Below are 270,819 nucleotides of genomic sequence, written 5' to 3'. Positions count from 1 at the left end.
CTCTTAATAAACCACCTCATTATTTACTTAGAACTCGAGAACTAATAAACAGTTTTAATTTTGTACCATAACAGACAAAATAGAAAAGAAAACTCTACTTTCCTATGTGCAAGTAATTTATTTTTAAACTAGCAGTAGTTTTAAATAACTTTTTATTTAGTATGGTGTAGGTCAGGGGTGGGCAACCTTGGCTCTTAGCTGGCTCAGGAATTCTGGGAGTTGAAGTCCAAGAGTCATAAAAGAGCCAAGGTTGCCTACCGCTGGTATAGGTAAAACATAACCTAATGACAAAAGAGTAAAAGAACAAGAATGGATATGGGTGAACATTACATTTTGAAAAGTACAAACTTGCATAATTTTGAATACATTTGAAGTTGGTGATTAGGGCTCCTGCTAAAGTGATTTGAATAAGAAGCTAACTTGAGTAAAATTGCCAGGATTACTAATGCCATGATTATCCAAGCTACATATATTTCAGTTCTATCTGGAAGTGGGGGCAAGTGAGATGCTTAGAATATTTTATGAACTGATTTCTAGAAGGGTCATCAGTTCTTCAGATCTAAAAGTTTGATTTGATCGAGTGCTCTTTTCAACTGCAAGTTTATCTTTTATTGTTCACTATGCATTTGAAACGGCTTTTACAAAATATATAAGTTTATATCCATCCTTCAGCTGCTTCTGAAATTGCTGGTTCTAATATTTGGGTGGTGTGGGGCCTCCCTCTCAAGTAGAATTTTTTTTTCTGTATTAGGAGAAGTTGCTTATCTGTCAGTTCTCTCCCAAAGAGTCATATAAGGATAGCAGCATTTAAAAGAGACAAAGACAGAGAGATAAACATTAATTTAAATACAATTAAATTAAAACCATAGAGAGAGAGAAGGAGAGATTTATCATGTGACTGGTCAGGTTTTATGTGAGGTTTTTGGTATTCTTGGAACTTTCTAGAATCTCTGGACTTGTCGTGATCTAGGATGCTCACATCTTCCCAGCTGAAACTATGATTAAGTCTGTTCATGTGTTATGAATTTTCATCGTGTCTCTTACTGCTAGTTGGTATTCACAGATGCATCTGCTACTCTTGTGCCTTTTTGTCTTCAATAGCAGCTGTTACAGCTTTATATGGTATAGATCAGGAGTGTCAAACTGCCGGCCCGCAGGCCAGATGCATCATAGCGAAACCGCGCCCATCCCATTGCCGGCAATGGCAGAAAAGTTGCGATATGTCGCAACACGTCACATGACGTTGCAAGTTTGACACCCCTGCTATAGATGATTTCTGTTGTTTTTTTTCCTGAACCGCTGGGTCTTTTAGTTTACTTAGGATGTTTTGGAGGGATTTAATTGGTTCTAGAACTCTCTTCCAGCACTGCAATTATCTACTTGGGTAATGAAAATTCTGCAAGAAAAGAGTTAAGCTCAGAGACCACCAAGGATACCACAGTTCAATCCTGAGCTATAAATATATACTCTTCTATAGTCAAATGTTATATTTCATGAAATAGGAAGCCTTATAGAATTGTATGGCTGACTATTCTGAAAATTGTCTAAACAAGAATAAAATTAACTGCCAGGTCTCGGGATTAGTCAACCTATAGAATTATGGCATGTTCCAAAAATCCATTGGGAATGAATGTCCAGTTGTGGGATCTGGTCTTTGGAATGGATATTTCGAAAAAAAGAGAAGGAGAAATAGCTTACTTATTTATTAGAATAGCAGAATTTATCTTTTCCAAAAATTACACTTATGGACAAAGGCAGAAATATGGGAGTGGGGTGGGAAATGAGGATTCATAATAACAATGTTCCATGATAGTTTTTTTCTGGGAAATTAACAATGTTAGCTGATGATCAGGTAATGTAATGCAGTGCTATTTAGCCAGCCCCTTACTTGCCTCGTGACTTGGATCATCCCTTGCTTACCCTGCAGATTATTGTGACAATAGGAGAGATGAAGTCTGGGCTATTATTAAGGTGTAGGAACTGAATTTTTCCTGTGCTATATTTAGTTTCTCTTAAGAGATGAGCTTCTGGCTCTGATCATCTATGAAAATGTCTTGGTAAATCATATTCTTTGCTCTCCATATTTTTAACTCTTTATTTATAAGAAAATTAAATAAAAAGATGTTACCGTATTTTCCGGCGTATAAGACGACTGGGCGTATAAGACGACCCCCCTACATTTCCTGTTAAATTATAGGGTTTGGGCTATACTCGCCGTATAAGGCTAACCCTCTTCCAACGCACACCAAATAAAAATTTAAAAACATCAGATTTGATTTTAATATGGTAATTTTAATTCAAATGCTTATGACATGCAGGTACTTAGTAGGAAAACTGTCACTTATAAACATAAGGCTGTTTGTCATCAAACATGTAAACATAAAACAGTGCAAGTGGAATAATAATAATAATAATAATAATAATAATAATAATAATAATAATAATAATAATAATAATAATAATAATAATAATTGGAAGGGACCTTGGAGGTCATCTAGTCCAACCCCCTGCTAAGGCAGGAAACCCTATACCATTTCAGACAAATGGCTGTCCAGTCTCTTCTTAAAAACTTCCAGTGTTGGAGGATTCACCACTTCTGGAGGCAGGTTGTTCCACTGGTTAATTGTTCTAACTGTCAGGAAGTTTCTCCTTAGTTCTAGGTTGCTTCTCTCCTTGACTAGTTTCCATCCATTGCTTCTTGTCCTGCTTTCAGGTGCTTTGGAGAATAGCTTGGTTCCCTCTTCTTTGTGGCAGCCCCTGAGATATTGGATCACTGCTATCATGTCACCCCTCACCCTTCTCTTCGTTAAACTACACATACCCAATTCCAGCAACCGTTTCCTATTTTCCTAATTCACTTTTTCACTTTTCCTAATTCACTCTAAAGCTTTCCCTGCGGAGAGCCTTAACTAACACCAGCCGCCTGCAATTAGTGCAGGTTCTCATCCCACCAGGCTCAAGGTTGAGTCAGCCTTCCATCCTTCCGAGGTAGGTAAAATGAGGACTCAGATTGTTGGGAGCAATAAGCTGACTTTGTAATAATGCTGCTTGGGGGGGTGAAAGCTCTAATAAGCAGGCATATACATAGAATGAAGGCTATTGCTAAGCACATTGACTTGTGCTTTAAATTGTAAGCTGCCCTGAGTCTTCGGAGAAGGGCGGGATATAAATGGGATTTTTAAAAAAAAGACCAAATGGGAGATCCGCTCCAGGTTTTCCAGCCAGCCCGCCCAGTTCCTGAGTCAAATGTGTCCTTAGAGCTAAGCAGCTGCTCTGGCTACAGCATTCCCCACCTGCCTTTCAAGTTGCTCTTGCATTCCCCACCTGCCTACAGCTGCTCTTCAACTTTAGAAGGAAAGACGCCCAGACCCCAGCCTGTAAAAAATCACTGACTGCAGCTTCTACTCCAATTGGTCCCGCTTTCCCTGCACAGACTAAATGGAAGATCCGCTCCAGGTTTTCCAGCCAGCCCTGTCCCTAAAGTTTCAGCACCCGGCAAGACGACCCCTGATTTTTGAGAAGATTTTCATGGGTTAAAAAGTCGTCTTATACGCTGGAAACTACGGTAATTTTTCTTAAAAAAAGTCACTTTGTGGTGAGATGGGTGGCAAACAAATTTAATAATAATGAAAAAAGTGATTACAATGCTTGTAAAATTGACATGTTTGCATGTTACTGGACATACTTTATGGCAGGGGTGTCAAACTCAATTTCATTGAGGGCCGCATCAGCATTGCAGTTGCCTTCAGGGGGCCGGCTAGGTGTGGCCAGGATGGGCGTGGCCTACTGGGTGGGCATGGCTGGAATGCCTATGGCCTACTGGGTGGGAATGGCCAGCTCTACATCATTTGTGTCAAGGGTGCCTATGGGGGCCTGGGCAGGAGTGGGACAGATCTGAGGGTCTCTGGCAGAAGGAGATGGGACCAGGGAAGTGCCAAGGCATGGTCCACCGGAGGAGCTTCACTGTTCCTCTCAGGCCATGGGGGGCAACTGGACGGTGGCACGGAGGTCAAATGCCTAGCCCAGCCCTCAAGCACCCACGGCACTAAGCCCAGCCCCACTTCCCCAAGGGGGTGCCCAGCTGCATTCACCTCCTCCTCAAGGCTGCTGCTGCTGTGCTTGCTCTCCTTAGCCAGGTTGCTCATGATGGGTACGAGGGCAAAATCAAGAGGGAGGCCCATTCCCTCTCCATGTGAGGAGAACTGGCTTTGTATCCAAAGCTTCCTTAGCAATAGGGACACCCCCCAGGATAGGTCAGGAGGAAGGGGCAAGGGGATGGTGAAAGGGCAGCAGGGCAGGACTAAGGTAGGACTTCCCTCAGACCTTCCCTACTTCCTTCCTTCCAAAGAACAGAGTGGTGGGAAAATATTTGAGATGAGGGAGGGAGAAAAACAGGCAAGAAACACAGCTGGGGAAGTGTCATCCTTCGTGAGGAATGAAGAAATGCACCATTGTCTGGAAATGGCCAGCACATGGCCCTCGCCTACTTCACATTGGTGGGCTCTATTGGAGGGGATGCCATGAGCAGCATGAGAGTTGATGTTACCTGCGCAATGCTGCCCAGCCCCTAGCCTGCCCAGTTTTGGCAGGTAGTGGGGTGCTCTACTCATAGTGCCAAGAGGCTGAGCCGGGTAGCATGAATCTGAAGAGAAGCACAACGCTGCTCAACCCCTAGCCTGCCCAAAGTAGGCAGGGCCATGTGCTGGCCACTTCCAGGCAATGGTGCATTTCTTCATTCCTCACAAAGGGTAATACCTCCCCAGCATGCACCAAAGGGGCAGTGCCGACACAGCATGGGCCGGTCCCTCGCTGTTTTCAGATGGCCTTGTGGAGCTAAGACTGAATGTATTTCAGCATAGATGACCACCACAAAATTGTACATTGACTCCTGGCCAGCCAGGGCTGGGGCCAAGACAGCAGGGGCCATTCCTTACTGTTTCCAGGTTGGCTTTGCGGGCCACATGAAACCACTTCGCGGGCCGCATCTGGCCCCCAGGCCTTGTGTTTGACATGTCTGCTTTATGGGAATAAGAAAATCAGTGGCTCTTCATCATAATGACTCTGTGTTACCTCTGTGATGATTGGATAGTGGAACTGTTACTGAAAGCATGGTGATTTAGGGCACTTCCACCCAATTTCAGATGAAAAGGGCCCTCAAGAAAGGGATTTTGGAGGATTGGACTAAGGGATGCTCAAGCATAGGAAAGAGTGCTATTTGGGAATATACAGGGGAAGGGGGCTGTTCTTACTCAGACAGCCCAAACTGGCCAAATCTTGCCAGTTCTTCCCAGGAGCCCATGAATAGATTGTATGTGGGAGAGAGAGAGAGAGAGAAAGAGAGTCAATTTTGAGTTAATAGGATGTAGTTGATACTATGCCAACTTTAAAACTGCCTGTTCCATTGAGTACAACTGGATATTTGGCTGTATTTCAGTCTCATGTCATCAGATAAATTGAGATGCCCTGTTATGATGAGCATTAGTGTCCCGCTATTCCTCCCACGCCTGAAAGCAGAACTGCAAATTCTCTGCGTGGTTTACAAAATTATTTTTAATTGTACTTCAGTGCAAAGCAAGCCAAATAAAAAAAGGAATGAAACGTTCAGATATAATTTGAATATCGATTCTGAAAGATTGTGTACATTTTTTAGATATTTTGTAATGGTATTACATGGTATCACTGATGAACATACATGTTTTCATAGTGAGGAATTCCGTGCCATAAAAAAAAATAAGAATAACAGAGTTGGAAGGGACCCTGGAGGTCTTCTAGTCCAACCCCCTGCTCAAGCAGGAAACCTTATACTATTTCAGACAAATGGTTGTCCAATGTCTTCTTAAAAATCTCCAGTGTTGGAGCACCCACAATTTCTGGAGGCAAGTCGTTCTGCTGATTAATTGTTATAACTGTCAGGAAATTTTTCCTTAGTTCTAGGTTGGGTTTGTCCTTGATTACAATAGTTTCCATCCATTGCTTCTTGTCCTGCCTTCAGATGCTTTATAGTGTAGGTTGACCCTCTTTTCTTTGTGGCAGCCCTTCAAATACTGAACACTGCTGTCATGTCACCCCTAGTTGCCTTTTGATTAAACTAGAGATACCCAGTTCCTGCAACCATTCTATTCACTAAATATTACTAAATATTCACTAAATCCTACATTCTAACAAAGATGATGATGCAATAATTAGGCAAGGCATTCTGTTCTCATTTGACTGATCTGTGGCTAACACTAGTGCTTACTAGTGTTGAGATATCTCAACGTTTAAGAGCGAGGGAGTATTTTAAGTAAAAAAAGAAAATCAACTTCCAAAATATAGCAAACTATTAGAATGAAAATTATTAATAGACCATATATTCAAAGCTGTAGCCAGCTGCAATTAAGTTTCTTTTCTTTAATTTTTTTTAATAAAATCATTGTTAGCAGCATAATTGCGCTGGTGCAGTGCTAGCAGAAAGCATAAAAAAGCCAGCAGACAAAAGCGAAAATTAAACATTTCTGAATAGCAGGAAAGGCACTTATAGTTTTCTTTCTAGACAAGTGCTTTGTGGTTGCAAGTGCATTAGAAGAGAGCATGGCTATTTAAATAAAAACGGCGATTTTGCCTACTCGTTTTTGGTTGACACATAGCACGGAGGGAGGGGGGTTTACCAGGTGCTTCACTAGACTAAACAGATTTTCTCCCTTGGAAACCAAGGTCGTCGGCTGCTCCCAGGACTTGCAGGCTGGGCATTTCGTGAAAAGGCCGCCAAGAAGATGCATTAGGGAACATAGTAGCTTGCATAGCTTTAGGGGTGGGACTTCTTAACTTTGTATTGGGGATTGTTACGTGTCTATTCAGACTTGGTTTCACTTTTGACGTGCTGATACTTCGTATCAATAAACATGTTCTCTGAGGAATTTGCAGGCCTGGGAGTTCTGCTTTATTTGTCCCTGTCTGTCGGAACCATGAGAGGAGGCACATATTGGTCAATAGATACCTGTGATAGTGAAGTAGTGAAATATAGCAAGAGTAATATATACAATTCAGGGGAAATCATCATCTTACCAAATATATAGGTCATTACTGGAATAGCAAGGGAACAAGCATAGTCTTAAATGGCACTAATATGATCTGCACCTTGTCCGCCAAATGTTTATCAAGTATCCAGTGCGTAGATGCTGCAAGATAACTAATTAATCATAGCTGAGGCCATAGATTTTATATATTTCTCTTATAATACTAAAAAGCATTCCATAGAAACTGAGATGGCTTTAACTTTGCTTCTGTTTTCCAAATATAGCAGAAAATGTCAGTGTTGAAGAATTCTCATCTGCTGCGTGTAGAATTTGCATAAAATCCATGATACAAAATAATATTTCCCAAAGGTTTTCTTTTCTTTTCTTCCTAGCAAGCAGATGAGAAGGATCCTGGCAACCGAGGTACCTTTTATTTCAGCTTGTCTTATTTGGCTTTGTGCCTCCTCCTCTTCCTCCTTCTCCTCCTTCTGTGTCTTTTACATGGTTATTCATTCTCTATTTTCACCCCACTCCCAATGCATAAGGTCCCATTTGTTGAATAAAAAGTAATATTGATTATAAATCAACTTTTTCTCTTTCTTTCTTTTGGAAAGAAGGGTTTGGAAGTATTTGCTTCTAGACAACTGACACACAAATCACACTTGTAGCCTTTCTTCCTCTTCATCCTGAATCTCTTCTTTGGAAGGTCCCCGGATTAGAACATTCTCATGTTTAGGTTGGAATGTATTTTCTGTTTCTCTAAAAAATAAACATAAAAGGATTAATTCAGAGGATGGTTTTTTTATTAAAAATAGTTATAATAATTACTGTATTTATTTATTAAACTTCTATGGTGCGCCTATCACCTAGAAGCTACTCTAGATGGTTTGCAATAATAAACTCATAGAATCATTATTGAAGAACATTTAGAAGGACAGCTCTGTTAGCCTGTTGTAGCCAAAAAATAGAGTCTAGTAGCATCTTTTTGGATTTAGATTAATAGTTCAAGAGAGTTGGGAAATTCTTGAAAAATGAAGTAATTGAGGCTCCAAACTCAATGAATACCAAAAAGGCTGGAGACAGACAAGGAAGGAGACACCTAATAAAACCAGTTTCTGCAGTCCTTGGTTTCTGAGCTAGATTGTTGTTTTTTTTGTAGATGTTTCATTACCAAATTAGGTATAATGACACTGATGATGTTACCTAGTTTGGTAATGAAATATTTACAAGAAACAAGAAAATAATCAAGCTCAGAAACCACCAAAGGCCACACAGTTCAACCCCGAGCTACAAATATTGTCTTCTAAACAAAGATAAAGGAGAGAAACAAAAAGAACAAGTGTGACAAATGGAAAGAAGACCACGTAAGGAAAGCAAAATAGGGGGAAGTGGACTGAATCTGCAAGGATTTTTTTCTAAGGCTCAGCATAAGATCATGCTTGCTATTAATGCCAAAAATCACAAACAAAAAGAATCCTTTAGCTATCTCCAGAAGAAGAGGAAAGTCAAGGAAACAGTTGGTCCACTAGTTGGAGGAGATGATGAGAGGATGACAGACAACAAAGAGAAAGTTGACTTGCTTAATTCTTACTTTGCAATTGCACACATTGAAATAGCAGCCCAAACTGTCAGAAGTAGCATTGTGAGGTGTGAACAAGAAATGTAGATCAAAGTAAGTATAAAATTGGTAACATAGCTAGTATTTTGGAATGAATTCAAGTCTCCTGGGCTAGATGAATTAAATCCCAGGATGTTCAAGGAAATGATAGATGTAGCCACTAGCTAAAGTATTTGAAAAATCCTAGAGAACAAAGGAAAAGAACCAAATATTTAAGAAAGTGGGAGGAAGTGAGCCCAGGAAACTACAGGTGAATGAGTTTGACATTAATACCTGGGAAAATTCTAGACAAGACAATTAAGCAATTATTATTATTATTTATTAAATTTATATACCGCCCTTCTCCCGAGGGACTCAGCAATGGGTTTGTAACACTTAGAAAAAAATAAACTGATTACTAGAAGTAGAATTGATGTATTAAAACAGGTGATACCCAAAAAATCATATTCCTTTCTTTGATGAGATGATTAAATTAGTTGACCAAAGGAATGCTGTGGATGTAGTACACATTGACTTCTGTGAGGCGTTTAACACAGTTAAGCATTGTATCCATCTTGATAAACTGGAAAAATGTGACCACCAAACAACCATAGAAAATATGATCTTTAGTGGGTCTTTATCTACACTGAATGCTTTAACTGACAGTTTATAATACACTGGGATGAAGTGGGGTGGGAGTTATTTAAATAAAGGTTCCATAGGAGTCAAATTACAAATATATTATGAAATAACATTTGTAATATGTCCAAAGCCCGTTGTGTTTGTTCAGGCCTTCTGAAACCTGTTGATGCACTAACTCAATTTGGCCTGTTTGACTTACATAGAATCCAGAGGGGTATTGCTGGCAAATGATGGCATATATCGCATTAGAAGAAGAACGTGTAAAGATGCCTTTAACTTTGTGTATGAAGTTTTGGGACCTGCAACAAGCCCAAATGCTTGTATCTGTGCTATTGGTTTCTCAACCTTGGCAGCTTCAACTATCAAAATTCTGACCGTTGAATTCTGGCAGTTGAAGTCCAGACATCTTAAAAGTTCCCACGTTTGAGAAAAACTGCTCTACACTAATAAAGTAGCACCATCGCAAACCCCAGCACTTTTGCACAAAATAAATTTACGGACACAAATTGGATATCAGGATTCAAAACAAGGACAAAGTAGTAGCAAAACATTTTAACCTCATGAAACATTCCGTTACAGATCTCAAAGTAGCAGTTTTAGAACAAAGAAGCTTTACGGGTGGGAGAGAGCAGTTACTGTAAATAACCTGATGCAGTATTTCTCCACATTCCCACTTCATCCCACTGTATTTTAAAATAAAATAAGTTAAACCACTACATTAAGTGAGCTGCAGCTCACAAAAGCTTATACCTTAAAATAAAATGTGTTATTTTGAAAAGATGCTACTGGACTCATTCTGATTATTGCAGAACTGGAATTGCCAAACCAATTTTTTAATCTGCTGTAACTAAATCCTGTATTCGGAGAGACTTGGTAAAAAGAAAGCTACAATTAAGTTTGCAGTTCCAAGGCCAATACTTCTGAAGTAGTCCGCTCTAGAGAAGTCGACTAGTCTTCTTTTCTTGGACAAGCATTAAAAAGTAGATATGCCACTATTAAGAAAACATTAAATTAATCATTTCAGTTTCCTTAATGCAACCAAATGTGCTATACAAATATATATTTTTTCTTGTGTTTATTTTGCTTTATACTGTTTGTCTGTCAAGCAATTCTCGATCCTTTGTGCTCTTCTGTCTTTCTCTGTTGTTTATTTAACCAGTGTGCCTTTTGTATAAATTAAATCAGATTACTTAGACACATGCCAAGAAAATGAATAGAGAGGTGGGGCTGGAGAGAAGTAGTTAAATTTCTTTGGGTGTATTCATATACTCAAGATGTTTGATGAATTCATTTATGCAACTCATGCATATCCAAATGTGGAAATGGTAAAAATGTATACTACGCTTTTTAGGTAATTGTTAAAATCTGAAACCTCCGAAGTGGCTTGGGACTACTTAATAAGAAGTATGTGTTACCAAGTGGTTTGCCAATTCTAAAAAGTAGGAGCGGCGAGTAATTTCTATTCCAAACAATGACTACATTGGTTCTTATTTGATAAATTTCAGGGTGACAGAATGAAAGATTTTCCTACATTCTTAATATTGTCTTTCAGCAGTTATATTTCTATTATCTAGATTCTAGAATAAGCTAAAAGAAAGTCTGGAGTTTTATAATTGGCTTTAGAAGAATGGAAATTTATCACTCAGACCAGGCTTCTGAAATATGTTGAGGGCCATATGCCAAAAGTGAAATGACCTTTCAGCCTGATGTACAAGGGGACTGTTTGGGACACAGAATGTACCTGAAAGATCTCAGGTACTACTTTAATTACTTAAATTAACAGCCTTTAAGAGCTACATAAAAAGTGCTTTTCAAAAATCTATTTCTAACTTCAAGAATGATCTTGTAAAATAATTTCTAAATTACTATTTTTATTTCATTTGTTCTCCTTTTAGGTATCACAGCTTTTTTTCCTGGCATAATAGATTTATCTCAAACAATTGGTTTATCATTACTACACCTCCTGGCCCACCCCACCCCCCAATAAAGCAGTAATATATTACATCTAAATAGTATAATTTTAAGAGGAATGCTTTAAAGCTAGAAAATGTTTTATGGAACAGGAAATAAAATCCACCAATCATTTGTAAAGGAAAAGATGCACAGATAGTTTTAACAATGCACCTGATGAAAGGGCTGAAAGACTGTGCTTGGTTTTGCTATATCAGGCATGAGCAAATCTGGAGGTGTAGAATAATACGGTAGTGGCAGAGTCAGGAAAATACTGACTAAATTTTAATTCACAATATGCAAATTTCCCATTATTATGAACCATACTGACTTAGTAAGCTTTATTTAGCCCAACTGTGAACAGTGCTGCAAATAATCTTAAGGGGGGGAAAAAACTAGGTGTGAAAATTATACCCTACCTCTAAAATAGACAGTCTCTCTCTCTCTCCCTATCCCATCTCACCCCCACATTTTTTACCAAAGGACACTCACGTTGCCTCATAATGCGGATTCTTTGATTTCCTACAGCAACAACAATAAACCAAAACACTTATGATAATGATAGCAGCAAGGATCCCACCAACGATTCCAGCATAAAGAGCAATGTTCATGGATGCTGTAGAAAGAAAAAAACTGGCTGTTAGTTATCACAGAACTGATCAGCCCTTCTGCTGTGTTTTGGAAAAAGACATTTGTTAGGGATTTGAACATTGTTTAAAAAGTATTCTCCTAAATACCAACAGACTACTAAAGAAAGTTGAGTAATTAAGCAGCAGAACTTTCCACAAAAAGAATAAAAACTCAGGGTACGGTTCGCTTGGGTGCAGAGGATGATTCTAGCCTACCTGTCAGAGAATGATAACTGACATTAGTTATACTTGAAGTATTAAAAAAAATTATTAATATTAGTGAAAAAAATTATCAGGAAATAAATGAAGATTAAAAAGAAGTCTGTCTTGTACGCAGAGTTCCCCAACCTTTCCGGCTTTGCGACCGGCGTAATGGGGTGGGGTGGGAGAGAGGATGGTTCTGCACAAGTGGCAAATGGAGCTACACCCCTGTTCACCTGTCGCTTCTGCAGCTGGGTTTTGAACGGGGACCCCTATTCTACCGCATTTTTTAAACTGTTGGATGTCAACCCCCAAAATTCTGGAAGATGAATTCTGGCATTTGAAATCCAGCCATCTTGAAGTTCCCAGGTTTGAGAAACGCTGCTCTACCTTAATAAAGGGAGGAAAATAAAGAGTGGCAGAAGTTATCTTTTATTTTTAAACACAGAGAATCATTTAATTAATACCAGACTAGGTGAGAAATATTTAAAATGGGTGAAATGAAGTTAGGGAAGAAAGTAGACATGTGGGCACGATTGGAATCTTCCATATTTTTTCTCATTTAAAAATATGATTTTTTCCAGTGTACTTCCAGCATCACAGTAGCCAGGAATTTTTGTCATTATTTATAATGGGGGCTGAGAGACTGCTATAAATTGCCCTTGATAAAGAAGTTAATTGAACAGAATCTAGATTTTTTTTGTTTGTGCATTCCATTTTGTTCATTGGCATTCTGGTAGATGGAACATAATAGGTTGCACAGACAAAAAGCATCTAGACTTTTTATCTGACAATACCTTCTTTAGACAGCTACTAAATGTGCTGACACATGTCCTTAATTGTGGAACCACTGCACAGTTATTTAGTTTAGTGAAATAGTAGAAGTAAACAATAAAATAGCTCCCTTTTTTCCCCATGTTGATAAAACACTACAAAAAAACCCCACAACAATTTGAAAAATGTTTTGGGTTAAACTTCTTTTTAAAAACTGTATTTCATCACTTATATTACTACTCCAAAATAAGTATAGGCTGAAACAAAAAAATGTTAAACCATTTACAAGTATTTTTTTAATTAGAGAAAGTCTGTTGTGGCACAGAGATGTGTATCTGGCTCACCTACATAACAGATAACCATAAATACCACAAATATACCTCTCAGAGGCAGAAAAAGAGCTCTGCTGTGGACAAAATATAAATGGAGGATGATCTGATAATGTCATCTCAGAAGGCTGTAAAAAGTGAATGAGGAAGAGTCTGTGCTTAATAGTAGGAGAGCACTCCAGAAGGCATCTGCCAGTAAAACATGTAATTCTTATTGTGAGCTATTCTGCCTGATCTAAAAACTAATGGGCTTATTCTATCAATGTGGTATTCTTCTCTATTTAATTCTACTCCATCCAAGCATCTCTGAACACTTACGAGGTCGAATAGCAACCGTGATATTGCATTTCTTCTCTCCAGCCGTGTTTTTGGAAAGGCAGATGTAGTATCCGGTGGTGTTTATAGAAACATTGTTCAGCATTAACAGTCCTGGTAGAAAACAAGAAAAATGTTTAGCAGGTTCAATAGCAGGTTCAAGCAGAAAAATATATTTTTTTCACTGTTTCTTACTTTGCCATATATAAAATCAGTTTAGCATGATGATCTCATAGCAGATGTATAACCCCATAAAACATGATACAAGGAATCCTAATAATGAAGTTCAATTGCTATGTTTGTTGACCTCATTTGCAATCCTTCTAAAATCTTTTAGCACACCAGCTAAGAAGTCAAGAAGTCAACATAGTCTTGTCCCAGTTTTATTTTCAATGATCCTGGCAAGATAAGTTAAGCAAAGAGAGAGTACCCTACAAACAACCAGGGGCTGGGTTCACACATTGTGTATTGTTCCTTCCCCTCCCACACCTAATCATGACACCAATGTCCTGGCAACATCTTTTTCTGATGATTCTGGATGACATCTCCCTCTTTTCCGCAGGAAAAAAAAGTCAGGTTCAAGTCATCCTTACTGCTATCACTCTTAAAGTAATATTCCCCTCACACAGATACACACCTTATTTGAACACAGTCCAAGGACAGCCTAAAGGTATATAAAATCTGTCAGGTTTTGTCACCAATTATCTTTGGGAGAAGTTAGATGATTGGCAGTAAGTGGGAACAGAGTCAAGAGAGTTAGTATAGCAAAAAAGAAAATAGATTCCATACCAGTATAATTTTCTCCCTACTCAAAGATTGGTGGGCAGTACTTTAACTCAGCACAATGGGAAAGTCTCATGACATGCTTCATTTGCTTTTGACTGAATACAATGTGCAAGCACAGCCATTATGGTTGGTAAACCAAGGTTCATAAGTGAGCATGATATATTAAATCCTTCAGGGAATGTAATGTATTAAAGGATGTACTATGTAAAAGAACATAATAATAATTAGAACTCAGATAGCTATTCACTAACTGTAATAGCAACTGTGGTTCAAAACTGTTTTTGAGTTTTGCTTTAATTTTCAAATATACAAATTGATTTCTTGTCCTTCTGATTTATTCCCAGATAAGGAATTATATTTTCACAAATCTAGAAATAGCATATTTTTAACTATTGCAAATATAAAATGCAGGTGAGACCTTTTAGTGAAATTTGTACAAAGCTTAGCATTTTCTGTGAAATAGATTGTAAACAGACTTGGTGTAGTGCATGTGACTAATATGCTGAATCCATTAATAAACCTTTAGTAATAGAACACAGCTAACATGCCAGCAAAGCCGTCTGCCTGAAAATTATATTGGACTAGCAATGATCTAGGCAGGTTAGGCAAAGTTGATCTTATCATTTGCAAAGTTTTCTCCATCTTTCTAAGGAATTTTTTTATTTTTTTTTTATTTTTAAATTTGTTTTTAACTTTTGTATCTTGGTTTTTTAATCACCCTGTAAACCGCCCTGAGTCCTTCGGGAAAGGGCGGTATATAAATGTAATAAAATAAATAAATAAATAAATTTCATTATTTTATCATCTGCAAAGTTTTCTCCATCTTTCTAAAGAATTTCATTATTTGTGGGAATCAACATTACGAAATCATAGCACACTGATGAGAGAGGACATTTTTATGGATGCATGCTTATGCTATAAGCATTTGGATGAAAGCCATGATGGCAGTGTTTGGCTACCAGTTTTGAAGAAATTTCAGACAAGATGTCTTTAGTGGATTTTTTCCAACTTCTTTCTCCACTGTTTATTCACATGTTCCCTCCTTCTTATCTAAACTGCATATTCCTCAAGAGAGAAAAATTCGTTTAAGAAAGTGTTTCATCTTACTCTTGTTACAATGCTGCCTTTTTAAAAAAATGTGACTAGAGAAATGCAATGATAATCACAAGGAGCAGTAGCAGGACTTTGGCAGTTAAAAGTGGGCCCTCAACAGATCTGTACCTTAACACAGATTGGCATTGTAGCGTAGTGATTGAGAAGCGAGATTAATATCCATAAGTCAAGGTTGAAAATCATCCATGACATACTATGGGTAATTGAGCACTATTTCTCTCTCCTTCATGGGATTACCTTGACTATAACAATAAATGAAGAAGGGACTGTAAATAATATTTGTTTGACCTGGAGGAGCAGGAGGCATAGATATGAAATGATATGTTATATAGAAATTTCTACGCTTCATTCCTAATAATATTTTAAATATTTCTTTATTTGCCCAACAAAAAAACTGTTATATGCTATACAGTGCATATTCTAAATAGTTCAGGAACAGGACTTAGCCTTCAGGGTTGTGCTGGGGATCATGCACTAGGAAGTAAATAGGCCTGGATCAAAGACTACAATTAAATTAATAATTTCAAAATAGTTAAATGCCATGAATCTGATCATTTTAATGCATTTAGTAATTCTTCTCTTTGCCATAGGACAAGCAATCAATTGTAATCTACCTTGAAATATTGCAAGAAATGTCTCCCATAATAGCAACTTGAATCTCCACAGATTTTGTACATTGCAGTGTGAAGACCTGTCCTTGAATCAGGTAGGCTGGTATGTAAAATCAGCCCCTGAATAGAATGAAAACTGCACATTCAAATAGAATGAATGAATAAATAAGGGGGATTTTTCTCTTCACACAAATCTTTGGACTCAAGCATCATGCAATGGAGGAGAGTGATTGAGTGAAGAAGCAGCACAAAGATTGTGTGCAATAAAAGAAGAGCATAGAGAATCTGCACATATTGATAAGAAAGCATTAACTTGGAATCCTCCATTTGAGGGGGAAATATATTATACATAAATTTATTTATTTATTTATAAATGTGTGAAATGTCTTGGATAAATTATTTCCTTTAATATTTTATTGTAATCTATACTGTGTTTCTTATTATTATGATTGCATTCTTTTATTTTATGCCATTATTTACTGCTTCTTTTAATTTTTTAGTTTATCAGTTGTGCTGTATTTTCTGTAGACTTTTATACTGTTTTTACAATATTGTTTTATATTGTAGGCTTTTTACATTGCTCTAAAACGATTTATAGTATGCTTTATTTTATTATACATTGCACAGGGAACTCCTAGAAATGGACATTAAAGAAGTACAATAAACAAAGTCATTTGTAAATAAAGCACATTGACCAAACAATTTGAAGTTGTTGCTTGCTCAATTTTTGTGCTTTTATATGAATATTTATACTTTATATACTATTTCAGTCGTATGAATCATAAAATTTAAATAGAAAAACAGGCAGAGAGATTAGACTTGACCTTTATTCTTCTTCTATACTGTAAATTTACCGATAATATTTCTCTTACACTGTTTTATAAGAAAAAGGAGAATAAAAGAAAAAGAAATAAGCAATGCTATACAGGCAATTTATTAGCATTTAGGGAAGATTTTCTGATCTGATGCTACCATCTAGAGGTCTATCTGGTGTACAGCAAGTATACATTGCTAATATATTTTCTTTCCCAACTCAGTAAAGTCTAATCAAGGCTTTATTTGATATTTTCAGGATAGAAGCTATCTTCCCTTTTGTATTCATTATAGTATTGGTGTCAGATTTTGTGCAAGGCCTGATGTGTTAAACAAGATGGTGTCCTCTTTTATTTCTACTTCAATTATCAGTATATTTCAGTTAACAGAATATTGTATAACAGGATAGCATTTTCCTTCTACACTAAGCCAGGTTTCATGTCATATTAAGTATCATACAGTAAAGCTAATGTTAGGCTCATGTGGCGTTTTATGAGAAACTACAAGTTTACTACTTGTATAGCCTCTTGTTTGGTCTAATAAAATGGCTGACAGCTGTGCAGCTGAAGAAATATGATAACATAAGGGTCAAAGAAAATGAATAATTTTTCCTTTGTGAGATGGTCTTCCTCTGAGTCTAGCTGAGAGAGTATCAAATTAACAAGATGTTTGATAGAGAGAAATCACAAAATCTCAAACTGCAGGAAACTGACATGGTTTAATTCCTTCCAATAAGAACCTTGGGCCTCACATTCAAAACGGATGTAAAACACATATTTAATATGTAAAATGCAATTATTTTTAACTGTTTGTGATTTCCTTCCCCAAAGTGAGCCCTAACATTTTTGAATGAGATGTTGCCTCATTTGACATCAGCAAAGTCAAATGTTTTCTTCTACCGAAGTCGCCAAGCTCACACATTTTGGCTTCAAAATTATAGATATTCCAACAGCATTTATTTATGATACCAGTCAGGTAAATGAATATTACCTCAATTTAATATTGTAAGATTTTAATCATGCATGCTCTTACTTCCTGGCAGTTAGTGAATACTTTTACTTATAATAAAATTAATGCATGGTGGTTGGCCATTGATCCTTTATCAAGATTTTTGAAAGAGCAAGGAGCAGACCTTAAAGTACCTGTTTTAATTGCCATGGAACAAGAACCAAGCAATTTATTCTGAATTGTTATGATTCAGAGTATGGGACAACCTCCCACTGGAAAGAAATGAGACCTTATAGAGATGGAATGTTGAGTTACTCATTTCTGCATCATTATACCATACTGTCGCTAAAAGGAAATGAATAGTGGAGAAAAATAAAGGCATCATAGAAATGCTCAGGAGAGACAGAAAGCTGCTTTGTTTTGTTTTTTAAGCACATGTAGTCCTCACTAATTAAAAGAAGGGTACTCATTAGCAAAGCCTCTCTTTCTTTCTCATCCTGCAGCAATATCATTTTGGCTTATTTTTGTAACTTGCAGAAGTGGGGCTTAAACAAAGTTGGTTCTAGATAAAAAGTTCCCACCATTAATATTTAGAAATGATTATCTCTCAAATTCCTTCTATTTCCCATAAATTGGGAAGCTCTAAAGTTATGAATGAAATTGGCTCTGCAGACTCAGCTAGCTGTATCAAAACAACGGATGCTAAAGTCAAACATATAGCAAACCACTGATTGTCATTCACATTTTAAAAGTTCCTTTAAGGCAGGACTTTTCAACCAGTGGTACGGGTACCACCTGTGGTACATTGGCACCTGGCAGGTGGTATGCGACCATCCTAGAAAAGTGGTAGTGGGGGAGGGGAATGAGCTGAACTGGTGGCAGCACCGCACAAGCCTGAGCAAGAGATGGCTGGAGCTGCAGGGCTGTCAGGGCTCAGCGGAAGCACCAGGATCAGCACCAGGCTCCAGCTGGAGCTTGGCACTGATCCCGGCGCTTCTACTGAGCCCAGAAGAAGTGCCGATCAGCTGGAATGTTGCAGCATCTCCAGGGTCTTGTGATTTACATTCAGATGCTTGGCAACTGATTCATATTTATGACAGTCCCAGTGTCCCAGGGTCATGTTAAGTGACCAAAACCTGCTGCAACCACCCAGCAGGGGGGGGAATAAAAACCAAACCCCACCCCAACCCCACTGCCAACCATCAACAGAAATGTCACAACAATGAAAACCTTGGACAGGAGGAAGAGCGCCGCGGGGGGGGCAGGCAGGTGTCCTGCTCAACTGTGGCTTGGGGGGGGCACTTTTTTCAGTGCCATTGTAACTTCGAACAGTCACTAAGTGAACTGTTGTAAGTCGAGGACTCCCTGTACTTCATCACTTTTTTCCTTTTTTTTTTTTGGGTCATCAAGTTTTTGACACCTTGCTAGGTGATTGGTGGTACTCGGATGTTGCCATATCCTAAAAGTGGTACAATGGGTGAAAAGGTTGAAAAGCCCTGCTTTAAGGCAGTGGATAAAATATGTTCCAGGTGGCTTTTGTATGAGTAAGGAACATACTGTGTCATACTTTTTCCCCCATACAGAAAACTATTTTTAAGAAATTCAAATGACCATCCTCATTTTAATGATGAAGACAGACTTAAAATAATACAAAATGAAAGTAAAAAAATAATTTATATTAATGAGAAGTAATAGTATACCTTCTAGGGCTATTCCTTGAAGTGGCCGGGTTTGATTCATTGTATCATAACTTTGCCAGGTATATTTAGGTTTTGGGGATCCTTCTACAGAACTGCAAGTCAGGTTAATATTTTGACCATATTCTGGGTTTCCAATAATTTTGCACTCTGGACTGGATGGAGGCACTGGAAAAAGAGATGAGAAGAAAACAATAACCATGAGCAGGTTCAGTAACATAAGGAAGGAAGAATCAACACACACACACATACACTAATCCCATCCCCTGGTTTTTAAATTTTAAGCCTCCTAGTAATTCTAGTTTTTCAAATCCATTTATTAGAAATAATATTTTTTGTCAGAGAGATGCAATTTATCTTCCCTGCGTAGCTTGTTGATAGAGATTTATGCTTATATAATAATGGGGGAAATGCCACAGTTTGATGACAATGCCCGTGCTTCTAGAACATGTCTGAATTTCTTTCACCAGCACTTCCAGTTAAAAAGTGATTTAGCAAATGATGGGAACGTCTTCTTCTGAGACACTGTGTATTCTAGAAATCTTCAGAAAAGACACACTGGGTTCAGCTGCCTTCTTGATTATTTTATTCAAATAGCAAAGAGGCTAAAACAATCAAGTGTCATCAGTACTGATTCTCAAGTATTAGAATACAGTCTACACCCCTGCACTGTACAAAACTTGTACAATATAGACAACAGTGTGTGTCTATTATATTCCACACTGAATTATTGAAGAAAGTGTTTCAGACTAACTGCGGGCAGCGCTACCTGTTTATTGTACATGCTCTTGAATTAAGATATTGGGCTGGCAGAAATACAAAGGAATGAATGCCTTACCAAGGACCAAAAGGTCTACGTCGACACTTCTTGAAGGGAATGCATTTTTTATCTCGACTAAGCATTCATAGGTTCCATTGTCTTGCATGGTCACCTGATCAAGCGTAATTCCAACATCACCATTTTTAAAATTGTTAGAGAATCTTACACGACCTTCGTAAGGTGTTAAATATTCTTCAGTACCATCAAACTTCTTCCTAGCAAATTCTCCCTAGATAAGAAAGAAGGGTGCATGTTAGTGTAGCAGTGAGATTCCCACTGTTCTGCTAAAGCATAAACAAACACAGTGGGCACTTCTCTTACTACCCTCTAGGCTTTTTGCCCCCTCAACTTTTTTTTAAGTAATGATTATGGTGATATCCAACAAAATTTAAAAGTAAAATCAATTTATACTTCCCAGAAACTACAAGTAATTGTTAATGGAGATTTAACCAAACCATGCAAGATATGAAAAGGAACAAGGCAAGAGGGCCATTATTTCCTCTCTTACTTTAGTTCTTGAAATGTTGAATAGAGACATAAAACAAGAGGAGAGCGTCGTGGGCATAAAAATTAAAAAGAGATAAGCTCAGAGTTTTTGCAGATGGTTTGGGTATTGGTTCTGAAAGATCCTTAAAAGGGAACAGAATTATTAGTGGATTAATTAAAAGAATTTAGTGCATTGGCAAGTTTTAAGATTAGTAAACAGAAGGTGAAGATGTTAACAAAAGAACATCTCATCCTCTGCCATACCCTTCTCCTTTTGCCTTCAATCTTTCCCCACATTTGGGGTCTTTTCCAATGAGCCCTCTCTTCTCACTTGGCAGCCAAAATATTTGAGCTTCAGCTTCAATATCTATCTTTCCAAAGAATAGTCAGGGTTGATTTCCTTTTGGATGGAATGATTTGATCTTCCTGCAATCCAAGGGGGTCTCAAGAGTTTTCTCCAACGCCACAATTTTAAATTCTTCAGCACTCACCCTTCCTTATGGCCCAACTCCCACAGCCATACATTAATACTGGGAAAACCATAGCTTATTACTCTAGACCAGGGGTAGGCAACCTTGGCTCTTTTATGACTCGTGGTCTTCAACTCCCAGAATTCCGGAGCCAGCATGGCTCAGCTTGGAAACCTGTCCCTTTCCCCTCAGCATGGCTGGCTCAGGAATTCTGGGAGTTGAAGTCCACAAGTCATAAAAGAGCCAAGGGTTGCCTACCCCTGGCCTAGGCCGCTTTATGAATCGTGGACTTCAACTCCCAGAATTCCTGAGCCAGCCATGCTGAGGGGAAAGGGAGAGGTTTCCAAGCTGAGCCATGCTGGCTCAGGAATTGTGGGAGTTGAAGTCCACGAGTCATAAAAGAGCCGAGGTTGCCTACCCCTGCTCTAGACGTATACTTTTCAGGGATCAGGGATTCATGCCTACTGGTCACTTATTTCAATTAATTATCATGTACTCTACCTGAAATGAACCTGAACAGATTTTGGACAAGTCAACTACTGAAAAGAAGTAGTTGCCAGACCAGTGTTTAGCATGCACTTTAAAGAGGGTAACTCTGCAGACCTGAATCAACTGTATTGATTTCCAATTGTTGCTAAGCATTAACTGAGAACAGTCTTTGCTTTGTCAGCCTCTATGTAATATGGTACTAGGTTATCTAAAATATACTTCCACTTATAGGAACTTGCTTTAGTTATTAATAATGGTCAGAAAAGATTCTTAGATTTCTCAAAACACTTACTGTATTTTCTCACTCAGCCATCATACTTTCCCCACAAATGCATATGTATATATACAGAGAGGGCCTCCTCAGGGTGCCTCCGATCAAAGAATGTCGATTGGTGGCCCCCAGGGGGAGAGCGTTCTCTGTGGGCGCGCCAGACCTATGGAACCGCTTGCCGGTTGAGCTCCGGACGGCCCCCGACCTTCGCTCCTTCCGGCGCGACTTAAAAACATATCTATTCGAGCAGTCTGACCTGGTCTGATGGGTTAGGGTAGGGGTTTTAATATGTTTTAATACTGTTTTAAACTGGGCTAAATATTTAATCGTTTTTTTTTTAACTTTTGTATTCCGCTTTTTTATATTTATTGCCCTGTACACCGCCCTGAGTCCTTCGGGAGAAGGGCGGTATAAAAATATAATAAATAAATATCTTACTGTAATGTTGTTTCCCAAGGACCTTCCTTTCCAAGAGACAAATTCTATTGTCTCTGCAGAAGTAATTATGATGGGGCATGGTAGGCTGGCATTCTCTCCTTTGTTCGCTTGCACTGCCTTTGAAGATCCTGATACTGAAATAACATGAACAGCTGCTACCACTGGCAAAGATATACACAGAGAGAAACAGAAAGGTCAGATATACCTCTATTATCATGATTGGAAAAACTGCTTTATAAATTTTGTATTCCTGAACACCTTTCCTCCAAAGCATTAAGAAAACGGGAAAAATGAACAGAATCAAAGTCTTTGAAGGAAAACCAGCTTTTGAATAGACACTTTACTATTAAAATACCCATACCAAATTACCAACTAATTATGCATCTAATTAAATCTATTTATTTAGAAGATTTTAAACATAATTCTGGGAGGCTCCCAACAAAAACCAAAAGCAAATAAAGCAAAAAATTAAAAAACCCAGATGCCACAATAACCATCAATAGATACCATTACTTTACTTCATTGATTGAGTAAAAACTCGAAGTCTTGATGGCCTTTTGGAAGACTAAATGGCGGGGGCCTGCTGGATTGTCCAGGTGATGGCAGTTCCACAAGGTAGAGGCACCTCAGAAAAGGCAGGTTTCTAGGTCCTGCCATAGGCCAGCATTTCAGGAAAGGTACCTGAAGTGTTCTACCTTATCCAATCTGGTGGGATGGACAGATCGTATCAGGAAGAGGCAAAAACCCACAAATAACATTATCCCATGAAAGACAGCAACTTGAATTACACCTGGAAGAAAATTGGAAACCTGTGTAGCCCTTGTAATATTTATTTATTTATTTATTTTATTTATTTTAATTCCATTTATATCCCGCCCTTCTCCGAAGACTCAGGGCGGCTTACAAACATAGCAGTAGCCTTCATTCTATGTATCTGCCTGCTTATTAGGGCTTTCACACACACCCCAAGCGGCATTATTACAAAGTCAGCTTAATTGCCCCCAAACAATCTGGGTCCTCATTTTACCTACCTCGGAAGGATGGAAGGCTGAGTCGACCTATAATATAATGTAATGTGGGACAATCTGGGAACATATCAGCCTTCCCAGGTGGCTCAGACAGGAAACAGACCAGATGAGCTAATTCTGTTTATTGTAACACTACATTAACGGAATCTTGCAAGTCTCTTTTAACTTCCTGATAACTTAGGAAGGATAATTCCTGAGCTTCTTTATGCTACTACAGCCTTTCTAGTACATCTGATGTTTCCAAGGCAGTATCTCTCCCCCACCCCCATCTCCCAAGATCATTCCCACATTCCATTACAGAGCGCTGTGTGCTACAAGCAGCACTGTATTCTGAGCTAGGTGATCTTCAAGGGAACACCCATGTAGAGTGCATTGCAATAAACGAAATAGGACCTGATCAAGGTGTGACTGGTTGTGAGCAAGGCAAGAAAAGGTACAATTGGCACACAAGATGAATCTGTGGAGAGCTCCCCTTAGCCACAAGTGTTACTTTACTCTTCAAGCAGGAGTTGTCATCTAGGAAGACTCCCTAATCGTTCACCATCTCAGTCCAGGACAGTGAAATCTCATCCAGAATCAAAGATGACACATATCCAGATGCTGGGGGACCAAATTCCTAAAACCACTCCATCTTGCCCAGGTTGAATTGAAGTCATCCAGAGCCTAAGCAGCCTCCATCAACTATCTGGCTTGGAGTGGGCATGTACTGCATTTCTGTCTATTATTAGTCTACAGATGATATTGTACTGCATGCCATTGAATGATATCACCTAGTGGTTTCATGTAGATCAGTATATCCACCCCCTTGGCCATTTCCAGAAGTATTAACTTTAAATCCCAAAATTCCACAGCCAGCATAGTTATTGTTGAGAATTCTGGGCATTGAGATCCATACACTTGGAATTTGCCAATGTTGGGAAACACTAGTGTACATGTTAAAGAGAAGAGATGAAAGACTGACCTCTGATATAAACCCTGTTTAGGGCCTAGGATTCAACCTCCTCCCCACCACAACACCAGCTGGGACTGGCCACAGGAGAGGAGGAGAACCACCACAATACAGTGCCTTTGTATTGATATCTGAAGCAGGTCCAGAAGAATACCATGATCGATAGAATCACTGGGAGACCCAGAAGACCCAGGACAGTTGCGCCATTCCCTGTCTTGAGCTCTCCAAAGATCATCTTCAAGCATGACTAATTATTTCAATACTGTATGCCAATTTGAACCCACATTTGGGATAATCTGTTTAATCCAAGGCCACTGAAGCTGAGTAGCAACCACTTTTTCAATATCCTTATCACAAAGGAGAGGTTGAAGAAGGAGAGGTTGAAGACAGAACAAAAGTTGTCTAACGCAGCTAGATTGAAGGATAGTTTCTTCGGAAGAGAAGAGTACTGCTTCCTTCAAGGCAAGTAGTACAATTCCCCCACCCCTAAGAGAGCCACATGCCACCTCCTGGAAAGCCTTAGCTAACCAAAAGGTCATTGGTCCAAAACATAGATGGCAAAGCTCAAATCCACAATGACTTTGCCCATTTCCTCAGGATCAAGCAATTCAAACTACTTCCAGATAATAAGAAGAAATATGTCTTAGTCACTTCCAAAGGATCTGACCAGTCAGAATCCAACTCTGGTAGATTCTAAGAATATTCCTTATACCTAGTGGTGGATTCAGCCAGTTAGCACCAGTTCGGCAAAACCAGTAGCTAATTTTTTGTTGCCCAGGCCCAGAAGCAGCATCCAAGAGAGAACCAGTTGTTCACATATTTGAATCCCACCACTGCTTATAACAGCCCTACAGAGCTTATTAGACATAGTTATTCAATTCTTTATATGTTATCTTTTCTTCAAGATTTTACCTCACTAATCTAGCAAATGCTTTGCATGTAGAAAATCCCATGTTCAACCTCAATAGGTGGACTAATTCATTTTGTGTGAAAGTTTTTTTAGATGGCAACAAAATCTTAGTACAATCAAGAAGGGATATTAACAATATATTTGAACCATTATTTATTATTAATTTATTTATTAATTCGGTTTATATACCGCCCTACTCCCAAAGGACTCAGGGCGGTTTACAAGGCAAAATTTAAAAACAATACAGTACATTAACAATGGAACAAGCCAAAAATAAATCAGAAAAAAAGAGAATAAAAAACCTGGATTAAACAGTAACTCTTATTTCATAAGTGTAACTGATAACTGATATTATGAATAAATTCAAAATATTCTAAACAAACCTTACCTGACAGAAGACCTCATTTAGAATAAAAAGGTTCTTTTCAAAAATAAAAAAGGAAAAAGATTTGTCTTCAAGAGATACAGTGAGGGAAAAAATTATTTGATCCCCTGTTGATTTTGTACATTTGCCCACTGACAAGGAAATGATCAATCTGTAATTTTAATGCAGGTAATGAGCTGAGATTAGGAGCACTCTCTTAAAGGGAGTGCTCCTAATCTCAGCCTGTTACCTGTATAAAAGACACCTGTCCACAGAAGCAATCGATCAATCAGATTTCAAACTCTCCACCATGGCCAAGACCAAAGAGCTGCCTAAGGATGTCAGGGACACGATTGTAGACCTACACAAGGCTGGAATGGGCTACAAGACCATCAGCAAGCAGGTTCGTGCGATTATTCGCAAATGGAAGAAAATAACTGTCAATCTTGCTCGGTCTGGGGCTCTATGCAAGATCTCATCTCATGGAGCTTCAATGATCATGTGAATGGTGAGGAATCAGCCCAGAACTACATGGGAGGATCTTGTCAATGATCTCAAGGCAGCTGGGACCATAGTCATCAAGAAAACAATTGGTAACACACTATGCTGTGAAGGAATGAAATCCTGCAGCTCCTTTAAGGTCCCCCTGCTCAAGAAAGCACATATACAGGCCCGTGTGAAGTTTACCAATGAACATCTGAATGATTCAGAGAACTGGGTGAAAGTGTTGTGGTCAGATGAGGCCAAAATCAAGCTCTTTGGCATTAACTCAACTTGCTGTGTTTGGAGGAGGAGGAGGAATATTGCTTATGACCCCAAGAACACTGTCAAACATGGAAGTGGAAACATTATGCTTTGGGGGTGTTTTTCTACTAAGGCACAGGTCAGCAACCTGCGGCTCCTGACCTCACTGGGCGAAACAGAGGAGGAGGGGAGCCCTAGGAAGGTGCAGCAGATGGAAAAAGGGCCGGACAGCCCTGCTGCGAAAGAGTGGGGTGGAAAGAGAGTTGGGCAAGATGGCAGCAGTGTGTTCGGAGGAGAGGAGCCCAAGGAAGTTGCAGCAGACGGAAAAAGGGCCGGATGGCCCTGCTGCAAAAGAGTGGGGTGGAAAGAGAGTCAGGCGAGATGGCAGTGGTGTGTTTGGAGGAGGGGAGCCCAAGGAAGTTGCAGCAGACTGAAAAAGGGCTGGACGGCCCTGCTGAGAAAGAGTGGGGTGGAAAGAGAGTCGGGCAAGACGGCAGCGGTGTGTTCGGAGGAGGGGAGCCCAAGGAAGTTGCAGCAGACTGAAAAAGGGCTGGATGGCTCTGCTGAGAAAGAGTGGGGTGGAAAGAGAGTCGGGCAAGACGGCAGCAGTGTGTTCGGAGGAGGGGAGCCCAAGGAAGTTGCAGCACATGGGAAAAGGGCCGGATGGCCCTGCTGCAAAAGAGTGGGGTGGAAAGAGAGTCAGGCGAGATGGCAGTGGTGTGTTTGGAGGAGGGGAGCCCAAGGAAGTTGCAGCAGACTGAAAAAGGGATGGACGGCCCTGCTGAGAAAGAGTGGGGTGGAAAGAGAGTCGGGCAAGACGGCAGTGGTGTGTTCGGAGGAGGGGAGCCCAAGGAAGTTGCAGCAGACGGAAAAAGGGCTGGATGGCTCTGCTGAGAAAGAGTGGGGTGGAAAGAGAGTCGGGCAAGATGGCAGCAGTGTGTTCGGAGGAGGGGAGCCCAAGGAAGTTGCAGCACATGGGAAAAGGGCCGGATGGCCCTGCTGCAAAAGAGTGGGGTGGAAAGAGAGTCAGGCGAGATGGCAGTGGTGTGTTTGGAGGAGGGGAGGCCAAGGAAGTTGCAGCAGACTGAAAAAGGGCTGGACGGCCCTGCTGAGAAAGAGTGGGGTGGAAAGAGAGTCGGGCAAGACGGCAGCGGTGTGTTCGGAGGAGGGGAGCCCAAGGAAGTTGCAGCAGACAGAAAAAGGGCCGGATGGCCCTGCTGCGAAAGAGTGGGGGGGAGGGAGTTGGGCGAGACGGCAGCAGCCCTTTTTCCACCTGCTGCGCCTTCCTCAGGCTCCCCTCCTCCAAAAATGCTGCTGCTGTCTCGCATGCCTTTCATTATTTTTTATGATGATGAGGGAATTGCAGGAAAAAGAGAGGGCCGGCGAGCTCGAGGTTTGCAGGAGGGAAGAGCCACGTGATTGGAGGGCCGGAGAAAAGCCGAGCAGGCAAACTTAAACAATGAAAGCAGAGTCCACCTTTGCTCGCCCTTTCTCTTTGCCGCTTAAGCCCTGCGGTGTCCGCGCCTGAAACGCGATGGTGAGCAGCCCGCACTTCATTTCCTCTCCTTTGCCTCAGAAAACCCAGAAAGAGAGAGGGGGGAGGAGAAGGCAAATGCAAGTGCCTCTCTGTCTCTGTCTCTCTCTCTCTGAGAGCGATCACAAGCTTGCTGCCTGCCCAAGCTCTCAGCCCCCCTTCCTGGACACCATCCCTAGAAGCCAGTCCAGGCCGGGGGCTACCCAAAAAGACTGAAATATTGGCATCGAGATCTGCAAGCAGGGCGCCAGCAGGAGAGAAGTCAGGTGGGTGTTGCAGTCTGGAAAGAGAATTTGCTGTTTTCCTCCTGGGAAGGCAGAAGGGGGGGAAACAGGCAAAAGAGGGGAGTTTTCCCAGCCAGCCAGCTCCCCATTCCTGATTTTATGCCACATTAAAAAAAAATCCCAAGCCTGGTACCACGCAGGGTTTGCACCTTGGCACTCTCACATTTCCCTCGTTTGCCGCCCTTGCAATTGCACCAAAGCTTTGCAACGGCGCTCAGAATAGTGGGGAAGGGGGAACGTTCCGGGGCTCAGGGAGGGAGGGAGAGGAGAGCTTAATAGGGGCGCGGGGTGCTCAGCCACCCTTCTGGCTTCTGCGCCAGGGCTGCTACCCTCTTCGCAGTGGTGGTGGCAGCAGTGGCGGCATCACCTTCCATGCCGGTCCCATTGCAAGCTAGGCATGCCCCTGCACGCTCACAGGAAGGACAGGAAAAAGGGGATGGGCTGTGCTGGTGTTGGGGGAGAGGAATAAGGGATGCATGGGGGCGGGGTGTGTGGGAGGAAGAGTCGGAATCCAATGTGTTCAAATCTGGGTGGGCTCCCAGCAAACACGCACCAAAGAAGTGATGGGAGAAGGAAGAGAGGAAGAAAAACAGGGGGTGGGGGGGAAGTGCCCCGTTTCTTCTTCTTCTGGCACAAACTCTGTGCTCAAGCTGGAATGGGGAGGGAGGGAGCTGAAGGTTCGAGCTGCCAAACATCAGCTTCGAAACCTTAATGACTTTGAGAGGATTTGCAAAGAGGAGTGGGACAAAATCCCTCCTGAGATGTGGCCAACTACAAGAAATGTCTGACCTCTGTGATTGCCAACAAGGGTTTTGCCACCAAGTCATGTTTTGTGAAGGGGTCAAATACTTATTTCATTGATTAAAATGCAAATCAATTTATAACTTTTTTGAAATGCGTTTTTCTGGATTTTTTTGTTGCTATTCTGTCTCTCACTGTTAAAATAAACCTACCATTACAATTATCTAGTGATCATTTCTTTGTCAGTGGGAAAATGTACAAAATCAGCAGGGATCAAATATTTTTTTTCCTTCGCTGTGTGTATATATATATATATATATATATATATATATATATATATATATATATATATATATATGTATGTATATATATATATATATATATATATATATATATATATATATATATATATATATATGGATCTTTGGTTATTCGGGGTTTTTCCCGCGTAGAACTAAAGGTGTAGGCGCAACGTTTCGACGGAATCTACGCGGGGAAAAACCCGAATAACCAAAGATCCACATACAAACACCCGCGAAAACCTCAGAAAACACACACGCACACACACACACACACACACACACACACACACACACACACACACACATATATATATATATATATATATATATATATATATATATATATATATATATATATATATTCTTCCTTGATTTTTACTAAACTTTTATTACATCCATAGGGACTTCATCTGCTCCATTATTTTTTCTTATTGAAACTCCTTGCAATAGTACTTTTAGTGTCCTCTTTTATAAGAACTTCCATCCATCTTAAGTTTCCTTTTTGTGTTAACTTCTCTTGTCATAAAATCTACATATTACTAAAATTCTCATGATTGCAATCTTTAATTGGGAGAAACAGCGCCTCCTAGGGCAACAATTTTTGAACCAACGTACTTTAAATTTGCTAATTTACAGTATTTATCCAAAATCTAGACTGGGATTGAAATTTGGCAAATTTGTGGTCAGATGAGTGCTGCTGTACCATTGCCCAGAGGGTTAGCGGACCTGTCTTATCCTTCCAGAGGCCAGATAAACCAGCTATTCCTACTCTAAACCCCTGGTTAAATAGGTCCAACCATCAACTATTGTAAAGCAATCAGCCATGTTCAAACCAGCAGGAAGTTGGAAGCTGTTCCCCCTGTTTTTCTCTTTTTGGGGATAAAATAATTTTTTCCCTCACAGTATGTTCAAAGGATTGTGTTAATTTGTAAGACTGTGGGATTTGGAATATAGAAATTCAGAATGATATACAGAGATTATTATAGTTTCAAACTGAACAAGGGGAAAATTCCTTATTGAAATTCAGGGCATTCAGGGAGATATTTTGATTCTTGGAGATATGGATTTTTTCCCCCTCCATTCTCCATTATTTCTCTTTCTCTATTTTCAGGGCTGCAGGGGAAGCACAAATTAGGTTTATATGAAAATATTTTTTTAAAAAATCCAGTTTGTAGCTTTCTCTCCCACAAACATTGAGACATAAATATCCTTAAAAGAAAGAATATACCTCTGGCTTGAAGTAGAGACTGAATGGTCTGTTATTAATGCTAGAAGATACTAAATTCAATTGCCACTTGAATTAAAAGCTTCTTCCAAACCAATTTAACTTGGAACGTTTCCTTATTCACAGTACTGAATTCCAATGAAGTATTTATGAGAGGATGACATCCCCAAGATCAGATGTTTTTTTCTGCAACATGCTATAAGACTTTTAAAGAAATTCTTATAAAACAATTTTTGTTTCTTTCTCTTTATGATGTTGTTATCAAATATATGTAATATCTTATTTCAATGCAGTGGTGTTTATAGTGTTGACTAGAGATTATTAACATTCTAATGTTTAGATAACTCAAACTTTTAAACGTGGGGGAGGGGGAGGGAAGGTATTGTACAGTGTTAACTGTGATTTATAAAATTAATGTTAATAAGCATAAGATTATTTAGGTTTTATATCCAAAGCTGAATACTATATATAACATTAAGGTGCTGGTACTTACCTTTAAAGCCCTACATGGCTTAGGCCCGGGATATTTGCAGGACCGTCTGCTACCGGGGACGACTTCCCATCGCCCAGTGCGCTCACACAGAGAGGGCCTCCTCAGGGTGCCGTCGGCCAGACAATGTCGGCTGGTGACCCCCAGGGGGAGGGCCTTCTCTGTGGGAGCGCCAGCCCTTTGGAACCAACTCCCCCTTGAGCTTCGGATGGCCCTGGACCTCCGGTCCTTTCGCCGTGACCTCAAAACTTTTTTCTTCCATCAGGCTGACCTGGATTGATGATGGGTTTTTAAATATGTTTTAATTTTTAATTTTTTAACTGTGTAGTTAATTTATTTTGGGGCTGTTATTTAATTCTTTTTAATTTTTGTATTGTTGTTTTTTATTGTTGTTAGCCACCTGAGTCCTTCGGGAGATAGGATGGCATATAAGTCCCAAAAAATAAATAAATTAATTAACAAGAAGGTGCAAATTACATTAAAATATTTGCTGTTCGATAAAGGTCTTTGTCCTAAGCTGATTACTTAATGCAGAAGTCTCCATGTTATTATTATTTTTGCATAGATGAAGCAAAATAGGCATCAACAACTGAAAATAAACGAGGAGGAGCGGGCTATTTGGTTTCTAATTTCCCCCTTTTTGTGCTTCTGGGTCAACAAATGTGGGTCAACAGGAGTGCAGGGAGGTTGGGGGAAGGAGGATACAGCTCAGTAAAACCACAGGGCTACCACACTGAGTTTGCTTGTGGGAAGTCAGCAGGGAAGATTGCAAATGGTGATCATGTGATCATGGGGAGCTGCAACCATGATAGTGAGCCAGTTGCCAAACTCTTGAGTCACAGTCACATGACCGCAGGGGTGTTGCAATTGTTGATAATTTGAGGAATGGATGGAAGTATCAAACATTCAACACTGTCACAACTTTCAATGATCACTGAACAAATGGACGGTAAGTAAGGGCTTCCTGTATATTTAGTAAGAAAATTGTGGATTCATTTCAAATTTAATTTCCAAATTATTCTTCATTGCACTCAGTGCTTTTTTTTTGTAAAAGAAAAAGGTGCCAGAACTCACACATGTCATACAACCCGCCTTGCCTACCCTACAAGGTTCTATCCAAAAAAGGTGCCGGAACTCCATTCTGAGCATTCTATGACAAAAAAAGCCCTGATTGCACTAAATATAAAGGTGCTGGGTTTTTTTTACATGTCCACCACATGTGGTAAAATGTTACTTCTCTTTCATGGCAACATTTATTACCACTTATTGCAACCAACAGAAGAGAATATTTGTAGTACAGTGTTGAACTATGGAGTTCTTGGTGGTCTCCACACTTAGAGGCTATTATAATAATGGGTCACTATCTTTGGTGATGTTTAATGGCTGTTTTAACTGAATAATTTTTGTTCTAAAAATATTCAATTGGGTGTAATAGATTGGTTTCTGATATCTATATATCAAAAGTACCAACATAGATATCACAAACCAATCTATTACACCCAGTTAAAGGGTTATCATTTTTAGTAATGTTTAATATTTTTTATTTTTTTTGCAATGTTTAATTTTTAATTGAGATTAGATTTTGATTATTATAGGGAGGCACTGGGGGAATAGATTTTAAATAGAAGTGGGTATATATCAGTGGTGGGATTCAGCCAGTTCGCACCACTTCAGCAGAACCGGTAACTATTTTTTTATTGCCCAGGCCCAGAATGGACTTCCAGAAGTGGCATCCACACAGAGAAGCGGTTGTTCACATATTTGAATCCCACCACTGGTATATATATTTATTTATAAAAATTATTTGATTGTATTTCAAGAGATTGTGGTAAGTTATTAATGTTGACTAAGTCATCATTGCTCCTTCCATTAATCAAATGCTTGTTTGATTACATACAAATGTCAACACTGGTGTGATGAACAAGAGGAGCCCATGCAGTTTTGAGAACATTTCTAATGTCTTCCTCATACATTTATTCTTATGATTTTTGCTACTGCCACACCTCACAATAGGAAAAAAAAATGTGTATTTATTTTCAAGTTCTTCCCAGTTGTCACAATTTTAAACAGCTTATAAGTTCAGACTTGTGGCTCTTAACAGCTCTAGTCAAAAAGCCCTGGGCAGCTATCACATTCTTACTTTCTTAATGAAAGTGGCAAGAATAAATATTGAAATAAATAATAGGAATAGTGGGAGGATTATGGAAAAAAGAATTATGAGGTGACAGTAAAATTCCATGAATTCCATGAAATTTCATCATTGGAAATATCATTGATGTACAGTGATCTGTCCATAAAGTACTATATCCATGATACAGAATAAAAGATGAAACAGAGGGGAAAAATGGTCCCAAAAACCTGATTTCATGAGTAATTTTTTTTTCTGTATTCACTCAGTGCAATAAAACGTGTTCTGACTCACAAAGGAAGTGATCAAAGTCCTCTGTTAGTTATGTCTTTATTGGCCCCACTCCTTACAATGCATAATGCAGTTACATATTTTACAATGCTGGTTTCACCCACTTTACCTTTATAAAATTTCCTGACAACTAGAGTAATCAGGTAATGGAAATATTAAATTTAAGGAGATTTAAAAATCCTCAGATAGTCCCATAAAGCTTGGGGGTATTCTGTATTGACCACTTTGCAGAACCCTGGTCTACATAGATTGCAATGTACCCTATACATTGTAGCAAATTTCCTAATGTTTTGAGGTATCTGGGTAATTTTCTACACAGTCATTAGATCTGAATTCAATGCCAGCAGACAGGCTTTTACATGCCTAGTAAACTTGTGATCAGTGGGAAGCCAACAAGGTTTTCTTTTGTGTTGTGTATATCACAATTGTCTGAGATAAGTCAATTTTCTGGAGAAACATTATATAGCTGTTTTCAGATCATAAAGCTCATGTTCAGAGAGAATGGAAGACAGCCTAACCCTTTGGAGGAAGTGGAGAAAAAAATCATATTTGCATAAGGGGAGGGGAAGGAATATTGGAAGGTGACAGTCATATACTTGCTAAACCATTTGAAAATTTACTTTGTCACCAAATTAATCTGAGAGTCCCTTAAACTTCTCACATCTCCAAAGGTTTAATCAAATAAAAGTTATGGGGCTTTAAGATTAAGAATATTCATATTCTAAGATGCCTCTATTGTCTCCTGAGAATCTTATATTTTCTTTTTTTTCCTCTTCCCCAAAGCTTCACAAATGGAAGCTGCAAGTTAAAAGTTTGCACAAATACGGGGACTACCCCCCCCCCCAATTGAACAAGTAAGGACTGATTTTTTAGTCTGGATACGTTTACAAAATTTATAATTTAGGCCAATTATTCTATTTGATACAAATTTAAAAGAGCTTGTAATCTGTGGGACTCTCTGTTCTCTGGGAACCAGCCAAGCACATTTCTTGCTCTATCACTAGACTTGGTCCTACAGTATGTCATACAAAGTTATGGTTTGTTTAAATACAGTTTACTAAACATTTGGATGGGTTCACAGCATTCGCTAAACCACAGTTTATATGCCATATAACGGCTTGATTCACATATGATACTGAGTCAAAGCTAAGTAAGCTGCATACGGCATATGTGAATTTAACAATAGTAAATTCAATCTAGGTTCAGTACGTGTACACACACACACACACACACTCATTGAACCAGTAAGGACTGAGACAACCAAAGCAGTACCAAACAAGAGAAGATGCAGGAGGCCAAACTCTTGATTCCTCCAGAAAAAGAAGCTGTTATACTGTATATCAGAGACTCTAACTGCCAGTTGACCCATTATGATCTACTATGATTATTTGTTTATTTATTTTCTGAAATGTTACAGATTAGATATTATATTATCAGATTTTTAAGTGGAAACTATAAAATGTTAGAAAAGAAAATAATATACAATTCACAGCCAGCATACATAGCATTTTATATTTTTCACATATAATATTCTGGATCATCTGTAACACATCATACAGGAAATATATATTTGAAGCCAAAGTACTCAAATATGCAAGCACTTCTGGTTGTATAATTTAACTTTCCCAAAGACAAATATCTACTTCATCATCAGTGAAATCATTCTTCCTCTATCCTTCACAAAACTTGGCAGCTACTACAAATTTCAACATCAGGAGGAAAAGAGTCATCTGAATGATACATAGACCATCTTTGAACCCCTGACCTTGGACTTGACATTAACTTCTGACCTTGGACTTAATATTAAATTGCAGAATTGAGAGAGAAATCATTCCATGTGATACTTGAAACTTCTTTTCATCTGGAACCTGGGACTTAACAAATTTTAAACCCTTACTAAGAAAAGGTATAAAGTTTATATGCTGAATATCTCTTCTGGCTACACTGTTTTTTTTCCTTACTGAAAGTAATTGATATTTATCTTATCCCCAAGTTGGATGTTTACCTTGGACAAAACCAATATAAGTATTTCTGTAATCAAACATTCATTGGAAGATTTCTAAAATGAGACACAAATGATTGTCAACTCTGTAAAAGTTATAATTATAACTTATTATTATAATTATTATAATTCAATACATGGTCAAATACACATTAGCTTTTATTGATCATGTTTCATACTGTATGTTTATATTTTGCAATTAGTTGCTCCATGTCAAGTTGTGTGAGGTTCCTATACATATACAGGCAATACGAGTGCAGGACTTTGCATTTAAATATAATGAAATAATGTAATTTATTTATTTATTTATTTATTTATTTTAATTCCATTTATATCCCGCAGCAGGTAGAGTACAGTTTTCACTGAGTCCCCTAAATATGTAAATATAAGTAGCTGATCGTATATAAAGTATTCAACACAGCCAAGATACAACTCAAGAAATAATCATACTAACTAGGAACCAAATTGTTACAGTTTAAAATTTGCTGAGATTTTTTGGCCAATGTGATTTGGTTGTAAAATAGCATTTCAAGCTGTTATTTCTGTTTAAAGAAAAAGTATAAAGATACAGCAGTACCTATAGTCCCCTAAAACAGAAACATCTGCAACCTTAACCTAGCAAACAGTTCCCCTGCATATACGTATTTGTATCACATGGGCATTTTCCATATTATAGTCTCCAAATATTACCCAATCATCTATATAGGGCAGTTTTAAAAAGCAAACACATCTCTAATGGTCTCTTTGTACAGTTGTCATGTGTAATGTGTTTCCCACATTCTTTAGTTTGGACGGTAATGTTTGTAGTTTGATTAGGTAATATTAGACCAATCTATGAAAGTTACAGTTCTCCCTCTTTATATCTCCGTAAAATGAATATGTGTCCCTGCACAACTAGCCATTGGCAAAGACCCATTTTTAAAAAGACTTGGGAGGCTACTGAGGACAGAGTGGGCACTTGTATTGAAACTTCTTAAAAATAAATAGTTCCTACAGACGCCAGCAGCATGTCTAACTACTATAAATACAACAGTAATGATGTAATATCACTTCGTAATATTTATATTACAAATAATGCTGTACCTTTGTAATAAGTACACCTGCCTGAACAAAATGGGGTGAAAGGATATAATCTTTGGAATTTGCACTAGAAAAATGCTACTAGTCCGTGATGCCTGGATGGTACTAGAAAATGCTAAGCACATTGATTTGTGCTTTAAATTGTAAGCCGCCCTGAGTCTTCGGAGAAGGGCGGGATATAAATGGGATTAAAATAAAAAATAAAATAAAATAAAAGTCTAGTGACAAAAAAACTACTGCCCTTTTCACCTTGCACAAAGTCCATAAAACATTAGGCGTATATTGCCTGGGCTGAAAAGATCATACCTTGAGAAAGGAAGGAAGAGTATTCTGCATGCTTTAAGGACCTCCTTTTTGTCCTCATCCTTTAATTGGAAGACATAGCCTTAAAATGAAATATTGCTCAGCTTTTTGAGTATCTGCGTGCTATATTTTACAAGCTTTTCACCACGACACAACTTCCTTAATAAATGCTAACCACAAGTTAACAAGCTCCACTCTGTAATCTTTATTAGCTGATTAGTCCCCTTCAGGCCTCAAGGACTGCTGTTTGAAATTGACAAGAATTTAATTAATTGCAAACTAGCTCTAGTCTAGTATATTCCTAGGATTGATAAACCAATCTATCCCATGCTGGAAAAAGTAATTTCATATATATATATATATATATATATATATATATATATATATATATATATATATATATATATATATGTGGATCCTTGGTTTTTCGGGTTTTTCCCCGCGTAGAACTAAAGGTGTAGGCGCAACGTTTCGACGGAATCCCATCCGTCATCATCAGGCTTTAGCTTCCTTCTTCTGGGAGAAGCATGTGGCTGTTTGTTCCTCTTTTTTAAACTGCCAGAGGGGGTGTGTTCTGTGGAGGTGTGCTCTGATTGGGTAGGGGACCAAGTGTGTTCTGATTGGGTGGGAGTGTGTTTTGAATGATGACGGATGGGATTCCGTCGAAACGTTGCGCCTACACCTTTAGTTCTACGCGGGGAAAAACCCGAAAAACCAAGGATCCACATACAGGCACCCGCGAAAACCTCAGAAAACATATATATATATATATATATATATATATATATATATATATATATATATATATATATATATATATATATATATATATATATATATATATATATATATATATATATATATATATATATATATATGCAAATTATTCAAATTGCTAATAAAGAATTTGGGAGGCTAAGATGATCATTTCGAACTCTTTTATGTTCTCATCAAAAAGCCTTGACAAATTATATATATATATATATATATATATATATATATATATATATATATATATATATATATATATATATATATATATATATATATATATATATATATATATATATATAGGCCTAAGTCTGATTGATTGATTGATTTAATTTATTTGTTGGTTTGCAGTTTTTCAATGTAATTTTTGTCACAGATGCAAAGGAAATTAAACAGCATGTCTGCCTTTCCCCCTATTTGTCCCCCTTTCCAATTCTCCATGTCATCCTTTTCAGATATCCGGTAATCCTATGCCTGATGCATGTTAGGTCAATATTCAGTTCTCAAACACCCTGAACCACAAACTTCCTTCTCAAATTAATGATCTAAGTCTATGCATATTATATTCATTCGGATTAGCCCAAAGTTAATTGCTTCAGATCTCAAGACTTTGTAGGGGAAAGTGGAAGTGAAGAACACACAGGGTGTACAATTAGTGTGAGTTCTTTAATACTCATCCCACTCAGTAGTAGCTCCATCTAGGTGACACCTAAAAATTAAGCTCCTAGAAAATACAGCCTCCAGCATTAAAAAGATTACACCACAGTTAAATTAATAATATTAAGTTAGATGGACTTGTGCTCTGCTTGATTATAAATCAGAAATGAGATATTTCTCATTTTACCCAAACCACAGTTTGGAACCCATTTTACCATAAGGATCACATTTTCTCAGAAAAAGCAGTACAGTACTAGTTATATTGATTATGAGAGGAAAGTAAACAAAATTACACAGAGACAATATTATGATTAGGAATATGTATTTTCTAATAGTGAAGCCTCACATACTCATTAGGGTAAGCCAAGCTACACTCAACAGGGCTACAATGAAAATTCATTTAAAAATATCTCTTTTTCTAATTTTAGAGTAACACTAGATACTCCAAAAGCCCTATTCCATGCCATATTTGGGAAAAAAGCAATAGGTGAGGGTAGAAAAACAACAAGTTTGCAACAGGAAACTAATGGACATTTACCCTGGGCTCAAACTATATAACAGTAATACACACTTACATATGAAGCTTTTAGTGTACACTGTTCCTATTTTATTCACATTTATATTAGAGTTTTTCATTTGTAGCCTTCCTATTTTTAGCTCCTTACTTCTAATGATACATTTCCTGTTCACAGAGAGGCATTTACCTGGAAGAACAACAAACCAGTAAAAACCAGACATTTATCATACTGTAAAGCTTCAGATTTCTACTATAGAAAATGCATGAGTATTTACTGACAAAATAATTCTTCTGCCTGACCCTCTCCTATAAGTGTACTAAAAGGTAGCAAAGTAGCATGACTCACTCACCTGCACTGATAATAAGGAGGGGACCCCCCTTGTTTCCTTTCATAGTGGCCCCTCTGTTTTCCCCAGCCTTGTCTTAAAATTGTCAAGAATGCAGGTGTTAATGAAAGTGCTAGCCAAGGCTGAAAGTAAGTCGAAAGTAACTGCCTCCTACGTGTAGTTTGTACTCTGTCTTTACTTCCGCCCTAGATTTTTTCCACACCCTCTTCCTTATATCCTTTCACCCTTTCTAACAAGAATTGCAAGTTGTGTCACAGTAGGTTTGTTTTCATATCTTCCATTCTCTTGCTAAAAGGCCGAGGAAACAATGTCCAAGTTGCCCTGCCTTCTCCCAGGTAAACAGGCCACTCTTACACATTTCTTTTGATAGACAAAAGAACGTGCAGAAAAAGAATCAGTGGTGTTTAGGGCAGGGTTTCAAGAAGTGTGAGTGTATTTTTCTTGGAGATGTGCAGAGTTCTTGGAGGCGTGAAGAACCTTTCAGTTGTCCATTGTTATAATAAACCCATCTTTCTCAACATTTCATTGTATTGTTTTCATTATTCATTACTGTGTTCATTTTGGTTTTTGGATTTTTTTGATGCATGCATTAAGATTACACTTAAGGGAGATGTGATGGCAAAAAGTTTAGGAAACCCTGGTTTAGTGGTTAACACATTGGACAAGGATTGTGGAAACTCAGGATTAAGTCCACAAAAAATCACAGGGTATTGTCTTCTCTCAGCCCAATCTACCTTATAGGATTGTTGTTACAGGAAAAAATGAAGACAGATCTCTGTTTATGATGCCTTGAGTTTCAGGAGAAGAAGCAGGATATAAATTGAACAAATAAATAACTAAAACAGCAATAAGCCAGATTTCTTAAGTAGCCAATAAATGTGCTAGTACAAATACCACAAAAGGAACAATTACGGTAAGACAAAACTCTGGGGCATTGTGTGTCTCTGGAAATTCTCAGCCATCCAGGTCATGGATGTCCCAAAAGTGCATTTCCAAAAGACAACTGGACTTTCTTGGGGGGGGGGGTCCTCGAAAATGTTTTGCTTCTCATCCAAGAAGTTTCTTCTGTTCTCAGAACTGAAGAAGCTTCTTTGATTAAAAGTGAAATGTTTTCAAAGGAAAAAAAAGCAAAAATTTTCAGTTACCTTTCAGAAAAGCATCTTTGGGACACTGGTACTGCATGTTTATGTTTTACTGGTACTGATTCAAAGGCAGCCTTTACTTGTCATTAAAGAAATCAAAACACTTCATGCTAGGCATTATTTGTGGCATTATGATCTAATTTATTTCTTCCCCTAATGAAGCGGTGCAATATTCTATTTATTCAATATTGTTGCTACATTCCATGTTGTTAAAACTTCCAACTTCCTCCACCCACTACACTGGAATTTGTTGTGTAGGTATATTTATAACTAAACTATTTTTTTTCTGGTACCTAGAAAAAAATTCTATGCACTACGCAAACTATATCATCCATAGGTTTTGGGGAATTTACAGAATTTTATACATGCATAATAAGTATAGTATACAAATGTGTACGTGCCTATTCACATTTAATGGATATTGTGTTTTAACTGACCTCTTTTCTTTCCTATTAATCTCTTAAATTGGGGATTTAGTCTGTGTTCTCCACTGCTTTAAGGTTGTTGTTATAATTTCAGATCTCTATTCTATTCTTTATATTATGTAGAGATTAACCAATTCATCTAATGTAGACTAGAGTTTCTTATCACACTTTAGTGCAAAAATTGTCACTGCTTTGTAGTAACTAAAATAATTTGGTCTTTCACCTCTCTTTTCAGCATTTCTCTCTTCCACTTCTCCTTCCCCCATCCTCATAAATAGCTGTGTGTACATGTAACACTCCCCCTCGCTTAGGGTAATATTTCATGTACCTCATTATGTGGGTGCGATCCAGGAAACATCTGCAATAATCCATTTGTTAATCTTTAAAGTGTCGTAAGACTTCTTTTTATTTTCCCCAATTCAACTACTTGTTTCATTTTGTGGCTTACCTTTTCTGTAATAACCCATTAAAAATAGGGGGAAGCAGCAAATGGAGACAAAGATACTTAAAAGGAAAATAATTTTAGTTCCTGATCCTTAAAGGGACACATGGAAACAGACATAAGAATATAAAAATAATAAAATGTTGCCCATCAAACTTTTGAACCGTTTTGCAGATAGTTGTTCCTTGTTTTGAAAGGACAGAGTTAAAACCCAGGCATGGCATTTTTCCTGCCATTACTCAACAGCCAGCCAGTGCCTAGAGATGTTATATTTAGAAGGCTGATAAAGTTTGAAGCTGACAGTTGTCCTGTCCCTTTGCAAAAAAAATCACTGAGAAGGAAAGAAGGCAACTGCCTGGATCCTACCTTTTTGATTCGTTTCCTATTTTTTTTAGAATTGCGCCTGAACTGTCAACTAAGATAATTTTATCGCCAAGAGATACACATGTTCACAGATAAATGGTAAGTTGTTTTGAGGTTGTCATAATTTCTCAGGTCAGACTTGCTAGGTCATAGCAAAGTAGCAATAACAACCCACCCTTGCTTGTGGCGGCCTGGCTGCATTCCTGACATTTCAGAAAAGCTGCAAGGGGCGAGAATGAGAACTGCAGAAGAAGGAAATCAGGATCAAAGCTTTGGGGATTGGAGTGGGAGAACTAATTCTATAATGGCAATAGAATCCCGAGTAAGGGACCTGTTGAAATAATACTGGCTTCATAAGATTCCTCTAAAGTTTGAACATGATCCGGGAGGTCCATTTCAGACTGGGAAGGTGGTAGAGAATTCAAAATGGAAACAGTTAATTTTTAAAAAGTGCTCTCTTTTAGGTGACAGTTTTATATCTTCTTAACTAGAAATAAATTCCATTAAACTCAGCAGAATGTATTTCTGTGAAGATGGGCAGAAATTTGTGTTTTCAAAGCAAGTTTTTATTTTAATATTGTTGGAGAAAAATGTGTGAAGAGGGAACTACTAGCCTTAAAAGTTTTTTTCTCCCTTCTCAAGAAGTTTGTTTTGTCTCCTTAAGCAATACATCAAAGTATTTCAGTCTCCGAACACTTTATCATGGGTTTGCATATGTAAACAGGTTCAGTAACATTCCATGGGCAAAACCCCAATATATAGGTAACAGTCCTAATAAACAACAAGAAAATACAAGATTATAAATGTTTATAATATACATATGTTTATAATTTATAAATATGTTTAATTTATACAATATAGTAAGTTACTAATTTACAAATGAATTATAAAAAAACAAAATTTTAAAATAGACTCAGGTTGCCATGTTGCATGTGCTAAATGGACCTGCTAAATGTTAAACTACAGTTATAGCTAGCTGTTGCTAGTTTGACTAACTTCCTCTTGAACCCTAACCACAAATGTAACATATAAACTATTAATATGAATCTATGTGCTTTTAATGCTTGCTTCTATTTGCTTGAAATATGAATTAATATTCAAATAGTTTCCATTCTCCCATAAAAGGTACACTAGGTTTCAAATATTATTTTAAAAAAAAGATTTGGGTTTTGAGAATCTATTTATTATAATACCATATTTTATTATTTATGTGAACATCTAATAGCATGCAACTAATCATTTGGTAAGAAATGAATAGACTTCTGCCTTGGATAAGGTAATCATAAAGAATCCCATTTCCTTGCTTAGTTACAAAAATTTCCACTGACAGAATTCCATGGTTTAATTCTTCATAAATCAAAGTTTGATCTTGGTTGTTTGAGATGCTTTATTACAGAAAGCATCATATATATTAACCGTTTAAATGTTTTCCCCTCTTTCTAAAATATATAGTGTACTTTACATGACCCAGCAGATGATATTCCTTGTGGAATTATATGATTTAATGAGTCCTTCGGGAGAAGGGCGGTATAGAAATATTAATAAATTAAATTAAATTAAATTAAATTAATTTATTGTGATCCGCAATCCTTTTCTTCCCAATTTCAGCTGGTTTCCACAACAGTGATGGCAAGCAGTATGGATTCAGAGGGGGACCAAGCAGTGCCTGATGGAGGAGAACCTGATGTGAAGACAGTGCAAGCTCGCTATCTTCGAAGTCCTTCGCCTAGCCGGTGAGTGTTTCACAAAATAATCTCTATACGCGTCCCATTGTATAGAACAAATTGCAAACTTTTTCTTTGCTCTCTCTTTTTACACTCACCAAGTACGTTATTGAAATCCTTGCCAAGAACAAGGCGTAAAGAGTTTTTTCTTACTGCTTTCAGAATCCACGATTGAGAGCACAAGCATTATTTTGCTAATTTGATTGATTCAACAGAGGTTTTGTACAAGCACTAGGGGTTCTTGGGAGAAGCACTGCTGACATCCGTGATGCAGGAGCAGAAGCCCACCCAAGCTGCTGTTTTTGCATCTATCTTTCTATAGTACTGATTGGTTTGGATGCTACTGCTCAATTCTACTTTTGGCATAGACTTGGAATTTGTGGGTAGCCAGGTTGGAGAGTACTGAGTGAAATGGAGAGAGGTCTAGTTAAAAAGTGTGATTTGTTTTAGCCTGCAGTGCAACCTTTTTCATTGTCACCAATATGCCTATCCTTCCCAATCCATTAAAAAACAAATAAACTGGATGAAGATTCAGCTGGGAGTGGGAACAGCCAGTCCTGCTGTTGGGAGATCAAAGCTCTAAGAGAAATACAGTTTGCATGAAGGGGCTTTCTCTGCAATCCCCCTCCCTCACTCTGTTTTGCAAAACTAGAGTAAAATAGGAAGTGATGTCCAGTCCTGAGAGCACACAAAACCAAAAATCCATTGGAGGCTATCAGAAAGGAAATAAAGTAATTATAGCAGTATAGAAAAACAGGCAAAATACCATCAACACCCAGAATTTGAAAAATGCAACTAGATTTCCTCCTTGGACTTTTAGATAAAAAGGAGCCTAATATGAAAACCTGAGATGGAGCAAGCTTCCAACTGTCTAAAAAAGGAAAGTGAAGGACAATGCTTCCCTATTTTCTTTTCTTGCTTTTTCTATGGCCAATCCCTGCAAGTGAAAATGTATTAGCTGGAGCTGGAGCCTTCTAATATTTGGTACATTTTAACTCAAGTCCACATGGACTTCCCCTTGTCCTAGCCATCTTAGCTGCTATTAGATTGAAAACTGGCAGTACATCTACTGCTTCATGAATAGTTACCATAGAAACCCTTTTTGATTAATGTTTGCAAGATTCAGAAACTTAGAGAGCCTCTAGTGCACAGGTCTGCAACCCGCGGCTCCGGAGCCGCATGTGGCTCTTTCAGCTGTCTCCTGCGGCTCCCAGTCCTCTGCCATGTGCAGTCCCCCCCAAAAAAAGTGGGACTAAAAAAGTTCAACCAATCAATTCAAATATGCAGGGTAGGTGCATATCTCGCCTTGGCTCCACTCTTCAGTCAAACCCTGTTCTGCGCATGTGCGCCTGTACGCGCATGCGCACACATTTTTTGCGGCTCCCAATTTTTCCTTTTGTGAGGGAACCGGTTCCGAGTGGCTCTTTCACTGTTTCAGGTTGCTGACCCCTGCTCTAGTGGATAAAAAAGAAATATTTTTTTCTGCTTAAAAAGGGGACAATGTTGCAAACACTCAATTTCTTAACTTGGATTTGTCAGCCAAAGTACAGGGAAGATTATTGCTTTCCGTTAGAAGGGAATTCTTGGCAATAATTTTGCGATCCAATGGAGACAGCAAGGCATAATTTCACCTTACCTGCCCCCAGCTGTCTTTTCAAGCAATTTAGATGGCCAATTGCATCTCCTACAAGTTTTTAGAACATATTCTTCACACAATATCTATAATAGACTGTCCCTGTTCCCCAGATGTTTGGGCCATAAAGTTAGACTGGTCCTGTTATTGATGTGTTTTTATTATTAGAAGGTGTTGTTTATTGAGTTCCACAGGTTGTTGCTTTAATCTTTGAATTTTAATTTTTGTACACTGCCCTGAGATGAGCAGCCAAATAAATTATTTGAGTAAATAGATTATAGTTTTGACTGTGTAGAGTCTATTACTGCTCCCTTCTTATAAAGGAGAAAACCAAAATGAAGATTGACGTTGTGAGATGGGAGTTGTACCAATAATTTTAATGAAATTTCTTAATGTTTTCTTTCTATGATGAATAAGTGGTTACAAATACGTTTCCACACTGCAAAAGTCAATACACAATAGAGAGAAATCTCACCTCTTTTTTGTAAAAATGATTTTATGTTGCGGTTGTTCACATTGGCATATTTGAGGAGAAGGGAACATAGATAAGGATGAAATCTTTACAGGGAAATGTCAACTATCTATGAGATATTATTCATTCGGAGTAGCTTCTGAAAGCAACTCTCCGAACAGAGACTCTCTGGAAACATCGGCTGTCTTGTATAATTTATCTCTTCTAAGTTAGAAAAGCCATAATAGTATAGAAGTAGCTAATACTTGTTTTTATGGCATTTTCATTACCTGACAGATATTCAGTGCTATCAGACACGGAGACTGAGAGCATCTTCATGGAACCCATCCATCTATCATCTGCTGTGGCTGCTAAACAGATCATCAAGGAAGGTATGATTTGAGGAGGAGGATAATCAAACTGTATGAGTAAGGAGAAACTGGCATGTACATAAATCAGGAGGCACCGGGAAGGAGAAAAGGACTAAAAATTGTGCTACTTTTCAGTTCAGTTCAGGAATCCTGGGATATCCTAGGACCTTCATAAATCATTTTTCAAGTATATTAGAATGCTTTTATACTAAAGTCCAGTCAAGAATTGCCATCCTTTTTTAATTCACTTTCTATTCAGATTCCAGATGATACCAACACTGATCTTTTTCATTTAAAAAATTCTGACCATCTTTTTTGAGATTAGAATTTTGGTGGTTTAAAGAAAGTCAAAAAGAATTCCACCATCCTATGTTTGGTGCAGATCACAAAGAAATATTAAGGTTTTGGAAAGCTACTTTTTCTTTAATTCAAATTAAAATTTCAAAAGTATGATTTTGTTGAGGTTGGGGGCTGGAAGCAGTGGTGGGATTCAAATATGAAAACAACTGGTTCTCTGTCTGGATGCTGCTTCCAGATGTCTGTTCTGGGCCTGGGCAACAAAAAATCAGCTACCAGTTTTGTCGAACTGGTGCAAACCGGCTGAATCCCACCACTGGTGGGAAGGTTAATTCCACTAGTGTAAAATGTAGTTTTGACACATATACTTTGCACTTTCAATTCACCTAACTGAAATTTACTTCCCTGAAACCCTGAGAAACCAAAGCAAAATTTTACAATGAAGTGTAACTAGCAATGACATGGCAATTAAGAAGCAACAACTAGTTGCAGAGAAATTTGATTAAACAAGACACATTTTTGAGTTTTTTTGTTGTTTTTTTAATCCCATTTATATCCCGCCCTTCTCCGAAGACTCAGGGCAGCTTACAATTTGAAGCACAAATCAATGTGCTTAGCATGTAGAGAATTATTTGCACTATAATTATGTGCCATGCCAATTCCCCATTTTAATTCTGATTTCATGGAAGCAAAGCAAGTTTTCCCTTTTATAGCAGAAAGACATTACTTTCTATTTTGAACAGGGTGCTTCCCTAAAAGCTAGCCAAGTGAGTCGATAACTAATAGTCATGTCAATGGTAAACAAAAATTGTTGTAATTTAAAAATGAAAATCTGGGTTCATTGCAGAGCTGAAGACAAAGGAAGTAAAAGTAGACACTGTATGTCCAGGGATGCTGGAATCTGCAGAGCAGTTGCTGATGGAAGATCTATATAACCGAGTTAAAGAAAAGATAGATGACACTAGCCTGTTCAATACACCATGTGTTATGGACATACAGAGAGCACTTATGAAAGACTATCTGGAATCACCACGGGAGGCTATTGATGAGGTCTGGCCAAATATCTTCATAGCAGAAAAGTGAGTACAAAAATGGTTCTGTCTGGATAAGATTCTCAGAGGATGATCTCCTCAGTCTGTGTTATAGAAAATGACCGCTATTGTTTGATCAATAATTAAGTGCATTAAATTGTAATCTGTCCATCTCAAGAAAAACCTAAGGAAATTATACAATAGAAATAAAAAGGTTACATTCAAAAGGTAAATATGACAGGTTCCTTTCAAAAACCCAGTGGATAAATAGGGGAATCCTGATGTAATTACATACCTTTTCCATAATAGCGAGGACAGTAATAATAACTTATTAAAGGAGCACTCGTGAGACCAATGCAAAGGGTCGCAGCCTTCTGAATATACTGTTTCTTCCCAACATATACGAGGGTGACTGCTCTTGAGGTTCTACAGAGAAGGCTCTTTTCACATCCTGATGTCGGTAAATAAATAAATAATAAGCCAGGCTGACTGATCTGTAGGAAAGGGCCTTTTCTGCAGGCCCACCTGAGTGGTGAAAATCTCTGTTTCAAGAGATCTTCCTGGTCTCATGAAGTTTTACTGTACTCAGAACAAGACCTTAGGTTTTTGGGTTTTTTACCATTTTAGCATAGAAATGTTAGGTCTGCCCATTAAATTAATTCTCAATGTATTCGCCTCTTGTTTTTTTTCCCCAACAGTTCATTTAATGACCATTCAAAATTACAAATTACACTGAAAAAAAGTGACTTGTGACCATTTTTCACATTGACGACCGTTGCAGCATCCCCATGGTCACATGATTAAACTTCAGACACTTGGCAACTGACTCATATTTATGACGGTTGCAGTGACCCAGGGTCATGTGATTACCTTTTGCCATCTTCTGACAAGCAAAGTCACTTAACAACCACGTTACTATGTAATAACTAGCAGTGATTTACTTAACAACTGTGGCAAGAAAAGTCATAAAATGGGGGCAAAAGTCAATTAACTGCAATTAGCAACAGAAATTTTGGGCTCGATAGTGGTCACAAGTTGAGGATTACCTGTATTTCTTTCTCTATTCTGTTTCTTGTCTTTATGTACGTGGATGTTTTAAGTACCATGAATATTACATCAACAATAAAAGGCAACATGCAAGGAAAGAAATAAGCTAAAACGTGTCATTAAAATGGCATAAAATACAATTTAAGAGTAGGATTTCCACAGATCATATTTGCTTATAAATTATTTATTTATGAACTTTGTAAAACAGTGGCAAAAACATATGACTGACATAAACTTACTACATTGATTCATTGTCAGATTCTAACAGACTCAAGCAATTCTCTCTTGGCTACTGTTTGGGTACCGGCTAGTTTTCAGTTAGAATCTGGAATCTAATGTCCTTTCCCTTTGCATTGAAGGAGTGCTGCAGTAAATAAAGGACGGCTAAAGAGGCTAGGAATTACTCATATCCTGAATGCGGCTCATGGCACCGGTGTATATACAGGACCAGATTTTTATAATGGGATGAATATCCAGTACTTGGGCATTGAGGTGGATGACTTCCCGGATGAGGATATCACTAAACATTTCCGCCCAGCAGCAGAGTTTCTTGATGAAGCATTATTAACCTGCAGAGGTAAATAAGCCAAACCATGTCAGTGGTCAGGGCTTTTCTCCATTACTGAATTGTAGAAATTCATCCATTGACTCAACAGAAAATTATACCAGTGTGAGACTGTCTGTCTCTATTGCTTATTTCAAGTCACTGCAGTCTTCTGATTCCTCTCCAAGGTAATTGATCACAAAGCCTAACAAATTTTATATGCCATATATGACCTTGGACTGCATCAAAAATAATGGGAAAAATACGTTCGTCATAGGTAAAGACAACTCAACCCTGTTTCATTCATGGGCTGAGGATGGTACATCAGAGAGATATAGCAAAAAAGTAATGTTGCTAAAGGCATGCTTATGCTGTTTTGAGCTAGAAATGGAGACAGACCCTTCATACATAGATTCATTATGACTTGTGAAATGGCTTTTATGAACTTGGATACTTACAATGTAGTTTCTATTTTTTTGAATTTTTTTACAATTCTTTTTATCATTTTTTTAAAAAAACAGAACAATTACTATATGGTTACAAGCAGATCTAAAGCTAGGACATTTGTCATTCAACTTTGTCAATGATTGGGCAATTTGCGAGTATTCAGAATGTTTAGAGCTTGGCTTTCCTTTTTTTAATTGCTGGCTTATAAACTGTGAAGTTGTATAAATTCTTTAATGATATTGTATTTAATTTTTTTAGTTTAGCAAAATAACATGTAAAAGCATTGTGGTAGGGAGATAGCATTATTTATTTAGCTTAGTTTATCGGGTTCCTACCTTTAAATATTTGTATCGTGAAGCCTAACAACCGCAGATTATTTTTTATTTGCTCAGAATATACTAAACTTGCAAAAAGACTTTAATATGGTTCTGAAATTATTATTTATATAATTTCACTTCTAGGAAAAGTTCTGGTCAGCAGTGAAATGGGAGTCAGTCGTTCAGCAGTGCTAGTATCCGCTTATCTAATGATCTTCCATCACATGACAATATTAGAAGCTTTACTGACTATCCGTAAGAAGAGAGCTATTTATCCTAATGATGGTTTTCTGAAACAGCTCCGAGAACTCAATGAAAAGCTACTTGAGGAACGAGAAGAGGAAGAAGATTCTGAAGACACAACAGATGGCCAAAGCTCTGTTGTAAGAGCTGGAAGTTGTTCCTTGCTATCTGAGACAGAAGATTCTAAGAGTATTGTGGGAGCCAAAGTCCACTCTATCGTGGTAGAGGAAGAAGACACAACAAGTCTCCTGGGAAGTGCAATGAGTGCCTCTTCTGTGGGAAAGTTGAGCTTGTTTTCCAAGGAGCCTACTCTTATCAGTGAAGAGGAGGAAGAAGAACTCTACGAAGAATGGAGAAGAAAACAAGGCTTGCCTGCCAAGGAAATTTTAAAGAAGAATGTAGAAAGTAAGCCTTCAGACCCATCACTTCAAGGACAAGTAGAATCTGAGGAAAATGTAGATCAAATGATCCAAGCATGGCAACGCCAAAATGAGAAGTGCCAAATGGAAAGCTACATGTTTTCCAAAGAAGAGGAGTCTAGCATGGGGCAAAAATCATGCCTTGTAAATGATACAGGTGATACTGAAAGTGTGAGTAGCCAAGAAATCAGGGCCTTGAAACAAGAGCTGGAAGCAAGTGGCATCAACAGAATGAGAAGAGGGCGTACAGATTCTATGTCTACAGAAAGTAGCTGGGATATGTGGAATGAGAGGATGATGGAGATAGAAAAAGAAGCTTCTAAGAAATATTGCTCAAGAGCTAGATATAGTGATGAGAATCTAAGATCTGAAAATGGAGCAAGAGGAAGGGATATAGATACCGAAAGTGTATTGTCTGATACTAGTTCATTTTATAATTTCTGTCAAAAAAACAAAGACAAGTTGACAGCCTTAGAAAGATGGAAGATTAAAAGAATCCAGTTTGGCTTTCACAAAAAAGATTCAGAAATTGAGCAATCAAAGGCTGAAGACAGTAGCCAACAAAATAAAGAGTCTATGGAAGAAGAGAAGAGCTTGTCAGATATCAATATGACAGCCTACCAAGCCTGGAAAACTAAGCACCAGAAGAAAGTTGGTAGTGAGAATAAGGACGATATTGTAGAGCTTACCAAAGGTGAGGACTCTGCTTGTGCTAGGAGAAAACAGAGAAGAATGGAGTTACTTGAACACTCAAAGAAGGTTTTGGAGGAAAGCCAGTCTCTCTGTAGCTGGGAGGCAGAAAGTTCCATGAGTGGAAGCATCCCTTTGTCGGCTTTTTGGCCATCAACAGCTTCCTTAAATGGGACAGAGGATTCAGCTTCAGCAATAAGCATTCAGACCAATCGCTCATCTTTTTCTCAGGCTAGAAGCAGTCATGGGGCTAGGTCAGCAAGTGTGCCTGTTCTGTCCGTTGGCCCAGATGAAACAATATCAATAGCCAACATTCAAAACTGGATTACCAGTGTTGTTAATGAAACTATTGCTCAGAAACAAAATGAAATTCTTATGTTGTCTCGTTCACCATCAGTATTGGCTTCCAGTATTAAGTCAGGTGATCCAAACAGACATGTGGAAAATGACAGGTCTTCTCTGCTTAAAGCACAAACTGGCTTACCTGTACCTAGTTCTACTTCACTGCTTCATCGAGACCCTCAGTATGCTGACACGCAATCCATCCTATCTGGTAACACTTCAGTGAGTATGGAAGACTCTGTCTCAAGTAGGAAAGTAACCGAGACAAGCAAGCCTCTTTTCAGCCTTTTTGCTGATGAGGTAGACCTGAAGAAACTTAGCAGAAAGGAAAGGGAGATGCAAACGGAAATGAGAGAGAAGATGTCAGATTACCAAACTGAGAAGCTTATCAGTGACAATAAACGTAGTACTTTATTTAAGAAGAAAAAGATCAAGGGAGATGATGAAGATGAAAAAAGAGATAATCTATATGATAGAAGCATAGAAAATGTAAGTGGTGGTCGTAGGCCTCCATTAACAGATGATATTAATTCCAGTGACACAGTTTCTGCTCTCTCAGGCCAGTTTGCTAATGTTGGGGGTGTTATAAGATCAGAAGTAGAAAACAATGTAAACAAGTGGCTCAGAGATTTGAAAACAGAAGAAAAGCCCTCTTACCAGGACTGCACTGAGGCCAGTAGTGAGAAATGTAGGAACTCGTCCACTTTCAGAAAGGTGGACACTGAAGCTTCTAGTTATAGAAGTTCCAGATCTCAGAGAGAAGAAATGAACAGTTCTACAACCCATCAGTATAAGAATAAACTGCACAGAACCTCTTCCCAATTTTCCTCTGCCTCTGCACAAGAAGAGAAGGCGTATACGTTTACACAGTCAAAAGTGAGTGAGGTAAGCTCTACAGAAGGAAGTCCAGAGCCATGTTTTTCTAGAAGTCCAAAATCCTCCTATAGCTCAGAATCCTCCAAACCTTCGACCAGATTGTCTCACTTGGAAGAACATGAAGAGGAATCCAGATTAGACATGACTGAATCTGGAGCAAAGAGGAAATTCACCCAGAGTTTTGCAAAGTCTGAAGACGGTACAGAAAAAGAAGAGAATATGGAAGAAAGCAAAGAGTATATTACATCAAAATATTTAATAAAAAACAGACAAAGCACTCATAAGGAGGAAGAAGAAATGGATGATGATGCTATCATTGCTGCCTGGAGAAGTCGACAAGCAGAAACTAAAGCAAAGCTTCAGCGAAGGAGAGAGGAGTAATGAAGAGTTAAGTCATGCCAGTCCATTTCTACCTTACTTTTGGAGGAAAGCCTTCCAAGTATTTGTAAGCATCCAATGTTTAAATAGCACATTTTAATCATTTTACTTATATTTCTTATTCTCCTTTCTACTAAACAGTAGATCAAGCACTATTTAGGCCAGGATTTTCATTCAATTCGATCATTATGGGAGTAATCAGTAATCTGAACTTCTAATATTCCTTTCTTTCTAATTACAAAACCACATAGTTATTGCTTTTCTCTTGGGTGTATCAATGTAGAAAGTACTAAGGGTATAAATGTAAGGTTGGTTCCTATGACAAGTTGGAACAAAATATCACTTTTGAGTCATATAGGAAGAAGACCTTGTCTAAAGATTTTAATTTTGTTTTCAAAGACAATTTCAGAAATAAAATTAACTTTTCAAACCAAACGGAAAAATCAACTTATAAAATGTGTGTGATAGTAGCATGTCCCTTTTAAGTGCAAATACATCCAGGCTGTTTTAGATTGGGCACAGTGCCTAGAATAGAGTTCCTGTGCTTAAGTATTTTAATATAAGATGTTTCAAGACATCTGCTTGCATGCTATGATAAATTCCAGAAGACTTTCCCTAAAGATTCTTGTCCAGAACAGACCTAATGACAACAGCAATTTTTTATAAGAGCTCCTTTGTTCTGGCCATCAAAAGGACCCAGATTATTTATATTCCTTACCAAAAATTCATTTGGCCCAGACTATTGGTATTTTGGAGGATGTGTGTATGGAGATTCCCAGTCTTTGTCAGTGCTTCATCTAATTTTTCAGATAAATCTCCATCCTCACTAAATTGAGTATAGCTTGGGGTTACCAGGTGTCCAGCTAAAGTAAGAAATGTCCTCCTTTTTTACTTCATGCCCTCTGTCTGGCAGGCATAGCCTTAAAATCAAATATTGTCCAATTTTTAAATATTTCTTCCTGAGCAGCTTTTCTCTAATAAGTGATAAGTACAAGTTAAGCTCTGCTCTGTAATCTTAATTAATTGATTAGTATGCTCTGATTTTACTCTGCTGCCTAAAATGCTGCCTGAAATTGAAAAGACCTTTATCAGTTGAAGGCTTTTACCTTCTACTGGTAAATACTCTTCCGTTGTCAGCCTTGTGAGTAAGACTAAGCTGGAGCTCCCATACTTAAAGATGATGCAGGCACATAAGGCATGGTGTCCTGAAGGAATCTTGTCTAAACAATCTCTTCAGGAGATAGACAAGAAGGAACTAAGTCATTAAGGAAACAAAGGAAACACGTCCCCTAACCCAGTCAAAAGTTGGGCCCGAGCACATGGGAAACTCCTCCCCAAATCCCATCAACAGCTACCAGGCATGTAAATCAACAAGGTTAGAGTAGCAGCCAGTCTTGTGAATCAACAAAGCAAGGACTTTGGGGGATAAAAGGAGTCCTACACACACATAAACACATTATAACCAGGGAAATTTTGCTGTTATTTTAAATTCACTGGGTCTCATGTATACTAAAGAAGTGTTTGTGCTTCAGTGTTTGGTTGAAAGTTATTTGAGTGTGGCTATTTTGTGAGTGTGTGAATGAATGATCATATGCTGAACCTGGGAGCACATGTATAACAAAGCCCAGATAGGAAGTACTCCCAGAGGAACTCAATCTATGGTAAGATTGTAATGTAATCTATGTAAGGTACATTAACAGAATTTGAAAGTCTGAAAGTACATTTCTGTCCTGCTGTCTTTACAGCCCAAGAAACTAGGAAGGGTCTCCTATGAGATGTTTGCTGTAAAGTAAGCCGCCTTTTGGCTATGGCTGTTCCCCCTGCCTCCAAAGATCATTCCCACATATTATTGTAATTATTCATATTCCTGAGAATGAAAAAAGTCTTTCTGACGCTGAAGAAAGTAATTATCAGAGATAATCCAGTCAAGAAGCACAACAGAGAATATCAGTATTACCTTTTGTGAATGAAGGCAAATATACATGTCCCAGGATAACGTTGCAGGATCCAATCTGAGTCAGTCACCAAAGTTTCTTCCACGTTTTCAGACCTGGAGATTCAGAGGTTCCCTGAGGATGGGCTCCAGCAGAAGTCTGAAAGCTTGAAAAAAAACCTCTGGTCCTGGTGACCAACTCAGATTGGATCCTGCAGTATTATCTTTATTATAAGGTTAAATTAATAGATTCTTGCAAGACTGAAAGTATTGCTCCCCTTCTTTCTTCTCTGGAAAACTAGGGATGGTCCCTTCTGAAATGTTTCCCATACCATTCTCTCCTTTTGTGAGTTGAAACATCATTTACATGTCAGTTGTCCAGTCTGCAGCTTTTCCTCTGTCTCCCAAGATCATTCTCACATGCCATTACAGTTCAAGAAAGCAGCAGTTAAGAAGAGAGGGTCCTTCCTGCCTTATTGAGAAGGGAGATGGTTTTTCACAGGCGGCAAAGATTCCAAATTATTTTGTCTCTTTGCTCTCTGTGAAAGAATACTTCCCTCCTATGACTCTGAACTGTATTCTATCATGTCTCCCCGACATCTGAGCCAGGAAATAGAATGAGAAATGGTGCAAACTCTGCTACCCTATCCTTATGGATCACATGCTGCAGACACTACAGGTGGTGACAAGGGCCTCTTGATAAAGCAAGAAGAAACTTTACTGAGGGCTTTCTTGCCCAGACCAGATTCTAACACTCCACTCAACTATCTAAAATCACCTCATTTCTCCTAGCTCACATTAAAGAAAGTGACTTGCAGATATAGTCTCCATCAATATGGAAATCTACCAATCACTGTAAATTAATTTGCCCAGGTCTAAATCATTAGAGTGTCATTGCCTATCAGCCTTGTTAATGAACTGGGCTTGTTACACAGATAAAATCTAAGCTAATACTCTTGGTATTGCCTCACAGACGGAAGGAGAGGACACATTAAACCGATCCTTTGTATGTTCCCCTTGGCATAGACTGGTAATTACATGCAGTGAGAGAACCTGTTCATGAAATGCAATAGTTGATTGAATAGATAGACTGTCTTATTTTAAATTGTAAGCTGAGAATCACATGTTGAATAGTTCTCTACACTGTTTTTCACAGAAGTAGCAAAACAGGAAGCAAATTATGGTACAATTCTTTTGAGGACATGCTAAAATCTTTTTTCCCTAATTTGCAGAAATAGTGATGTACAGATTATTGGTTAAATAAGACCTCTGACAGCAATAACCAGAAGTCTTGAAATATGAAACCTTCCACATTGTAGGGAACTTGAAATACTGCATGGCATTCAAGCAAACTATCTGACACAGGTGTCAGGGGGAAAATGTGATGACAACTGAATCAGTCCAGGAATTGATCAACTTGTTTTACTACAGGCCAAGATATAGTTGAGTCTCAAATCACCTTCACTGTTCCCAAGTAATATTCTCAAGTTTGGCCCCCACACACACACACACTTCACTTTAACTGAGGACTACCGTATATACTTGAGTATAAGCCGAATTTTTCAGCCCACTTTTTGGGCTGAAAAATTCCACTTCGGCTTATACTCCAGTCAACAAAAAAAACTTACCGAGGACTTGTGCGCGGCCGAGGCTTTGGTGCTTCCGGGATCGCCCGCACCTCTCCCAAGCCACCGCCGTCCGAGACCTGCCGAAGTTTGGGGAGGTTTGGGGAGGTGCGCGCGCACCTCCCCAAACTCCGCGCCTTGCCTGCCTGCTTCTTTCCGCAGCGGAAAGAAGCAGGCAGGCAGGGCGCGGAGGAACGGAGACTTGCCGACGTTTGGGGAGGTTTGGGCGCCTCCCCAAACCTCGGCAGGTCTCCGTTCCTCCGCGCAGACCTGCCGACGTTTGGGGAGGTTTGGGCGCCTCCCCAAACCTCCCCAAACGTCGGCAGGTCTCCGTTCCTCCTGCCGACCTTTGGGGAGGTTTGGGCGCCTCCCCAAACCTCCCCAAACCTCGGCAGGTCTCCGTTCCTCCTGCCGACCTTTGGGGAGGTTTGGGCGCCTCCCCAAACCTCGGCAGGTCTCCGTTCCTCCTGCCGACCTTTGGGGAGGTTTGGGCGCCTCCCCAAACCTCGGCAGGTCTCCGTTCCTCCTGCCGACCTTTGGGGAGGTTTGGGCGCCTCCCCAAACCTCGGCAGGTCTCCGTTCCTCCTGCCGACCTTTGGGGAGGTTTGGGCGCCTCCCCAAACCTCCCCAGGTCTCCGTTCCTCCTGCCGACCTTTGGGGAGGTTTGGGCGCCTCCCCAAACCTCGGCAGGTCTCCGTTCCTCCTGCCGACCTTTGGGGAGGTTTGGGCGCCTCCCCAAACCTCGGCAGGTCTCCGTTCCTGTTTGGGGAGGTTTGGGCGCCTCCCCAAACCTCCCCAAACCTCGGCAGGTCTCCGTTCCTCCGCGCAGACCTGCCGACCTTTGGGGAGGTTTGGGCGCCTCCCCAAACGTCCCCAAACCTCGGCAGGTCTCCGTTCCTGTTTGGGGAGGTTTGGGCGCCTCCCCAAACCTCCCCAAACCTCGGCAGGTCTCCGTTCCTCCGCGCAGACCTGCCGACCTTTGGGGAGGTTTGGGCGCCTCCCCAAACGTCCCCAAACCTCGGCAGGTCTCCGTTCCTGTTTGGGGAGGTTTGGGCGCCTCCCCAAACGTCCCCAAACCTCGGCAGGTCTCCGTTCCTCCGCGCAGACCTGCCGACCTTTGGGGAGGTTTGGGCGCCTCCCCAAACCTCGGCAGGTCTCCGTTCCTGTTTGGGGAGGTTTGGGCGCCTCCCCAAACCTCCCCAAACCTCGGCAGGTCTCCGTTCCTCCGCGCAGACCTGCCGACCTTTGGGGAGGTTTGGGCGCCTCCCCAAACCTCCCCAAACCTCGGCAGGTCTCCGTTCCTGTTTGGGGAGGTTTGGGCGCCTCCCCAAACCTCCCCAAACCTCGGCAGGTCTCCGTTCCTCCGCGCAGACCTGCCGACCTTTGGGGAGGTTTGGGCGCCTCCCCAAACGTCCCCAAACCTCGGCAGGTCTCCGTTCCTGTTTGGGGAGGTTTGGGCGCCTCCCCAAACGTCCCCAAACCTCGGCAGGTCTCCGTTCCTCCGCGCAGACCTGCCGACCTTTGGGGAGGTTTGGGCGCCTCCCCAAACCTCCCCAAACCTCGGCAGGTCTCCGTTCTTCCTGCCGACCTTTGGGGAGGTTTGGGCGCCTCCCCAAACCTCCCCAAACGTCGGCAGGTCTGCGCGGAGGAACGGAGACCTGCCGAGGTTTGGGGACGTTTGGGGAGGCGCCCAAACCTCCCCAAACAGGAACGGAGACCTGCCGAGGTTTGGGGACGTTTGGGGAGGCGCCCAAACCTCCCCAAAGGTCGGCAGGTCTGCGCGGAGGAACGGAGACCTGCCGAGGTTTGGGGAGGTTTGGGGAGGCGCCCAAACCTCCCCAAACAGGAACGGAGACCTGCCGAGGTTTGGGGAGGTTTGGGGAGGCGCCCAAACCTCCCCAAAGGTCGGCAGGTCTGCGCGGAGGAACGGAGACCTGCCGAGGTTTGGGGAGGTTTGGGGAGGCGCCCAAACCTCCCCAAACAGGAACGGAGACCTGCCGAGGTTTGGGGACGTTTGGGGAGGCGCCCAAACCTCCCCAAAGGTCGGCAGGTCTGCGCGGAGGAACGGAGACCTGCCGAGGTTTGGGGAGGTTTGGGGAGGCGCCCAAACCTCCCCAAACAGGAACGGAGACCTGCCGAGGTTTGGGGACGTTTGGGGAGGCGCCCAAACCTCCCCAAAGGTCGGCAGGTCTGCGCGGAGGAACGGAGACCTGCCGAGGTTTGGGGAGGTTTGGGGAGGCGCCCAAACCTCCCCAAACAGGAACGGAGACCTGCCGAGGTTTGGGGACGTTTGGGGAGGCGCCCAAACCTCCCCAAAGGTCGGCAGGTCTGCGCGGAGGAACGGAGACCTGCCGAGGTTTGGGGAGGTTTGGGGAGGCGCCCAAACCTCCCCAAACAGGAACGGAGACCTGCCGAGGTTTGGGGACGTTTGGGGAGGCGCCCAAACCTCCCCAAAGGTCGGCAGGAGGAACGGAGACCTGCCGAGGTTTGGGGAGGTTTGGGGAGGCGCCCAAACCTCCCCAAAGGTCGGCAGGAGGAACGGAGACCTGCCGAGGTTTGGGGAGGTTTGGGGAGGCGCCCAAACCTCCCCAAAGGTCGGCAGGAGGAACGGAGACCTGCCGACGAGCCGCGGCCACACAGGGTATTCCTGTGTATTCAGGCTTGCAGAACGGCGGATCGGCTTATACTCGAGTCAATAACTTTTTCCAGTTTTGGGGGGTGAAATTGGGGGTCTCGGCTTATACTCGAGTCGGCTTATACTCAAGTATATACGGTATATCAAATTGCCAATTGCTTTACAATGAAATGGATATATGGCTATAGACAGTGCTTTTTTTGTAAAAGAAAAAGGTGCCGGAACTCACACATGTCATACAACCCACCTTGCCTACCCTACAAGGTTCCATCCAAAAAAGGTGCCGAAACTCCGTTCTGAGCATTCTATGAGAAAAAACGTTCTATGAGAAAAAAAGCCCTGACTATAGATATAATTGTGGGGTGTTCATCAGATTTAATATGAGAATCTTGTTTAAGACAAATGACCATTTAATTCTTTTTAAAATGGGCAAAGATGATTCAGCCTCATGTGCCCTTCACATGCTCATAGCACCCTGTACTCTCTTTGGACTCACGTCAAAGTCGTTTTACTTCCTTATGTTCAAAGAAAATTCACGGCAGGGTCATAAATACCATGATTAGTTAAAAGGGAAGCTATTTTCTCTCCATCCCACAAGATTGCTTCTTGCAAGAAAGGCGTGGGGGGGAGGGGGGAGGGGTTTAAACACTTAGAAGATTTCTTCTCCTATTAATGTAACTGCATGTGAAAACTGAGTTTTGCTCCTAATGTCATTTCAATCAGGCTCTGCTGTGATAGCTTTCTCTACTCGATCTGTAAACATAGAGGAGGATCGGTATCTATAAAATGCTGAAAGTGACTTCTGTGACACAGAAAAATGGAAAATGCACTCATGCTGCAATCTGATGCAAGATTAGCAATCTCAGATGCAAATTGATGCAAATGAGATGCAATCCAGATATTGTATTTCTTTTTAGCTATGGCAAAGTCTATGAAGACCTGCCCCCTCCCATAGATTTGCCCCAGGAAGGTCCAGAAACAATATTTTGGAAATAGTTTTGCATAGATCTGGATTAATAGTGTCACTTTTATAGTTTCAGTTATTTTTAATCAGTTTAACAGGTTTCAGACTTCTTACAAATTCTATTAATGAGGACTTCAAGCTAAATCAACTAAACCCTGAAGGTAAGAACAGAAAACAAAAAACCAAGTTTTATCACATTTATATCCTTATCAAAATATTTTTCAAAAAGTAGATCATTAAAACAAATTTCTTGGAATGTGACAAACCAAAACATCAACAAGAGTAGTTTCATTCCTATTAATTTAGCAGAATTATAGGAAAAGGCTTTAATGAGAAGATGCATAAAGATTGAGCAATTTTCTTAGCTATTATATTGTCCACAGATTTGTTTTTAATAAATTAACTTGTGGCACCAATCTTCCTTCCCCATCCCACTCCAAAATGCATAAATCGTTCTAGAATCGAGTTTTTAAAATTTATTTGGAAAATATTTTCTTAAAAACTCTGTAGAAGAATTTCCATTCTTAGAAAAGTTGAACCCTAGTTTTCACAGATGAAAAACTAAAACCCATAACCTTAAATGGCAGCATGGATTCACCTGAAAAGGTATTTCTGCAGGAAGATAGAACATAAGTATGTCAGAAAGATTCTCTTATGTGACATCTGCTACTTTGTCATGAAATTACTAGTATAGAAAATTTTCAGATCTGTCATCTCAGTGATATTTCCCAAGACATTTACCAGTATATCTGTATGAAATGGACCTTAGTTGGATATTGTCACACTTGTGTATAACTTGAGCAAAGAATAGAAAATATAATCTTCTTATCAGAGAACAAATATACAGTCTCCTTGTTCCAGTAGCAGCTAGTCTGTCTCCAGGGCAAGACTTTAATTACACAGTTATGACTGTCTTCTTGACTCTTTTGTCCGCCTTCAAATGGACACCCCTGATTATCATCACAAATACTGGCTATTAATATTGCTAAATATCATTCACCTGTACAAACTGAAGAATATAATTTTGTTATTTTAATTATTTAGGCATACATATTAAATGCTGGCATCATTAGGACTTTTATACCTTTTACATTAAGCTGTGACAAAATGAGAAAGGGGTGTTAAACGAGAAATAGGAGTGCATTCTTAAGTAAGGATTACTATTACAAATTTACTATTGTATTATGCTGATTTTTCATAGCTCCTGTTTTATATCAGTCCTGAGTCAAGCAGTCCTATTATTTTTATATTTAAAAGGTAAAGGTTCCCCCGAAAGGGACGCGGTGGCTCAGTGGGTTAGGACGCTGAGCTTGTCGATCAGAAGGTCGGCAGTTTGGCGGGTCGAATCCCGAGTGCCGTGTAACAGAGTGAGCGCCTGTTACTTGTCCCAGCTTCTGCCAACCTAGCAGTTCGAAAGCACGTAAAAATGCAAGTAGAAAAATAGGGACCACTCCGGTGGGAAGGTAACAGCGCTCCGTGTGCCTTTGGCGTCTAGTCATGCCGGCCACATGACCACGGAGACGTCCTCGGACAAGCGCTGGCTCTTCAGCTTTGAAACGGAGATGAGCACCGGCCCCTAGAGTCGGAAATGACTAGCACGCATGTGCGGGGGAACCTTTACCTTTACCTTTTTTAAAGGTTCCCCCGCACATGCGTGCTAGTCGTTTCCGACTCTAGGGGCCGGTGCTCATCTCCGTTTCAAAACCGAAGAGCCAGCGCTTGTCCGAGGATGTCTCCGTGGTCATGTGGCCAGCATGACTAGATGCCAAAGGCTCACGGAACACTGTTCCCACCATAGTGGTCCCTATTTTTCTACTTGCATTTTTACGTGCTTTCGAACTGCTAGGTGGGCAGAAGCTGGGATGAGTAACAGGCGCTCACTCTGCTACGCGGCACTCGGGATTCGACCCGCCAAACTGCCGACCTTCTGATCGACAAGCTCAGCATCCTAACCCACTGAGCCACCGCGTCCCATTTTTATATTTAGTTTGATCCAATTTAAACTTTGTATAAAGTTTTGATAACAATCATAATGAAAATAAATGCACCAATTCTGGAATGAATAACGTTCAGAATCAGAACTAATGTCAAACACACGTCCATGCCGGAGAACGCAAGCCAGAAGAACGACGACGTGGCACGGTTGACTGCAAGAAAACCTTTACTGTGAAGAAATCCATGCAAATACAAAGTCAGCGTTGGGAGTTACTCACCCCCAACGCGCCTTTTATCCCGTGCCTGTAATCGGGCAACAGCCCCACCCATGAGCCCCACCCCTTCCCCGCGCAGACCAGCATCCGCCTGGGCTGCGTAAAAACCCCACCCCCCTATTCCGTCGACCCACGCCCAGCTTCTCCCTCTGGCGCTGAGGTCCACAGCGTGGAGAATAGTGTAAGCCCAGCACCCCCCTCCCCCGCACCCTAAGGTCCCGGACGTGCTCCCCTCCACCGCCTTAGCACCCCGCGCCACAACCACGGCCCCCTGGCAGCCCCCGACGTCTGGGCGCAGCTGTAAAGCGCCCTGCGTTGCTGCCGGCTTGCGAGCAGCTGGAACTTCCGGGGACACGAGGCAACCATCAGCACGAACGCCCACGCGCGCCTCCAGCACAGCCGCCGTGCCACCGTCCGCCTTGCGAAGCCCCGTGAGCCCCACGCGGCCGCCAGTGGCCGCTTCTGGCCGCTTCTCAGCTGTTCGTGCCGGTGCGGGTTCTGTGCGGTCGCTCGCGGCTGTCTCTGGCCGCCTTGTAGCTGATGGTGCGGCCGCGGGTCCGGCGTCCGGCCGCCGTACAGCTGGTGAGTGCGGGCGCGGCTGGGCCTCCTCCAGTCCCGTGTGGGTGCTGTCTGTTGTGCTCCCCTGAATCCCTTTGTGGTGTCGAGCCCGAGGGGCTTGACAACTAATAGAACAGAGTCTATCAGATCAATATCCATTTATAATACAAAATAAAGTATTCACAGAAGTAGAATTGAAAGAGCTGCAAAGGTCTGCCCATGGCAAAGAAAGTGAAGTCTTATCAGAAGTGGCTCAGACATTAGAGACGAACCAGGGGGAGTCAAAAGTCAACACTGCTATTGAACCATTTTCATTCCCAAACTAGGCACCCTCTTCACTATCTTCTTTTCAGAAAGAACATAGTCTGTGACTGCTTGGTGCCATCCATATACTAATGCCAATACATTATAGCATCCTAGGTTCTTGAGAAGAACTCAAAGCAAATGAAGGCCAACACCAGCTAAAGAACTGGCAACTGTGACTTCAGATTATTGTGATGATGATGATGATGATGATGATGACGATGACAACAACAACAACAAATACCACATAAACCCCAGTCTAGCAACTATTGACAAGAAAGATCAGAAAGTCTGGAAAGTGAACACTGTACTATCTAGAGACAGTAAAATAAAAAAGAAAGAACTGGAAAAAATCACAAAGACCTGCAAATAGAAGTAGAATGACTGTGGCAAAAGAAAGCAAAGACAATACTAATAGCAAGAGGTGCCTTGGCTATGAGGAGAGCGCACCGCTGCCTGCTGAAACCAGGCAGGCTGGGGGCTGGATGGTATTGCACAGGTAATGTCAACTCTCATGTTGCTTATGGCATCCCCTCCCCCAAAGCCCACCAAGCCAGTAGGCGAGGGCCATGTGCTGGCCACTTCCAGGCGATGGTGCATTTCTTCATTCCTCACGAAGGGTGACACCTCCCCAGCTGCATTTCTTGCCTGTTTTTCTCCCTCCCTCATCTCAAATATTTTCCCACTACTCTGTTCGAAGGAAGGAAGGAAGGAAGGAAGGAAGGAAGGAAGGAAGGAAGGAAGGAAGGAGAGGGAGGATCTGAGGGAAGTCCTGCCTTAGTCCTGCCCTACTGCCCTTTCACCATCCCCTTGCCCCCTCCTTCTGGCCTATCCTGGGGGTCTCCTATTCTATTGCTAAGGAAGCTTTGGATACAAAGCTGGGTCTCCCCCCATGGAGAGGGAGTGGGCCTCCCCCTGACTTTGCCCTCATACCCATCATGAGCAACCTGGCTAAGGAGAGTAAGCACAGCAGCAGCAGCCTTGAGGAGGAGGTAAGTGCAGCTGGGCACCCCTTTGGGGAAGTGGGGCTGGGCTTCGTGCTGCGGGTGCTTGAGGGCTGGGCTGGGTGTTTGATCTCTGTTGCCCAAGGCTCCGGGCAGCCTGCAGCACCATCCAACCCCCCCCCTTGCATGGCCTGAGAGGAATAGTGAGGGTCCTCCAGTGGACCATGCCTTGGCACTTGCCCCACTCCTGCCCCCTTCTGCCAGAGACCCTCAGATCTCTCCTACTCCTGCCCAGGCCCCCATAGACACCCTTGACGCGAACGATGTATAGCTGGCCATGCCCACCCAATAGGCCACACCCACTCTGGCCACACTCACCCGGCCCACCAAGGGCAACTGCAATGCGATACGGCCCTCAATGAAATTGAGTTTGACACCCCTAATTAATAAGATCCTAGGTTGGAGAAGTCTCCTCTAAATTCACGCACTCAGTTGGCAAAGTGTGTCAGAATAAAACTATTACTTAAAACAGCTTCACAAAATGTCTTTGCTCATGTTGTGACACAAAGAATACATCCACTTTGAGTTTGTTCTAAAATTTGCATAATAATTAAATCATAATACATCAATTCAGAATTAGAATATTAAATCCATGAGAAATAAAGTTTTATTTATTTTGATGACTTTATTTGAAGTATAACAGGATTTAGCCCTTTGTCAATAAACTTAATAATAAGTGTTGCATCACCATGCGCTTTATTCTATTGGGCAAATGTTTTCTAAACAGTATTTTGCTGAATTGTAATGCTGAACAAAAAAGTCCCTTGTAGGAACTAAAAAGTCCTCTTCCCTTGTAAAAAAAAAAAGTGGTGGTGGTGGGTTTGTTTGCTTTTGCCACATTTTCAGAATGTTTAAAAGTTTCTCTCAAATTTATGTATTAGTTTTTTGTTTTGTTTTCTGTATCATTGGGTATGGCAGAGGATGCCGCTGTTCTCTTTTATAGATCTTTCCATTCCAAAACTTCTCTGACTCCCCATTCCGAAAAAGAGCATTGAGAGAAGTCTGTTATTGATTTATTTTTATTTTATTTTATAATATTAATATGCTGCCCCAGTTATAGACTTTCTTATGATGCATTCTCTCAGGATTTAACTAATGTGCAAAAAACTCAAGGAGTTTTCAGGCAGCTGGAGAGATAATTATACAGTGAAAATAGGACATTTTCACACATCCCTTGATACCACACTCTGCCCAAAATATTCATATGGCTGCCGAGGAAAGGTTTGTGCTATAGGCACATAATGCTGGAAAGAAATGTGTCTGCTTTTAGGAACTGCTAACAGGTGTTGGATTTATACTCCCTTGTGCTCTAAAGAAACTTTTAAAATAGAATCTGAAGCAGAGCGTACCCTGCAAATATGAAGTCAGACATAGAGATAGCATTATGATACTGCAACGGTAACTATTGGTGACAGAAGTATATTGGCTAGGATCACACCCTGTGCTAATAATAATTTACTATATAAAGCACAATTCATATAGCATACCAAGCCAAAAACAAACCATAATAAACCATTGTAAAGTTTGTGAAGCCAGGCATTCTTACTGTACAATGTGGCCACATTAGATAATACTTAAGCTGAGATAATAATGAATGTGTGATCACTCTTCCTTACACCTAGCAACCTTGAAAAGCTTTTGGGAAAAGCTTTTAAATGAAATTATAATTTAAATATATTAGAACATTTGTAAAACATTTCTTGGAACAAGTAATTGAAATAGTTCCTTTCCCCCTTAAAAGTCTTCTTTTGTAAGTTGGATGTCATTAAATTCAATTATGCTGCAAAAACTAAAACAGCATATTATATATATATTTAAATAATTATCATAAGCTGTTTTGTACTGTGTTATGGATAGTTGTGTCAAGAGTAAAGACAGATGTCAGAATATTTCACCACATTTCACTTTAAACTACATGCAAATGGGTGAAACCTACTTACATGCAAAATGTTAAGAATGAAGAGATTTGAGAAGGTATTTGACCGATCTGACAGTTCATGTGTTCCTTTTCAACTGTACTTATTCTTGTATCCTTTCTATAAAAGACAATTCTTCTATTTTTCTAGCTTTTTGCCAAATAAATCACTTCTGCATATTAATACAAGTATACCATCAATTCTGCCTGAAAAGAAAAGGAAAAATAGAATGGCAGATATGGAAGAATGCAAATCTGTTCAACAAACAAGTACATTAGATTTCAGAAGGACCAAAATTCTGATTTGGCAAATGTTGAAATTTAATACAGCATTTTTATGAATTGGTTTTGTTGTATTATTGCAGGTTACAATAAAATATACTGCTCAAAAAAATAAAGGGAACACTTAAACAACACAATGTACTGTATTTAATAGTAGGATGTCTTATTTTATATTATATTTATATTTATTAAATTTTTATACCGCCCTTCTCCCGAAGGACTCAGGGCGGTGTACAGGGCAATAAGTATTAAAAAACAAAGTACAAAAGTTAAAAAACAATTAAATATTATGCCCGATATATACAATAATTAAAACCATGTTAAAACCCCAACCCCAAACCCATCAAACCAGGCCGGATTGCTCAAATAAGTAGGTTTTTAGATCCCGCCGGAAGGAGCGAAGGTCGGGGGCCATCCGGAGCTCAACCGGCAAGCAGTTCCACAGGTCTGGTGCACCCACAGAGAACGCCCTCCCTCTGGGAGCCACCAGTAGACATTCTTTGATCGGAGGCACCCTGAGGAGGCCCTCTCTGTGGGAGCGCACTGGACGGAGGGAAGTTGACGCTGGCCGCAGGTGTTGCCGTAGGTAATCCGGACCCATGCCATGTAGGGCTTTGTAGGTCATTACCAACACCTTGAATCTCATTTTCTGTTCCCTTTATTTTTTGAGCAGTATATGTGCCTATAATTTAAGAATCTTTATCCTATTTCTTTCCTGAGTTGCTCCCCCTGAGTTGGCCACAAGGTTATTAAAACCCAGATCCAGGGAATGGGGAAATGAGCGTGCAATTGGGTGAAAAGAAAGCTGAAGGAAATAAAAGAAGCAAAGCTAGTAAATTGCTCTAGGTAAAAATCCTTCCCCTCTGTAACTAAGAGGATTAGCTGAATGTTGTATGTGGCATCAATCAAACAATAAGCAAGATTGACTTTCAATGGTATTTCTGCACTCTTAGAAGCTGCATTTTCTTAGCAATACTACTTGTTGACTTGGGAATAAAAATGATTTGGGATTTATGAGGGAAATCTAAAAAACCATAAAGCAAACTTTGAAAGTTGTCTTTCAGAGTAGGCAGTGTTGTAAGAAATAGTAAATCAGACAGTCTTCGATTTTCTGCAATATTCTCCTCTCCTCTCTACAGGTAGTCCTTGATTTACAACCACAATTGAGCCCAAAATTTATGTTGTTAAGTGAGATGTTTGTTAAGCGGGTTTTGCCCTTTCTAACCATAGTTGTTAAGTGAATCACTGTAGTTGTTAAATTAGTAACAAGGTTGTTAAGTGAACCTGGTTTCCCCATTGACTTTCCTTGTCAGAAGATCACAAAAGATAATTACATGACCTCATGACTCTGCAACAGTCATAAATATGAATCAGCTGTCATGCGTCTGAATTTTGATCATGTGACTATGGAGATGTTGGAACAGTCATAAGTGTGAAAAGTGGTCATAACTCACTTTTATCAGTGCTGTTGTAACTTTGAACAGTCACTAAGTGAACTGTTGTAAGTTGAGGACCATCTGTATTCGATAACTATTTCCTTTCCTCTCCAGATCAACTTCTGCTTTACCCCTCCTCTCTCTCTATGTTCTGCTTTCCTTGCTTTATCTCTGCTATTTCTATTTCTTGCACACACAAAAACCAAATACATACAATTACATCTACTGAAAATTAGCACCTGCATAACACAATAAACTACTTCACTACTCAGAAATAAATCTCATGGAATTCAAGTGCACTGGTATCTGGAGGATTACATTTAATTTATGATATAGAAGGGGTTCTCAAAGTTTGTGATACTCTGACTCCATCAGTGCTAAATGTCTTTGTGTGATCACATTGTCAAGAATGAAACTAATAATTTCACTGAAATGAGGATTGGATAAGAAATAAATATATCACTTAAAAATTTACATGTTAAGTTATACTGTATATCTAAAACACAATGATAAAACTTTACAACAGGATAAATTATAAAATATAAAAGTAATGAACTTAATATATACACTAATGAAAGAACTATGAAGTCTACAGAGGGAGTCCAATTATTCTCCAAAGCACCAGAGGGCAGGAGAAGAAACAATGGTGGAAACTGACCAAAGAGAGAAGCAACCTGGAATTAAGGAGAAAGTTCCTAACAGTGAGGACAATTAACCAGTGGAAAGCTTGTCCTCAGAAACTGTGGGTGCTCCATCACTGGAGGTTTTTAAGAAGAGACTGGACAGTCACTTGTCTGAGATGATATAGGTTCTCCTGCTTGAGCAGGGGGTTGGACTAGAAGACCTCCAAGGTCCTGTCCTATTCTATTCTATTCTATTCTATTCTATTCTATTCTATTCTATTCTATTCTATTCTATTCTATTCTATTCTATTCTATTCTATTCTATTCTATTCTATTCTATTCTATTCATATATACTTTACATGCTACATTGATAGAGGTGCCACATACATTTTTTCCCCATCTACTGGTGGCTGGAGTGAAAAGATTGTTAATATTTCAGATTGTTCTATCCAAAAATAGTTTTCCAGATGATCAATAGGCCATTTGCTCTATTTGGTAGAACTGAGAATTTCATCAAATTCAATTGTATTAAAAACCACAATCCATGAAATATCAACATTATTTATTTATTTATCCATTCATTCATTCATCACATTTCTACAGAGCCCATCTCACCTAAATGATTCTGGGAGGTTTATAATAAAAAATATGTATAATATAAAAACATAAATAATAACAATCTTAAAAACAGAACCTAAAATGTTAGAATTAAAATATTAAAAGTTAAAGAGTTGAAAAGTTAAAAAAGTAGAAATAACATCCTTACAATTTCAAGCAATAATAGATTTAATAAATAAATTTGAACCTTTTGTAAAATAATGGATCTACAAATATTAAAAAGTTAATTTTAAAATAACATTCTGTAACATCAATATTAAAAAACATAATATATTCTTTATTTTACATATGTAAATACATACTATGCATATCCATTTATATTGCCAAATTTGCTGTTTTTTAAATTTATACAGAATATATGTGCCTCCAAGAATTGCCTTTCATAGTGCAATCTTTAGAATGCTTACCTAAAATAAATCCACTCTGTTCAAGGGTACTTATTTTTTAATAAGTGTGTTGGAGATTGCAACTCCAATTGCAATCTGGTTGTCTTTGATATAACAAAATTTAAAGTATTTAATAAAAAGAAGAAAAAGATCTATTGTAGTAAGAGTGCCCTTTCAAAGATCTGTACTGGAAACAGTACAAATAGTTTTGAAACAAAATTGTACAGTGGTCTTTTAAAACAAAAACAACCCATATCCCTCTCTGGGGCAAGCAACGGCATGAAAATGGGACTGGATGGAAGACTTTGAACAATACCTAGTGCCACTCCAGGAATTCAGAATAAAGAATGAAGGATACCGTATCCAATTGAAATTACAGAAGAATCTGAGATAGGAAGAATGTAATTATCCAGTTGAAATCTAAACTGTGACATTAAAAAGAAATGCTCAAGGTTGAAGAGGCAAAGAGAATCCTTAATCTTTGTCACAGAAGCAAAGGATATGAACGGGAATAAAACTAGAAAGAAAACATAAAGACAATCTTCAAAGCCAGTTAAAATCCAACTGACATTTGTTGCACAATCCACTCCTATTTTAAGGAAGTCATTTTGGGACACTTTGTCACTTCTAAAATAGAGTTTACAAATACAAATAAAGTCTGCATTTCCAAACATTAGATTATTTTTCCAGAAAAAACTAGAGATCAATATAACTTTTATTTATCTGATGAATAGCAGCCTTTTCTTCTGCTTAATTCTGGATGTCTAAGATCAAACAAGTGATCTTCTTTGGATTCACTGCTACTATTTCAGAGAACAAAATGGAACATGTTCATTTTATATTTACTTTCCTTTTATCTGATCAGATAGTTGTACTGTTATATGAAAGAAAATATCTGATTGTATAGAAGGAGAAACATTCTGAAATAAATGGCAATTCTGTACATTCTTTTTTATAAATAACAGCCAATTGATACATTCAGGAAATAAATGAGTAATAAATGGGGGAAATGACACTGAGGAGGGTAAATCAATCATTCTGGGGGATTTAAAGTAATATATAAATACATGCATCTTATTTTCTGTGGTGGCAGTTATAGCTCATTAGAACGACAAGAACAGAACAGCAGAGATATAAGATTCCATGGCAATAGGAAGCCTGCCAGGTTGGAGAGCAAATGTGAAGACTGAAAAAAAATATGACATCACAGATGAGAAGAAATGTTAGTAGAAAAGGAGAAAATTTGTTGTGAATATAAAATGGAGCTACAGTAGAGAAACCAGAGTGATATCCTCTCCAAAAGGTTAATAAATCGCCACTATTGCTTAGCCTTCGTAATTAATATTTGCTTTAATTTCTCTCTCCTGTATTTTTCAAACTTGGCAACTTTAAGATATTTCAACTTCGACTCCCAGAATTCCCCAGCCATCATGTTATAAATGGATTTACTGGCTGTCTCTTATAAGAATAATCAATCACTACTGCAAAAGCTAAACATTAACTGTATCTTGGGATATCTTGAGATATTCAACCCTGTTTGCACCAATTGCTTTGAACTGATTACTTAGATGCACTTTGTAGCATATTATATGGCTTCCACAAGTTCACTGGTACCTATATGTATTACCTCAGAGTAGAGAGTGTTGCATATGAATCACACGTTACAGAGGTCAATCAGAGGAGCGCTAGTGTCCCCCCATAAATTAGATTAATTGAAGCAACATAGACAGTGCACAAATATTGTATTAATAAATAGGTTAACCCATGGTTAAGTAAACAATGGCTTATTGAATTAGCCATAGCCTGCTTCACCCAAAACACTCAGTGAACCAGCCACAACAGTGGGTCTGCACAACATATTGACTACTAATTACAACAATATTTTAATTAGCATATTGCATAAACCCAGCCAAAATGTTCTCATGCTTTTGTTATGCTAGACACAATTAATTCCATAAGGCTGTAACTATATTGCATAATAACCTATTTAGCAATCGTGGGGCTGGAAAAATTTCTGGAAGAGTTCAGTAGCCTAGTGCCCTTCTGATATGTTGGATCATGACTTCCAAAACATCTACCATTGGCCATAAGAATTGTTTACAACATCTTGAGAACACAGATAGTTTTCTGTGTTTTGTCCCTTTTGTCTTACCAACTGAGGAGAAATGGTGCAAGCTTATATTATAGAGAGAGGAAGGACGAGGAAGCAACTGGGACTGGGTGACCCATCTTCCTCCCTGTGGGCCCCATGGGACATGCTGTAATGGGGAATGGGAGTGCAGTTTTCCTCCTGAATCACTGCTCCCTTTATTTCCTCTCCCCCAAGCAAAATGGCAGGTAGTTCTGCAGAGAAGAGGAGGAGGAGGAAGAGGAGGAGGACTGGCAGCTTCACCAGAGTTCTCTTGAGGATTGTGAGGGGAGATAAATGGTGCAAGCTTATTTTATATGTGGAAAGAAGAATGAACCAAGACAATTTGTCTTGTCATTAATGTTTGATGATAGTGCCAATCACCTTAATTGCATAAATATAGGCCATTTTGCCACTAGTGATTCAAGTATCTTCTTAATATGTGAAATGAAATGGTAATACAAGTAGCCCTCAGGTTACAACAGTAATTTGGACTGGAATTTCTGTCCTAAACAATGTGGTCATAAAGTGTGTCATCACATGACCACATTGCTTAGTGACAGCAATCCTGGTAGTTCCTATTTCTGTGGCTGAGTGTAAATTGCAGATTGTTAAGCGAGGACCCCGCAAAGTCAGTGTGTAAGCAGCAGGGAGTTGCAAGTGGTCCTGAGCTGGAGTAACGGCTGTCAGGTTGGGAAGTCATGCAAGTGGCTGCTGTGGCCTAGTGTAAAACTGCACAAAGCCACAGATATGCGACCCTAGCAGTTCACAATCCCACCTTCCCAAGCCCAGAATGCAGTGCGGAAAAAGTCTCATGTCCCCAGTCCAATAGTGTACCCAGTTTCAGCCATCATCACAACCCTGTACTCCAATGCTCTCGTTGTTCAGCACTCTGCCATCCCAGCTGATCTTCGCCATCTTTTTGGTCCCTCTGCTGATGAAGCACAAATTCAGGTGGACTGCCCAGTGCCTGAATTTGACCTTGAATTGAATCATGTGACCACAGGTTGATGCAACAGCCATCACTTCAGGAATTGGGCCTAACCACCATTCAGTCAGCACAACCATAACTTCCAAGTGTGGCTGAATGAATAGTTGCTAAGTGAGCACTATCTGTATAAGATTAGTGAAGTAATTGTATTACTGTCATTTTGGGCAATGATTGCTGGATAAATTTAGAAAATCTAAGTTTTTGGTAGGGATTCTTTAGGGGTATATGGTATAATGATACTGGTATAAAGACACAGCAGCGTATCTTCCTTTTAGCATAAATATAATGTTAGACAACTCAGTTAATTTATAAATATTGAGTTTCCAGTGATAAGCAGTATTATTTGAAATATTCCAAAAATATATTCTGATGCAAGTTTTAAACCACCAAAACCCAATAAATGCATCCATTATATCTCTCTATTGTTCAGTATATAAATATAATGCCTGATAATGATTTACATCGTTTCATAGGAAGTGTACCTTTGTTTATAATAGTGATACGAGCCCTTTTTGGTTAATATAACTTTAATAGCTTGATTTATTTGCAATTCATCAACCTCAATGATTTATGAATCAGAATGCCTACCTAAATTCTTGCTTTTTATTTTATAACTATCATGTTTAAATTACAGGCTAGAATATATGTTTGATACAAACTTCTCTAGAGTCCTGGAATATATATGCACTATGATAAAAAAAAAACTCCAGAGAACAGACAATTTATATCCAGCAGGAGTTTTTCTCTAATAGTATAAAAAGCTATCATTCATTCTATTATCTTGGTATCATGCTGAATATTCCCTTACTTCACTTTCTTATGCCTTTATATTCACAAGGGATTAATTCGATATTATACTAGGGATCACTTGTCTTCAACATATTGCTATACTTGTACAAGTCAGCTTTATAAGATGCTGCCTTCTAAAGAGTAATTCCTACTTACCTAACATGTTTTTGAACCTTTATCTAAGGATGGTTTCATATATTTACAATTAATGTAGACCAGATGCTACCAAACCTTTCCACAGATTCGGTCTTCTCAACAGCCTTGGGCAAGTCACAGTCAACTTACATGACCTCACAAGGTTGCTGTTGAGGCTACAACGTGGTTTTGATCTCCACAGAGGAAGGATAGGATATGAAATATTAATAAGATGTGGAGCTGTACTACTGCTCGTACTTAGAGTTCAAGTCAGAGATCATGTCATTATATTTGTGTTCCTTGATGTTTTACTTGTGTTTGATACTTTGTCCTTTTTGGACATCATGGGGAATACAAAAGAAACAAATGGCATATGGACAATCAAGGCAGTTAACATAGAAAAATATGCAATTAAAGATTCAAAAATTGATTTAAAATTACATCAACTCACATGCAAATTGCTGCTGAAAAATGTGGAATAATTGTTAGTTTAGTTCAGTTCTCTTAATTTAAAAACACATTTTAGATCACAGAAAATAATTTTCAATGAAGTATGGGTGTGTGTAATTTGAAAGTGTAGTTTGTTTGTTTACAGCATTTATAACATCCCTGAATTGTTTATTATTACAATTATGCCTGTGACAACATTCTGCAACATGATCCCTCCAGGCATATCTAACTAATTCCCACGTTTCCTTGTCAGTATGTTTTTGGGGCATGCTGGCAATGGATTCTAGAAGTTAAAGTCCAAGATAGCTGGCAGACACCAGTCTTGAGATTGCTGCCCTATATTCTATTATTCTATCATAGATTACATTTTGGGAGTAGTAATAATGTAATCAAATGTTATTGTTATACTGCAAGTGGTTTGTTTTTTATAGTGTTTATACAGATATATCGATATGATTTAAAAAAGGGTATGGATATTGAAAATGGCTTAAAGCAATCCTTTTTATTATTTAAATTAATTAATTTAATTATTTTAATTTAATCCAATTAATTATTTTTATTGGAAAATAAATAACATTTTTGAATGGGTTTGAGGCAAGTTGTGCCATAAGCAGATTCTTTTGAAAATAAGTGGCTGGACAAAGGTTTTTAAAAGCATGGTAACTGTAGAACAAACATTTCTTCTGTTACAAGACCAAGAATACAAAAAGTAATGTACAAGTACTTGGATAACATACCAAGTTTGCAATAGTGCAAACGTTTTAAAGTTTCATATTGTCAACTGCCCATATTCCACATGTTAATACTACACTTGAACATTTTGCTAAATTTCCTTACATAGTTAATTTCAATATAACCTAGATGAACATAAACATCGGCATAACTAGACATAACTAGATGAACCCTTATTTGACCAACACCATCTAACCTTAGAGTGGAAAGACTTAAACATCAGAGTAAACAACATACAAACACTTATTACTTTGTTCATTTCTCCAAAATATCAGGATGACAGATAAAGGGGAAAACATAGAGGAATAAGTTTGTCATTATACATGCATCTCTCTTAACAGAAGAAGGAAACCCTTTAAGTTACAGAGAAAAAAGGCAAATAACTTGTGCAATAAATTTAACGCAGTCTATGCAGTGTCTTCATTTTGCAGTCATCGTTGTATAAACTCTTTATAGTTTTCTTAATCATCACCATCAATATCTGCTTCTTCAAGCATTTTATCAACTTCATTCATTAGCTTCTCTCCAAGATATGTCGGCACATGGCGAAGTTCCACAGTGCTTATAACCATTACCATCCTTGTAAAAAAACACAAATACTCCTTTAATTTCTTCCTCACTGTATTTATCCTTCATTTTTCTTGCTATCATTGTAAAAAATTCTGGGAAGTGAATTGTGCTATTACCCACCAGAAGGGATCAGCAGTATGATACACAATGTTTTTGGTTATGGACATTTTGTAACTTTTTATGTTCTGTGTTCCTTTATTCTTATGACAACAGTTTTGTGATTCTAAAACTTTGGCTTTGTATTGTTTTATTCTGCATGTAATTTGTAAAGAATCAGGAAAACTAAAATATAGAAATAGATAACTGAAATCTCTATATTTGAAATCGAAAGCGGTGAGAATGAGTTTCCAAATAATGTACAGGGATTACATTTGAATAAAATATGGAAAGGATTGGAATGCTTAGATTCAAATGCCGAAAGGAAAAAGTTAGCTCGAAATCACGTTCACCCAGGCATAGCATAAGGCACGTGGAAAGAAAATTGAAATAACTTTTAAGAATGCCCTACAGCTGGGGGCTCTGTCCTCAGGCAATGCGTGAGCTAAGAGGTCAGGGAGAGCTCAGTACAAAACTAAAGCTGGTGCAGACTGAGAAGTGAGCAACCCGCCGCGATTCAATAAGAATATTTGTTATTTGAACAAACCCTTCAGGGACTTCACCTAACTGTTTGTCTTAGCGACTCTTACGGTTTTGACTAGAGTCGCAAAACAGGCAGAAAAAGCCGCTTTGTAGCTGGTTGGGTTTACTTTGGTCCCCTGAGCCATCCCGTATTCCGCCCACTCGCGCCTGGCGGACGTCTCGATTTCGTCCAGCCAACGGAGCCGGGAGGCGCGGGGGTAACGCGGGTGGCGGCGGGGGAGTGGGGGGGGGAGAGAAGGCGGTCATGCGCACCGGCCGGATCTGGAAAAAAAAAAGGGAGAGGGACCGAGCCGTCCAATCGGCGCCTGCGCAAAAAGGAATGCGAGCAGGGAGGGGGCAGCCAAGGAGCAAACAGAGCAAGGGAGGGTTTATCGGGCGGCCGATTTTGATTAAAATATTCAAAATGGCGGACGGAGGAGCAGCGAGTCAAGATGAGAGTTCGGCGGCGGCGGTGGCGGCGGCAGGTAATCATTACTGCATTTTACATATTCATATTCATACTCGTACGCGCGCCCCCCCCCCGCCGCCCGCCTTCCTCGCTTAGCATAATTTATTAGTACTCAGAATTATTATAATTAACGGCACAGGAGGGAGCTGGGGGGTAGCCGCTGTGCAGACACAAGAGACACAAGGCACGCACGTACATACATATACACACACGCGCGCGCGCGGGCACGGGGGGGGGTGGGAGGCAACGGGCAGGGTTCCCCCACCCTCGTTCCTGGAGCCCAACTCCGAGAGCTAGGCCGACCGCTGCCGCCGCTACCAAGCTGCTTTGCATATTCATCTACTGTATAATAGTAGGCTCAGGCCAGGGGGGCGGCGCAGCAACGGCCGGAGGAAGGAGGGGGGGGCACTGGTAGAGAAGAGCCAACAGGAGGGCGCTCAACCTTGCCGCCTCCAATGTTTGGGGGGCCCCCAGTGGATCTGCGTCCGCGTCCCCTCAAGAGGTCTCACCGGCTTGGGGCAAGGAGGGGAAAAGCGCCTGTTTTCAGGATCTCTGCCTCTCCCCTCCAGCCGCCCTGCCCTCCTCCCGTAGGCAGCCTCATTTCCCCAGAGGCCGAGGCCTAAGCGCCAAAGGGAGTTTGGGGTTGCCCTCAAGTCAGGGTGGGCATCTTTGGCCTAAGAGAAACCTCGAGGGCGCGGGCTGCTGCTCGACGGGGGATTTTTCTCTTCCGTCGGGCGTCAAGTCTACACGGGGGCTACGTATAAACCTCCTGTCTTGGAGGAGGTAGGGCTCCATTGAGAGAAAACGCACGGGGTCGGTTTTGTCCCCCTTGCCCGACCGGACTTGGCCTGCCCTGCCCTGCCGGATCTTCCCTCTTAAAAGAGATGGAAGGAGGCAGAGCGTAGGGGCAGGGGTCTTCAAACTTGGCCCTTTTATGACTTGTGGACTTCAACTCCCAGAATTCCTCAGCCAGCAAAGCTGGCTGAGGAATTCTGGGAGTTAAAGTCCACAAGTCATAAAAGGGCCAAGTTTGAAGACCCCTGGCGTAGGGGGTTTCTTTCCATGGTTTGTGGGCTGCGGGGCGGAGGAGAAGAGAGAGAGAGAGGGAGCCGTCAACTGGGCTTCCCCCACTTGCCGTGTGTTGTTTGGACAAGGTCAGGGTTCTTGGGGTGGCAGGTTGAACGCGCCTCTTGTTTAATTCTTACCTCTTCACCTCCCTCCCCCCCCACCTCCCTCTCTCGTTCTCATTTGAATAATGTCTAATTCGGGGAGGTTTATATTATTGAAATGGCCGCCCGACTTTCCCCGCCTCTCATGTTTAGTAATTCAGGCCTTTAATAACAGCCACTCAGAGCCCAACGCCGTGTTTATATTTTACATTCGCCCCATGTGCTTTTGTGGTTCAATATGATTCTTCTTTCTCGCTCTCTTTGCCTTTTTACACTTTCTTGGCAACGAGTAGGGCCCTGAGATCAATCCCAGGCTGTATGGAAGGGAGGGAAGAAAGCTAGGCCCGGACTCCTTTGGCAGGCGGTTAGGCCTTGCTCTCTCTGCTGCTTGATTTATTTACTAATAACTAAAATGTCCCCCTCCCGGCCTCGATAGTGAAGGAAAAAAAATCCTCCTGGGGCATGGGCAACATCAGATCTGCTCTCAGCTTTGCCTTTTTTTAAAAAAAAATCTGCCTCAAATAGGGGGTTTGTTTTTAATTTACTGACCACAACAGGACTTTCTAAAGCTGCTCTTTCCAATTCAGTATGTGTGAGGTCTTTCTTTGTCCTTATTAGCCATGTTTTTAAGTGGTGAAAAGACCGAGTTTTTGGAGTGTGAAATCTGCAATAAGTTTAACAAATCAGATCAACAGATTAAATACAAAATTATTGAGTACAGAGATAGTATTGGTAATAGCTTTAATCTGCATTACAGATGTGCAATAATGTAAATCAGAATATTCATCTTGAAAAAGATGACCAGTACTGTCATATTGCTGATGTCTTTTTTTAAAAAAAAAACTTAGATAACAAGTAAATGAAACATTGCCAAGAGAAATGGGCAGTAAATGAAAGGAAATTTAAATTTGTTATGGTTTGATATAGGTAAAATTCAAAACGTTCTTGTTCTTTTTAGAACAAATACTAACTATATTCTATAAAACAATACTCAGTAAAACAGGATTCTAATTGTTAAGATAACTTTATAAATGTAATTTTACTACACTTGATTGATTGATGTAATTTCTTCAGCAGAAAAATATCTGACAGATTATTTTACAGTATGTTTGATTATTAAATAATCATTGAGGCATGATGCTGAATTTTACACACACACACACACACACACACACACACACACACATATATATATATATATATATATATATGTAAAAAGACAGTTGATCTTTTTTTGTTAATTTTCTTTAAAATATGATTTCAGTGTAATTCACCTTATGTGTCCCCTCTTGGTCTTAGAAATATTAAGTGGAAGCATCATGAGGGGTTTGTATAAGTTGTAATCAAAATTCAATTGTCCCTATTTATAGCAACAGTGTGCAGCTGATTGGGCATAAATATAATTTGATTGCATTATAAATATTCTAATTTCCACCACTTTTTAAAATGTTGTCAAGTTGGTGTCATCACTGACCAGGGGAGAATGTGCAATTCATTTGATTTATTATCCTATATAAGCAAGTATAATGGTAAAATCTTATAGGAAAATGATTTATCTGAGAATAATTTCCTTTATGGATTCAGTTTTATCACTGTTGTGATTGTAGATATATTAGCTCTTGGAGATAAAAATATTTTGAAAACAAAACATTATTGTAATTGATAATCATTTTAAATCATAGATTGTTAGATGGTTATTTGAGTTTATTTAAAAAGAAATGGTTTATAAATCCAAGCATTTTAGTTTTGCCTTTGTCAGAACAAATTGGTGCCTGGATTTCAATTAACATTGCAATATGTCACATGGTCGCCATTGCAATCTTCTTTGCGAGCTTCAGACAAATGAAGTCAGTGGGGAAGCTGGTTCTGATCCCAGTTGCCATGGTTAACATCATTAGAATTGTATGTTCTGAATACTGTCTAGTATTTAATAGATATCTTTGTCATTATTCTTGGGATCTGAAGAGCAGGGTAACTAAAACTGAATCACATGATCAAAATTCAGGTGCTTGGAAGCCTGCCCACACTTATGACCGTAAGTGTGCTGTAACTCCCTCCACCCACCTATCTTCTCCCAACTATTCCCTTTTGGTGCCCTGCTGCCCTGCTCACCTTCACTTCTATCTTTTTGCTTCTGCTAAGGAGCCTGGTTTAATAGAATGCATAAATGATCTTGAGAATGGGGAAAAGATGTTCCTTCGGAAGCCTCTCTTCTCCACTGTCCTTAACATCATTCAGACATTCCATTAGAACAGGCCCAACCTAGCTGATGGCCTATATGGGGCTGGCTTCACATGGGGGGGAGGCACAAACTAGTTTAAAGGGTCCATAGTGCACCAGGGACGTGGTGGCTCAGTGGGTTAGGACGCTGAGCTTGTCGATCAGAAGGTCGGCAGTTTGGCGGGTCAAATCCCGAGTGCCGTGTAACAGAGTGAGCGCCTGTTACTCGTCCCAGCTTCTGCCAACCTAGCAGTTCGAAAGCACGTAAAAATGCAAGTAGAAAAATAGGGACCACTACGGTGGGAAGGTAACAGCGCTCCGTGCGCCTTTGGCGTGTAGTCATGCCGGCCACATGACCACGGAGACGTCCTCGGACAAGCGCTGGCTCTTTGGCTTTGAAACGGAGATGAGCACCGGCCCCTAGAGTTGAAAACGACTAGCACGCATGTGCGGGGGAACCTTTACCTTTACCTTTAGTGCACCAGTTCCCCCCTTTGTGCTGTGTTCCTGGGCCATGTGGGTCTGGCTTCACATGGCGAAAAAGGGAAAAACCCTTCAAGTTGGCTTGTGTTTTTCTTTCCTCTTTTACTATGCATGGCCAGCCCCAAACATCCAGGAACACAGTGAATTCACAGTTTTCGCCATGTGAAGCCAGGACTGTGTGCCCAAGTAGCCATGCTGGGCATACATCATCGGCAGCAGGAGCAAGAAGGCGGAAAAGGTGAGCTGAGGCAGCAGACTGACAGGGGTCTTGGAGTGCAGGATGGGGAAGGTGACGACTGGACTGGGGTGGCTGCAGCTTCCCAGGTTCTGCACAGTTCTGAGACTGCTTGTCATCCTGTAAGGTAAGGTGCAAGGCAGCCAAAGGGCAAGGATGTAGAAGAGACAGACGGATGTGGAGAGTTGGTGGTAGTCCCTTAACTTACTAACGGTCAGAGCTAGGAGGGATCAAGCCCAGAATGTCTTGGATTGTAGTGGATACTTCCTTAGCAACCTGTAATTCCCAGTTAAATGGTAATCCCAGTCCCAATTGTGTTCGTTGCATGGTTCTACATTAGAAATGTTTTATTGTATTTTGCATTACTTCATAAACTATTTTATGATAAGTTTATGTCATAAAATGTTTTATAAAATTTGCCAAAATCAATTCCACAGGAATCATGGGTCCCAGATTTTGTACATATTCTGTAAGTTAGCTCATTTGAGGTATTCTGGTTCAAAAATTGTTGCCCTATCATGCATTGTTTTACCCAGTTAAAGATTGCAGGAATGAGTTTTAGTAGTATATAGATGTAATAGGCACTTTATATATCCTAAGATAGCATTTATGATTGATTATTCAAGCAGATAGACTTGCCTCTTGAGTATAAACTCAAAAGACAAGTCTCACGGCAGGTGGGCCACAGCATGATCCTCACGCAGGGGTGGCGGCACGAACCTCGCACTGGGGTGGAATTGCTTAAGTTTAGGTCATGGTGTGATCCTTGCACGGAGGCAGTGGCATGAGCCTTGCACCAGGGGCAGCATCGCAGCATGAGCCTCGCATTAGTGGTGGCATCACTGCGAGCCTGGCAGTGGCGGTGCCACAAGCCTCATGCACCGCCGTCACTCAGAGCCTTGCGCGCATGCTCGCAGCCCCATTTGCGTGCTATGCATGCTTGCAGCCTGTTTGTATGCTCACGTGCACGTATCACAACATTCATGTTTGTGCATGTGTGCGTAAGAGCAGGCGGGGATAGGGACTGGCCAGGGCCTCAACCATCAGCTTCTCTCTTCCACCCTCACCCTGCAGCAGCCTCTGGAGATGGCTGGGCGTCCTGAGATGTCTCACTCTGGAGGGCGACTCAGGTTTCCCTCGGTGGGGAAGGAAGGCTTTGGAGACTGCCTTTTCATTTACAATCATCAATATTGTAATACATCCCTTTATTTTTCAAAAAAAAATATTTGCATTTACCATGATTAGCCTCTTTGAATGGCAATGGGAATGCGCGGTATGAATTTTGCCCTTGAGCCATGGAAATACAGACACTCGCACCCTCAAAGCTTATGCCACTTCCTTGCTCGGGGCGCACAACTGCTTTACAGGTGCATTCAATTTTGTGGCTGAGCTAAATTCTTTCACTGCAGCAGGCTGCAGTTCCCATCACTTTCAGGAAACCTGGGCGATGGAAGCGTTAGGCCAGGCTCCTCGCAGCTGAAGCAATTCGGCTCGCCCAGGGTCAGGTTGGCTGTTGCGGGAGGCGTGGCCTATCCCCATCCTCCAGCTCCTCCACACATGTTGGAGGCCAACCTGACCCTGGGCGAGCCGAATTGCTTACAGGGAGAGGTTGTGTGTTGCAGGAGGACGACTGCAAAGGGTGAGCCTGGATCCCTGCAGTGCCTGGAGGCTCCGAGCACTGTTTTTGGCACTGCTTGGTTTCCACCCCACCCCACCCCACCAGGCTGATCTGGTGGGTGGGATTGCCTTCTGCCTTCCCCGCCGCCACATTGGCAGTTGATGCTGCCCTCTCGAGAGGCTGTGCAGCAATTGGACGGCAGCCACGCTATGAATGGGAATAGACCATCCTCCAAACCTCAGCCATCCTCTTCATGGTGCGCTGCAGCTGATCCGAAGCACCACCAAAAACAGCGAGGCGGACCCGCACAAAGACACGGCGCTAAAAACAGCGCTCAGAGCCTCCAGGAGCTGCAGGGATCCGGGGATGCCCTTTGCAGTCCTTTCGCAACGCACAGCCTTTCCCGGTAAGCAATCAGGCTTGCCCAGGGTCAGATTGGCCATTGCGGGAGGCTCGTCCCCCATGTCCAGTAGAGCTGGAGGACGGGGATAAGCCAGGCCTCCCGTGATGGCCAGCCTTACCCCGGGTGAGCCGGATTGCTTCAGCTACAAGGAGCCTGGCCTAAGGTTTCCATCGCTTGGGCTTCCTGAAGGTGCTGGGAACTGCAGTCCTCCGCGGCTAAAGAATTTAGCTGAGCCACAAAATTGAATGCACCTGTAAAGCAGTGGTGTGCCGGGAGCAAGGAAGTGGCATGAGCTTTGAGGGAGTGAATTTCTGTATTTCCGTGGCTTATGCACAGAATTCACACTGTGCCTTCCCATTGGCATTCCTGGAGGCTAATCGTAAATACAAGTTATTTCTTTGAAAAATAAAGGGGACGGATTATAATATTATAATATTGATGATTAAAGCCTTCGTTCCCCCATCAAGAGAAACCTGAGTTGCCTGGGGGGCGGGCCGCCGGCTGGGCTGGACCTTGTCATGAAAAAATAAGACATCCCCGAAAATAAACCCTAATGGGTCTTTTTCTATCAAAAATAAGTATAAGACCTGGGCTTATTTTTAGGGAAACACGGTATCTATTGGCAATCAAGCAGTTATGATGTTCTAGTTGCCAGTATGTTCCTGAAATAGTCCAGAGTGCTGTATAAACCATCTCTCCCTGCAGTAATTCAGTGCACAGAGAAGGGGAAGTGTTTTCTGTGGTGTTCAGTGATATCAGTTGACATTTCACTTTTATTGCTAACATTTGTTAATTATGTTACGCTGATTTCTTCTCAGTTTTCAGAAGACTGTTTAATGGGTGACTCAAGTAATATAAAAAGTGGAGAGCGGCTTGATTAGAAATCAGATATATGGTTAAACTTGGAATAGAAAGAAAAAAGGCAGGAATGAGAAGTGATGCTACCTAGGCTAGAATATTCACAAAATATTATTGTATAATAGAATGATGACATATAGGAGTATCACAGGTGTATGTTTACAAAGAGTATCAGGTGGAAGGATAGACAGCGTGTCTAGAATGAAAATTAAAAATGGTGGTGTATGTTGATGAAATGACATTTGGAATACAATGATATTGTGATCAAAGTGTTGAAGATGAAATGACAGTGTACAGAATAGAATGCCAGTCTGCCACATAAGACTGACAGTGTCTCCTGTGACAGCATAAGATTATCCCTTGTGTATTTCAAAAGGAGTACGATGACAATTGGTTCCTTGCTCTTCCATCTTATTTGCTTTTAGCTCACTGTAAGGATAGTTGCTGCCTTCTGCAAGCTTCTTTTTTTTTAATGACAATTCTTAACAGTTGTTTCCCATGTCTTCTTGCCTTATTTAATTTAAACACTTTTTCATATCGATGATCATATCTATCCTCTTGCCTGCAGCATACTCCAGTTTATGGTGAATCTTGTAGCTCTTACTGAAGTGTTCCCATCTTTGTTGGATCATTCACTTTTTATCCCCTAAAAATGTAATTCAGTTTACTTCTCATTATTCTTGAGTTTAGTATGTTTTGTATGGAGAAAAATATATTCCTTTGTGGATATATGAAGGCTGCAAAATAAATAAATAAATAAATAGAGTGTACCGGCGTATTTATTAGAGGTTGTTCATGTGCATAGGTTAAATCTTCACTATGGGTGATTAACGTGCATAATAAAATAATAAAAATTAGATATTCTACAGTGGCATATCTATTTAATTATTTTTATTTCTAATGTCAAATTTAATGTGTTACTTGTAGAAAGTAATGTATAATTTAAAAGTAATTTTCATTTGTTCATTAATTATTTCCATATTTTTGTAAAAATAAAGGCACTATTGAAAAACTCAGCTTTTTGTTGTTTGTCAATATATGCTCATTTTTGTTGTTCCTTAATTTCTAATGGATGCGTATTTCTGGGTTTTTCTTTCAAAATTTAGAATTAGACATTTCCTAGCTTCCATAAAATGGCAATGTTTGTAGGAAAGGACTAGAAATGTGCCTACCCTATCTAAGTTAGAGTATAAAGATACAATAAGTACATTCCAATATCTTTAATTTTTTACATTTAATTAATGTTTAATTGGAAAATAAACATAAGCATTCCAAAACCAAGGACTGACTACCTGTAATATCTTTAAATAGGCATTAGTATGCCCTCTTGAAGAGACTTCCCTAGATCCAGGGAGTTTGAACAACTGACAGTGAGTCCTAGTCTTTTTGCAGAAAGTTTTTCAAGAAGGTGGCATAGTTTTATCTTTAAAGGGCTCTTAAGAAATAGATAATTGGATCCTTTTCAGTCAGGATTCAGTCCTAGGCAATAGAACAAAGTGAAATTGATAACTGGTAGATTATTAATTTTTGGGAATCTAGTTGTAGGAAATGCACCCTTTCTGGTCCTTCTTGATCTCTCAACTGCATTCACTGTGAGTCATTGTTTCCTTTTATATTGCATTTGCGGATTTGGGATTAAAGGCATTATTTTACAGTGAAAATAATCCTGACCAGAAGATTCAAACCCCTGCTGGCAAGGAAGGATAGTTTATTACAGTGGACCCTTCCATTTGGAATCTCACAGTGGAAAAATTTCTCAGATAGAAAAATTCTATATATCCTAGATTTTAATATCTACACAAACATCTTTGGAAAGATCATCTGAGAGGTTGGGGTAGCATCAGTATAGCAGGGATGCCTAATTCTATCTTGCCTCCAAGCGCCTGGAGCTGTGGGCATCTTGATAGGATGAAACACACTATAATGAAATATTGTAGTTACTACTTGTTCAAAAATATCTAGTTGTTTATCTGTCCCAATTACAGTATAACTCTCTGAAATTCCTCCTGTATTTATAGTTTCTCCTGGCTAGGCAATTGGAAGCCAGAGAACTTTCAGAAGTTGGAAACGAGGAATTTCACCCACCGATGCAAAATGCAGCTGCCTTTACTATAACCAGTAATAGCTGCTTCATCTGTCTTTAAACCTATACTGTAGGTATTGCAATGGTTGCTAATAGGTTTTCAGGAATAATTTTAAAAAATGTTTTGACTCTTACAGCCATTTGGGGCTTGTTTCTGAAATATCTTCAGAACATACTTCTCCAAGTAAAATCATTCTATCTGGTAAATTCATCCACAGTATGAGAAAAGTGCCTCTGCACAGCTCTAATAAAATCTACTCAAAAATATGGCTTTCATTATATCTATAAACATTCTGTTTTTTTCAGTATTTAGGCTTCACTAACTTTATATACCTTTTTCCTTTTGGTATCCACCATTGTTTTATCTCTTCGTTCTTTGCCCTGAATAAATGTCGTTCATATTTCTGATTTCCTCATCCTTTTAAAACAACCAGGTCTTACATGTATTTTTAAAAATGTATGTCTATTTCAGTTACAGAGCTATATGCTGTAACAATTTAAAGTCTTTTCTTTTGATATGAGAGACAGAACAGATCTATTTTAATACATTTCTGCTACTGCTCACTACCAAGAAATTCCATTTTTACTTGATACAAAAGAAACATTGATGTGTTCAGTAGAAGCCTTTCAGAATAAAGGTACAAAGGAAAGTTTGCATCAAGAGAAAGGAACAGAGAAGGATGGTAGGATAATGAGATAATCAAATTCAGAACAGTTCTTCCCGTATTTAGAATTTGATATGCCCATATAAGTTGATGATAACTTTCAGTTTAGTTTTTGGAAACTTAGGATCCCATTTTTTCTAATGCATAAAAGGAACTATGCAACTATTCCCCAGCAAAATTATAATAACTGCTATTTAGAATTTTGCTGAAAACATATATTTCCTGATCAGTAGGTGCCAGTTGCATTGAATTCAAAGATAATGAAGAATAAAATGTGTGTTGTGATTCAGGGTCAGCCTGTGGGTTCGGCAGTTGGGTCGGACGACTCAGAGGAGGAGGAGGGGGGTGTTGAAGAGCTTGCTGATGATGGCTTTGAGGCTCTGCAGAGCCCTCAGCCAGGCCCCTCCCACCTGGTGGAGACCCAGCTGTGTGAGCCTGACAGCGTGGATGAAGATGACCCACAGCTGGCCCTGTTCAAGGACGCCCGACGCAGGAGGCAGTCAATCAGGAGTAAACAGAGGAAGGCAATGGGGCACCTCAGAAGGAGGCAGAGAGAGGCCACGCCCTGAACTGTATTTAAGGGGGAATGCGTGGGAGGGCTGGTTTGCTGAAGGCAACCGCTTGGATAGTTCCTGTTTCATAGCTCCTGTTTCATGGTTGGTGTCTGTTTTATGTTAATAAATTTGGCAGGCTTTATTCCAGCCTCTTGCCGTTTGTAAAGGGGTTGTCCCTGCCTTTTCTGCAGGGCCGGTAGCAGGCTGGTACAGAACAATGTGTAGGATATTAGTTGATTCTGTGTTTTCCAGTTCTGAAATGTGCTGCCTTTTTCTGCATGACAGAAATGGAAATTTTGCATAGGACTGTGCTAATATATAAAACCAGAAAATATATTTAAAAATATAAAATATAAAAAAATGAAAAAATAAAATAAAATGGTATTTCCTTTAAAAAAAATGTAATAAAGTTCTTAAAGCCAGTTAAGCATGTTTTAATATGAAATAGTAAATGAAATTAATATTTTATTCAACTATCGTTTCTAATTATTTCATTTCAACAGTTTACAAACCATAAAGCTGGAGTGTGTATTTAAGTGTAATACATGAAGTTGAAGGTGGGCAACCAGTGGTTTGCAAGCGGCCACTTAGTGTCCATTTTGTAATCTCCACAACATCCCCAGATTATACTGCTGAAATTTGACCATCAACTACTTTTTAATTACAAAATTATTGAAAAAATGGATAAAATAATATATGAAATGGATTAGGTACGACCTTGCAGTATTAATAAACTCTGCCTCTTAATACCTCCATAATCCAAAATAATAAATTAAGTGTCTCTTATGTCCCAGGCGATCTAAAAAATTAAAATGATTTGATTAGTGTCTAAAATAGTTCTCTGCCTTATTGACAAAGATACCAATATTAAGAACTATTTCTGACTATGTGGCAATTCTTTCTGTAAAAGTCTTATGTTTTTCTCCAAATTCACTTTCATGCAATATTGCAATATTGTTCAGAAAGAAAAAAATATTTAAAGAAGTGCTTCTGATCTTTGCAATAAACACAACAAATTTAATATTTCTCTACCTCTTATGAAATTATATGATAATTTCTTCCCATAATTCCTCTCTTCCATTCAAAAATGAAAATAATTATCAGTTCTGTCCAGGTATTGACAAAATGTTCATAAAGGGTTTCTACTGTTTTTTGGTAGTTTTATTTTATCTCTGACCACACAAATCAACATTATATTTCTTTGTGTTGGTTCTAAAATCTTGATGTTTAATTCATTAATTTTCTGTCATGAGATTGAATTTCCATTCAAGCTTCCTTCCACTCAAAGATTTCTTTAAAACTCTAGAATTTCTCTTTTGAAAATCCATTAGTAAGTCTTTGCCAGGTCATTTTTCTATCTCATGATCCACAATTTCAGTATTTTCCCATGTTTCATATCAGCTATAATTTGTTTCACCTCTTTATTCTGCTGATCTGTAAATTCTTCTACATTATTCTTTCTCATCTTTTGTTTCATCTTTAGGATCTTCAAAAAATGTATTGGCAGAGGCAGCAATTATTGCTGTCAGTTAACCATACGTTTCTCTCCCAATTCTTCAAAAAAAACCACCTTTGAAATATATAGTCTTTTTTCTTTTTTTAAAGACACTTTTAAATGTCTTGTGGTTTTTATTTTTTGTCTTTTCTTTTTAACTATTTTGATGTTTTGTATTTTAACTCTCTTTGAATAAAATAAATATTATATGGTGAAAAAAGTCTTTGAAATGTCTTATATGTCCTAATGTATCTGTCATTTTGTAAGTCTTACTGTTTTTCTTTCAAATATAAGATTTGCTTTTTTTTTAAAGGTTTGTCTCTTCTTCCTGCCTGGAAGTCAGTGCCCCATGGAATCCAGTTTCTATATATTCTCAGATTTCTTCATTTCTTAGTACTCAAATTTCAACCATCTACCTCTTTTATGATATATTAAACAATTTATGTTTCCACAATATATTGTATTCATCTTATCTATTTATTTATGAAAAATTATATGGCTGCTCAACTCATACTCAGTGACTCCAGATAGCTTACAAAGATAAAATCCAATATAAAAACAATAAAAAACAATTGGCCTTCATCCCACCTGGTGAGAACAATCAATCAAATAAGCCATTTGATGGGCTCCATCCCACCCTACAGTCCCCAGGCTCATTGGCAAAAACCAGGTCTTCAGGACCTTGCAATAAAAGAGGGATGATGTTCTACAGGGTGGAGCCATGATGAGAAGGCCCTCTTGGTCCTGCTAGAGGAACCTCCTTAGGAGAGGGACCTGTAGCACTCCTTGCATCCCCCTTCTGAGGATCAAGTAGATGTGACTGGGAAAAGATAATCCTTTAAATAACCTGATCCCAAGCCACGTAGAGCTTTAAAGGTGAGAACCAGCACCTTGAATAGGACCTGGAAGCAAATTAGCAGTCAATGCAGCTGCCACAAGAGAGAGAACATGCACATCTAAGCCTGCACAAAACCATATGGGCCACTTCATTTTGAACCAATTGAAGCTTCTGGATACTTTTCAGGGGGATCCCTACGTAGAAAGAATTGCAATGGTCAAGATGGAAGGTAACTAGGATGTGAGTCACTGTGAGCAGGGATTGTTGGTCTAGGATAAGGTGTTGCTGGTGTACAAGCTGCAGTTGTACAAAAGCTGTCCTGGCCACGACTGCCACCTACTCCTTGATCAGGAGTTGTGAGTTCAGGAGAATTCCCAGATTATGCACTGGGGCAGGGCCACCCCATCCAAGACCAGAGTTGGCAATTTTCCATGCACCAAAGAACCCACTAACTAGAGCCATTCTGTCTTACCAGGGTTCAGTTTCAACCTGTTGCTCCCTATCCAGCCCTTAACAGCTTCCAAGTATTGCAAGACGGAGGTCATGGCATTGCTTAATTCAGAAGGAGCAAAGACATATAGCTGGGTGTCATCAGCATATTGATGATACCTTCATCCATGGGGCAGTTGATCTCACCCAGTGGCTTCATGTAGATGCTAAACAGAAGCAGAGAAAGTGTTGAGCCCAACAGGATCCTGCAAAGCAGGGGACGAGGGCTGGACTTCTCATTCCAATCAACACTGACTGAGAATGACCACAGAGGAAGGAAATGAACCAAAACAACATAGAACCATCCACTCCTAACCTCCAAAGCCACTCCAGAAAAATACTATGCTTAATCAAAGGTTGCCAAGAGGTCAAAAGTATAGTGAAGATTGATGCGCTATCCCATCCCACTCCTGCCAGAGATTAGCAAAAAGCACAACCAATGCTGTTTCCCTCTAATATCCAGGCCTGAATCCTGGGCAAAGGACAATCACAGCCTCCTTAAAGTCCTAGAACATCAACCCCTCCCATAGGGAAGACTTAATCACCACCAGAACCCACCCGCATGTCAGTTTCCAGGACACTTTCACACTTTCACAGGAGGGGCATGGATCTAAAACATAAGTAGTGGCACACATACTCCCTGGTCCGTCTCCCCAGGAGCAACAGGGTTCAAACTGCTCCCATAACTGGGCAAGAAGCTACTCCAAGTGTCTCCACCAGAACAGCAACCAAGCTGGTATCTAAATGGGAACGAATTCGAGCGATTTTGTCTTTCAGAAAATCAGATTCCTTAACATGCCCCTTCATGTAGACTTCTGTATCCTCCTTCCCCAGGAGGAGATGGCTCACCTTAAAGAGGGTTGCTGGCCGACTATCTGCAGATGCAATTAGTGTGGAAAAGTACTTACGCTTCGCTGCCCGAATCGCCACGAGGTAGGCTTTAATAGCAGCTCTTACCTATGTTTAATTGAGTTCATTCCTTGTGTTCCACTAGCCACACTCTAGATGTCCCTTCATCTGTTTTCATTCATACTTTAATTTTAATATTTCAGAAACCTTAGCAAAAGTTCTTTCAAAAACCTTAGCAAACGTTCTTAGCAAAAAATCCCATATTCCAAATTCTTTTTTGTCCCTTAATTCATTTAAAACTTGCTTAAGTTAAATTCTTATTTAGTTTTTTGCGCTTTGCTTTATCATTTTTTCTCTAAATTATTAAATATTATTTAATTATTGAAAATAATTGTAAATTCAAAAGTATTTAGAAAGTGAGATTGATGAAGTGAGGTCATCTCGACTAATCCAGAGATCTCTTTCCTGTCGGTCGGTCTGATGGTCTCCCTCCCCCCGCTTCTCTCCCTCTCCCTCCCTCTATCTCTGTCTATCTAGAATTAAAAATTTAAGGACTTATGCATTAACAAAAGTAAATTGAGAGACAAATTGAGAGGCCCTCTTCAACTTTATAGTCTTTGTTATCTAGTGTCATTTGCCTTGAATACGTGAGACTAGACATAGTAAATGGCTATGTCAGAACTCTGCAGGATAAAGAGTCTTTCATTTAGCATTTTCTAGGCTCAGTGGAGATGTTCTCACTATAACATTTAAGTCGGTACCTGATTGTCTTTCAATATTGCCAGCATCTTGCAACTAAGCTGCTCATATTTTTTTTGATAGTAATTTCTTGTGTCTCACCCTGCCTGGTTACCCTGGTTCACCCTTTGGACTTCTCTGTGCCAATTATCTTGAACCCAAGAAACTGGTTTTACTGACAGTCTTGGCTATCAATCTTGTTTGTGTTTGTGTTGGGGACATGTTCATTCTACTCTGCTATGTATCCTGTATTTACAAAACAATCTAGATAAAACATCTCAGAGTATAAAAATGAACAAGATAGGCCTGAACTATTAAATGAAGGCAAATATAATTTAATAGATCTAGTCAGTGCTTTTTTTGTAAAAGAAAAAGGTGCCGGAACTCACACATGTCATACAACCTGTCTTGCCTACCCTACAAGGTTCCATCCAAAAAAGATGCCGGAACTCCGTTCTGAGCGTTCTATGAGAAAAAAAGCCCTGGATCTACTTAAGTTCTTATGAAATAGCTTTTAAAATTTCAACACTGTATAGCAGATGAGGAGTATAACTTATTAAAAATGAGCAAAAACATTAGAATCATTTTGTGATTTGATGTTACAGAAATGAGTTGCATTAAATATCCATAACTATACAGAAAGTAAATTTATTTGAGAATATTGTCAAGAACATCTGGATTAAAATAAATGGAGGACAAATAAAGCAATACTGTTACTGTACTGACACACATCCAACTAAAAAGATATGGATGATAGTTTTCAGAAGCAAATTGCTAGTATTTTAAAGAAGCATATAGTAAGGGTGGAGCAGGGGGAAGCTACCATTAATCCAATTATTTGGAGAAAGTTGCCAGCGTGATCTTTCCAAAAATTCCTCATTTCATTGGAAGATGGCTTGTATTTTCAGATGGAAGCAAAAAGGGGTCAGCTATACTAATTAAACCTAATGAATAGGGAAGATGTAGATTTAAGTAAAAGCAATTCGAACTTTGTGCTGCTGGAAGTCATATGGCAGGAGTGTCAAACTCAATTTCATTGAGGGCCGCATCAGCATTGCAGTTGCCCTCGGGGCCGGGTGGGTATGGCTAGGGTGGGCGTGGCCTATTAGGTGGGCGTGGCTAGAGTGCGTATGGCCTACTGGGTGGGCATGGCCAACTCTACATCATTCACATCAAGGGTGCCTGTGGGGGCCTAGGCAGGAGTGGGACAGATCTGAGGGTCTCTGGCAGAAGGAGGGTCTCTGGGCCAGGGCCAAGGCAGCGGGGGCCGTTCCCTCACTGTTTCCAGGATGGCTTCGCAGGCCACATGAAACCACTTCGCGGACCGAATCCGGCCCCCGGGCCCTGTGTTTAACATGTCTGCTCTAAGACATTTAGTAAGAGGATTAAAGAATCCTAACCCTTATTGATAAATGGGGTGCTAAAGTTTGTAATGTGATTCCCATAATTCCATAATGTAATTTCCTTCAGTGAATCTGATTAATAAAGTTAATAAAGTCTTCTTAGGATCTAACTTGTTGGCAACTTTACCAGAGCTTTCAAATCAACACCTGATTGTCATCTTATGGCAACATTATCCTAAGGCTTCAGATGCCTTTCTCAACAACAATAGTGAATGGGGCCCCAGTGTATTCCAAGGCATGCCAGCTGTTTTTCAGTGCTGTTTGTTTAGCTGAAATGTCTTTTTCTATTAATAGTACTTACATAGATCTAGAATCAAATTATAGATTATAGTCCTATACAATTTGCAGCTATTTCTAATGTTTCCACAGACTTTTTTTTGTATTTATAAGCTTTCAAGTTACATGTGAGTTGTACAGAGTTTAATACAAGAAGAAATAAAGTAAAATGTAGTTATGATTCTGAGAGAAATAAAAGTTTCAATTTCTCAAGCAACAGTATTCTGAGTGAAACAACTTGATATACTCTAAATAGTTTGGATCATTGTCAGCCCCTGCCATGATCGAGAATGGGAAAGGAATTGGGGTAGTTGTCCAAATTATCTGTAAAATAACAGACTCACTATGCTAAATACCCAGAGTTTTCCAATTCTTTCAGGCAGCAAAACCAATTTGGAAAAAAAAAGTCCAGGAACTAATAATCAAAACTCTAGTGATGGAAGATTTGCTGAATATTCTTTTTTTTTTTGCTTTTAGTCTTTCAGAGAGTCCCATTAAGTTCTTACAGAATCCTAAGGGTCTGTAGAACTGTTTGAAAAACCTGCAACATACCATTATAAAATACTTATGAAACTAAGGACATTTTAAAATTTAAGTAGATATTAATGATGAAAGCCTGTCGTATCTCAAAACAAAAAACAACAACAACCAGTTATTGGATATCAGTAGTTAGTAGCTTAGTATTCCAGTATCTTATCTTCTCGTCCCACCATTAATGTAGAGCAGGGATGTCAAACTCACAACGTCGTGTGACGTGTCTTGATGTATCACCACTTTTTTTTTCATTGCCGGCAATGGGGTGGGCGCAATTTCTCCATGATGTCCGGCCCAGGATATTCAAATGCTAAATGGATTTCCACCTGTAAATCTACATGCTCTGCTCATATTGTAAATCTACATAAATTGCTGGTCATATATGTACAGTAAGTTCTGTATTGGCAATGTATGATCATTCATTTGCACTGAGCTACATTTTCCAGTGATGAAGGATAGTAAGAGTTCTGGTTCAGCAATTTCTGGTATGTTGCAGGTTGCTTACTCCAATTTTAAGACCCAAGTAGGCAATAGATGAGTTGCATTTGGCCTCAGTTTGAAAAGGGCAGTCATCTGAGTCATAGGAAGCTTTTTTCGTTTTTCCTATCAACTGAACAATCAACACAATGATTTTACTGGTGGTGGGAAACAGATTGTTGGTTTTCCAGAGTTGTTGACAGTTGGAAACTAATACTCTGGTCTCTGCCACCCAGTGGATCAATTAGATGGAGGTAGAAGAGAAGGGACCAGATTGTTATCTTCTTACTGTTACTACTAATGGATAGGTAGTGTTTCTCTGGGTGGAAGAAGAAATGTGCTAAATGAAATATAACTCTCAAGACTTCAGTTAGATTGGCACACTTTCAAATGCTTTAACTTTAATTATTTATAACAGTTAAACTCCTACATTTTATTTTATCTCTAACAATCCCTAAACAGACTTATGTCAGCTTTGTGAGGTACTCCGGACAGGAAACATGCCCAGATGAACTAATTCTACTTTATTGTGAAGTTATATTAACAAAATCTTGCAAGTCTGAAATTACATTTCTCCCCTGTTGCCTTTACATCCCAATAAACTAGGAATGGTCTCTTCTGAGACATCTGCCATATCCATATTCTTTTTGCAGGCTAGGCTAACTCTTATCCAACTATTCCTTTGGCTGTAGCCCTTCCCCCTGCTTCCAAGGTCATTCGCACATACCAGTAAAGGTAAAGGTTCCCCTGCACATGCGTGCTAGTCATTTCCAACTCTAGGGGCCGGTGCTCATCTCCGTTTCAAAGCCGAAGAGCCAGCGCTTGTCCGAAGACATCTCCGTGGTCATGTGGCCGGCATGACTAGACGCCATAGGCGCACGGAATGCTGTTACCTTCTCACAGATTGTTATTTTGAATGCTACTTTTTCTATAATAGACATACATTTCATAATAAATGCAGGTTTAAAGTAGTGCAATAAATATGGGTAATCTGAAAATATTTTAAATATACTTCTGAGTTGCATTTAGAAGGTACATTTTTCTTAGGGAGCAGGAAAATGGGGACAAATAGGAAGGAGACAACCAGTGGCCTTCATGTAGAGGAAATAAACCTGGTATTTCAAAGAGATAGAAAAATTGGGCTATTTTAACTTACATTGAGCTTCATAGGCCAGTGTTATTTTACGGTACATTTTAAACAAAAATACATATCTATATATATGGTGGGAAATACTTGTAAATAATATATTTGCAAAATATATTCTGTCCCAGAAAATCTAATTTTGGAACGTTCTGTGACAGATCTGTGATGTATTGAGGATGAAATATTTTGCCTGTATGCATTATTTGCTCTAATTGTGTGAGGCTGCTTTTGGTTTGATTGAAACCTGAGAATGTGTATAAAAGCCAACTTTTTATATCTTGCATTGATAGAAATTGATTCAGAAACAGAACTTGTTAAAGACTGTATGATAAAATGGGCTCAGAATATTCAAGAAGTTATTACAATGGACACGTGGGAAAAGATCTGGGTGAGGAACGTAAAATTCACGCAAGCCCAAAACCTAAGAGAGAACTTTTTTTTTATTTTTTATTGAAAAGTTTTAACATACATTTTATCTTTAACAATCCCCCCCTCCCCCTCCCCTACCTATCCCTCCCTCCCCCTCCCCCCTTCCCCCCCCCCCCCCGACTTCCCAGAGCTAAGTACAGGGTATAAAAACAAAGAACAATCATAAGCATCCATATGCTACCAACAATAAATTCTTAAATCTATCACTCTCTAGCTCATATAAGATAACTACAAGCAATACTAATATTTCATATAGAAAAAAAAGAAAATCGAAAGGAAGACTTATTCAAATGCTAAATGAAACTTTTTAGTCCCATATTTGTTCTGGATATATTCAATCCATTTTTTCCACTCCATAATATAACGTTCTTGCGAATGATCTTTCAAATAAGCCGAGATCTTTGCCATTTCTGCCAGGTCAGAAACCTTTAAAGTCCATTCTTCTATAGTCGGCAGTTCCTCCTTCTTCCAATATTGACCTATTAAAAGTCTTGCTGCTGTAATTAAATTCAACATCAACTTAGTGTCCACAACAGTAGCATCTGTAATTATACCCAACAAAAAGAATTGCGGACAAAACTTTATCCTTTGCTTGAAGATCTTCTGCATATTCCACCAAATTTTTATCCAAAAAGCCTTGACCTTTTTACAGGTCCACCATATGTGAAAATATGTTGCATCTTCGCCACCACACCTCCAGCATTTTGGCTGATAATTCGGATACATACTTGCAAGCTTTTTAGGATCTAAATGCCATCTATAAAACATTTTATAAAAGTTCTCTCTTAGATTTTGAGCTTGTGTAAATTTTACGTTCCTCACCCAGATCTTTTCCCACATGTCCATTGTAATAACTTCTTGGATATTCTGGGCCCATTTTATCATACAATCTTTAACAAGTTCTGTTTCTGAGTCAATTTCTATCAATGCAAGATATATCCGTTTAATATGTGCTGGACCCTGATTTCTAATTTGCTTTATCAAATTTTCATCAGTCATTGCAAAACCAATTTTCTGATCTTCTTTCCACCTGGCCCGTAACTGAGTATATTGAAACCAGGTTTGAACAATCTTCTCATCTCGCAAGAGGTTATACGATTTTAAACACCATACACTTCTTTCCAAGCTTAAAATCTCCTTATACGTAGTCACATCATGTTTGAAGCCAACATTTATGTTTTCTATTGCGTGTTTTGGAATTGCCCACAATGGCATCTTACAGTCTAACTTATGTCTATACTTCTTCCAAACTCTCAACAATGCCTGTCTTAAAATATGCACTTTAAACACATTATCTACCTTCTTATCATACAACAAATATGCATGCCAGCCAAATAACAAGTCGTGGCCCTCAAGATTTAATAATCTCTCTTGTGTCAAATTAATCCAATCACTTATTCCTGCTAACGCAGCAGCTTCATAATATAATTTAAGATTGGGCATTTTGAGACCACCTCTTTCACAAGTATCCTGCATAATCTTAAGTTTAACTCGTGGCCTTTTCCCTGCCCAAACAAATTTATTGATACCCCGTTGCCATTCTTCCAAATTAGAATCTTTCTTAAGAACCGGTATCATTTGAAATAAGAATAAAAATTTAGGCAGGACATTCATTTTCACTGCTGTGATTCTTCCCAGCAAAGACAATTGCAATTTTTCCCAACTCTCCATTTCTTTTTGAATTTTTCCCCATAATTTTTCATAGTTATTTTTATATAACTTTGTATTAGAGGGTGACAAAAACACCCCCAAATATTTGACCCTTTTAGCAATCTCAAATCCAGTTAATCCTTCTAAAAGAGCCTTTTGCGATACTGTCATATTTTTGGCCAGAATTTTAGTTTTTTGTGCATTAACTTTAAATCCAGAAACCCTCCCATATTGCATTATTATCTCCATCAGGTCCACAACAGAGTTCTCCGGCTGGGTCACCGTAACAACCAGATCATCTGCGAACGCTCTCAATCTATAATCCTGATCTCTAATTTGTATACCCTTAATTCTTTCCGAATTCCGTATTTTTACCAGTAATATCTCCAATGTTAACACAAATAGTAAAGGCGATAACGGACACTCTTGCCTTGTGCCCTTCTCAATATTACATGCTTCAGTCAAACTATTGTTAACTATTATTCGGGCAGTTTGTTTTTGATATAATGCCCTAATTGGTTGCAAAAATTTATCCCCAAAATTCATTTTATCTAAAACTTTCATCAAAAATTGCCAATTCAATTGATCAAAAGCTTTTTCAGCATCTAAAAAAATTAGCGCCGCAGGGATCTGGTTGTTCCTTTCCAAAAACTCTAACACATCAACTATATGCCTCACATTATTTTTCATTTGCCTACCACTAATAAACCCAGTTTGATCCCCATGAATCACCTGTTGCAAAACCCTCATCAATCTGTTAGCCAACACCTTAGCAAATATCTTGTAATCTGTATTTAAAAGTGATATCGGTCTATAGTTTTTTACTTGAGTAGCATCTTGATCTTCCTTCGGAATCAAAGAGATAAAAGCAGTTCTCCAAGACGGAGGCACCTTTCCCCCTCTCTGAATTGTCTGGAACAGTTCCTTTAACGGCTTTATCAACTCCATTTGTAAATTTTTGTAGTAAACCGCAGTCAAACCATCCGTACCTGGTGCTTTATCCATCTTCAATTCCTTAATTTCTATAAGAATTTCTTCTTCTGTTATCAATTGGTTAATCTCCTCTTTTTGTGCTTGCGTAAGAACCGGGATGCTAGCATTCTCCAAATATACATCAAGGTCTTTTTCATTAATCTTCTCCTTAGCATATAATTTAGAATAAAAATCCACAAAGGCTTCCTTAATAAGATCCTGTTGAAACACAACCTTTCCCTTATGTTCAATTTTGTCTATATTAGAAGCCCTTTGCTTTTTCCTTAGTCTGTAAGCTAGCCATCTACCTGGCTTATTAGCATTGCAAAAAGTATTATGCCTGGCAAACCGCAAATTGGTTGCCACTTGATCAGCCATCAATTTATCAAATTGTCCTCTTAATAGCTTAATAACCTCCTTAGTCTTCACATCCAATGGGTTCAAAATTAAGGCCTTTTCTTTTTCCCTAATTTCATTCTCCAATTCTTTCCTTCTGGCTTCCAAAGTACGTCTGTATTTATTATTCATATATATCAACACCCCTCTCATGTAGGCCTTGCTAGCATCCCAAACCATGTCCATAGAAGTATCCTTATTCATATTAATTTCAAAAAAATCCTTCATCTGCTGTTTACATTCTTCCACATTTCTCTGATTTCTAAACAAATTCTCATTTACGCGCCACGAGCGCCTATCCCTATTGTCCTTATTGATCTCTAACCAAACTGGACTATGGTCCGAAATAGTTCTTGCACAGATCTTTACCTTCTTAATCCTAGAAAAAAAATCATTAGTCAGCAAAATAAAATCAATCCTGGAAAAAGATTGATGTCTGTCAGAGAAAAAAGTATAATCCTTTTCATGTAGGTGTGTGTCACGCCAAATATCTCGCAGTTCCAAATCGTCCTTCATTTCAAAAAAAGATTTAGGCAATCTGGCATGACTCGGAACACGCTTAAAAGAACCAGCCTTATCCATCTGTACGTCCAAAACACCATTCCAGTCCCCCATAAAAATAAACGATTTGTAATCCAATTGAGTAAGCTTTGTATGAAGTAAACTAAAAAAATCAGCTTGTTGTTGATTAGGAGCATACAGTCCAACTAGAAGCGTTTTTTTACCTTCTAACAGCAAATCTATCATAACATATCTTCCTTGCTTATCTGCTTCAATTAATTCCGCTGTTAGAGTACTTTTAACGTAGACAACCACTCCATTTTTCTTATTCATCGCAGAAGCAACAAATTGCGTGCCCAACCTTGAGTTCGATAAATACTTTTGGTCCATAACCCTAATATGCGTTTCTTGCAAACATATAACATCAATCTTAAATTGTTTTAAATATTGAAAAACTTTCTTTCTCTTCTGTGGTGAGTTTAATCCATTAACATTCCAGGTTAGAAATTTAGTCACCATGCGTGGCGCCCCGAAGCTTTTGGAGCACGTCTTCAATAGCCCCTGTATTTTCTTTGGGCCGCGCTCCTCCCACAGCTTCACTGTAAGTACGCTTTGAAAGTTCCATAAACTTCTGCTGGTCTTGCTCTTGTACTTGTCTTGCTTGTTTTAAAGCGGCATGCGTCAACCTCTGCTCTCCAGCAGCAGCCGATGAAGCTATAATTTGATCCCCTCCAGCACCATTCTCCTCTGTCTGTCCACCTTCAGCCTCTTGAGGTTTTCCCTCTCCAGATCCCTTTGCAGCTTCCAGGAGTGATAGAGGGGTTGCTTTTAAAACATTGCTGTAGAAATCACGCGCCTGAGTCACAGTAACCAGACGATATCTTTTACCTTCGTGCATCACCACCAATCTGACTGGAATCTCCCATCTGAACTTAATATCACGTTGCTTAAGTTCCTGTACGAGAAATGCAAAATCTTTCCTTCTCCTTAAAATCTTTGGAGGAATCTCTTTTAGAACCAGGACTTCTTGCTCAGCGACCACAACTTTAGTATCATAAGCAGCTTGAATAACTTCATCTCTAGTTGCTCTCTTTGTAAAATAAACCACCACATCTCTAGGTAGCTTCCTCTGCCTTGCAATCCATGAATTTACACGAAAATTTTTATCCATGCATCCCTCTATTTCAGATGCTGGCTGGCCCAATACTGCTTCCAAAGCCTCAGAAATCAGCTGCTTTAAGTCTTCTTTAGGATTCTCTTTTAAGCCCCTGATTCTAATAGCATACTGCATCTGGTGATACTGAACAAGGCTCAATTCTCCGTCCATTTTATCCCTTAAATTTTCATTCTCCAGTACCTTTACTTCTAATATAGAGTTCTTTTGACTAAGATCCTCCACTTTTTCATCCAAACGTTGCACACATTCAGCCACGCTTTCCACTGTAGACAAGATGTCTACCCTCATTGCACTAAACTTCTCTTCCATCCTCTCCTCCATTACATTAAACTTCTCTTCCATCCTCTCCTCCAATTTCTCCAGTTTCTCCTCCAACTTTGCCATCTTATCACCCATCATTTCTGACATTACCTGGGATTGCTTTGCAAAGGCATCTTGTAAGTCCTTAAGCGTCAATGCCACAGGAGGTGCAGGAGGAAGCAAAGCTTGCAACGATGTCTGTTGCACCGGGGAAGTTCCCGCACTCCGAAGAACTTTAGAGGAAGATTTAGCCGCCATCTTTCCCCACTTTCACTTGTTGCGTACTTTCACTTTAAGTTTATAAAGTCCATTGAGCTAGGGAGTAAGAATAAAAATCCTCTTCACCTTGACCTCCTGTACCGCTCTGTCTGCTCCTTTTTACTCCAAAGTCTTTCCTTCTGGCAGGGGTGGTCGCAAACGCCTGGCTCTGCTCCAAAAATCCCGGAACAGAGACGCTAAGCAGCTCGGAGCAACCCAGGCTGCGGGGGAGCTCAATCCTTCAGCCGCCCAAGCTTTCAGCTCAGGCGGCCCCGGAGAACTCAACCCCTACCTGGGGCCTCACCCCCTCCTCTTCTCCCGAAGAGGGGGCTTCCAATCCACCTAAACAGCTGATCGGCGCTGTTTTCGGTGGAAAAACACAGCTGCGAAGCGGACAGCCCGAAACAGCTATCTTCGGCGCCGCGCCGCCACCGGAAGTCCTCCCTAAGAGAGAACTTTTATAAAATGTTTTATAGATGGCATCTAGACCCTAAAAAGCTTGCAAGTATGTATCCGAATTATCAGCCTAAATGTTGGAGGTGTGGAGGTGAAGACGCAACGTATTTTCATATATGGTGGACCTGCAAAAAGGTTAAGGCTTTTTGGATAAAAATTTGGTGGAATATGCAGAAGATCTTTAAGCAAAGGATAAAGTTTTGTCCGCAACTGTTTTTGTTGGGCATAATTACAGAAGCTACTGTGGTGGACGTTAAGTTGATGCTGAACTTAATCACAGCAGCAAGACTTTTAATAGGTCAATATTGGAAAAAGGAGGAACTGCCGACTATAGAAGAATGGACTCTAAAAGTTTCTGACCTGGCGGAAATGGCAAAGATTTCGGCTTACCTGAAAGATCATTCGCAAGAACGTTATATTTTGGAGTAGAAAAAGTGGATTGATTATATTCAGAACAAATATGGGACTAAGAAATTTCATTTAGCATTTGAGTAAGTTTCCTTTTCTTTTCTGTTTTCTTTTCTTTTTATATGTAATATTAATATTGCTTGTAATTATTTTATATGAGTTAGAGGGTGATAGAATTAATAGTTTATTGTTGTTAGCATATGGATGCTTATGATTGTTCTTTGTTCTTATACCCTGTATTTAGCTCTGGGTAGTCGGGGGGGGGGGAGGGGGGAATGGGTGGGAGGGATAGGGAGGGTTAGGTAAGGGTGGGGGGAGGGGGGATTGTTAAAGTTAAAATGTACTGTAAAACTTTTCAATAAAAAAAGCCAACTTTTGTATTGTATGTATGCTCACTTATTCTCCTGCCCCTTTTATCCACGTTAACAACAAGTGGTTGGTTAAATGGATCCAAAAAGGTGAGCACAGTCTTATGTGATAGAGCAGTACCACCAAACTTCAAAAAGGCACGGTCTGCTTACTCCTGGAAAAAAGCCCTCTTGAAATCCAGAGGTTTTTGTCAATTATTGCTGTATGACAAACACTCCCTTCCTAGGCAAAATGGTTTAGAGTTACCATATTTTCCGGCATATAAGACGACTTTTTAACCCATGAAAATCTTCTCAAAAGTCAGGGGTCATCTTATACGCCAGGTGCTGAAACTTTAGGGACAGGGCTGGCTGGAAAACCTGGAGCGGATCTCCCATTTAGTCTGGGCAGGGAAAGCGGGACCAATTGGAGTAGAAGCTGCAGTCTGTGATTTTTTACAGGCTGGGGTCTGGGCATCTTTCCTTCTAAAGTTGAAGAGCAGCTGTAGTCTATTCCAACTTGAAAGGCAGGTGGGGAATGCCGCAGCCAGAGCAGCTGCTTAGCTCTAAGGACACATTTGACTCAGGAACTGGGCGGGCTGCTGGAAAACCTGGAGCGGATCTCCCATTTGGTCTTTTTTTTTTAATCCCATTTATATCCCACCCTTCTCCGAAGACTCAGGGCGGCTTACAATTTAAAGCACAAATCAATGTGCTTAGCAATAGCCTTCATTCTATGTATATGCCTGCTTATTAGAGCTTTCACACACACCCCAGCAGCATTATTACAAAGTCAGCTTATTGCTCCCAACAATCTGGGTCCTCATTTTACCTACCTCGGAAGGATGGAAGGCTGAGTCAACCTTGAGCCTGGTGGGATGCGAACCTGCACTAATTGCAGGCAGCTGTTGTTACTTAAGGCTCTGCGCAGGGAAAGCTTTAGAGTGAATTAGGAAAAGTGAAAAAGTGAATTAGGAAAATAGGAAACGGTTGCTGGAATTGGGTATGTGTAATTTAATGAAGAGAAGGGTGAGGGGTGACATGATAGCAGTGATCCAATATCTCAGGGGCTGCCACAAAGAGGAGGGAGTCAAGCTATTCTCCAAAGCACCTGAAAGCAGGACAAGAAGCAATGGATGGAAACTAGTCAAGGAGAGAAGCAACCTAGAACTAAGGAGAAACTTCCTGACAGTTAGAACAACCAGTGGAACAACCTGCCTCCAGAAGTGGTGAATGCTCCAACACTGGAAGTTTTTAAGAAGAGACTGGACAGCCATTTGTCTGAAATGGTATAAGGTTTCCTGCCTTAGCAGGGGGTTGGACTAGATGACCTCCAAGGTCCCTTCCAACTTTATTATTGTTGTTGTTGTTGTTGTTGTTATTATTATTATTATTATTATTATTATTATTATTATTATTATTATTATTATTAAGTTTAATCCACTTGCACTGTTTTATGTTTACATGTTTGATGACAAACAGCCTTATGTTTATAAGTGACAGTTTTCCTACTAAGTACCTGCATGTCATAAGCATTTGAATTAAAATTACCATATTAAAATCAAATCTGGTGTTTTTTAATTTTTATTTGGTGTGCGTTGGAAGAGGGGTAGTCTTATACGGCGAGTATAGCCCAAACCCTATAATTTAACAGGAAATGTAGGGGGTCGTCTTATACGCCCAGTCGTCTTATACACTGGAAAATACGGTAGCATTTTCATTGTAGATGTTATTGGAGAATCATTTATTTCAGTCTGGGTTCTGGCCTGGTTTGTGAGCAGTTTTAGCTATGGTCCCCAAAAGATAATTTCCTGCAGGAAAAAACCACGGAAGAGTATGACTGTGTTGTTCTTACATGATTTCTTGTTAATTTTTATCATTATAGTAAAATAGAATTGGGTGGCTGTGTTTCTAGACCCTTTTTAAAGTGACCCACTTCCTTCTGGGAAGGATATAAAGGTCTACCTGCAGGGGTGGCTTTGAGGCATATGCTGGTTTTCTGGAAGACAAAGTAGCTTGGATTCATTCCCATTTAGATGTTGATGTGGCTGCTGATCTGGTGGAGGTATCTGGGACAGGTTCTTGCCTAGTTATCTGGGATTGGTTTGTTACTATTGCTCTTGAGAGAGTGGACAGGATCCTAGAAAGTGTGAGCACCTTCTTTTTAGATTGAAGTCTGCTTTGGTTTGTGGTTCACTCATTGGGACCAAAAATAAGGATCTTATCCATAGTGGGTCCTTCCCCAGGGAATATCCCCACAGAGGCAAGACTATTCCAAATATTGATATTCTTCCGAAAGGCCCTGAAGACATGGTTTCCCAGTGGGCCTGGAGGGTCAAAAGTTGTTCAGGTGGTTTGTTTGAGTGTTGTCACGGGGGTGGGGGTGGGGGTGGGAGAGGACGTGCATTGGGTTTTGTATTTGCAGTTTTATTTCTGTATGCCACCAGGAGTCCCTAAGAGTTAAGTGGCCATATACATGTCTTTATTAAATATGTGAATAAAAATATAACTACAGGTAGTCTTTGACTTACAACCACAACTGAACCTCAGTTCTGGTCACAGTTAAGTGAATCACTACAGTTGTTAAGTTAGTAACATGGTTGCAAAGTGGATCTGGCTTCCCTATTAACTTTGTTTTTTCAGAAGGTCACAGAAAGATTACATGACTCCGGGACACTGCAACTTGCTCATAAAATACGAGCAAGTTGCCAAGCATATGAATTTTGATCACATGACCATGGGGATGCTACAGCAGGTATAAGAGTGAAAAATGATCCTAAGTCACTTTTTTCAGTGCCGATGTAACTTTGAACTGAAACTAAATGAATGTTTGTAAGCTAAGGACTCACTATCACTATGTTCCATCTCTTTCTATGGGGGGTGAGTTTTTACCCCCTGTGGATAGGGCTCGCAACTTGGGAGTCCTCCTAGATTCACGGCTTACTCTAGAAGATCACATAGTAGCCGTGACTAGGGGGGCTTTCGCTCAGGTTCTCCTGGTGCGTCAGTTGCGGCCCTATCTGGACCGGGATGCCCTGTGTACGGTCACTCATGCACTCGTGACCTCTCGTCTGGACTACTGCAATGCTCTTTACATGGGGCTTCCCTTGAAGACCACTCGGAGGCTCCAACTGGTACAGAATGCGGCCGCGAGAGTTGTCTTGGGAGCTTCCCGGTACTCCCATGTTACACCTTTGCTCCGCGAGCTGCATTGGTTACCAGTTGTCTTCCGGGTGAGGTTCAAGGTCTTGGTGATGGTTTTTAAGTCCTTACATGGCATGGGTCCGGAATACCTCGGGGACCACCTGCTGCCGGCGTCGACTCCCCTCCGCCCTGTGCGTTCCCACAGAGGGCCTCCTCAGGGTGCCTCCGGTCAGAGAATGCCGGCTGGTGGCCCCCAGGGGGAGGGCCTTCTCTGTGGGCGCCCCGGCTTTGTGGAACCAACTGCCGGTTGAGCTCCGGATGGCACCGGATCTTCGCTCCTTCCGGCGCGGGTTAAAGACCCATCTATTCGAACAAGCTGGCCTGGCCTGATGGGGGAATTTTAGGGTTTTAATGTTTTTTATATTTTGATTGTTTTAATTCGGGCAATAATTTAATCCTTTTTTAACTTTTGTATTTCTATTTATATGCCCTGTTCACCGCCCTGAGTCCTTCGGGAGAAGGGCGGTATAAAAATTCAATAAAACTAAACTAAACTAAACTATCTGTACTTGTCTAAGGTTGGGCAAAAAGTGTGGAAGTAGCCAAAGGAATGTCTTTAGGAATATCTTTATGACCTTCTGACTCTCACTAATTGCATCCAGCCCTACTTAGCTGTTAGAGACAACTATCAGCTTCATCCTAGCTGGAGTTTTAATGGTTTATGTTTCTAGGTAGTCCTCCACTTAATATTTAGTGACCGTTCAAAGTTACAACGGCAATGAAAAAAATGACTTATGACCATTTTTTACACTTATGTCCATTGCAGCATCCCCATAGTCACGTGATCAAAATTCAGATGATTTGCAATGGACTCATATTTTTGATGAGTTGCAGGGAAGTCAGTGGGCAAGCCAGATTCACTTGACAATTGTGCTACTAACCTAGCAACTGCAGTGATTTGTTTAACAACTCTGGCAAGAAAAATCGTAAAATGGGGCAAAATTCACTTAACAACTGTCTCACATAGCAACAGAAATGTTAGGCTGAATTGTGGGCATAAGTCGAAGACTACCTGTACAATATTTAGATACGGGAGAACAGCAATGTGAAATCATGTATAGGTTATATATGAAATCATTGTTTTTTAACAGTGCTTTTTTGGTATTTATTATATATTTTTTAAAAGAGCTATTTCTGCACACTCTCTAAGGAATTAGGAATCAGCAGTGCCGTTCTTGAAAGAGCCAGGATGTCTGCTAATTGTCTCCACCCTTTTTAGTTTGAGTGACTGACCACCTTGGTATGATAGCAGAAAATTCTGATAGTTGTTTTTATAAGAAGAATGAAGAAGTGTATAAGAAGAAGGCTGTATATGGTAGTCTTAAAATTTATCTAAAAACCAACAGTTCAGAGATAAAACACAAACTGTTTTTGTTTGCAGAATAACTGCCAGGTCTGAGGCTCCTAGTGGAATTATTCAACACCCAAATTGCAAAAGACCAAGCTCTAGAGAGTTCACATTGAATTATTTTGTCAGATGACATTTTGTCAGATAATATTAAAAAACACTTCTTTGTATTCTGTGACATAGTATTTTGAAAGGGCCTTTGTTGCTTTGAGCCTGCGTGTTGGATCCACTGTTTTTAAAAAAACGTTGCCTCTACCTCCCATGTAGTACTCAAATCTGCATCACAGGACTGGAAACTTTGGAACAGATTTGAACATCATTCAAGAGAAAGACATAACAGCAGGAATCCTTTGGGTGAAGTGAAGCGCATTTCCATAACATTAGAGGTTGCCATGCATTACCATTCTATCTGTTCTGCTGTAAATGGGAAAATTCTGTAATCACAAGGTATTGTGCAATGATGTTTATGAGACCACATGGGAAGCTTATGTGGCTGTTCTTTGTGTTAACATTGCTGGATAAGTTCAAGATTCCTTTAAAGAAACCTATTCTTCAGCAGTGTCTAGCAGTCTCTGAATTCTACTCCAGACTATCCAATATGAGCAAATAGGGCCTGCAAAATTTTTAATTAGGAGGATGTAATTCTCCAGTAGTTCAAGAATTTAATTTCAGTAGTTCAAGAATTTGTATGTCATGTTTTGAATTGTAAATGGAAAAAAATAGTTGTAATTCCTGGATATATTTAAACAAATCATCTCTATCATATGCAACCTGGTGTTTTCTGAATGTTTTAAATTTTTTTGGCTCATCTAGTATGACCAGTTGCCAGGATCAATGGAAATTCCAGTTAAAAGTATTTTGAATAGCACTATGTTCCACACTCCCTGCATATCAATTATATTACCTTAAATTCTTCATTATCAAGTAACTTTCTTCTGTATGTTTAATTTTACTAGCCTTAATAATGCACTGTACCAGAATACCTGGAATAAAAATAATTTCAGTACTCTTCTCAATCTGCCTTAAAATAGAATTGATAATGTGTAGGCCATGTTCCAACCTTAAATAGCTGCTGCTTATTTTACAAACTATATGATAAGTAATGTAACTTTGGAGTTCTGTTAAGTTATTCAATATGTCAATTGCTTTTTAAAAACTTGGTCTGGCCTAAAAGCCGATCCGCCAGCTTTTCCAGCCTTCCTCTCCCCCCCCCCCCCCGATTGTTTGCTCGCTTAGTTACCTGCTCACCAAAGACCCATATTTTTATTTAGAAGTAGTGGGAGTGATCATTAAAGTATGAAAGAAAGGGAACCTCACTAATTGTAACAACCGAAGGGACATAACGTTGCTATCCGTCCCTGGAAAGGTTCTATGCCTTGTGTTGCTCCAGAGATTGCAACATCAAATGGATGCATACCTACCTGCTTGAAGAACAAACAGATTCAGGAAAGGACACTCTTGTAATGATTAGATCTTGATCTCACAAAATGTCATCAAACAGACTTTAGAATTCCAGAAGCTAATGGTAATCAGTTTGATTAACTTCAAAAAGGCATTTGACTTGATTCATCAAGAATTAGTATGGAATATTGCAAAGTCCTATGTATTCTTCAATGTTTTATCAGCATCTTAAGAACCTGTATTATAACTCTAGGTCAGGGGTGTCAAACTGCCGGCCCGTGGGGCGGACGTGTCACGAAGAAACTGCGCCCACCCAATTGCCGGCAATGGGGAAAAAGTTCCGATACGTCACGCAACGTCACGTGACGTCACAAGTTTGACATGTCTGCTCTAGGTGCTGCGTACAAATGGAATCTGGCAACATGGCATTTTTAAAAAAACAATACAGGAGTAAGATAAGGATGTATACTTATGTATATATGTATATATAAGGATGTTTCTCCTCTCCATGGACTTTGTTATGCATGAAGTGATGGATACCTTACTTCAGGTATCCCATCAGCAACAGCCTGTTTGACAGATTTAGATTTTGCGGATGACATTGCATTGGTTGGTGAAACAAAGAGTTGCTTGCAAGAAATGACCACCAGTTTAGATAATGAGGCCAAAAAGGTCAGCTTACGTATAAATTTTGAGAAGACCAAGTTCTTCTCAAGTTGGAAGTGCTCAGGGATAATATGCCTATAAAAGTCCGTGGCCAGGCTATAGAACAAATCCAACAATTTACCATCTTGGCTGCATTATATCTATCGATACAGGTACAGATAAGGACATTAACTATTGAATTGGAATGGCAGCCGCCATGTTTCAATACATACATTTAATTTGTTCTAGGGCAGCCATAAATATTACCACAAAGACAAAACTCTTCAAGAAGAATCCTCCATGTCTATATCATGACCACATCATTAATAAAGAGGTACTACAAAGATCAGATTCAAAACACCTATCGAGAACTCTGAATGAACATCAAATGTGGGTTATTGACCTTATGTATTGTATACCTAAAGACTGGCATCCAAAAATTGCACTATGCTGGAGGAAATGAGGCTGGCCTCAGAAAACTTGGCGCCAAACACTTAAGGAAAATCTTAAGGTTATTAATGACCCTTGAAATGATGCCAAAGATTCTGCAATTGATCGAAACTGCTGGAAAACACTTGCTGTCCAGTGTGCTCTGCACAGGACCTAATAATGATGAGGAATGTAACAGTCAAATTTGAGACATGGGGGAAAACTTGGTTCAAATTTAACTTAACCATAGATCTAGTTCAGGTGTAGGCAACCTCGGCTCTTTTATGACTCATGGACTTCAACTCCCAGAATTCCTGAGTCAGCTATGCTGACTCAGGAATTCTGGGAGTTGAAGTCCATGAGTCATAAAAGAGCCGAGGTTGCCTACCCCTGATCTAGTTAGATGACCATGAACCAGTCACTCTTTCTCAATTCAACTATTTAACAGGGCTGTTGTGCGAATAAAATTAGGGGAGATGATACTCCTTAAATTTCCAGAAGAAAAGTAACATAAATGCAATATATTAATAATAAGTAGTTGTTACATCTTTTTTTGTAGGCAATTTTTGTGAGATTATATTTCAACAAGTTGCTAAAATCAATAAAAGCTAACCCAATTGGCTCTCATGAGCTGGTATGTTCCAGAATGAGCTGACTCAGCACACCATTGGTCTTAGGTATATACAGTAATTAGCATCCAGTTTTCAAAAATAGAAATAGTAGTAGATATATTAATAGTAAAGTAGAATCCGCATGGGTGAAGATAGGATTGTTAATTTTTTTCTGCCATAGCACCAGTAAAAATGCATGCTATACAAACATCTTGTCCTAGTTGCTGTGTGCTTCAGGCACTAATTGGTGCAAATAGAGACACTCTTTTTGATGCCAAAATGGATGTTTGAGAACACAGGCATGGAAAAAAATGCTCCTAGCCCCGTGGATCCTATCTACTCCAGTGATATTTATTTATGTGTGTATCCATATACCTTGCATGTAGCAGGTTGGGAAAGGCTGTATTATAGGAACAAATTACAGTTATCTATTTCCATCAGTTTGCAAGATATAATTACCAATAATGGTTGAAATGAAGGGTCCTTGGTGCTCTCTGAGCTTGGTTGTTTTCTTGCAGACATTCCATTACCCATAATAGGTAACATGATCATTGCTCTCTATATTTGGTTACAAGGGCTGGAGGTGCGGTTTTGGAGGCCAAAGTTAGACCTATAATTGCTGCTGAATATTCTTAAATTTTGATGGCCAAGCCATTTGTAAAATACTATGTGAGAATCCTTTCCCTACTTAAACTACTATGTAGATTGATTTCCATATTTTCAAATTCAGAACATAAATTCTCAAAGGAACTTAACAAAAACACTATCTCATTCTCTTCAACAGATACCTGCGCTTCAAAGCCAAATGTTGCTTGACCAATCTTTGTTATTGGGAGATAATGCTTGGACTGTGATCTAAAATATATGTTTCTTTCAATATATTCAATAAATAAACATTTCTTGAAATTTATATACTCTGCTACAAAGAGTAAGCGATTATACATTAATGACCATGTGTACAACTGTTCCAGAAGTGTGGTTTCATGGTTCAATATTAAGGAATGTTTTGTTTGAAAATTTCTGAAAGTAACACAATCAAACTACTACTATTGTAAGCAAAGTCTTTATATATATATATATTAAAAAAACCTCACAAATGCAGAGTGGGTAGATGGTGTGGTAATGGAGAGTGATAAATAAACTTACCTTTCCTGATATTTCTTTGTTCTGTCTCTAGTTAGAAGCAGTATATTGTTTTTCTTTTTTTGCTCCTCTAGATGGCATCTGTGTTCCAGAAAAACATTTGTTGAAATAATTCTAGTGTCAAAGAACTGGTGCTGTCTTTTTCTTGCTTCTAACTCTGAAATATTTTAATATTGATACCTCCCATCTTTCAGAAAGAAGGGGAAGTAAGATTTATCCATCACAATAAGTCATTAACTATAGTTTACAAATTGCACTAGCTGTATTTACGCATCTTAAAATGAATCATGTAAGTGCATTGTATTCAACTAATGGCCATTGCAAATTGTAAATAAAAGCATCCCAGAACGATAGTTGGCCAACCTCTATTTTAACACATTCAGCAATGGGTAGCTTGCCACCCATTGCTGTCTGAGGAAGCTTTGCAAATAGCTGAGGAAAGGAGGGAAGCGAAAGGCAAGGGAGAAAAAGAAAGATACACCCAATTGAACGCAGAATTCCAGAGAATAGCTAGAAGAGATAAGAATGCCTTCTTAAATGAACAGTGCAAAGAAATAGAAGAAAATAATAGAATAGGGAGGACCAGAGATCTTTTCAAGAAAATTGGAGAAATGAAGGGAACGTTTAATGCAAAAATGGGCATGATAAAGGACCAAAATGGCAGGGACCTAACAGAGGCAGAAGAGATTAAGAAGAGGTGGCAAAATTACACAGAAGAACTATACAAGAATGAGCTTAACGTCCCTGATAATCACAATGAGGTGGTCACTGACCTCGAGCCAGACATCCTAGAATGTGAAGTGAAGTGGGCCTTAGAAAAGCTGAGCAACAACAAAGCTAGTGGAAGTGACAGTATTCCAGCTGAGCTATTCAAAATCTTAAAAGACAATGCAGTAAAAGTGCTACACTCAATTTGCCAGCAAATTTGGAAAACTCAACAATGGCCACAGGATTGGAAAAGATCAGTTTACATTCCAATTCCAAAGAAAGGCAGTGCCAAAGAATGTTCAAACTATCGCACCATTGCACTCATTTCTCATGCTAGTAAAGTCATGCTTAAAATCCTACAAGCTAGACTTCAGCAGTATGTGGATCGAGAACTACCAGAAGTGCAGGCAGGATTTCGAAGAGGCAGAGGAACTAGAGATCAAATTGCCAACATACGCTGGATCATGGAGAAAGCTAGGGAGTTCCAGAAAAACATCTACTTCTGCTTCATTGACTATGCTAAAGCCTTTGATTGTGTGGATCATAACAAACTGTGGCAAGTTCTTAAAGAGATGGGAGTACCAGACCATCTTATTTGTCTCTTGAGAAACCTATATGCGGGTCAAGAAGCAACAGTGAGAACTGGACACGGAACCACTGATTGGTTCAAAATTGGGAAAGGAGTCCGGCAAGGCTGTATACTGTCGCCCTGCCTATTTAACTTATATGCAGAGCACATCATGAGAAAGGCAGGGCTAGATGAATCAAAAGTTGGAATTAAGATTGCCGGAAGAAATATCAACAACCTAAGATACGCAGATGATACCACTCTAATGGCAGAAAGTGAAGAAGAACTAAAGAGCCTCTTGTTGCAGGTGAAGAAGGAGAGTGCAAAACTTGGGTTGAAACTTAACATTAAGAAAACCAAGATCATGGCATCTGGCCCTCTCAATTCCTGGCAAATAGATGGGGAAGAAATGGAGGTAGTGACAGATTTTATTTTCCTGGGCTCCAAGATCACTGCAGATGGGGACTGTAGCCAAGAAATTAAAAGTCACTGAAAGAAATTAAAAGTCACTGAAGCAGTAGGCGTGAGCTTAAATGGACTCCAGAAGATGGTAGAGGACAGGAATGCCTGGAGGAATGTTGTCCATAGGGTCGCGATGGGTCGGACACGACTTCGCAGCTAACAACAACAACAGCTTGCCACCTTTCTAAATAATTTATTCCACTGTTAAACATTCCTTGCTGATATGGGGATTTTCCCAATAGTGAATATTCTACTTGTTTATTTTATATAATTTTATTGGGAATTTTTACTTGAATAAAAAAATAAAAATTATATAAAAAAGAAAAGAACAAAAGATAAAGTGCCGGAAACAAAATTAAAAAGAGAAAGAAAGAAAATCAAAGTATTTGTTTCTGACCTTCATTTTAAAACACCCCTCCTTTTTATGACCTTGTTGTCTCTTAATTCGGGATAGAGTCGGGTGACTGGATGGAACTGAGTGTTTACTGGCTGGATATCTTTCCTGGTGTCACACATAGTGTGCAGCAGGTTTTTTTTTCTTTGCACCCTAGGAGAGAAAAAAAACTGCCGCTACCTAAGATTGACTCTCAACATTCTGAGTGGGAAGTGAGTGTCTTCATCACTAGGCCACCACGCTGCTTATTTCTGACCTTTATAATAGCTGTTAAATCAAACATTATTCCTCTTCTCCTGCTTAAACATAACCACAAGCCCTTGGTTATCTTATACAACATTTTACCTACCATAACTTTTTTTTAAATCCCATTTATATCCCGCCCTTCTTCGAAGACTCAGGGCAGCTTACAATCTAAAGCACAAATCAATGTGCTTAGCAATAGCCTTCATTCTATGTATATGCCTGCTTATTAGGGCTTTGGCCCCTTTACCTTTTTCAATGTTCAGAAAAAATCTGTAAAAGGTTTGGTATTCTGCAAAATTGTTGTTGTTAGTTGCGAAGTCGTGTCCGACCCATCGCGACCCTATGGACAATGTTCCTCCAGGCCTTTCTGTCCTCTACCATCTTCTGGAGTCCATTTAAGCTCATGCCTACTGCTTCAGTGACTCCATCCAGCCACCTCATTCTCTGTCGTCCCCTTCTTCTATTGCCCTCAATCTTTCCCAGCATTAGGCTCTTCTCCATTGAGTCCTTCCTTCTCATTAGGTGGCCAAAGTATTGGAGTTTTAGCTTCAGGATCTGGCCTTCTAAAGAGCAGTCAGGTTTGATCTCCTCTAGGACTGACCGGTTTGATCGCCTTGCAGTCCAAGGGACTCGCAGGAGTCTTCTCCAGCACCATAGTTCAAAGCCTTCAATTCTTTGGTGCTCAGCCTTTCTTATGGTCCAGCTTTCACTGCCATACATTGCAACTGGGAAGACCATAGCCTTGAATATACGCACTTTTGTTGACAGGGTGTCTGCTTTTTAGTGTGCTGTCTAGATTTGCCATGGCTTTCCTCCCAAGGAGCAAGCGTCTTTTAATTTCTTGGCTACAGTACAATACAGTCTGCAAAATTATTTATGTTATATTCCAGTGTATACTTCAGTATATATCCATTTTATATACATACAATAATCTTAGTGACTGACTAAACAATATTCTCTTTTGTGAATTTACCTATCATAACTAGATGCATTGTTCTGCAATAGTTCAAAATCTGCTCTTATAACTTTCACTCCTTTTAGTAACTATCATTTTTATTTAAAAATAAATAAAACAGGTTTTAATTTATAAAGTCCATATCACTTTAGCTCATTTTAGCACTCCATATTTCTGTAATCACATTTTCTTCTCAAAACTTCATGTTTGTCTTGTTTTCCTAGCTATCTCTTTGCTTAACAGTCAGCCAATCAGCTTCTTTAATAAATTTAAACATTATTCTTTCCCACGGAGATGAATTATCTTTAATTCAAAAATACTTTAAAAGAGACAATATTCCAAATGTAACTGTACTTTTGATTTTTTAAAAAAATAGTCCTGGTAAGATTTTTACATTTAATTGTGCTTTAGAAAATAGATCAAGTAGATCCAGGATCTTTTAAATAGGATTCATGTAAGGCTGTGAGCATGGTGTCATCTCCTGCAGTTGCCAGTACTCTATTCTTTGGACCCTGCAGACTTCTTTGCGAGGAGGTGTCCCCCGGAATTAATGTGGGTGATTGCATATCTTTTCTTTGTCCAGAGAAACTCCATTAGGTTCAACATATTATCCCTCTGTTGGTCTTCATCTCTGCACCCATGCCTGCTGTTTCACAGAGACTTGCCAGTCTGAGATGTTTCCACTCACAAGTCTTTTATTTATTCATCTATTAAACACATTTATATAGCCGCACATCTCACTGAATGTGACTGTGTTCTGCATAGCTTACAACTAACAAAACAATGTCACAACTATTAAAACACTTTAAAAAATAAAAGCAAAATTGGGGATGAACATCATCTAAACACAATGCAACCATTACACAGGCTCCCTATGAGATCCCCAAAGTTGCTGAAAGATCCATAATTCAGAGCTTTTCAAAATACTAAGGGATGAGGGTAACCTCACCATGGGGAGGATAATGTTCCAAAAGATAGGAGCCACAGCAGAAAAGACATGTTATCTGGGTTTTGTCAGATGGAGCTTTTTAACAAATAGGATCTGTACCAAGCCCCTCTTGCTGAACCCGATGATGTCATCAGGAAGAGGTGGTCTCTCAAATAACCTGGACTTGTGCTGTGTAGGGCTTTAAAGGTCAAAACTAGCACTTTGAATTGTACCCAGAAGCAGACTAGCATCCAGTGCAGCTCAAAAGGAAACAATGTGTATTGTATTATAATGTGTATGTCTTAATTTGTGATTACTGATTTGTTGTTATTCAGTTGCTAAGTAATGTCCGATTCTTCACAACTCCATGCATCTCAGACTAACCAATCTTTTCCATCGTTAACTATGGGGGGGTGAGGTGTTACCCCCCCCCCCATTGATAGGGCCTGCAACTTGGGCGTCCTCCTGGATTCACAGCTCAGTTTGGAAGATCATATAGGAGCCGTGGCCAGGGGGGCTTTTGCCCAGGTTCGCCTGGTGCGCCAGTTACGGCCCTATCTGGACCGAGATGCCCTACGCACAGTCACCCATGCGCTCGTGACCTCCCGGCTAGACTACTGCAATGCTCTCTACATGGGGCTGCCCCTGAGGACCACTCGGAGGCTTCAGCTGGTGCAGAATGCAGCCGCGCGAGTTGTGATGGGAGTCTCCCGATACTCCCATGTAACACCTCTTCTCCGCGAGCTGCATTGGCTTCCAGTTGCCCTCCGGGTGAGATTCAAGGTGCTGGTGATGACCTATAAAGCCCTAAATGGCATGGGCCCAGATTATCTGAGGGAGCACCTGCTGCCAGCATCAATTTCCCATCCTGTGCGCTCCCACAGGGAGGGCCTCCTCAGGGTACCGCCGACCAAGGATTGCCGACGGGCGATCCCCAGGGGGAGGGCGTTCTCTGTGGGCGCGCCTGCCCTATGGAATCAACTGCCAACGAAACTCCGGACTGCCCCCGACCTTCGTTCATTTCACCGGGACCTAAAAACCTGGCTCTTTGAGCTATCTGGTCTGGACTGAGGGGTTTTAATGTTTTTAAATTGCGGTTTTTATTTTTTGGGGGCTAGACTTAATTTAATTTAATTTTAATTTTATATTGTATTGTTTTTAAATTTTGCCTTGTAAACCGCCCTGAGTCCTCTGGGAGTAGGGCGGTATATAAACAATAATAATAATAATAATAATAATAATAATAATAATAATAATAATAATAATAATAATAATAATAATAATAATAGCATGCCAGCCCCCTTTCCTCCATTATCTCCCTGGATCTGGTCAAATTCATGCCCATGATGTTGATGACACAATCTAACCATCTAGATACTATCTAACCTTCTTATTCACTCCCCCGTCCTCTCTTCTCATTTGATGGCCAAAGTATTTGAACTTGAGCTTCATTATCTGTCCTTCTGAAGGACAGTCAGGGTTGAATTTTTCTACTGTCCTTTTAAAGTAATCACCTAATTGTGTATTTTTATTTGTTTATTCTGAATTTCCTATTATTGAGTTTCTTTAGATTGTCTCTGGATATTAGTATTGTAAACTGAGTAGAAAAGGTTTGAGTAGCAATGGTTTCTGGGATTTTTTCCAACCCCTTTGTATCCTTTAGAGCAGGGGTAGGCAACCTCGGCTCTTTTATGACTCATGGACTTCAACTCCCAGAATTCCTGAGTCAGCTGACTCAGGAATTCTGGGAGTTGGAGTCCATGAGTCATAAAAGAGCCGAGGTTGCCTACCCCTGCTTTAGAGGATACAAAAATCCCTGCTATTTTTTCCATACAATTTTTAATTCTATGCATGCTTGCAATGCTTCCCCCAAGTACTTTATTTCTATTTAGAAAATTAATATTTTAACTTCTACAAAAATATGTCTTTCTCTTTTTTTCTAAATCTAAAATACTCTTTTAAGTGTGATGTTTTCAAGGTAACTTTCAAGTGTAATTTCATAATATGTTTACTTATTAAAAGATTCATTATTAATTGTTTTTGTTTTATTTCCAAATGAACCCTACCATATATCCTTACTGATACATATTGATCAAGATATTATGTTCTTTATGTTTTTTAAAGAAATTAATAAAAGTATTTTCACTGTAGTATATTATTCACTGTCATCTCCAATTGGTTTGGCCTTTGTCTGAATATGTTGTAAAAGTAAAAGTAGTAATATATTAGTTAATATCAGATTTATTGAAGTTTGTTCAGGAATAGATTATATAATCAGTGCTCAAGCACAGATCCTTCAGGTATTTGATTCTTAAACAAATAAAATAAATTCCATCCTTATCCAGGAGAACTAAAATAATATGGAACAATCTGTTCTAAACCCCTAGGGCAGGGGTCGGCAACCAGAAAAAGGAAAAGAGCCACTGGGAACTGGTTCCATCACACACAAAAAAAGTGGGAGCCGCGTGCGTGCATCCATGCACACGCATGTGCAAAAAACGCATGCGCGAACGCCCGCGGTTACCACTTTTTTGTGTGTGTGATGGAACCGGTTCCCAGTGGCAGCGGCGCCGCTTGTTCGGAAAGCTGCCGCGGCCCGTTTGCAGAGCTGCCGCCTTTGGCAGCCTGCAAACGTGCCGCGGCAGCTTTCCCAAAGAGTGGTGCCGCTGCCCGTTCGCGCGGAGATCCGCGCGCACCTCTCCAAAGGTTTGGAGAGGTGCGCGTGCACCTCCGCTCGTTCGGAAAGGTGCATGCGCACCTCTTGGAACGGGCAGCGGCACCACTTGTTTGGAAAGCTGCCGCGGCCCGTTTGCAGAGCTGCCGCCTTCGGCAGCCTGCAAACGTGCCGCGGCAGCTTTCCCAAAGAGCGGCGCCGCTGCCCGTTCGCACGGAGGTGCACGTGCACCTCTCCAAAGGTTTGGAGAGGTGCGCGCGAACCTCCGCTCGTTCGGAGAGGTGCGCGCACACCTCTCGGAACGGGCAGTGCCACTCCATTTGGAGAGGTGCGCGCGCACCACTGCCCGTTCGAAGAGGTGCGCGCGCACCACTGCCCGTTCGAAGAGGTGCGCGCGCACCACTGCCCGTTCAAAGAGGTGCGCGCGCACCACTGCCCGTTCGAAGAGGTGCGCGCGCACCACTGCCCGTTCGAAGAGGTGCGCGCGCACCAGGCAGCTGGGAGCCGTAGGAGACGGCTCAAAGAGCCGCATGTGGCTCCGGAGCCGCGGGTTGCCGACCCGTGTCCTAGGAATTAGGTAAGTTTTGGCTAGGTGGATAAATAATCTAAATTAGTAGAAGGAACAGGAATTAGAAGTTGTATACCCTGCTTATTAAATTTTCACCTTAACCTCTGCAGGAGTGTCAAACTGCCGGCCTGTAGGCCGGATGTGTCATTGGGAAACCACGCCCACCCATTGCCGGCAATGGCGAAAAATCTTCAATACGTTGCATGATGTCACGAGTTTGACATGTCTGTTCTACTGTAAGCCAAGGATTGCAGATGTAGTTCCAACAATGGTTTTGTGGATGGAAGACCTTTCTTCTTACAATCTGTATAGCATATGTCACTGGTCCTTATAAATCAGAACCCATAGTTGTTACACCTGCTCTTAACCCTTGTTGTTCCTCTCATTAATGAGTTCTGTGCTTGTTCAGATTTTGGCTTTTGAAGCAGTCATTCATTTTGGCTGATGCTTCTTCATTTGGTCTTTTTGTTATGCTTGCCATCTGTCCTCATTTTATCTCTTTGTGCTACAGTATCTGCAATAAATAATCCCTGAGGACTGTTAGTGACAAAGACACACCAATAAAGTGAAGGCTGACCTCTGAAATTCTAGTAAGTTAGTCCTGTTGCCATATTGGGATAGATTTTCAAATATCAGCACGGGTATTCTTGTCAACTTGGTTGAATTAGAATAATTATAATCTTCCAATATCACAAAGATGGTAATATTATTTAGGTATTGCAGAAAAGAATTATGCTGTGTGGGATAAGGATACATTTCTTGGGTACTATAAATGATTTCAAAGGTGGGACTTCCAAACATGTCATACCTTTCTGTATTAAAAGCAGTTAGATGATTAAGTGGCACTAAAATAATTCAACTTCTAGTGAAGGTGATTTTTAAAATTGCACTCCTATAATTACTCTTAGTAGTACAAAATATTTTAGTGAAGGTTCATGGAAAAAGGTAGAGCAACAAAATACTGAAACATTATAAAATGAAAGGCATTTTAACTAGCATGAAACAGGAACTTTAAGATAAACTTCCATTAGAAATCCTAAGTACAGTAATAATACCTTGTTTGTATTATGGTCTTTCCTATTAGGAAGGCTGTGAAAACCTAAGCTAATTAATTCTGAGAATCAAATTTAGTAATAGAAAGGATGAATCTTTCAATCCATAACATCAAAGATTTGAAATGTTCTACCTAACATCTGCTTAAACAACTCATAGCTCTGGGAATTTTGAAACTAAAAATAGTGTAAATATGAAGCATTATAGCTTCTGTCCTGTGACAATATTGGACTCTTAGCAACTATATCCCATCTGTGAAGAAGCAAGAACAGAAAATAATAAAATTAAAAAGGATTGTATTCAGTGATGATATAACAGCTAGATTTCTTGATGTCATCCATTAGCCAAATTCTTGGCTTGGTTACCCTTCCCTAGTTGGTCATATGCTGCTTATCATCCATAGCAGGTCTGGGCTTGAACGTACCAACCACTGTTGGCTTTGAGCCCAAAGACTCTGGCCATCTGCTGTTCAGTTCTACATTAGCAAGTTCCCTGTTTAATTGTCTGCTGGCTAACTTCCATTTTGTATTTTGCTTGAAGGACCTGGCTCAGTTCTTTATTGTCCTTTTAGATCCACCTGATCTTTGTTCCATTTGGCTTCCTCTTCTTCCACCTGGTCTGTTCCAACCAGTTTGATTGAACGTCACAGTTTTACATTTGGGTGGTGGTTAATGAGGAGCGAAGGCATGCCAAACATGATTTAGAACTGTAAGTTTAAACAGCAACACCTGCTTGGAAGAAAGCTTCCAAAATAACAAATATTAAAGCACATAGAACATTTAAAGTATGTATTTAGAGGTCCATTATATCAACCAATGTTGAAGTTGAATAATAATCAAATTCTCCTTAAAATATACCGTATATACTTGAGTATAAGCCGAATTTTTCAGCCCACTTTTTGGGCTGAAAAAATCCACTTCGGCTTATACTCCAGTCAACAAAAAAAAAAGAACTTACCGAGGACTTGCGCGCGGCCGAGCTACTTTGCCTGACGCTGCTGGGGTCGCCCGGGCGCCTCTGCTCGCCCTCAGCAGCACCTGGCCCGGAATCACATGGGAAACAAGCCCGGCAGAGGAGCCGGAGCGGCGAGCAGAGGCGCCCGGCCCAGATCCTGCAAGGCCCGGCCGAGACATGCCCCCAGCAGCGGAGCTGCTCCGGCTCCTCTGCCGGGCTTGTTTTGCATGTGAGCTACTTTGCCTGACGCTGAGAAGACCCGCTTGGGCACTCGGGTTGGTGTCAGTCTCCGCAGGCCCTTCTCGTTTCCAGGAACGTCAAGCGCGCTTGGCTCCCCACCCCCACGGCAGGGCAGGGCAGGGCAGAGACTTGCTCGCCCTTCTGACGGCCCTGAAGAGAAACGAAGGGCTTGCAAACTCCCCGCGAGAAGCTGGGCGAAGCGCGCGGCTGGGCGAGTGTGTGCCTGCGCGCGTATTTACGAAAGAAACGCTCCGAGAGTTCTTCTTTCTCCGCCCCCTTGGGGGGAACTCTAGCGACTGCTGTAGCCGCGCTTCTCTTCTCGGCTCCAAAAATAGGGATTTCTACTCTCTCTCTCTCTCTCTCTCCCCTCCCCACCCCGCATTCTCCTGCCTCTTCGATTGCGACAATAAAAGGGCGAAGGGTGCGCTGGTTTCTTCCTCCTTCCTCCCCCCCTCCCCTCCCCTCCCCGATTGTCAGGTGAGGCAGCTGGAGGTCTGGCCGGGAGATTGTAGCCGTTTTGAAACGCCGCGGCTTGAAACGCCCGATCAGCTGATTTTCGGGTGGAAGAGCCGCGGCTTGAATCTGTTTGCATCTGCCTGAATTAGACCAAAACGGCCTGAATTTGACCAGAGTTGCTTTGTAATGGCTGGAGGAACTGCAGAGGAGGTCTTGCTGGGAGATTGTGGCCGTTTTGAAACGCCGCGGCTTGAAACGCCCGATCAGCTGATTTTCGGGGCGGAAAGAGCCACGGCTTGAATCTGCTTGTATTTGTTTGAACTTAACCAGAAACGGCTCGTAATGGCTGGAGGAACTGCGGAGGGAGTGAATGCTCTTCTTTCTCCGCCCCCTTGGGGGGAACTCTAGCGACTGCTGTAGCCGCGCTTCTCTTCTCGGCTCCGAAAATAGGGATTTCTACTCTCTCTCTCTCTCTCCCCTCCCCACCCCGCATTCTCCTGCCTCTTCGATTGCGACAATAAAAGGGCGAAGGGTGCGCTGGTTTCTTCCTCCCCCCCTCCCCTCCCCTCCCCGATTGTCAGGTGAGGCAGCTGGAGGTCTGGCTGGGAGATTGTAGCCGTTTTGAAACGCCGCGGCTTGAAACGCCCGATCAGCTGATTTTCGGGGCGGAAAGAGCCACGGCTTGAATCTGCTTGTATTTGTTTGAACTTAACCAGAAACGGCTCGTAATGGCTGGAGGAACTGCGGAGGGAGTGAATGCTCTTCTTTCTCCGCCCCCTTGGGGGGAACTCTAGCGACTGCTGTAGCCGCGCTTCTCTTCTCGGCTCCGAAAATAAGGATTTCTACTCTCTCTCTCACTCTCTCTCTCCCCTCCCCACCCCGCATTCTCCTGCCTCTTCGATTGCGACAATAAAAGGGCGAAGGGTGCGCTGGTTTCTTCCTCCTTCCTCCCCCCCTCCCCTCCCCTCCCCGATTGTCAGGTGAGGCAGCTGGAGGTCTGGCCGGGAGATTGTGGCCGTTTTGAAACGCCGCGGCTTGAAACGCCCGATCAGCTGATTTTCGGGGCGGAAAGAGCCACGGCTTGAATCTGCTTGTATTTGTTTGAACTTAACCAGAAACGGCTTGTAATGGCTGGAGGAACTGCGGAGGGAGTGAATGCTCCAGCCTGGAATATTTGGAAAGGCTGGGGGAACCGGATGAACTGCAGCTTAAGCGACTGTTGCCGGAGGAGCCATGGCTTGAAACGCCCCAGTTTTGGGGCAGCGTTTGCTTGTTCCGGGTAGAAAAAAAGCTGTCGACCCCGGCATCTTTTGCGGGGATTTCCCATTTCCCGTTGCGAAACCAGCCGAGCCCAAGTCCACCCTTTCTTTTTTTTCCACGGCACGCTCGGTGCCTTTCCCACGATCGTGTCTCCTTCAGATCTTACGCAAGCTCCCTCGATTTCCTGGTGTGTGTGTGTGTGTGTGTGTGTGTGTGTGTGTTTCTTTCTTATTCCTCCCTTCTCTGGTGGTTGGAAAGGCGTGTGACGTGCTTCGACAACAACTCTGCTGGCTCTCTCGGTGGGAACCTCCCATCCTCTATATACCCCCATTTCGGCTGCTTCGCAAACTGCTTCCTCCACCCCACCCCACCCCACCTCACCCCTCCCCGCAAAAGATGCCGGGTCGACAGCGTTTTTTCTACCCGGAACAAGCAAACACGCAGACAACCCTGCACTATTCAGCTCAGTGAAGTCACGCTTGGTTAAAAAACAGATTTAATAATAATAATAATAAGAAGAAGAAGTTGGGCTGATCAAATGTTTCAATAATGACTGAAGGAGAGCTGCTTGTACCTTGGTCTTTGTGCTGGTGTCTTGACATGCCAGTGTTTTTATTTATTCCATTTATTCCATTTGATCAGCCCAAAGTAAAAAAAAAAAAACCCCAAAGACAAGGTCTAGTTTCACGGCGATGAGCAACCGGAGTGCCAATCAATTAGTTAACAGACTTCATCAGTTCCAAAATCAAGATCACACCGGCAAGCTTTGTCAGTTGTCACTCGCGGCAGTACAAATACACTAGTACGGAAAGCTGCCGTTCACTTTCGGGTGGAGGAAAAAAAACCACAACAACACCGCATGCTTTCCGCTCCGAAAATCAGCTGATCGGGCATTTCAAGCCGTTTCAAGCGTGACTTCACTGAGCTGAATAGTGCAGGGTTGCCTGCGTGTTTGCTTGTTCCGGGTAGAAAAAACGCTGTCGACCCCGGCATCTTTTGCGGGGAGGGGTGAGGTGGGGTGGGGTGGGGTGGAGGAAGCAGTTTGCGAAGCAGCCGAAATGGGGGTGTCAAGCCCTACGGGGACCAGGGGAGCACTTCCAACAATGCCCGCGCAGCACCGAAGGCCCATTGGCACCCGCACCCCCCAACTGTTCGGCGGGCGAACGCCAGACCCGCTGCCGCACTTACAGCTGATCGGCGGCCGGAGGAGATTGCGAGCGGCTGCGGAGGTTCCGCGGCCGCATCAACAGCTGATCGGCGGCCGGAGGAGATTGTGGACGGGCGCAGAGGGTCCGCTTCAGCACAGACAGCTGATCGGCGGCTGAAGGAGACTGCGAGAGGCTGCGGAGGTTCCGCGCCGGCACAAACAGCTAAGGGGCAGCCGGGGACATCTACCGGTGGTCACGCAGCGCGATCAACTGAGCGGCAGCTAGAAACAGCCGCCGACGGTCGCACGGGCCTCACGGGACTTTTCGGGTCCGATGGCGGCTTGGAGAGTGTGGGTGGCTGCTTCGCAGACCTTGCATAACCGCCAGGTCTGCGAAGCAGCCACCCACACTCTCCAAGCCGCCATCGGACCCGAAAAGTCCCGTGAGGCCCGTGCGACCGTCGGCGGCTGTTTCTAGCTGCCGCTCAGTTGATCGCGCTGCGTGACCACCGGTAGACGTCCCCGGCTGCCCCTTAGCTGTTTGTGCCGGCGCGGAACCTCCGCAGCCGCTCGCAGTCTCCTTCAGCCGCCGATCAGCTGTCTGTGCTGACGCGGACCCTCTGCGCCCGTCCACAATCTCCTCCGGCCGCCGATCAGCTGTTGATGCGGCCGCGGAACCTCTGCAGCCGCTCGCAGTCTCCTTCAGCCGCCGATCAGCTGTCTGTGCTGACGCGGACCCTCTGCGCCCGTCCACAATCTCCTCCGGCCGCCGATCAGCTGTTGATGCGGCCGCGGAACCTCTGCAGCCGCTCGCAGTCTCCTTCAGCCGCCGATCAGCTGTCTGTGCTGACGCGGACCCTCTGCGCCCGTCCACAATCTCCTCCGGCCGCCGATCAGCTGTTGATGCGGCCGCGGAACCTCCGCAGCCGCTCGCAATCTCCTCCGGCCGCCGATCAGCTGTAAGTGCGGCAGCGGGTCTGGCGTTCGCCCGCCGAACAGTTGGGGGGTGCGGGCGCCAATGGGCCTTCGGTGCTGCGCGGGCATTGTTGGAAGTGCTCCCCTGGTCCCCGTAGGGCTTGACACCCCCATTTCGGCTGCTTCGCAAACTGCTTCCTCCACCCCACCCCACCCCACCTCACCCCTCCCCGCAAAAGATGCCGGGTCGACAGCGTTTTTTCTACCCGGAACAAGCAAACGCTGCCCCAAAACTGGGGCGTTTCAAGCCATGGCTCCTCCGGCAACAGTCGCTTAAGCTGCAGTTCATCCGGTTCCCCCAGCCTTTCCAAATATTCCAGGCTGGAGCATTTACTCCCTCCGCAGTTCCTCCAGCCATTACGAGCCGTTTCTGGTTAAGTTCAAACAAATACAAGCAGATTCAAGCCGTGGCTCTTTCCGCCCCGAAAATCAGCTGATCGGGCGTTTCAAGCCGCGGCGTTTCAAAACGGCCACAATCTCCCAGCAAGACCTCCTCTGCAGTTCCTCCAGCCATTACAAAGCAACTCTGGTCAAATTCAGGCCGTTTTGGTCTAATTCAGGCAGATGCAAACAGATTCAAGCCGCGGCTCTTCCACCCGAAAATCAGCTGATCGGGCGTTTCAAGCCGCGGCGTTTCAAAACGGCTACAATCTCCCGGCCAGACCTCCAGCTGCCTCACCTGACAATCGGGGAGGGGAGGGGAGGGGGGGAGGAAGGAGGAAGAAACCAGCGCACCCTTCGCCCTTTTATTGTCGCAATCGAAGAGGCAGGAGAATGCGGGGTGGGGAGGGGAGAGAGAGAGAGAGAGAGAGTAGAAATCCCTATTTTTGGAGCCGAGAAGAGAAGCGCGGCTACAGCAGTCGCTAGAGTTCCCCCCAAGGGGGCGGAGAAAGAAGAACTCTCGGAGCGTTTCTTTCGTAAATACGCGCACAGGCACACACTCGCCCAGCCGCGCGCTTCGCCCAGCTTCTCGCGGGGAGTTTGCAAGCCCTTCGTTTCTCTTCAGGGCCGTCAGAAGGGCGAGCAAGTCTCTGCCCTGCCCTGCCCTGCCGTGGGGGTGGGGAGCCAAGCGCGCTTGACGTTCCTGGAAACGAGAAGGGCCTGCGGAGACTGACACCAACCCGAGTGCCCAAGCGGGTCTTCTCAGCGTCAGGCAAAGTAGCTCACATGCAAAACAAGCCCGGCAGAGGAGCCGGAGCAGCTCCGCTGCTGGGGGCATGTCTCGGCCGGGCCTTGCAGGATCTGGGCCGGGCGCCTCTGCTCGCCGCTCGGCTCCTCTGCCGGGCTTGTTTCGCGTGCGAGCTACTTTGCTGGCCGCTGCTGAGGGAAGATCTCTGGAGAGGAGCATAAGGTGAGCTGCTGCATTTCCCAGCCTCGGCTTATACTCAAGTCACCAACTTTTCCCATTTTTGGGGGGTAAAATTAGGGGTCTCGGCTTATATTCGAGTCGGCTTATACTCAAGTATATACGGTAGATTTATATTTATTTGGCTCGAGACTTTTCTAATCCACCAGAAAGAAGAACTGTATATTTTCTCTACAAATAAGTAATAGGATTTTAAGAGCTGATACTGAGGAGCAATTTGTGGTTGCAGTGAAGCTGGTCTTGCCAGATCCTTCGGCCAACCAATAGTTCCTCTTAAAATGATGTTCTACTTTTTTAAGTAACTTGAAAACTCTTTACTTGGCTCTCTTGCCTGTAGCTCTATTTCTTCCTTCTCACTTTATATCCTTCCCATTAGTTTTACCTAGTGAGGAAGACAAATAGATCTGTACATGTCCCATTTCACTTTTATTTAAGCAGGTGATAATTTTGAACTAATATTTTTTTTTTCATCTCTCCTAACACTGAGAAATAATAGGGGCATTGCTTTTGGAAATTCAGGTGTTTGCATAAGTACTCTTTCTGTCTTATTTTTTAAAAAATAAATTTAAAATTCATTCTGCATATATAAAGTGATTGATTTCTAAACATAACCAAGAATTATTCAGTAACCATTATATTTTTAAAAGTAGTTAGAAAAGGACAATTATGAAACAGATTCAAATTCTTCACGAGAAAACTCTCTGAGACCACACATTACTAACATTCCTCTAAAACATTTGGGAGTAAACTAACATTTTCTTACAGTATTTTTCACTCGTCATAATGATGATTGTTTGGCATCCAGAATCGCTTATTTGAAATGAATAACTGTGAAAAATAAATAATGAAAAATTGAAATGCTAGATACAATGAATATAAAATGTCTACTCACACCTGTTAAAACGCCAGGTTTTTGAGATGTAAAAAATCAGACCAAGATAAATCACTTCCGAATTCTTTCCACCTTTAATATAATATATAAGCTGTACAATTCAACTCAGAAACAAATCGAAATCTATTAAGCAATAATAATAATAAAAACATACAATAATGTAGTTGCATAAGTGTGCACACCTTTTAAGGATGTGTCTATGTCCAGTATTAAGCAATCACTTCCAAACTAATGGTAAATAGTGCACACCTGCCCTCAATTAAAGCAAGGGTGTCAAACTGCTGGCCCGCGGGCTAGTTGCATCATACGGAGATTACGCCCAGCCCACTTCCGACGCAAAAAAAAAGTCACGATACATCACATCACATGACGTAGCAAGTTTGATGCCTGTGAATTAAAGTGATCAAGCCAATATAAAGCTCAGCTATTATAGTAGGAATTTTTTGACATGTACTTAATTGCTTCTTACAGCAAAAGGCATAGTCAGAAAAGAGCTTACAAACATCAAAGGGAATCTCAGTCAGGAAAAGGGTACGAAACAATTTCCAAGGCATTGGATATCCCATAGAACACAGTGCAGGTAGTGAAGACAGTCAACAAGTGTAAAAAATAAAAATTGTTTTAAAAAACCAAGAAAACTGGCCTGAGAGGCTGCCAAGAGGCCTATAGCAACATTAAAGGACCTGCAGGAATTTCTGGCAAGTAATCTCCCTTATTCTTCATATGTCCGGGCTGTAGGGTAGGGTGTCAAGACAGAAGCCTTGTCTTATAAAGAAAAATATCCAAGTCTGGCTACTTTTTTCAAAAACCTATGTTAAATCTAACAATGTGGGAAAATATGATCTAATCTGAGACCAACTTTGAACTTTTTGGCTCATAATTCCAAAAAATATGTTTGGTGCAAAAGTAACACTGATCATTACCAAAAGTATACCGTAGCCACAGTGAAACAAGGTGGTGGCAGCATTATGTTTTGGGGTTGCTTTTCTTCAGCTAGAACTGGGGCTTTAGTCGAGATGGAGGGTATTGTGAACAGTTCCAAATATCAGTCAGTTTTGGCACATAAGCTTCAGGGCCCTGCTAAAAAGATGATGGTGAATTTCACCTTTCAACATAACAACCCAAGCATACCTCCAAATCAACAAAAGAATGGCTTCACCAGAAAAAGATCAAAGTTTTGTAAAGGCCCAGCCACAGCACAGACCTGAATCAAATTGAAAATCTGTGGGGTGGCTTGAAGAGGGCTGTGCACAGGAGGTGTTCTTGCAATCTGACACATTTGGAGTGCTTTTGCAAAGAAGACTAGGCAAAGATTCCAAGACGCAATGTACCATGCTGATAGACTCCTACCAAAAAGACTGAATATTGTCAAAAATTAAAAGCTGCTTCAACAAAGTTATTAGTGTGCATACTTATAAGGTAAAGGTAAAGGTTCCCCCGCACATGCGTGCTAGTCGTTTCCGACTCTAGGGGCCAGTGCTCATCTCTGTTTCAAAGCCGAAGAGCCAGCACTTGTCCGAGGACGTCTCCGTGGTCATGTGGCTGGCATGACTAGACACCAAAGGCGCACAGAACGCTGTTACCTTCCCACCGTAGTGGTCCCTATTTTTCTACTTGCATTTTTACGTGCTTTAGAACTGCTAGGTTGGCAGAAGCTGGGACGAGTAACAGGCGCTCACTCTATTACGCGGCACTCAGGATTCGATCCGCCAAACTGCCGACCTTCTGATCAACAAGCTCAGTGTCCTAATCCACTGAGCCACTGCGTCCCTTGTGCATACTTATACAGCCACATTATTGTGAGTGTTTTACTGTTATTTTTTTCCCTGTGAAACATAACAGCTTGTTTTTCAATTGAATTGTACAGTTTACGATAAACATGGAAAAATCATCTTGGTTTGATTTTTCTATATCTCAAAGACTTAGCATCTTAACAGGAATATGAAGACATTTTATATCCATTGTATGCATGAACATTTCTATTGAACAGCTCAAAGAAACTATTCAAAATTGAGAATAGAATTATATTTTTACTATTTCATTTAAAACATTTCTGTAGCGTTCTCTATCAACAATATAATAAAATTTGACCAAATTAACATCACAAAATGCTAACATGAAAACTAGTAGTATGGAAAATATTTTAACACATTGAACAATGTGTTTCAAACTATTTTATACACCTTTATTGTGAACTATAATACGAAATGTATACAAAACTTTGAAATGATAAGAATAACCTTGAACTCAGAACTTAACATCTGATAGCTGAATTCTACACGGAGTAAACCTCCTAAGACGATATCAATATAGAATGTGCTACTTTAATCCAATAAATGTCTTGCCGTAATCAATCGCTGCTAGTAAACCTGCTGAGATTGGTAAAAAAAAATATTGTGTTCTTTCTAAGCTTACCTAAGCTTCTATTGAAAAAAAAAAGGATTTTAGAAATACTCTCAAACTTCACAAATGTTAGGGGAATGCAATATCATCCAGAAAAGGTTAAACATTTCCTTTCATTGAAAAACCTATTGTACTAGTTCTTTTATTTTGTTTATTTATTTACTGGGTCCATTTATAAGTGAGCAGATTGCGATTGTGGCAACTAAAATTTAAATAGAATTAAAACCAAAGTCCAAACCAGTAAGTTAAAAACCAGGATATTAAAAAACAAAATAGCATAACCAGAACCTACCCATAATTCTTCAACTCCTAAACATTATATGGAAGTTCATCTAAGACCCTGGGCAATCAGCCAAAAGGCTGATTGGTCTAAATCTCAGGAGTATGCTGTTCCAGAGGGCAAACACTGTAACAAGACGGTATATCTAGATACAGTGTATCTAGCACGAGCCTTTTGGAAGTGGGCCGCAGAGGTGGCAGACGAGCGTGCGTGCATACCCATTTGCGCAAGCAGCAGGTGAAGTGCCCGCGCACACCAGTTGCATGAGTGGGGGGTGCACGTGCCTGCCCCTTGTGCAAATGGACCTGCCTACATGCATGCCTGCTGCTTGTGCAGAACTATCTTCTCTCCCCCCACCGGTCTGCAAAGCCGGAAAGTTTGGGGAACTCTGGTATATTTCATATCCTTCATTTAGATGACACTTCTCTAAAGGGGACCTATAGCATGCTCATCATTTGGGTCTTGTGGGACAGCCAGAATTAATTTGAAAAAGTTGGCCCAGAAGTAACAGTCCTTTGCCATGAAGGGCTTTACTGATAATAACTATCATGAATTGCACCTGGAAGCCAGGATAGTCCATGTAGTAGTGGTGGTATATCAGCATACTAAAATGCACCCATCTACTACATTCTGTCACTACAGTTGCAGCTTTCAGATTGTCTTAATAGTAGTCCCATATAGAGAGTGATATGTAGTACAACCAGGAGTTGACTAAGGCAGGGATCTTCAAACTTGGCCCTTTTATGACTTGAGGACTTCAACTCTCAGAATTCCTCACCAGGCACCCCTGGACTAAGGTGTGAATGAGTAACACCCCCCTTCCCAGTCCAGAAACATTTTGTCAGAAATCAGCTTCAGTTTATTCTCATTTATCCAGCTCTTTCTGAATCACACAATGGTTGGTAGTCCTGTTTAATATTGCTTTAAATTGTTTTCACAACAATTAAAAATACCATTTAAGCAGAACTAGTCTCTTATGAATTCTAACATTGAATATAAAGCAGCATAGAATTGTTTGAAAATTGAATATAAGTTCTATGAAATAAGGTTTTTTCATTGTGGTGCATTAAGAAAATGCTACAAGCCTGCATTTATTAAGCTCTGATTTGTTTGTGATATTATTTAATTTTTATTTAATCATGATCAATAAAAAAGAAATTGATTAAAATACTGCACAATATAAAGGTGATTAAATATTTCAATTTCTTGTAACTTTTCATTTATACATATATTTGTTGTATGAAGTATAAATTGTATTGTCTGTCCTTTTATTTCTATGAGAGCTGATGCTGCTTTTTCTTGAAAACTCTTCTTCTGCAGGTGATTACTTTTTATTGTCAGGCTGTGAACAGTGAATCTAGCAGCATGTCCCTTGCATTATTTTCTCCATTAGTCAAAGAAGTACAGATTTCTTTAAAAAAAAAGTCCTTGTGAGAAGATGTTATAATTGACATTTCATTCACTAAGTGTATAAACTTTCAAACAATCTGAGGCAACTACAACCTCTGCTTTGGTGCCAGCTGTGTATGTTACCATGGGAACTCAGTAGGGACTTAGCTGCTGATTACTGTTCTAGGGACCACACCTGGCTTATTTGCATTCTATTTAAGTTGAGGAAATTTCAAAAGAAGAAAAGGGGAGCTTAGATTAGCTAGTGGTTTTGCCAAAAATGGATTGTCATTTTGACGCTGCCAGTTTGGACAACAAAAGCTATTTCTTATTCATCAGAGTTTTTGGCAGACTCATCCATTCTTGGAATTTTGTAGATATCCTGGTGGTAGATGTTGGTACAATTTTGATTACGCTTTGCATTCTCCCGTATCTTTCTTTTTATTAAGCAAATTCATTTCATCCATTGTAGAATTGGTGATTTGATGGGAAATACTTTAATGGGGGGGAAAAACCTCATTCTTTAGAAATTTAATCTTGTGTTAACAAAAGCTTAGAAAATGAAAGAAAAATGTTTGTATTTTAGTTCTTAGAAATTTTATAATAGAATTATGAGAAGTTGACCAATTCATATATCAATTGTTAATCCAAGATATGCATGTATTTGCTGATTCAGACACCCCCTTCACTCTTCTTTTCCCAGTCATTATTAAATCAATATATATCAGAGTAGGTATATTTTTCTGTTTCATCTGAAATTATAATTAGACGTTATTTGATTTTTACACCTACTTGTAGTTAGGAACCAGCATGTCCAGGTTTGAACAAAATGAGAAATTATAGTTAGAGAGTTTTTATTTACTTGAGATATGTGTGAAGGAGTATATCCTGAGGAAAAGGCTCAGGTAAGAGTATAGGCCAGGGGTCGGCAACCTGAAACAGTGAAAGAGCCACTCGGAACTGGTTCCCTCACAAAAGGAAAAACTGGGAGCTGCAAAAAATGGATGCGCATGCGCAAAACAAGAGGCTTGACAACAGTGGAGCCTAAGGCGAGACATATAGCCGCCCTGCCCCCTCGGCTCTCATTCACTCGCCTTTGCTTGGAAAAGCTTCTCTCTCGCTCTCTTTCACTCATGTTTTGTTTGCAAAAGCTTCTCTCTCGCTCTCTCATTCCCTCACTTTTGCTCTAAAAAGCCTCTTTCACACTCTCATTCACTCACACTTTGCTCGAAAACGTTTCTTTCTCGCTCTCATTCACTCACCAACTCAGAAGGCCAGCCACGGCGCCTCCATTGACTTCCATGGGGACGCTTGGCAATTAAAACCACTCCCGCTACTGCTGCTACTGCTAACTTTTTCACTTGCTGCTTGGTTCTGATGAAACCGGAGTATCCCTGGATGCCACTGCTGGGGGTTGAGGAGGCTGCCCGGGTTTGGCCGTAACGGAAGCCAACGACAGTAGCGGTGGAGTCGGTTCCAAATCATATCCTAAAATAAAATAATTGTGCAGAGTACACTGAACTAACCAGACTGACTACCTGAAATGAAGGGACCTGTAAATTAAAACATTTTATAAGGAAACCAGGTTGGAAAAATGTGCTATTGAGACCTTGATGCTCTCTGAACTTAGTTGTTTGCTTGTGCATCAGATAAGTACAAACACAATGCAGCAACCAGAACATCAGAAAAAACGAAATAGATATTCGTTGAGGAACATACTTTCAAGATATTTTCAACATCTGTTCAAGAACATCTTCCAACAAAATGGGTACCCCTGGAACTTTATCAAAAATGCCTGCCACTCAACCCACTAGAGCACACGCAACACAAGCTATGAAAGAATAACACTGCTATACACCAAAAAGATCTCAGAAACAAGCAATAGACTATTATATCTACATAGCAAGCATCTCAGTAGCACAAAAACCAGTTAAAACCACCCAAAATTTCTTAAGTAAATCAGTGGATGAAGAAGAAGAAGTCATCTACAACATACAGGTAGAAGATTAACAGTGCATCTAACTAGCAGTCAAAAGCATAAAGACTCCTTAATCTCACAACAGACAGACAAGCTCAATCATAGATTTAGCTGGGAAACTCAGAGCATTCTGGATCAAGCTAAATTTAAAAATACTGGGGGAATTCCTGGAAGTTTGGCATTCAGACAGATCAGTAGGCACATGGTAATGAACTACATTTACACACCATTTAAGGGAGAATTTTAAAAAAAGGAAACTAAAGACAGAACACATCTCCCAGCAACCAATATCCAGATAAGCAGGTATTAACATCAGACAAATAAGCAGAAAACAATACCCCAATCAAGGAACTACCAAGGAAAAAAACCACACTCAGTCAAAGTACTGTATGTAAAGAGGGAGTGAAGTCCACATTCAGACCGATGATATTACCTAGTTTGCTAATGAAACATCTGTAAGCAAACAACACTCTCAGAGAGGACCAAGGACTCGCAAATTCAACCCTGAGCTACATACTGTATATCCTCTTCTATTGGAAAGTGCGTTTACTAATCTCAAATTAGGCTTTAATGCTGATTGAGAAAGTAGAGATTAGCCACTGGTAAAGTGCTGCTCCTATACTGTTGTAGCAGGATCAAAATGGTTAAAAAAAACCAACCTTATTTTCCACAGTTGCTATGACTTTGGAAATGAGCAGTAGGATTACTTTAAAAACTTATTTTTGACAGCCATGAAACAGCCAAGTAAGAAAATTGATATTACAGCTAGTCTTGCTCTTTCCAGAATTTGGTAAAACTGAAAATGATTTGCCAGTTGGGAATTATAGAAACTAGGCATTCTAATTTGGCACATCTTATTTGCATGATTAGCGCTGCTGTTTTGCATAATATGCAAATTATTCTGGCTTGGGGAAGTTGGGATGTGAGAACCATATCTTCTCAATAGTGGGAAGAGAAGAAACATCAAGGAAAGAATTGTGATTAAAGAATTGCACTGGGTAATGTGGAAACAAGAATGGTTTGCTAGAAATTCTGTTAATCTACAATACATAGTTTACGTGGAACGTACAGAGCATATTTGGTAGAAATTCTGTTACAGTACATAGTTTATGTGGAACGTACAGGGCATATTTCCTATTGTCTTTTTCCATTTAGCATCTAGTCATGAAGGTAAATAAGTATCCAGTTTCTTTTTCCTCTTCTGCAATTTTTCAAACTGAATGATTAAAAACTTCAGTGGTATCCAATTGCTAGCATTCTAATAGGCATTTCTCTCCTAGGAAGGAATTATTTTTCAGCAAGTTTGTCTTTCCTGCAGATTCCTAAATCACCTCTCATATGTGCAAAAGGTTTCAATGCCTTTACAGCAGTTTGGAAAAACTTAACTTGGATCTTTTTTTGACTCTCACATATTCGTTTTGTTTAATTCTGAGTGTAATGTAGCAATTTATAATGAATAGAAGGCTGTGAAGAGAGCAGAACAACACAAAAAGACCTACCTGAGACAACAGCGATGCAGTGCAAAAGGAATCCATAAGTAAAAGAAACGACCAGAGATAAGAGTTTTGGAGAAAACTGTAGAATTCTGAATAAATACAATCCAGAGGAAAAGAAATATATTGTATTAGGTATAGGAATAGATTGGTGACATAACAATATGTCTTATGTTGCTCATTCTTAGAATTGACAGAATGAATGACAATGATGGCTGCTTGATAGTATTAAAAGAGTCTTTGTTTCTATTAATATTTTGCTAGAGTCGAGTGGAATTTGGTAAAAAGAACAAAATATGGAAGAAAAGGAAAATAGTGAAACAAACTGGATTAGTAGTGTTGCATCTAAGTTAATAAATGAATTGATGTCGCCTTCCCAAACAAAAGTTTCAAACCATGCTTTGACAAAGCTCTGCTCTCAGATAGTGTTCCCCCTATATAATAATAATAATAATAATAATAATAATAATAATAATAATAAGAAGAAGAAGAAGAAGAAGAAGAAGAAGAAGAAGACCTTGAAGGTCATCTAGTCCAACCCCCTGCTCAGGCAGGAAACCCTATACCTTTTCAGACAAATGGCTGTCTTGTCTCTTCTTAAAAGCTTCCAGTGTGGGAGCATTCACAGCTTCTGGCAGCAAATTGTTCCACTGGTTAATTGTTCTAACTGTCAGAAAATTGATCCATAGCTAAAACTGCTCACAAACCAGGCCAGAACCCAGACTGAAATAAATGATTCTCCAATAACATCTACAATGAAAATGCTACCGTATTTTCCAGTGTATAAGACGACTGGGCGTATAAGACGACCCCCTACATTTCCTGTTAAATTATAGGGTTTGGGCTATACTCGCCGTATAAGACTACCCCTCTTCCAACGCACACCAAATAAAAATTAAAAAACACCAGATTTGATTTTAATACGGTAATTTTAATTCAAATGCTTATGACATGCAGGTACTTAGTAGGAAAACTGTCACTTATAAACATAAGGCTGTTTGTCATCAAACATGTAAACATAAAACAGTGCAAGTGGATTAAACTTAATAATAATAATAATAATAATAATAATAATAATAATAATAATAATAATAATAACAACAACAACAACAACAACAACAACAACAACAACAATAACAACAATAATAAAGTTGGAAGGGACCTTGGAGGTCATCTAGTCCAACCCCCTGCTAAGGCAGGAAACCTTATACCATTTCAGACAAATGGCTGTCCAGTCTCTTCTTAAAAACTTCCAGTGTTGGAGCATTCACCACTTCTGGAGGCAGGTTGTTCCACTGGTTGTTCTAACTGTCAGGAAGTTTCTCCTTAGTTCTAGGTTGCTTCTCTCCTTGACTAGTTTCCATCCATTGCTTCTTGTCCTGCTTTCAGGTGCTTTGGAGAATATCTTGACTCCCTCTTCTTTGTGGCAGCCGCTGAGATATTGGAACACTGCTATCATGTCCCCCTTCGTCCTTCTCTTCATTAAACTACACATACCCAATTCCAGCAACTGTTCCTTATATATTTTAGCCTCCAGTCCTTAATTATCTTTGTTGCTTTTCTCTGCACTCTTTCTAGAGTCACAACATCTTTTTTATAAAACGGCAATCAAAACTGAATGTAGTATTCCAAGAGTGGTCCTACCAAGGTATTATAAAGTGGTATTAACACTTCACGTGACCTTGTTTCTATCCCTCTGTTAATGCAGCCTATCACTGTGTTGGCTCTTTCAGCAGCTGCAGCACAATGCTGGCTCATATTTAAGTGATTGTCCATTAGGAGCCCAAGATCCTTCTCACTGTTGTTACTATTGAGCCCCCTACCATCTATACTATACCTGTGCATTTGATTTTTCTTGCCTAAATATAGAACCTTATTTTTTTCACTATTGAATTTCATTTTGTTAGATAGCACCTAATTTTAAAGTCTGTCAAGATCATTCTGTATCTTTAGCCTATCGTCTGGAGTGTTGGCTATTCCTGCCAGTTTGGTGTCGTCTGTGAATTTGATGAGTTCCCCATCTATCTCCTCTTCCAAATCATTGATGAAGATGTTGAAGAGCACTTGGCCCAGAACAGAGCCCCCCACACACGCACACACACAATTCCCTCCATGTGATGCAGTTCCATTGAAGACCACACGCTGAGTACGGCTGATCAACCAGTTACGAATCCATCTGGTGGTGATGCTATCTAACCCACATTTTTCTATCTTATCAAGTAGTAGATTGTGGTCTACTTTATCAAATGCCTTACTGAAGTCCAAGTAAATTATATCCACAACATTCCTCTGGTCCACTAATTTTGTAACCTGGTGTGTTCACTGATTCGTTGCTTATCCTTTCCAGAATATTCCCAGGTATTGAAGTCGGTCTGTAGTTTCCTGGATCCATTTTTTCCCCTTTTTTGAAGATGGGGAACTACACCAGCTTTTTTCCAGTCTTCTGGTAGTTCCCCAGTGCTCCAGAATCTTTGAAAGATAATAATAATAATAATAATAATAATAATAATAATAATAATAATAATAATAATAATAATAATAATAATAATAATAATAATAATGTTGGAAGGGACCTTGGAGGTCATCTAGTCCAACCCCCTGCTCAGGCAGGAAACCTTATACCATTTCAGGCAAATGGCTGTCCAGTCTCTTCTTAAAAACCTCCAGTGTTGGAGCATTCACGGCTTCTGGAGGCAGGTTGTTCCACTGATTAATTGTTCTAACTGTCAGGAAATTTCTCCTTAGTTCTAGGTTGCTTCTCTCCTTGATTAGTTTCCATCCATTGCTTCTTGTCCTGCTTTCAGGTGTGGCCTTACCAAAGCATTGTAAAGTGGTATTAGTACTTCACTTGATCTTGATTCTATCCCTCTGTTAATGCAGCCTAGCACTATATAATTCAGTGGTTCTGAGATCACATCTGCCAGTTCCTTCAGAACCTTGGGGTGTAGTCCATCTGGTCCTGGTGATTTGAAATCATCTAGGGTGCTCACTGAACAATTTCTTGCCTACCTTAACTTGTGTTTCTAATCTGTTTTTTACAGTACTGTTTTTGATAGGTTGGACTGTTTTTCCCCTCTGTGTAAAGACAGATGCAAACAGCGAGTTAAGTAGTTCTGCTTTCTCCCTGTTGCTTGTCACCTTCTTGCCACTTTCTCCCACTAATGGACCAATCATTTCCTTAACTTTTTTCTTGTTTTTTACATGTTGAAAAAAACTTGTTTTTGTTATTTTTTATTTTTGTCGCAAGCCTTAGTTCATTTTGAGCCTTAGTTTTCCTCACTTCATCTTAACAGGCTCAGCCTATTTGCTGATATTCTGCCTCATGTGCCTCTCTTTACTTTTTATACTTGTCCTTTTTGTCTTTCAATTTATCAGAATGTTCTTTATTCAGCCATGCTGGTTTCTTTTGAGATCTGTTCTTTTTCTTCTTTGTTGGTATTGTGCTAGACTGTGCTAGACTTTTGTAATCCCACTTTTCAAAATTTACCAAGCTTCTTCAGTTGTTGAGGATTCTCATCCATGGAATCCTTTCCAAGCTCTCTCTAAGTTTATTGAAATTAGCTCTCTTAAAGTCCAAGACTCTAGTTTGACTGTATTCTATTGCTTGTGCTTCCATAATGTTGAATTCCAATATTGCATGATCACTTCCTCCCAAGGTTCCTGTGGCTTCAACACCTATCATTTCATCTGTTAGTGAGAATTAGGTCCAATATGGCTGATCCCTTAGTTCCCTTCTCTACTTTTTGGCAGACAAAGTTTTGTCTGCTAGGTTTGTCAGAGTTTGTCTCCCAGTTGATGTCAGGGTAATTAAAGTCTCCCATTACTATTGTGATGTGCTTCCTACATACCTTCGTTAACTGACTAGCAAAAAGTTCATCTATTTCCTCTGTTTGGTTGGGTGGCCTATAGTATACACCTGTGGCAATGTCATTTTTCCCCCTTTTATATTGACCCAAATGCATTCAAGTCAGTTTTCATCATTGTTGTGCTCTATTTCTGTAGAGATGTAGTGATTTCTTATATAGAGAGCAACTCCATCTCCCCTTTTATTTGGTCCATTTTTTATATACCGTATATACTTGAGTATAAGCCGACTCGAGTATAAGCCGAGACCCCCAATTTCACCCCCCAAAACTGGAAAAAGTTATTGACTCGAGTATAAGCCGATCCGCCGTTCTGCAAGCCTCCGCCGCTGGCGGAGGCTGGATCCGCGCTCTGCAAGCCTCTGCCACCAGCAGAGGCTCGATCCGCCATTTTGCAAGCCTGAATACACAGGAATACCCTGTGTGGCCGCGGCTCTCGGGGAAGCCCTGGCTGTCCGCTTCCTCGCTCCACGCTGCCATTTGGGGCCCGCGCGTTCCCCGGGCAAATCGCGGCGCCCAGCAGGCGAGGAAACACGCCCGCTCCAGTCGCCTCCCCCTTCCCTCAGGAGACGCGAAGCAAATGACCGCCCGGAGCTTACCGAGGACTTGCGCGCGGCCGAGGCTTCGGTGCTTCCAGGATCGCGCGCACCTCTCCCAAGCCGCCGCCGTCCGGAGACCTGCCGAAGTTTGGGGAGGTTTGGGGAGGCGCAAACCTCCCCAAACCTCCCCAAACGTCGGCAGGTCTCCGGACCTCCGCGCCCTGCCTGCCTGCTTCTTTCCGAGACCTGCCAACGTTTGGGGAGGTGCCCAAACCTCCCCAAACGTCGGCAGGTCTCCGGACCTCCGTGCCCTGCCTGCCTGCTTCTTTCCGCTGCGGAAAGAAGCAGGCAGGCAGGGCGCGGAGGTCCGGAGACCTGCCGACGTTTGGGGAGGTTTGGGGAGGCGCAAACCTCCCCAAACCTTCCCAAACGTCGGCAGGTCTCCGGACCTCCGCGCCCTGCCTGCCTGCTTCTTTCCGAGACCTGCCAACGTTTGGGGAGGTGCCCAAACCTCCCCAAACGTCGGCAGGTCTCCGGACCTCCGTGCCCTGCCTGCCTGCTTCTTTCCGCTGCGGAAAGAAGCAGGCAGGCAGGGCGCGGAGGTCCGGAGACCTGCCGACGTTTGGGGAGGTTTGGGGAGGCGCAAACCTCCCCAAACCTTCCCAAATGTCGGCAGGTCTCCGGACCTCCGCGCCCTGCCTGCCTGCTTCTTTCCGCTGCAGAAAGAAGCAGGCAGGCAGGGCGCGGAGGTCCGGAGACCTGCCGACGTTTGGGGAGGTTTGGGGAGGTGCGCGCGCACCTCCCCAAACCTCCCCAAACTTCGGCAGGTCTCCGGACGGCGGTGGCTTGGGAGAGGTGCGCGCGATCCTGGAAGCACCGAAGCCTCGGCCGCGCGCAAGTCCTCGGTAAGCTCCGGGCGGTCACTTGCTTCGCACAAGTCCTCGGTAAGTTTTTTTGTTGACTGGAGTATAAGCCGAAGTGGAATTTTTCAGCCCAAAAAGTGGGCTGAAAAATTCGGCTTATACTCAAGTATATACGGTAATTTAAAACCCTCTAGCTGTGTGTTCCATTTGTGGGTTTCGTCCCACAATAATTCCGTTCTGGAGTTCTTTATTGAAAACAGGACTTTGGCCCATCAATGATGCAGTTGAGTGTGTGGAAGCCAGTATTCTATACTCAGAGCTGTATCTTTGTTAATACGGGGCTATGGTTCTCCTTTGACCATCTTTGTGCTCATTACAGTGATTCTTGGCATCAATCTCAACCATCTCCTGAAAGTTGTAGATGGACATCTCACCCAAGATCAATGAAGAATTTTGGATAGTCTTACCTTTTTATTTTTCTAAGCATAGCTCTTCCCTGGTTTTTTTCTGGGATCATCATGCTCTTCCTGGTACTAAGCCTTTTACCCATCTCAGACAGTTCTACTTATTTTTTACTACTTGCAGGAGAATGAATCCTTGTGACATAAAGCTTGCCCAGATAGTTTTGGTAGCACTCAGGATTGAGTTGGGTCTGTTTCAAATGCTATTCTTGTGACCAGAGGCCATAAAAGAATAATTCTGGTCTGGGCAGAGTGGGAGACAATTACAGCGCTACTTAGTGATGTGACTACTAGGGACTCATGACCCACAATTTGAGAAACCTAAAAATAGAGCGAAAATAAGTGATTAGGCAAGAGCAAAAATGACTATTATATTAAAAAGTATGAGTAGAATAATTTTCCTCAAAAATTAATGGAAGGGACCTATCTCTCTGAGGGAAATGGGTGGTGAAGAAATACAAGCTATAAATAAATAAAAAATAAAATAATGAAGAAGCATATAAACTAATTACAGTTGGTCCTTGATTTATGACCACAACTGAGTCCAAAATTTCTGTTGCTAAATGATAGTTGTGAGTTTTGCCCCCATTTTATGACATTTTTTGCTGACACTGCAGTTGTTAGTAACATGGTTGTTAAGGGAATCTAACTTCTCCATTGACTTTGCTTATCAGAAGGTCACAAAAGGTTATCATACAACCATCATAAATACGAGTCAGTTCCCAAGCATCTGAATTTTGATCATATGACCATGGGGATGCTGCAAGAGTCGTAAGTGTGAAAAACGATCATAAGTCACTTTTTTCAGTGGCATTGTAACTGAACAGTCACTACATGAACTGTTACATGAAGTACAGGTGAAACTCGAAAAATTAGAATATCGTGCAAAAGTTCATTTATTTCAGTAATGCAACTTAAAAGGGGAAACTAATATATGAGATAGACTCATTACATGCAAAGCAAGATAGTTCAAGCCGTGATTTGTCTTAATTGTGATGATTATGGCTTACAGCTCATGAAAACCCCAAATCCACAATCTCAGTAAATTAGAATATTATGAAAAGGTGCAATATTCTAGTGTCAAAGTGTCCCACTCTAATCACCTAATTAAGCCATAACACCTGCAAAGGGTTCCTGAGCCTTTAAATGGTCTCTCAGTCTGGTTCAGTAGGAATCACAATCATGGGGAAGACTGCTGACCTGACAGTTGTGCAGAAAACCATCATTGACACCCTCCATAAGGAGGGAAAGCCTCAAAAGGTAATTGCAAAAGAAGTTGGATGTTCCCAAAGTGCTGTATCAAAGCACATTAATAGAAAGTTATGTGGAAGGGAAAAGTGTGGAAGAAAAAGGTGCACAAGCAGCAGGGATGACCACAGCCTGGAGAGGTTTGTCAGGAAAAGGCCATTCAAAAGTGTTGGGGACTTTCACAAGGAGTGGACTGAGGCTGGAGTCAGTGCATCAAGAGCCACCACACACAGACGGATCCTGGACATGGGCTTCAAATGTCGTATTCCTCTTGTCAAGCCGCTCCTGAACAACAAACAACGTCAGAAGCGTCTTACCTGGGCTAAAGAAAAACAGACCTGGTCTGTTGCTCAGTGGTCCAAAGTCCTCTTTTCTGATGAGAGCAACTTTTGCATCTCATTTGGAAACCAAGGACCCAGAGTATAGAGGAAGAATGGAGAGGCATACACTTCAAGATGCTTGAAGTCCAGTGTGAAGTTTCCACAGTCTGTGTTGATTTGGGGAGCCATGTCATCTGCTGGTGTTGGTCCACTGTGCTTCATTAAGTCCAGGGTCAACACAGCCGTCTACCAGGAGATTTTGGAGCACTTCATGCTTCCTTCCGCAGACGAGCTTTATGGGGATGCTGACTTCATTTTCCAGCAGGACTTGGCACCTGCCCACACTGCCAAAAGCACCAAAACCTGGTTCAGTGACCGTGGGATTACTGTGCTTGATTGGCCAGCAAACTTGACTGACCTGAACCCCATAGAGCAGACATGTCAAACACAAGGCCCGGGGGCCGGATCCGGCCCACAAAGTGGTTTCATGTGGCCCGCGAAGCCATCCTGGAAACAGTGAGGGAACGGCCCCCACTGCCTTGGCCCTGGCCCAGAGACCCTCCTTCTGCCAGAGACCCTCAGATCTGTCCCACTCCTGCCTAGGCCCCCATAGGTACCCTTGATGTGAACGATGTAGAGCTGGCCACACCCACCCAGTAGGCCATATGCACTCTAGCCACGCCCACCCAATAGGCCACACCCACCCTGTCCATACCCACCCAGCCCCTTGAGGGCAACCGCAATGCTGATACGGCCCTCAATGAAATTGAGTTTGACACCCCTGCCATAGAGAATCTATGGGGCATTGCCAAGACAAAGATGAGAGAAATGAGACCGAACAATGCAGAAGAGCTGAAGGCCGCTATTGAAGCATCCTGGTCTTCCATAACACCTCAGCAGTGCCACAGGTTGATAGCTTCCATGCCATGCCGCATTGAGGCAGTAATTGCTGCAAAAGGGGCCCAAACCAAGTACTGCGTACATATGCATACTTATACTTTTCAGAGGTCCGATTTTGTTCTATGTACACTCCTTGTTTTATTGATTGCATGTAATATTCTAATTTTCTGAGAGTGTGGATTTGGGGTTTTCATGAGCTTGTACGCCATAATCATCACAATTATGACAAATCACAGCTTGAACTATCTTGCTTTGCATGTAATGAGTCTATCTCATATATTAGTTTCCCCTTTTAAGTTGCATTACTGAAATAAATGAACTTTTGCATGACATTCTAATTTTTCGAGTTTCACCTGTAAGTTGAGGACTACTTACATATTGAAGAATTCCACAGAAGTTTATAGAGTAGCATTAATGGGAGCTGTGAAAAAGGGTGTTTGATGAATGAAGAGAAAAATATGTACAATTTTTTGATTGCTGCAAAAATGAGGAGATAAAGATGCCATTCTGAAGGTCTTAAGGTTAGGATATTCAATTTGATTGCTTTATGAAGATTTTGGAATTTTATTTATTTTCTTATCATGTAGATTTTATTTAAGCACTTTTAATTTTCAAGAGTCACTTGATTGCAGATGATATATTGAATACATATTTAATAATGTAGAAAGAAAGATAGCTGTAAGGAGCAATCGAGGGCAGGGAAAACCTAGAACATTCAAAATAATTTTGATGGAATTAACCAATTATTTAGAAGTGAACAACAAGGACCCTCCAGTGGAATGAATAGGATTAAAAACAGAAGTGATAAAAATATGGGTTGAAAAGAAATTGAAGTCCTGAAAGGAGTATTTTAGATACTGATAAGGGAATGATAGTGATGTGTCAAAGTAGAATTGAAACAACTGTTTTAAAAGTTTGCATCTAAGAAAACTGTGAAAATGAAGTCATAAACGCTATAAGAAATGGTAATGTTTGGATGTATATGATTGCTTAGAAGTGATTGTGTCACCTGATCTAACAAATATGGTAACAATGACCAAAACTTGAAGAGTGTACCATACCACATGCTCAATATATATATGTAGGCAAGGTTTTTATATTTCATTCGTTTCATTTCATAAATTCATTCAGTTTGTTTAAAAATATGGATTTGAGAAAGCAAATTTATTGTACATTGTTGAAAATCAAAAGTGGCGCTAAAAGCAGTTGGAAAATACATTTCTGTTAATATTGTTTGGCAGAATTCTTGAAAAAAATATGGGCAAAGAAAATGAGTTATGCTAAAATATGTGTGTTTATTTCCAATCCCTATTCAACATATACCGTATATACTTGAGTATAAGCCGAATTTTTCAGCCCACTTTTTGGGCTGAAAAATTCCACTTCGGCTTATACTCCAGTCAACAAAAAAACTTACCGAGGACTTGTGCGCGGCCGAGGCTTTGGTGCTTCCGGGATCGCGCGCACCTCTCCCAAGCCGCCGCCATCCGGAGACCTGCCGAAGTTTGGGGAGGTTTGGGGAGGTGCGCGCGCAAACCTCCCCAAACGTCGGCAGGTCTCCGGACCTCCGCGCCCTGCCTGCCTGCTTCTTTCCGCTGCGGAAAGAAGCAGGCAGGCAGGGCGCGGAGGTCCGGAGACCTGCCGACGTTTGGGGAGGTTTGGGGAGGTGCCCAAACCTCCCCAAACGTCGGCAGGTCTCCGGACCTCCGCGCCCTGCCTGCCTGCTTCTTTCCGCAGCGGAAAGAAGCAGGCAGGCAGGGCGCGGAGGTCCGGAGACCTGCCGACGTTTGGGGAGGTTTGGGGAGGGGCGCGCGTACCTCCCCAAACCTCCCCAAACTTCGGCAGGTCTCCGGATGGCGACGGCTTGGGAGAGGTGCGCGCGATCCTGGAAGCACCGAAGCCTCGGCCGCGCGCAAGTCCTCGGTAAGCTCCGGGCGGTCACTTGCTTCGCGTCTCCTGAGGGAAGGGGGGGCGACTGGAGCGGGCGTGTTTCCTCGCCTGCTGGGCGCCGCGATTTGCCCGGGGAACGCGCGGGCCCCGAATGGCAGCGTGGAGCGAGGAAGCGGACAGCCAGGGCTTCCCCGAGAGCCGCGGCCACACAGGGTATTCCTGTGTATTCAGGCTTGCAAAATGGCGGATCGAACCTCTGCTGGCGGCAGAGGCTTGCAGAGCGCGGATCCAGCCTCCGCCAGCGGCGGAGGCTTGCAGAACGGCGGATCGGCTTATACTCGAGTCAATAACTTTTTCCAGTTTTGGGGGGTGAAATTGGGGGTCTCGGCTTACTGTATACTCGAGTCGGCTTATACTCAAGTATATACGGTATTTTAAAAAATAAATAGTGTTTATGTGTAAATGATTTTAATTGAAAGGAACTTATTGCATATATTTATATATTATATACAGGATACTTGACAGTTTATGAACTCTTTTGAATTTCAGTGTAGAGAATAAATATAAAAGTCAATAATTCTGAATTAAAGAATGTTTTGCATGAATATTAAAAAAGTTGCTGAATGTGATAAAATCAACATAGTGCCAATAAAAGGAATGTTTGGTGAATGATTCAAAATTGAGCAGGAAGTAAGATTGTGAAATGTCCCTTGGTTGTTTTAATATATTTATGGGGAAAGATATAAAGAATGTATACGGTGGCTTTGGCTGGAGCTATGAACATTTGTGGACTTTAGTATTCAAATAATGTTGTGTGATTGGCCACAAAATTTAATGATTTGCAACAAATGGTAGGATGTAATAATAAATCTGAAAATTGTTGAATAGAATCCTCACATAATGACTGATGCTTAACAACCATTTGAAGTTATGAAGGTTTTGGAAAGGGTGCTTTATGACCTGTAAAACATTTCCAATTGTCACAAAATGTTGCACCACCCTCCCAGCGATCACATTATTGCGATCTGGCTGCTTGTCAGCTGGAAAGCTTTGGCCTGGATTTGAGATCAGAGCGCTGTGCAATGGAAAAGCTCCCGTTACTTGTCCCAGGTCCTGCCAACCCTGCAGTTTTAAAGCATGCAAATGTGAATAGATAAATAGGTACCACTTAGGTGGGAAGGTAACAACATTCTGTGGCCTTGGTGTATAGTCATGCTGGGCACATGGAAATGTCTTTGGACAATGCTGACTCCGTCAACCAAGAAACCGAGATGAGCATTGTTCCCTAGAGTTGGACACAACTGTAAAGAGGAAACCTTTACCTAGCGGTCACATGATTGTAGTCTAGGCGCTTGACAATCTGATTGCATTTACAACTGGGTGCTAAGCAGTCTGCAATCAAAGGCTTGCCGCTTGCAATTTTCCCTGCTGGCCTCACCAGAAAATCATTGTGGAAAATGGCAGGGAAATTTGTAAACCGCTGTTGCCTGTTGGGAAGGTTTCCTCTCATCTCTTGGGCCTGGATAGAAGAGGTCCCTGCCATTTTGTGCCTGTTTGGATGTCAGTAGCCAAAAATCCCTCTCTCTAAGCCTCTGCAGAGTGCTCCACAGATGTGTAGAGAGAATGATGTCCAGCTCTGTGCTTTCTTGAGATCGGCAGCCAAAATTCAAGCATGAATGCAGCCCTCTCTTCCCACCTCCGTAGAGTGCCCTGCAGGGACAGGGAGAGAACACCCAACTCCATGCCTACTTGAACCATGGCAGCTAAAATCCAAGCATGCACACAACTCAGAATCTCTCCATAGACATGGAAAGGGATTCTACTCACTTGATGACCCGTGAGATTATTTTAACAACTACAACTGGGAATGCTGGGATCATGGGTTGTTAAGTAAAGCAGTCACATGAGCATCTCACTTAATAATTGCTTCACTCAACCAAGACTCTGGTCCATTTGTGGTCATTAAGTGAGGATTACCTGTATCAAGGACCTAGGTGTTGTTTGACCAAGCTAAACAGTTAGAAATATAAGTGAAACCAAATGTTAACAGATGGGAATGGTTTATTAATACCAATATGGTAAATTGAAGATTACATCATTGCAGCAATTTTAAATCATTTCCTGAATATCATGCAAAGTATACAATTTGATATGATATAAATCAAAATTTCACATTATGAATAAGTCAAAAAAACTAAAACAAGTAGATAAATTTGTGTGTTGGTAGCATATTTACTAAATATGCAAAAATGGAGAAATTTTAAAATATACCAATACTGGTATTAAATTAAGTGGCATGTGGTTTGTTGTGAGGAACAAATGTCAAAAGAAGCAAAAATGGCGATGAATGAGAATGTACTTTTGCTTACTTTGATATCTGAATATGAAAGTTGGATTTGCCAGGAAAAGCATAAAAATAAATTGAATGCAATAGGAATGAGGTACTTAAGAAATGTGTGTGGTAAAACAAGAAGAGGTAGGGTCAAGAATAAAGGAATGTGAATGAATGTGGACTGAATACAAAAGTGAGTGGCCGGTATGAAAGAATTTTGAGGTTATTTGTTGAATGGAGTGAATAAGAATTGAATTGCAAAATAAATCTATTGTAAGAAGAGTGAATGGGTTAAGAATGGAAAGACAGAGAAAATTGTAGAATGGTGTGGTTGAGATCCTAAAAGAGAGGTGAGATTGAAAGAGCAAAAGAGCAATGTATGAATGGACATCTAAGCAAAGGTGATTTGCAAGATAGAAATGCATGGAAAGGTACAATGAATGGTCTATGTATGGAGATGTTCAGTCATCCAGGTCTTAGTTATCCCACAGATGCTCTGAGCTGAAGAAGCTTCTTTGATGAGAAGCTAAACGTCTTCAAAGAAAAACAAGGAAGTCCTGTTGCCTCGTGAAAAATCATCTTTGGTACAATAAATGGTCTTGTGGTATAAATCAGATTTAGCTAATTTTCTTTCTTTATCTAATGAATCAAATTTCTTTAGGTTGCTATTTTTTATAGCTGTTTACATTTTGCATAATGTTGCTTATTCCAAAAGGGAATAGCTGTAACATTTGTGTGTATGTTTCACAAATTCTCAATATATAGTATATGCTTGAAAAAGCAAAAATTATTTGTTGATATGCCCTAAACATACATATTTACATACACGCGTACATGCATATATAAATACATAAATATAAGAACGCTTTTGAAGTAATTATGTCCATTTCAATTTTGTTGGATTTATATTAAACAGTTAGGCATTCTATACAGAATATCATTTAATTTTACTTCCTTTTGTGAGGTATACAAACACATCTATTACAATATAGGGAGGAAGATAATAGCAAACTTAAGACAATCATGGAAAGGATATTTCAATGACATGAAAAATCAGAATAATTAATATTTTTAGTGATGGTATGAAACTATAAAAGCTGAATGTCGAGAAAGAGTAAGGGATAAGATAAATGCTTGTGATTTGGAGATGATAAGTAAGACTACTATGGACCATGGCATCGATTAGAAGATCTGGAAGAAATAAACATTTTGAAGCGTTGAATAGCAAGCAGCACTTCATATGCCTTGGCCGTTATGTAAGTCAAAACAGTTTGCCTTCAGAAGTTGTGGGTGCTCCATCACTGGAGGCTTTTAAGAAGAGGCTGGGCAACCACTTGTCTGGAATGGTACAGGTCTGCAACCCACGGCTCCGGAGCCGCATGCGGCTCTTTCAGCTGTCTCCTACGGCTCCCAGTCCTTTGCCATGTGCAGTCCAAAAAAAAGAAAAGAAAAAAAGTGGGACTAAAAATGTTCAACCAATCAATTCAAATATGCAGGGTAGGTGCATATCTCGCCTTGGCTCCACTCTTCAGTCAAACCCTGTTCTGCGCATGCGCGCATGTGCACACATTTTTTGCGGCTCCCAGTTTTTCCTTTTGTGAGGGAACCGGTTCCGAGTGGCTCTTTCACTGTTCCAGGTTGCTGACTCCTGGTATAGGGCAACCTTTTGGTCACCAGGGATCAGTTCTGTGGAGAAAGGCTTTTCCATGGACTGGAGAGTGCGTGGTTTTGTGTTCTGCCTGAATCCCACGGATGGGGATTTGCGTTTGTGTGGACCAATTGCTGGCATGCTGCAACCTGGTACCGGTCCACGGACCGGGAGTTAAGGACCCCTGCTTGAGCAGGGGGTTGGAATAAAAGACCTCCAAGATCCCTTGCAACTCTGTTATTCTGTATTCTTTAAGTTGAAGAAGGGAAAACAAAGGGAAAATTGGATAGACAAAGACAAGAACTTTACTGAAATATTCCTAGAAGAGCTGCAGTTTGTATCGGACAGATAAAAATACAAGACATTTCTTACTGATACATTTAAACTAAAATAAGAACAACAACAACAATAATTTATTTATTTATTTATTTTTGGGACTTATATGCCGCCCTATCTCCTGAAGGACTCAGGGCGGCTAACAACAATAAAAACAACAATACAAAAGTTAAAAGAAATTAAATAAACAGCCCCAATAAATAAGTTAAACTAAACAATTAAAAATTAAAAAACATTTTTAAAAACCCTGTCGTCAGTCCAGGTCAGCCTGATGAAAAAGGAAAGTTTTAAGGCCATGGTGAAAGGACCGGAGATCCAGGGCCATCCGGAGCTTAAGGGGGAGTTGGTTCCACAGGGCTGGCGCTCCCACAGAGAAGGCTCTCCCCCTGGGGGTCGCCAGCCGACATTGTCTAGCCGACGGCACCCTGAGGAGGCCCTCTCTGTGTGAGCGCACTGGGCGATGGGAAGTTGTTCCCGGCAGCAGACGGTCCTGCAAATATTCCGGGCCTAGGCCATGTAGGGCTTTAAAGGTAAGTACCAGCACCTTAAATCTCACTAATAATATTACTATTATTATAATAGTAATAATAATGTTGGAAGGGACCTTGGAGGTCATCTAATCCAACCCCCTGCTTAGGCAGGAAACCCTATACCATTTCAGACAAATGGCTGTCCAGTCTTTTCTTAAAAACTTCCAGTGTTGGAGCATTCACAGCTTCTGGAGGCAGGTTGTTCCACTGGTTAATTGTTCTAATTGTCAGGAAATCTCTCCTTAGTTCTAGGTTGCTTCTCTCCTTTACTAGTTTCCATCCGTTGCTTCTTGTCCTGCTTTCAGGTGCTTTGGAGAATAGCTTGACTCCCTCTTCTTTGTGGCAGCCCCTGAGATATTGGAACACTGCTATCTTGTCACCCCTTGTCCTTCTCTTCATTAGATTAGACATTCCCAATTCCAGCAACCGTTCCTTATAGCCTCCAGTCCCTAATCATAAATAAGTAATTAAACATAAATAAGTAATTAAAGCTACCAACAGTTTATAATCATTTTATTGTAGTACCCTGAGTTGCTCTGTGAGGGAAATGGGCAGTTTTTAAATATGTAAGTGAATAAGTAAGTAAGTAAGTAAATAAATAAATAAGGTAATATATCATGTCAATACAATAAAACTTCAAATTAGCATTCAATTTTAGGAGATCATAATTCCATGTATGCCTGCTTAAATTGTATTTAAATGCACCACTAAAAATCCACTGGTATGGCAGCCTGAATATACTTTTCAATACTACCTACAGAAAATAAAAGTAGAAGAGTTGCATTTATATTCTTCTTATGAGCTTTCCATGATTATCTACCACTGGAATTAATGTTTATTAGTTCCAGGATTCTTACTTTTCTTTGTTTCCCCTCAAGCTTCAACAGCTCTACTTTTACTTTGTTGTTGGTAAGTTTTTCACAGAAGAAGTAATGGATAGATTGTTTGGGGGTTTTTACTTGCCAACATTTGGGTATTGAGAGATGGCATGTTACTGGTTGATTAATTAGAGTGAAACATGGCCATTCATTCTTGTTTATAAATCTTTGTTCTGAATTTAGTAAGATTTCACTAGAAATAAATAAAATTCAGATTGCAAGTCCACCACCGCTACCGCACTAACTCCTCCCCCCACCCATCCATAGTTTTTCTTTCTCTTCATACGTATTGGAACTCAGACTGATGGGGATGCCTTCACTTTAACTGCAGTGCTGCCTGATTCATCATGTCCAGTTATGCAAAGCGATACGTAATATATATTGTAACTAGTTAGTTAGCACAAAGTAAATTAAAATACAATCCACAAAACAGTTAAAAATCAGAAGCAAAACAATTTCGGAGAAGGGCAGGATATAAAATGGAATTAAAATAAAAATAAATAAAAAATAAAATATTCCAGAGCACAACATGCTTTGTGATAGAGATTTAAGCAGGTCCCAACAGCTTTTGATATGCTAGATCAGTGATGGTGAACCTTTTAGAGACCGAGTGCCCAAACTGCGACCCAAAACCCACTTATGTATTGTTGGGTGCCAGGTGGACATGGCCCATTGGCTGGGTGTGGTCCATTGGGTGGGCGTGGCCACGGTGGTAACGGCAGACTGGGTGGAACTAAAAAGTTCAATCAACCAATTCCAACTTTGCGAGATTTTTTTTTCCCCACGAGAAGTTAAAATTAATTGATTGATTGAACCTTTTTTTTTTTGCACATGGCGGCGGAGACCTAAAGTGAAAAGGTTTTATAAAACCCAGCTGAAGGCCTAGGACTGGGGCGACGGCACGTGTGTCCACAGAGAGGGTTCTGTGTGCCACCTGTGGCATGCATGCTACCACGGCGCTAGATCATAAATAGTTATAAATTGTCCTTTTTTGCACCCCATAAGATTCTGCTTTTGATAAGTTGCTGGCAAACACTGGAAAATACAGGATAAAATTGCTACTGTGCTGTATAACCTGAATAGGAAAAGAAGAACAAAAACAAAAATGCACCCCTTTCTTAAATGTTTTGCTACTAAGTAATACTTAGTAGCAAATGAGCTCTTAAAATAAAAGGGAATTGTTGAATATGTGAAGGAAAATAAGAAATAAAGCATAAAGCACGTAGCATCCTTTTTAAGACGGTAGCAGGTTTTTAAATTAATCACTGCAACTAATCATTTAAATCAGGAATATCAAAATTGCAATGTCATATGACATTGCGACGTATCGCAACTTTTCCCCCATTGCCGGCAATGGGTTGGGCACGGTTTTGGCATGATGCATCCGGCCCGTGGGCCGGCAGTTTGACATGCCTGATTTAAATGGCATCAAGACTTTGCAAACTTGCCCTTTACAATAATACAGTTAATTGCTTGAAGAGAATGGCCAAAAGATTGAGACGTGTTGACATAATTGAAGTTTTGTCAGTTTTTTTCCCCCGCCCGGCCTTTTATAAAGGATATTTCCATTTGGAAATTAAATACAAATGCTCTAACTAGAGGAATATGTGACATCAAATTACCCTTGTCCTGAATTAGTTTTAGAAATTATATCTTTTTGATATCTAATTTCCCAAGTTCTTAGATTGTGTTCCAAAGCAAGAGCCTTGGCATTAAGAAGTTTTGTGTTTAAAGAAAGGAATAGAATCGCTGAAAATCAAAAGTGGCGCTAAAAGTAGTTGGAAAATACATTTCTGTTAATATTGTTTGGCAGAATTCTTGAAAAAAATATGGGCAAGGAAAATGGTTCTAGAGTTATGCTAAAATATGTGTGTTTATTTCCAATCCCTATTCAACATATATTTTAAAAAATAAATAGTCTTTATGTGTAAATGATTTTAATTGAAAGGAACTTATTGCATATATTTATATATTATATACAGGATACTTGACAGTTTATGAACTCTTTTGAATGTCAATATTTATGCATAAGTATGACCTAAAAGATGTACTCCATGTAAATTCTGAAACTTGGTAAAGAGAGCCCAATTAAACAAGTCAAAAACATTATACTTACTCATTTATTTAGAAGTAGTTCTCAGGTTACAATCCCTGTTCAGTCATTGTTTGAATATATGTTTGCTAAATGAGGAGAACTTATAACTGATCCTCAGAGCTGCAGCCAACGATAATCAGGTGTGAGTGAGGAAGTTCCTGCCTTATTTAAAGAACAGATTCTTGAGTATTCACCATCCAAGACAGATCTTTGTATTTGGAAGCGTGTCATGGCTCAAAAGAGATTTTTGAGGACCTCTAAAAAACAATTATTGATGCTCACTAGTCTAGAAAAGGTTACAAAATTGTTTGGACTCCATCAGCTCACTGTCAGGCATCTTGTATAATAAATGGAGGCAATTCAGCATCATTTCCCCCCCCCACCCCAGAGTGGTCAATCAACCCAAATAATTTCCTACTTTCAAGAACTTCTGGTACTTGAGTCATTGCCAAGTTGAAAATATACTGATGCAACAGAACTGATGAACGCACTGAAATATGCCAAGCAACAGAAAAAGAATCAATAAAGATTCTGACCAAACTATGCCAGCAAATCTGAAGAACAGCACAGGCTGGCCCAAAGATTGGAAAAGAAAATTCAATGTTATAATGCCAAAAAAAAGGGAAATTGTACAGTATCCTTAATACCACATGCTATCAAAATAATGCTTAGGGTTGAAGCAGGCAAAACTTCGGGTAATAAATTCCTGGTTTTATTTATTTTTATTTCTTAAAAAAAATAGAGATAACGCTTTTCCTACAGTAGTATTTCAGTTATTTTATTTTGATTGAAAAAACATTTAATTGTTTAAAAAACATGGTCCCGTTTAATTAAATAAAACTATAGTTCTAGTAAGTCTGACTTATCGCTTACAAAGCAAAAGTATTTTATGTTTAGATTCTCATAAGATAGGTGTATCTTCCATGAGTTGCCAGATTTTGTTAGCTTTTTGTTGTTACTTCGTATAACCATATGCAACCATAGGAACTAATATGGCTAAAGATACAATTATTGCCTGTGCAAATTCGTTTGTAGGCTTGAATTAATCAGCTAATTATTTATCTGCAGGTTTCTGGTTGAAATGAATAAGTAAAAATACCAGTACTTAATTTTTAGGTGAAAAGATTGCTCATCCTGGTTTGCATAAAACTCCGTGCTATTCTGAATGTAAAACAACTTGTTTGAAAATACTATTTTTCTTCACATTGAAACAAAACCAAACCATCCAATAGTTAATAGCTCCCTTTATTATTAAAGGTGACTAAATGGTGGATTATGGACAAATCCAATTAAGCTGCTGTAATAGGTTGTATCTTGTTGTTGTTGTTAGCTGCGAAGTCGTGTCCGACCCATCGCGACCCTATGGACAACATTCCTCCAGGCCTTCCTGTTGTATCTAATGATGATCAAAACAAGTGGTAGAACCGATGATCCCTTTCTCTTCCTACAGATTCCGCATTTCCTCTCACCTAGAGCACATTTTGCAGTCACAGGAAAGAATAGAGAAAGATAACATCTTCAGAAGCCTATTTATGTGCTGTGTAGTTCTTTTTTAAAACTTCAAACTGTCATTATGTAATTTTTTTTTCTTAAGCTGATGTTTGAGAGTGTAGTTTTCACATATATATCACTTTTTATTGGATATCTATAATACAATTAGACCTCTTAAGAATATAAATATTTACTTTTGCAGATGCAAATAAGAAGTATATTTAGGGAACAGCTTTTAAGGCATCTTGGGGAGGTAGAAAATATTGCTTGTCATATCTGTCAGTGTTGGCTACCTTTATAAAGCAACCAACCTGAGCGTTTAGATTTTCTCTGCAGGACTTTGTCCTTCTGCAGGACTCATTTAGAAAATATCCCATAAGTGCACAGGTTGTAGTTAGGTAGATTGTATTCACCTTCTAACTTGCTAATGGGGGCGGAAGGGGAGGATTATTTAGATGGTGAAGAAAGCTTTTCCAAATCTTTTATTACAAAACTAATTGTTGCTAGGAGGAATAAGATTAAAAATGCTTAATTTGTGTGTGTGTCGTTTCATTGGCATTTTAAAGAGAATGTTCTTACCTCTTTCCCTTCCCCATTTCTCCATGGTACTGTGCTCAAGTTAGGTCTGAGAAGCAAAGCTATTGGAAGAAATTTCATTTTGTTCCCTAATTATTATGCTGGCACTTGGAAGATAATTTTTCCCTTCATGCACTGCCAATTAATATGCAAATGAGCTGATAAATATTTATATCATGATTTAAATTATGCAGGGAGTGCTTCCAGTGTACTCTGCAAATGAATTGTTCATGGACTTCAAAGTGCTGGCTGCTGTGCTAACGAGGGGAGATTTGCATAAGGCCCTAATCAGGCGCATACTGATTAAGCTTCATTATGGAAACTGCCAGCTGCAATCTTTGTTTCTATTTTATTAAAAAAAGGAGAACTTTTCATGCTTCAGTCGCCTTGACAATGTCAGACACAGCTAGTAGGAGAGACTGAAGTTTCACTGTTCAGTTGAAGATTGCTATGGTGTAACTGAAGTTGTACTTTTCCTACACCTGACCCCCCCCCCCTTCCTTCTTTTAAAGAGTAATAGTATATGCCTTTTATTTTAGAAAGTATTTTTTTTCTCTTTCCTTGGATTACCTAAATCTTTAGAAGATTGCACAACAATGCTGGACTGCAGCGACTATGTTTTAGGTGGGTATCGGTTCCACTGACTTCTTGCAAGCATGTAATATGGAAATAGCGGTTGTTAAAATTGACTAAACATACAGGCTTAATTGCATATGTAAGATTGGGGGATGCATTTGAAATGTTGAAATCTGTCAGTGATTCAGTAGCAAACGCCTTCCCCATTCTTTCATTTTTCTTCCAGAGAATCTTACTCTTCAGCATTGGAGAAATGGAGTTGCTCATGACTGTCAAGAATGGAAGCTTACAGAATTGTAAATTTTAAAACATTTGCTTCTTGACAGAATTTAAGAATTTGCTTTCTTGTATTATATTACTGTATCTATTCTAGGGTGTTAAGAGAATACTGTCATCCATTGTAGCTTCATCAGTTCAACTTTTATATTTTATATGTGTGTGAATATATCTGAACTGAGGTCATACTTCACTATTTTTTAAAGCAAGCAAACACTGCCGCCAGCCATTGCTTTCCATGCCAATGTTTAGCTACTAACACTATCTCCTAGTTTAATTTCTATTAAATAAAGGGTTTTTATTTTCTTCAAAAATACGTTTTTAAAGTTAATAGAGTTTTCTACCTCCAGGACTTTTTAATATTTAGCATTTTTAAATTTATGAAAAAGGATTTAGTTACTTTTAAATAAAAACAGCAGAGATTGTACTGTTTTTAGAATAATTATTTCACGTTCTTTGTATTTGGATTCATTTTTAAACGTGATTTTTACTTCAGTTGTATTCAAGGGATTTTCATCTGGCCGTTTGAAATTTTGGGAATCGTATGAATTAATGATATAACCCTTATCTGAGAATATTAATATTAGCTGAATATATAGATTTCAGTGTTAGGACCCTTCTTATTTGTTTTGAAATGGTATGTGGTTGGCTAACTTTAGAGCATTAGAGATCTGTCACAATACTATTAAGAATGAATCTATAAGTTAATTAGCATATGACTTCAGTACTGCACCTGTTATTTCCCATCCTTGCTTCTTTAGAATATGATTACTTTAGAATAAAAACTTGTTTTAGTGCCATGATAAAACATGAGATTTGCTGCATTTTATGAAAGAGATAAGGACATAGTTAAAAATGTGAATTGTTCTACCATGTGCTATTGAAATTAAGGTGCCTTATAGCCACACCTTTCCATTAAAAATACATTTGTCTCGTACTTTTTTACATTCTTCTTTAAATTAGACTCGTCTTGCAGATTATAGCAGGATTCCAATTCTTCCTGAATGTTCAACTTATGTTGGTGAGCCGGATGCCTTTGGGAGTTCACAAGCAGTTCGTGGAGGTTCTGTTTGCTTTTGAAGTCCTCTTGAGCTACTTAGTGTTACTATATCATGTGGTTGTAAATTCAGTTCAGCAGTCTGTAATAAGGCATAAGGGATTATCTGTCTTCCTTCAACTAAGTTCTGGACAATGTGAGAGCCTAAGTTCATCCTCTCATTTTGAAATACATACATCATTTCTTGCTCTTCATGATCATTTTTATACTCTTATGGTAATACATCCCATTAAACATGTTTCTAAGGTGAATCCATTGAAATTGTGTGTGTGTGCTTGATGCAGTTTAATAAATTTAAACTTTTGGAATAAGCATAGAATATTCTGTTGTACAAATGTGTTTATAATTGGTAGAAAAAATAATTTTTGCAGATTGATTCCTTGTAAATAAGACACACTGCATAGTTTACCTCTAGATTTATACTGCAAATATTCAGAAAGTATTGGGGCATATTGTCTGTGTGTATAATATATAAACCATTTTGATTATTAGGCCAAGGTGTAATCATGAGGAAACTGGACTTTTATATCAATGAATTAGCTTCATGGTGGACAGTACTTTACCATCATTTTTCGCATGATTTTGCATACTGACTGTTACTATATGATCTGGCTGTGTTTTGTATTATTCAGATAACTGCATGCATGATGCAAGAGTAAAGTTTGCATTATTGGGGAAACAGTAGCTGCTGAAAAAAATCCCCTGTTCAAAGAAGAAAATGATAAAGCTAGGATGATAAAACTAGGATGTAACATAATATACAGACACACTCATTTGTATATAAGTACACAACATGGCATTTTCATACTGAGAGTGATAGCACAAGCTTTGTGATAATTTATTTAAATTTATTATACTTGTCCACATACTTTGACTGAACCTTAATTGGAAAAAATATGCTTTTAATGTTCAGTGTGTGTTTTTCCCATGCTCTATTAAAAGATTATGTTCTGAAATCTGCTAATTTATATATAACAGTAATTTAAATTTACATTGAAAATGAGCATATTTCTTCATGAGCTGTAGAGTTTCCTATTCTTGTGTTTCTCCACCACCATCTTGCATGCATAACCCAGTTTTGCCCCCAAATTGCCTTCTAAACTTTGGAGAAAATTAGAGAGATGCCTGACATATAAAAATACGACAGAATGGAATTTGCCAATGGCATGCAACTTTTGGAACAAGGCCAAAGTTTTAATTCAAAAATCTGTTTTGCTTTGTTTAGTGCTGTATTGAAACAAACAACTTCATGGAATTTGGAATTTGAAATAATTTTATAATAGCAAGAAAATACATTGGCAATGTGGAATATAATTTAATCAGGTTTCTAAAGCTTCATTTTGTCAAGTTATGTGCTTTTTTTCTCCTACCTCATATTTCTCTTATGAAAAATGACAGTATCTCCCTAAAAGATAACATTTATATGTTACTTATTATTTTCTCGAGATTTGTTCGTGCATCTGTTAAATTATGTGAATTATTTTGTTTCACAGATTTGGAGGATTTGATTTTTCTTGGCAATTTTCACTGCAATTTTAACAGTCTTTACTTATAAATAAATACTATATGTTGTCCTAAAATGCCAGTCTCTATAGTCTCCTAGTGATTAACTGTTTCTAGTTTTTGCCTGTAAACTTCTATAGAAGTCTGAGAACATCTACAGGTATCTATTGTACAAAGTTTGTTGATTATTTGAACTTTACAGTATATTTATTTATTTATTATTTATTAATTTAATTTGTATACCGCCCTTCTCCCGAAGGACTCAGGGCGGTGAACAGGGCAATACATAATAAAAACAAAATACAAAAATTAAAAATTATTAAAAAGTAATTAAACAGTGATGCCCGTAATAAATTAGTACAGATTAAAAGTATGTCACTCACTGAGATAATTGGGCCTATCACTTTATAAAAATCCATTTCAGGAGCCTGTCATTCAAGCAGAGTAACAATTCAGGTAGACATTCAAATCCAGATATTACTTTTGTCCTCTGATTTATGATTACCAGGTTGATTGACAATTGGCCCCATTGCTTTCAGAAATGGATAGCTATTCTTTCTACCTAGTATGAATAGATATGGGGGAAATTGCAACAGAAATAAACACAGGGCTTCTTGTACCAGGGATATTCCCTCACCAATGGGTACCTTCCCTACCCAGTATCAATTTTTACAGAAAAATTGAAGTTCATGAAAATTTAGTACATTAATGAAGGTGCAAACAACAAGTGGTTTTGTTGAGTGTTTTTGTTTACTTTGTTTTTTCATAATGTTCTAGAAAAATTACCTGGATTGTAATTAAAACTGTAAATGTGCCATAACTGGAAAGATGAAGAATGGATGGTATTTTATAAAGACTACAAATCTGTTGGCTACAATATCATTATTTCATACCATTCCAATAGAAATCAGTTTGCTTGCAGAAAAGAATCTGTTCATAACTGGAAGGTGATGAAACAAAGTTAAATAAAGATCTAGGGTATAATGAATGATAGTACTAGAAATGGGTTCAAAGTTGTTTTTATGATTTAGATCTTTGTTCTGTCATTTAACTGTCAGGAACTGTTCAGTTTTATTTTCTTGAATCCTTTTTTTACTGCTAGAAATACATAGAACTTTCCTACTATCAGCACAACGTGTAAATATTGTATTGATATTAAATGGTAATTTTTGTATTACCATTGAACAATGACAATATTGGGGAGATTTCAGTGTTAGAGAAGGAGTTATTTTAAAAAATAAATGTTAGGATATGTCATCACATTCAACTTACAGTAATGCAGTTGCACAGTGATAGCTTACATATCTCATGGCAACTTCTCAGAAGATGTATCTGTATTAGTACAAGAAAGGGGATTGGCACTGGGAAAGTTATGGTGGAAGGAAAGTTAAACAGCTTTGTAAAGTTGTATAAGAATTTCACTAAAACAAATTTTAAATAAAACTTGGTAGAAAATGGCAATGAAACAAAATATCAGTGCAAGGCTACTTGTTTAGCCAATATTTTTATTTATTGCCGAAATAATTGCAACTATGAAACATAATTCTTATTTCAGTAGTTCTTTTTAATAGTAACTAGTATTTAAAATTTCATAGTCAAACATGGGGATTTTTATGACCTGGTTTTCTTTTAAAATACCGAGTGCAAACTTAACAATTAGGATCCAGTGTACTATAGACAGATAAATAAAAATGTTATGATTACCACAGTCATAAAGATAGAGTCAGTAGGAGTATTTTCTCCTAACTCATTGTCTTTTTTTTGTTTGTTGTTTGTTTCTGATGCAGACTCAAGAATGAATACTCCGTCAGAAACCAGTAAACCTGTAAAAATGGAGAGCGGGGATGGGGACACAGGTACGGATTATATAGTACTTAGATCAGATTTCTTAATAACACCACAATAATTACGTGATCAGATTTACTTGATTTCTATTTTCCTGTGTTCAGTATGGTAATATGTTGAGCAAGGCATCTTTGCACCAATGCCTTCGGGAAAGGGCGGTATATAAATCTAATAAAATCTAAATCTAAATGTGTATTAATAATAGATGTACATTTTATCCTGAAATATAAAGGGCTGTCCTTATTAATTCCTCCATTTAGATTTGTGTTTATTCAATACATACCTTCTGTTTCCCCCCCCCCATGGTAGAGAACATGTTACATATAAAATGTGAAGTTGGTAATCTGCTGCTCTGTGTGCTTGTTGACATGTTTGTGTTTGCTGTTATGAATGAAAGAATTTCCCTTTGAGTAATAGAAGAGTGCAGAAAAATATTGAGAACCTAGATTTCAGTTCAGTAGCTATTTTTGAGTTTAGCCAATTACAGTAGTGATTTTACAGTGATAACAGGGCATCCCAAAACGTTCTGCTTTTTAAAGCTGTTTTTTGACATGTAAAACAACTATTTTAACTGACACTATAAAGATAGGTTGTAATATTTGCAGTGTGAGTTGGTAAAGAAACAGTCTCAACAATAACTTTTAAGAATTTGTATTGAACTCATTTTTAATCTGTATCTGTAATCTTCAGCTGTTTTGAGTTGCTATCTGTTTTTCTTTACTCTTTCCGTTTCTTTTTTACACTGTAACTGTACATAATATTTTGCTTTTGTCTGAGTACAACCATTTTTTTATTTTATTTTTATTTTATTCTACTACAAAGTGATTTTTCTCATTTGATTTAAAAATATTTTTAAATAATTTCTAGCCTTCATAACCATGGCTAAAGTAATCTTACATTGGTTTGGAGAAATATAAGTTAATAAAGAATAATATATGAAAAGGGAGGCTTATTATGATACACTAGGAATTGATTGGTTATTCCCTGAAGAAATGCTTTCTTTTTATAAATTGCTCAGTAATTTTGTCTACAGTTACATTTCTGCTTCACCCAGTATCATAAACATTTTAATTAAATTGTAAATTAAATGAAAAAGAGGTCACTGAATTATATTCAGGAATAGTATGGTTGAGAAATAGAATGAGGCTTCATAATATCCTTAAGCCATATTCTCTGATCCTAATTTTAGTCAAATTATATCCCATTCTTTAAATTTCTCAAAGGAAATGGCCAAGAGGGTTCTTTCCCTCTTGGCCATTCCACTGAGAAGGACTTAGTTTCAATTACGCAAGTGTGTGTGTGTGTGTGTGTGTGTGTGTGTGTGTGTGTGTGTGTGTGTTACCTTGCTCCAGTGGTGTGCTGATAAATATACAATAAGCACAAGCCACCAAACAACTGATGAAAGCTCTGCTCTTAACTGACTCACAACATTCCCCAAAATGTAACAATTGGCCCTAGTGAGTTGGCTCCGGCACATCTCTGCCTTGCTCATACTAATAGTTTAGTATGGGAATATGCGCAAATTGCTGTTGCTACTTTTTGGACTATGGAGTGAATTCATGTTTCTGAATAAGATGAACATTCAACCATAGCTGAGTTAAAAATGTTTTAGTTGCTTTTATAAAATATCTGTGTAGATTTCTATAGATTTATAAGATCTCAAATACTCATATCAGGGTTGTGCTGGAGAAAACAGATGCTAAACTGAAATTCATGTTCTATAAAAATATAAGGCATTTAAAGTCTCTAGTCATACTCTTTTCCTATTATACTCTTGGGACAGAGATTTCTTTAACAAGATTTATTGAAAGGTTACTGTAATTTCAGCAATTGGATGACTTTCACTTTAGAAAATAATTTGTTTTTCAGTTTATTAGGACAAACAGTTGTTCATCCAAATGATGCTCTTGTGAACTAATGAGCTGACTGCTTCCCTCCCCCCCCCCAAGATAACTGAAACATGCAAATTGTTGTTTCCAAATAATTTCCTGATTTTTTCTTATATTCTGAACAAACTATTACAGTATCAGAAGCATAATTATAAATTAGAAAATTGTAACCAAGCATTTAATGTTTCACTGGTCAGACAATAAAATACATTATTTGCTTTTTTTACTTATCTGTGAATTGCTTACTTCAAAAATTGTAGGCAATTTATACTTAAGAACAGCAACAACAACAAAAATCAGTACAAAACTCCATACAGCCAGACTAAAGATTCCCCTTGAGTAGTTGCCTCAATTGTTTACCTCTTCTACACCAAGCACTTATTGAAAAAGTAGAGTCTTCTGGAGTGGACAAAGTGTATTTGGATTTTAAAAAAAAATACTGACATACACACACACACACACATACACACACACACACACATACACACACACACACACACACACACATTAAAAAATGACTAGGACCTTCAATTGGACCTGGAAGCCAATAAGTAATCAGTGTAGTTTCTGCAAATACTGGTTATTCTAGTGTTTGCAACTGGAGTTAGTATCAGCCATAACTTCTGACTTGTCTTTAATGGTTGCCCCATGAAGAGTGGGCTGTATTAATCCAACCAGGATATTGCTAGAGCTTCAGGTCCAGAAAAGGCTGCAGACCCTGGGCAGAGGGTGTCCTGACTGTGGCCCCCACTTGCTTTTTCAGCAGGAGCTTAAAGTCCACGGGGATCCTTAAGTTGTAAACCTGCTCTTTTAAGGGAAGTGCATCCTGACCAGAGCTAATGATGGAGCAATTCTGGAATTAGAGGGCTTTTGAACAAACAAAACTTCCACCTTGCTGGGATTCTTGCTAAGCCTATCATCCAGTCCCTCACAGCTTACAAATACAAGGACAGGACGTCTGCTGCATCTCCTGCTTGACCTGGGGTGGAAATGTACAGCAGGGTGTTATATACATACTGATGGTATGTCTTCCTGAACCAACAGATAATCTGTTCCAGTGGTATCATGTAGATCAGGGGTGTCAAACTCAATTTCATTGAGGGCCGCATCAGCATTGCAGTTGCCCTCAGGGGGCCGGGTGGGTATGGCCAGGGTGGGTGTGGCCTACTGGGTGGGCGTGGCTAGAGTGCATATGGCCTACTGGGTGGGCGTGGCCAGCTCTACATCGTTCGCATCAAGGGTGCCTATGGGGGCCTGGGCAGGAGTGGGACAGATCTGAGAGTCTCTGGCAGAAGGAGGGTCTCTGGGCCAGGGCCAAGGCAGTAGGGGCCGTTCCCTCACTGTTTCCAGGATGGCTTCGTGGGCCACATGAAACCACTTCGTGGGCCGGATTTGGCCCCCGGGCCTTGTGTTTGACATGTCTGATGTAGATACTAAAAGGGAGGAAATGCTGAAGAGCCATCCCTCCCCACCAACTTACTGAGACCACCTTCTTGGGAAGATATGGAATCACTGATTGATAGATTTGCCCCTGAGAGATAAAGCAGGACAAAGAGCAGCACCCTCTCCCCATCTAAATGGATAATTTCTGGTGGCTGAAGAATTGCCCCAGTTGAAACTATACTGTAAAAGTAGGCAGGACTATGTCAGGTCATTTTTAACAGGAACCAATGAGAATTGGGTTCTGTCTTCATGCCTAAACCCTGACTGATAAAATGCTTCATCTAGCACACAGGTCTGCAACCCGCGGCTCCGGAGCCGCATGCGGCTCTTTCAGCCGTCTCCTGCGGCTCCCAGTCCTCTGCCATGTGCAGTCCCCCCCCAAAAAAGTGGGACTAAAAAAGTTCAACCAATCAATTCAAATATGCAGGGTAGGTGCATATCTCGCCTTGGCTCCACTCTTCAGTCAAACCCTGTTTTGCGCATGCGCGTATGTACGTGCATGCGCACACATTTTTTGCGGCTCCCAGTTTTTCCTTTTGTGAGGGAACTGGTTCCGAGTGGCTCTTTCACTGTTTCAGGTTGCTGACCCCTGATTTCTAGCACCTTCTCCATATTTGATAAAAGAAAAGATTGGAGATGGGTAATAGTTGTCCATAATGGCTAGGCTAGAACATGGTCTCTTGAGAAGTCTTCTCCACCTCTTCCAAGTCTAGCAATGCCATTCCTTCCCTCAAAGAAGCATTCATTAGCATCTAATGTAGTTCCTGTCTTCTATCTAGTTTCGCTAAAAGTTGCTAAATCATATATTTGAAAATCTACAAAGTTAAGATATTTTGTTGAAGCTATATATTGGGATAATAATTCTTAATCTGTCTAATGCTCATATTATATTCATACATTGTATTCAAATAGAGAAAGTAGTACTTTTCTATTTCTTTCCAAGAACAGAAATTCTGGTTATGTTCAGCCTTGAGGAACTTTTAAGTAAGTTGAAAAACATGTTTATTCCTGCCTGCATACCCAGTTATTCCATGCTTGGAAAAATCAATTTGGTGCAAAGTGTTCAAGCATCATAATATATTTTAAATGAAACAAATATTATACCTTTTGTATTTTCCCCCCTTTTGCTGTATTAACATTTCACATTTCCACGATCACTTAATTTCTGTGATCTGGTTCGATGTTGTATTTCTTCTGTATCAGTTGTCCCAAAGATGCTTTTTCAAAAGGCAACTGGACTTCCTTTGTTTTTCTTTGAAAAGGTACCTTTGGGATGACCTGGATGACTGAGAATCTCCGTAGACATTCTGTATCGGTTGCATGACTTCTAATGGCTGAAGAGCTTTTGAGATTTTTTATGACATGTTGAAGGCTGTACTATAAAAGTTGTCAGGGCTATTGCCCAGTACTGCAAGACTTAAACCATTAATTGCTCCTCTTAAATTGCCTCAAAAATGCAAAAAAAGGAGTCTAGTGTTTTTGCTTCAACCTCTGGAGGAATCTAAGGACTACAAAAAATAATAATCTTGTGGGCTGCATGTAGCCCCTAATAATTTGGTCCCATGCAATTTAGTATATAGATAAAGATACTATATTACTATCATATTTTGAAATAGCAGCACTTGTTGTTGTTGTTAGTTGCGAAGTCATGTCCGACCCATCGCGACCCTATGGACAATGTTCCTCCAGGCCTTCCTGTCCTCTACCATCTTCTGGAGTCCATTTAAGCTCACGCCTACTGCTTCAGTGACTCCATCCAGCCACCTCATTCTCTGTCGTCCCCTTCTATTGCCCTCAATCTTTCCCAGCATTAGGCTCTTCTCCAGTGAGTCCTTCCTTCTCATTAGTAGCAGCACTACTTCAACTTAATTTCAACAGTAGTGAGTTTGAGCCTTTCCCTTTCATCTTCTCTTTCTTTTCTCTTAATTTCTCTTAATTTCATGGATTATTTTATTCAGGCAGCTCTTTTTTTAATTTGTAATATACCGGTAAATGGAAATGTTAGAACCTCTTTTATGGTTACAATATTTACTCTCATTTTAAGTTTTTTAAGTTTTTTGTGTTAATATTTTTAAGTGCTTTTTAATTTCCCTAACTATATTATTCAAGTGTTCTGATTACAGATAGTCATTGACCTACAACAGTTTGTTAGTGACTATTCAAAGTTGCAGCAGCATTGAAAAAAATGACTTATGACTATTTTTCACATTTACGACTGTTGCAGCATTTTCATGGTTATGTGATCAAAATTAAGATGCTTGACTTGTATTTATGATGGTTGTGGTGTCCTGATGTCATGTGATCGCCTTTTGTGATATTCTGACAAACAAAGTCAGTGGGGAAGCCAGATTCAATTAACTACCATGTTACTAACTTAATAACCACAGTGATTCACTTAACAATTGTGGCAAGAAAGATCATAAATGGGGCAAAACTCACTTAACAAATATCTCCCTTAGCAGCAGAAATTTTGGGTCAGTTGTGGTCATAAATTGAGGATCACCTGTATTACATTTTCACTTTGTCATTCCTTTTATATTTCCCCAAACTTATGAATTCATTGAGTGCTACATAACACTTGAGAATCCAGTATTGGATAAAACCCTTCTGCAATATAGTATGTGTATCCTTCACGTACTGAGAACATCTTCCAATTGCCTATCTAAGGATGAAGAATGAATCATTTTAATAGTGATTAGTTAGTGGATGATCTGAGAAGTTGCATAGCACTTTTTTTATTTTTGTTTGGTTTCAGAATAAGACTTCTTTGTTTCTTTCATTTTTTAAGGTATTATACTTCCTTTGGCAAATTAGCTTCTATAATCTACTAATTGTCTTAAATCATGCTTTGTGTTTTATTATGTTCATCTTTATTTACTGAATTTGTATTCCTGTCTAATTGGATTTTTAAGTTTTATGATGGGCATTTTAGTAGCATTATTCTATTGTAAGTTATTAATAAGTGGCTTTAAAATAGAACAGTAAATATGTAATATTAAAAAGTTGCCAAATACCAAGACTTAAAATACAGGCTTTTTTTAAAATCCCATTTATATCCCGCCCTTCTCTGAAGACTCAGGGCGGCTTACAATTTAAAGCACAAATCAATGTGCTTAGCAATATGCCTGCTTATTAGGGCTTTCGCCCGCCACCCCACCCCCCAGCGGTATTATTACAAAGTCAGCTTATTGCCCCCAAGATTTTGGTCTTTGAATTGCTACTGGGATTTTAAGGAACCAGCAATTTTTTCAGAATTGTCTTTTAAAAAGAATTTTAATTGGTTATAACTTTGCTTTTCTAGGCACACAGACAAATGGCCTAGACTTTCAGAAACAGACTGTGCCTATTCCAGGGGCAATTTCCACAGCCCAAGCGTTCCTTGGACATCTTCATCAGGTAAGCTTTTTCTTTTATACAGACTCTTGAAAAAAGTCACATAGATAATTTTTATGTTCAGGATTAACACAATATATAAGGCTATCTTAATAACTTCAGTAAAATTTGCCAGATTCAGGAAATACTTAGCAGCCAATATGTGGAAGAAAATTGATAATTGCAATGGAAACACAAAAATGCCCACTTGTTTCTATATAAAAAGAGTATATCATGATCATGTAATGTGTCCATTGGTACAGTGTCTCATATTGCTATTGGAAGGAATGCATGCATACATGCACATCTACACAAAATTGCACAGTGTCCTTAGCATATGATACAATTGCATATATTAAATAATTGCATATATTATGATCATTCATAAGCTTTTTGGAATATAAGTGCTGTCAAAAAGATAATTAACAGAGCAAAGTAATAATTTTAAATTGCCTTTAAACCGAAATTCAGCTAAAAGTTGTTACGTAAAATTTTATTTTTCAAGAGTGGACTAGAGTCTGCAAATCATGATAATTGTTACTACTGCTTGAACTATTGCTTATTTTCAGTTTCTAGGTATAAGTGCTATCGATAACAGTTGATGGCTTTGGGATACATTTGATTAATTTGTCTAGAATGATCCAACTATCGTAATAGGATCATTTTAATAAAGAGAATCAATTTGATGCAGTAGTTAAGGCATTAGGCCAGAAACTGGGAGAACATGAATTTGAGTCCCAAGTTCAAGTTTTAGATATAAAGCCAGATGGGTGACCATGAGGTAAGTCACATTCTCTCAGCTGTACGAAGGAGGCATTGGCAAACCACTTCCAAAAATCTTGCCAACAAAACTGCAGGGACTAGTCCAGGCAGTTGCCAGGAAGTCAACACTGACTCGAAGACATACATGCACACTTGTGCACGCGCACACAAACACACGACATTTGATCATAAGCAATAAGTTTGAAAAGTTTCATGCCTTACTAGGTTTGATTTCACTTGACTGGATTTATGTACTTGGATAGGAAACATTGGTAATTCAGACATTTGATTTCAAAACCTCTTGTTCTCAGACACTAGAAACCTAAGTGCTAAACACATAATTAGGGGTAGTTAAAAAAATGCTAGCAGACGAATTTCTAGTAGTCATCATGAATGAGGTGAAGGATTTTGATACTGAATTTTTATTTTAATTATTTTAATTTATTATTTTTTTGTTTTATGAATCAAGTAGTGTTTGCCAAACATTGAGGTAACTAGAAATAGAGGAAGAGATAGCACAGTGATTGTATATACATTAAAATATTTCAGTAAAACTATTTTTAAAGTGGCAGTTAATGATAAAAATAATATTCCGTTCAAGGTTCTTATTATCAAAAAAGAAAAAAAAATCTGAATTAGGAGTCTGCCATTTAAGAGTGAACTCTCCATTACTGAAAGTATTTGAACAAAAATAGTTCCTTGGCTGTTTCTATTGTCATATTCATAGTAGGATGTCAGCTTTTTAAAACCCACGTTTAAACGAGTTAAATGAAATCAGGAAGTTAGTGTAGTGCAAATAAGGAGAGAAAGAAGAGTTTCACATTCTAATGTATCACACATTTAAACCTGTAACTTAAATCATAATTTCACAATGTGCTGGCATTTGTAAATTGTTTGATTATATGGAAACTTTTGGCTCTCTTAGAACATCTAATAAAGCAAAATTATCTATTAATACATTAACTTTGGTAAGATAAAAAGACATAGATTTTGGCTTGCCTATTCTCTTTCTGTGTAGCATGTATTTTTTATGTGATTACATGGAGGTTCTTGCTCAAAAGAATTGACTTTTACATACTAATTAAAATTGCTCATTTTAGTGTACTGCCAAAATTATACTTGTATGTTGGAGTAGGAAAAAGGGAATGAGTTGAGAATTCCAGTTGTTTATCCAATTCCTGATCTTATAATAGTGGGCTAATGCCTCCTTAAGTAACACCAGCTGCCTGCAATTAGTGCAGGTTCGAGTCCCACCAGGCTCAAGGTTGACTCAACCTTCCATCCTTCCGAGGTAGGTAAAATGAGGACCCAGATTGTTGGGGGCAATAAGCTGACTTTGTAATAATGCCGCTTGGGGCCCCCCGAAAGCCCTAATAAGCAGGCATATACATAGAATGAAGGCTATTGCTAAGCACATTGATTTGTGCTTTAGATTGTAAGCCGCCCTGAGTCTTCGGAGAAGGGCGGGATATAAATGGGATTAAAAAAATAATAATAATATGTCAAGAGGCTTTTAATGTTGGCATGGTGGGAGGTTAATTTGTCAGACCCATCACTTGTCAACTCCAAAAGCAAACCCTGTCTTCCAATCCTGAGGAGCACATAATAAATGTTTTCACTGTCTTCCACAATAGAAAGTGAATCTTAATTTAGAAAAGTCAGCAGATGTTTCCCTTTTGAATTTATTTAACAGATTTTATTTATTTTGGAAATCTTACTATAACCTACAATAGATTGCCCCTTCTCACATTTACTCTTTTTTTTATTTAAAAAGTTTTACAATACATTTTGACTTTAATCCCCCCCACCCCCACCCAACCCTCCCTATCCCTTCCCCCCATTCCCTCCTCCCCCCCCCCGACTTCCCAGAGCTAAATACAGGGTATAAAATCAAAAAACAAACATAAGCACCCCTATGTTATCAGCAATAAACTATTAATTCTATCTCCCTCTAGCTCATGTAAAATGAATACAAACAATATTAATATTACAAATAAAGTAAAAGAGAAAAACAGAAAAACAGAAAAAGAGCTTTACTCAGAATACATTTTCTTAATCCCAGTCCTTATTCATATTAATTTCAAAAAAAAGAAAGAAAAAAAAACCTTTCACCTACTATTTACATTCTCCAACCTTTCTCTAATTTCTAAACAAATTCTCAGTTACGCGCCAAAAGCGCCTATCTATTAACCTTAATAATCTCCAACCAAACTAAACCATAATCAAAAATAATTCTTGCATGTATCACGCCAAATGTCTCGCAGTTCCAAGTCATCCTTGAGTTCAAATAAAAAGAGTAAAAAAAAGGTTTAAGCTAATTAGGAGCTTGCATACCCATTCTTAGTTCAACACATACTTTTAGTCCATAACCCTAATATACTTTTCTAACAAGCAAATAACATCCATCTTAAATTGTGTTAAATATTTTAAAAAAAACTTTCTTTCTCCTCTATGATAAATTTAATCCATTAACATTCTAATTTAAAAATTTAAACAGCAATCTTAACGCCCCAAAGCTTTTGGAGCACGTCTGTCATGACCCCCAAAACTTCTTTGGACCGCGCCCCTCCCACAGCTTCACTGTAAGTACACTTTGGAGATTCCATAACTATCTGCTGGTCTTGCTCTTGCTCTCGTCTCGCTCTTCTTAGGGCGGCACGCGTCATCCTCTGGCCTCCTGCAACATCCGATGAAACTGTATCTTGATCCCCTCCAACACCATTGTCCTCTATCTGTCTGTCTGCAACATCTTGAAGCTTTCCCTCGCCGTATCCCTTTACAGCTTCCAAAAATGATAGGGGGGTTGCTTTTAACACATTGCTATAAAAATCACGTGCCTGGGCCACAGTAACCAGACGATGTCTTTTACCTTCATGCGTCACCACCAGTCCAACTGGAATCTCCCATCTAAGCTTAATATCACATTTCTTAAGTTCCTGTACTAGAAATGCAAAATCTTTCCTTCTCCTTAAAATCTTCGGAGGAATCTCTTTTAAAACCAAGACTTCTTGCTCAGCCACTACCAGTTTAGTATCATAAGCAGCTTGAATGACTTCATCTCTAATTACTCTCTTTGTAAAATAGACCACCACATCTCTGGGTAACTTCCTTTGTCTTGCAATCCATGAATTAACACGAAAAATTTTGTCCATATTTCCCTCAATTTCAGATGCTGGCTGGCCCAATACCCCTTCCAGAGCCTCAGAAATCAGCTGCTTTAAATCTTCTTTACAGTTCTCCTTTAAACCCCTGATTCTAATAGCATACTGCATCTGATGATACTGAGCAAGGCTCAATTCTCCGTCCATTTTATCCCTTATATTTTCATTTTCTAATACCTTTGCTTCTAATATAGAGTTCTTTTGACTGAGATCCTTCACTTTTACATCCAGCTGTTGCACACATTCAGCTACAGATTCAATCATAGACAACATGTCCACCCTCATTGCTCTAAACTTCTCTTCCATCTTCTTCTCCAATTTCTCCATTTTCTCCTCCAACTTTTTCAACTTTTCATCCATCATGTCAGACATCAATTGTGAATGCTTTCCAAGAGCATCTTGTAAATCCTTAAGCGTCAATGCCGGAGGAGGTGCAGGAGGAAGCAAAGCTTGCAATGAGGTCTGTTGCACCAGGGAAGACCCCGCACTCCGAAGAGCTTTAGAAGTTTTAGCCGCCATCTTCCCCCACTTTCACTTATTGCGCACTTTCACTTTAAAGCTATAAAATCCATTGAGCTAGAGAGTAAAGATGAGTCCACATCACCTTGACCTCCTGTACCGCTCTGCCTGCATCTTGATAATCAAAAGTATTTCCTTTTGGCAGGGGTGGTTGCTAACGCCTGGCTCTGCTCCATAAATCCCGGAGCAGGGGCGCTGCGCAGCTCGGAGCAACCCAGGCTTCGGGGGGGCTCAATCCTTCAGCCGCCCAAACTCTCAGCTCAGGCGGCCCCGGAGAGCTCAACCCCTAACTGGGGCCTCACCCCCTCCTCTTCTCCCGAGGAGGGGGCTTCAAATCCATCTAAACAGCTGATTGACGCTGTTTACGATGGAAAAACACAGCTGCGGAGCGGACAGCCCGAAGGCGGCTGTCTTCGGTGCCGCGTCGCCACCGGAAGTCCACATTTACTCTTAAGTGGAAAACAGTTCTCTTTTTTAAAAAGGGGGGTGGGGCGGTTCAATGTTATCTGTAGGAATGAATGGCTGTCAGGTACTTTTCTCCCATAAAAATAAAGAAAGGCATGATCTTTAACATCCATCCCCCTGGAATAAGGCTCGTCCCCATCCTCCTGTCCTTCTGTAAGAGCCTGAATATCTGGCTCGTCCGAATACCACACTGGAGGTGGCTGCTGCACTAACTACCTGACCCTACCTCCCCCTGTGCAACCTGCCCTCTACTTGCCCATCTTTTAATTCATATTGCTGTGCTTTATTTTTATTGTTTCATTGTCTTACTACAGTATTTTTATTTTTACAATTTTATGTTCTACTATTGTAAGCCACCCAGATTAGCCCTACGGCGAGATGGGTGGCAAATAAATTTTGTCTGTCTGTCTTAGGGATAACAGTGGGCTTTAGTATATCTTCTTTGTTGTTGTTAATTGCGAAACTTGTTTCACAAGATCGATTTGTCTTACATTTCTATTTGCTTGTCTGACACATGTTAGAATTTTCTGAGAATTTAGGTGGTAATACTTGTCCTATGGAATATAGGGTTGCTTTTTCCCCAACTGTCTTATTACAATATATTGTATATGAAAATGCTTAGGAAATAAGTCACCTGTAGTAGAAAGTACAACAGACCTAGTTCATGTCACAGTAAAGTGTTTTTTTTTTGTTTTTTGTTTTGTTAAAAAAGAGAGACTTAATTCACGGTTTGAGTTAAAATAAATTGTCCTATTTAATTAAAACTTGTTTCAGTAACAGTCTGTTCTTCAATAGCAGAAGCATTCCTGTACTTGTAAGAACGTTCTCAGATACAAAGAAGAAAACAAACCTAAACAAAAAAAATGTGGTTTCAGGAGTTTACTGTATTATAGTAGTTATGTGTACAAAACTTTGTATACTTGTCACAGAACACCCTGATATTTCTTAGCGTGTTCTATGTTATCCCAGGATGTGCTCATCCAACCATTGGGATGGTTTGAGGCCAATACGCTTAAAGCACTGTCTCTACTGTGCTTCCTAATAGAATTTCCTTCAGATTGAACTTCAGTCCTGGTGATTTTCTGGACATAGCCATATATTTCCTGTGCAAAACATAGAAATTATTTGCCTCAACTTCCAAGCCCAGTTCAGGTACTGCAATCTATGTAGCATATAGCTGGTACTACTGTGAAAATTGCTTAGCTTAATCAAGTTTGGTTATGCTTCTTAGAGAATATCTTAATAAGATGTGCAGGAAAAATATTTTCATAAACAAAATCAATGTGATTTGGCTGGTTTAGCCTTGAGTCCTATAATGTTCACTAAAACTGAAATGTGGTAGAATATTGGATGTTTGCGGCTAATGAAACAAGGCAGTAATACACAAAATGATCAGTGATAAGGTATATGCATGCAGGTGATCAAGGAACATTCATGAAAATTTACATAATGCTACACATGCATCAATTTTAACCAGTACACATATTGGAACAATTCAATAATTTTGTCTGTACTACCTCTAGTGAACACCTTCCATTCATCCATTGTTCACTGTCCCTAAACTTTGTGTGCTGTTTAGTTTTTTTTAAAAAAAGTACATTTTAAGATCATTTAGAATAGAGGTCCCTAACCTATGGGCTGCAGCCCACTACCAGGCCATAACCTCTTGGCCAGTGGGCTGCATGAGTGGCTGGCCAGTGTGTGTGCATGTGCTCATAAAGGTGCCTGTTCCTCCCTTTCCCACCATGCTGTCAATCCAGAAAAGTTGACGACACCTGATTTAGAATATATATAAATTTGTCACTAGGCAGTAGGTATAAAAGGCTTTTGCCATCTATATACTACTAAACTCTTGTGTCTAATTGTTTGTAACCTTCAATTGGTGAAATGGTGCATCATAGGAGCACCGTTTTGGAATCAACATACCGGTACATCAGATGGACTAACTTACAGAATGCATGTAAAACCTGTGGGATTAAAATGTGTGGACGTTGTGGCAGCTTTAGTGGCTGCACCGTCACAGTTAGCTGCAGTTACCTGATAATGCCAGAACGTTTACTGCCAGTTTCCTACAAGGAATCTCAATGGGAAAGCTGGCAAGAAGTCAGAAATTGCTCCCATTCCCACTGCTTTTTGCTCACCCATAGTTATTCTGCCTTTTTGTTTAGGTAAGGAAATATTTCTGAAATGATAATCCAATGGGTCACAATTGTCTTGTTGTTGTTGTTAGCTGCAAAGTCGTGTCCAACCCTTCATGACCCCATGGACAACGTTCCTCCAGGCCTTCCTGTCCTCTACCATCTTCTGGAGTCCATTTAAGCTCACGCCTACTGCTTCAGTGACTCCATCCAGCCACCTCATTCTCTGTCGTCCCGTTCTTCTCTTGCCCTCAATCTTTCCCAGCATTAGGCTCTGCTCCAGGGAGTCCTTCTTTCTCATTAGGTGGCCAAAGTTTGATTGCCCTTGGACTGCAAGGCAATCAAACCGGTCAGTCCTAGAGGAGATCAACCCTGACTGCTCTTTAGAAGGCCAGATCCTAAAGCTGAAACTCAAATACTTTGGCCACAATTGTCTAGTTAACTAAAATGTTCAGTGATAACATATTGTATTGTTTTTAAGTTCATGTAGTTTGCAAGATTAGTTGGTAAAATGACTTTGCATTCTTGCGAATGTATATGCTCTATGGTTCAAATTGATATCCAGTTCATAATTTTATAATAAAAATATACGCTGTAAAATATTATTCAGAGCTACCTTGGAGTTTACTTTTAGTGAGAGGAAGAATACTGAGTATCTGTGACAATTGGCTCCTCTACAATATAGGATGAATTTATTTAAAAGTAAAATTTAGGCTATATAGATATCTTTACTGCAGAATATGGCATCATTTACAATTAATTAATGAGTTTTTTTTAAAAAAATGCATCATGTTGAACTTAGTTTTCATTAAAATAGTCTTAAGTATTTTTTGCAAATGATGTGTAAGATAAATGTATTCATAATTTGATACTACAAAAAGAATTGAAACTGCACAAATTACAAGTTTTTACTTTCACTATATCTTTAAAACAGTTATGTTGCAATGCTGGTTTGCAAACCTCTCTAATGAACACCCATTCTATCTCATAATACTACCGAACAGACAGATTAAACTGGATGTTGGCACTGCTTTTTTTATAGGATAATTACTTGCTTGGTGGCAGATGGCATGCTTATATTTTTGTGGAATCCAACCCAGAAATGTAGGAAAAGTTTGAAAAGTTTGAAAACAATATTTGCTTATATACTAACTACCTAGTTTATGTCTCCTATTTACATATATCATATGCTACCTGAATAATTAAGTTCCCAGAGCTATGCTGTAGCTCAACAGAGTGTATAATGCATCTCTTTTGGACTTTTTTAAAAATAAAAAGTGCTATAACCTTACATTTTAAGATATCCTTTCTAATGTTGTCCAATAATGTGATATTACTCAATTTCTGATTTGTTGCTTGATCTTGGGATGTGTACTGCTTACAATATTTAGTTTTTATCCCAATTTAGTTATTCACGCCTTAAAGAGAGTGATTCAAAGCTGTCTTATCAGCTTTTGCTGATTCTGAATCTTTGATGTCAAACACTTCAAAAGTAAGCTATAATGCCTCAGACTAAGCATAATAGAAAATCTATAACTTTCTTTGTCAAAATTGAGCAAATTTTAAAAATATAATAGCCCCTTGCAAGCAGAAGAAGCTTTTTTTTGTATTTTTTGTGATAACCACAATTAAACTTTTTTTTAAAGGAAGCAGATAATACATTACCTGTTATTCCCCTTCTGAGGGAAACACATCCTTTGGAAAATTCTTATCCTTTATCATTTGGAAGTTTGTGTTCTTATGAAAATGATACACAACATAGAGAAAACCACTGCTTTAAAAAAAATGTTCAGCTTCTGTAGAAGGATGCCCTGGTCTGTTTGAGAAGAACATTGTAAAACTTTTCACTGGAGTGATTTTTAACCTGTAAAGAATGCATTACCACCCACAAATCTGGGTTCACACAGCATACTAAAATCTGAAGAAATTTACATTTGGTGAGATGCATATTATCTATGACTCTGCGTTCCACCAAATTTCTAATGAACTTTCAATGAGATTCTAATTTTTACTGCATCATAAAAATGCTGATTTTGATTTAGTCAGTTCCTGAATCTTTCCAAATCAGTTCAATTCTGCCATGGGTTTCAGTCTCCTAACAAATTTCACTCGATCATGATTTCATATCAGTGTAGTTTTCTTGGCAATATTGCCATTGCATTCTGTTAACTAGAATATTTTTTATTAACCCATCTAACTATAGCCTTGGGGTAGTATTTAAGATGTAATGCTTATTATATGTTTTTCAAGCTGGGAAAATGTTGCAACCGTTTTGCTGATTCTATTCATAAAAGTGAATTATTTTTATAGGTTCAGCTTCCTGGATCAAGTTTACAAGCTGCTGCCCAATCCTTAAATGTACAGGTAAGAATTACTATAAATTTCTCATCCCTCTGAAACCATTTAGTTGTGACACAATAGTGTGACACAATAATCATTAACTTAGGTGTTCAACAGCAATTAATGCTGTTAAAACTATTAAAAAGAGCTCCTTTTCTATTACGGAAGCAGATATCATCATCAGCAGCAGCATTTTATCCTACCTTTTTAATATATCATTTTGGACAGTTATACAACATTGGAGAAAATACATTTATTTTCAATAGTTGAATCTAAAACTTTTCTATGATATATAGCTGACTAAATACGCTTTGTGTATTGTATGATGCTACACCACATTGTGATCATCTGATTCTTATTAAGACATTCAAGCAATATATTAAAAAAGAAAAGGGATACAACAAACAGTATTTTGAAGTGGCTTCATTATCAGAATGCTAAATACCAAAGACTATTCTTGAAGCCTTCTAGAACACACATCTAGTTACAAATGATGCTTCTGAAAGGAGTAGGAAAAGTGACCTTCTGTAAAAAAGAGACTGAACATTGACTTGGTTGCCATGGTAAATTTTCAATCCCAGAGAGAGATGTTGGCAAACAGGCTATATCTCCAGTGCAGAATGTTTACAGTCCTGTGCTGTAATTATCTCTCAATGACTGGCAGAATTAATCAGAGCCTCTATGTTAATTAGCCTGCTCTGCGGTCCCCAAAACAGGTGGTGGAAAATATGCAAATCTATGCAGAATTTTAATGTTCTCCATAAGCGATTTTAATTAGCATAAACCCCTCTTTGGGCTTTTCCCTCCCATCTTTCTTTTGCTTTCTTGCTTGCATTTCCTGCCTTGTGGCTATATTAATTTGTTTTTCTATAAAGTAGTTTAAATGTGTAAACTGAGCTTGCCATTATAAATACCAGAACTTCACTGATTAGAAATAATATTGGTATTCTGAGTATTGGTTTTCTTTCCCTTGGTACGTTTTGGTATACAAACATTTTAGTATCTTGTTTAAATTGAATGCCATATTGATAAAATGGATACATGGAAATTGTGATCCTCTGATCCAAAGCTTCAGTGTATTAGTAATGGTTTTCCCAGTAATGAATAGGGTTGGGCAATGTCACATACTTGGTGAAGGCGTGCATCTAAGAATATCAGTAGCATTGCATGGACTAGGAAAGTTTGGAAGCTTTAGCAGCACTAATTAATGTATTGGTTTAAACCAGTACATAAGTGACAGGGAGATAATAAATCAGAGGTTTTATGTATTCAGCATATTCATTTCTATCCAACTATGAAAATAACCTGAAATTACTGCTCTTTTCTTTTGTTCTAAATATTTTGTTTTTTACTGGTATGAAAGCAAATACAGCCCCATCTATTATCTGTGCTTGCTTACAGAAACGAATAAGCTTTTTAAAGTTGTTTTTTCCCCAAAAACAAATTAATTCACATTCAATGAAAAGGGAAAACACTATAATAGAATATGTTTTTGTCCACACTAATAACTGCTGTGTTCTACAAAGTTTGTATTTTTCTTTCTCTAGTCTAAATCTAATGAAGAATCTGGGGACACTCAGCAGCCAAGCCAGCCTTCACAGCAGCCTTCAGTTCAGGCGGCCATACCGCAAACGCAGCTTATGTTGGCTGGAGGGCAGATAACTGGGGTAAGATCAGCTATAGTGAATGAGAATGAGCAACCTTCTCAAGTTGTGGTATTAGCCAAACAACCCAAAAAGGAAAATGAAGTAATCCCAGTGAATCTGAATTTATCAATATTATGCATTCCTGTAAATCTCTGACAAGGCCACAACACTGAGATTGTTATATAATTACTCTGTGTAAAAAAGAGAAAGTACATAACTTCTCTTTGCTGTTTCTTCTAAATATTGCAATTACATATGATATTCTAGAGTGTAATGGAGTAGTCTTTTGATCTCTGAGCCCAATATATTCTATTAATGTTTTAAGTTTACACTTTTAGTTTTATATGTGGTGGCAAAAGTTGTCCTTGCTGGTTTCAACAATAAATTCATTTGAAATCTCCTAAGCAACAGCAGCTCTATTGCAAAATATTAGTGATTATAGATATAGATAATTTTAACAAAGCCTCTGCATTTTTACATATTTCTTTCTACTCTTCTGAAACATAAGCTATTTGTGATAAAATCAGTAGCATCATAGAAACAGCAGTGTAACTTATTACATGATTGAAATAACATGTATTGGTGTCTGAAGTCACAATGAAATCACTCTCATATTCATGAATATTGAATCAGGTATTTTAATATTCATTCTAAAGAGTAATTTTGATTACATGTTTTGGTTTGTTGACATTCTATTTTTCATATAGAAAAATGAACCCTTAGATTAACATTTTAAAAGTTGGCATGAGATGAAAAGCTCCTTATATAGTCTTTTCAATTGAGCTCTTTGTATATTTTTCAGTTGAGCAAATGGATGCCATAACAATAGCTAAATTAACATAAAAATCACAATTTTACTGTAATCTGAGTATCATTCTTTAAGGCTTATGATAAGAGTATATGTGAATATTTGCATGGACCTGTTCAGCATCCTTCAGGCTTTTTCAAATGCTGTCTGGGTCATATTGCTGAAATGTTCTTGCCTGTAATATAAGGAGTGGATCCAGGTCTTTGAACCAAGCAGCTCTCATTACAGAAACTGGGAAGAATATTAATGTGTCAGAGGGAGTTCGATGCCACCTGTTTCATAGAGATAATGCATGTTTGGAAACTGGCAGAGATGTCAACTTACCAGCTCAATGTTATCAAAACAAAAAGACAGACGGAAGAGGGGGTGCCTTGGAAAGGAACAAATGGTGCACATGTTCCTCATCTATATCTTAAGGCATAATGGGGTTGATGGAACATGGCAGGGATTCATACTAATATGAAGCAGCTGGAGTATTATCAGTTGTTTGGTAACCACAGCCAGCATTGCTATTTTTCATTCATCTGGCTAATCGCTTGTGCTTCTGGTGGATGTAAATTTCCTTTCAAAGCCTGTCAATGATGGCTTGTTCTTTTTGCTTGCTATTTCCTGTCAGTGCTGTTTCTCTGCATTGCTTGCTTGCTAATCACCTTTTTCACATTGATCTTGAAGAAAAGTCATAGAGAATCTTGCTTCCCTGATCCCAGCGGTACGAATGGTCACAAACACATGGCAGCCCCATTTGGGTGATGTAAAATTAACTGGATAGCTTGATTATTATTATTATTTTTACTGAATCAAAAAATGCTTAATATGAAATAGCCTATCTAATAAAAACTTCTCAGGAATTAACAAGTAATATTTAAGAAAGCAGTTGTTCCTTTCCTTTATTAATTGCTATCCTAAAACTTGTTTCTAGCTTACGTTAACACCAGCCCAGCAGCAATTATTATTACAACAGGCACAGGCACAGTTGCTGGCAGCTGCAGTGCAGCATTCAGCCAGTCAGCAGCACAATGCTGCAGGGGCCACCATCTCAGCTTCTGCTGCAACGCCCATGACACAGATTCCTCTATCTCAGCCGATACAAATTGCACAGGTGAGATTCAAAATGTTAATGGCTTTAGTTGGTCAAATATGTCTTCTTTTGTTTGTTCACAGAACAGCTGAAGTTTAGATCCATTATATATCATGCAGTGAGAATGTCTTGGGTACACAGTAACTGCTTCCTGTTGCAGAGAGCATGTAACTTTTTTAATCCATCACTATTCAATCCGTAAGGAAGGAAGGAAGGAAGGAAATAAAAATGTAGAAAGTGAGAGTAGGAAGCTTAGTTGATAAAGCTGAAATGTGGAATCAACAAAGCAAAACTTCACGTCCAGATCATCATATAACCTCTAGATCAGGGGGCCTCAACCCCTGGGCCATGGCCAATTGGGAACCAGGCCACGCAAACAGCAGGCGAGTACACACACATGCATAGCTCCAGTTGTGTGCATGCCCCTGCTGCTTGCACAGAACCATCCACTCTCCCCGCTACCTGGCTGTCAAGCTGGAAACATTGGAGACCGCTGCTCTAGAACCTTTCACACTGTAGACTGAAGAAAATGGTTCTGTCATTTTCTTTATCATGAACAACATGGCTTTTCTTATTTGAATTTATTTTATAACATATTAAAGGTAAAGGTTCCCCCGTGCTAGTCTTTTATAACATATTAAAGGTAAAGGTTCCATGCGTGCTAGTCGTTTCCAACTCTAGGGGCCAGTGCTCATCTCTGTTTCAAAGCCGAAGAGCCAGCGCTTGTCTGAGGACGTCTCCGTGGTCATGTGGCCAGCATGACTAGACGCCAAAGGCGCACGGAACGCTGTTACCTTCCCACCGTAGTGGTCCCTACTTTTCTACTTGCATTTTTACGTGCTTTCAAACTGCTAGGGTGGTAGAAGTTATAACATATTACCAAATAACTATTTCTTGTAATAGATTTACAAATCATTGAATCAAATGATTTGGAAGATCATCCAAATGGCACATAGACCATTATTAAGTCAAAATCTCTGTGCTATGTACAGGAATCAAATTCATTCGTGACAAATGGTAAATCAGCCTCAGCCTGTACCTGAACACATCTAGTAAAGGAAAGACCCTTAATACTATTAGAGAACTGCTCTTATTGTTAGAAAAATTTGGCCTTGACTAATTAATTTTCATTTAATTGATTTCTGTATGAATACATTAAGCAGATCTTTTAAAAATTATGTAGTGATGTTTCTTGCTTTCTAGTTCTGTTAATAATATTGTTGTATAACAGTATAATATGATAGACTGATATATAATATAAATAATGTAGCACTTATTTGCATATCATAAAAGAATCCATTTTTACCATTCTGCTTGTTGACCAATTTGTTGCCTCCGAAAGAGCTACTAATGTTTCAGTGGTCATCATGACACCCATCAGTATGATTCCCAGTTGTTGTTTTTTAATGCAGAAAAAAATATTATGGTGATGGATTGGTCCTGATCATCTCCAAAATGTACATTGCTTCATTTATATTTCATCCCTTGCTCCTCATACATAAGTGGGGAACTCCTGCACATTTTGCTGGCTAGGAAGGAGAAAAGGTAATAAAGGCAGTATCTCCCCCCCTCCTCTAAAAAAGCCAACTGCTTGCACAGAAGTAGGTGCATGAAAAAAAGGCATAACCCATTAGATCTTCCTGTTATTAAAGGCTGCTGCAGAAAATCTCAGTGGGGGTCTGTCTCTTTCATGAGTCAGTTGACTGATGAGAACAAAAATGGCTTTTCTCCTGCCCTTTCACAACTTCCCTATCAGCAAGGGACAGGTACAGAGAATGAAGGAGGCAGCCTGAAGCATCGGCATTTGCTAAGTGTTAAGAAGTTGTTTCTGTTATGAACGTGGCAGCATATCTGAGAACTTGAAAAGTTTTTCAGTGGAAAGGATGATAAAACGTATTGAACCCTTTTTGTTCCATGTATATTCTTCAAAGGTGTTACATAGGTATATCGTGTTCAGGGAACAAGATGTTTGGAGTCCTTCTTCCTTTGGCTTTATTTTAAAAAGGAGAAGGAGAAGGTGTTTAGTTTTGGATATCTCATATGTTTTCCTTCTTGAAGGATCTGCAGCATCTACAGCAGCTCCAGCAACAAAATCTCAATCTGCAACAGTTTGTCTTGGTGCATCCAACAACCAACTTGCAACCAGCACAGTTCATCATCTCACAAACACCGCAGGGGCAGCAGGGTAAGCGAAACATTTCTGAGATGTTCTTTTAGAGTTTTTCATATAGCAAATTCCTGTGTTTTTGAGATTTTTTTTTTTAAAAAAAATTGGTTACAGGCATGCTTCTTTTGGGAGAAAAAGAAACTGTTCTATTGGAACCATCAGATTGACTATAGTCATGTCATCAGGATTCATCTACTCAGTGTTCCTTTATAACAGGGGTGTCAAACTCAATTTCATTGAGGGCCGCATCAGCATTGCGGTTGCCCTCAAGGGGCCGGGTGGGTGTGGCCAGGGTGGGCATGGCCTACTGGGTGGGCGTGGCTAGAGTGCGTATGGCCTACTGGGTGGGCGTGGCCAGCTCTACATCGTTCGCATCAAGGGTGCCTATGGGGGCCTGGGCAGGAGTGGGACAGATCTGAGGGTCTCTTGCGGAAGGAGGGTCTCTGGGCCAGGGCCAAGGCAGCGGGGGCCGTTCCCTCACTGTTTCCAGGATGGCTTCGCGGGCCACATGAAACCACTTCGCGGGCCGGATCCGGCCCCCGGACCTTGTGTTTGACATGTCTGCTTTATAAGAATCATTTATTCTTACAGTAGCTGTGAAAGATAAAGGAATATATTTTTAAAATAGTTTTTTTTTCTGTAATTGCTTATTTTTTTAATTTATTTTATTTATTTATTATATTTTTATACCGCCCTTCTCCCGAAGGACTCAGGGCGGTGTACAGGGCAATAAATACAAAACAGGATACAAAAGTTAAAAGCGATTAAATAAATGCCCAAGGTTAAAACAATAATTAAGACGTATTTAAAACCCCAACCCTAACCCATCACACCAGGTCAGACTGCTCAAATAGATACAAATTTACATTTCTTTGGAATGTTCAGCTGGATCACCTGCTTGAAGCTTAAGCATATAAGAGTAATCAATCATTGGCTGAGGTTGTTTCCAACAAATTCTATGGAATAGATATGCCATGAACATTCTAGAAGACTCTATTATGAGAATAATGTCTTTTTTTGGATCTGTCCATTTTTGTTTGTTTGTTTTTGCTTAAAGGAAGCACAAAAAGCTGGAATCAAAAGGGACATGCCCTAAACATGATTTGCTGAATGCTTTTGGTTAGCACAAAATAATCTTAATGCATTTATTATTTTCATAATTTCAGTACTGCCCAACACCACTTTGCACAAAAACAAAGCAAGATGATATCCAGTTGCTCCAGATAAAACCATGGAAAAACATATACCACCAGAGGTTTCTTTCATAGTAACCAAAGGCCTGGAATGTCTTTTTAAGGCCTTCAGAATGTCACCAGGGTAGGAATCAAATTGATAGCAGTGGGAATCTCATTCCAGAGAGCAGGCCCCATGGTAAAGAAGTCACATTTCCTGGATTCTGATAGAGAGCACTGTCTAATCAAAAGAACATGGAACACATCAATTATATCAGCACATGTGGACCAGGCAGAAAGCAGGGAAGATGGGTGATCCTTCAAATAATCTGTTCCTATGCCATGCAGAGTTCTATAGGCTATAACCAACATACTGAATCACACTTGGAGCATGCTGGCAACCAGTATGGCTTGTAAAGTAGAAGCCTCACATAGAGATTCTGAGGTATATCTTATCATTCCCACACTGCTGCATTCTGGACCAGTTGAAGCTTCTTAATGGTATTCAAGGGTAGTCCCTACGTGCAGCACATGGCAATAATTAAGCCATGAGGTGAATAGAATATGACTGATTTTCTGAAGGAAATAATGGGGTTAATATAGATATCCTTTAATGGTAGGCTGAGCTACAAGTACGATACAAAAGATCTTTGCTTTTTAGAACCTATACTACAGCAAACTATGCTACTTCATTTCATTTATGTTAAATGCATTTCAACTTTCAGGCCTCCTGCAAGCGCAGAATCTCTTAACGCAACTACCTCAGCAAAGCCAAGCCAACCTCCTGCAGTCTCAGCCAAGCATCACTTTCACCTCTCAGGTCAGTTTATTGTTTGTTTATTTTGTTTCATTAATTCTGCTAACTGATGAGGATAGAAGAAATGGTGCATGATTGGAATTGTTGGTCTCATTCTTCAGGATTATCTGTAGAACCCAGGTGGCCTTCAAAATACCTTCTGTAGGGTGACACATTGCTGCAGTTGTTTCTCATCAACAAATTTACTGGACCAAGAGGGGCATGGAATGACATTTCCAATTCAGTTTCATTTTCAATTGCCGCCAAACAAATATTTGGTAGGCTACTGGGAACATACTGTAGTATTTTAAGGGTAAAGGAGAATGAGAGGGGAATAATGCCATCGTTCTCCCCTCGTTATAATTTCTCTTCCCAAACACAATCTTCATGTTCATCACAGTAAGTGAAGGTGCTAAGTTAATAGCCTTTCCCCATTCCGGTGATCCTTATTTTGGAAGGGGAAATAGAGATGTTCTGTTATCTCTTTCTCTTCAAGATCTTTCTTTCCATTATTTCATAGTTTAAGAAGAAGCTTTTAAAATAATATTTATTTCAATCCTGAATCTCCATCTGTTTATTTTCAGTAGATCATTTTGAATGTTAACATTAAGAGAATGAGAAGAAATTTTTATCTCTACCATCAATTATTTTATGTAATTCTATCATATCTTTCCATACCATTCTTAATTGCAAGATAAGGAATCCCATTGCTGTAGCCTTTCCTCATGGGAGCTGCTTCATCCCCCCTTTTTTACATTAACGTCAGTGCTGAACTGTACACAGTATTCAAGGGCGATTGCTCCATAAATTTATACGGCAATATTATATTGGTACTCCTGTTCCCTTTCTGTATTCCATCCATGACATTCATCTTTTGTACAGCATCTGCTGACATTTTCAAGCTCTCCACTATTACACCGTTACATAATCACCTTTCCTGGTCAGTTACTACCAGCTCAGATCCTATTTATATACAATGTGTGTTAGATTTTTTAAATGCCAACATGTAACTCTACACTTATTTACTTTGAACTGCGTTCACTTGGGGAAGCCCATTCTTTACAATCACTTTGCTGCTAGTCAGCCCTACTTCCATATAATTTGTATACGAGTTGTCCTGAACTAGATCTTTGAAGGACTTTATCTTTGTACATCTCAGCATTGTGAGAATTGAAAATTTATGCCTACTCTCTGTTCCCTGGTTTTAATTAATTGCTAATCCATGAGAGCACTTGATTATGCCTAGGACTCTTTGGTGAGATTCTTTGATCAAAGCTTTTCAGAAATTGTGAACTATCTGTTAAGCTATCCTTGTACATATGCTTGCTGATACCTGATATCAAAAATAACTATCTTCATTTTTATTACTTTGAAATAATTAAAAGTGTTCAGTTCCTTCCAAATAGCTACAGTGATATCAATTTTACTTACATGGTTTTTCCGGGACACTTTTGACCATGTGATAATTGACACACATTCCTAGGAGTACATAACACCAATACCATAAATTGATTAATTAGTTTCCAAGTAAAATTTAAAATGCTGGTTTTAGACTATGATGTCTTCCGTGGTTTGGTACTCTTGCCAGTTTCAGGACTGATCACTGATTACAACCTGATCTTTCCCAATCTACTTAGTCATTCAGAGAAAATCTCCTTGCACTCCCACGCTTTCAAGAAACAACGTGAATCAAAGCTAGGAGGCACTGCTTTTCAGTAGTAAAACTGTTATTTTGGAATAATTTTTCAGTAGAGATTATACTGCCCCCCGCTATGATTGCTTTCAGGATGATTGAGCTCTTTTAGAGAGTATTCTAGATATTTTATGTCTTATGCCATCTTGTGTAGTTTTATTAAATTATGCTGATCTTGTTATATGTATAAATTTTATCGTTTAGTGACAACTGTAATTTTAAATATAGCATGGATGTTTAATTTTTCTGAATCCCTGTGAGCTCCCAAGAATTATTATTGACTGTGGTTAGAAATTCAATAAATGCATAATATTCCTTAGCTCATTCACACTGCATAGTGCTGCAGTTCCCAAACTTTGTCATGTCACCCTAAGTCACAACAGCAAACTCATAGGATCACCATGGGATATTTTAAATTTTGACCTAATTACAGGTAGTCCTCAACTTACGATGACAATTGAACCCAAAATTTATGTTACTAAGTGAGAAATTTGTTAAGTGAGCTTCACCCTATTTTATGACTTTTCTTGCCATATTTGTTAAGTGAATCACCGTAGTTGTTAAGTTAGTAACATACTTGTTAAATGAATCTGGTTTCCCCATCGACTTTGCTTGTCAGAAGGTCGCAAAAGGCAATCACGTGACCTCGGGACACTGCAACTGTCATAAATATGAACCACATATCAAGATCTGAATGTAAATCACATGACCATGGGGATGCTGCAGTGGTCATAAGTGTGAAAAATGGTCATAAGTCACTTTTTTCAGTGCCGTTGTAACTTTAGACGGTCACTAAACAAACTGTTGTAAGTCGAGGGCTGTCTGTACTTAGTGAAAATAATTGTTTTGTATTTATTTTGCCCTGGGACACCATGAAAAATTTACTGAGAAAGCAAGGGTTTTGTATACAAAAGCCTGAGAACCTCTGCCATAGTGACATAAACTATTGAGTGCAAGTGCACTTGAATTGAAAGCAAGACAATTTGAATATTATTCTTGTGATACATTATTACTGCACTTTTCATATTACTCTCTTTTCCCATGTGTTTTAGCAGCCAGCAACCCCAACACGCACAATAGCAGCGACCCCTATTCAGCCACTTCCACAGAGCCAGACAACACCAAAGCGAATTGATACACCCAGCTTGGAAGAGCCCAGTGATCTTGAGGAGCTTGAGCAATTTGCCAAGACTTTTAAACAAAGACGGATCAAACTTGGATTCACTCAGGTATGAGCGCATTTCCATTTAGAAGGAATTTGGTCACTGGTATTCAGATCTGAAAGGGACATGGTGGCTCAGTGGGTTAGGACGCTGAGCTTGTCGATCAGAAGGTTGGCAGTTTGGCGGGTCCAATCCCGAGTGCCGCGTAACAGGGTGAGCGCCTGTTACTCGTCCCAGCTTCTGCCAACCTAGCAGTTCGAAAGCACGTAAAAATGCAAGTAGAAAAATAGGGACCACTATGGTGGGAAGGTAACAGCTTTCCGTACGCCTTTGGCATCTAGTCATGCCGGCCACATGATCACGGAGACGTCCTCGGACAAGCGCTGTCTCTTCGGCTTTGAAATGGAGATGAGCACCGGCCCCTAGAGTCAGAAACGACTAGCATGCATGTGCGGGGGAACCTTTACCTTTACCTTTTATTCAGATCTGAGATTCTTAAATCACTTTTCCCAATTAGAAGTGGTTTCTTATTTATAAATTTGCAATATTCTTTAATGTGTATTAATACTGATATATTTAAATAAATGCTTATTGGATATTTGGCACCCACTTTGATAAGGGACTTTTGAGGCATATCTATTGGACTCCTAAAGATAATGTGCTAACAAAGAACTTCTGCTTTAGATAGAGCTCACATTTAGTATTACGGAGCATTGCATCCATGGATGTGGATCTATGTTACAAAAACATCTTCATAACTTCCCATAGAAAATCTCTTAGGTGGGATTAACTCATCTGTGGCAAGTTTTTAAGAGATATGCAGTTGTAAAATGAACATATTACAGTGCATGCAAACGGGACGCGGTGGCTTAGTGGGTTAGGACGCTGAGCTTGTCGATCAGAAGGTTGGCAGTTTGGCGGGTCGAATCCCAAGTGCCGCATAACAGAGCGAGCGGCTGTTACTCGTCCCAGCTTCTGCCAACCTAGCAGTTCGAAAGCACGTAAAAATGCAAGTAGAAAAGTAGGGACCACTATGGTGGGCAGGTAACAGCGTTCCGTGCGCCTTTGGCATCTAGTCATGCTGGCCACATGACCACAGAGATGTCCTCAGACAAGCACTGGCTCTTCGGCTTTGAAACGAAGATGAGCACCGGCCCCTAGAGTTGGAAACGACTAGCACGCATGTGTGGGGGAACCTTTACCTTTACTGCAATAAGTACCTCAGACATTCTACAATAGTACTTTACTGAAAGTGGAAAACCATCTCTCACATATTGAGTATAAATCTTACATCTGATATCCTGAACAAATTACTGTCTTTTCGTCCTTGTAGGGTGATGTTGGGCTCGCTATGGGTAAACTATACGGAAATGATTTCAGTCAAACTACTATTTCTCGCTTTGAAGCCTTGAACCTCAGCTTTAAGAACATGTGCAAGTTAAAACCACTTCTGGAAAAGTGGCTCAATGATGCAGGTAAATAGTTGTCTAGATTTTCTCAGAATTGCACAGCTGATTTCTGGAATTCTGAAAATGCTTCCTGTTAATTTTCCTGAGGATATAAGTACAGGAATATATCTGTAGAAGACTTAATGCATTATATTAAAAAAATGTGGAATAGGATTTACAAGTAAAACCTGTCAGATTTTTTTTTTAAAAAAAAACTGGTGCAGTATTGGCTAAAGCTTAAAGCTTTTCCATATCTGTGTCTTATTTATAGTTGTTTTCTGTTAAAAATAACATCATAAGCATTGCATAAAATTTTTATGTTCCTAAGGCAAGTGTTAAAAAATATTTGAGCAAAAATACTGAGTGGTAGACATCAAACTTTTATTCTAAATAAGGATATATGCGGTTTACCGCAGTGTAAAACCATATGTTTAATAAATAAGATGTTAGTGTAGATAGTTGTGGGAAGTTCACTTCATTCATTGGAATTCTGAGTCTGCTTTCTTTTTGCAAGTGGGTGAGCTGCTTGTTTCATTGGAATGGATTTGTACGTATGAGCTTCAGGTCCCAAACAATAGAACTTTGGAATGTATGTATGTTTTTAGGCAAGCACAGTGAATGAAATTTACTTTCTTTAAACTAACTTCCTGCTTACGTTACACTAATTACTATGATTAACTTGACCTTTTTTGCAGAAAATCTCTCATCTGATTCAGCTCTTTCCAGCCCAAGTGCCCTGAATTCTCCAGGGCTGGGGATTGAAGGCTTGAACCGTAGGAGGAAGAAACGCACCAGCATAGAGACCAACATACGTGTGGCCTTAGAGAAGAGTTTTCTGGAGGTCAGTACTTGCACTGTACTATTCTGGTATATAAGATATATCAATTTTTTAAAAAGTTGAAATGGAGTGCAAATTTTCATATATGCACACTGTTTTAGGACTTTTGTAGAAAATAGGTCACACACAAACAGGTGCATCTTTGCATTGATATGTCATTTGCATTTTTTTATATTTTTATTTTAATAAATAATTGAAGATGTATTAGAGAGAAAGAACGTAAAAGAAGAGCAAAAAAATAGAAAGATTTACAAGCAGTATAAAATTGAATAAGAATTTTCAAGGTAACATTAGATTAGCACTGGATATTTAAGGCAATGGTTATATCAGTATAGTATTTCAAAACCATTATTAAAATATTATTCAGTAATTAACAAGGCAGACAGTATAATAAGAATCATTAAATAGAATGAGCTATTTATGAAAAAATATCTAATTGAAAATGTTTAATGTTTTTAAATTGTGATTTTAATTTTTTGCGGCTAGACTTAATTTAATTTAATTTTAATTTTATATTGTATTGTTTTTAAATTTTGCCTTGTAAACCGCCCTGAGTCCTTTGGGAGTAGGGCGGTATATAAACCGAATTAATAAATAATAAATAAATAAATAAAATAATATCTATTCTTATTGCAACAATTCAGGCAAGTTTTAATCATTTAAAACCTTGTGTTAAGAGAATCCCAAACTTAAGATGTAGTACTTTTCCATAAGTAAAATTAAGATCTAAATTCAATTCCATATCAGACTTTTTTTTTCAAATAAAAAGTTATTTCTGACACCGAAGGATACATTCACAACTTTGTCTGCTATTCTTTCAGAGAATGAATTGTATGTGATTTCCAGTGAGAGGCATATAAGGTATTCTAGGAATTAAAATATGAAGCAAAATCCGCATACTTTATAGTGATATAAAGATTTGTTTTACTTTGTAATAAGATATAATTTGTATCTAACGTATCTGTGGTACTTAGTTCTATTATTGTAGTTTGCTTTTAATATACCGGTAAAAAGGAATATAATCCAAATTATATCATGCAACAGAAAATAGTCTAAATGGTTTATCTTTCAGAACCAAAAGCCTACCTCGGAAGAGATAACCATGATAGCTGACCAGCTGAAAATGGAAAAAGAGGTGATCCGTGTTTGGTTCTGTAATCGGCGCCAGAAGGAAAAAAGAATTAACCCACCTAGTAGTGGTGGAACCAGCAACTCGCCCATCAAAGCAATGTTCCCTTGTCCAACTTCATTGGTAAAAATTCAAAACCATTTGAATTATGTTAGATTGGAAGATAATTTGACAATTCTTGCTAAGAACAGCAAGAGGATGATATTAATATTTTTGCTCCTAAGGATCTCAAAATCTGATAGTTATGATGAGTGGACATTAATGTACACAGTTCAGTTCTTATTATTTCTGTTTTGTAGCTGATGAAGAAAGATACTTGTGCCTAAGGCATGCCACTTTGAATACTGTACTTAACTCTGCCTTTGTAATATGCTAATATATTTAATTTTGTTCTTCCACACATAGAGAGATTAATGATTTTCTAAAGATAACGAAAGGTAGCTTATGAAAAATCTAAAGCTATATAGAAGTTTTCATTTGACTCCTTTATTCATTGGTGACATTCTTTTTTTAGGATTTCAGCTATTTTCTTTTGATCTATAGGTGGCAACTACGCCAAGCCTTGTGACAAGCAGTGCAGCTACCACTTTGACTGTCAACCCTGGGCTCCCTTTAACCAGCGCAACTGTAACTAGTTTGGCAGTCACAGGTAAGAGGCCATTTGGACTGCAACTCCATATAAAAGCTTGCTCCTTTAAAAATAAAATTATCATCATCATGTCTATATAGGTAATCCTTGATTTACGAGCGTTCACTTAACGCTTGTTCAAAGTTACGTGATCAGCACCCCCTAGTGTTTACGAGCAAGTCCCGAAATTATGACTATTGCAGCCCCATGGTAGTCGTTCGCCCTTACGAGTGGCCGCAGAGGCTCTACAGTATTCACCCTATTCACCTCCCCACTCCTGACAACTGCTTCCCTCTCCCTTCCTGCCGTGCTGGAGTCACTTACCTTGCAAAATCTGCCTCCTCTCTCCCGCGGTTTCTTTCCTTTGAGGGAGGAGAAAAGCTTGCAAATACTTTTTGTGCTGACAAGGGAAGCTCCTGGTTGCCATGATATCGCACAAGTTCAAGCGTCCATTCTTTGCAAAAGAGATCATGGCCCCCAGAAGCTTCCATTCTTGGGGGGAGGGGGGGAAAAGAGTTTGCTTCATTTGCACACCTATGGGGCAAAGCGTGGAATCGGAGTCGGCCGGGTGCAGGAACCCCTACTGTCTGTGGCACAGCTGAGCGGCTCACGGCAACCACCTGAGCGGCCATGATCCCCCTCCCCAGCTAGCCACCCATCCCACCCAACCTAGTTTTTGACTGGCCGGCCGGCTGACACAAATCGTTACAGCTCTTCTCTTCCTCCTTGTCCTCCCACTCCTGCGGTGGCAGGAGCTTGGGTGTCTCTGCTCCGTCTGAGTGGAGGAAAGCAGAGGCGCAGCAGCAAGATTGCTCTCAAACAGTAAGACCCGGGTGCACTGCTTGCTTGTGTGTGCCAGCCTTATTGAGAGCAATCCTGCTGCTGCACCTCTGCTTTTCTCCACTCGGAGCCAAGAAACCCAAGCTGCCGCCGCTAATAAACTTCTTATCCAAAGGAACTGGATTCTCCCTCTATCAGCAAATGGGGCGGTTCAAAACGAAGCAAATCGCTTCATTTTCAAACGTCAGATAGGTGCACATCAGCTTCTTATCCAAAGGGAGACCTTGGGGAAACTGGATTCTCCCTCTGTGAGCAAATGGGGCGGTTCAGAAGGAAGCAATTTCACTGCGTTTTCAAGCATTTCATTCGCACACAGATGGCGCTCTCCATCTCCCCAAGATCTCTGTTCGGATAAAAGGTATTTGAGCACCTACGGGAGCCTTGGAAACACGGTGATCCGCTGCGTTTTCAAGCATTGTATTCACACTCAGATGGAGCTCCTCATCTCCCAAAGATCTCCATTCGGATAAAAGATGTTTGAGCAGCAGTGGCTTAAGTTTATTTGCTCCGTCCAAGTGAAAGGAAGCAGAGGTGCACAGCGGGATTGCTCTCAATGAGGCTGGCGCACGCGAGCGAGCAGTGCACCCACGTCTTCTTGACAGTAATCCTGCTCTGTGCCTCCGCTGCTGCTCAAACACTTTTTATCCAAACACACACCTTAGAGAGATTGAGATCTGACTGACTTTGCAGAGGGATCAGGAGTACTGAAATGATGTCTCTTGTTTTGGAGGAAGCACTAAGATTATAGCATTGAGAGATTGAGGAAGAACTTGATAGCATCAGGAAAGTGCATGCGAATCCTGATAAAAAAAATTAGCCAGTATTCAATCCTTCAGTTGAATTATGGGTATTACATATACCAAATGCCATATATTGCTATTTTAAAACATTGTTGATCCACGAATGGCCAGGCATAATTGGAAATAAATATATTGGATTTCTCAAAAGAAATAGACTAATTTTGAAATTGAAATAATCCATCTCAACTGGATCCTTCACTTATATTATGATTTCTTAATGTATTTTGTTTCTTCTGGATAATCTGTTAGGAGCAAGGCTATGCTTATTGAAACCAGAGAAAAGAACAGTGAGAAAATGTTCATTATAGTAGTTTATAAGTCAAATCAAACTATTTGAACTGAATATTTGAAAGAGAACACTAAATGTTCTATTTTGATATGACTTATAAACTAAACGTAACAGTCATAAAAGCAACAGAAACAATTTTATTTATTTTAAAACACATTCTGCTTTCTTAGTTAAAAAGTGAAAGATGGCATGCAAATTGAAGAAGGAACCAGTAACGCAGTTGGAATACCTGCTGCTGTTTATTTCTAGACACATTTGAAAAACAGCTTTACAGAGAGGATGTTACAGTAATGAAACTTGATAGAATATGAGTAACTGTAGTATAGCTCAACTATCCAACAAAAAGTAGTTTATGAGCCAACCAAAACTAGTAATTCTACTTGGGTCGTATCTGAACCCTAAATCTTTAAATGTATCAAGTTATAAGCATGATATTTTAGCATAGTATAGCTCTGTGAAGGTCAGGCTACACATTTATTCCATTATGAAAAGGTCAGCTATCCTTGTTAATTTGAATATTTGGTCCAGTCTTTTTGATGAGAAAGGCTTATTGTTAATCTTCAAGTTATCACTCATTTGTGTGTATTCTGAAGCCTTTTTCTATCTGGATGTTTGAACCACAGTCCTCGCTTAATGACTACAATCAAACCAGCCACTTCATAGTTAAGTGGTGTAATCACTCAGACATCACAGGATGATGACTGACTTACAATTTTACTTTCACTGCAGTTGTTAAGCAAGACATCCCATGATTGTGACTTGTGATTTTACTGCTGACTTTTCCATTGACTAATTGTTAGAAGCATAGAAATAGCAATCACTTAACCACAGGATGTTATAGTGGTTGTAAATGTGAGAACTGGTTCTGAAGTTAGTTTTTTAGCATTGTCATAACGTTGAACAGTCACTAAGCAGGGCAGTCATTAAGCAAGGATCCTTGCATCCCCTGAGTTAACCACTGTTTATACTCAAATTCTTGCTCTTTTGTTCCATTAGAGTAACGTTGGCTCCATTTAGCAATGTCTCATCCAGGTACTTCAAATATTGTATCATTTTAGGCACCACAGAAACCATAGCCAACAATACAGCGACCGTAATTTCTACGGCACCTCCAGCTTCCTCGGCAGTAACATCACCTTCCCTAAGTCCTTCTCCTTCTGCCTCAGCTTCCACATCTGAGGCATCCAGTGCCAGTGAGACAACCACAACCCAGACAACCTCCACCCCCTTGACCTCGGCACTTGGGACCAGCCAGGTGATGGTAACTGCTTCTGGTTTGCAAACTGCAGCAGCAGCAGCTGCACTACAAGGAGCTGCACAATTGCCTGCAAATGCAAGTCTGGCTGCTATGGCAGCTGCGGCAGGATTGAATCCAGGCCTGATGGCATCTTCCCAATTTGCAGCTGGGTGAGTATCTTTAAAACTTGTTTTTTAAAGTATCAAGTTAAGTGAGAGAACCTAGGAGTCATCACATTTCAGTACCTTTATCTAAAATATATGGTGATTAAAAATCTACCAATCCTGTTAATTCTCTGTTAAATGAAAGTACAACAGTATAACGTTTGACACTTTTCCTAGTTTGAAAATATTTAGTGGCGTTACAATCCGTGTTCATATTTCTATCACTTTCCTCTTCAAATATTTACAGTGTCACAGTGGGTTATTGTATAATCCAAATTAAATTGTTTACTTAATAGATCTGCTTCAGTTCTTATAGTTAAAATTCTAGAAAAAGATACATTTTTTGCCTTTACAACTCACCTGTTTTTTTGGTTGTTTGGTTTTGTTTTGCTTTGCGTTTTGGATTTGCAGAGGTGCCTTACTTAGTCTCAATCCTGGGACGCTAGGTGGTGCTCTCAGCCCAGCTCTGATGAGCAACAGTACATTGGCAACTATTCAAGGTTAGTTACTACACTGTACTTTCTATTCCTGTTACGTTTCTACACTCTTTTTTCTGTTTCTTCTTTTTGAAAGCTGTAGATATTATATATAATTAATATGTAAAGGCCCATAGTGGAAATAATTTAACAGGGATTTATTTCTAAAGAAACATAATGAATAAAAAATGTCTATTTCAGTCTATCTTAGGATGAAAGGCAACAAATAAGCCTCTAGTATGCATGTTCGCATATTAAATTACATTAAAAAAATCTGACACATTAACTACCTTGTAACTTGCTTTAAATTCAGTGGTAGGATCAGTGGTAAAACCAAAATACTTATGTACAAATTTTCCCCAAAATGTTGGAAAGATTGGGCAAATGTTACTTTCTCTTTTATTTTTCTCTATCTAAAGGTGGCAAAGGCACCTAATTGTCCTGCCTCTTATTTTCCTTACAACATACCTTTCCCGGTAGGTTGGGCTGAGAGTATGTGATTAAGCCAAGGTCCCCCAGCCAGCTTTCATGCCTAAGAGATGCCTGGAACTCACATTCTTGTGGTTTCTACACTAGCCCCTTAACTGCTACACCAAATTGGTTGTCCTTTGTGAAATGAACAGTCGCTGAGAACCCCCCCCCTTCCGTTTTGAATTTGGTACATACTGTATTTAGAAGTATATCTAAGTCTATTTGGTTTTTGAAGCTACAGACCAAAGATTTCTGAGGCTATGAGCTCAGTGATTAAAGATGCTCGAACTCCTTATTGAATTGGCATCCAAATCTCATTATGTGGTCCATTAGACAGAATTGGCAAGGCAAAATACCCACACTGACAAGATATAAAAAAGAGTTTTATCATCTGCCAGCTACGTGATTAGAATCTAAGGATTCTTTGCCTCAATTTTGGAAGTCATCCCAAGTTTTTAGAAACACGATTTTGTGATTTTCATGATCTTTCATAATGAATCTAATGAACGTTCACTCTTCAAATCTGCATTTCCTATGTGGCAAAAATTGTAAATTTTCTTTCTTAAGTGGAAAATGAGTTTGCAATTTCAAATCATTAAAGAGACCTAAAAAGGAAGCTCTTCTTTTTTTTCTTTTGTTTGCCTATGGCCGTGGTGGCGAACCTATGGCACGCGTGCCACAGGTGGCGCGCAGAGCCCTCTCTGTGGGCACACGAGCCGTCGCCCCAGTCCTAGTGCTTCAGCTGGGTTTTATAAAACCTTTTCGCTTTAGGCCTCCACTGCCATGTGCAAAAAAAAAAGGTTAATCAATCAATCAATTTCAACTTCTTGCTGGGGAAAAAAAGATCTTGCAAAGATGGAATTGATTGATTGAACTTTTTAGTCCCACCCAGTCTGCCGTTACCACCGCAGCCACACCCACCTAATGGGCCACGCCCACCCATTTGGCCACACCCACCGGCACCTGACGATACATAAGTGGGTTTGGGGTTGCAGTTTGGGCACTCGGTCTCTAAAAGGTTTCCCATCACTGGCCTATGGTATTTTAGGGAGGGAGCTGGCTGTGTTAATGCTGACATTTATTACTCCTCTTTTTAGCTCTTGCATCTGGTGGCTCTCTTCCAATAACATCGCTGGATGCAACTGGGAACTTGGTATTTGCCAATGCTGGAGGTACACCCAACATCGTAACTGCCCCACTGTTCTTGAACCCTCAGAATCTTTCACTGCTCACCAGCAACCCAGTTAGTTTGGTCTCTGCAGCTGCAGCTTCCGCAGGGGCCTCTGGACCAGTTGCCAGCCTTCATGCCACCTCCACCTCAGCAGAATCTATCCAGAACTCTCTCTTCACAGTAGCTTCAGCCAGTGGGGCTGCTTCTACCACCACTACGGCCTCCAAGGCACAGTGAGTTGGGCTGAGCTGTGCTAACCCTAGCCTGTTTCATGCTGCAGTGAGTTGGGCTGGCAGCTGGGCTTCTGAACTGCAAATTGTGATTGGCTTCCTCATGCCGTCTTACTGGGGGCAAGGGAGAGAAGGAAAAATATTAGAAACAGGAAAAAAAGCAAGAAAAAGAAGGATTTAAAACTGGGACAAACAATTGCCTAATTTTATAAGAAAACACTTGTCTTTTCAGGATTGCTTCATTGATTGGAGAACTTTCTAACCAAAAATGTAAAAAAAAAAAAAGGACTACTTATCATTTCCAGCAGTCTCAGTGACAAGTTAAGGTGGGTTATCAACTCAAACACAGGAATGGTTTTTCTTTTTTTTCTTTTCTTTTTGATCTAAATATCTTTTTTTTAATTATCTTTTATTGGTCTGTTGTACAGGCCATAATGTCATACAAGATGTTTATAATCTTATCAATCGTGTTGGGGATTCCTTTCTTAACTGGTACAGTTTAGGCAGGCCTGTATTACTTGTGTATCTCTTTATGATTATTATTATTTTTTATATAAAGAGAAAAAGAAAGTTTGGACACATTTCTCTTTGCTCCTGGAACAGTTTCCGTGAGTTCCCATGCACTCAGAGGGAAGAGAGAAGAGGGAGAAGCGCGTGAATCACAAATATCCTTTATAATTTTCTTGGTAGAGTGTTTTGTGAGATTCTCTCAGAAGCGTTAGCAGTTAAAAGAAACATACTGAGGGTCATGTGCGAAGATAGTCCATGCATGTGAGGTTGGAGTTTTGTTTAGACAGCAGTGTTCATCATATTTGGCCAAATCTAGCCCTCATTTGCACGTCTTTGGCTCTTGTTGATCCAAGGGGGAAAGGATTTGGCCTCTGTTTCAACTTTTGTGTTGACAATTCTCTTATTTCCTAATTGCATGGAAATTGCCACTTTACAACTTTGGGAAATATTTCTGTTATTTACTTTCTCAGGAGACTGCCTATATTGCTGACAACTCATATGCACCCACTAAATGTTCCTACCAGCTGTTTGGCATAGGCTTTCAAAAAGCTGCATTGGTTTACCTTTAGATATATATTTTTTTCCTGGAGTCTCTTGCTTTTATGATTGTATTAAAATTATTTTGAATTTAAAACACTTCTGTTCCAGAAGCAAACTGGGTCACATGAATAGGAAGTAGCATTTATGCCAACACAGCCATAAAAAGCAGCCTTGTAATCTTGTTCCATTGTAAACAATTTGTAGTGTTTTTACCATTGCTTGCTGCTGTGGGAACAGGTGGTAAGGGATGATTTAAAAACAGGCCAACTTGCTGTGGAATATGATGAGCACTAGCATGTTGCATGTATTTTGCAATGTTTCGTGCTGTTTCTGTTTTTTTGCTGCTAGCTAAATCATTTATGGCAGTAAACATCTCTACTAAAGAGGGGAAAACTGTTCTCAAGCATCAAGTAGTATGTGCAAACAACTGCTGACAATGGATGAGAGAGAGAGAGAGATGGAGGAAAGGAGACAGAAATGATATATTGACCTGAACTCATCTTTTCTCAGATAAAAAGAAGTTGAATCACTACTGCATAGCTGGCACTTTCCTATCCCTTTGATACAAATTGGAAAATATCAGAACTGTTCAATGTTCCTTCCTATTAATATTTGGAAGAGGGGGAAGAAGGACGAGGAAGTTCTTAAGCTCACATAGCTGCAGTCCATTCCTTGCCCCCCCCACAAAAAAAAATCTTGTCTCTGATCACCTAATAACAAAGAGAGTTCATTTCGATTGCCATCTCTCACTGGTGACCGCAGTTTGCAGGTGTGCATTAACTATCAACTGGCAGAAATCTGTCTCCTCTCCGCCTACTATCATGCTGCCTGCTCTCTGTTCATCTCTGAACCTTCAACTTCCTGATTCACAAGCTATTTAAATAAAAGAAACTATTTCCTAAAACTTTAAAAAAAAACTTGTGAACTGTTAAGCAGGGAAATGAGCAAATGTCCGTCCACCGTCTTTAATGTGTGTTTTTTTTAATGTTTTATTTTTTTAAAACTAAGCTTGAACCAAAGTCAATTTCTAGCAAGCTGCTGTACTAATGGACTAGTTTGTATAAGTGCAGTTCAGATGCAGAGAGGTGATAGATGCTACTGACAATTTCTTTTCATTTGTTTATTATTTTATGTAAAAATTGCTGCTTGTTTTACTCTTTTGGTGGGGAGAGGTTGATCTTTTTGTATATCCTTAGGACAAAGTCTTAACTTGATTATTTTCTAATTTCCATGGTTCGGGGTGGGTAAATAGAATGACAATGGCAAATGCTTACTAATTTAGCTGATTCTGCATTCTCCATAGCAGTTTGGATCAGTATAAATCCTGGGATATGCTATCACCATAATTCTAGTCTCAGAATAAAATTATAATATTTTGTGTAAAAGATTTAATTGACTTACAGCAACAGCATGGTGCAGTTAAAGTAAGAAGACAGGAGTATATTCAAGATGCTGGCCTATAGGCCATTATATTGACTGATTTCTACCAAAGGAAATATTGGTCCAGTAAATGTTTATTTTGTCCATTGAAAAAAGGTTTTGCTTTTTTTTATACACGCACAAACCCACATATAATTCTAAAAGCAAAGAAGGTAATGGAGACTTTTGATTGTGTTTGCTCATCCATAGGCTTCAAGGAAAAGGTCCTATGGATTTATGAACCAAAAAACAAAAAAACACCCCATTTTATCATCATAAACATTTCAAGGAAATTCAGGGAAATTAATTTGGTTTGTCTGCCTGTAGTTGATTAGGTTCACTATTTTTTGTTAGATGTGAAGGTATAGAGATACTCAGAATTCTGATTAGCTCAGATGATTGCTATAAAACATTTATAACTATTTTAATTTGCTCATATAATGCATGAATCAAACATGCATTATATGAACTTATTTATAAACCTTTTTTAGACCTTTCCACTCTTCCCTATGTCGAACAAATAGCCACACATCTAAGAGGTGTTATAAGTCTTATATCAGAGAAACTGGAAATTCAGACACAGACAAATCAACAGTTGTTTGGTTGAATTGTAAGACTTATGTTTAATTTAAGTGATGCGGTTATGTATTTGATGAGTTATCAAGAGATTACTAAAAATTTCCAATAATACAAAATACTGGAGTTTAAATGGTTATCACTATTATTTTGCCACCAATTCTACTCAGTAATATACATGCTCCATAAATTAACGTATAAACATTATTGCACAGTCTAAAATAATTATCAGCTTCCATAATATTGTAAAATTTACAATTGATTTAAAACTTCAGCAGAATATCAGATGTGTATAATTAGAGAATATGTAGGAATAAACAATACGGAGATCCAGAAAACACAAACATATTCTAGAAGTTGTGACAACTTTCAGATAGTCACTACAAACGCAGTTTATGCACTCAAAAATATGTTCACTGTCTACGTATTCTCTTGACAAATATTTTAAGATAATAGTCTGAGGTTGATCTAGCTTGTGAGCATTTACAGTCATTGTAAATACTATCAGTAGTAAGAAAAATGTTCGTCTACAGACGTACAGCAGGTGTTGAAAACATTAAACCTATGAAGTTTAGAATTTCAAAATTGGGTTTCCATTTTTCCTGTTGATCATGTGCTACCAGTTTATACATTATGGATTTCATGTACAGTGTTCATATATGCAACAAGCATCATATGAATATTTTAACAGTTTACTTTTGAACAGCATAACATGCTTTTCTGACATAATATGGCTCCTTTTTGTTCAGGGCTTGAACTTTATGTAAGGCTATTAAATGTAGACTTTTTTACTTTTTTCCCTTTCCTTTGGAAATGTATAAATCTATCTACATAAATAGCAATTCTATTGAAACACAACTATTACGGCCATGCCAATAAACTGTCCAGATATCCTGTTGGTTCAAGAATGTCTTCTAGGCCACCTGCAGTAAGTAGCTCAACCCACATTGACTTACATAGTTCAAATTGAAAAGCTAGGTCTCCAGAAAACATAATATCAGCTAAGTTATTACTAGTTTGTATTTTATTGGTTTTATTGTAAACATCATCTGGCAATATATAATATTGAATCTCTGGTCATTTGTAGCTTAATGCTTCAAAGCACCAGAAATCAAGCCAACAGGTCCCTTTGTTGAACTGTTCAAGTAACACAGGGAATGAGGGCCTATTACTGTTCAGTTTGTTTTAGCGACATTGAGATGTTTCTCTTGAATACTGATACCTAGGATCTGTAGACTGACTATATGTGAAATATGGATTATATAGTTCAGATATGACAGCACTGGGATGGCTGTACTCTCTCTAAAAGTATAGGAACTATTTGCCATTTCTCTGTCTACTCCATATACAGGTCTGTATGTTCAGTATTTTTATTTGATGCCCACAGAAGGTTGGAAATAATACAGTGATCAATTAATACTCCCAGTATCTAAGTAACCATTAAGAGAGAGGGTCACGTTCATGTTAACTTTAGGCAACGTGAGGTGGCGATATAAAAAGGCAAGATGGATAGGAAGAATTCCTTTAGAAGAAAGTGCAATCCCAGGCTACATCTTATTTCTAGCAACAGAGATCAGATCCAGTCCCTTAGAAACAATACATGCTGACCCAAGGATGTATGCGTACTTTGTGGAGAATGCCATGCTTTAGAGAATTTTAATGTAGTGAATGAGGGTGGCCAGGGAGGGAAATGTAGCAGTCTTTCTTTGCTGCTGAGAAACAATGCAGTCCTGAAGGTTGGATCTACTTTTTCAGTTTCAGTTGCCAGAGGAAATAATGTTGTGCCCTGACTTGGTAGAATGCATTAAATTGCATTACAATAAGTGTAAATTTTATCTATATACTAGATAATTCAGCCAAAGATGGTATATGTCATTTGAAGATATAAGGAAGAGCAGAGGAATTGCAGAATTTCTAATGCTAGAAACCAGGCTTAAAATCCATCGTTGCCTTATTCTCCTTAACTTTCCTTTTCACTTGTGTATGATGTGTGGAAAATTTACTCAAGATAGTCATTTTTATCTGGGCTCTTTATTTTTTACGTCTGTCCTGATTGATATTTTACAACAAACAAGAATCTAGAGCAGTGTAAACTGGCTCTTTGTTAAAAGATATAAACTGTATTTAATTCTCTATCACTTTGATTGGCAATATTTTTTTAATTTAGGCTTAATTCTGACAGCAAGGTATAATTAAACATATATTTGAGAGAGAGAAAAAAAATATTGCCAATATCCTCTGATTTTTCAAGCCAAAATTATAGAAATTATAAAAATTTTGCCAGTGGGTGTGTAGCCAGCAGTGGACAGGCTCTAAAACTGTGTTTGGCGTTTGGCAGGGGGAGGGTGTTGAACAGGAACCTGTTTTACTAAGACTACTGAAAGATGGAATTTGAGTCAAATGAAATGTTACGGGGAACAAAGTAGTAAGCAAAGCATATATTTCTAGAACCATTTTTGCATACAAAATGAAGCTTGTAAATGGTGAGTTCTGAAAAATATTGTTGAGGTCTTGCTTTAGGAAACCCGACTCCCCTTTTAATTTAGCAGTGGATTCACATGAAAATAATGGCAGTTCCCCTTGTGACTTCAAATGCTGAGAGATTTTTCATAATAAATATGTAAAATCCATTTCTGACTAGTTCTCATTTGGCAAATTGAAGGGGTTTGATCTGGCCATCTTGCTTTTGGAGCTACCCAACTATATTGGTAGTGCAAAACTAAATACATGACCTTTTTTCTTATTTTGTTACATAAAATGAATAATAAACCATGCTAGGAAGGACATTTTTCAGTTACATTTGCTTAAAATAATAATGTTAGCATTAAATTCCAGTTCTCAATAATATGATTCTTATACTATTGATGGACTAAAAAAATGCCATAAAAGAATATCCTTGACCTGATTCTTTCCCGTTTTTTCTCAAACGTTTGAAATGTTTATACTTAATCTGTATATCCCTATCTGTACTTTTTAGTATATAAATCCTACAAGGATTTAAACGTTCATACATCTATATAGGAAATAGTGATCATAGAGTAAACACTACCAGAATTAAAATCTGTTGATAAAAGTTGTCTGTGACCTTAGGATACATTGGCCAATTATGCAAAGCAACGTTCTAGTATTCTTAAAGCAATACATTATTTTAAAAATTCAACTGCATAATTCTTGTTCTGTACAGCATTGGGGCCAAATTTAACTTGTCAGCATTTCAGAGGATTAAATGGGAAAAGTTAAATCATATCCCTGAGTATTTAAGTTGGATTGGCAACTTTAAGTTGGATTGGCAAGAAAAGAAGAAACACAACTGTAATTAGTGCCAATTCATTGTTTTCTTGAATTCTTACTTTATTACGACTTTATTTTAACATGTTTTAGTGGTTTTTATTGTCAGCTTATTTTTTGCTATTTCTTTCAAATTCCTGAAGTCATATTGGATCTAAATGGAAAATGAAATTTTCATTGTATTCCATATTTCTATTAGACCATTTTAAACATACACCATGCAATAATAACAAATTTCTCTTTTCATGATACAGAAAGACATCTAAATCAACTGTTAATGAAAATCTGAAATCAAATCAATCTTTGATTAATTTCCCACTCCCTGTCCAAATTACAGTATATACTGTAAATAGGAAGCTCAACTTTTAATTCTGGTTAATTGTTAATAGCCCATGCCAGACTTTTATTCCCTTATTTAAGAATATGAAGCTATTTCACACATTTAGATTTTTCCTATTTAGATTTTTCCTATATGAAATACTATCTCCCATTTAGGAAATTATAACATAAATATGCAGTGAACGTTTATCTTTGCTCTGGGAACACAACCTGCATTTCTACTGCATGCACAGAGATTTGCTCTTAAGGCAAATTACAATGACCTTTGATTCACACTGGAACTTATGTAGCTTTATTATTGAGAAGGAAAACTAATTTAAGATGTTTAACATTACTGTATTTGCAGACGTCTCCTGGCACATTCTGACTTCTGTTCAAATCAATGTTGTTGAACTGAATGTTAGTCTGTTTGCTATATATTTTCTCCCCGGGGGAGTAAAATGGAGACATCTTGACTGAAATAATTCAAAATATCACTCTGTCCCTTCTCATCTCTTGTTTTTAAAGCAGGCAATGTTGCGGGATTATAGAAACAATGCCTTTGGTAGCAGCTGGTTTTCTGGCACCTTTAAAAAGATACCTCAGCATAGCTTTAGTATTGTTTGCAGACTGAAAAATCAGGAGAGAGCATCTTTATAAATAGTGGGGGTAACTGTAGTGGTAGAGTTTAGTTAAGCTTCTGGAAACCCAGTGTATATGTATTTGGAAATCTGTGTTCTACAGGGATGGTGTTGGGAAGAAGCAGATTGTGTTGACTATGCTTAGAAGGTAGGGGTGTAAAAAATATTTCAAACTGTTTCAAGTGTGAAACTTCATGACGCTTTTCTGACTACAAAAGGCCCAAATGTTTTGGAAATTCTTCAGTGCTTCGAGTTCAAATAGCTCTGTTTCAGGGTTGAAATACTTGCAGAACATTCAAACTGATTCAGCCAGTAACTGATTCAAAATTGGAAGTTTTAAGAAGTTTTACACTCGGATAGCAAGTACACTCCTACTAGAAGGCAAGTGTTGCTTACAGCTTCATTCTCTCTCTCTTTTTTAATTTTATCTTGCCAAAGGAAGCGGACTCTTCTTACTCCTGAATCTGGGATTCTTTGATTATTAATAATATTCAGTATATCAAATGACAGTATGTAGGTTACCAATTTGAGTTGCTATATTGTGTTATTTGTACACACAGAAATAAAGTTAGCAATCCATTTCAACTTATGTAGTTGCACTAGGGCTGCTCTTAAACCAAGATGTTTAACTTGGGGATGGGAGTGGAAGATTTCCATCTAAATCAAATCAGAAAGTTATTGTAAAATGGTTGCTTTTATTCCCACCCATTTTGCCATTGATTGTAGTGCTTAATAATAAATACTTTTTAAATAATTTTTAAACTAACAATGTTAACCTTTTCTAGACCAAAAATTGCAGAAGATAAACCAAACTAAACACTAATCTCCTCTTAACACTTAAATATAGTGTACATTGGGGTGGGGGAGGAGATGATCTTGTAAGATAATCCTTGGGAGAAAGGATTTCTTACTGAATAGATTATTATTCTTGTTTTAATTTTGCTGAGAGGCTGGGTCATTTTTTGCAAAGAATGCATATTTTGGTTTGAAGACTGTTGTCTATTCCATCCTTATTCTAACATATTCTTTAGAATAATATTAGTGTTTATGTGTATTTGTTGCTGGCATATTATTTGAGAATGAGGGACTTTGACTGGAGGGGAGAATTTCCAATGGCTTTTATGCTTAAAGGCACTGGTAAATCTTTGCCAACTTTCCTGTTTTCAGAGTGTCTTAAGATTAAAAAAAAGATGGTCTTAGAAGTTTATATTGATAGCTTTTTTCTTTGAAGACATAGTTTATAGTGGTTTTTCTTGTACAAATGGGCTTAATTTGGCTGATTTCATTGAGGACATATTGGAATCAAGAACTGATTAAAACAAAAGCCAAGGTCATGAGCTATTATTTGGAAACAGGGAAACCTGAAATATTAAAAAAAAATGCATCATCTTCTGGCACAGTTGAGATATACTGGGTGATGTTTTTTCTTTACATAATAGAAATGTTGGAGATAACTGGGGTTTTTTTACTCATCAAAAGAGCTTTCAATATTCTCACATGACGTGCTGTGGCTTGATTAACTGCAATAATCAAGTTCGATGTACGCTTCTATAAAGAAAGCAGTTGTGTAATTATATATGAGTTGTCCATTTCTTACTTTGTAAATCAGCTAGAATGCATAACCTCACTGAAAGCTTTAATAATAGATTTGGTGTTCTGACTTTATGTAAAGTGGTATTAATATTGTGTGATTTTCCTAAATTAGTTAGATTTATAGGTAGAAAATAGGAAAATACTTTCAAAGATAAGAGCACTTGGAACAAAAGATGTTGAAAACAAGAGAGGAAGGAAATGAAACAGTTGGTAGGTGGGATCTTGAAAGAAACATTCTTAATGGAGAGAGCTGCAGTGATTCTCTTCTGCCTTATTTCTTATCTTTGTTTGCTGAAGCCAAAATATTGACTTAAAGTCTGTTGTGAACTCTTCCTCCAGTGTTCATTGTCGCAATCTTCTTCTGACACACCAAAAATAATACTGCTTTTTCACTGGGTAAAACCCATTAAAATAAGTTTTCCAAATAATTTCTAATTTTATTTGATATACCAGAAAGTTTTCAGCACTGAAGGTGCTGGTGATAAGAATACTGTAAGTTATTTGATATATGTTGGAATGTATAAGTCTGCATTTAATTAAGATACACATCAAGCAAAGCTGCTTTTTCAGTAGGTTTGTAAAGGGCATTATTGTGGGGCAGGAAGCCATTGTTTGCCCTGTATAATCCTTATTATGATTTTAAGGCCTAAGATTCAGTTTCTCTGAACTACAAAGAGAAAATACCATAGATATCGATATGGCGGTGCGTAGATAACTCTACTTACTTAAAACCTGTTGGAGAAGACTTTTCTCTAAAATCCACAAAGCAAAAGATCTTTTAGAACATGATGAGACATTTTCACTCCTTGATCCTACCATGTTGATGTTCCATTTCCTTTTTCTGCAATAGTATCTAAGCTAGGTATGAATAGGTGTCGGATATTTATCCGCCACAGGTACAGGAGCTGTCGTATACCTCATTTCTAACTCGTAACCGAGTAACTTGCTTTAACTTTCTCCAAACCCTACAGAGTTGCCAAGTCTGCCACCCTTCCTTTAATTAGCATTGAACTCTGGCCTATAGCAAACCGTGACCTGTAACCTGGGGACAGATCCCCCAAAGCCTCTGAATGTTGCTGCTTAAAAGCTACTGCAAACTGAGGGCAAATTGCAATCTTTTATTTGTTTTGGTTTACTGGGGAGGGGGTCATCTTGTAGTCTTTGAATAACCATCTCTTTCCCAGCCTGTGCATGAAATCTGAATGCTGCCTTCTGCCACCTCCTGGCGAGATGTCAGGGCTCTTATTTTCCAGGAACAAGCTAGGGCCAAATTGTGTGCATACATATACCGCTTTCTACCTTTTATCCTGTTGTCTTTGAGTGTCACTCCTTTTCTAAAACATGTCCTTTTATTATTTGACAATCTTGTTCATTTGCCACCTCTTCCCTCTGGCTTAACCAGAAGCTGTATCTATGCTCTTTCTACCTTTTTAGTTTGAATGTACTTTTCCCCGTCCCTTTAGAAAGGGAAGCTTTGCCAGGTCACGGTACCCTGCTATATGCTGAGGGGGGGGGGGGTTCTTTGTTTTGTTTTGTTCTTTTAAAAAATTCCAGCCAAAACCAAAGATTTCCTAATGATTGTATAAACTCAAAACAAACAAACAAACCAAAGACAAAGGGCATCTTCAGCACCAATCAAATTCGGGAAGCCATCTTTTCTGGGTGTGTAAGAGATGAATCCCAAAGTGGTTTTTGCCTTCCATTCCAAGATGCAGTGGATGGCTTGATCTAAGATAATGTGGATTTGGTCAGCAAGGTAACTTTTCTCCCACTCTGTTGGGGATGCAAAGTACTCTTATAAGATTACAAATCCGAGGGGCACGGAGAAAAGCTTGGAGAAATGTGATGGAGCTTTATATATTGGTTGTGAAGCTGAAGGCCTTGGTGCATGATTGGCTGCTCTGGTGGGTACTTTTAACCCTTTGTGATAAATTGATTGATACATGCTAGGGTGCACTTCTGAGCTTTCCCCTGCCACTGCTTGGAAGAGGCTGTCCTATTGTGAGAAATAAACTGAAAAACAAAGTTTTTTTCTTCTTTTCTGCTTTTTCCTTTTTGTTGTTTGTTCATTATTTTTGCAGCACCACCGTGCAACTATGCATTGTATTTCTCAACATTTTTGCTAGGTAGATGTCTATGACTTTTTAAACTTTGGGGGAGGGGGGTTGCCAACGAAGGAACTTTTTACACAAATCTTTTAAATCTCAGTTAAGTAGGGGTGTTTGGTTCTAGGATCATACAAGCTCTATCCCAAAGCAAAATCCAAATGTTAATAATATTAGCCTGATGCAGATACCAAAGATAATTTCTTTCCTGCAGAACCTTAGACTTGTGTATTAAGTACAATTACCCAGCACTTGCATTAGTCTAACCTCAGTAATTCCAAAGCTTAGATGTATATTTTGGTATATTTCTGGGATATTAAAAATGTGTTTAAATTCTTGTTTGTTTCTGTGTAATGCTCTTAAAAGTCATAGCATGGAGATAATTGATTGTCTTATTCTTAGTAGTTTGAAATAGTATTTTTGTATGTTTTGGGTGTGTCTATGTATGTATTAACACAATAGTTTTCACTGCCTAGGTGTTCATAATTGAGGAAAAATGTACATAATCTGTAATTTCCATCAGATTGTCAATTTAGATTGCATTTTCTCTTATTGCCATTCTGAACAGAGATTTTTTTTTAAAGAGACAGCACGCTTACATGTATAAAATTGAATCTTTGCCCTACTCAGAAGGCATCATCCATTCATATCCAAAGGTGAGATAAGAAGGCAGATAAAGCCATTCACTAAAGGGTAATCCATGGTTCTGATGTCATAACTTTTTTCTTTTTGTTACAAGAGAATTATTTTTCCCTAAGGCAATCAACGGACACATTGCTTAGAAAAATGTTTATTGCCCTTTCTCTTGCAAAACCTAGTATGTAATTTTGGTGGACTACACAGGTACAGATTTTTTTTCCTACTGATTCTTTTTGTTTAAATGGTCATTTGTATAATTTAATTTGGAATGTATGTCAACTTAAAAGAGTGGTTTACATATCCTACAACATTCATTCTTGCTTATGGTCAGTCTGAGATCCCTATCCTGAGGGAGATCAAAAGAACGCTGTCTCTTTAAAGATATCTTCTGTTTTCTCCCTAGTGGCTGCCTGCAGGTGGCTTGTGGGCATTGAGAAACTGTAGATTACAGTGAATCAGGATAAAAATGGTAGGTTTTGTGTAGATGCATTTGTCTGCTGTAATTTTTATATATATGAGACTTACTGTAACTGTACAGTACATTTCTGTTGTAAACGTCATTAAACCATTTTTCCAAGTGTTTTAACAATTATGTGCGTGTTTGTGATTTTTAAACAAATACTAGAGATAAAATGAGATGCCAACATCTAGGTTTTCTACTATCTTACAGTAAATTGGTCTTATTTTCTGCCAATTGTTGTTGTTTTTTCCTCAGGGGAAAGCAAAAACAGGTAAGCTTTTCTCTTGTTTGCGTTATAATCTAAAACAGGCATGTCAAACACGTGACGCCACATGACGTAGTGTGACATATCGTGACTTTTTCCCCATTGCCGGCAATGGGGTGGGCGCGGTTTCGGCGTGGCGCATCCGGCCCGCAAGGCGGCAGTTTGACATGCCTGATCTAAAATCATAATGGTATTCCTGATAATTTGATAACTGATTATGTTTTACAGTGGTTTTTCACTCTGAACTGAATGTATACAACTCAGGTTTTTTCACTGTTCAAAGTAGCCTTTCTCAACCTGATTCCCTCTAGATATACTGGACTACAACTGCTGTCTTTCCTAGCCTTTAACAACAGCTAATCCAAAGCATGTCAAGAGAGAGTAAGCTATTCATAAGAAAGAGGATGAAGATACATTTTATATCTATCTACCCATATACACAGTTGCACATAACGTTTTAAAATTGTTGCCTTTTACGTTTTTTAAACACTGGACTTCAACCTGACAGTTAATTTGTTTAAGTTTGTTTCAAATATATCATCTTTTGATTTCCTTATAGAGAAATATTTGTGATGTATGCTTTTTAAAATGTTATTAAATACATTAGAATGTCTGGTATGGAATTTCTGCAGCATTAGATGGATTGAATAAACATCAGCTGCTAGCCTATACAGGAGATTGAGTTAACTCAGTAACGTAATATTTCCAAACTTTTTGAACTTAAGGATTGCCCTCTAAATGTCCAGTAGCACAGTCCAGAATTTGCCATATCCTGAGTCTTTTGAACTTGATAATATACATACTCATTTAACATTGGAAAGGTAAAATATAAAACTGCTGTGATCAGAATTCCAGCTGCCAACTCCCAATTCTTTGACTGGACATCTCAGTTCCACCTAATAGTGGGCAGATTATAAAACACTCCCCAGAGCATGGTTACAGAGTAGTATTCTCAAGTATGAGTTCTTTGGTTACCTTCAGTTAAGCTTTGCTGGATTTATTGCCCCTTTTACAAAGCATCTTTTTAAAGTTTTATTGCATTTTCTGTACATGATATAGAGATGAATTCAATCTTGACTCAAATCCTAGGGGGGAAATGAGGCAGGTAAACATAAAACAGATACTCCAGGGAATTTAAATGTTTGCAGTGGGTTTACTCCCAGTCCTAATTGTCCCTAATTTTACTTAGACTCTCATTTCTCTTAACAATGTGTAACCCAGATTTATTTTTTTATTTCACTACTATTGTAATGTTATTCTGGTCTGTGTCTTTAATAAAAACTTTGCTTTAATTGGGAACTAAATTTGACACGTATCTTCTGTGCAAGCATTCCTGTTTTAAAGCTTGTGGCCCACTGTGGTTTGGAGGGGTTTAAATGACCTCGTGTTTCATGTTCCCCAAAGTTCCTATTCCATTTGACTTATTTAATCATTCAAAAATTATGTTAGTTTTAACACTGGCATGCTGCATAATATCAATCTGCAGCATCTTTATTTTCTAGAATTGAAACCTACGTGCATTTTATAAACTTAAAAAAAAACACTGCATACCAGTGTTTTCTTTGGACATGCACTCACCTGCCCAGAAAAAAAGGTAAATACAGGTAATAATATTCTACAGAGGAGAGAGAGAGAAGCATTGCAGGTATAGTAAAAAATTTGTAGGCTTGACCAATAGCTACCTTTCTCCTAGCTCTTTCCTGCCATCTAGCGATCTGTTTTTTGCAGTCCAAATCTGGTAGCCCTAGCATTGTTGCTAAGATGTCTAGGGCTGCCATTTATTTAGAAATATCATATACCAGTTATTGGTCATCCTATACATGGCAGCTGATCAACCAGTAGATGGCAGGAAGAGGGAGTTTTTTGTATCTGCTCCTTCTAGTGGTTCATTTTTTTGCAGTTCAGATACACCACTCTATACTGTAAATGAAAAGCCTATCAGCACCCATTTTGTCATGGTGTCCAAGATATAATCACAACCCAGGTGGCTAGAAAGGCCCAACAGAGGCTTCACTTTCTTAGGGTCTTGCGGAAGAACAGGGTAGAACAACAGCTAATGACCCTCTTTTACCGGTCTACTATAGAGAGCGTCCTCTCGTATGGTATTGTGGTTTGGTATGCTGGTCTGACAGCCGCAGACAGGAAAGTATTACAGAGGGTAGTGAGCACAGCACAAGACATTGTGGGCTGTCCCCTGACACCACTGGATGACATTGCCAGGGCTCGTTGCCTTGGAAGAGTGAGGAAGATTCTCAGGGATGACTCACACCCTGGACGGTATCTCTTTACTCTCCTACCATCCGGTAGGAGATATAGGAGTATAGCCAGCTGTACCAACAGGCTGAAAAATAGCTTTTATCCGTGGGCTGTTAGGCTTTTAAATGGGATATAATCTCTGTGAACTTATGCAGAATTGACTTGGGAGGCCGGTGTGTGGTGTAGTTGGTTCACATGGTGTGGTGGGATGGAGGGTTTGTTGTCACTGTGTGTTGGGGGGAGAGAGCACGGGGGGAGGCTCAGCTAATCTCAATGTACACATGTTGTACTTTGACAATAAAGGTTTATTATAATCTCCACATTCAAATTGTACCCACACATTCCAAAGGTAGGCAGGCACTCAGCTGAAGATGCTGAAAGGGCGCAGCCTCCCAGGCAAATTCCCTGCTTTCCTTCCTTGCAGGCCTTAACTATAGTTCGCAGTTTAATTAGACTTCTTAAAATGTGATCAGTAGTAATCAAAAGAAAGCTTGTTAATGATTTCTGGTCAAGTGGTAAGTTTTTGTATTGACTGTGGTTAATACGGGTTGAAGTATGAGAAATGTTAGCCACTAGGAACAATGTACATAACGAAGCAACAGACAATATACTTATCCATTATTTTAATCATGCAAAGACAGGCATAAACTGTACTGGTCCACTTCTTCATAGCACAAGAGTATTTTTATGATTACTGTTTAGTGACATCCAATACATTTTCATTATTCAAAAGTAACACTTTTGTTCTTCGACAGAAGTAGTTCTAAGCCAAAACTAGTTCTGGTTGCTTTATTAAATGGGTTAGTTCTGTGTCCAGTTTTTTTGTTTTTGTTTTCGCATTTGTATTTTACTTGCAGACTTCATCCAAACATAGTAGTAAAGGCTGATAGCTTTTTGATGCTAAAGAAAATTACATTTTGGGGATAATGATCCAAGCTCATGAACAGAATTTTCACTTGTCTCATACACTGCAATTCAAAGTACCATCATCTTCAATATAAAAAGATGTCTACTTTCAGTTAAGTTCCGAACTATTTAATGATTTGAGAGTTATCAATTTTTTTTAAAATGACAATTTTTGTCATCCTTTACCACCAGCCCTGCTGGTATGCCTGATAGATTGTACAGTAATCCAAATTCCTGGAAAGTGATGAAAGGTTCCAGAATATATTCTCTTCCCCTCCCCTTTCCCCCAAACGTTCCCCAGCTATCTTCAATTAAAAATACCTTACAAAACATCTACAGGGAAAGAAAATTTGTTGGTTATCTTTCACCTAAGGAAGAAAAATATTTTTCTTATTTAGCTATGCAGTGAATAGCAATCTCCTAAATATGAGCAACTGTACATTAAGCAGAATCTTTAAACATATGTACATTTTAAAAAAACCCCAGAATGTTATTTGGAAATGAAATATGGGTTTTGCTAACTGTACAATAGCATTCTTCAAACAAGGCAATGGCTTTGCTGAAATGAACCGTCCTCTTTAGTTGATGCCATTCCACCATAAGGTATGTTCTTTCTTCCTTCCAGTTGTAACTAATGAGAATGCATTGGCTTCATTTGAAGGACATTGTATGTGTCTTTTGTTGCTTGACTGAGGCCCTGATAAAGAGAAAATACATGATTAGAAAATAAATAAATTAGACTTTATTAACCATCGATTCAGGTTCGGTGATGCCTTTAGCAAGGGTACTAAATCTAAGGTCTGATAGCAACATTTGTAAGAAGAGAAGAATCCAACTGTTTCCTAAGCATCTTCCCTTGTCCATCTCTCTTGCAAGCATAGGCAGGCAATAGGACCAAAAGTATTCAGAGAATTTAAGAGGGGATAAATTGCTTTAGACAGATCTCAGTGAATTAAGAGTTAAAGAAATTACATGGAATGGTTCTGTTGTTATCTTACCTGATAAAGAATATCATTGCCTTTGCCACAATGTCTCTAGAAAAGAAAAGGCCAGGATTAATAAACTTCAAGGGAGAAGAATTGCTACATAGGCACAGGAGAGCAAGATCAGACCCCTCCCCTTTGAATGTCATTAAACCTTCTCTAGCTCAACCTGAAGGGACGCAGTGGCTCAGTGGGTTAGGACGCTGAGCTTGTCGATCAGAAGATCAGCAGTTTGGCGGGTCAAATCCCAAGTGCCGCGTAACAGAGTGAGCGCCTGTTACTCGTCCCAGCTTCTGCCAACTTAGCAGTTCAAAAGCACGTAAAAATGCAAGTAGAAAAATAGGGACCACTACGGTGGGAAGGTAACAGCGTTCCGTGCGCCTTTGGCGTCTAGTCATGCCGGCCACATGACCACGGAGATGTCCTCGGACAAACGCTGGCTCTTTGGCTTTGAAACGGAGATGAGCACCGGCCCCTAGAGTTGGAAACGACTAGCACACATGTGCGGGGGAACCTTTACCTTTACCTTTTTAGCCCAGCCTATGAATTGTATTATAGGCTTGAGCAATAAAAATAGCTAACTGAACTCTTGTGTGGAATAGTTGTTCACACAACCAGCATATATTTATGATGTTTGCAGCATTCAGGGTCACCTGATTGCCATTTGCAACTTTCCCAGTGAGTTCTGATAAGCAATGAATGGACAAAGCCACATTTTCTTAATGTTCACATGATTCGCTTAACAACTATGGAAAAAAGGTGGTAAAATCAAGTGTGATTCACTTAATGACCACATCACTTAAATGGAAATTCTAGCTCTAATTATAGTCATAAGTTGTGGACTCCTCCGTATTAGCCTGTTCCAACAAGGATAACATGTTTGTGATTGTGCTTCACAATTATACCCAACTGACAGAGATACTATGAAAAAATTATAATCAGAAAAAACAAACTATAAATTTGTCTTCTGTTTTGTATGACTATTGTAGATAAGTTTATACTGATAAGACAGCTTCTCCCTCGCTGGTACTTTCACATGTATTGAATTAATACTGTCATTATTCTGTATTATGGAACTGTAGTTCAATGCAGCTTAAAATAGGAGGCCCCAACCCCGAGTCCACAGCCCAGCACCAACCATGGCCCTTTAGGAATTGGGCCACGCATGCATGGGGCAAGTGTGTGAGCACGTGAAGCTTCATTTGTGCAAATGGTGCGCACATGCGCAAAACTGTCTCTTCTACCCCCACCCCTGCTGGTCCACAGAGCCGGAAAGTTGGGGGACTAAAGGATAGGACTGGGAAAGCTTGAGTAGAAATGCATATATAAGATTTGTATAGGTGCCCATTTTAAAATACAATTCTGGATGGCTCACAACAATAGTAAAACCCTGAATTACAAAAACCATAAAACAAAATCATAAAACATAACCACAAGCCAGCACTTCACTCATCTTGGGATACTCCAAGAACCAATTCAGAGCAATCATTCTACCCCAACGACTGGGTATGAAGCCCAGAACTTCCAAGGCTAAACTAGCAGGGGCCTGCCAGAAAAGGCATGCTTCAGAGATCCTACTAGATGGCAACAGTTCAGGGAAGGAACCTGGACATATCTTCCTGTCTGATAGGCAGAAACCCCCAGGGACAGGCCGTCCCATGCTATGTAAGACATTAAAAGTAATAACCAGTACCTGGAAGAAACGGAGCCAGTGCAACTCATGCAACAAAGGCATAACATGGGCAAACCTTGAAGTACCCACTCATCCAGAGAAGTGCAATCCTGCCTAGAGTCAACAATGACAAATTGATGGATGCAGCTATCTTTTGTGCATCCAAAATGATAGAAAATATCACTTACCTCTCCTTTCTTTCCAATTTCACTGTATGCTTCACCCATCTTATCCCGCTGTAGGGACTAGCCATGGAAAACCATAAAACAGTATTGGTGAAAAGGAAATTTAAGAAAAATCTTAATTTTCTCTAATGCCTTTTCTTACAGTTTCTGATGTATTTGATTAATCCTTTCACTCTGGCCAGTATGTCCTTGCTCTTCCTAGGCCAAATTGTAAGAAAGATATTTCCAAAAATGTAAGTACTTATGGCTGCTATTCTAGCAAAAACATTTACTCTTCATTGCTTTTTCTTTGTCAACCGTTATAATCTCAGGCACAATTTATGCAGATTTGAAAGCAATGCTGTTTGGGAAACAACCATTCCCCATTTTTCCCCCAACCTGCAATTTAATTAAACTATAAACAAAAGATTTGTTGGAATAGAGGAAGCTCAAGTTTCCTGTACATGCTCAATAGTTTGATTTACAACATAGAAGTTAGATTCCTCTGATATAGAGAGTTCTTTGGGAATAGGGCAGTATATAAATTCAACCAATAAATAAATAATAAAACGTCCACAAAAAAGCTGACCGATAATCTGATAAACATCTCCCAAAGTCCAGAGAAGGATGACTACTAACAGCTGTTCCTGCTGTCACTGTTAAGCCTTTCAGGTAGGTCAGGTAAAAAAAAGCAATCCAGAAAAAAACACTAGAATTCTATTTTATTGATACAATCTTTAATAACAGAAGCTTGAAAACCTGACCGCTTTCTTTCCTGTTAAAGGAAAAGAAAGGCAAAATGGGGCAATCTTGAGTATCTTTTAAGACTCATAAAAACAGAAAAAATAGAGTGGTTGATTTTTATATACTTATATTCCTTTCTGCATCTTGTGAAGTAGTTGTGTTACATCCCAACATAGAGATACTTTTTCCCCCAAAACCTTATTCATAAAACTCTGGAAAAGGTTGCATACAAAAACAACTTCTTTCCAAATACACCCACCCACACATATCCTTTCAAAATGCTGTGGTGGATAATTAACTAAACTATAATAACAGTCAATTCTTGGATCTACTCACAGTGTAAACTTTGTCCTGAGGTTTCTTTCTTCTGCGCTAGAAAGAGAAAAATTCTCCTAAACATTCTTATATATACCAAGTCTGAAGACAAAAGAGAAGGCGTGGTGGGAGAGCTGACAGACCAGTTATATCATGGTGGGAGAGCTGACAGGGCACTTGCCTCAACATCCATTGCACAACTCTGTCCTAACCAACAGAGAAGTCAGTTGTAGATTGATACTATTCATTCTTCAAAGCACATGGGGGTCATGGTCTTGTGCTTCCTCCCCCAAGCTATGCCTACATGTTTTGTGGCAACTGCCTACACAGAAAAGATGGTGAAGATACCTGGTTTTCCACAGCCATTTCAAGATCTGTATCTGGTTTTTTTACTGCCAGAGAATCATATTCATCTCTGTGTCTGGTAGATAGTTTCTGAAGAAGAAGAAAAAAAGAGATACTACTAACTACAAGCTCCAATTTCCTCTTGACCTAACCAATTTTCCCCAAGTTAAGGATGCATAATTTGGTTTTAGGTGAAGCACTAGACACAAAAAGTCAAGTGAATCTGTATATAGATAGTCCTCAATTTGCCTGTCCATCACAGTCATAAGTTGTGATAGTTGTACATGACTGGTGACTTTTTTGCAGCGGTTGTTAAGTGAACTCTGAAGTTGTTAAATGAACGAATGGCTCACTATGGGTCGCTTTGCCCAAATGCAGAAGTAAATGTTTTCAGCAAACCGTGATAAAATAGTCACATGATCTCTGGGAGGGAGCCAGCCATTAGCCAGGTTGTAAGTACCCCGAGGAGGTCCATCACAACTCTGTACAGTTACTAAGCAATCAGTCGTACAGAGGACTATCTGTATTTTACCTAAAGCTCAAAATAACAGCTCTTAATCACAACCATAGTTGCAGAACTCTGAGTAAAAAAGTAATTAAATCATTAAGGAGTTCGTTACTCCTTTCTCCAAGAATATCGGGTATAACATTAATTCAACCAAACTACACTGACTCTAGCTTACATTGTATTTAACCTGGAAAGTTTTTAACTTTTATTTTAAGACATTTAAGGAGCAAAATAAATGGCTACATAGAAAAAAGATAGTAAAAAAAACCAAAGTAGATGAAAACATATCAGTAAACAGAATTTTCAAAAGTTTTCAGTGTTTAATTCCCCCCCCATCTTTTCAATTTCATTTCATATGCATGAGTATCTGCATACACACACATACAAACATATTTACAGCAACACCTGTTTATGATGTAGTTTTCTCATTTTATTTAATCTTTGGAGCATCCTTATTTCCCATCCAAGGATAAATCTTTTACACATTAAGTGCTCTCTGTCCCTTTTTATCTACCTTGTCCCATTATTCACATGAAATTGGAAACTTCTACAGTATATAACATCTCATGAACTGATTTTATCCTCTATAACATCTCATGAACTGATTTTATCCTCTAACTCTGCTTACCTAGAGCTTTTCTAGTCTCACCTTAAATAGTCAATGCTCATTATTCAGCTATAAAGTTGTCCCAGTGTCCTTTGGTAAGCATATACAATACTCTTTAGTGTTGCCTTAAACCTCTTATTATATATTCTGTGAACCTTAAGTGAACAGGTGATACTAAAAAGAAAACCAAAGCCATCACATACAAAGTTTTCATAGCAGCATCTCTAGTTGACTTTTTCCTCCAGCAGGACCTAGACAGTTCTTCTAATAGATAATCAAATATTGGGGAATGGGATTTTCAGGAATATAGTGAAAATATTGCAATAATTGCAAGCGCTTCTTGGTTGGAAATGTTCTTTGCCAAATGTTTTGGTTTGTAAAAGTCAGAATTTCTTACCATTGGCTATTCTATGAATCCAATTGATGTGAGTGAAATCTAAAACATTGGCAGAGTTTTCTCTCTTTTTTTCTATCTATCTATCTACCTACCTACCTACCTATCTATCCATCCATGTAGAGAGAGAAAAAATGTGTGTCCTTCAGAAAGCCTACTGAATAAGCAAAATCCTATATCAAGTAAACCACTATAATTCCCTTAATTAAAAATGAGCTGTATAACTATGGCCTGGAGGTTCTCCTATAGCTGCACACGAAAACCTCCCCACCCCTTTTATCTTGGCATTTAGTAATTTTGGTGGAAGAAGGTAGTAGGGAATCCCTATACTAAAAGGAATCATTTTGATTTGGCTCCCTGAATAAATCTCACTGGGTTCCGCAGGCAGACTGATATCTCAATTTTCCAACTTGTATGTTACCTCGTCACTTTAATTCATTTGTAGGTGCCTGATTATATAAGAGACATAAAAAAATTCACTACTTACATTATATATGTCATTTGCATTTTGAGAAGGCTTGGATTCTGTAGAGCGATTGCGTAGCTGGAAAAATATTGACAAACATTTAATATAAGAGCTTTTATTCACAAAACTGTCCATTTCTATTCCAAAGGCCACTAGGGATTTATAAAATAGTGACAGTGTATTACTGAGCCTTCAGTGAGCACTATATATTAGCTCTTTCCAACTGGACACCCTCCAAATGTACTATAATAATACTATAGTGTAGTAGTAGTAGTAGTAGTAGTAGTAGTAGTAGTAGTAATAATAATAAATAATAATAATAATAATAATAATAATAATAATAATAATAATAATAATACAGCTGATTGATATCGCTGTACCAGGAGATGTCAGAGTCAAAGAAAAAGAACTGGAAAAAATTACGAAACACTGCGATTATGGATGAAACTGCGCGATTATGGATGAAACATGTAACAATGATACCCATTGTCATCGGGGCACTGGGAACTATGTCCAAAAACTTTGGAAAATACATCAAGAAATTGCAGCTTCCTGCAATCACTCCAGCAAAGCTACAAAAAACTGCACTACTCGGAACATCTTACATTTTAAGGAGATACTTGGTTGATACCTAGGATGCTGGCAGCAACCCGTGTCAACCATTAGTGCCAGTCAATTTGAGTGTTCAGTTGACTGAGTTTCATGTTTAATGAATAAAAGTATAATAATAATAATAATAATAATAATAATAATAATAATAATAATAATAATAATAATAATAATGGTGATGAAGAAGAAGAAGAAGAAGAAGAAGAAGAAGAAGAAGAAGAAGAAGAAGAAGAAGAAGAAGAAGAAGAAGAAGAAGAAGAAGAAGAAGAAGAAGAAGTTTGAAGGGATGTTGGAGGTCATCTAGTCCAATCCCCTGCCCAGGTATACCATTTCAGACAAATGGATGTCCAATCTCTTCTTAAAGACTGAACCTGCATTTCCCAGAGTTCCCTAGGAGTAGGACACCAAGTTACAGTAGGCTGCTAAACTTTCCTTTATTTCATTTTTAAAAATGCCTTAACTCTGGTCCTGTCCAAAAAACCAAACCTATAGCTAATAGTTAAAAGTAGCAATATTGAATAAAACAAAACCAAAACAGTTGTTCAAACTCTTAAATGTGAGATTTATTATTAACAATTTCCCATCTTTTCCAGATCATTTACAAATAGTGTCTGCCTAATAGTCTTCCCAACTGAATATGTCTCCTCACTGATGTGGAACTTCAGTTTCCATAATACTGCAAGGCACTGTAGCTAAATCTGCAGGATAGAATCCAATATAGCTCAGAATCACAGGATTGGGGAAAGTGATGCAAGTCTGCAAGATCTGAGAGTAACAACTAATAATGTAGGGAACATTTTGTCTGGGTATTGAACTTTGGGATAAGATACAGAAGGATAATCTTTCTATAATAGTTATATGAGGGACATTGCAGTGTTATAGAACTGTTGCAGTGAAAGTTGATTTCACGGAGTAATTTCTCTTAATTTTATATCATTAAGGTTTACATCAACATTCAAAAATACAATCAAAAGGATTAAAGAAAGTCACAGGGACCTTTTTTTTCCTTCAGGTTCCTCTGTGTGTATGTAAAACAATAAAGAAATCTCTTTCTGAAAATATCTTACCTTTAGTTTCATGAAAAGGGCTGTGATGATGATAGCATATATTAAAAGGATCCCATCCAGAATGTAGCACAGCTTTGGATCTGTTAATCCCAGTGCATCAGCATCTTTTTAAAAAACATTGTTTTTTTTTAAAAAAACAACAACAACTAGTGAGTCAGTTCTACAGAGAAACGATTTAAAGCAAACCATGAGCACAGCCTTCCATAAACTAGTACTCTCAAGATTACAATTCCTATTTTCTCAACCAGCATGCCTATTGCTCAATGACTTTTAAATGACTTCCATTTTTGTTATCTCATGGGGATATTAGAATAACAGTTACACATTGCCATGCATGTTTTACAGACCTGGCTATTATTAATAAAAAAGTAACTTGTTGCTGAGGTGATATAAAGCCCCTTATTGTTAGTATTTTACATAATAATGGTTCAATGATTCTAGAGCATGGGTATCAAACTTGCAACATCACATGACATGTTGTTATGTATCACAACTTTTTTTGCATTGCCGGAGCTCGGGTAGGTGCGGCCTCCGCCTGATGCAACCGGCCCATGGGCTCGCAATTTGACACCCCTGTTCTAAAACATCCAGGTTCCCCAGAAAAACATCACAATAAAATCCCAGTAAAATTAACAGGCCATAGGTCATTGCAACTACTGTAATTTGTCCTACTGATTTCAATGGATCATAATCAACATCAATTTTTTTCAAGATTTGGGCCATGTTCTTTATTCCAAACACAACTGAGGCCAACATTTAATGATTCGATAATACTATTTACAGCAGAAATAGGCAATCTTATTTTAAGCCAATCTTATTTTTGTCTTTAAGTGATATTGTTAAGGGCTGAAATCCTAAAGATAGGTACATTAAAAAAGAAAAACTTAAGTGGATTACATATATACTTTAATTAAATATTAATCCTCTATATAATAATTTCCCTTTTTTGTGACAATTAAAAATTACAGTTCTTCAGCAGCATTAAGAGGAACTATGAAGCTCTCTCAGGATTTTGTTTTGCTCCCTGATCTAGAAGTATTTCAATATTTGTTTATTATTTATTAGATCCATAATGTGTCTATTTTGTTACTGAGAGATCTCTAAAACATGCATTCAATATCTAAAGATATTTCACTATGCTGCAGTATTCTTCAACTTGTGGCGTGATTAAAATATTGGACTTAGACAGAGAAAACCCAAGTTTATGCCTCCACTTGTTCACAAAGGTCACTGATTGACTTTGGACCATGATTCTCAGCCCAACTTACTTCACAAGGCTGTAATTATAGGAATAAAAATAGATCTGCACATATGCCACCTGGAGATTGCTGGGGGAGAAAGGGGTTAAATACACCAAATAAATAAGCATATGCTTAAAAGTAGCTGAAATGTTATCAAAAATACTTATTTGTTGTAACATATGAAATTATCCTTCCAAAGGTCTGGGCAGTTCTTTGTTCTAGATTCAATGTAATTAGAAATGTTTACATCAACTGCATTGAAGAATAAGCATGACAAAGACCAACTTTCTCTTCTATTGATACCACAGCAACAGCTATTCAACACAAGAGAAAAAGAAAATAGCTATATTGGATATTCTTAACATAGTCAGTGGCTATCTTCACAGATCATGCAAGCATGGTTACATACATAAACCCCACTTGATTCTGGTCACATAAAATATGAAGCCATAGCCATGGTTTGTAAACCACAGTGGTAGAATATCTCTGTGTGCATGCTGAGTCACAAACTCTTATGTTGTTTATAGAGTTCTGAGAATCCATATTTCACTCATTTCTTTTAGAAGAATAGGACTCAGTTCTCTAATGTCCAACCATCCCCCTCTTTGATATTCTTTGGAAGCTGTAACCTTAGTTTTAGTTATTTACCTTGGCATTACTCAGTTAAATAGGCAATGAAAGCACTAAGCTTAACTTTCAGATATATTAATTAGTCAAAAATTTTCTCACTTGATTTTTTTTGCACTGATAATATTTGTCACTGTCAAAATGTTACTGATGTTATTGTCCACTGGAATCAGTGTAGATCAGGGGTCCCCAACCCCCGGTCCAGCATTGAGCCATGGCATACCAGCAACTGGGCCATGCAAACAAGCAAAGCTCCATCTGCTCGATGCAGGCAGCACATGAAACTCCACCCCCTCTGGTCCATGGAAAAATCTTTCTCCACAGAACCAGTCCCTGGTGCCCAAAAGGTTGGGGCCTCTGGTATAGATCATGGTATACTTTTTTTTCCAAACTGACGGTCATATTTGGCCTACCAGTAATATGAAATGTTCTTACTCAAAAAATAAGATAGGTGGGACTTAGACAAAAACTAAATTTTATCTAATTGAATGGAAATTTAAATTAAAAACCATGCAATTGGTGCCATCATTTTCATATATGTTTGTTTTTCCATCTTGTCATGTTAAAATATAATCAAATGGAATGTTTTGGAGGATCTTTAGAGGCTGTATCCAAGGCTTTGGGGTGAGAGCAGTGTCCTATGCAGCCCCATAAGTGCAAATTACACATCCCTGGTATAGAGAATGCTAAACTAGATGAAAAAAGGATAAAACTTTTATCAGGATAAAACTGTTTCCTCTGTTCCATTTCTACTGAGCAAGCCACCTGCCTTGTGGTTTTCTGAGTTGAGAGATTCATTTAGGCAGGATTCTCACAGCTGCCTCCTAGAACCATCCATTATCATACTGCTATGTTGGTGTAATATAAAGCGTCTCCTCATTGCTAATATTTTTGGTACAGTGATGATTTAATGATGCCATAGGATGCTGTAAAATCAATGCTGCATTACCTTGCTTAAAAAGATGCCACAAACTCACTTTCAGAAGAAACAATTGAAGGGAAACACGTCTTTAAATCTGTATTTAATCAACTAATAGATATTTTCCACTCTCTTAGATGAATACAAATCTGGCATCAAAGTACTAACTGATCCATTGAGGTGAACCCCATTCCTCTTTTGTTTTCGTGAGGGTCATTAAATTGAATGAAACATCGCCTTGAAGGAAACTTTATGTGCTAGAGTTAAAATGGAGCTCAGTTTGACATCAGCATAGAGTTCCCTTAATTGATTGTGGTATGCAGTGTGGTTACTCAGAAATGTTTTCATACCTCTCCTTTCAAGACTGACAGCTGGGGCTCCTTCCTGCAAGGTTTCCTTTGCTAAGTTTCTGTATGAAGATTGTGTATAAGACCAATGTAGTGCTTGGATTAAGAAAGAGGCAAAGTTTTGGAACAGTAATAATGTTAATAATTGAGACTGAATTCCAGGAAAAAGTAAAACAGATGCTGAAGAAAGGTAGGTTCACTTTCCTCCTAGCAGAGAAGTACTCTTACAATTTACTGAAATCTTCATAGCAAATATTGAGCATCCAGCAAGCATGCAAAGCTGGAAGAAGGATTATCCCCATATATGTGTCATCTAGGTTTGCAAAGATGTCCAGTAGCAACCAAATACATGTTTCTTGATGATCTGGAACAGCCTTTCCTAATAGATTCTCTCCAAATGCATGTCAGTTCCAGACTTAACATGGTCACACATTACTGAGAAATTCCACGTATGCTCAAGTTAGTAAAGGCTAGTCCCCCTCCCCACACACAAAAAGAATCAGAGAACAACAAAGTACTCCCTCGAACCACTTGCCAAATGGAATTCAGTTCCCAGAATTCTTCAACAGCCATGACTATCGCTGAGAACTGAAGTCCACATTTGGAGGTGGCCCTGGTTTGGGAAGGGTGACCCAAATTAATGCTAAAACATAATGAACAAACAATTTGGCTTATATTTGGCTTATATCCCAAATTCTTGGAACAGCAAAAGTCAGCATGCCCTGATGCTTGTTATGGATGGCTCGTCTGAGTTTTCATAACATTTCACAGTAGACTTCCGAATTGATGGTCAAACCATGTTCCATGAACTTCACCAGCAGTACTCCTTTGGCATCTTCACATTTGGCGGGATTTTCTATGGCACCACTTCTGCTGTGGTGTTGGTTCACGATAATGCTTGCCCGCACACTGCTAGACACAGCCAAGAATTTTTTAAGCAGCTCCGTTGGGATGTTTTTGATCACCCACCCACCCACCCCTATAGCCCAGATTTGGCACCAAGCGACTACTACTAAAGAATTTCAAACCTTGTAAGATGTTATGACAAGTGCCTCAGTTTGAATGGCAATTACGTCAAAAAGTAATGTAATGTTGTAGTTTTCTAATGTGTATAATACAAGTTCTGTATCTGCAAGTGTCTGTCATTGATAACCGAATGGAGGTTTATTTCTGAACTGCTCTCGTACATAACCCACAATAGTTGTGTTCATAGTAAGCGAATCAAGCAAGCAAACTATAGTGTATTACAGAAAACACCATTGCTTGTATTATTCTGATCTTTGTAGGTTATACCTACAAATTACAGTATCCGAACATCTTTTCCAAGGTCTCTATTACTGCTCTACGTTGCTGGTCTGAAGCCCTTTTCTTTGTTGCTTATTTCTTTACTGTTGATAGTTGATTCTAAAAGGTAGACATTATCTACCATTTCAATAATTTTATCATCAGTTGTAAGGGTGGTTGTTATACCTGTTGTCACTAGTTTGTTCTTCTTAATTTTAATCCCAGACCACAGATGTGTCTTTTAACAAAGGAAAAAGGATGCAACCTCATTTTCTCTCTGTCAAGATTTTTGACAGACAGTGAAGAAATAAATCCAGATTGAGCTTACCCTTCCAAACAATCAAAGGATGGGATTTTTTTCTTTTAATAAAAATGTTTAATAAATGCAAAGATTTCCAGAGCCAAGACATATTTTATTAGTATACTGATGTTACCTCATTCAATGGCTTGATGTAGATCTAAACAGGAGCAGGGCAACTACTGGTCTCTGGAAATTTACAAAGCAGGAACTGGATTTCTTCCTGTAATCAACACTGATTGGACCATGCCCCAAAGAAGAGAAATAGCACAATACAGTAAAATCCACTCCCAGCCCCTAAAGTTAGTTCAGGATATCATGAACAATGGTATCAAAAGCTGCCTATAGCTTCTCACAGTCAAGAAGAAAACTGGATATACCACTCCCATCCTGCTCACATCACAAGCACAATCGATGCTATTTCAGTCCCATCCAGGTCTGAATCATAACCAAAATGGTTCTTGAATATGGATCAGATAGCCAAACTAATAATTATGAGAACCCTTAATCTTACTGAGGTTTATTTCCATTCAGGGAAATGTGAAAGTGGCATTCTCACTCATAAACCCTGAATCAATGGTTCTTGTTTGGGGGCAAACCTAAGTTCCTTGTCCATGTTCAAAGTTTCCATGGATTTAAAAAAAAATACTGACAATATTCCACCAGTAAACTATATGAACTTTCAGGTCTTCTTTGTAGGTATATGTACCTTCACTGAGTTATTATGCCAGAGTATTTCCTATTAAACCCACTGTGTTTCTATGAGAGGTGATAGACCTAGCTGAAGGTCAAGAAGATCAATGGGTTGGCCCTTATTAGTGCTTGAATGGGATGTCTCTAGGAAGCACCAGAGAAATAGAAGCTGAGAAATAGAAACTGCATCCTAGAACTTCCTACTGTTGCCAAGAAAACAACACAAAGCCATGTCTACTGTATGAGGTCATCTATTGTACAATTTACTTTTTTTTTACATTTCCATTAATCCACAGTTGCATTACTTCTTAGGGACATGGAGCAATATTATGTGAAACTTCACCAATGAAAACAAAAGGCTTAGACCAGGGGTAGGGGTAGGCAACCTCGGCTCTTTTATGACTTTTGCTTGCTTTTTCAACTCTAGATGCATAGCTGACTCAGGAATTCTGGGAGTTGAAGTCCATGAGTCATAAAAGAGCCGAGGTTGCCTACCCCTGGCCTAGACCTATAAGAACTGATCATTCTGTTGCTAAAGACCATTGTTTCATATTTGTTTATAAGCATCTAGAGTTGAAAAAGCAAGCAAAAGCCAATGCTTTACTTCTTTTCCTGATGCAAAAACCAATCCCACCCCCTCAACCACAGCAGGAAGACACATGAAACCTGTAGAGCAAAGTAGAGCTACGTCACACCAATGTTGAGTTGCTCTTATGAGAGACCTATGCTTAAGACAACCTGAAAGATTTCCTCATACAAGATCCTCACTAGGTTTTTCCCACCACCACCCATTGGCTGATGGATTTCACTAGTATGAAAGCCACTTCCTCAAGTTATGCCCAATGTGACTTTCACAGCTAAACTTATTGAAGTGCTGCATGGTGGGAAAGAAGCTGAAAGAGCCATTAAGGCATGCTGTATCGAAAAAGTAAAGTGATACAGCACTCTAGAACCCATATCTTTAGCAAAATTTTAAAAAATAGGGAAAAGATTAGAAACAAACTCAGGATGGTAAAAACAGAAGAACACAGACAGTGAGGCCAAAATTCTACCCAGTTACTTAGGAATAGATTCCACCGAACTGCTATATTGTACTTATCAATGAACAGATATGTATTATTTGGTGGCTTCATGTGCACCAGAGATATTATTGCTGTCTTGAGCTATTTATCTAAAGAAACTGAATTTTCCAGTTACTTCAGATATCAATAACTGAAAGCTCTGTTTTGTCACTGCAGGGCACTTGTAACTCTGAAGAGCATGGAGCTCTTCAGACCTTTAGCAACAATTCCCAGGAAAGCAGCACTTCGTTTTTTGTTTTCCTGTGGCGGAAAAAAATAGTTATGACTGCCTTAATGGCATAATTAAAACTGTGCCTGATACTATCTCCATTCACACTTTTGTTCCTAAAGGATTATATCCAGCAGGAAAGAAACAATACAGAGATACCTGATGATGCTATTCTTTCAATAATTCTTCCCTTTAAACTCTGCTGTTCTTCATATTTATTAATGGACCCTTCTTTATATTTTTTTATTTTTTCATTGTATTCAGCCTGCCTTTCCAGACAATCTAGCTTTTGCAGCTTAATTGATTCCCCAGCCAACATCTATTTCCTTTTTTCTTTTCATGTTATCTTCCTTTTTATCGCTTTTTAAAAGGCTTACTTGTTTTCTTTTTTTGATAAGGAGAAAATGCATTTTGCATTTCACTGAAAATGCGGACATATACCAATGCCAGAATGGTGAATGGTGAACAACTAGAGGGCTCTTATCAAGAAGAATAGGATACACACACACACACACACACACACACACACACACACACACACACACACACACACACACAAAGATATAATTAGAAACTGCATCAAGCCATAATATGTTGAGTTTTGGCTTAACCATTATATGAACCCAGTAATTGTGGTTTTAAATCAAAACCTTGATTTCTGTGAGGGACAACCAATTCAAAATATGATTCGAATTTGAAATGATCAGATGGATCAATACCTTTGACTTTAACCTGAACTTACCCTAACCCTAATTAATTTGTTAAAATATATTCCCAAAATGTATTTGTGCTACCCTACATTATCTTATTTAAGACTCTCAGCAAAGGAACAAATAATTAACATTAGTAAGAAGGAAAGGTATGGAATCAAATAAATATTCTGTCTTTGATCTCTCACGAATCTTGTTTATGCCTTAGTGCATTTGCACGAATTCAGCTATTACACTTTTTTCAAGAAACTATAATTAAAATAAACTGTGGCTTATTGCAGAGGTCTCCTACATCTTGGAGATCATCCACACTTCAAAATCTGAACCACAGTTACAGTACTTACTCTGAGTACCGCCCCTAATAAATGTTTCCAGTTACAAAGTACAGGTAGTCCTCCACTTACAACAATTCATTTAGTGACAGTTCAAAGTTACAACAGCACTGAAAAAAGGAACTTATGACCATTTTTCACACTTATGACCATTGTAGCATGTGATCAAAATTCAAACACTTGGCAGCTGACTCATATTTTGGACATTGGCAGTCATGTGATCACCCTTTGCAACCTTCTGACAAGCAGTCAATGGGGAACCAGTTTCACTTAACAACTGCGGCAAGAAAGGTTGTAAAATGGGGCAAAATTCACTTAACTCTTTCAGTTAGTAACAGAAATTTTGGACTCAGTCGTGGTTGTCAGCGTGTAAGCATGTATCAGAAAGCAAGTAGGTGTGGATCCTCACCTCCTGTAAACTCCCAAGTTCTCTCTACATCTATGGTTCCCTGTATTTTTTATGAATAAAAGGGGAAACTTTCTAAGAATTGGGTTATAGATTCCTACCACTTTAAGTTGAAACTTGTTAGTTTTCTACTGTAAAAAAAATAAATGTAAAAAAAAGAATTAAAAAAAACACACCAGGTGAGTCATAAAACCTGGAAAGGGCCAAGAGAGGTGTCCGTGGGCACATATGAATTATATATCATGCTCGGTACCCAGAGTTTAGTGCAATGTGAGAATCCACTCTATAGAAACCTAAGCAGTTGTCTTTTGCATTTGAGCCTAACCCCAGCACAAACATGCCTGGCAATATATTTTTTGTGCCATATCCCTGTGGTACTGTCTTTGTTTTGTCCCTTTCCCAGGCATGGGACGATCTTAAGGCTGTACCAAAGTTGAAACAGTACTTTCCCTTTATTCCATATCATCCACCCAGTATATCAATATGTATCAAATCTGCTTTATAACTCTGGAGGAGCCCATTGTGGATTATTACTTTGAAGTAATGAAGGGGGATTTGCATATCCCAATACCCCTAAGAGCTACACTATCGGGAGGGTACACGGCCAGAAGGGTCAGCCATAGATGAGGGATCATACTAAATATGATCCATTACACAAATAAATTATAATCTACCCCAATATTCTGTAATTAAAACCAAGTGGACATTCACAATGACAACATCATACTGCAAAATGAGCAGTGTTCAACAAGCTTATGGAGAAGAGCAAGGGGCAAGTATGAGATGTGCTAGTGGTTATAATGTGGCTGGATTAAAACTGAAAGAATGTCTAACTGCTGATGTGGTCAGAGGCAAAAACGAAGCTCAGGATGTGAAGTTGTATATTACTGGTACCTGAATCAAAGCAAACCTGATATTGTCAGAGGAGAAATGTCAAGCTTCGGGACTGACATTCTGGCATCAATGGGCCATACATGACACTGGAGGACCAGACTTAGATGGTAATCCAGAGCCAATTTGATACAGTAGATAAATTGCTGGGCTAGAAATCAGGAAACTGAGTTCTTGGCATCCCTTAGACATGAAAAAAAAGGACGCGGTGGCTCAGTGGGTTAGGACACTGAGCTTGTCGATCTGAAGGTCGGCAGTTTGGCGGGTCGAATCCCGAGTGCCGCGTAGCAGAGTGAGCGCCTGTTACTCGTCCCAGCTTCTGCCAACCTAGCAGTTCAAAAGCACGTAAAAATGCAAGTAGAAAAATAGGGACCACTGCGGTGGGAAGGTAACAGCGTTCTGTGCACCTTTGGCGTCTAGTCATGCCGGCCACATGACCACGGAGACGTCCTCGGACAAGCGCTGGCTCTTCGGCTTTGAAACGGAGATGAGCACCGGCCCCTAGAGTCGGAAACGACTAGCATGCATGTGCGGGGGAACCTTTACCTTTTAGACATGAAAACCAGTTGGGTGACTTTGGGCCAGTCATTCTCTCTCAGTTTAGCTACCTCATAGGACTGTTCTTGTAAGAAAACTTAGGAGGCAGGAATATTGCATATGTTTGCTATCTTGAGTTATATAATTATAATACATTATTAGAATCATAAATAATAATTAAATAATTATATATATATATAAAGGTAAAGGTAAAGGTAAAGGTTCCCCCGCACATGTGTGCTAGTCGTTTCCGACTCTAGGGGCCGGTGCTCATCTCCGTTTCAAAGCCGAAGAGCCAGCGCTTGTCCGAGGACGTCTCCGTGGTCATGTGGCCGGCATGACTAGACGCCAAAGGCGCACGGAACGCTGTTACCTTCCCACCGTAGTGGTCCCTATTTTTCTACTTGCATTTTTATGTGCTTTCGAACTGCTAGGTTGGCAGAAGCTGGGACGAGTAACAGGCGCTCACTCTGCTACGCAGCACTCGGGATTCGACCCGCCAAACTGCCGACCTTCTGATCGACAAGCTCAGCGTCCTAACCCACTGAGCCACCGCGTCCCTTGTATGTATGTATATATGTATATATATATATATAGTTTATTAAATAATGAACCTATTGGAGAAAAAGCAATAAAAAAGAAATGGCACAAATATATGGAAGAATGATATAAAAAGATTTCCAAATCAATGGTATCTATGAAAGTTTGAATGCTGAACCATAGCCAGACATCTTAAAAAATGAAATTCAATTGGCTCTAAAAATAACAACATGGCTGCAGGGACTGATGACAAAATGGATTTGCTTTGGGTTCCCTAAATTAAGCATTTTCAGTTAGCAGGACTCAGGAGGTAGCATACAATCAACAATCAATAAATAATAACAGAGAAAGAGAGAGCCCCAACTTAAAATGAATTTCATTACACATAAGGCACCTATAGAAAAAGCATTACTGAACTGGAACAATTGATTTCCATCTAGCAGAGAAAAAAGCTTTGTTTAGTAAATGTATTCCGACTCTGATCCTTTGCAGCTATTCTCTGTATTATGTACAACCCCAATAAATAATATTAGGTATTTCATTAATTCAACTCTGTAAATCAATAGCCACCATTAGATTTGTCGTGCGAAAGGTAGTTTTTGTTTTGCCAAAATACATCAAGGTATGTGATATAAAAAACTTATTCAACCTTTTCAAAAGACAGCCAGGATTCCTCTTAGAAATGGTAGAAAATGGTTCCAATGACTGATTATTTTAGGTTTTGCACAGATGGTGTTGCATTTATATTACATGGACCAGAGATGTGTGTATCAAAAAAGAATTGGAGGAACAATCTGCAGCTGCAGGTGCAAGCAAGATCAGAGAGCAAAATCTCCAGATAAAGAGATCAGCATATGGAAAAGACAGACTTGACATCAACACGGGCAAATCAAGACAAAGGTGTTGTCAAATCGATCAAATCAACAAAATCAAGAAATTCTCTGACAATAGTACATTCTTATTACCCTTTGAAAGAGCACATGGAAACCAAGATATAAGAAGGTCTGCATATGATAGAAGTCAAATAGCTGTTGAACTTAGCAGCTAAATATAGAATCTGGAAAACAATTACAGCACCCTCAAATCATACATTAATTAAAGGAGTTATAATTAATGTAGACTATTTTGAAATGCTCCTAATGCATTCTATGAGTGGTAATTATATAGAATTACAAATGACCAATCAAGTCAGAATATAATACAACGATCCCTCATCTCACTTTCCCAAGCATATAGAGAAGTTTGAGCATGAAATAATGGCTTCAGCATATTGTAGACTACCATGACACGAAAATCAGTGATGATTTTGATATTGGCAGCCTAGTGTAACACCTTTTCTGTTTTATATTGTGGCATCAGGTAGGATGTAGTAATCTATTCTCCCTGCAGCTATGCATTATCTTCTCACCTTAAACAGAATAATTACAGAGGAATTGTTGAGTCTGTCATATGTATTTCTGTAAGAATCTGGTTTGGCACAGCAAGTAAACAAGACGGGTACAGATTCCAATTGATAGTTAAGAGCCAGGGCTTTTTTTCTCATAGAACGCTCAGAATGGAGTTCCGGCACCTTTTTTGGATGGAACCTTGTAGGGTAGGCAAGGCAGGTTGTGTGACATGTGTGAGTTCCGGCACCTTTTTCTTTTACAAAAAAAGCACTGGTTAAGACTGCAGAAAAAACAATTGTAAGCAGCCTGTAAGCAGCCTGGTATCCTGCTGCGGCGTCTCAGGGGACTGGAAGTGGGAGGCACGGTTCTTTGGTGGTTCTCCTCCTATCTCCTGGGACGTTCGCAGTTGGTGTTGGCAGGGGGGCAGAGATCGGCCCCTAGGTCTCTCGTTTGTGGAGTTCCTCAGGGGTCGGTCCTCTCGCCTCTCCTGTTCAACATCTACATGAAACCGCTGGGTGAGATCATTCGTGGTTTTGGAGTTGGGTATCATCAATATGCCGATGATACCCAACTTTTTATTTCGACCCCAAACCACCCCAGTGATGCCCTCGCTGTGATGTCCCGTTGCCTGGAGGCGGTTCAGGTCTGGATGGGGAGGAACAGACTTCAACTCAACCCTGACAAGACTGAATGGCTGTACATTCCGACATCCTGGGACATTCAAAATGTTCCATCGCTTTCTATGGGGGGGTGAGTCTTTACCCCCCCGTGGATAGGGCTCGCAACTTGGGAGTCCTCCTAGATTCACGGCTTACCTTAGAAGATCATATAGTAGCCGTGACTAGGGGGGCTTTCGCTCAGGTTCGCCTGGTGCGTCAGTTGCGGCCCTATCTAGACCGGGATGCCCTGTGTACGGTCACTCATGTGCTCGTGACCTCTCGTCTTGACTATTGCAATGCTCTCTACATGGGGCTTCCCTTGAAGACCACTCGGAGGCTCCAACTGGTACAGAATGCGGCCGCGAGAGTTGTCTTGGGAGTTTCCCGGTACTCCCATGTTACACCTTTGCTCCGTGAGCTGCATTGGTTACCAGTTGTCTTCCGGGTGAGGTTCAAGGTCTTAGTGATGGTTTTTAAGTCCTTACATGGCATGGGTCCGGAATACCTCGGGGACCACCTGCTGCCGGCGTCGACTCCCCTCTGCCCTGTGCGTTCCCACAGAGAGGGCCTCCTCAGGGTGCCTCCAGTCAGAGAATGCCGGCTGGTAGCCCCCAGGGGGAGGGCCTTCTCTGTGGGCGCCCCGGCTCTGTGGAATCAACTGCCGGTTGAGCTCCGGATGGCACCGGATCTCCGACCCATTTATTCGAACAAGCTGGCCTGGCCTGATGGGGAGTTAACTTAGGGTTTTAATATTTGTATATTCTTACTGTTTTATTTTGGCCAATAATTTAATTCTTTTTTAACTTTTGTACTTTTGTATTTTTATTATATGCCCTGTTCACCGCCCTGAGTCCTTCGGGAGAAGGGCGGTATAAAAATTTAATAAACTATAAACTATAAACTAAACTATATTGAGTGGGTCAGAAGGAGGCTGAGAAAATTACAGACCCCTCACATCCTGGACACAAACTGTTTCATCTCCTCCCTTTGGGACGCTGTGATAGGGCATTACGTGCCAGAACAACTAAGCACAGGGACATGAGTTTTTTCCCCTCATGCTGTCATTCTGCTGAACACCTATTCCTCACAGTTCTGTCTTATGCCAAAGTATATTCACCCATGTTGTATGGCTGTACTATTATTATTATCCTTCTCATCTTCTCTACTACCCACTCTTATTGGTATCGATATTATGATTATTATTACTCTGTTCCTTTGCATGTACACTGAGAGCTTTTGTACTGGATTCCTTATGTGTCTAATCACACTTGGCCAAATAAAGTATTCTATTCTATTAAACCAGAAGATGTGGTTGCATTAGAATTTCACTGCAGATTTTTATTAGCACAATACTTCTTAAACAGTACTTAGAAATGAATTATAGCTATTAAAAGGATCGGACAAGTGAGAATTATACCTTTAACAGATGGGGAGCTTAACTAGCAAAATACTGTAAAAGTTAATATTTAATTATTCTATTATATTAAACAAACACTGAGGCCCATCTTGGTGTAATGGTTAAGGCATCTCAGGCTAGAAACCGGAAGACTGTGAATTCTAATCCTGTCTTAAGTACAAAGTAGATGGGTGACCTTGAGCCAGTCACTTTCTCTGAGTCCTAGATAGGAGGCAGTGGCAAACCACTTCTAAAAAATCTTGCCAATGAAACTGCCAGAACCTATCCAGGCAATCTCCAAGAAACAGACACAATTGAACCTATTACCCTATTATCCTACTAAAAGTTCATAATTATAGTACCAAGCAAGAAAATGTAAATTTTACTATTATGCTGGAACAGAGCTACACAATATCTATTCAGCATACTTCTATTGAACCAGGCTTTGACTAATTATATTTTCTTTGCAGACCTTGATATTTTAAAGTACAACATCACATTTCAAAATTAATAAAAAGACTTGGTGTTGGTGTCTACCTCCTCATGGGAATTGAAGCAAAAGGATAAATGCAGAACAGTAAAAGAGGTAACACAGGTACAGGATGAGATGGATACAGGTAATCATTACAAATGTTAACTTGTCTAAATAAAATCTTCACTTAACAGAGCTCCCTAGTTTACTGAGCAGAATTCCCATTATTTTTGCTCTTTTTCAATAGATTTCCAGCAGTCACTTCAGTTAATAGGTATTTTCTACCCCACCTCTATTCTAACTCAATCATTAAATGAAACCAAGAAAACAACCCGCTGAGTGGACCAAACTGGTATGAAATAATGAAGAGGCTAATCCCAGATTAACTAGGTAAGTGTGGGTGGCTTCAGTTGAAATGACAATACTGTTTGTCATTCATTTTCTGTAATACTGTAGAGTTTATGGGTAGAAATATTTTCCACTGACTCTTGAGGAAAGTAGCCAGAGACACTGATACAGAAGTCTCAGTAAACAAAGAGTGAAGCAAAGGATGGAGGGGGGAAAATTAACATTATTGTGAAAAGAGCACGTGACTCTGGGTATTTTTTTCCTGACTGCTTAGTGTACATATTACAATCACTACAAAAATGTGAACTGTACCAACAAATAGGTGACATGTGGAAACCAATTCCACAAAATATACAAAATTGTGAATTTCTATTCATAGTACTTACCCAAGAATAAGCCCCCATTGTCTACTTATTTCTGAGTAGTTACAGTGAGGTTTGCTCATAAGTAAGCATAAAAAGAGACGAGGCTGCTTTAAAAAGCTGCTGTACTTGTACTCCTGTGAGTTCCAAATGATTTCTTCTGCATCATTTTCAAAACATGCAGAATTTTGATGTATTTCCTTCTATGTATTTTACTATTTTATATTTACATTTTTTCAATTTTTATTGCTTAAATAACTTGGGAATCTGCTTGGGAAAATGCTGTATGAATTAAAAATATAATAAACACCACTTATGGACACTGATACATGAATAATTATGTAATCATATTTTAATTCTTCTGTGTGAATGCCAAATTTGTTCCAGAAGCTGCTCAAAAATATATTCCATCTGCAATGTCCCAATTCTGCTGCATTTATAATGAAATTTAACAGCAAATATTGCAACCATGGTGTAGTTCCTGGTTTCATTTCAGTATACTTCAACCTTTTGCCATTACATATATTTTCAGCAAAATTATGTATACTGAGAACAGTTAATCCTATAAATGTCTCTTTCATGCAATTCTGATTAAATGCTTGAAGAAAGCAGGAAACAGCTTGCCAGAAATCTATCATTCTATCGTTCATTTTGCACACAATCCTTATTGTGTGAGAAATTGTTATTGCTACAATTATTACTACAATATTCAATATATTTTAATGGTTTCTTACTGTAATAAATCGGGCCCTTAAAATATTAGACTTGTAACCTTTCTAAGGAACTCCACTAATTAAATTCAAATTGGCCTTAGAGGAATGTTTCTCTCCTTTAAGAGATGCTTTAGACCAGGCGTGTCCAACCCGTAGCCCAAAGGCTACATGAGGTCCTGGACAGTTAGTAGTGCGGCCCTCGCAAGATTATAATAAAAATAGTTTTAAAAAAAGAAATTTGTTATTCATATACATTAACTATATTATATATTTTATATGCAATCCAAGACAACTTCTCTTCACTCAATCTAGCCCAAGCAAACCAGAGTTTAGATATCCATACTTTACAATCTTATATTAAAGTTTTTTGCAAAAAGAAAAAAATAAAGTGTACTTTATTCAGGTAGGTTATTTCATTCACCTTTCGACTTTTATAACCTCTTGCATGAAATGTTATTACTTTAGACAACATCTAAAGCTAAATTGCACATTCCTCTGTCAAGTTTCTACATCATTTGTTGTTGGTCAATAACAATGACACTGAAAATTCCATATTCGTGAGCATATTCATTAAGTGGTATATTTGGTATATTTTATTTTGGAAGGATTTGAATCAAATATTGATTAGATGTAAGGAATTTAGCTTCATTTTAAAAGAAAGCAAAAATAAATTGAAAATATTAAACAGTTTTTCTCTAAAATGCATATTATAATTAATTTTGCCAGAAATGTTACATATAGCTATCATCTTCTTCTTTAATCTCTTGTAATAGACAGATCTGATCAAGGGATCTCATCTATCAAAGCTGTGGTTTTGCTATACATGAAAAATATAAAGCACTTTAGAAACTCATCATTTTTAAAGATCTATGAATGCAACCCATTAATGCATAAATAGCACTGATTCATCAGTTATAAAGGTCATATGTTTTATCCCAGTGCTGAAGAGCCTAGAGCCCTCAGAATGGAAGAGGTGGTTGGGAATTATAGTTCAATAACAAAATTAGAACTAGAGATTACTGCTGTCCCCTTTTCAGCTGACCAGAGTATAATTATGCTATTAGTCACTGGTTTTAAGATTAAAATTTAATAGGAAAAATAAAGGCCAGATTTAATTTTCATTTATTACAAATGTCATAACATTAATTACAGATATCATAACTCCATTCCTGCCCATTTTAACCCTCAAGAAAAAGAGAATCTTGATAGTTCATAGATCATACTAAAACCATGATGTTATACAACATGATAAGCCTAAATTAAGTCATGTATCCAGGTACTTAATACAACATTTGAACTATGTCTATCAGTCTAGCATCCAATGTCTCTTAAGAAAAAGGTCTAAAAGGAGTTACTTCTAGAGAAACCTATATGAAATATAACCCAAGAAACTGTATTTAGGCTGAATTAAATAAATCTAACTTATTTCACAAAAACCAAGTTCATAAAATTTGAAATAATAAGTTTACTTAAAATAAGAATGAGTTTTCAGTAAAGCTGATTCCCTAAAAAGATTAAGATTGAAGTTTGCTGTTTTGCCTAGGACACTGCTGACTATGACCCACCAGCTGCTTAAAAGGCAAAAGAAAAACTTTAGTGTGAATCTTTTTAGAGTCTTGTCAATTTCAGGCAGCAGCTGACAGCACAGTCCTGTAATCTACTGCTATAGACAGCTGGACTTGATAATTTGCATTTAGCACTTTTTAGGGAGAATAGCTGCTCAGGAAGAGCTTGCTGGTTTAGGCAATTTCTCTGTTTGGTGTGGGGAGAGAAAAATGGGCCAGGACAATGTATGCTAACTGACACATAATGGCAAACATGGGACTGAGAGAAAGAGAGATCTGCAAAGGTAATAAATCGAGGCATTGGTTGTAAAGTTACTTTTTCATCACCACTGTGATTGCAAATGATCTCCGAGGCTGTCATAAATGAAGATTATCTGTAGTAAGATAACATGCCATAAGAATTTTACAGTATCTGTGTACATTATCTGAAATAACCATTTACCTTTTAAAACTGGATGTTTTTACAATCATTACAAATAAACTCTACTGAACACTGTAGCCTTTTCTTAAACACTTGGAGGAGGTGAGAAGTTTCTTATATCAAAATGATTGGACCTTGAGTTCAACTTAATGTAAAGTAGTACTATTCTAGGGAACATCACAAAGAGAAGAGAAGAATTCTGAATAAAAAATCTTTTAAGATAATACTAATACCCAATATAATATCTAATTTTAATTGGTTTTGGAAAAACAATCAGAATTCTCTAATGTTTTAAAATGTCAAAAGTCTTAAAAAGATCAGCACAATTATTTACTCATATTTGTGTTATTTAAAAATAATTATTTCTATATTACAATAATAACAGCAGTCACCTTTTAAGGAGACTTATTCCTCCTAATTGATTGTACTTAACTACTGTTTGGTTGTTTCTTCAAGCCAAATCCATCCTATAACATAGAAAGTGTTGGTCAACATGATTCAGCCTAATGTAAAATTCATGGTGCCCTTCCACACAATAAGCTCTGCTGCTCTGGGATGTAAATCATCAAAGTAATAACTGGACAAGCATTCAAGAATGCAGAGCTAATAATAATCACACTACGCCAGCAAAGACTTAAATTCTGCAAGCTGTAATCCAAACACAACTAAAGGGTCTTAGGTTGGAGAAGGCTGTACATTCACAAACATACAAACGCTGTTGCTAAATTCAAATAAATTCCCATTTCAAAATCTGCAGTAAATAGGCATGTGTTTAAATCCAAACAATCTCTATTAAGAAACTTGTCAAAAATGTTTTTAAATACAGAAAACTAAAATCAATCTTAATCTTATATGGAAAGAGGGTTAGAGAAACAGAGGCTTAAAACATTAAAGATATTACTTTCTTGGTTCACTTTAGCTTTTAAGAAATCTATATAATTCATAACTGTTGGGCCTCCGCACCTTCCGGCGCGAATTAAAAACTTACCTGTTCCAGCAGTCCGGCCTGGCCTGATAGCTCTAATTGGGGTCCCAGTTTGTATTTTGCTATTGTTTGTTTTTCACTATTGTTCATTCTGTATGCCTACCCTATTCTGTACACCGCCCCGAGTCCCTCGGGAGAAGGGTGGTTTATAAAAACAAATAAATAAATAAATAAATAAATTTAATTTTCCTCTTGGCATGTATTTCCTCGTGGCATGTATTCTGTTATTTTAAGTACAGAGACGATTTTAAATGCAGTAGAAATTTAGGTAATACAATGAATGTTCAAAGAGAAATTGTAGTTTGTATATTTTATAATCCTTGGGATTTAAGACAATTATTTTTAATTGACTAATTTTCAGGACTGATTAAAGTCAACAAAATACAAAGAATGTTTCATTTCTAAGTATATATCTGAATAGAGAAAAATCCATAGATAAATTTAATGAAGCCCATTGTTTCTCAATTTTGTCTGAGGCGCTAATGGATTCAGAAATGACCGTGACATAATTGTGTATATGAAATGTACACTAAACTGCAATCCCTATTAAGTTTAATAGGGCTTAGTTTTGTGTTGTTATAAAGGATCTTTTTCCCCCAGCATTCATTTTTAGATCTAGACGAGAAACACAACTGAAAGATCACTTTTCTCAAAGAAAAATAAAGTTGAGTTTTCCAACATATACTGTACCTAAACTTAATTTAGCTTCTTCTGTGGCATGGATCAGTTGTAGCAAATTTAAATCTATAATTTACAAAAGTAGCCACTTTCAAATGGTCATGCGCAAAAGAGGTTATGGGAGTTTACTTTTGGAATAAATATTAGGTAGGAATCACCTGAATTGTTTAAAATTAATTCAAATAATCAAAACACCTTTCAGTATTTTCTCTACTTTTATTCTCTAAATAAAAGTTTAAATAGTACACTGTTGATAAACAGGCAATCATATACTGTATATAAAGTAGAAAATCTGCAGGGGGGTTAAGAGAGCTACTAAAATTAAAGCCAGGATGGCAATACAAAGGTCCCTCTCTTCCTCTACTGCAATTGAGTCATACAAAGATCCTGGTAGCAGAGGGCAGCACAAAAAAGTGTTAATCCTAATCTGCACAAATGACAATACAATGCAGAAAAGAGAAGGAGACTTGGCACATAGAACAGGCATGCTCAGATAGATAGTCTTGTATAATGAATTACTAATTAATCCCAAACCTTTTGAATAATAATCTCTGTGTGTGTGTGTATCTGAATCTCTCTCTCTCTCTCTCTCTCTCCCTCTCTCTCTCTCTCCCTCCCTCCCTCCCTCTTTTTCACACACACACATTATCAAAGTTTCTAAAAAATGTCAAATTATTTTGGCGTTTCAAAAAGCAAAATCGCATAAAAGTCACGCATTTTCCTTGCCAATAAAAATACAATAATAATAATGTAACCAATAATTTTGTGTTTTTTCTGGTATCCAAAATCAGCTATTTGAAATAGCTCTTTTGCTCTACTAGTACGGCTAGTCCTACACCACTTGCAAGATCATCAATATTTTATTTTCATTTAGAAGACCCTGTCTTAGTACAGCTTCCCTACGAAAGACTCTAGTCTCTTGCTGAAATAAAAGTAATCAATTATGCATGTATCTAATATGCCTAAAAGATTGTTTGTGGATTAACACAATGAATATGACTTTTTGCTGAAAAATACTTCATTTCCTTGCAATGATAAGGTTTTTTTTAAACTAAGGAATATTAACGTGTTCACACATTAGTGAAATACATGGTCAAAGAGCATACAACTTTTATACAAACAGCTATGTCAACCCTGTATTGTTTACAAATCTTATTTTTTCTTATGATCAGGAACTACTTCCATGAATTTTTTTTAGCAATTTAATAGTCAATTATTATATATTAAGATCAATTTTAATAAGTGATATATTTAATACATAGCACTTTTGCTTGATAGTTGGTTAGCAATGAGAAGGAGATTTGGCAAAGCTGAAAGCCACCATCTGATTTAAAGTTTACCAAACAACACTATATATTGATCTAATTATATTCTTCTCTCTGCAGCTATATCATTGTAGATTGAAGGTGTGTTTCAATAGAACACAACTTTGAAGTCAAACATTCTATATTTTCTTTTCAAAAGGCTGGCATATGATATTGATTTGATGTTTAGAGGGCCAAAGTAATTGAAAACCTATCTGCTGATTGTGAGCAAAACTGCATTAGGTAGATGTATCAAAAGCCAACCCTTTAAGATGCAATCTTTTTCAAGACTTGTGGATATAATTTTACTCAATAATTTTAGTAAGCAGGACTAATAACATTTAGTCTTAGAAAACTAGAATTTCAAAAGCTGACTTTTTAATTGCAGAGCAATAATACCCACATTATTACAATACATAGATAGGAAGGCATAATGTATTGATGGAAATATATCTCATTTATTCTTGCTGCTATATTTCTTCTTCAATTTTGAACTGATATGAGCCTTGGATTAAGTGGGTGTATTTATATTTCAATTCAGAAAATCATGAGCAAGAGAGAATGTGCATTTGTGTTTTACTTACTGTAATGCCCTGTAAAATGAACACTAAAATACAGTAGAAGCCTGCCTAGAAAACTAGCTTGCATGGTTGAAACTGTTGCAATGGTACCATTCAACATCCACACATACAATTGGAATCATCTTTCTTAGTATAGATAAAAAGTTTGCATGTTCTCATGAAATGTTTCCATGTGATGGGATCCAGAAGGTTCAAAGCTGCATTTTGTTTTATTTGCTTTCAGGACATGCAAACAGAGCACACTAAAACAGAACGTAAGATGTTTGTACGCATCTTCTGTATAATGTTGAACATGAAAGTCAAGGGATAATATTTATCTTGTGTTTGTTTTAAATATTATCCAGCTCTCTCATAAAAAAAGATGAATAGCTAAAATTTAATGGTCTGGAAATGCAAATTAAATAAAAGTTTCTGATTTATTTTTAAAACGAATTAATGCATCTATGATCATTTGCATAGTTTAACAAGCTTTAAAAATTTGCAGCATAATTCTAGGCATATTCATAGAATCCATCATGTCCACTGGGATTATTCAAGATGTGTCATTGGATTTCAACCACAGAAATGCCAAGGGTTTGAAATGTTGCATCACAGAAATACATAGTGTTTAAAAATGAGATTTATTATTTTTCCAAAGTTATTCCCTCTATGTTCTGTACTGATAAGTGTGTATAATATTTAGTCTAAACTTGCAAAATATTACTTGTTCAATGTTTTTATTCATCCATAATATAGCTATGTTCTGGGTTTTTTTTTGTAAACCTCCAAGTGCTACATTGATTAATACATTGTACGCCTGAAAGAACAACACCATAATCAACTGATTTCTAAGAAGTGAGAGATGCGTCTTTTAATTAACGGTAAGGCCACATAATTCACAACGTGGCATTTCCCTGATTAAATATAAAACATGACAGTGACAATTCCCATTGAGAGACTATGGGTAGTGTATCCCTCATGAATAGTAGACACTGCTAGTAAATTCTGCTGGAACAATACACTATTAGTAGGTAGACAGCAATGCCAAAAGATACCCTTTTAGTTCAACAATTGTTTGCAAATGGAAGCAGGCTCACATGGGTCCCAGGCCAAAACCACAGGACATTAAACATGTTTTTTAATCCTTCTGCCAGCCCAGCAATTCTCTTCATCAGGTTATAAAGCATTGTCTTATGAAAAGCCCTGATCCAAGGTGATGGAATTTGAACAAAATGCATAGCTGATTTTTAACTACAAGCTTACACAGAGATTTCCTTCCTGGTACAAGGAGACTATGGCATGCAAGAGAAGCTTGCTACTTTCCTCCATTTCGGGCAAGAGAAATTTTTAAAATAGTTTCCTAGAATATGAAAAGCCTGTCTTACCTGTAATTGGGAGCAAAGCCTGAAGGATGGCATTGATAAGTATTCCTTTCAGCTTCATTTCCCCCCCCCCAAGGTTGTAGGCCAGTTGGGGGTAAAGAAGAAGGCTGAAGACCACAGTTGAACAGATACCAGGACAAGGAAAAAACAAGAGAAGAGAAAAAGCTTTGTTCTTCTGACTGCCTTCACAGGAAGTGCAAAGCCACTGTGATCTTTCAGAAACCACCTGCTGGCAGTAAGGTTGAAACACACAGTCTTTTGCTCTACCATCAAAAAAACTCAATTAAAAATGGCTACAAACTCATGTACAGTATATGGAATGATCAGTGATTGTTAAAGTTTGCAGCATATTGAACGCCAGTGAAATGGTGTTTTATGCAATGTCCAAATTTCAGTGCAAAATGTCTGCCTTAACTTCACCCATGGTATCTATCTGTCACTTTGATTCCAGCCTATAGCCATAGCCAGACTTCAAGATTTCCTTTGCCACATTTTCTTCCCACAGGATATCCTGGGGCACATCCCTCATGCCCTGTTTGAAAGTGTCAGTGTGGGTCTGTTCAGGCCCCCATCTTTGGATTCTTGTATGTCAGGAACTGTCTTTTCAATTGTACGTGTACTAGCAATATTAGTACAGTTATCTAAGTACTTTGTTGCTGGTGATTGTTTGGCTGATCTTTCTTTTTCACTTGATGCCACTTGGATATTCGGGGCAAAAAAGATTGATAATATTAAAAATATCAATATATAAATAGGCTATATTAAATATTATTGTATGAGATTATTGAAGATTTTAAGAAGAGACTGGACAGCCATTTGTCTGAAATGGTATAGTGTTTCCTGCCTGAGCAGGGGATTGGACTAGATGACCTCCAAGGTCCCTTCCAACTTTATTGTTATTATTAAATTTCATCAATGCCATTGTGGACTCTGGGCTCCATGCCTGATGGCTAGACCATGATCATCACAATACATTTCTTCCAGAATAAAGAGGATCCAGCGTATTGCCCAAACTATTGACTAATTTTGCCTTCAATCACACACAATGAAAATGTTTGAGTGAATCATCAACTAGCGTCTACATGACATTGTAAAAATCAATGCCAATCAATGTAGCTTTGTCAAAGGCTCTTGTACTACTGACCCCATCTTTGCAGTTCTCATGCTTATAGAGAAACACTGAGAAAAGGGGAAACTTTTACATTTGACTTTCCTCGACCTTGAAAAGGCCTTTGACCATGTTCAGCATCAGTTAATTTGGTATGAGCTACATGACCACGGTGTGTCTGAGCCACTCATAACATGGGTCCAGATGCGGCATGTAAATACCAGCTGTCACATGTGATTCACTGTCGGCCTTTCTGACTGCTTTCCTGTGAAAGTTGATGTTCTTCAAGGTTCAACATTGTTGTAGATCAGAGGTCTTCAAACTCGGCCCTTTTATGACTCATGGACTTCAACTCCCAGAATTTCTCAGCCAGGCATGCTGGCTGAGGAATTCTGGGAGTTGAAGTCCATGAGTCATAAAAGGGCCGAGTTTGAAGACCCCTGTTGTAGATACTATCACAATTAAGGAACAATTGCCTTTGCCAATTTGCCCTGCACATCAATATCAAAAAGACTGAATATTTAGAGACCAGCCCAAGCACTGCCATCATACAAGTCAGCAGTAAAGATCTAGTGAAGATCAACTCCTTCCATTACCTAAGATCCTATCTACAAAGTGATAGCAGCATCAAGAGTGAACAAAGCTTGGTTATGTTGGAAGGAGATCACTGGTGTGCTCTGTGATCAACATATACCAATCCATCTACAATTAAAGGTATATGAGACAATGGTACACCCAACAGCTCTATATAATGCTGAGTGCTGGCCTGTCACCAAATGCATTTAGCACTACATTATATGCCATGTACTTGGTTCGTCGGTCATTAAGTGTTTCTTTCCTTGACCATGTCAGCAAGGACACAGTTTGGAAGCAAATGACCACCGTGCCAGTATCAGAGAAGATGAGGAAAAAGCCTACAGTGGTATGATCATGTTTTACGAACTGCATCCTACTCCATTGCCCACATAGCCTTCCACTTTGATGTAGATGTGAAAGGTAAAAGCAAAAATGACAAGATACAATAAATGCAAACATGAAAAGTTAGACCCAGTTAGACCCAGATGCTGCATTTGATTGCACAAGATGGCACTTGTTGATCCAAAAAGCAATCTTGGCATCTGCAGAAAAAAAATGCTAGGATGGTGATATAAGTCTATTGTTGCAACTGACTCCCTAGCAAAATGGAGGAGATTAGAAAATGGTTTATCTAAATTGATATTTTTACTAAAACTGGAGTTTCTTCAAGAGTGGGCATCCCAGGCAAGAGCCACAATGACCAACCCCTATGGAGGATCCAGCTTTGGAAGGTGTGAAGGCTAAAGAAGCTGAGCTCAGCCTTCTGATTTTCTCCCAGGTTGCATAAAGCCAAAAATGCACAGTTCATTGAGCAAAGAACCCAAAATCTAGAGATAATATTGGCAAATATAAAAAATACAGGTATACTGCTACACTTAACTAGTAATAAAAATAATATGAAATAAAACATAGCAACCTGTGGGAGAATTCCAGCTAAGATGTTGACCTAGAGCAGGGATAGGCAATCTCGATTCTTTTATGACTCCTGGACTTCAACTCCCAGAATTCCTGAGTCAGCATAGCTGACTCAGGAATTCTGGGAGTTGAAGTCCATGAGTCATAAAGGAGCTGAGGTTGCCTACCCCTGACCTAGAGCTTGAAGAGATATGGGTCCAAGATGTAAAACGTCTGCATTCCCCTTTCTACAGAGAAGTTCTGAGTGGCCTGCCTCCATATGTTCTTTCCAGATACCTAGGAGTAAGTTTTATTTGGTTCTGATTCTGTTCTCTCTCATCCTCTTAATTACTATGTGAGCTACCTCAGTGTATGGAATTTCATACTTTTATAATTCTAGCCATCAAGATCATATTAGGAGCAGAGATTATGGCTGTTGATATTCACATCCGGAAGGTAACAAATTTGGAAAAGAGTTGATTATTTACTGGCCTGCAATACTACCTATATCTTTTATGCAGTTGTTAATTGTGGACGGGGAAAAGTTACATGAAACTTTGCAGTTATATGTGCTGATTTGATTTACTACATTTATTTAAAATTCTCCTTAATCAGCACTTGGCAGAAGAACATTAAAAGGTACTAATAACAACAATTATGTTTCTGAAAATAAAAATACTGACTTTTTCTCTGAGAATAAAATATATTAATTTAGTATATGTGCTTGCCCGTGCACATAGACAAACTCACACATAAAGAAACTTCCAGCATCAGAGGAACAAATGGAGCACATTTCAGTTTCCATCCACACTTCAAAAATACATTAAACTGGAAATTAAATGCTTATTATCTGTATTTTAAAATTTGAAACAAATATTGAGCTTTGTGTTTATTAAGATTAGGATTTTTAACCTTTGGTATGGATAATAAGTCTACAAAGAGATTGTTATGATAGGTTGCACAGTCAGCTAGATGTTTAGACTAGTTTTGACACTTTTGTCCACCTGTCCAGTCGTTCCCAAGGACCTGGGATAGGCAGACATTGTTTGATGGTGTTAAAGATATTGTTGCAGGATATAAGCTGTTCTATTTACTATTTATTTTATTTGTATTAGGCACCACCCAAATCTATTCTGGCTGGTTCAGAATATATAATAGAAAACCAAAATAAAAACACAGTACAAAATAGATTTAAAAGGTGGCATCTGGCCACTCAATAGAAAGACATCCAGTGAGGGGGCACCATTCACCCTATCCCAAGACCTGTGTTTAGTCCATTTATTTCAAAGCACATTAGTTAAAGTCCTTACCATGAATTGTATGCTCTGCAGTTTGAAAAGGAAAAAATAATGCAGAGAAAAAGAGTATATTTTCTTTTCTCTTTAACAAAGGAAAAACAACAACATGCTAAGCATACATCTAAATAATACACAAGTCAAAGATTGTATAATTAAATAAATGCAGAATTTAGATGCAGTAATAGGCAGCAATGGAAATATAAATGCAAGAAGAATATTAAATTTCTACCGAATGTATTTAGAAACAATTGATACATTTTTTCATTGGTATATTATCCCAATTCTTATTGCTAAACTGGATAGTTTATCTTCTAAAAACTGCTCATAAGGGAGTGATCAGGTTGGATCACTTTCATAAAATGTGATATTATAAACCTCAAAAATTTTGAAAAATGATTCATATGTGAATAAAACTAATATTAAAAGTTGAAATCACAATTCAACATATTTTTTATTAAACTTTATGAAACCAAATATTCCCACAAAGTATACTGAATTAGCTTTAGTTAAAATGAGTTATGGAGCTCTATTTTGATGTCTACAATATAGTATCTCAAAACTACATCTGATGGAGAATGTAAATTAATTTAGAAACCATTCCTAGATACAAATGAGTACATGGGTTTGTACTGGTTATAAAATGTTCTCTCTTCATACAGTAAAATCTGTATTGTAATTCTATAATTCCAATTCTAAATTAGAATAAACATTTATTAATATAAATAGAATTTATTGCAATTCTGAGAGAACTTGTTTCCATTTCAAATCTTGTGTGGTGTGCTTGTTTGGGTTAACAGCAATCACAAGTTTAAAGACTTTACAGGAAGTACATGACTGCTAAGGAAACAAGCCTTTATCAGAACCAAGTTACGGTTATAAATAACTCATCTATTGTTGCCCCAGACAATGAATCCACAATCAATGCTCATAAACTGCTATTAGGAATTAACCGGTTGCCTTTGTAGCAGATTTTCTCAGGCAACTTGATATTAATGGAAGATAATATGAATGCCTTTGTCATCTGAGAAGAGAAAGAAGACATGAATAAAAATTAGTAGAAGAAAACAAACCCGCAAAGGCTCCAGTGGATTGTATTTAATCAAAAATATCATTTTTAACTCCCAAGGAGCAGAAGCAAAGCCAACACTTTACAGTTTCTTTCATCAATGCTCTCTCAAAGGCTAGTGGGTTGTATATAAAAATAAAACTCTTGAATACCAAAATCATTGGTATTCAATTGACAAGTCACAGCCAAACTTGCCTCACTGTAGGTTTCCCCTTACAGGGAAGTTTCATTCAGTTCTTATTAGGTTCCATGAACTAATCTCCTACAAATTCCACAATTGCTGGCAGAGACATATTAATTACTGCATTCTAAAAGGATTATCTAACTCCCATCTTTTTTAATGGAGGAGGCCTGACACTAATTCTATGTGTTTCCTAAGATTCACTCCTGACAAAATAACAAACAAATAAGCCAGGTAGCTAGCCACCCACTTTAGCTTTTCCTGAGTGGCAGTTGCTCTAGTTTTTGAGATGGGGGGGGAATAAGTCTTAAAAGAAAAATCAGGTTGTTAGATTAGGTTTTCTGGATCATAGTTCACTTCATTAAATATATGGCATATAAACCTGAGAAAGGAGAGTGTGGGATGGTGATAGTATAATAAAAAGCTTCATTTGTTAATTCTGCCAAATCAAGTTGCTAATAAAAGTACAAATGCAACACTTTTTCATTTTCTTATAGCAAGGTTATTGGGCTCTCAAACAAACTCAATCTTTCCTTCTCACTCAGGCTTCTGAATAAGTATTTCCCTCAACTTTTCTTTACATATATGATAGTGGCAAAGTTTATTTGCCCTTGCCCTCTGGAATATTCTCCCATTGGAAGTGAGGTCCATCCCCACACTCTTGGATTTCCAGAAAAACCTGAAAACCTGGCTCTGCTACTTGGCCTGGCACCTCAAAAGAGGCCTTATACATTGGAGTGGCTGAATGGGCAGAGAAGACTACCATCATCTTGGTTTTTTAGCTTTTTTATTTAATTCCTCTATTTTTAATTATCTTGTAGGACTTTTTTTTTTACTTTTTATCCTATTGTAAACCACCCAGAGTCACTGTATCAGTGAGGCAGGAGGCATAAAAATTCCGGAAATAAATGAATAAAATTTAATGGGGCCCATATGGAACACATCCTTCTATGTATCTAAGGAATACTTAGATCAGAGAATTACACTCTCTTAACATGACACAATCTACACTCAAAAAAGTAGATAACACCTCTGCTCTGTGTACTATAGTGGTTGCCTGTCAGCTATCAGATGAAATTCAAGGGTGTATGTATAGAAATACAGAAAACAGGAAACCTTTCACAATTCAGGGTCCAGTTATTTGTGGGACTGCCTCAGTGTTATGTCTGCCTATTAATTCTAATAGAATAGGTGTGCTGTGGGTCCCATCATTAAAATTATGTCACTTCAGCAGATCTCGGCATAGAGGAGTACATAAATGGCTTTGAAGAATATTTGCAGCAACCATTAGGAAAATGTGAACTCCGCTTGGGAAAACAGGAAAACCTGAGAAACTCAAGATTGCTGCACCTTAATTCTCTTCGGTATAAGGTATAAAAAAGAAAAATACTGATAGGTTCTCAAGAATCTGTTCTTATAGCCTATATTAATAGAATTCTAGAATTTATATTTTTGAACTGTGGTGCCTTGAAGGTCTGACACCTGAACACACTTTGTCTGTAGCCATTCCTACCCTGTGGAATAACAGCTCCTCTGCAGTCTGTACTGTCCTTAGACAATATTCAGGAAACCTTTAAAAATGCGGCTTTCTCAGCAGACTCTTCGGTACGGTGACCCAGTTGCCTATTTAGTATTAATGCAATATTCCTTGGTGTTCATGGGGATTCCTTCCTCAGTATAGTAATATATAGATAGTTTTTCAGTTATTTATTGCTGTTTTTATACTTATTTTGTTTTACTATGGTATATATCGCCTAGAGTCACTTGAACAATTGAGGAAGCTTATAAATTGAATAAATGAATAAAAATAAAAAATAAGCAAATAGATTATCCAGAAATGGGAAGGAATATATTAAAAACGTAAAATGTTTTCTTCCTAAGCTGATCTTGAAAGACATCTTGTGCATTCCAGATTTATTTTGTTCTCAGCTAGAATTTGTATCCTTTTTTTTTAACGGCTGGTTCATTCTGATCCCTTAACAAACATAAAAAAAGTTGGTCTGAAAGAAAATGTTAGTAAACAAATTGCTGACATGTAGCCTTTCATAAAAACATTGCTATGAATGCAGTATGAAAAAAGCAGAGTGCTGTCCAGAGTCACTTTTGGTGAGATGGTCAGTTATATAAATTCTATCAACAAATAAAATAAATAAACCATAGAAACTTGAAAAAAATGAGCTCCGGATGTAGAAATGCAAAGTGGTCTGTAGATACAGAAAATACCTCTTTCTAAAATAAATGTATTTAAAAATCAAGGTTCATATCAGAAGAATTGATTCAGAAAGCATAGTCCAGACTAATTTTATTTTTTGCAGATGATTCACACTTCTAAATTTTTTCATCTTCTTTACTTTATTGTACATTAAGCATAGCAAATAAAACAAATTCAAATTAATTCCAGGAATAGTTATTTTCATACTATTTAATAACACAATAGCTATGTAATATAGATTTTTCATATGTAATCAAAACTATGCAATTTACCATAGTAAAAAAACATGTAAGTCACTTTGGTTATTCAAAAAGGTAGGAAAAGCTGTTAATATAAATAAAAAGTATTTTCAAATATGCCTCAGCCAAAGTGATAACAATATAACAAAGGCAGTTAGTTACCAATCAGCCTATTTTACTGCCTATAAAGACTATAACTCTTTTGGTTAAGTGAATAAAACGAAGTGTAAATTTGTTTTAGAACACATTTACAAACAAAAGGCAAATTAAAGAGTGTGTGTTTTGGCTGGGTTTATATTCGTTTTTGTGAGTTTTATTATATTCATTTTTCATTATAACCTTGGCAATCTCAGACCTCAAAGTTGTCCCATCCCAGACAACTTTGTGAAGCTTTTTTTGATTATTAAAAAGAGTATTCATTCAAGGAGCAAAACTTACCATCCACATTTCTCATAATTCTTAGAGCCAGTCCGTCATCTAACCTAAAGCCTGGGGAAAAGCTAGGTTTTTAAAGAGCTCTTGAAGATGGGCATAGTAGGATCCTTATGGATCTATGAATAGAGAACACCATTTATAAGAAGTAATGAGACAGAATGTGTGTTCCATTTATGCATAAGATTACCAAGACTGCACATTTATTCATACTTATCTGGATATTTTTCATGAATTTATACACACACACACAAATACATACATACATACATACATACATATATATATATATACATACATACACACATATATACATATACATACATATATATATATACATATACATATACACACACACATATATATACATATATATATATATACATGTTTTTGTAGATTTTCACGGGTACAGGTATCTAGGTCTTGGCGCATTCGGGTCTTTTCCCATGTAAGATTGATAGTGTCTTGGTGACGTTTCGACGAGGTCTCACTCGACATCTTCAGGCTGGTGTCTTTGGCTTCGTGCTTGTGCGAGCAAAGCGTGATCGGAGCTGCCGTCTCTCTATAAATATTGGTGAGGGTGTGTGGGGTGCTCGCTTTGTTGCTGTAAGCGGGTTGGTTGGTTGTGTTGTTACATGTTGATTGGTTCACACATTTCATTACTTTTATTTAATAAATTTATTTAACCACCCATTTAGAAATGGAATTCTGGTTGGAGAAAAAAAGATAATGGTACAATTGTTTTTATAGCTGATTCCAACAATAAAATTATCCAACAAGTGAGCAGGGACTGAATCCAAGATGCTGTTTACAAATTTCTAAATCTAGACATAGTGCAGATGAATATATGAAAATGTTTGGTCGCACCAGTTAAGTTTGCAATTATTTGCCTCTCTTTTTCTTCTCCCAAATTTTCCTTCTGTTTTACGAATACATCCTTCTTGCCCCAACTGAATTTTCATTTTTATAAACTTGCTGAAAAATAGTTAACTCTCTTTAAAAATCCAAGCCTTAAAGGCAAAATGAATTATGCAGGCTGTGCCAATTTGCATATCCTAAAAATGTGTTCATAGTATGAAATTTCTTGGCATGAATTTCAGACTTTTAAAAGCTGGTGTGGGGGGGGTTGCCCTCACAAAAAGTGTATACAGCATAAACAATCCTTCAGGATTTGACATGAATATGCAAATTTTGAGTTTTGCAGAGTTCCCATAGTGTCCTTATCTTCTTGTTATGGAAGTGAAAGGAGAGATGTTCAATTGCATCCAAAAAAACGTTAATCCCTACAAAGGATAAACAAGAAAAATAGTTTAAATGATATTTTGGCACTGTGAAGTAATCATTTTGGCACTTTTTCTTCAAAATTCTATGATAAAAGCAAAGCAGCTACAAGGCAGAGAAAATCCCTGCATGAGATTTTGGAAAGCCACTATCAGCCAGAGCAGACAATACCAGAATAGATGGCACGGTACAGAAACTTCATTATCTTTTATAAACATTGGGAAGTACTTACCGGTATGCAAGTACACAATCTCATGTAATTCTATTTTGGCTATCAGCTATCTGTCATTTTGGGATAAGTCCTAGGATGTGACATATTATACAGTAGTCAATTTTGTCAAAAGTGAAAGGAACCAGACAGTTTCATTATGTTTTATTATTTTATTTATCTATCTAATTTACACTGCCTCCCATTTTGCAAGAAGTGACCCTGGGTGGTGCACAACTATCAGATGAAACAGCAAATGTAAAAACAACAGATATAACATATAAACATCCATATTAATAAATATCATAACAATCAAACATGGAAACCATAGGCAAAAGGAGGATAATAATGATACTCAACAAATGGAGCCATCTAAGTAAGACTTCAGTTCCTTGAGAGTCCCAGGCCTGATAACCAGTCTTGCAGGCCTTTGGGAATGTCAAAAGGGATGGAGCTAATCTAATTTCAAAGGGTGGGGGAGGGGGAAGGATGTTCCATAAGGCAAGCACCATGGCAGAAAAGACTGATTTAAAGCAGGTAAAGGATTTTAACCAAAAACACATTAAAGTGATTTTAATTAAAAACAAGAGAGAATTCAAGTTTGTACTATATGTGTCAGACTCATAAATCACAACTTCAAAAATATTACTTCAAAAGTAATATAACAAAACCAAGCACTCACTAGGGTATAGCATTAAAATAGTCTTCTGGGGTCACAGTTTTGATTCCACCAAAGAAGTCTAGAAGCCAGATGTTGATGATGTTCAGTTTGGCAAAAAACCAGTTATGCCCTATAGGCCAAAGTGCCATTTCAGGATGTCTACTGAACAGTGCTGTCTTTGCAAAATCAGCTTCTGTACGATTCTGAACCTAAAAAGAGTTTTCAGCAACATAAAAGACATCAAATTAGTTAACCATTATATTTTTCTGCAAGTCTTCTCAAGATAGGACAATTTGAACAGCTTTCTAGACTCAATCCAGTGGAATTGTTGACTTTGTCCTTAGAATTGCAGCCTGTTCACTTAGCTAATAATGTCACAACCAATAGCTGGAAAACAGTGTGTCTGATAAGTTGCACAAAAAAAGCAGGATATGCTGCTTTTGATTTTGTCCTGGTTACTGCTTGGATGACTTGTAGTGGTTAGGAATTTTGAGGACTGGATGGTGGCTAAATTTGTTTTTAAAACTGTACTAAATCATTTTTTATGACAGGTTAGGATACAAATTGGACATGATAAAAGTTTATGTCAGGTAACCATGAGAAAAATTTGAGAAGAGCAGTGTGGCCTTGTGCAGAGTTTTGCTCTTCAGCAATCATTGAGAAATGTAGAAAATGAGAAGAAAGTTTATTGTTCATTTGTTGATTTAGAGAAAGCATGTGATAAAGTCAGTAGGATTTATTCACATAAAGTCTTATGTGAATATGGAGTTGAAAGTTAACTGTTGAATATAATAAGATGGAGATATGATGGAGATAAAGATGGAGAACAAGTGGGATGCTTAATAAATGGTTTGACATTGAACACAGAGTAAGTCGAAAATGTGTACATGTACCCAATATATTTATGGATATATTTATAAGGAATGTTTGTGATGAATATGAAGGAGGGTTGGCTGGCACTGTGAATGAATTTGTACTTTTGAATGCAAAGAGTCTCATATTATTGTCTGAGAACTGAATGTATCACTGTAGTAGGTATATTATATTTATTATATGAAGCAATGAAGTATAAAAAGGTAAAGGTAAAGGTTCCCCCGCACATGCGTGCTAGTCGTTTCTGACTCTAGGGGCCGGTGCTCATCTCCGTTTCAAAGCCGAAGAGCCAGCGCTTGTCCAAGGACGTCTCCGTGGTCATGTGGCCAGCATGACTAGACGCCAAAGGCGCACGGAACGCTGTTACCTTCCCACCGTAGTGGTCCCTATTTTTCTACTTGCATTTTTACGTGCTTTCGAACTGCTAGGTTGGCAGAAGCTGGGACGAGTAACAGGCGCTCACTCTGCTACGCGGTATATGGATCTGATAATTAATGCATTAAAGAGTAAGGTAGCTATTTTAGTAGATAGTAAATAGTTTCAGGTTTACATAAATAGAAAAAATATTAAGCAGATAGATGAATTTGTTTATTTTGGTAGAATAAGAGGGGTATAATTAGTGGCATTGAAAGAGACTAGAATTAGTTGTATCTTTATTTCTTCGGGTCACTGTCTTTTACATTCTGCAATATGAAATGATGTCACAGGTACAGTATGTGCACAGGTTGCCCACCCCAATTACAAACACTGATGTCATTTGAACTATAATACTATAGACAATTTCTTTGGAATAATTCCTACTAAACTCAAGAGAACTTGATTCTCACCTTCTCTACTACCACCTGGTTCCTTGAATTAAGTCTGAAGTGCAAAGCTCCAAATGAAGATTAAAGCAACGTTGTTTTATGTGCTGTTTATTTGTATAGTTATGCTGTAGATGTTTTATTGTATTTTTATGAACATGTGGAAACTGTCAAAAGTCTCTTCTGACTGCAGCAAGCATATGCCTACATAAACATGTTTTGCCACAATAAAAATGAATAAACCTGTTGCAGTATAAAGTTTTGTAGGCCAAAGATTATTTTTCATCACCTTGCCAACTGGGAAGAAGAAAGCAACTCCTCTCTGAAATCCCAAAACAAAAGAGGATACCCTTTTTAGCAATATTTTAATCATATACTCAGTAGTTTGCCACATAATTCGCAAAGTATGTGAGATGATTCAGTTCCACCAGCGGAGTCCCGTACATGAGGAAAGTAGCTGGGTAAGACAATGCATTGTCCTATGCGGCTATTTCCTCATCACAAATTAAGAAAGTCCCTTCATTACACCAGGGTCAAATATTTATATGGATTTTTATTGTTAAATATGTAGGCTCAGGAGACAGAGATTAATACCAAAGTTTAAAACACACTATTATGAACACTATTTTCTACTTCCGAGCTAATATTTGCATCTGTAGTCTTGTTACCAGCACAAATATTGGTTTACCTTCTCAACTACGCCATTGAAGATCACGTGGGCACATAGAGGATTTTGAGGATCATAACCTTGCTTCTTGCAATAAGAGGTCTGTGCCAAGGACATAGTTAGAGAGGCATTTGCATTCACCTGAAATACAAGAGGTAAACTGGATTCAATCAAAGTTCCGTCCATTGAGTAAAATAATGCATAAAAGATAATTTGACATAAAATATACTTGTCAAAGGTAATGTACCTAAAACACTTGAATTTCCTTGTTTCATTTTTCTATTCAGTGTAAAAATTTAAAAATCACATGAAGTTGATTCAGCCTTTTCTATAGGCACAAGACTGAATTGTGACCTCTTGAAATATTCAAACAAATTTATTTTTGGGAAAAAGTGAAGTTATAGAAGCACATGATTTAAATATAAGCATTTTATATTTCTTGCTTCAGTATTAACCCAGATACACATTACTAAGTTCTGAAAAAGTGCTTTTTGTTTTTATCTCCAGCAATACAGATGACAGCTGGAGACGTTTTCCACAGATAAATAAACTCAGTCATGAATCAGCAAATTCTTGGAATTTAGTAAGAATTTGCTGATTCATGACTGAGTTTATTATCTGTGGAAAATGTCTCCAGCTATCATCTGTATTGCTGGAGATAAAAAGAAAAAGCACTTTTTCAGATACTGTCCTTCCGAATGAGGAAAGGACAAGTTAATCACATGGTCCAATTAGTGCCATGGAATTATCAAAAACATTTTTAGAAATACAACCCACACAGTGGTGGGATTCAGCTGGTTCGCAGAACCAGTAGCTAATTTTTTGTTGCCCAGGCCCAGAATGGACTTCCGGAAGTGGCATCCACACAGAGAATCAGTTGTTCACCCACAGGACTGAAAGGTTTCTTTAGGATCGTCATATTTTATAACACCACATAGCAGAATGCTACATTTTTCTCTTTTCAGAGAAAGAACTTTATAACCATCTCTAATAACCATCTCATATCTGGAAAACTGTACGTTGATGACAGAGTAATCAATGAACTCTAATTTCAAGAACAGAGTTCCAAAATGTGCAAGCCTGTCCCACATGAAGCACTTTTATTGGAATCATCTAAAATTTCACAAATAGGCAAAATGTTTTCCAGACCTCTAGAATTCTATCTTTCTTACCATCTATGAAAAATTGAGCGAACATTTAATATTAAATCGAGCTGCAATATTTGCATAAAGTTCAGATATAAATAAGATAACAAATGCTTAACAACTTTTAGAAGCGCTTGTGATATTCACTCAAGTTTCTAATGAGCAAGAAGTCACTGGACCCTAACTAAATGTGCGTTGTACTGTACACAATAAATAAATGAGTAAGTGGAGTATTCATTATCAAGACATTTAAAAATCATTATCCAAATCAAACAAACATAGTAGAAGGTCACGTTATTTATAGAACTTTGTTTTGTCAAGTACTTAGTACAGAAGTTAACAAGATACAGCTTACTTGTTTAGACATACTTTTCTTGAGAATTTAAGATTTTCAGTCTTACAAGCTTAACTGTAAGTCTCTAATTATATTTTTGCAACAAACCCAATGTGTACAAATGCTAGACTAGAAAGCATTTCAGAGATATGGCTGAGGTCCCAAACAGTAGTGGATACTTTCAAAATCTGAATTCAGGTCTAGCAACATACAGATTAAGGCTGTCACAACTTCCTGCATACTTCAGAAGGGAAGAAAAGGCATTCCATGAAGTTCAAATTTAAGAGGGTAGAAATGTTTGTGGCATAACCCTCATCAAGTTATAATAATCTATCATTAGAGGGTTTTTTTTCTTCGTTGCCAATCAGAAACAGGCATTGAAAACATGCACTAGAACACAGGTCCCCAACCTTTTGGGCACCAGGGACCGGTTACGTGGAGAGAGGTTTTTCTACGGACCGGAGGGGCATGGTTTTGTGTGCTGCCCACATCCTGTGGATGGGGCTTTCCTTGTTTTTGCGGACCAGTTGCTGGCATGCCACCGCCCAGTATTTGTCCACGGACTGGGGGTTGGGGACCCCTGCACTAGAAAACACTGGCAACAATTCTTATTACCACTCTATTAAAGAAATATGGAACCAACTGTAAACTACATAAGATAATTATAAATGTATCATCATGGAAAAACTATCTGTCTATCTACCTATCTATCTATCCATCTATCTGCCAATTTTTCATACAATGAAAGACAAATTGAAAAAAGAAAAGAAAAAGAGAAAAAAGTGGAAAAAAGGAAAAGAAAAAAGAATTAAAGTTAAAATAGCTTCCTACTTTTTCTTCTACAGATACTGTAGATACAATTTTAAAATCCCTCCTTCCTCTGAGATAGTGTATAGCAGGGGTGTCAAACTCAATTTCATTGAGGGCCGCATCAGCATTGCGGTTGCCCTCAGGGGGCTGGGTGGGTGTGGCTTGGGTGGGCGTGGCCAGCTCTACATCGTTCACATCAAGGATGCCTATGGGGGCCTGTGCAGGAGTGGGACAGATCTGAGGGTCTCTGGCAGGAGGAAGGTCTCTGGGCCAGGGCCAAGGCAGCGGAGGCCATTGCGGGGGCCATTCCCTCACTGTTTCCAGGATGGCTTCGCGGGCCACATGAAACCACTTCGCGGGCCGGATCCGGGCCCCGGGCCTTGTGTTTGACATGTCTGGTGTATAGGTTTCTTCAGTTCCTTATATAGTCCAAGTCTAGCTTAAACTTCAAACATACTTTAAATCAACATTTCATTTCTTCACTGCTTTCTGTAAAAAGTCCATATAAGGTTTCCAGTCTTTCAAAACAATTGGCTTCATTTCAAATCACTGCTATTAGGTAACTATCAGATTAGTCTGAACTACTACAATCTGGTGCCAGTGTTCAATAAACTGAAAGACTGCACATAACTTGCTATATCACCATTTTAATTTGACTTGAATCTATAGCAGACAAGATGTCTGTGTTTTTAACAAATACATAGAAGTGTGATTTCTGTGAGACCTTTATCATCCCAGGAATCAGATTTAAAACAGTCCTGCTGAATTTTGCCTTCAGTAGCCAGAAATTCTATCCTCTACTATGATTTTTTTTTTCAGCCAGAAGGCGTCTATTTCTCTCTCCAGTCATTTTCCCACAGCATGTTTGTGATACAGGTAGACATATACATTTGACAAAATAAATTTTACTGAACTGGTCAGATTTTGTTGAACACACACAAAGTATGGAAGAGGTACAGAAGTACTATTAAGGCTACAGGTAGTCCTTGAGTTATGATCACAACTGAGTCCAATATTTCTGAGACAGTTGTTAAGTGAATTTTCCCCCATTTTACAATCTTTTTTGTTAAGTGAATCACTGCGATTGTTAAGTTAGTAACACGGCTGTTAAGTGAATCTGGCTTGCCCACGTCAGAAGGTCACAAGGTCCCACATGATCTTGGTATACTGCAACCGTCAAAAATGTGAGTCAGTTGCCAAGCATCTGAATTTGGATCATCATGGGGCTGCTGCAATGGTCACTAAGTATGAAAAACAGTCATAGGTTTTTCCAGTGCCATTGTAACTTTGAACGGTCACAAAATGAACGGTTGTAAGTCAAGGACTACCTGTACTGTGTCATATGGGCAGGGCTTTTTTTCTCATAGAACGCTCAGAACGGAGTTCCGGTACCTTTTTTGGATGGAACCTTGTAGGGTAGGCAAGGCGGGTTGTATGACATGTGTGAGTTCCGGCACCTTTTTCTTTTACAAAAAAAGCACTGCATATGGGTATAACAGAAACATCATTCAATCAAAATTAACCCAAGCAGCAGCAGTAAAAAGCACAGTGAGCTATCTCTTTAGTTTGTTCCTGCTGGAAAAGCAATTACACCCTGTTAAGATGACACAGCATTTTTAAGCTAGTCCAGACAACAATTTTCTATGCGTCTGCGTGACAGATTCTCCTACTACACAATATTAGTTGTGAACAAATACTGATACATTGCAAACTACCTATAACGGCATATCCTTTACCGCCTTCAAAAATCAGGTTTATACCCCAGCATCAACTGAAAATCATATACATCCTATTGAGTTAAGTTTTCTCATTGGAAACTGCTTGCCACATCCCTACTTCCCAGATCCCATTTTAGTCCAGATGGGAAAAAGTTCACAATGCAATCAGATTGGCATACATCTTTCTCAGGATTTGCAGCCAATTCTCAAATAGTAGACTTCTTAAGGGTTACAACCATGGTTTTTAAAATTGATCTGCATCTGTTACACAAAAATCAATTTTCCTTTGCAACTATCCCCTCAGAAAAGATGTTTTTCAAATCATAGATATGGAGGTGTCTAAATGTGTCCACTGAATCACTTGTAACTGAATGTGAGTTTGCCATAGTTTCATCTAATTATCTTTAAGTATTATTTATTTCCTCATGAATCATAAAAGTTTCTATTCATTTGACTGATACTCCCTTGAAGACAATTTAATATTTAATTATCAACATTCAAAGTGCAGATAGGTTTAGTTCAGTTCAAGTTAATTCAAAGGAAGTGATGAGGCAGAGAACATCCTGCCTAAGGAGCCATCACCCCAGAATCATTGTGGGATTTCTCCCATCCCATAATTCTTAAGAGTACTGTGTCAGAGCACTGCTAACACAATTTATTTTAAAACTTGACATAGACCAGTTGATAGCTGTGAATCAAGAAAAAATAGATGGGCAAAGATACTGTAATTCATTCTTTTGTCCTATCGTGATGTGGGGAACCCTGCCTCTTGCTAAAAACGGTACTTGACTCAATTTTAAAAAATCAAATTTAATAAATCCAATTTAATAAACCCAATTTATTAATATTTATCAATGTTATGAAAGCAGAAATTGTGTAGGATTTCGTCCATTTTTGCAGGGAAAAATATTCTTAAAGTAAAAAGAAGAAAATAAATCAAGCTTGCCCTATATAGGCTTGTACTTACTTTTTCAGGTTAAGTAAAAATTATTTGAGACAGAGGAAGTTCTCCAAACAGATATGTTTTCAATACATCTTTTAATCTTTCGTTCCTATGAAATTCCATCTACTACATTTGGAGCCTTCCTTTATGGTTCTATGTTTTAATTACCTGGACTAAGGTGAGCATAGAGTATCATGATATATCACTTATATATCTATTAGTGTATGTAACTATTTGGTTTAATTATAGTTTATTAAATATATATGTTACCTGACTCCCAGCGTCTCTCATTTATTCAAATATGCTGATCACAGCAGTAAATTAAGAAAAATGCACCTACACTTAAGTATAATATGGCTTGACATCTATATTTAAACACACACCTACACACAAAGATTGCTTCCAATTACACTATTGTTTTAGAAGATGATGAAAGACAAAGAAGAATGGATAAGAGTGAGGTCAAAAAATTCCAAATAAACTCATCAGAGTTTTGAGCTACCAAGAAAGAACTGAAAGGAACTCTAGAGAATGGCTTGTCATATGTATGATAAATGACAAAAGACTCTAGTAACAGTTAGCTGAGTCCCTTACAGATTGACAATTTCCCATACTAGGTCAAAAGAATGGGCCAGTTAAGGTTGTCATTTTAAACAATATTTCTTGGAAGTGGAGCTGAAATCCTATGCCCAGGTTTGTAAGAAATGTGATTGGCGAAAACCTAATGTGAACATTCAGCTTATATGTGTGTGCAAGTTATCCTATCACAGAAATGTTGTTGCTCTTCTTTCTAATCCTTTTAAAGCACCAACATCTCTAAAACTTCACAGCTTGGAAGCAGAACATGTATTTTTAATACTCAGCAATAATAATTGTAACAATGACCCCTCTCTACACAAATATCACAGTAGCTGTCTTCATTCACATATTGCATTAATAATTAAATGAATTCACAACTTAGTATAATATATAAACTGACTTGTGGTTTAATATAATGCACAAATTATTACAATTCACTCAAAAAACAATGCTTAAAAATATGGCTTAGCTGAGCATAATTAGAGCACTAGGGTAGTTGACTAAATCACTGAATGCAAGACTTTAATACAGAGTAAAACTTGCTTCAGGTTGTTTTTCAATTATATTTCTATTTTGTACAGCCTAAAAATCAGTCTGTTTTATTGTGAGCTATAACTCCAAGGTCCTTTTCACAAATCTTACCCATATTTATACACTTTTTCATAAGATCTTTGCATTTGTCCAATTTAAAAATTTAGAATTGCCATCAGAATCTGCTGTTTATCATACAGGATAAAATACACCAGATCATCTTTTTCCCCCCACAAGACAAATAGCCATTTTGAGAAAATAGGCTTTGCTACTTAAATTGAAGGAAAAATTAAAACACCTTCTTGCCACTACAATAGTTACACTCCATTCCAGACTCCAATATGAAAAAGTGAAACAAAATCCCGTTCAGTTTTTCATACAATATCTAACAGCCTTGAGCCAGAGAACTGGTATGAAATTCCTGCTCATCTTGGGGATTGGATTATGATTGTCAAATCTTGACATCGTAATTCTCATGCCAAAAGCCTTGTTAGCTAAAGCACAGAAGCATGTACAGTATGAACTAAAAATGGAACATTCAGGACATCACATAAAAAATCTGTTATTTTATGCCGAAAAATTAAATTCATGACTCTTTTTGCATCATCCTTTTCAAAAGGTCAATACGTACATATGGTGCGGTCTTTAAAACTATGTTCTCATAGCCACAGAAAACAACATGATTAATTTAATGTGACCCACAACTCGTCAGAGCGTAATCTCAAAAGTGGAGAGCATCAACCTGCAATACAGAAGGAAAAACTAGTTCTGGGGAAAAAAAACTAACAACCCGGTACATTTAAATCATTTTTGGTAACCTGACGAGTCTAATCTTCCTCATAAGTTAGTTATTAGTGCAAACTTCCTTAAAAACTGACCGAAAATGCTGACGGTGGAATCTGCATTTTCTTCTTTTACAACCGTGCCGGGCCACACATTAGAACAGGGGTCTTCAAACTTGGCCTTTTTATGATTTGTGGACTTCAACTCCCAGAATTCCTCAGCCAGCATGCCTGGCTGAGGAATTCTGGGAGTTGAAGTCCAAAAGTCATAAAAGGGCCAAGTTTGAAGACCCCTGCATTAGAACCTCAAACCGCAGAGACCTTTCCCCAAACCAGCCGGGCACTGCCTGCAAAGGCAACGTACCCAGGACGATGCAGCTGTCGGCCACCGCTCACCTTCAAGTCATGCACTGAGATTTCCAGCTCCGTCAGGTACATATAAGGGACCCCACTACCTTTTCCCACCGGCCCGTCGCTGATGGAAAACACATTGGCGAAGGGCTGGCCCCGCATCGGAGGATCCTGCGTGGAGATCGTGGCCAGCGCGCCCCAGTCACACACGTGGGCCACGAAGCGGGCGACCCGCGCCGTCTCCTGGTGCGGGGGAATCGCAGTCACTCCCGCCAGCAACCATACCAGCCGCCACATCTTACGTCCTTTCACAGACACTTTTGGAAAAGGTCCCTTAGGGAATAGGGGAAATTGGGCACTTAAAAAGCTAGGCAGCCCCGTTCTCCTTCAGCGCATCCAATAAGGTAGCTGCCTGCTCCTGAGAGTTCACGTGAAAGGAGGGTGGCTAAGATTTTCATCCAATGGCAAATCAGGTTACCCCCTTTTTAACCAGTAAGATCTAACTAATGGCGGAAAACATTGTGGGCATAGCTACACGTTGTGGGCGGGATTATATTGCTGTCCACCAATGATAATACGCCTTAAACTTCAGAACACAAAACGTGTAGCTAGCTAGGTAAATAAGGAGGAAGCGATAACGTATTTTTCCTGTCTGACTGGATATATAAGTGTCTTCGTAGAGCTATATGGTTATATGGTTTCGCATGCTGACAAGTACAAGTAATTAACACTAAAATGGCTATGTTTTAATGACACACTGTTGTATAACCTAACCCAGGGGTAGGCAACTGTGGCTCTTTTATGACTCATGGACTTCAACTCCCAGAATTCCTGAGCCAGCCATGCTGGCTCAGGAATTCTGGGAGTTGAAGTCCATGAGTCATAAAAGAGCCACAGTTGCCTACCCCTGACCTAGCCAATTGATGTTAGCCTGTGTGCTATATGAACAGTTTGTGTAGTTTATGATTCAATGAACTGCGTGAATCATTTTTTAAAAAAAAAATACTATTCAGCTAATCATAAGTATTAACGTAAATAAAACCATTCTAAAGCAAAATGCATAACCTGGTTTATCTGATTCACACAAAACATGAGAGAAAAGTGGTATGTTTGGTTTGTGCCTACCTACTATAACTTTTAAATATAGTTCATTTGTACATTTGGGGAGTTCAGCCTAGCAAGAAAGATTAATTAGAATATTTTTTTTTGTAACTTCCATAGTGGAAAAGTGAAACAAAAAAAGTGAAAGAAATGCCTTTTAAGACTAAGCATCTATCTGAAGTGTTGAAGTGAGTGCTATTTAGAGTATATCAGTGGATAATAAAATATACTGGAATTTACATCTGCGTAACACCTATATTGTGTTAGAACTGGTTAGTATTTTGATGCAGAACACCAGAGATTCCAAGGCTGATGGTGAAACTAATCTTCAGGAGGTCTGTTCTAACATTGCCAAGAAACTATATGGATGCAATGATCAAATTTTTAGGGTTTTTTTTGTTTTTGTTTTAAAAATAACCTTCCAAAGACTTAATTATAGCTTGGGATGTAATGTAGTGGGTCCGACGCAAGGAAGAGACGCCAGCCGGAGTACAGGTTCAGTTCTTTATTGAAGGGGTCTGTACTGGAGAACAAGGGCTACCTGGCCTCCTTATATACCTGGCCAGGTAGGTAGCTAGCCAATGGGGTTGGCCCTAGGTTTCCTGCCGAAACTAGGTTTTCCCGCCAAACCGTCTAGGCCAACGCCCCCTGGTGGCCGCTGTTATGCAGGTGACCTGCACCTGGATACATAACATGGGACGTTGAATTTTGAGGTCAGAAAGCAAACTGATTACACTGTAGTCTTAGTATCAATAAATCCTATTGATTTTGGAGTGGGTTCTATTCCTAGGAAACTGATCAGCTAGCTATATGAATTTAAAGTGGTTGTGCCTGAATAAATCCCCCCCAATTGTTCTTTTTTTTAGATAAGTATATGTGTAGCAGGAGGCAATAAAACATCCTAAGGTAGTTTGAGACTGTAGACTGACAGGAAGCCCACTGATCATGGAAAATGCTGTCTTTCAAGAATAAGATGACAAGCAATGGAAGTTGAGCCAATTATCAGTTCTTTACAAGTAGGGACATTCCACTTGGTTTTCCCTCCTCTCTGTTCCTGTTGTACTATCTGTATAGACGAGGGGTGTCAAACTGAATTTCATTGAGGGCCGCATCAGCATTGTGGTTGCCCTCGCGGGGGAGGGCGGGGGAGTATGGCCAGGGAGGACGTGGCCTACTGGCTGGGCATGACAGGTGGGCATAGCCTACTGGATGGGTATGGCCAGCTCGACGTTACTTATGTCAGGGGTGCCTGTGAGGGCCTGGGCAGAACTGGGGTGGATCTGAGGGTCTCCGGCGGAGGGGGGTGGGACCGGGGCGAGCACCAGGGCATGGTCCACTGGAGGAGCATCACCATTCCTCTCAGACTGTGCAGGGGGGCCTGGACAGTGGTGCAGGCTGCCTGGAGCCCTGGGCAGCGGAGGTCAAGCACCCAGCCCAGACCCTCGCATTCCTGCAGCACAGGGACCCCACAGCCCTGCCTACTGCAGCCCCACTTCCCCGAGGGGGTGCCCAGCTGCGCTTACTCCTCCTCAAGACTGCTGCTGCTGTGCTCGCTTTCCTTGGCCAGGTTGCTCATGGTGGGTGCAGGAGGGCAAAGTGCGTGAGTCAGAGGGTAGCCCACTCCCTCTCCATGCAAGGAGACCCGGCTTTGTAACCAAAGCATCCTTAGCGATAGGATGGGAGACCCCTAGAATAAGCCAGGAGGAAGGGACAAGTGGATGGCGAAAGCGCAGCAGGGCTACTAGTGGCCAAGTGCTAAGGCAGGACTTCCCTCAGACCCTCCCTTCCTCATTCCAATCTCCCTCCTTCCTTCCTTCCTCCATCCCTACCCTCCTTCCTTCCCTGCCTCCCTCCTTCTCATTCCCATCTCCTTCCTTCCTGTTTCCTCCCTTCTTCCCTGCTTCCCTCTTTCTCATTACCATCTCCTTCCTTCTCTTCGTTTCCCTCCCTCCCTGCCTCCCTCTTTCTCATTCTCCTTCCTTCCTTCCTCACTCCATGCTGCCTGGCGAATAGGACTGGCCTGTGGGATGAAAGGCAGGGAGATGGTGGCACAAGTCGAGTGTCAGCAAGGGCTGGCTCCCAGTAGCCCTGTCTGCCATGTGGTAGGGCCGGACGGGAACGCAGCACTCATGCCACATGCAGAGCCACAGCTTGGAACTGCCAGTGGTCGGCAACATGTGAGCCACCCTGTCAAGGATGGCTGCACCTCGAGCCCTGGGCCACGAGGCTGACAGAACTCCATGGCCCGAGCAAGGAGAGGAGAGGCCCATCGAAGTGGGACCAGTTGTGGTGAGATGTGGCCCAGCAAAGCAGAGGTGGACAAGAAGAGGAGAGGCCCAGCAAAGCAGGGCGTAGCTGGGTGTGACAGGGCAAGGCCTGGAGGGGCAGAGTGGGGTGAGGCAAATGAGCTTCAGCAGCTGCTGCGCACCACCAGCCCCCAAGCGCTCATTTCCTGTGCATGTGCTGGGGGTACTCCAGCTGGGTTGGGTTGGGTTGGGCTGGGGTAGTGGGGTCCGGTCCCTTGCCATCTCTGGGACAGCCCTGTGGGCCTTGTGTTTCACATGTCTGCTATAGACTGTAAACCTGAATAGAGGAACAGGGATGGTTCAGACATAAATAAGTATGGTTTGTTAAATGACAATTAGAGTCAAACATCACACTATGCTATAAAAAGAGGGGGCAATGATTTCTTATCCTCCTTGTGGGTTGCTAAAGAAAAGACAAATTTTACAATGTCACAAGAGATTTATGGAAGGATAAAATAGGTACCTTTGGCCTTAAGACTTTTCAATTACTATTTGATCCTTAAACTGGAAAATGGAAAATTTGCTGGAAGGATGATAAGAAAGGAGAACTGATGGAATGAAAGATAAAGTCGTAAAAAGAACTGTGGGGAACCAGAGAAGAATATCAATGGGCTAGCTCTTCTGAAAGCATTTTAACCCAATTGTTTTTCTTGTTCCAAATAATATATATAAAAATAGAGGAATAATTTTTTGATGTCCTAAATGCACAAACTTGGAAAATTAGTTGGCAAAGAAAGCAAGCTAGAGTAAGACTGAAGGAAATAGAAGCTTTGACCTATTAGAGGGGATGCTATATTAATCATTAGAGGTTTGAATATGGTTAAGAATAGATTGTTAGAAAGAAGTATTATTATAACCAGACAGTTAGGATTTGTAATCAGAATATTATATCTTGGTATGAAAAGGGAAATAAGAATATGTCAAGAATTTTAAATAAGGGATTCTTTTGGTTACCCAAATATAACTTTTTTTGAAATTATAAATGATTGGATACTTTAAACATGGATGGGAAATTAAAATTGGGGGGGGGAGCAAAAATAGGACATGGATTAAATATGTGGAATTTGAATGCAAATGCAATTAAGATATACTTTGGCTAAATGTTGATATGCAATTGTATGTTTTCTAACAATAATAAGAATTGTATTTGCCTAATGCGAAAAATTGTTATACCACAAGAAGAGAGGATGTATTGGTGGGTGTAACATATATGCAACATCGAATTATTAATGGACTCAGTCACCACATTGTTTATGGAGCACTTGTTTGTGAAAATAGAAAATCAATAATATATATTGTAATATAAATATTACAAAAGAAAATTTGCTGGAAGTACATTATGGGACATCCCAAATCTTCCACAGCATGTTTGGGAAGGCTCAGGTGCATTCTGGTTTGCCTGCCCATGCCATAAGTCATAAATTACAATGGCTGTGTGAATACCACATGTTAAGCCCAAACCAGTCAAACTACGTTCTTCCTTTATAGTGTAGTGTGTATTGTTTTCTGCTGTCCCAAAGGACAACAGTGAACTTAATGAACATGAGTGACCTAACTGCAAAAATAATTCAACAGTAAAAATGATTTTCTGCAGATCTGAAGAATTCTAGAAGATGATCAGACAAGCAGTCATCACTAAGAGGCATGGATTTTCCTGCCTCATGCAGGGGTTTGCACTAAATGGCTTATGAAATCCTAACAGATTTTTGATTCTGTAAAATTGGGCATCATTTAAATCAATTAGTTTAAATTAAATTAAATTATAGATCTAGTTTTAACATCTGTTAATAGCTTCTCATTTTTTTAAAAGAATTGTGATCAGATTTTTATTTTTCTGGAGTGATGCTCCATTATTAGATATTATATTATTAGATTAGGTAGTAGGTATGTCAAAACCACTGTACACACTTTCATCAGCAATATTACCTAGTAACAACTTTATTTTGCATAATCTCTTCCACTCCACTATCACAAGAGGGTGCTATTTCCATAGTTTGGATTTTCAAAAGGTCGAGTTGATATAGAATACTGTGTGCTGAATAATTGTGGTGTACAGTACCTGACAAGTTTTACCTGGCTTCCCATTAGAAAAGTACTTGCAGGGGAGGAACAGGAGAGGAAAGAGTTAGCTACTTTCCATGAGAGGAACAACGTCAGTGACCAGAAGAAATAAAAATGAACTGAAAAGTTAAAATAAATACAGAATTTCAAAGACCTTCTATTCTCTGTCACTGTTGAACAATTATCTGTGGTTAAGGACCACATTTTCCCTGTTACTGAATAATAGACATACATATCAAGGTTGACTCAGCCTTCCATCCTTCCGAGGTAGGTAAAATGAGGACCCAGATTGTTGGGGGCAATAAGCTGACTTTGTAATAATGCCGCTTGGGGGGGGGGCGCAAAAGCCCTAATAAGCAGGCATATACATAGAATGAAGGCTATTGCTAAGCACATTGATTTGTGCTTTAAATTGTAAGCTGCCCTGAGTTTTCGGAGAAGGGCGGGATATAAATGGGATTAAAATAAAATAAATAAAATAAATATCCATTAATCAGAGACTGTATAAATGATCGTGGAATTGCCCACCCTCCACCCCTACCCTTCCCACTCAGACAATGTGAATCTAATAGGAAGATTTTTGAAAGAAAAGTTTTGAGTGTTTTGGGGTTACTGTTAAAAACTTTATTATGACCAAAAATAGCAGAGCAAAAGAAAACATAACCTTTAAAACCAGTAAGGAATATGGTACTGGTGCTTTCAAATATTTAAGCAATCTGCATTTAAAGGATTCATATCTACCAAACAGAACATTTGTTTTTATGTTCATCCTTTCCTGATCATCCCTGCAAAAGGCAGAGCAGTGGTCCGTGATGTCAGTGTCTCACTGATAGTTTCACCTCCTTCCCCTGGGTATTCCCTTTTCAGTATGGTGGAGAGTAAATATCTACATGCACCTAACATTTATTACATTTTCTTTCTTTTTCACTTCAATTTACGTATTTTATATTGGGTTTACTCTATTATCTCTTCAACTTTTCAAGCAGTTCTAAGTTTCCTGAGCAACATTTAAATCCAAATGAAGCTTTGAAATAAAATAAACTACAACACATCTATGTTCCTTAGAGAAATAGAAATGTACATTTACCCTTCTATAGGGGATATAGATTTCATGGCCATTGCACAATGTATGCTGTTACATTGCCTACCAAAGTTACTCTGCTGTGGCTAATCCTGTGTCCTGAAGGATGCCAACCCTCCTTCTGCTGTCCACATATCAGTCCTTTAATGGAAAACCAAGCTTCTCTCTGGATAATCTGTTTCCTTTGTGAGTTGAGCCAGTCCAGCCCTGGAGTATGACAGCAATGTTCCATCATAGACAACATCTGTCTTTTTTCAGATACTATTGTTCTTGTCCTGGTCTTAATGCTCCATTATGCAATATAGCTGTAGAGTGTTACTGTATCTGTGCCATATCCATTGGATGAATTATTTGATGTTTGATGTTTCCATCTTTCCACTTCCCCATCTTTTACTTGAGTTTTTCTTATCTGCTCTACAGAAAGTGCAACTCTTCTGTTTCTCCCACAATCAGTGTTTTAGATTTTTTCCCCCTAGAAAATGCTGTAGCAGAGACATAAATTCTTTAGTGTCAATTCATTAATATCTATGCCTGTCTGATCACTATTCTATTTATGGTCAGTTGGACAAGTTCCGTGCATATGATAGAGGTTAAATAACCTTTTCAAATAGTTTTTTGCAATTAAAATTGAACTCTAATACACTCTTGTCTGAAAGTTTAATATTTAAGCTTTATTTAATATTTAAGAGTTTGTATCACCATTGAATCGTCTATAGCAAATATTTCATCTTCTTTCATAATCAGTTGAACAAACATTATTCATCTAAAAAAATTAGATATGTTCCCACATATGCAGTGAGTACAGCCAAACATCTTGCTGGTTATAAATTCTGAAAATTGCAGTCTCAACAGAGCCAAAAGAAGCAGTCAGATTGAGGAAGACTACAGTACCGAGGAAAGACAAATTTTCATCAGGGTCCAGTACAAGCTGGGAATAAGCAAAATGGAGACTGCTTTAGAAAGAAGGTTAGAGTTTATTGAAGAGCAAAGCCATACAGAAGCGTGGCTCTGGGAAAGCTGACCACATATAGTAGGGAGTGGTGGGTTTTTAATACCTTCTTGAGCTTTTGTTTGGAGTTGTTCCTGTGGCATGAACTTTGACCTGAGTTTGAGTGTGCCTTTCTGGTATTCTGATGGGGGTGGGTTAATCCTATTATGTTCCAAAGGTCATATCCTGCTTCCCTGGAAGTGTGGCTGATGACTGTGTCCTCTGTTGGATTTTTTGATGTGAGAGATTGTTGATTCTAGGGATCTTTGTCTTTCTAATCCCATCAACTCTAAACTTCCAGGTGTCAGTCTTTCTGAAAGGATTATGATATCTGCATTTCTACAGAGCTGGTTTCTGCATGGGGGAGGGAGACTTGAGGCTATTAAGAAAAACTGGGCATGCTTTTCTGCCTTTTTAAAATCCTGTGAAGGAATATAATATTCTGCCCTTTTAATATTTCCTTCTTTCGGGGGGGGGGGGGGACTGACTTCCCACAGTACGTATTCAGAGTTCCTCTGTAACAGCAGGAAGTAATATGCTTTTTAGGACACTAAATTGGGTGAGAACAGACTTTATGCAAAAAATGTATTTTATTTGGAGGACAGCTTTCTGTTATAAGTAATCTGGTTCCTTCAAAATTATCTTTAGGAATCTGTCAATGCTCTCTATGGTATAGACTTATTATGTTCAAATGTACTGAAAAGCAGTTGCTCAAAAGCAGCAAAATTTTCAAAAGCATCTCTACTAGCCTTATTTTCTTCAGATAAATTCCCAGAGAGCAAGTAAGTTTTTTAAGATGCTCTTATCCAATCTGTGGGTCAAAAAGCAAATGTCTCATGCTATGAACAGCCTATTCATTTCCTGTTGGAATTATCTGAAAAGAGTTAAAAACTTACAACATTCAGATCAAAACAGGATGTCAGCTTCTGAGTTCATTAAGCTGAAAAATGCAAAGCTCTTTCTGTTGCTGCATCTATAAAAGTGAAGTTCCTCTTAGCTAAGCTTGAATCTGGTGACTTCATGGCAACGGTGACTTTTCCTGGCAACAGTTCAGGACCATAGCAGATCTCAAGATAGCAGCTGATATGTCCTTGCTCAAAACCTTATCCAATATAGTATGATTTCTAGGTTTAATGGCTTTTTGATCTTCAAATATACTACTTCAGAAACAAGCTCATGGTATATTTTTATACTTTTACCCCAAATAACCATGATGATGTAAAGTTAAATGGCAATGTATTTGTGAGTGTTTGCAGGTTTCTTCTGTAACAAATTTAGAATGATTTGACGTATTGTGTAAAAACATAATGGAAGAATAGGAAAGTACATTAAGGAGTTTATGGAAAAAAACTTGTCAGTCTTAATCATCATTGTGATTTACTGAAAGGTTTATGCAAGGAAAAAGAAATTCCATATTTGCCTTTTCACACTGTTTTAAATATAGAACAAATCACATTTTCACATAAACTATGCAGTTTCTGAATTTCAGTGTCTATTCCTGTATCTCCAATATAATGACTGGGCCACTATACACCAATGTCCCTTTGATATTTCCTTTGATAACCTGTCTAACTTAACTTTAAGGCCACATCTACTGATAACTTTAAGCCACTTTGAAGCCATCTCTGGAACTACTGGATCTCATAATATTGGTTTGCTTGGAGTTAGCTTTGTTTCTTGTTCCACATTGATGTACTTGAAAAAGGAGCAAAACTAGATTTCGTTTCCTTAATGCTTCAGCTTAATGGCCACTTGATGGTCTCATTCCCCTTTGCCCTATTCCTAGTTCAAGCGGTGCCCAACTCATTCCTGTGTCACTCCACGCCCCCCACCAAAGGTTCAGGGTTTTCTTCCTAAAATCAAAATTCATTTCCCTCTCTCCCATCTGTTTGCAAGCATGGTTAACAGTATGGGAGCTGCAAACTTGCTGATATGCTGATTATTTTTTCATTGCTTAAAAATACAATAAATCTAATGAAGGACGAGGGGTGACATGATAGCAGTCACCAATATCTTCCAATATCTATGGGGCTGCCACAAAGAAAAGGGAGTCAATCTATTCTCTAAAGCATCTGAAGGCAGGACAAGAAGCAATGGATGGAAACTAATAAAGAAATCCAACCTAGAACTATGGAGATATTTCCTGGCAGTGAGAACAATTAATCAGTGGAACTGCTTGCCTCCAGAAGTTTTGAGTGCTCCATCACTGGAGGTTTTTAAGAGTTTGGACAGCCATTTTGTCAGACATGATATAGAGCAGGGGTCTTTAAACTCGGCCCTTTTATGACTTGTGGACTTCAACTCCCAGAATTCCTCAGCCAGGCATGCTGGCTCTGGGAGTTGAAGTCCACAAGTCATAAAAGGGCCAAGTTTGAAGACCCCTGATATAGAGTCTCCTGCTTTAGCAAGGGTTTAGAAGACCTTTAAGGTCCCTTCCAGCTCTGTTATTCTGTTAGATCACATAACTAATAGACTTCAGAAGGCTTGAAGACTAATATAACTGAGATATCAACTTCAAAAAGGCTGGCCTGTAGGATAAAATTAAGAATTGTACTCCTCTAAGTAAATAGGCTAAAGTTGATACAGTAACCAAAAATCAGACCATGAGGCCAGATAAGATTACTCAACTGAATTGGCTTTATTTCACAGCTGTTCCATTTCTGCTTCTTTGTGTTTGTGTGCTGAGGTTTAGTAAAAGAGTCTATTATTGGGAAGAAATAGTATCTACCTACATAATACTTTCATATTCACCATTTTCCTGATATCATGTAAAGTATTTTGGGGGGAAAAAGAACACCCCTTTTCTTTCCTTGCAAGTATCATTATCTATGGAGCATAGATATCTGCGGTAAGACTAGGCCAGGGGTAGGCAACCTCAGCTCTTTTATGACTCATGGATTTCAACTCCCAGAATTCCTGAGTCAGCTGACTCAGGAATTCTGGGAGTTGAAGTCCATGAGTCATAAAAGAGCCGAGGTTGCCTACCCCTGGACTAGGCCCAACCTGACAGAAACGATCCTGCTGCTATTTTTCTAGCATTGCTTATGTTCTTTTGTCATAAAAAGAAACACTGAGTTGTTTCATTTGGAAGCAACTGCA

General features: G+C 39.0%; 5 protein-coding genes and 1 long non-coding RNA gene across 13 annotated transcripts; 3 read left to right on the top strand and 3 right to left on the bottom strand.

Annotated features, from left to right (window-relative positions):
* Nucleotides 1-5,046: 5,046 nt before the first annotated feature.
* Nucleotides 5,047-39,195, bottom strand: GPA33 (glycoprotein A33). Its single transcript, XM_081326554.1, has 7 exons — nt 39,045-39,195; nt 22,375-22,535; nt 20,239-20,449; nt 19,404-19,568; nt 13,436-13,546; nt 11,677-11,800; nt 5,047-7,754 (listed from the first exon to the last, which is right to left on the bottom strand). Exons 1-7 carry the CDS (start codon nt 39,085-39,087, stop codon nt 7,652-7,654), a joined length of 918 nt encoding a protein of 305 aa, XP_081182680.1. The 5' UTR covers nt 39,088-39,195; the 3' UTR covers nt 5,047-7,651.
* Nucleotides 39,196-41,371: 2,176 nt separating this feature from the next.
* Nucleotides 41,372-52,723, top strand: STYXL2 (serine/threonine/tyrosine interacting like 2). Of its 2 annotated transcripts, XM_081327929.1 has the most exons (7): nt 41,372-41,512; nt 43,022-43,146; nt 45,519-45,613; nt 46,737-46,968; nt 48,327-48,544; nt 49,420-49,739; nt 49,845-52,723. In XM_081327929.1, exons 1-7 carry the CDS (start codon nt 41,510-41,512, stop codon nt 52,224-52,226), a joined length of 3,375 nt encoding a protein of 1,124 aa, XP_081184055.1. In that variant the 5' UTR covers nt 41,372-41,509; the 3' UTR covers nt 52,227-52,723. The 2 variants fall into 2 exon arrangements, with proteins under 2 accessions (XP_081184055.1, XP_081184054.1); XM_081327928.1 differs by having other exon boundaries at nt 49,420-52,722.
* A 22,815-nt stretch (nt 52,724-75,538) lies between these two features.
* Nucleotides 75,539-198,067, top strand: POU2F1 (POU class 2 homeobox 1). The gene is made up of 15 exons (XM_081326576.1): nt 75,539-75,614; nt 165,054-165,148; nt 174,480-174,533; nt 176,057-176,176; nt 177,883-178,062; nt 180,100-180,226; nt 182,106-182,200; nt 184,925-185,098; nt 186,366-186,507; nt 187,176-187,321; nt 188,391-188,570; nt 188,991-189,096; nt 192,063-192,411; nt 192,817-192,905; nt 194,450-198,067. The coding sequence occupies exons 1-15, from the start codon at nt 75,554-75,556 to the stop codon at nt 194,758-194,760; spliced, it is 2,229 nt and encodes a 742-aa protein (XP_081182702.1). The 5' UTR covers nt 75,539-75,553; the 3' UTR covers nt 194,761-198,067.
* LOC308667379 lies at nt 153,744-155,222 on the top strand. Its single transcript, XR_014026273.1, has 3 exons — nt 153,744-153,787; nt 153,966-154,035; nt 154,979-155,222. It is a non-coding gene; the product is annotated as an uncharacterized lncRNA (long non-coding RNA).
* Nucleotides 198,068-209,982: 11,915 nt separating the features above from the next.
* CD247 (CD247 molecule) lies at nt 209,983-240,591 on the bottom strand. 3 transcript variants are annotated; one of them, XM_081328082.1, is made up of 9 exons: nt 240,495-240,591; nt 218,144-218,247; nt 216,489-216,545; nt 214,496-214,582; nt 214,169-214,204; nt 213,252-213,307; nt 213,113-213,169; nt 211,268-211,303; nt 209,983-210,966 (listed from the first exon to the last, which is right to left on the bottom strand). In XM_081328082.1, the coding sequence occupies exons 1-9, from the start codon at nt 240,550-240,552 to the stop codon at nt 210,921-210,923; spliced, it is 537 nt and encodes a 178-aa protein (XP_081184208.1). In that variant the 5' UTR covers nt 240,553-240,591; the 3' UTR covers nt 209,983-210,920. The 3 variants fall into 3 exon arrangements, with proteins under 3 accessions (XP_081184208.1, XP_081184209.1, XP_081184210.1); XM_081328083.1 differs by lacking the exon at nt 213,252-213,307; XM_081328084.1 differs by lacking the exons at nt 209,983-210,966; nt 211,268-211,303 and having other exon boundaries at nt 213,150-213,307.
* Nucleotides 240,592-247,899: 7,308 nt separating this feature from the next.
* CREG1 (cellular repressor of E1A stimulated genes 1) lies at nt 247,900-260,743 on the bottom strand. 5 transcript variants are annotated; one of them, XR_014026427.1, is made up of 6 exons: nt 260,229-260,743; nt 253,012-253,131; nt 252,613-252,645; nt 250,669-250,856; nt 250,011-250,080; nt 247,900-249,780 (listed from the first exon to the last, which is right to left on the bottom strand). XR_014026427.1 is itself a non-coding variant. In XM_081327613.1 (5 exons), coding segments are annotated over exons 1-5 (594 nt in total). In that variant the 5' UTR covers nt 260,481-260,626; the 3' UTR covers nt 247,900-249,779. The 5 variants fall into 5 exon arrangements, 3 of the variants coding, with proteins under 3 accessions (XP_081183739.1, XP_081183740.1, XP_081183741.1); XR_014026428.1 differs by having other exon boundaries at nt 250,011-250,856; nt 260,229-260,653; XM_081327613.1 differs by lacking the exon at nt 250,011-250,080 and having other exon boundaries at nt 260,229-260,626.
* Between the last annotated feature and the right edge of the window lie 10,076 nt (nt 260,744-270,819).

The sequence above is a fragment of the Vipera berus genome (genome assembly GCF_964194415.1).
Source record: "Vipera berus genome assembly, chromosome: 4".
NCBI lineage: Eukaryota > Metazoa > Chordata > Lepidosauria > Squamata > Viperidae > Vipera > Vipera berus.
The sequence above is the reverse complement of the archived record's forward strand: the minus strand, read 5'-3'. Positions and strand labels throughout refer to the sequence as shown.

Excerpts from the sequence above, each read along its gene's own strand:
- GPA33 (XM_081326554.1), bottom strand. The coding sequence starts at position 39,087 with ATGAAAGGAAACAAGGGGGGTCCCCTCCTTATTATCAGTGCAG. Across the intron at positions 22,536-39,044 it reads CCTCCTTATTATCAGTGCAG|TGGTAGCAGCTGTTCATGTT; the intron begins GTGAGTGAGTCA and ends TATCTTTGCCAG. Across the intron at positions 7,755-11,676 it reads AATCCGCATTATGAGGCAAC|AGAAACAGAAAATACATTCC; the intron begins GTGAGTGTCCTT and ends TTTATTTTTTAG.
- STYXL2 (XM_081327928.1), top strand. Across the intron at positions 45,614-46,736 it reads TAAACAGATCATCAAGGAAG|AGCTGAAGACAAAGGAAGTA; the intron begins GTATGATTTGAG and ends GGTTCATTGCAG. Across the intron at positions 48,545-49,419 it reads AGCATTATTAACCTGCAGAG|GAAAAGTTCTGGTCAGCAGT; the intron begins GTAAATAAGCCA and ends TTTCACTTCTAG.
- POU2F1 (XM_081326576.1), top strand. The coding sequence starts at position 75,554 with ATGGCGGACGGAGGAGCAGCGAGTCAAGATGAGAGTTCGGCGGCGGCG. Across the intron at positions 186,508-187,175 it reads AAAGTGGCTCAATGATGCAG|AAAATCTCTCATCTGATTCA; the intron begins GTAAATAGTTGT and ends CCTTTTTTGCAG. Across the intron at positions 192,412-192,816 it reads TCTTCCCAATTTGCAGCTGG|AGGTGCCTTACTTAGTCTCA; the intron begins GTGAGTATCTTT and ends TTGGATTTGCAG.
- CD247 (XM_081328082.1), bottom strand. The coding sequence starts at position 240,552 with ATGAAGCTGAAAGGAATACTTATCAATGCCATCCTTCAGGCTTTGCTC. Across the intron at positions 214,583-216,488 it reads ATGCAAATGACATATATAAT|AAACTATCTACCAGACACAG; the intron begins GTAAGTAGTGAA and ends CTTCTTCTTCAG. Across the intron at positions 213,308-214,168 it reads CTCAGGACAAAGTTTACACT|GAAGAGCAAGGACATACTGG; the intron begins GTGAGTAGATCC and ends AATTTGGCCTAG.
- CREG1 (XM_081327613.1), bottom strand. The coding sequence starts at position 260,480 with ATGTGGCGGCTGGTATGGTTGCTGGCGGGAGTGACTGCGATTCCCCCG. Across the intron at positions 253,132-260,228 it reads TCTCAGTGCATGACTTGAAG|GTGAATGCAAATGCCTCTCT; the intron begins GTGAGCGGTGGC and ends CTTGTATTTCAG. Across the intron at positions 252,646-253,011 it reads TCAATGGCGTAGTTGAGAAG|AGAGGAGTTGCTTTCTTCTT; the intron begins GTAAACCAATAT and ends TTGGGATTTCAG.